The sequence below is a fragment of the Coregonus clupeaformis genome, chromosome 21 (assembly GCF_020615455.1).
Source record: "Coregonus clupeaformis isolate EN_2021a chromosome 21, ASM2061545v1, whole genome shotgun sequence".
NCBI lineage: Eukaryota > Metazoa > Chordata > Actinopteri > Salmoniformes > Salmonidae > Coregonus > Coregonus clupeaformis.
In genome coordinates, this window is record NC_059212.1 from 254,526 (window position 1) to 542,883 (window position 288,358).

Consider the following 288,358-nt stretch of genomic DNA (forward strand, 5'->3'; position numbering starts at 1 on the left):
GCATGGGCTCTGGCGCTGAAAATGACCAGACGTGTTTGTCTTTCTCGCCAACCTACAAAAAGTTAAGGGACAGGTTAGAGCGAGCAAAAAGAAGACTAAGGACAGGCATTTCAAAGGTTGCAGCACTGGAGTCTGCTTCTGTTAGTTATTATAAATATCTCTGCCAATGCATATAAAAAAGATATCACACAATCTTGACAAGGAAATGGTAATTCAATGCAGTAATATTAAACTGTAAATGCACAATTCACAGCCAACTGTGTTTTGGCACCCCACTGTGACATTCTCATTATTTGACCTACTGGTATACCTCCCTAAAAAAAATGAGCGGTTGCTTTGCCACAGAGGTGTCTACAGACACTATTCTGTTTGCTTTTGCAAAAGTGTTGAGAGGCTTGGAAAAGTCTGCATGGGAATCTACAAAAATATAGTTTTCTATGTATTTATTTTCGAATAAAAAGTATGCCTTATCAAATCAAATGTTTGTCACATGCTTCGTAAACAACCGGGGTAGACTAACAGTGAAATGTTTACAGGACCTTCCCAACACTAAAAGAAAAATCGAAATTGTAGACAAAATAGGAAAAAATAAATAACTTAGCTATATGTGGTCCTCTGTAGCCCAGGGTAGTGGGTTCAATCCCCGGGACCACCCATACACAGAAATGTATGCACGCATGACTGCTTTTGATAAAAGCGTCTGCTAAATGTACCAGTAACGAGTCAATGTGCAAGGGTACGAGGTAATTGAGGTAGATATGTACATATAGGTAGGGATAAAGTGACTAGGCAACAGGATAGATAAGACCGTAAAAGGAGTTTATGTAATGTTAAAAGAGATTAGTGCAAAAAGGGTCAATGCAGATATTCCATGTAGCTATTGGTTAACTATTTAACATTCTTATAGCTTGGTGGTAGAAGCTGTTCAGGGTCCTGTTGGTTCCAGACTTGTGCGGTAGCAGAGAGGACTGTATGACTTGAGTGGCTGGCGTCTTTGACAATCTAAGATTATTAATTATATATGTTATTCTTTAGGTATGTGGCAGCATATTTCTCATTCATTCACACCTATTTCTGCCTCACATTGCATTGATGTATTAAATACTTGTTTTACAAAAAAACTTGTGAAATGTTGGGTCTTAAAGCTGCAATATGTAATTTTTTGGGCGACTGACCAAATTCACATAGAAATGTGCATTATAGATCTCATTGAAAGCTGTAGATACGGTCTATGTGCGCTATTTATATGCTTCCTGTTCCTAAATTGTGTTTTTTGTCTTTTAGTTTCAGTTTTGTACACCAGCTTCAAACAGCTGAAAATACAATATTTTTGGTTATGGAAAATATATTTCACAGCGGTTTAGATGGTACAATAAATCTCTACACTATACTTGCTTGTTTTGTCACATAACATGAAATTAGGCGAACTATTTGAATTTTAGCAACCAGGAAATGGCGGAGCGATATCTGTATAGTGTATCTTTAATTTCCTAATTGCAACAATTTTTAAATGGAACGTATTTTACTTGACAGCAATACGGGGAATGTAATGACTGTAACACCTAACATTCACAGGCAAGATGGCGCTGACTTTGAGGAATGGATATCTGGAGATGCTGAAAACGTGTTGGAGATTACAAGCACATCATGTTAAGATTCCTGTTCTTAATCAAATGGGTAGGTTGTTGTCGACAAATCTAAACTGTTCGTTCAATTGATTATATCTGGAATAGAGACAGCTAAGTTTGCACATTAGCTAACCATTAGCCGGTTAGGTTACATCTGACAAGCTTGATGAGTCTGTTGTGTTGAAATCCAAAGGCAAAACAGCAGCTTGCATTAATGCGTCTCATCTGTATAATATTGGTCACAATTTAATGTATTGAGCATCATCTTGGTGTGTAAATAATTTATAGCCAGTGAATAGTTACACAACAAGCATGTATTTCAGACTGAATTAATAGGATCAATCTCCCTGAGGGAAAAAACTAACTGAAGAATCTGTCATTCAGGACTTCTGTGTCCTGCCCTAGCACGTCACCGAAGTTCTCAGAGCATCAAATTACCATCAAGGTACAGTATATCCACTCAACTTCATAATGTTCAATTATTACGTATTACTTCATACTCCATATTGATTCTAGATTACAATTCTTACTGTGTGATGTCTGATCTTAAGTCATTTAAAGAGAACGCTTTCACCCACACAAAATATGATGGAATAAAAATAACGCAATTTCGGCTCATGTTCTCCAGCAGTTATGTACCACAGACGTCCTTATCCAGACCCTTGTGGCCAGAAGTGTCCCAAATCACCCCTGAAGAAGAGGAGAGGCAGCACAAAGGTGTTTTGATAAAGCAATACCTACATTAAACACACCAGACTATTTACGAGAAATAATTGTCCTCTAAAACATTTTAATACAGGCCTATTTTGGAGTGAAAGATAGACATAAAATATCAGCCTAGGGCTAAATCAATCTTTAGATTCAGTGTTTTTGTAATTTACTGTGTCTGAACGATCACTCTCCCATTGCCTTTCAGTGGTTGTAGAAAATGTGAACAGTCTTCTTGCAAAGGAAGACTATGGAAGACTTTTTGCAGTTGTCCATTTTGCAAGTCGACAGTGGAAAGTGACAAATGAAGACCTGATCTTAATTGAAAACCACATTGATGCTGAATGTGGTGACCGGATTACTCTTGAGAAGGTCTGTGTGCTTTATATTCTTAGTGTTATTACTATTTGGAAAGGACACATTTTCCACACTTGCCATATCTTTATAGCCTGGTCCCAGATATTTTTATGCTCTTACCAACTCCATAGTTGTCATTGTCAACCCAAACATCTGTAAAGTATTTTATGGATATTACTAAATTACAGTTCTCAAATATAACATATATTTTCGCTTGCCCTATTTTTGGCACACAAATAAGTCTGTTAACTGCAATGTTGGTAGACCCTAGCATCAAGTGTAGTGTTATAGGCTACACTTTTTTTTATGGACAAAATACTTCCATCTAATAGGTGCTGCTGGTTGGTGGAGAAGAGTTCACACTGATTGGGAGGCCCCTACTCGGGTAAGTTTTCTAGTTCTATATCATCTCAACTGGGGGGGATATTATGCATGTTTGGGTTTTGAATGTATACATTAAGGCGTAGAAATATGACAAAATTGGAGGTGTATATTCTAACAGCCATTTCCCCTCCTCTTTTCACATGTAGTCGTGATTTGGTCAGAGTAGAGGCAACTGTCATTGAGAAGACTGAATCCTGGCCAAAAGTTCACATGCGGTTCTGGAAAAGACACAGATACCAGAAGAAAAGAAGTATGTTTTAAAACTTGTTTAATGTTTTTCTTGATATTTAAGCAATGAGGTTAAAATAATCTCTGAAACTGTGTAGTGTACAAATCAAAGATAGCAACAACACTATTCCTTTATTCCCTTAATATTCCTATGACATGTATTTGAAATGTTTTAATCTAAACAACAATACTCTCATGTAAATGTCAAATTATAATTTCCCTGGGAGAATTGTCAGCATGAACAAATGTCTAATATCTGCAAGAGTTTTAGTGTGGGAAAGTGACACATTCCAAGGTAGCTAGAAGAAAAGGAAAGTGGGAAACCACTGTATGAATGGGTACACTACACACGTTTTAATTAAGGGATACATAGTTGGGGGATCACTGGATCATCATTTCTAAGATTCTCTTTTTAGATTCAATGAATGACCTAGATTCCTCTGTCCACACATGCCAGTTACTGGTCATGTATATTTTGATATTGTTTTCTTGGAGTAAACAGGAACATTAAATCTCTCCAGAGAGAGGACATTCCCCAGGATATCGCAACAAAAAAGAGGCACACTTGAGTCCTTGCATTATAATAGCATTTTTCATTAATTAAATGTTCAAACATTCTAAATTATATTCATCCTCTGAAGTAAATTCTGTAATAACAATATGAATAACCTGACAGTGTGTTTTTCAGAATAATGCCCTGTAAGTATGGCTGCTGCAAGACTAACTATTGTCTTTTCCTTTTTCAGTTATTGTGCAACCACAGACAGTGCTTCGGATCAACACAATTGAAGTTGCTCCCAGATTGACATGATGCTATATGTTTTGAATTGTAAATAAAGTTTTGGCCAGTGAATGTGCCACTGAAATTGGGAACATGTGCTCCGTATGAAAATATAATGGGAAAATTTGTTTATGGACAACATTTGGTATCTTTCAAGTGAATCTTTGTAAATGTACATTTTTTAAAAATGTAATCAGATGTGCTATATAAGTACAATTAAAGCAATTGTTTATGAATCTGTTATGAAATTGGTGAAATCCAGGCGCAGTTTCTCACCTAAATGACAAATAGCCATAGGACACCTATGATATCATGTTGCAGAGTGGAGAAACCTAGCTTGAAGACAGTAAAGAAGGGAAATTTGAGGTATTCCAGCCTGGTCTCATAGACTAGACATAAAATAGTAAGCGAAAATCTGGGAAACTTTTTCCCCTTCAGCCAATTTTTGTGAACTCAGTGTGGTTCGCTTAATTTTTTGTGCAGTGTGAACACTCCAAAAGAACTCAGACCCCTCAAAAGAGCCCCCGAACCAAACAGACCATCTCGCTTTAATTCCGCGGTCTGGTTCCCTTTTTTAGGACAATGTGAATGCAAAGCTCCCTAAATTCGCTTGTCATTATTCCCGTACCACACACTAGACTACTGCAACACAGTTTCCCCTGCCATAAACCCTCAGATTGGTGGCACAAAAGAGAGAAGATGATGATGTGCAGGTTCATGGAAGAAAATGTGTCCTGTTTTGATTAGGCGATTGTCAGAGTTTTTATTTTTAGATTATTTGTTTGCAAAAATATTGCAAACAAGTATTCATAATTTTAAAAAAAATGGATCTATAGGCTGAGAGCTTCATAATCTGTTTATTTATTGTGGGGTTTCAATAGTGTGAGAAGACAACATATTTGGTGAGAATCACAACATAGGGTATGCAATTTATTCTAGCTCTTAAAGGGGCAGTAGCCTACCTTGGGTGTACAATTTTCAATGACAGCATTATTTATTCGGCAGTTATTCTATTGCTATGTATTCTGTTACCAATCAAATCAAGTCTCATATTTGAACTAATTGCAATCTATTAGCTTCCAAAATGTAAGTAGGTATGTCTAGCTGTCCAATAACAGATTCTGGTTAAATGGCTTGTCCTGGACATTGTAAAAACCCAGAGTGCATGTTGGAAAAAGATTTTGGTTCCTTTCTAAACATATCAATGTGAATGCAAAGAGGACTCTGTCCACAAAATAGGTGAAGTGAACTGGCAAAAGAGTTGTCCTCAATCAAAGGCAAGGGCAGTGTGAATTATAAAGAGAACTGAGTTATTTTGCTCTTTTTTACCCAGAGTTCACTTTAAAGAGGACTGAGGTCGGTTCTATTAAAACACCATGAAATTAGTATGATATGCTACGTTTGATATGGTTACATAAGACAGAATGTTACTCTCTTTGGAGGGTGATTGGTCAGAGTGGATGAATGTGCGTATAACGCGAACGTCTAGTAACCCAAAGGTTGCGTGTTCGAATGTCATCACAAGCAACTTTAGCATTTTAGCTAATTAGCTACTTTGCAACTACTTACTAATTTTTAGCAACTTTGCAACTACTTAGTATGTAAGCTAACCTTAACCACTTAACCTAACCATACGAATTGTAATACGTAACATATCATACGAAATGGATAATGGACATCCACAAATTAATACATACTGTACCAAACTTAACATTTCACACTAATTTGGAGGTCCCTTATTTACGTTTACTATGTTACGTCTACCCCTGAGTCCACGTTGCTATTCACTAGTTCGGTGCTGGTACAATCTCTTACAGCTCTGGGAACGCATCGAATATGAAATGTTTTTGAATGTTGAATTTGATGACTCATTTAATTAACAACATCCAAATGGATAAAGAAACCATGTCCACCCATTTTGGTCTATCAAGAACTTTGAAAAGGACAGGCAGCTTGTCTTCGAGAACGGTCAGGATAGTGATACTGGGCCAAGCGGCTGTTGGCAAAACTGGTAAGCGCAGAAACACTTTTGCATAGAAACAAAAATTGTATGTAGAAATTATTATAGCATAGGTTATGTGTTATCATCAGATTATCCTGATTTGCGATCTAGTTCCAGACTTGTTTCAGTTTCACACGTGTAATGGCTATCAAAACTAGTTTAATCAAACTCATATTTAATTTCGTATTTTACAGCAATGGCTGTGCGATTCATCACTAGAAGATTCATTGGCGAGTATGACCCAACACTCGGTAGGTATTGAGGGAGAGGGATTGCGTCGACTTTAATCCCGTATGTCATGCCATGCGTGATGACTCAGTGTAGCCTAGTGCATTAAGGACTAATACATAATTACAATGAATAGAATATAATAGAAATATGGATCACTCTGTCAAGTTTGACAAACAAATGTCATGTCTTTCTGCAGAGACCATATACAGACATGAAATGTCTATTGGTGGTGATGTGGTGCACTTTGAAATACTGGACACAGCAGGACAAGTGAGCATGCTTGGTTTAACCTAACAGTTATGCAATCATCCTATGAATCAATCTAAATTGTTTTGACGTAGCCTACAATTCTATCTAATTAATCATAATTGACCACTCATGTTTCTCTCCAGTTTGAAGACCTATGTGTTACCAGTCAATTGGCCATATTATTTATGCAAATGCGTTCCACTCAATCATATACACTGAGTATACAAAACATTAAGAACACCTGCTCTTTCCATGACATAGACTGACCAGGTGAATCCAGGTGAAAGCTATGATCCCTTATTGATGTCACTTGTTAAATCCACTTCAATCAGTGTAGGTGAAGGGGAGGAGACAGGTTAAAGAATGATTTTAAAGTCTTGAGACAATTGAAACATGGATTGTGTATGTGTGCCATTCAGAGGGTGAATGGGAAGACAAAATGTTGAAGTGCCTTTGAACAGGGTACAGGGGTAGGGGCCAGGCGTGCCTATTTGTGTCAAGAACTTCAATGCTACTGGGTTTTTCACGCTCAACAGTTTCCTATGTGTATCAAGAATGGTCCACCACCCAAAGGACATCCAGCCAACCTGACACAACTGTGGAACGATTTCATCCCTGTGGAACGCTTTCAACACCTTGTAGAGTCCATGCCCCGACGAATTGAGGCTGTTCTGAGGGCAACTTAATATTAGGAAGGTGTTCCTAATGTATTGTATACTCAGATATAGTTTTTTTATTGATCTATGATTTTTGTGTTGTTGTTGCAGTTCTATAACTAAATATACATTTCTTGTAAGGAGGAAGATGCCCTGCTAATCGAAGAGAAGATCAAGTGGGGAGATGGATTTGTCATTGTGTACTCTGTAACAGACAGGTGTAGCTTTGACGAGGTCATGCGCCTCTGTTTCCTCGTCAATCACATCCACTCCTCTTCAGGCGCCCGCAAGTGCAGCCCTGAGCCTCCACCCATAGTTATTGTGGCCAACAAGAAGGACCTTGAGTTTGACCGCATGGTGAGCACTGAGGATGGAGAGGGCCTGTCACGGGGCCTAAAACTGCCCTTCCATGAGATTTCAGTGCGTGACGGATGGGAAGAGACAGCGGGCGTCTTTAGTGTTCTTTATGGAGATGTGATCCATCAACTTGACACTTCCTCAGCCTCATACCGCAGGAGAGCAGTCTCCAAGCTGATGGAGAAGATCCCCAGGATCAACTCCAATCCTCCTGGCACCCCTGGCCGCAGCTTCAGCTTCAGCTCATTCAGGGACTTCCTGCCTGACTGAGCCGGATGGGTTGGGGCTCTGAACAGCGGCTGTGATTTGGGTATTCACAGGGGAAATGTGAAACATGTTGTTTTGGCAGCGTGCCTCTAGAATAGCTGTGTTAGTGCTCAATGGAAAGTGATGCACTTGGACACCTGGATAAGAGACTTGGACACATTAGATCTGAAAATGGATCTAGCAATTACTGTAGAATGTAATTCTATAAACATTTGTGGGGACAAGATTTAAATCAAGCGTAATAAGAGTAGTACAATTCTGTTTTGTATTTTGATGAGACATGAACAACAAATTAAATATCTAGAAATAAAATGTAACTATTTGTTGTGGTATCATATGACTAAAATGAACATTCTGCAGATGTTCTTAATATAGGATATTTTTGAAAGTAGAAGAGGCAGGTGTTTTTGATCTTTCCTCAAGATCGATCTTTAAAGCAGTAGAAAGCATTACCTGCTTAGATGTTTATGTTTAAGTATATTATTTGAAAGGCACAAGCAACGCCTACTATCTAAGTTACTGTATATACACAACAAATAACAGGGAACTTAAATTGGCCCCATCAAATATTACTGTTAACCATATACTCCTAAAGTATATGAGGCTTCAAACATGCAGCACAGTTTAGGGCTTTTGAGTAAAAAGGGCCTTTAAAAGGATCCTGCAGAAAAAAATTATTTATTTCGGAAACCTGATACGAGCCTTTACGATTAGGGGCACCTGCAATAGAAAAGGCTTCTATAGTTGCTTTGATGTGCGGGGGTGCAAGGAATGTATTGTATATTGGCTTTACTAATTTGATGTTTATACACATGGAAAGATGGATAGTTGTGAAGACCAGGGAGGAGATGACTAAACAAAGCTTATTGGTGCAAAAATATAAACGCAATTTTACTGAGTTACAGGAAATGGGGGGGCCCACGGGGGCCAGTATGAAAACATATTATAATAATGTATGCACTCACTAACTGTAAGTCGCTCTGGATAAGAGTGTCTGCTAAATGACTAAAATGTCAAATGTAAAAAATGAAATCAGTCAATTGAAATAAATAAATTAGGCCCTAATCTATGGATTTCACGACTGGGAATACAGATATGCATCTGTTGGTCACAGATACCTTAAAAAAAAGAGGTAGGGGTGTGGATCAGAAAATCAGTCATTATCTGGTGTGACCACCATTTGCCTCATGCAGCATGACATATCTCCTTCGCATAGAGTTGATCATGATTTTGATTGTGGCCTGTGGAATGTTGTCCCACTCCTCTTCAATGGCTGTGCGAAGTTGCTGGATAATGGCGGGAACTGGAACACGTTGTCGTACACGTCGATCCAGAGCATCCCAAACAAAATCAATGGGTGACATGTCTGGTGAGTATGAGGCCATGGAAGAACTGGGACAATTTCAGCTTCCAGGAATTGTGTACAGATCCTTGCGACATGGGCCTGTGCATTATCATGCTGAAACATGAGGTGGAGGCGGCGGATGAATGGCACGATAATGGGCCTCAGGATCTCGTCACGTTATCTCTGTGCATTCAAATTGCCATCGATAAAATGCAGTAGTGTTCATTGTCCTTGGCCTATGCCTGCCCATACCATAACCCCACCGCCACCATGGGGCACTCTGTTCACAACGTTGACATCAGCAAACCACTCACCCCCACACGACGCCATACACGTCTGCCATCTGCCCGGTACAGTTGAAACCGGGATTCATTCGTGAAGAGCACACTTCACCAGTGTGCCAGTGGTCATCAAAGGTGAGCATTTTCCCACTGATGTCGGTTACGATGCCGAACTGCAGTTAGGTCAAGACCCCGGTGAGGACGACGAGCACGCAGATGAGCTTCCTTTAGACGGCTTCTGACAGTTTGTGCAGAAATTATTCAGTTGTTCAAACCCACCGTGTCATCAGTTGTCCGGGTGGCTGGTCTCAGACGATCCTGCAGGTGAAGAAGCCGGATTTGGAGGTCCTGGGCTGGTATGGTTACACGTGGTCTTTGGTTGTGAGGCTGGTTGGACGTACTGCCAAATTCTCTCAAACAACATTGGAGGTGGCTTATGCTAGAGAAATTAAAATTAGATTATCTGGCAACAGCTCTGGTGGACATTCCTGCAGTCAGCATGCCAATTACAAACTCCCTCTAAACCTGAGACATCTGTGGCATTGTGTTGTGTGACAAAACTGCACATTTTAGAGTGGCCTTTTATTATCACCAGCACAAGGTGCACCTGTGTAATGATTATGCTGTTTAATCAGCTTCTTGATATGCCACACCTGTCAGGTGGATGGACTATCTTGGCAAAGGACAAATGCTCACTAACAAGGATGTAAACAAATTTGTGCACAACATTTGAGAGAAGCTTTTTGTGCATATGGAACATTTCTGGGATCTTTTATTTCAGCTGATGAAACATGGATCAAACCCCAGGCTGTAGTGACGCCGCAACACTGCGATGCAGTGCCTTAGACCGCTGCGCCACTCGGGAGGCCCACTATTTTACATTTTAATCAGGGAGCTGTTTTTGCACAATTTGGCTGTGTTTACACAGGCAACCGAACTCTGATCTTTTGCCAATTATTTGGAATATCTGATACATATCTGATCTTTTCCCTAACGTATAAACAGCAAATCCATATGAGACCTCGGTCTGGATGTTCAGATCCATTTATTTTTATCGGGTGCCTTTTGACACAACTACAGTTGAAGTCGGACGTTTACATACACCTTAGCCAAATACACTTAAACTCAGTTTTTAACAATTCCTGACATTTAATCCTAGTAACAATTCCCTGTTTTAGGTTAGTTAGGATTGCCACTTTATTTTAAGAATGTGAAATGTCAGCATAATAGTAGAGAGAATGATTTATTTCAGCTTTTATTTCTTTCGTCACATTCCCAGTGGGTCAGAAGTTTACTTTTGTACCTGTTTCCTCCAGCATCTTCACAAGGTCCTTTGCTGTTGTTCTGGGATTGATTTGCACTTTTCGCACCAAAGTACGTTCATCTCTAGGAGACAGAACGCGTCTCCTTCCTGAGCGGTATGACGGCTGCGTTGTCCCATGGTGTTTATACTTGCGTACTATTGTTTGTACAGATTAACGTGGTACCTTCAGGCGTTTGGAAATTGCTCCCAAGGATGAACCAGACTTGTGGAGGTCTACACATTTTTTTCTGAGGTCTTGGCTGATTTCTTCTGATTTTCCCATGATGTCAAGCAAAGAGGCACTGAGTTTGAAGGTAGGCCTTGAAATACATCCACAGGTACACCTCCAATTGACTCAAATTATATAAATTAGCATATCAGAAGCTTCTAAATCCATGACATCATTTTTTTGAATTTTCCAAGCTGTTGAAAGACACAGTCAACTTAGTGTATGTAAACTTCTGACCGACTGGAATTGTGATACAGTGAATTATAAGTGAAATAATCTGTCTGTAAACAATTGTTGGAAAAATTACTTGTGTCATACACAAAGTAGTTTGCCAAAACTATAGTTTGTTAACAAGAAATTTGTGGAGTGGTTGAAAAACAAGTGTTATTGACTCCAACCTAAGTGTATGTAAACCTCCAACTTCAACTGTGGTACCTCAAATTGGATAGTACTGGGAGGGGATATCCACCAGATGGCAGCAGATGACAAGTAGAATTTCAACAGACGTGTGTGTGTGCGCACGCGTGCGTGTGTGTTGTAATGCCTGAATTCCCGTCTTTAGGATTTGTATTCTAGTTTGGAAAAAAATATTTAAATATATATATCCTTAGATGGCAGCATAGGCCAACTAATAGAAAAGGTTACTTTACAGCAGGCAGGTTGAGGTAAAGAACACTCGGACAAAGGTAACTTATGTACGAAACTGAATTGATACAGACTAACAGACATTATTTGACAGACTGACCATGTTGACCATTAAAAGGACATTCACTCCAAAATCAAAGTTTGTTGGATGGTTTCAGATGTCAAAAGTAATGTCAGGATTAATCCATTCCCCACACAATCAGGTGTATATATCTAACTATATACCACAATCCAAATGAATGGAAAAGATAATCATGATGTCTTTTCCAGATTTCTTCCATTCATTTGGGGTTAAGGCATATAGCTGGATATACACAACCGATCAGTACCATTTCTAGTCATAAGCGATATAAGAGCCTGCTAGGGGGCCCCAACCAGGAAGTCAGTCGGGGTCTCAACTTATTGTTAGTTAGGATAGCAGAATACAAGGCATGAACCTGCCCAGGGGCCCTTCGAATGGGAGACGTCTCTATCTATGGCTTCTAATCAATAGATCACTTGATCAGGGTCTAGGTAGGAAGTCTAACCACCATAATCAATTATTAAAAGATGATGGAAGCTGCCTTTCCTTACCTGACCAGATTATTAGGATTTTGTTGCCGATTCAGATCAAAGATTTGTCTACTGGTCGTGGCACAGATGTAGGATCTTGATTTGAGCCAGTTTGCTACAGCAGAAAAATCATGTGAATATTTATGTGGATTATAATTAATTATGATAAATGTTTCTTAAGGGAAAATCAAGTCTGAAATTTCAAAGTGGAAATTACGAACTTCAGAAGTCTTTTTAAACCTAAAATCTAAACCTGTATTGCAGAAAAGTTATCCTGCAACAGGGTGATCAAATGAAGATCCTATATCTATACCAGAGTGGCATCCATGATAGAAGCACATCTACAGCTATGTTCTTCTTGAAAATACCTTTGCATATGTTTTATAAACAATTGTAGATTCCAAGCTTCCACTATATAGATCTTGAGTGTTTTGAAGATACAAAAAAACACTTTCTTGTAACAAATCAGGGTTTCTTCAAATACATGTCACAGAAATACTGTCTTTCCCTATGCCTTAAATGTCTGTGAATCTTTTTATACAAAAGCAATATATGATCATCCTTTTTATTTATTTCTGTCTTGTGATTTGATTGTGCATTTTTAGGATTGTGTCTATTGATTTCCTGCTGTACCTGTTTATGAGAGTATACAGGCATTATAACTTGGACTTGGACCAAAACAATTTTTGGTAACATTTTTTTTATTGATGTTTGCCATGTACTCACTATATCCCAAAAGTATAGTCAATACACCCTCCATTAACATGGCAATTGTGCCTTCCCAGTAGGTTATATCAGTGGTGTAAGGCGTAGTGCTAACCATCTGCACTGTGGCTCTGTGAGGCAGTCCATTGCCAGTGTTTCGAGGTCTCTCATCAAGTTCTCCCACACTGTATTGTATCAGCCCACACTCTGATGGCTCTGTATGGAAGACACTTACAGCGTTTGCAGTGTGCGCCTTGCTCAACCATATGCTTTCATATTGCCAGGATGGAAAACTGCCTTGGGCCTCAACACTCTTGCCAACTTCTAGTTTATAATGGGCTTTTACTCTGCAGTCTGGTGATTCTGTCCATTTCTTACAAAAAAGGTCAGAATAAAACGGATTAAAGTGAGGACTCAAGCACCTGCTATGTTCACACTTTGGTAATCAGAGAATCAAATCAAATCAAATCAAATTTTATTGGTCACATGCGCCGAATACAACAGGTGCAGACATTGCAGTGAAATGCTTACTTACAGCCCTTAACCAACAGTGCATTTATTTTAAACAAAAAAAGTAAGAATAAAACAACAACAACAAAAAAGTGTTGAGAAAAAAAGAGCAGAAGTAAAATAAAGTGACAGTAGGGAGGCTATATATACAGTAAAATAAAGTGACAGTAGGGAACAGGCTCAACTTAATTAAACATGCAATACAGTATATATTTTTTACAAAGTTGCATTTTTGGTTGTCAAGTAATATCTCAGATATTACTCTGTAGGTACTGTAAACACAGCACATACTGTACTGGAGATTCCCTTTGTGTGTGTGCACTGGCACCTGCTTGTTACAAAACCAAAACCATGAATATTAGTTTATTTACACATTCATGATTTATGCTATCAATCAAATGAGAGAATATTCAGACACTTCGGATTTCAGTTTAATTATTTAAGTCTCCAATTATTTTTCCTTTAAAGAATAAATATGTATTGGGGGGGTGCTCAATTAAGTGCTGAATTAAGTTTTTTTGGAGAGAAAAATAAGCATAAAACATCTCTAGAAGATACATGTTGTTTGGTCCTCCATTCTAAATCCTCTGGGACTCACTTTTGAGAAGTTCTATCACATCTACCCACTTAGCACCCAAGGGACTATAGGCTGCTCTTCAGGACCCCTTGCTGTGTGTGTGTGTGTGTGTGTGTGTGTGTGTGTGTGTGTGTGTGTGTGTGTGTGTGTGTGTGTGTGTGTGTGTGTGTGTGTGTGGTCATCATGGGTGCTGTAGGGGTATATCTGGACTAGGGACTGTTCACCTCTCTGATGTTCATCAGCACACACACACACACACACACACCACTAGGGACTGTTCACCTCTCCTAGACACTCAACAGCATTGTTTGGGATGTAGCTCAGTTGGTAGAGCATGGTGTTTACAACGCCAGGGTTGTGGGTTCGATTCCCACGGGGGCCAGTATGAAAAAAATAAAATAATGTATGCACTCACTAACTGTAAGTCGCTCTGGATAAGAGCGTCTGCTAAATGGCTAAAATGTAAAATGTATAATGACAGCAGCAGTGGTTATGGTTGTAGGGGTATAGATGGCTGGCGGGATCGTGGGGCAGGAGAGGTAGGGGTTAGGATAGTGGGGGCTGACGCTGTACGGTCAGTGAGAGCTGTAGAAGCAGCTGCAGTAGAGGCTGCAGATGTAGAATCCTCAGAGGGGACTATGGCGCTTTGATCACACCTGGTCCATCATTCCGACAATGTTTACCATGTTTTCCCCCACATGGTTCGGTGATGAATTTCGAGTGGATCTCAAGCTGATTGGGTTTTGGGGTGGTTTACACTTCCTCGTTCAAACAAACAACTAGCAACATCTGAAAGCTAAACATAAAAAAAAAAAATGAAAGCTAACATTATTGTGCATCAATCAGCATTGTTTTGATGCTGTTCCACCATGACTGACTCAGATGCTGTCCTAATATGGACACTGTATCCGAGCAGATACTAAACGGTCATGAAGAAAAGTTACAAAAAAAGAAAGGTCTCAGACTTTTTGACTTTAGAACTCTATGTTAAAAAAAGCTGTGTAAGACGTCTGTTTCCCCAGCCCCTTAGAGGTTATGACATTGACTCACTGACACATAGTAATGTGAGGAGATAAACTACAGACAAAAAAATGAGGATTCCTCAAGGGTTCTTTGGGAAGGGTGATGGTTCTATATGGAAGGAACCATAATGACTCAAATAACCCTTTGAGCTCTTCAATGGTTCTTTACAGTTCACAAAAGGGTTCTTGGCTCTTTTAATGATAATTTAAATGTAGGGGAGGTGGCTCATTAGAAAATTTTGGAGCGGGGTTTGCGCACAGCAACCATGAGTGAGTGTCATTTCAGTTGATCTAATGTGTTGTGTTGTTCCATTACATGTTATATGTGACTACGGACAGTGACGGTGTCTTGTTAAAGACTCACTTATGGCCTTGGGTCAATTGAGAACACTTGACTAAATCAGTCAGTGCTTCTCAATTCTCTCCGCAGGGACCCACAGCTGTTCCAGAGTTAGCTCACTTAATTGTTCCAGAGGTAGTTCACTTGATTCTATTTGTCAATCAACACAATAATAGCACCTATGGAATTTTAACAATATAATATGGCTGACCAGAATAAAAAACTCTGTATGGTTCTTTAGATTGAGAAAGGTTCTTTATTGAACCATTCTCCATAAAGGTTCTATAAACAACCATAAAAAGGGTTGTTGTAACCATAGTGTAACTATTTTTTTGGTGTTATATAGAACCTTTTTTAATGGTTCTTTATAGAACCTTATGAAATTGTTCTTTATAGCCCCATACAGGTTCCATTTAGAACCTTATGAGCATGGTTCTTCATTGAACCTTCAAAAAAGGGTTCTATATAGCGATGGTTACAAGCCAAGTAACCCCTATCTGGTACTATTTAGAACAATTATTTTGTGTTCAGAGCTCTGAGTCATTTCAAGATATCTGAAAAATGTAATACAGCAACTCAACTAAAGGTTGATATGAATATAACACTGTGTGAAGGTAATTGGAAACCTATGTTGCTCTTGTAAAATAAAATGGTCACGGTGTATATTGATTTGACCTACATGTACAGTCAGGTCCATAAGTATTTGGACAGTGACACAATTTGCATCATTTTGGCTCTGTACGCCACCACAATGGATTTTAAAGGAAACAATCAAGATGTGCTTTAGTGTAGACTTTCATCTTTAGTTTAAGGGTTTTGTCAAAATTATTGTATGAAGCGTGTAGGAATTACAACCATTGTTATACATAGCCCCCCAATTTTAGGGGCTCAAAAGTAATTGGACAAGCTAACATAATCATAAATTAAATTGTGAGTTTTAATACTTGGTTGCATATCCTTTGCAGTCAATGACTGCCTGAAGTCTGGAACCCATAGACATTACCAGATGCTGGGTTTCTTCCCTGGTGATGCTCTGCCAGGCTTTACTGCAGCTTTCTTCAGTTACTGCTTGTTCTTGGGGCGTTTTGCCTTCAATTTTGCCTTCATCAAGTGAAATGCATGCTCAATTGGATTCAGGTCAGGTGATTGACTTGGCCATTGCAGAACATTCCACTTCTTTGCTTTAAAAAAGTATTGGGTCGCAGTATGCTTCGGGTCATTGTCCATCTGCATTGCTTCACAGATGAGGTGGTATGCTTCAGATCATGAGCAGTTCCTTCCCTTCTCTTCCCATCATTCTGGTACAAGTTCATCTTTGTCTCATCTGTCCATAGGATGTTGTTCCAGAACTGTACAGGCTTTTTAAGATGTTTTTTGGCAAACTCAAATCTGGTCTTCCTGTTTTTGAGGCTTACCAATGGTTTACATCTTGTGGTAAACCCTCTGTATTTACTCTGGTGAAGTTCTCTCTTGATTGTTGACTTTGACACAGATATGCATACCTCTTGGAGGGTGTTCTTGATCTGGCCAACTGTTGTGAATGGGTTTTTCTTCAACAGGGAAATAATTATTCTGTCATCCACCACAGTTGTTTTCAGTTTTTTTCTGGGCCTTTTGGTGTTCCTGAGCTCACCTGTGTGTTCTTTCTTTTGAAGAATGTACCACATAGTTGATTTGGCCACACCTAATGTTTTTGCTATCTCTCTGATGGGTTTGTTTTGATTTTTCAGCCTAATGATGGCTTGCTTCAAATCGAATCAAAATCAAATCAAACTTAATTTGTCACATGCGCCGAATACAACAGGTGTAGACCTTACCGTGAAATGCTTACTTACAAGCCCTTAACCAACAATACAGTTCAAGAAAGAGTTAAGAAAATATTTACCAAATAAACTAAAGGAAAAATAATAAAAAATAACACAATACAATAACAATAACAAGGCTATATACAGGGGGTACAGATACTGAGTCAATGTGCGGGGGTACAGGTTAGTCGAGGTATTTTGTACATGTAGGTAGGGGTAAAGTGACTATACATAGATAATAGACAGCGGGTAGCAGCAGTGATTTGGGCCCGTTCCCGAGAAAGCAGTATAAACTTCGCGTCGGACTCGTTAAAGAAAAATGATTTGTCCAGTTCGAGGTGAGTAATCTCTGTTCTGATGTCCAGAAGTTATTTTCGGTCATAAGAGACAGTAGTAGCAACATTATGTACACAGTAAGTTAAAAAATAAGTTACAAACAATGCGAAAAAACTAACAAAATAGCACAGTTAGTTAGGAGCCCGTAAAACGGCAGCTCTTTGGACTTCATACTGAGGGTTAACAGCAACAGATTCCAAATGCAAATGCCACACTTGAAATCAACTCTATACCTTTTACCTGCTTACTTGTAAATGAACTAATGAGGGAATAACATACACCTGGCCATGGAACAGCTGAGCAGCCAATTGTCCAATTACTTTTGGTCCCTTAAAAAAGGGGGGGGGGACCACATATAAAAAGTGCTGTAATTCCTACACCGTTCACCCGCTTTGGATGTAAATACTCTCAAATTAAAGCTGGAAGTCTACACTTTCAGCTCATATTCATTACTTAATTTCAACTCCAATATGCTGTGGTAGACAGCTAAAATAATAATAACTTGGTCAATGTCCAAATGTTTATGGACTGTAATTAAATGGTTGTGGTAAAGGCAACCATAGTATTTTGATTTCACAAGTGATCTCAGACCAAATATGAAATTATCGTCATGCTTTATGTCAAGAAGTTCCTGATTGAATACAGTAGTTCTAGAAGTAATTATAAATTACATAGAATTAACTCTTGCATTGCATTGATCTAATTTTCCCATAATAATGCACAAAACAGGTTCACTCTCACTACCAGTGGGACTAACACTTTCTGGCTGATGCGCTACAAAATTAAGACGGATTATGGTGCCCCTTTTAGGACACTCTCCAGTCACCAAAGCATGCCGAGGTCCAAAGCTCTCATTAAGAATTAGTCACTGTGCATGGGGCTTGGACTAATTAGACCCCAGTAAATGGGCGGAAGTCCTACAGAATGAGGTGTAGGTTACTACCCCGGGAACGATGGACTCCAAACTCTATTAAATCCTTAATGGAAATAATTTATCATGCCTATGGTGTATGACCTCCACCTTTTTGTGTTGTCGTGTTGAATATTCTGCCCGTATTTCAGACCGCTATATGCCTAATTTAAAACATGCACAAAATCCTCTACATCATGTTGAAGAGCACCCGTCTCGCAAAATCTTTGATGAGGTCAAACAGACACCCAAAAAATCTGAAGAAGGGATGGTGTGAAAAGGGGTTGAAGGAATGATACATTTATCGATTGACATTTCCATCCCCCCTTTCTATCAATACGGCACTTAAACTCTAGACCATTTGTTTGTAGCATTTACAGGTGTCATATTCAGCATGCTGATTAATTAGAACACATTCCATTATGGCTGAATCACAGAGGCTGCTGGTGAACCATGTGTTTGTTATGCTAGTGACCCTGTTGCTCCCATCCTTGCATAATTGCTCATGTAGTCCCTTAGAGTGCAGGTAATAATAGGTGCTGAGTGAGAGGCGGGGGAGCTGCATTGCCAGGGATTCTTCAAGCCACAATGGGGACGAATGCCTCTCAGCTCTCACCACCAGTGGTTGAATCAATGTTGTCTCCACGTCATTTCAACAACAACAAAAAATGTGAGTGGGCCTGTGTCCACCCAGGCCCACCCATGCCTACGCCCCTGCTATGCTCAGTGGGAGCTGCTCTCATCTCTCCAGTCTGATTCTGCCCCTCTTACCCCCCACCCCCATTCACTTCCTCATTAATAAGTCTGTCTGTGTCACTGTGTTATTTAAAGCCAGAGATCCTCCCTTGCTCTGTCAGAGCCACTGGGTTGCATCTGTCTGCCTCTCTCTGCGTATGTGTGCGTGCGTGAGTGCGCGCAGGCAAGCGATCGAGCCAGTGAGTGAGCAAGCTAGAGAGGGAGAGAAAGGAGAAAGGAAAGCAATCGAGAGGGAGAGAGAGAATCGGAGTGTGTGCAAGACAAAGCTATGAAATTAATCAGAGCTATTTGCCTCCTGCTTCTTTGTCCAGCTTTGAGCCTCAACACTAGGTAAGTTGAAAAGAAGAGTATTTTCTTCTTACTTCACCTTCAGTGATTCTGAAAGAAAGGGGGAGGGTGAATGCACAATGGCTAATCATAGAAGATACTAATCTTTAGCTCCAGTCCTGCGAAATAGGTTGAGGCAGCCTGGGTTCTGGCGGGAGTCCTGTGTTGCGGAGCATGATGTTCTGAGGCAGTAGACTGTAGGCAAAATAAAGGTTTATCTATTAAACTATTATCTGTGTTAAACTAAAAGATATACATGTCTTTGGTGGTGAAATTCACTGGCTAAAAATGCTTTGGAATTGTGTAGGCATCACTTACTGGGATTGCGGCAGGTCTTGTCTCCAGCTTGCTGGAAGGGAGCAAGTTAAGTCATAGCCGGCTGAAGAAGGAACTGAGCTGCCCAGTATGTTGCAATGTCTTCAGAGAGAGAGAGTGTGTGTGCAGAATAATGCATTGAGGGGAAGAGTAGGAAGAGGAGGGGATGAGGAGGAGGAGGAGGAGGAGAGGCGAGAGAAATGGAGAGATGAGGCGACGTGCAGTGGGGAGGGAGGTTTTAATGATTAATTAAACCATTGATAAAATCATTCCTCTTTCAAACTAGTGCCTGAACACTACTCCCATTACCGGGGGCTTTGTGAAAGAAAAGCCAAGGTTGTTAGAGAGTCTTAAATATGACTTAAAGACGATGCACATTATGAAACTTGCTCTCCTCTCATTGCAGTTTTGTCTAGTTTGACCTGATGGAATTTTAGCTTGGGTTGGTAGACCTCTCTACAAGTGTGCTCCTAAGTGATGAATGTAGTGGCAGAAGATACATGCACAGAGACATACACATACACATACACAATCAATGCATTGGCACATTTTGCAGAGCCCTGACAGATTTTAATAAGCTAATTTGATGATGCTGGAGATACAAAAAGTCTGATTCCGTTTGATGTTGAAAGCACAGTTTATATTGGATAATGAATATGTTGATGACTATTTGGATTGTGTTTTACAAAGTTGGATGAGATACACTACATTACCAAAAGTATGTGGACACCTGCTCGTCGAACATCTCATTCCAAAATCATGGGCATTAATACGGAGTTGGTCCCCCTTTGCTGCTATAACAGCCTCCACTCTTCTGGGAAGGCTTTCCACTAGATGTTGGAACATTGCTGCGGGGACTTGCTTCCATTCAGCCACAAGAGCATTAGTGAGGTCGGGCACTGATGTTGGACAATTAGGCCTGGCTCGCAGTCTGTGTTCCAATTCATCCCAAAGGTGATCGATGGGGTTGAGGTCAGGGCTCTGTGCAGGCCAGTCAAGTTCTTCCACACTGATCTCGACAAACCATTTCTGTATGGACCTCGCTTTGTGCATGGGGGCATTGTCATACTGAAACAGGAAAGGGCCTTCCCCAAACTGTTGCCACAAAGTTGGAAGTACAGAATCTTATAGAATGGCATTGTATACTGTAGAGTTAAGATTTCCCTTCACTAGAACTAAGGGGCCTAGCCCGAACCATGAAAAGCAGCCCCAGACCAATGGCACTATGCATTGTGGCATTTAGCGTTCTCCTTGTTGAAAAGGTGGCATCCTATGACGGTGCCACGTTGAAAGTCACTGAGCTCTTCAGTAAGGCCATTCTACTGCCAATGTTTGTCTATGGAGATTGCATGGGTGTGTGCTCGATTTTATACACCTGTCAGCAACATCCACTAATGTCAACATACTTTTGTATATATAGTGTAAATGACCCACCCCAATGAGACACTTAAAGTCATGATCTTAGTGAGTGACTGACTGGCTGCTTGATTTATTTATTTTACTAATTACTTATATGTAACAAGTGGCATTAATGTGTCAGAGGCTCAACTGATGTGTTAAGCTCTGTTGCTCCCCAGTTACCTAGACCAGAGCCAGTTTATAAAGATAGATCTATATACTGTATATGGCTAGGGACGGACTGGGAACAGAAATCGGCCTGGCCAGCCCATTTTCTTCCTTGAGGCCCCGACACCATGCCCTTTTCTTCCCTTGAGAGGCCCCCATAATTGGCCAAATAATGACCATTCTGCGCAAAAGCACCAATTTAGACAGGCACACTCTGCTAAAGATGAAGCCCATCTGGGATTTGCCAGAACTACCCTATGGCCAGTCCAATTCTGTATATGGCTCTGACCTAGACTAATTCAACGGTCCCTGAGCAAGTATCACTACTAGACTACTACTTGACAGTTCATGCAGCTTTAGTGTTCTGATCATAGAGTTCTGATCATGGAATTCTGAACGCGTCATGCATCTAGCAAGCAACGCTAAAGGGATTGCAAACGGGTTAGCATAACTTTAGTCCCCAAAAAATTGTTTAGGCCAGCAAGCACGTTCCTCACACTCTAGGAACGTATTTCCTCTGACATTATAATGAAAAGGTGCCTCTAGGTCCCAAAACACAAGTTTTCTGGAGACTTGTGGGAGGAGTGCTGATGACGTCGCCCACGGTATGCGCTTTCGGTAGCCTGATTGCGTCCAGACTAAGGAGAAATCCACAAACGATGCATCCCTGACCACCTCCTCAGACAGATCTGAATACAATCAGACCACAAAGCGATTTTTGTGCGTCTATATCTGTCTTTTCAATGCGATCTTCGTATTCTGATAGTCACATGTAAATGTTAAGTGTAGACACAACCTCTGAATAAACGGATCTCAATACGCTGAGTAATGGTACCAGAGGAATTATCTTCTGGTTGCTAATTGACATGAAAGGTGTCTTGTTGACTTTTTGGTATATAAAAGGAATTGAAATACATTGATGTATGCGTGAAGTATTCTATCGTAGCATTCTATTATAGAGTAAACAAACAAAAAAATCATAATGTTTTCATAAAGGTCCTTATTGCTAAACCTCCCCACAAACAAACAATACTAGCGGATTTCTTATGATCGACAGCTGAGGGATGGGGCTAGGGAAATGTAAACCAGTGGTCTAGATGGAAGAACTGACAGTCCATGACACCCAATAAATAGTTTAAAACATATTTTGAAGCTATACATTGTTTACACACTTGTTTTAGAAACAAAAAATATATAATTATTATAATTAATAATATTAATAATCATTATAATCAATTGGTATCAAGAATTGAAATGACCACTGAAAAATTCTAAAAGCCTATAAAGTCATATTTTTTTCTTGATATAATTATATGAGAGTACTTTGGAAATCTCAAAGATTATATGGAGCTAAGTTGTTGGTTGATATACAAACTGGCACATAATTGACCAGGGAGAAAGTAACTATATAGAGTTGATTGGGGGAAATTCAAGCCACTTTTGCCACACTTCCTCCTTGCATCTGATTAGGCTTAGAGTACTGTGGCTGTTTCTGAGTGTGTGTGTGTGTGAACGCATGAGCGCATGTGGCTGCTCACAACTCACTACAATGCAGTCCCAACCGAGTCACCAATCATGTCTTTGCAACGTCTCTTTTATGGGATTTTCACAAATGTTCTTTATTATTGACACTAACTTCGATGTTTCCTACCTAGGCAAATGCCGGTGTCCATTGGGACCTCCATAACATTCAGTATTTAGGTACTGTACATATCACACAGACAGGGCCTGCATTGCTTAGTCTCTTCACACCTGGCTGTAAATACTAAACATATTGCATTTTAAATTAATTAATTATTTGATGTTGGATGGGATCAGGAAATTAAAGAGGAATGCGGTTTATGACTCTGGAGATTAACAATGGGAGCCTGGCAATAGCTGTAATAGCCTGATAATACATGCTAATATCCAGTAGGTCATCTTGCTGAAAGGTAATGGGGAATAGGTCCTTTTGTAATGAGAGCATAATGACCTAGCAGCTATACATGACAGTCGGTGGCTACTCAACTGATGGGAATCAGAAGCTTCCCATTGAAATGATGGACTACATTTCTAATTTGCCAAGATACAGTATTTCCTGTGGATAAGAAATGTATCTTTCTGTATCTCAGAAAAATTGTAATCTTTCTGAGAATAACCCCAATTTGCACATCATTAAACCCCAAAGCCCTTAGTGGCCATCTAACCATTACAGATTCCTCCATATTTGTGGGGAACGCTTCATATTTATTGAGATCATATAATTCAGATAAATCTTATTTAACTAGACATTTAGACTATAATATTCTGTTTAGGCCTGCTTGTCTTTGGTTTACAATTTATTTCATAACTAATTGTTTTACTACTGTATGTGTTCCATATGTCATGGTCATGGTTAACAGCAAGCATTTACTCTGTAAAGCAGTGTTTCCAAAACCTATCCTTAATTACCCCCCAGCTAGTTCTACTTATTTATACAAAGTTCTTACTTATCTGGAATTGTGCTATAGACAATCACTTACATAAGATCAATTATATTATATAGGTATCGATTAAGTAATTTAATAAAACAATCTCAAAAGAAAACGACTCAAAAGAAACAAACCCTTCTTGCAACATGGGAAAGAATCAACCCCAATAATGTTATTTTGTTACTTTAAATGCTTTAAATGTTTTCCCTCTTAACTCTTGGGTATGGGTTTTGTCGAATTGGGCCATTTAATCGAATTGGCCCTTTTGTGTAGTTCTAAACAATGTTTGACGGAGAAGAAAAGTGATTGACTAGACCAGAGGGTCAAGTCCAGGGCATCCTGGGAATTAGACTGAACTATTGACAGCGGCAAGATGGTAATGATAATAATCTATATGCATTGATGGACTGTGCATGCTTGGCCGGGGGTAATGACCAAAGAGACCATCTCGTCTCATCCACCGCTACTGTTTAGCACCTGAGATATGGAAAGGTAAATGTGAGTGTAGTGGTGCTTGCTTGCTCTTTGTCTATCATCAGGAAGCGGCTTTGGCTCCTCTGCCAAGTAGTTAAGTTGGCTCTTTGTGATTACGGAGTGAAGGGTCCATCATTATTTCAATTAAATGCTCTGCTTGATTTATAACACAAGTATTTGGAAGCCTGGTTTGTTGGATTGACATCTTGCTCAAACACTCATGTATTTTGCTGCACAGTAGTAATTTGGGACAACGGTGGATGATTTCAGATGGTTGGTCATGGTGACAAATTCATTCTTAAAAGTCTAAACCGTTGAGGGGGCAGTTCTAAGTTGACATAAGTAGTTGTTTTAAGGTCATACTGTCACGAACAGAAGAGGACCCAAGAGCGCAAGTTCAAATTCAGAGTTCTTTATTCAAGGTTACAGGCGGGAAGAGGAGTCCCAGGGGTGTCAGGGGTCTTTCAGGGTCCTCCTGTGGGTACCTGTGCTCCGGGGGTCACCAAATGTCCGGGGGTGCCCAGTCCAAGTGCTTAGTGTGTGTGTTCCCCAGTGATGGAGCGGCGTATCGGGCTGAGGGTGGTGAAACGTCTGGGCACGCTCATCTGGTGGTCGGAGACCTGGGGGAACACACACACACAACAGCAATATGAATGGCAGGCAGAAGTACAGATCAGGGCTGGGCAAATATCGTGGTGAGAGACAGAAGGCAGAAACGAGTTACCGGAGGGGCTGAAGATCGGAGAGTAGTCGAGGTCCAGAAGGCAGGTTGGGATAGACGGGGCAGTAGAACAAGGAGGCAGTCAAGAAAGGATCGGTATCACAAACAGGAGTCAGAGCGCAGACAGGCAGGTTACTGGTCCGGGTTTGAAGACGATCTGACAGGGCTTGGCTGAAAACCAGGGCTTGATATACTGGGAGAGGTAGTGGGGAAATGCAGTTCAGCTGGCAGAGTAATTAGAACAGAGTGAGGCAAGGTGAGGATGGTGAGTGGGAAATGCAGTGCAGCTGGCCAGGTAACAAGAGCAGAGCAGGGCAGGTGGAGCTAGTTAGGCTGAGTAGAGAGAGGGAGGTGAGCAGAGTGGAAGATAATTGAATGCAATTAATGTTGCTACCAGGGAGAGAGAGTGCTCATGACAGGACCCCCCTCCAAGGGACGGCCCCAGAAGTCCCAAGAACAACATCATGCCGGGAGGGTGGAGGGGAGCAGGCGGCGGGTCAGAACTCCTCCGAGCGGTCCGAGTGAATCTCCTCATCCTCAGAAGGAGCTGGAGGGTCACGGTCGGGAGACAGGACAGGCACTGAGACAGGAGCAGGGCGGGCCGGACGGCTAGGAACCCCTCTTGGGACGGCCCCTACGGATTGCAGGCTGATCAGGATGTAGTCGGTGGAAGTCAGTGATAAGGGTCCGGTCCACTATCCTCCTGGCCGGGATCCAGGTCCTCTCCTCTGGACCATATCCCTCCCAATCAACGAGGTACTGGAGACCCCTACCCCTTCGCCTAGAGCGGAGCAGCCGCCGGACGGTGAAGACAGGACCGCCATCTACGAGGCGCGGAGGAGGTGGCGCCGGAGCTGCAGGGACCAGGGGACTTTCATGGACCGGCTTGACCTTGGAGACGTGGAAGGTGGGGTGGACCCGCATGGAAGCGGGCAACTGAAGTCGGACCGCCGTTGGACTGATGACTTTCTGCACAGGAAAAGGACCAATGAAGCGAGGGGCCAGCTTTCGTGATACAACCCGCAGCGGCAGATCCCGGGCAGACAGCCAGACCTTCTGACCAACCCGGTAAGTAGGTGCTGGGGTCCTCCGTCGGTTGGCACCCGACGGCGTAGCTGGTTCCAGACTTCAGGAGCACAGTGCGAGCCTGGGCCCAGAGTGCGGCGGCAGCGGCGGGCATACGCAAGAGCAGACGGACAGGTGGCATCCGCCTCCTGGCTGGCAAACAGTGGAGGTTGATACCCGTAGACACACTGAAAGGGGGAGAGCCCGGTGGAGGAACTGGTGAGTGAATTATGGGCAAATTCCACCCAGAGCAGGTGTTGAGCCCAGGCCCGGGGATTTTGGGAAGCCACACACCTCAGTGCCTTCTCCAGCTCCTGGTTCATGCGTTCAGTCTGGCCGTTTGACTGCGGGTGGAATCCAGACGATAGGCTGGCGGTGGCCCCAAGGAGATGACAGAACTCCTTCCAAAAGGTTGCTGAGAATTGCGGGCCCCGGTCTGACACTATATCCTGGGGTAGGCCATGGATACGAAACACATGTTCCAGGACCACCTGGGAGGTCTCTTTAGCAGAGGGTAGTTTGGGAAGGGGGCACGAAGTGGGTCATCTTACTAAAGCGGTCAACAATGGTAAGGATGACTGTGTGTCCGTCAGAGGGCGGAAGGCCCGTAACAAAGTCCAGTGAAACGTGGGACCAGGGCCTCTTGGGTATGAGTAGGGGTTGCAGCAACCCAGCAGGAGGCTGGTTGGGAGTCTTGTTTCGGTTACAAGTGGGACAAGCTCGGATGAATTCTCGGACATCCCGTCTCATCCCCCGCCACCAGAACCGCTGGCGGACCAGATGAAGGGTGCGAGTGATGCCGGGATGACAGGCCAGACGGGATTCGTGCCCCCACTGAATCACAGGTGACCTGAGATTTGCTGGAACAAACAGACGGTTTGGGGGCGCTGGTGCTTGGACCTGGCTGGTCCCGAAGAGCCTCCATGACCTGCTTCTCGATCTCCCAGGTGAGGGCCGCTACGACCAAGTGGCTGGGAAGAATGGGAGCTGTCATGGCGGTGGTCTCGTCCTTCTGAAACATCCGGGAAAGAGCATCAGGTTTGATGTTGCGAGATCCCGGGCGGTAGGAGAGCGTGAAATTGAAGCGCGTAAAGAACAGAGACCACCGCTGTTGACGGGAGTTCAGCCTCCTGGCTGTTTGGATATACTCCAGGTTCTTGTGGTCTGTCCACACTACGAATGGTTCCTTTGACCCCTCTAACCAGTGCCGCCATTCTTCAAGGGGCGAGCTTGACAGCCAACAGCTCGCGGTTCCCAATGTCGTAGTTGCATTCGGCAGGGGTTAGCCGACGGGAGTAGAAGGCACAGGGGTGCATCTTGCCATCCTCAGCTGCTCTTTGAGAAAGCACTGCACCCACTCCCACGTCCGAAGCATCTACCTCCACCACAAACTGCCTTGCTGCATCTGGCATCTGGAGGATGGGAGCAGAAGTGAAACATGTCTTGAGGATATTGAAGGCCTTATCAGCAGCTGATGTCCATTGGTACGGTTGTTTAGTGCTGGTTAGCGCCGTGAGGGGTGCAGCCACTGTGCTATAGTTTCTGATGAATCTCCTATAAAAGTTGGCAAAGCCCAGGAACTGTTGCAACTTCTTCCGAGACTCAGGAACTGGCCAGGAAGTGACAGCCGACACCTTCGTGAGATCCATCTGAATGCTGCCCTCGGTCACCACATACCCCAGGAATGAAACGGTCTTGGCATGGAACTCGCACTTCTCTGCCTTCACGAAAAGAGAGTTCTCCAGCAGGCGGCGCAGGACCAACCGGACGTGGTGCGTGTGTTCTGACAGAGTCTTTGAGAATATTAAAATATCGTCAAGGTACACAAATACGAACGTATTTAGCATGTCCCTGAGGATATCATTCACTAGGGCTTGAAAAACTGCTGGGGCATTGGTGAGGCCGAAGGGCATGACGAGATATTCATAGTGGCCGGTTGGTGTGTTGAACGCTGTCTTCCATTCGTCTCCCTCCCTCATCCGCACCAGATGGTAGGCATTGCGAAGGTCCAGCTTAGTGAATACAGTGGCTCCCTGCAGCAGTTCGAAGGCAGACGAAAGTAAGGGCAGTGGGTAGCGATTCTTAACCGTGATGTCGTTCAGACCCCGGTAATCTATGCATGGACGAAGAGAACCGTCCTTCTTGCCGACAAAGAAGAATCCGCTCCTGCGGGGGAAGACGACGGTCTAATTATCCCGGAGGCAAGAGAGTCATTAATGTAGTCCTCCATGGCCTTTCTTTCCGGGGCTGACAGTGAATACAGACGACCCTTGGGAGGTGCTGTGCCAGGCAGGAGATCAATCGCGCAGTCATAGGGTCTGTGTGGGGGTAGAGATGTCGCCTTGGATTTGTTGAACACCTCTTTCAGGCTGTGGTAACAGGCCGGAACATTGGATATGTCGGAGGTAGCGCTAGATCCTTCCCGGTGAACGGGCAGGGTGGCCCCCCTTAAACAGGTCTGGTGACAACTCCTTCCCCACTCACGGACTGTTCCTGTCTCCCAGTCGATGTGGGGGTTGTGCTGACGGAGCCACGGGTATCCAAGAATGAGTGGTTGGCCAGGTGAGTGTAGGAGGTGAAACTGGATGGACTCCTGGTGGTTTCCTGACAGCAGGATTGTCACAGGGGCGGAGATATGAGTGACAGTGCCAAGATGATGCCCATCCAGGGCTCGTGCAGGAATGGGTTGTGTCAGTTGATGATGGTTCACGCCCAGTTGCTGTGCAAGCTCAGGGTCCATGATGTTTGCTTCGGCTCCCGGAATCCACAAGGGCGGCCAATGTATGAGTCTTGTCAGAAAGCTGAAGGCGGAGATGAAGCAGGGTCTTTCGGATGGAGGGAGACTGAAGGCTTGTTGAGCTCACCCGGATCTCCCCTACACCTGGTGAGCTGCGGCTTTTGCCGGACAAGTAGCGACACGGTGATTCTCGCCACCACAGTAGAGGCAAAGGTTGGAGCTTAGACGGCGCCGACGCTCCTCGGGAGTCAGAGAGGCACGGCCAATCTCCATGGGCTCAGGCTGATTGAGTTGGCTATGGGACTTGACAGGCAGGGGCTGGACAGAAGCGGTATCGACCCGAGTACGGATGGCAGGTTGACTGAGACGGCCCTTCTCCCTCCTCCGGGTCTGTATACGGCGGTCAATGCGAACGGCAAGGTCAATGGCGGCATCAAGCGTTGAGGGCGGGTCATGGGAAACAAGCTCGTCCTTGATATAGTCCGCCAGGCTATGGAGGAAGGCTTGCACCAGTGCCTCTGGGTTAAACGAGCTTTGACTGGCCAGGGTACGAAAGTCAATGGAGAAGTCTGCCACTGTCCGATTGCCCTGACGGATGGTGAGCAGAGCTTGTGACGCTTCGGCTGTTGGCGAGCCTAGGTCAAAGACCTTTAACATCTCCTCCTCAAAGGCACTGAAGGAGGCACAGGCTGGGGTTTGCCGGTCGAATTCCGCCGTTTCCCCACAACCGAGCTCGACCGGTGAGATGTGTGATGACATACCCCACCTTGGCTCCCTCTGTTGAGAAAGTCCTGGGCTGTAGTGCAAACTGGATTCGGCAGCTGCTCAAGAATGGTCTTACTTGCTTCTGGTTGCCATCAAAACGTTCCGGGTTCCCAATCCTTGGTTCAGGAGCGTGGGGATCTGGTGGCAGCACTGCCGGGCCTGCAGCATTGGGACCTCCAGCGGAGGGATGAAGGAGTATCGGTGGTACAGGAACAAAAGGACCAGGGGGGGGTGCAGGTGGAGTAGCCGGGCTTGAGAGTAGTTGCAGGGCTTGGGCTAGCTGTTGTTGCTGCAGTTGGAACTGTTGTTGCTGCTGGTTGAATAGCTGGAGAAGGGAAGCGATGTCGCCAGCCATCCGATTTATGTCTCCCCTCAGAGCGTTCCAGTCGCTGTAGGGCAGTCCTCTCTGGCTCTTCCTCCATCGTGGTCAGGGAGTGCGCTGGGTCCATGATGGTCAGATCGTTCTGTCACGAACAGAAGAGGACCCAAGAGCGCAAGTTCAAATTCAGAGTTCTTTATTCAAGGTTACAGGCGGGAAGAGGAGTCCCAGGGGTGTCAGGGGTCTTTCAGGGTCCTCCTGTGGGTACCTGTGCTCGGGGGTCACCAAATGTCCGGGGGTGCCCAGTCCAAGTGCTTAGTGTGTGTGTTCCCCAGTGATGGAGCGGCGTATCGGGCTGAGGGTGGTGAAACGTCTGGGCACGCTCATCTGGTGGTCGGAGACCTGGGGAACACACACACACAACAGCAATATGAATGGCAGGCAGAAGTACAGATCAGGGCTGGGCAAATATCGTGGTGAGAGACAGAAGGCAGAAACGAGTTACCGGAGGGGCTGAAGATCGGAGAGTAGTCGAGGTCCAGAAGGCAGGTTGGGATAGACGGGGCAGTAGAACAAGGAGGCAGTCAAGAAAGGATCGGTATCACAAACAGGAGTCAGAGCGCAGACAGGCAGGTTACTGGTCCGGGTTTGAAGACGATCTGACAGGGCTTGGCTGAAAACCAGGGCTTGATATACTGGGAGAGGTAGTGGGGAAATGCAGTTCAGCTGGCAGAGTAATTAGAACAGAGTGAGGCAAGGTGAGGATGGTGAGTGGGAAATGCAGTGCAGCTGGCCAGGTAACAAGAGCAGAGCAGGGCAGGTGGAGCTAGTTAGGCTGAGTAGAGAGAGGGAGGTGAGCAGAGTGGAAGATAATTGAATGCAATTAATGTTGCTACCAGGGAGAGAGAGTGCTCATGACACATACCATGGATCATTTAACTATTTGATTTGGAATTTCAGGACCTCTTTAGATATAAAAAAATATTTTTACAAATAATTTGATCAAATATTGAATTTGGCCTTTACTACTATAGCCCATAGAAATGCATTGAATAACACATTCATAAATGGCAAAAAAGACATTCAAGAAATGTATCATAAGGAATAAGGTTTTGACGTTTCTGTCCTATATCTAGCTCACATATTTAACCCCTTTTGTTTGGCACAAATCTACTTCCATACTTCCATTCATTTGTATGGGTTACCTTTAGACGAGTCCCGTGACACTTGTGGGGGCCATAGAGCAAAACAGAGAACACAATCGTGAGAGTCTCCCCTTTCTATAGGCTGTTCGGATGCTACAGACCTTTTTGTGAGAAGACCGATTTTTGGGATGTCTCCTGGTCTGACAAACAGCGCTGTAGCTCTGCCACTTTCCATCGCAGATATCTCTAGCTTACATTGACGGAATTTCATAGGGATTTTTTTATTATGTTACTTACACTCTTAGAAAAAAGGGTTTCAAAAAGGTTCTTCAGTGTTCCATGTAAAGGGTTCTACCTTTCTTTTCTAAGATTGACACACCGGTGCCAATCTAGGGGTTACGCGTTGAAGGAAAGACTACCGTTAAATAACAACTTGCGCAGGGAACTGTTCGGTATTGGTATTCCCCTGTGGTAATGGATAAGTTGTTGAATGGGGAGATCTTTTTTAACCCTTTACTGCATGCTATCATTTCTCTTCACCCCCTTGTTTCCATGAATTAAAAAATACAAACACCATTACTTTTTACAGAAGTGGGGGGGGGGGGGGCTTAGACTAGCTAATGATGTGCTTTGGTAAAGACATGATATGCACCCACTCTGTGGGGCTTTCTTTCCATAATCTTTACATTTGCGATAGTGGAACTGCAATTTAAGTTTTGTAAAGATAACATATGGCCAAACAATATTTGTTATACAGTGGGGAAAAAAAGTATTTAGTCAGCCACCAATTGTGCAAGATCTCCCACTTAAAAATATGAGAGAAGCCTGTAATTTTCATCATAGGTACACGTCAACTATGACAGACAAAATGAGAAAAAAAAATCCAGAAAATCACATTGTAGGATTTTTTATGAATTTATTTGCAAATTATGGTGGAAAATAAGTATTTGGTCAATAACAAAAGTTTCTCAATACTTTGTTATATACCCTTTGTTGGCAATGACACAGGTCAAACGTTTTCTGTAAGTCTTCACAATGTTTTCACACACTGTTGCTGGTATTTTGGCCCATTCCTCCATGCAGATCTCCTCTAGAGCAGTGATGTTTTGGGGCTGTCGCTGGGCAACACAGACTTTCAACTCCCTCCAAAGATTTTCTATGGGGTTGAGATCTGGAGACTGGCTAGGCCACGCCAGGACCTTGAAATGCTTCTTACGAAGCCACTCCTTCGTTGCCCGGGCGGTGTGTTTGGGATCATTGTCATGCTGAAAGACCCAGCCATGTTTCATCTTCAATGCCCTTGCTGATGGAAGGAGGTTTTCCCTCAAAATCTCACGATACATGGCCCCATTCATTCTTTCCTTTACACGGATCAGTCGTCCTGGTCCCTTTGCAGAAAAACAGCCCCAAAGCATGATGTTTCCACCCCCATGCTTCACAGTAGGTATGGTGTTCTTTGGATGCAACTCAGCATTCTTTGTCCTCCAAACACGACGAGTTGAGTTTTTACCAAAAAGTTATATTTTAGTTTCATCTGACCATACGACATTCTCCCAATCCTCTTCTGGGTCATCCAAATGCACTTTAGCAAACTTCAGACGGGCCTGGACATGTACTGGCTTAAGCAGGGGGACACGTCTGGCACTGCAGGATTTGATTCCCTGGCGGCGTGGTGTGTTACTGATGGTAGGCTTTGTTACTTTGGTCCCAACTCTCTGCAGGTCATTCACTAGGTCCCCCCATGTGGTTCTGGGATTTTTGCTCACCGTTCTTGTGATCATTTTGACCCCACGGGGTGAGATCTTGCGTGGAGCCCCAGATCGAGGGAGATTATCAGTGGTCTTGTATGTCTTCCATTTCCTAATAATTGCTCCCACAGTTGATTTCTTCAAACCAAGCTGCTTACCTATTGCAGATTCAGTCTTCCCAGCCTGGTGCAGGTCTACAATTTTGTTTCTGGTGTCCTTTGACAGCTCTTTGGTCTTGGCCATAGTGGAGTTTGGAGTGTGACAGTTTGAGGTTGTGGACAGGTGTCTTTTATACTGATAACAAGTTCAAACAGGTGCCATTAATACAGGTAACGAGTGGAGGACAGAGGAGCCTCTTAAAATAATAAGTTACAGGTCTGTGAGAGCCAGAAATATTGCTTGTTTGTAGGTGACCAAATACTTATTTTCCACCATAATTTGCAAATATATTCATAAAAAATCGTTAGTTGACATGTACCTATGATGAAAATTACAGGCCTCTCTCATCTTTTTAAGTGGGAGAACTTGCACAATTGGTGGCTGACTAAATACTTTTTTCCCCCACTGTATATGTGTGGATAAAACAATTATGTTTAATATTCATAACATTATAAAATATTATAATATTATTTATGAAAATATAAAAAATGTCAAGAGTTTTTTCTTTTTTCTTTTACAACAAAACATATTTTCAGATAGTGTGAAGGAATAAAAACAATACAATTATAACTCAAACACCATATTTCTATCAGAGAAACACCTTTTTCATGTTTTTAGTAGTTGCATATTGTTATCGTTATCGGATAGTTTTGCCATACGGCACAAATCCCAAAATGACACTTAAAAAAAAATATTTTTGTAAATGTATTTTACATGCTATTTGGGGCCATTTCAAGTGAGGAAAACTTTTTTGGCATGGTTCTATCATAATGCATGCAGTAGAGGGTTAATTAGATTGAAGATTGCCACCATGATTAGATTTTTTATGCGCCTCCATCATCACCATTGTAAGCAAAGCCCAAGAGTTTTTAACCAGTGCCACAGCTTGAGAATGCCGGCCTGATTTTTGTCTTGTCGTCATATGATTTCAGAAATGCAGAGCCAGGGTAGGTCAAGAGCCCCGAGATGTGAAAAAATGACATTTGTGTAATAAGGTATTGTCCTTATAGTGTGAGGCAGGATGTGAATGATAATTGAAATTCGAAGGTCACAGCATAATCGGTGCACCATGGCAACCACATTGGCTACATGACAGTAATGAAGTGGGCTACAATAAACAGAACCTTTGGTAGCTCCCGTCCAATGAGAAATTAATTAGAGGACACCATGATACAGTCATTTGGTATTCAAGGCCATACGTGACGTAACATTCCAAGTTTGTTTGCGCCCATTCTTCTTGCAAGACATTTGATGTGACCGCTTCTTTGTTACTCAAATAAAGTTACAGTGAATCACTTCTTTGCTTCATCTAGTTCCGGGAAACTAGAAGTTTGCCCGTCAAATGTTATCTGTGTCTGCTTTTGCGTCTAAGATACCCTTAATGATGTTTTCTTGTGAGCTCGATGTTGAAATATGGATGTGAACTATGCAGAAGTGCCAAGCAGACATTATTGCTGAAGGTATAAACAAAGATCAATACACATTATAGAGCAGGATTGTCCTCCCCATGATGCTGCTGAGTGTAATAACATAGTAATGGGATTTTAAAGGTCAAATAAATAAATAAATCAGAGGATTGTCTATTGGGAGAGATGGAAGAAAGCAGGCAAAAAGGGAGGAAAGAATATGCAGGGAGCTTTTCCTCGAAGTCAGTGAATGGTGCATTCAAAATGTAATGTTGAAGAGCCCTGCTCAAGGAGAATATTGCTAATGTCAAGCTTTGCTTCAAAATTAAATGCTGGCAAAAACAAGCTAATCAAAAGAGGGGAAGGATTCCTTTTAAACATGTTGGCTCGTGTTCTACTGATTTCTATTGCCAGGGAAGGAAAGTTGTGACATAGGTCGAGTGGGACTCTAGCAAATAGTATTTTTTAGCATCGCTAGGTATTTTTGACAAACTTTGCTAGCTAATGGCAACATTGCCATCCATCTTAAATCAATTTGATGACATAATGATGTCAAAGTTGTTTCCTACTAATTATTTGCCTACTTTAGATGTAATTTAGATGAAACAGTGATTAGCCTCCATTAGGAATGACTAGACACGACTCGACAAGCCACTATGGCTCTTTAGAATGTTCATAACAATGGCAAAAGTTTGATGCATCAAGCGTGGCCAGGTTTGTGCAGTTTGCCAGGGGATGCTATTGTTATTTTTTTTTACATTTTATTTTGGACATTATTGTAATTTAGCAGACGCTCTTATCCAGAGCGATTTACAGTAGTGAGTGCATACATTTTCATACTGGTCCCCCGTGTTAATCAAACCCACAACCCTGGCGTTGCAAGAGCCATGCTCTACTAACTGAGCCACACGGGACCTTTTTCTGTTTTAAAGCCAATTTCCTGCAATTCTACACCTTTTGCCATGGGGCGGACACTACATTTTACTGTTTTAAGGCTAGTTTCCTGCATTTCTACACATTTTGCCATAGCTTTTGCCATGTTTTTATGCTATCTGAGTGACTCAAAAATTATAACAAAATCAATGCCATGACTTTTTAATTTGGTGATTGTTAGTTCTCAAAGATGATCTTATAAAAAAAAATATGCAGCTTCATAATCATTTCTACATACATTTGTTATTAGTTGTTTAAGTTTACACTGAAAACGTTTTGCCAACCCTACGCTACTCGGCTATCACCTCGTACCTACGACAGCAGCACAGCCAGGCTAAAGCAGTCGTATACCAGGCCCTCTCATGTACAATTGCTTCCATATACCCTTAAAATGTGCAGTTAAAGTAAAGACAGTATGTTTCATAGTTTTAGCTGTCAAGATAGAAGATAAAATATTATAACCACGTCATGGCTGTTTGACGAGCAGGTGACTTTGAGAAAACGACTCCCACCCCTTTGTGCTCGCACGGTGGGAGAATTCAGACAACCTCGACTCCTTCAAGACACTGCTACATGTCTTTGTCTGTTAGAGTACGTTGCTCAGATCGCTCAGGTCTCATGGCAGCATACAAAGACCACAGGGGCGAGTGACTACACAGACAGGTCGTTAGTTGTTTTTATTCTAACATCAATCAACCCATCAGTGTCACTCCCGAGGCCCCGCAAGGGTGAATGCACTTTCTGACATTCGGAGTGACACTTAATGTCATTCCAATGTGTCGAATCCTGAAGGACAAAGCTGTGTTATAGAGACTGCGTGTTCTGCATATGTGTATATATTCAATACAAAAACGATGTTTTAAGTAAAATATTTAGAGTTGGAAGTAGCTGGAAAAGATAGTGAATTCAAAGGAGCGCTGCCTACATTTTTTACGTTTGGAGTTTGTAGACCTCAAGGATCTTAGTAGATGTGTCAACCGTCAATATGCAGAAACGACAAAGAAATGATGAGATGGAATCCCAATATAATGCATGACATGGTCTGATCAACTCTATGCCACCCCTATAATTACTATTATTATCATTATGCAAACATTACACAATTGGGAATAGTTCAAATATAGCCTACAGGTTACACGATGGTCACAATCAAATATCATACAACATACAAAGATGGATATTTCAGTAATCACTACTCCAGTGGTTTTTATCTACCCTATAATCATGACAGTATGGCAGTATCCTACAGTATCACATCTGACTTATCTGAAGGATGATCTTGTCTCCCACTCCCTGAGTTCTGCATCTATTTCTTCCCCCTCTTTCTCTTTTGGCTTTCTAATGGCCCATGATTGGTACCCTATGGAACAAAGTGCTCAGAGGCATTACTCACAAATGATTAGAGAGATCAGAGTGTGTGGAGAGAGATGGGTCTGGGCATGAACAAAAGAACGGAATCATAAATAATACAGCCTAGAATGAAAGCAGAGTGTTTTTATAGTATCATTTTTTTCTTCTTCCTGTATTTATTTATTATCGCCAGCTGATGGGGGGAAATAACAGTTGTTTCCCACCCAGACCACACCCCAGATGGATTTGGTACCACTAGGGGGGATGTATCACCTATATGACCTTAAAAGGGAAATGCCAATCAGACATGCTTATCACATCCCTAGAATTAAATAGGATCTATATGATCTACAGTGAGGGAAAAAAGTATTTGATCCCCTGTTGATTTTGTACGTTTGCCCACTGACAAAGACATGATCAGTCTATAATTTTAATGGTAGATTTATTTGAACAGTGAGAGACAGAATAACAACAAAAAAATCCAGAAAAACGCATGTCAAAAATGTTATAAATTGATTTGCATTTTAATGAGGGAAATAAGTATTTGACCCCTCTGCAAAACATGACTTAGTACTTGGTGGCAAAACCCTTGTTGGCAATCACAGAGGTCAGACGTTTCTTGTAGTTGGCCACCAGGTTTGCACACATCTCAGGAGGGATTTTGTCCAACTCCTCTTTGCAGATCTTCTCCAAGTCATTAAGGTTTCGAGGCTGACGTTTGGCAACTCGAACCTTCAGCTCCCTCCACATATTGTCTATGGGATTAAGGTCTGGAGACTGGCCAGGCCACTTCAGGACCTTAATGTGCTTCTTCTTAAGCCACTCCTTTGCTGCCTTGGCCGTGTGTTTTGGATCATTGTCATGCTGGAATACACATCCACAACCCATTTTCAACACCCTGGCTGAGCGAAGGAGGTTCTCACCCAAGATTTGACGTTACATGGCCCCGTCCATCGTCCCTTTGATGCAGTGAAGTTGTCCTGTCCCCTTAGCAGAAAAACACCCCCAAAGCATAATATTTTCACCTCAAAGTTTGACGGTGGGGATGGTGTTCTTGAGGTCATAGGCAGCATTCCTCCTCCTCCAAACACGGCGAGTTGAGTTGATGCCAAAGAGCTCGATTTTGGTCTCATCTGACCACAACACTTTCACCCAGTTCTCCTCTGAATCATTCAGATGTTCATTGGCAAACTTCAGACGGGCCTGTATATGTGCTTTCTTGAGCAGGGGGACCTTGCGGGCGCTGCAGGATTTCAGTCCTTCACAGCGTAGTGTGTTACCAATTGTTTTCTTGGTGACTATGGTCCCAGATGCCTTGAGATCATTGACAAGATCCTCCCGTGTAGTTCTGGGCTGATTCCTCACCGTTCTCATGATCAATGCAACTCCACGAGGTGAGATCTTGCATGGAGCCCCAGGCCGAGGGAGATTGACAGTGCTTTTGTGTTTCTTCCATTTGCGAATAATCACACCAACTGTTGTCACCTTCTCACCAAGCTGCTTGGCGATGGTCTTGTAGCCCATTCCAGCCTTGTGTAGGTCTACAATCTTGTCCCTGACATCCTTGGAGAGCTCTTTGGTCTTGGCCATGGTGGAGAGTTTGGAATCTGATTGATTGATTGCTTCTGTGGACAGGTGTCTTTTATACAGGTAACAAACTGAGATTAGGAGCACTCCCTTTAAGAGTGTGCTCCTATTCTCAGCTCGTTACCTGTATAAAAGACGCCTGGGAGCCAGAAATCTTTCTGATTCAGAGGGGGTCAAATACTTATTTCCCTCATTAAAATGCTAATCAATTTATAACATTTTTGACATGCGTTTTTCTGGATTTTTGTTGTTGTTATTCTGTCTCTCACTGTTCATATAAACCTACCATTAAAATTATAGACTGATCATGTCTTTGTCAGTGGGCAAATGTACAAAATCAGCAGGGGATCAAATACTTTTTTCCCTCACTGTATATCTGGGATCAAAGGCAGGTGGCAAGCTCAGTAGTGGGTGGGAGATGTATTGTTAATGTTGAAGGACAAAACAAGAACTGTCTCTCTCCAATCAAGAGTGAAAACTCAAATAACAGAATAGATTTTAGGGGTCACATTTAGTCACAACAGACATCACCTTTTTCATTTCCTGCCTTTTATTAACCTCTCTCTCTCTCTCTCTCTCTCTCTCTCTCTCTCTCTCTCTCTCTCTCTCTCTCTCTCTCTCTCTCTCTCTCTCTCTCTCTCTCTCTCTCTCTCTCTCTCTCTCTCTCTCTCTCTCTCCAACCCTGCCGGGCATTCATTTTCAGGCAACATTATATTTGCTATTTTCCTCTGGTAGGGCTACATAAATCTGAATCCTTTATCAGCCACCTGCACACCTCTGACGACGTTTGGATGGATTCTGTTATTTTTATCTAATCTCCCTAAGCATATTCGGTGTCTGGGATCCATCTTGGCTGACAAGTGCTGGTTCCATTTGAGTCCCTATCTCCTGTGTTTTGTCAGTGTTTTGCCATGACACCTGACTCCTGATAAGTGCATCCTCCAGTGTGTTTGGAGAGGGAGTGTTTTGCAAGGGATACCTGCACAAATTAAATGGATAAACCATTCAATGATGCTGTGGAGGTAATTTATCTTTGGCGGCAGCCATGTTTTTTTTATTATTTCAATGTGCCTTCATGCCCGGCGGAGAATTCAGCAATATGCTGGTGCTTCAGATACCACGCTTATTATATTCCCTGCAAATGGAGTATTGGATTAATGGAATGGTGAAGAGGCAGAAATGGTTCTTGATTATGCAAGGCCCAGCCTCAAGATTCTATTTCCTACACAACAACATTGCCATGGTGACCTTTCGAATACCTTATCGATTGTACAATCTTCATTAAGGCAAACTGAATAGTTTCAAGCTAAGTACTTCAGGGAATGCCACAGAGGTAAGGCGGTAAAAAACAGGCCATTGGTATTTGCCACACATTTGTGGCATCCTTTAATTCTACGTGCAAGTTTACCTAAATCTGGGCTAATGGGAAGTCATTGAGGCAAATCATAGCTTGGTAATAGTACCTTAGAGATAATTTGTGATGTGTCCAAGAAAAGCGCTGATGTTGGCGGGCAAAAAAGGCATGTGTGCACACGCCTGCTCGTGTGTTTGTGTGCGTGTGCACTGAACCCCGCTACTGGGCTGAGGGGTGGTGAGAGGGTGTTATGTTGCTGAAGTCCACCTCCTCCCATGTGCCTGTCTGTCAGAAGGCTTGCTTGGCTGCGCTCCACACAGTGACGGTGTTGACAAAATGACAGGAGGGAGCATACTCCAGTGATTGTCAATTTGGCAGGCAAGCACTGTTTCCCAGGGAGCATAGATTCTCCCTGCTCTGCCAGACCTGCAGTGCTGCGATGTGTAGAGAGAGCCATAAAGGCTGCAGGCTGTGTGGAGCTGTGGGGCACACACCCATCACACACACACACACACACACACACACACACACACACACACACACACACACACACACAGAGGAACATATTCTTAAAGCATTCCAATAGCAATGGTTAGCTATATAATTTGCTGTGATTCTGAAGATTGAATACACTGATAATAGCACTCAAACAATTTACTATTGTGACAGAGTTGTTGTTAGCTCAGCTAGGCCTCCACAGTTTAGCAAACATAGAAAAGTAGGACGGGTGCTCAACAACAATATCAGGAATCCAAAAATAGGGCTCACCCAGGAAACTGGTCCATGTTAGCTATTGGCACAGCACAGAATTCTGCAGCTTTCACATTTTTTTTATTCTCGGGAGGTAGCCTAGTCTAATGTTCTGATTTAACATGGAGGATTAGCGAAGCGTTCTAATGTGCTTATAATCTTAGAATCTTTATAATAGGGGGCACATTATGAATATGGATGCCTTTTATGAATACATGTCATTGGAATCGGAGACTGTTGAGGTTACCGGGTAGAATGACGAGTATAAAACTAGAACATCGAAGAACTAGATCATCGAAGAACTAGCTAAGCCTTAATCCTGTATGCAATCACTTTAAATGGATGGAGTTGGTTTAATGGTGCTTGTCCTTAAATGTTTGTCTACCGAGTCACCACACAATCTGCTTGTGTATCCTGGTTAGCTAAGTAACAGTTTGCTTACAAGTGAGTGGATTTGACAGTTTGACAAATGCCCCGGTAGGGTGGAGGTAGAGCAACATTTTGGGAACTTGGGTTCTGTTCTGGTTCCATCCCAATATCCATACATACAGTGGGGGAAAAAAGTATTTAGTCAGCCACCAATTGTGCAAGTTTCCCACTTAAAAAGATGAGAGAGGCCTGTAATTTTCATCATAGGTACACGTCAACTATGACAGACAAAATGAGAAAAATAAATCCAGAAAATTGTCGTATATGATGAATGGTGGCAATTATTGCTGTCAACAAAAGGAGTCGGCTCATACTGAACATTGATCATAAGGTTTATTCAGACCACAAGCTTCAGCATGAGTTTACAGACACGCGTGGTCCGGAGAGCAGTGTCGTTCAATTCTAATGTCTGCTCTGTCCTATCTTCTTCGTGGTACCCCTATTTATAACCAATGCAACAAGATGGGCTCCCTCTGCTGGCCAGTTTACAATACACTTCCTGTCTATTATATGTTACCTTATACTAAATATTGCCTTTTGATACTAACATAACCAACATTCCATTTCGTCATGAAAAACATTTAACAAAGGCATAATCTTCAGATACGATATTCCCCCTTTCGAGACGAAATAAACGTCTCGAAAACAAACAGAATAAGATTATGACTATTAACCATTTATCTCCTTGAGTATCTTTAACATTAAACCAAACACATTCTCCTCTAGAGTGTAAATACCTTCCTATGAAATACCTGTTTATGAAGTGTGAATACATTACTATGACATATGAAGAAATCTCTATGGAGTGTAAGAGCGAAAAACTGTCCAGCAGCCATCCATCCATATCAATCAAGACAGTAAAATTCTCTCACGGTCCCTCTGCCCCAGGCAACCACCGTCGGTACTCCAGATAACCTCATTAACCATGTAAATGCATTTGAAACTATGATGTAATTAAATACACATGTAAACAAAATCCTATCCATAAATATCCATTGTACGGCTGGTCAACCCATCGAATCGTACAATGAATCTCTCCCTTCCTAGACCTTCTCTGTCCCTAAACATTCACCGAAATAAACAAAAGCATCTAAGATCCTCATCTGCATTCAATAACATCAAACATCATTCTACTAAAATCAATACCTAAGAATATGACACAATTATGTATTACACATCAAATATGTCTATATTTCATTGCAGACACTGGAATGTAGTCCACTACACTTCATCTCCTCCGTATTCTCCTCCTCCAATCTCGACTTCCACTGCATCGTTGATGATGGAATCAGCCACACCCTCCTTGTTTCATCTCCTCCAGTCATATTGTCCCTTCATATTGTCTTTGTTTGAGTCACATGTTCCCCCAAATGCTTCTGGAATGAAAAGAAACGACCAAACAGTATCCTTTGCAAAACAACATTTTCAAATTAAACCTCCACATCAATTTAAAAGAATATAAAAATGACATATCAATGATGTATGAATCACATTATCCATTCCCCCTTTATTCATAAAATCATTCTAAAATCATATTAAAATCAGCCTACAAAATGTTTTCTTTGAAACAATAAACATAAAATGATCAAATAATCAAAAAGGATATTTATCCATCAGTTCCACTTGTCAATCTTTATCCAGATCAGGAACAGTCAACACCGGCATCTGAGTGTTGTCTCCAGGCACCACTTCTCCAACCTATCTCAATCTCATAACTTTATCAAAAGTCAGTACAAACATCACACAGTGTTATCAAAGCTGAAACTAAAATCTGACCCATCACTGCCCCTACTGGCCTAACTGATCTTGCAACCAAATCTTCTCAGATCTCCCAAATGTTACACCATATCATGGAAGAGGTCCCCCCCTTCTCCCTTAAACTTATTCTTCAATGATAGGCTTGAAGACTATGACCTGTAGCCATGTCTCTTTTCACCCCATTTTCAACCCTAGCTTCAGATTTCTGTATTGGTACCACTCCCCTTTTAATGGTAAAAACCTCATATGGAAGCTTAAACGTTGACCTGTAACAACATCCTATCCCCCATAGGGTAAGAATATACTCTATCATCACAAACCTACCAAATATCTCTAAAATTCCCATAGTCACATTGTCAGTCAAAAGCTAATCTTTTAACCATCAAAGTCCTAAGTAACATATTATTTGTCATTACTACCCTTAAGGTCATACTTATCCTAAGTAATCCTATAACATCCCAATCTGATCTTCCCATAAACACACCCCTTACCTCATATGTTTTATTAGAATAACAACAACTTTTATCCTCACTGGTTCACCTGAATACTTCAGGTTTCCACTGTTACCTGACTTTACTTTCCATCTAACAATTCCCATAGGATAATTCATTTACCCAAGAACACTTAAACCCTACTGTTCTGACAACTACATTATTTTATCTGTCAATGACTGTTGCCGATACCACAGTCATGACAAAGCATAACCCTGACCCAGACCCGCTAGAGGCTGCGCAACCGTCCAACACGTCTTGGGCTGGCATCCCCAACAGACATCAACCCTCAAGATTCCTCACTGATTCTTACAGAATGAGTTAATCTATCTCTAATTTTCACAACAGAGGAACGAGCAGCACTGATCAGATGCCCCCCCCCTCTGTCATCAAAATCAAAAGACCCCATCCTGCAGCTTCCATGATGAATCTCTCTTCTCCATTTCAGATTAACCTATATTGCTCTCTACTACTATCTGCTCTACTTTTAAACCCTATTCGTAGTAACCTAAACCCCTGAGTCTCTCTTGCTGCCTCCTTTAATTTCAGAAAAGTTGTTGTCATCCTTCCTACATTTGCTATTACCATCGTATCATTAATCCCTTTCCAAAGTTACCATTAACGTTGTTGATTTAGTTGATGAATTAAAACCCTTAATTCCCTCTAGTGGGAAACTACCAACATCCTATTCGATTATTCCCTATTGGAGTGACTACTGTAATAAACTTATCCTTAACTCCCTCTGTGACTGTGGAAAGTTTTACAGACTTCAAATCTTCCATTATAAGCATCACCTTACAAATTACATAGCCCTTTAACCAATAATTCTTAACCGGAACAAATTTCTATGCTTTCACTAGATAAGTACACATATTCTCCCTGATCTTTATCTGTAACCTTACGCAAAATAAGTGAACAGTCACTCCTAACCCTCTTCTAAACTATACCTCCTTTTACTCCTGGTCCTGATAACAACACTTATTCTCCATAATTATCTCTCCATATGAGAGAAACGTCCCCATCCTAAACCCTAATAAGTGTTTTTCCCCCTAAAATTGGTGCTGTATTGGTTCCCTTATAATCAAATGCGATATATTTATGACCTTAATACCTATCAATGTTGAAAGAGTTAAATTGCTTCTCTCTGTTGTTCTAATAGACTGAAGTGTTAATGTCCTTATTTACTCCTAATTCCCCCCAGTTTTCCCCTAAAACTTTGAACTCTTTCCTTGTACTTCCATCCATCACCACTAGTGTCACTTTTTCCCCAAATCTCAGTCCTATCTCTAAATCCCTGACTTTCAAACTTTTGATTACACAAAGTACACCTATAATGACCTTGATCTCCCTGCTGGAAACTGTAAATATAGATACTCAATCACCCTCAAATCATTCAGCAACACATACTTTCTCAATGCATCTGCTCCTAATCGATTTAAACTCCTACCATATCTTCCCACTAAACTTTAAAATGTCCTTCCTCACTGTTCTCTCTCTGTCTTACTACTAACTTTGAAACTTAGCTCACTGTCTCAGAGTTCCTTCACCCCTAGTTCTCCTAACTTATTTTAATCTAATCTTTTCTCTCATAACATTTAAAACCTTTTCCCACTGATTTATTGACAAAATTCCTTCCCCACCAATTTTTAGAATACGTGATTGGGAATTCCCCACCTGCTCCTGACTCCTTTACACAGACTTGGCAAAACCGACTAAACACCTTTTAGCCTAACCTCAAATCTCTTAGTGTAAGAATATAACCCAAAATAACAGTCACCCCTATTAAGTTTTTTTTCCCAGACAGATTGTCTAACAGGCAATCTAATACATTATCATCCTTCCTATGATATTATCTTTTAAGCAAATGATTCCCAAAAACCCCACTTCTTAAAAATATTCTACCAGACAGTCAGTCGTCCAGTGTGCCTCTGATCAAACACTTCAATTTACACCATACATCTCTTCCCACAATATCCTTGATATATTGTCCTAATATTAGTATGTCTATTGTAATTCCTATTTGACTTCTATAGCAGAGCTCAATTGATTCCCGAAGAGTAAACTGTTTTACTACTTCAAATCCCTATCCTAACCTAATTAGTTTATTTTACAGAGTGATATGTTTAACCTCCTTAGGCTGAACCCAGATAAGTTTTTCCCCTATTCACTATCACTTCTAATGGTCGGTTGTTTTTACTTCAATTGTTGGCTATTTTCTCTTCTTCTCTAATCGATGCTATCAGCTGATACCCCCTTCTGGATATTCTAGGCACTCTAGAATATTTAGTGTTCACCTGGAGAACAGGTGATCTTGAATTGCCCCTGTATCTTCCTTAAAAATGTTCTCTTGTTTCCTCCTGACTTGTTGCTGTGGATAAGGAACATCTGGTACCCCCCTTTGGCTGGTACAATTGCATTTGATATTGTTCAGTTGAAGCTGTGACAGTGATTGTTGATTTGGTTCACTCTGATTCTTCATACTTTTCTTCTTCTCCACCACCAGTTATAAGTTGTATTTGATTGAGTTTTCTTCGTCCAGTTCTTCTCGTTGTGGACCTATCAGTATTCTTCAAAAGGTTATCTTCTAAGTTCTGTTCTTGAAATATCATCTTCCATCATCTTCTGTGCCAGTCCTTGTAGGACAAACTCCTCTTGAAAAATAAAGCACCTTTAATCTCCAAATCTTCATCGCTTTCTTCATCTTCAACTTCCATCAGAGATCAAATCTCTAGTATCCATTTCTTCTTTCCTCTCTTGCCACTTCCCTCTGATCACAGAGTCACCTCCACCCATGACCTCTCATGAATCACTCTCATTCTCCATCATCCTCTTCTCCTTCATCTTTCTAAACCTCCTTCTCTTCGTTTCCAGACATGTCGGTTCTTCTTACTTCTGGAGTTTTGAATTCATCTTCATCGTTGTTTCTGCTGGTACCCTATCTATTATTAATCTATATTTCTGATGCAATAATCACTCCTGGATGATTATTGTAAACTGAGAATAAACCTCCCTAAACTCTACTTTTAAACCTATCTTATCGCTGACATATTTTATCAATTTCTGTTTGAGAATGAAGGGCAACTTTTGTTTCACTTGCCGGATACCCTAGCAACACTTTAGTTAAAGGATTACCACTATGCACTATATCAACCCGTGTAATGACTTTCATAGTCCTGATATCTTTTTCCCCATTGTAACAACCCTTTATATTCCTTTATTGTGAACTATCTTATTTTAAATTATATAGCCTATGTAGGCTTCCCCCCTGTAATTCTTAATATAACCTAAACAACTCAAAATAAATCCAAGTAAGTCAATTAAAAAATCATTAATAATTAAAACCAATTTTTATTCCTATCTCCTATGTCCCCAATTTATCCATTAGTGTTGACTATATTACCACAACCCATCAAATGCAAGTAAATTAGTCAACTTCAAAGCAATCCCAAAAACAAAGCCTCTAACCCTTCAATAAATGATACACAGAGCATCCAAAATGCAATTTTTAATGAAATAGTATTTGCCAAGCCTATGCAAAATCGTCATAAACTCACATATCTTGTAACAGTAACCTGTTTGATGATTTGATCCCTCCACCGCGTCACGTGATCACTTCCTGTATCTCCTCGCTCCCCTCTCTCCTGTCTCTCATGACAAGGGACAAAGACACAGAAACAGCTTTTAATAGTTCATGCCATCACTGAGTGTTTCCAACCATTCAATATTCGTTCGTTCTACATTCACTCTAAAACTTTAACTCAGGACTAATTATAGATCGCCCAAAAACATTTTGATTTTAATCCGTCATTTAATTATTTAATTCACTCTATTATAATCCGCCACCATATATTTAATTTATAAATTCAATAGGTCCCAAAACAAGTTTCATCTTAACCCACCGCCGTTTAAACTAGAATCATCGTGTTAAAATTTCTCCTTATGTCTATTTGTTCCGGCTGTCTGTGTTCCTCTGTCTCCCCCTGCAGTTTAACCAATGTGTTGTTTTGCAGAAGCCCACGCATGCGCAAATATCATTTATTACATAGATCGCTCCAAAACATTTCATTCAATTTTAATCGTCTTTTAATTTAATTAATTATACTCCGTCAACATATATTTGATTTATAACTTTACTACATATCGCCAAATAGTTTCCCGTTCAAATAAAAGTCACTCTAACGATTTTAAAAGATGGTGTCCACCTTTCCTTCTCAGTAGCTATTAAACCCCTGCAAAGAAACCCCAAAGACCTCTGACCCTAAGCCACCATTTTGTTTTGTAGGCTCAACGCGACCTCATGTCGTAGTTGTTAGCCCCGTAAAATCACACGCACATGCGCACAACCCCTTAAGCCCATGCTTCCCACACAATAGACCGATAGCATTACGCTACAGCGTCACCATTATATACCTTATAATCACACAATTACACATAACAGAGCTCACAAAACATATAACCTGACTTACAAACACATAAACAAGTTTAAGAGACTTTCACCCGTCGCAACGGAATCTCTAAGGATACGTTAGCATGTAGCACGCAACACAATTAGCATGTAGCATTAGCATTTAGCTTAGCCTAAGGTACACTATAGCATGATTCACACTTTAGCCTTACAAAGATTAGCCTGAGCAACGATATACCACGTGGCCCAAAACAATCCAGCCTTAGCTTCAGCCTCTAGCCAACTGCAGCCTACTACACAGAAACATACCCTGCACCGTTGCCAAATAAATAATCGTCCAATTCTCCCCGTCTAACTTTTTGTTGCCTTGAAAGATGAATCTCATATCAAGCGGTTATCCCCAACCAATTTCCCGTCGACCAGAGGAGGAGTATAACGTAGCTACAACCATTCACTTCATAATTCCCGCTTAAGAAATCAACCTGACCCAACCTAACTAAGTCCAGGATTTGTAGCCCACCCAATAATAATAATAAGAATTATTACGAGTCGCCCGTTTCGAGGTCTTTTCCGTATTCACGGTGCCCTAACTATGCAGATATCTTCCAACCTTTATTCTCTACCAATCCATTGTCCTAAACATGCTATTATTCCCCGTTACCCATCAACCAAATTTAAAATATTTTCGTTCAGACTCCCAGTTAACAGCCATAACGCCACCCGAAACACGGTCGTGAAGGGTACACTCCTCCAGTGTACATAAGCAGTAACAAACCAACAACTTAGCTGTGTCTAGTCGGGTCATGACTCCAGACCAAAGTCAGCCTGAGTTAGCTTGATGACTCCAAATGCAGCAAAGAAGGATTGCATCATCCCTCCTGGCAAGCTCGCCATTCTGTCGTATATGATGAATGGTGGCAATTATTGCTGTCAACAAAAGGAGTCGGCTCATACTGAACATTGATCATAAGGTTTATTCAGACCACAAGCTTCAGCATGAGTTTACAGACACGCGTGGTCCGGAGAGCAGTGTCGTTCAATTCTAATGTCTGCTCTGTCCTATCTTCTTCGTGTACCCCTATTTATAACCAATGCAACAAGATGGGCTCCCTCTGCTGGCCAGTTTACAATACACTTCCTGTCTATTATATGTTACCTTATACTAAATATTGCCTTTTGATACTAACATAACCAACATTCCATTTCGTCATGAAAAACATTTAACAAAGGCATAATCTTCAGATACGATAAAATCACATTGTAGGATTTTTTATGAATTTATTTGCAAATTATGGTGGAAAATAAGTATTTGGTCAATAACAAAAGTTTCTCAATACTTTGTTATATACCCTTTGTTGGCAATGACACAGGTCAAACGTTTTCTGTAAGTCTTCACAAGGTTTTCACACACTGTTGCTGGTATTTTGGCCAATTCCTCCATGCAGATCTCCTCTAGAGCAGTGATGTTTTGGGGCTGTCGCTGGGCAACACAGACTTTCAACTCCCTCCAAAGATTTTCTATGGGGTTGAGATCTGGAGACTGGCTAGGCCACTCCAGGACCTTGAAATGCTTCTTACGAAGCCACTCCTTCGTTGCCCGGGCGGTGTGTTTGGGATCATTGTCATGCTGAAAGACCCAGCCACGTTTAATCTTCAATGCCCTTGCTGATGGAAGGAGGTTTTCCCTAAAAATCTCACGATATATGGCCCCATTCATTCTTTCCTTTACACGGATCAGTCGTCCTGGTCCCTTTGCAGAAAAACAGCCCCAAAGCATGATGTTTCCACCCCCATGCTTCACAGTAGGTATGGTGTTCTTTGGATGCAACTCAGCATTCTTTGTCCTCCAAACACGAGTTGAGTTTTTACCAAAAAGTTCTATTTTGGTTTCATCTGACCATATGACATTCTCCCAATCCTCTTCTGGATCATCCAAATGCATTCTAGCAAACTTCAGACGGGCCTGGACATGTACTGGCTTAAGCAGGGGGACACGTCTTGCACTGCAGGATTTGAGTCCCTGGCGGCGTAGTGTGTTACTGATGGTAGGCTTTGTTACTTTGGTCCCAGCTCTCTGCAGGTCATTCACTAGGTCCCCCTGTGTGGTTCTGGGATTTTTGCTCACCGTTCTTGTGATCATTTTGACCCCACGGGGTGAGATCTTGCGTGGAGCCCCAGATCGAGGGAGATTATCAGTGGTCTTGTATGTCTTCCATTTCCTAATAATTGCTCCCACAGTTGATTTCTTCAAACCAAGCTGCAGATTCAGTCTTCCCAGCCTGGTGCAGGTCTACAATTTTGTTTCTGGTGTCCTTTGACAGCTCTTTGGTCTTGGCCATAGTGGAGTTTGGAGTGTGACTGTTTGAGGTTGTGGACAGGTGTCTTTTATACTGATAACAAGTTCAAACAGGTGCCATTAATACAGGTAACGAGTGGAGGACAGAGGAGCCTCTTAAAGAAGAAGTTACAGGTCTGTGAGAGCCAGAAATCTTGCTTGTTTGTAGGTGACCAAATACTTATTTCCCACCATAATTTGCAAATAAATTCATTAAAAATCCTACAATGTGATTTACTGGAATTTTTTTTCTCAATTTGTCTGTCATAGTTGACGTGTACCTATGATGAAAATTACAGGCCTCTCTCATCTTTTTAAGTGGGAGAACTTGCACAATTGGTGGCTGACTAAATACTTTTTTCCCCCACTGTACATTCTATATGTATGCTAATATGGACTTTGGAATGTATTCTTGGGCTTACAACAAGATGTTACAGACAGGCCACAAGGCTTTAAGTCTCAAAGTTATTCCTTTTTCCACTTATGCTCCCAAAACTCTCTTCATCCAACAGAGTTGCATCATGATTCAAGTCCAACAGAGCTTCAGTGCCTTATGGTTTTGTCATTAGTTTACTGAAATGTCCACCCACTTGGTTTATGTGATCTAAATCAGTTAGCAACATCCAGTCATGATAGAGAAGGGGACATTATGGCATGGCCACTGTGGACTGCAATTGTACATCACTGACAAATAGATGATCTGTGGGAGTGTTGGTGAGGGGAAATTGACAAGGAGGGAGCTCTAATGGATAGACAGGCACCCATGACGGAACGTTTTTATGGGTCACTTGATCGCTGGTTGATTGATTGATTACTAACCTGTAAAGAATTAGTCTTGCAACTGACAAGTCACCAGGTGACACCCTGCATGACGTCAATACCAGTAGATTGTTATTTTCTGTGAACAGAGGCCATTGTGCCCACAGAAGAGCAGCATTGCCATGAAAGTCCATACAATATGTTAAGGTCATAAACTATCCAAATGCAATATATAAAACAAATGTAAGGCCAGAAAATAAAACCCTGAGCAGTCTGCGAAACACTGATGTGTGGAACTGAGGTATCTTGCAACGTAACAGTGTAAAGACTGAGGTTGTCTCACATGTGGTCAAAATGTCTCCAGTGAACATGACCTTGTCAATCCTCTACCTTATAAGGCACCATTCAGACAAAGGGTCCCTCATGTCACCTGTCATGGGCATTGACTTCACACTCTGTAGCCAGCCAGTTCTTCCTTGTTTCCTTGCTGTCCTTGAATGTAAGGGGATCTTTACCCACTATTGACTTGCACCATGACAGATTCTGCATATGTAAATCAACAATAAGCTAACTTTATTTAATTGGTAACTTTAGTAATTCAACTTCAGAAAAATTACTTTAGGAATTTATCATCTTGTATGAGAGAGTTAATTCACTTTCAATAAAATATCATTCAATTTGGTCATGAATAGTATTATTTAACCAAATCTATTATTTTAATATCAACCGTTCAGTTGAGTATTGCTTTCATGGATATTTGAAAAGGATTTTCATTATAGCTTGTTTATCAGAATCTCATGTTCCATCCCCTGAACGTTCATTTCGTTAAGTGACTGAAAGGTTGTGTAATGCGTTATACAACTTCCATTAATCCAACTACCAAGCCGACCTAACAACAATAGCATTCTGAATATAGAGCCTGGTAGCATGGTGAAGGGAATCCCATTATCTAAATGGATAGGACTAATAATAAAACATTACTTCTAACCTAACCGGATTAGTAATGATCATGTGCTCTTAGGGATCTGTTGAGCTGCCTCTCTACATAAATGCCTTTTATGTACAGATCCTTTAAGGAACTCGCTTTCACTTTGCTGCATTGTGTACCGAGGGCAAATTATGCCCACCGGACAGATAAGGTGAAAGAAAATAGTATGCTTTAAAAAGGAGGCTTTGGCTGTTTATATATGCTTACACCAGCACCATACTCAACAGAGAACAGAAGCACACCTAATGCATTGCGACACCCAAGCGAACTTGGTGACAGCAGAGGACATGTTTACCATTAAACGGAGACCCTTTAAGGTCTAATTGACCCATTACTATGGTTCTTATTAGAATAACACACATAGACAACATCTCAGCCACAGTTTTTCATCAACCTAATGGTTTGGATAGGAAGCAACACGCAGCAAGATGCGTTTTTAAGTATTGGCCTTAAAAGGCCCTTACCTCCTCATTCCCGAGCCTGGGTCCTATAACCTATAATAACACACATAGACAACATCTCAGCCACGGTTTTCTGTCAACCTACAGTTGAAGTCGGAAGTTTACATACACTTAGGTTGGAGTCATTAAAACGTGTTTTTCAACCACTCCACAAATTTCTTGTTTCTCGGTTATGACATCTACTTTGTGCATGACACAAGTAATTTTTTCAACAATTGTTTACAGACAGATTATTTCACTTAGAATTCACTGTATCACAATTCAAGTGGGTGAGAAGTTTACATACACTAAGTTGACTGTGCCTTTAAACAGCTTGGAAAATTCCAGAAAAGGATGTCATGGCTTTAGAAGCTTCTGATAGGCTAATTGACATAATTTGAGTCAATTGGAGGTGTACCTGTGGATGTATTTCAAGGCCTACCTTCAAACTCAGTGCCTCTTTGCTTGACATCATGGAAAATCAAAATAAATCAGCCAAGACCTCAGAAAAAAGATTGTAGACCTCCACAAGTCTTGTTCATCCTTGGGAGCAATTTCCAAATGCCTGAAGGTACCACATTCATCTGTACAAACAATAGTACACAAGTATAAACACCATGGGACCACGCAGCCGTCATACCGCTCAGGAAGGATACGCATTCTGTCTCCTAGAGATTAACGTACTTTGGTGCGAAAAGTGCAATTCAATCACAGAACAACAGCAAAGGACCTTGTGAAGATGCTGGAGGAAACAGGTACAAAACTATCTATATCCACAGTAAAACAAGTCCTATATCGACATAACCTGAAAGAAAACCGGCATTAAAAAGCCAGACTACGGTTTGCAACTGCACATGGGGACAAATATCGTACTTTTTTGGAGAAATGTCCTCTGGTCTGATGAAACAAACATAGAACTGTTTGGCCATAATGACCATCGTTATGTTTGGAGGACAAATAGGGGTGGCTTGCAAGCCGAAGAACACCATCCCAACCGTGAAGCACGGGGTGGCAGCATCATGTTGTGGGGGTGTTTTGCTGCAGGAGGGACTGGTGCACTTCACAAAATAGATGGCATCATGAGGAAGGAAAATGATGTGGATATATTGAAGCAACATCTCAAGACATCAGTCAAGAAGTTAAATCTTGGTCGCAAATGGGTCTTCCAAATGGACAATGACCCCAAGCATACTTCCAAAGTTGTGGCAAAATGGCTTAAGGACAACAAAGTAAAGGTATTGGAGTGGCCATCAATAAGCCTTGATCAATCCTATAGAAAATGTGTGGGCAGAACTGAAAAAGCGTGTGCGAGCAAGGAAGACTACTAACCTGACTCAGTTACACCAGCTCTGTCAGGAGGAATGGGCCAAAGTTCACCCAACTTATTGTGGGAAGCTTGTGGAAGGCTACCTAAAACGTTTGACCCAAGTTAAACAATTGAAAGGCAATGCTACCAAATACTAATTGAGTGTATGTAAACTTCTGACCCACTGGGAATGTGATGAAAGAATGAAAAGCTGAAATAAATCATTCTCTCTACTATTATTCTGACATTTCACATTCTTAAAATAAAGTGGTGATCCTAACTGACCTAAAACAGGGAATATTTACTAGGATTAAATGTCAGGAATTGTGAAAAACTGAGTTTAAATGTATTTGGCTAAGGTGTATGTAAACTTCTGACTTCCACTGTAGCTCATAGGTTGGATATTAGGAAGCAACACTTAGCAAGATGAAAGGCCGTAGCCCTTTCCTGCAGTCAAATGACCAAATTGCCCCCTAGTGGCCTCATGGGTGGAATGTTATTAATATTTGTCATCATTTCATAATTAATCAACATAATTATTTTTTAAACGCAGAAAATCCGTTATTTCTATGTCAAACTGTTTTGATATATTTCAGTATTCTGTGATGTATACTGAACAAAAATATAAACGCAACATGTAAAGTGTTGGTCCCATGTTTCATGAGCTGAAATAAAAGATCCCATACGCACAAAAAGCACAATAAGCTGATTAAACAGCATGATCATTACACAGTTGCACCTTGTGCTGATGACAATAAAAGGCCACTCTAAAATGTGTAGTTTTGTGAGACAACACAATGCCACAGATGTCTCAAGTTTTGAGGGAGCGTGCAATTGGCATGCTGACTGCAGGAATGTCCACCAGAGCTGTTGCCAGAGAATTGAATGTTAATTTCTCTACAATAAGCCACCTCCAACGTCGTTTTAGAGAATTTTGCAGTACTTCCAACCGGCCTCTAAACTGCAGACCACACGTGTATGGCGTTGTGTGGGCGAGCTGTTTGCTGTCAACGTTTTGAACAGAGTGCCCCATGGCGGCGGTGCGGTTATAGTATGGGCAGACATAAGCTACGGACAACAAACACAATTGCATTTTATCGATGGCAATTTGAATGCACAGAGATACCGTGACGAGATCCTGAGGCCCATTGTTGTGCCATTCATCCGCCGCCATCACCTCATGTTTCAACATGATAATGCACAGCCCCATGTTGCAAGGATCTGTACACAATTCCTGGAAGCTGAAAATGTCCCAATTCTTCCATGGCCTGCATACTCACCAGACATGTCATCCATTGAGCATGTTTCCGACAGCATGTTCCAGTTCCCGCGACACATCAACTTCGCACAGCCATTGAAGAGGAGTGGGACAACATTCCACAGGCCACTATCAACAGCCTGATCAACTCTATGTGAAGGAGATGTGTCGCGCTGCATGAGGCAAATGGTGGTCACACCAGATACTGATTGGTTTTCTGATCCACAGCCCTACCTTTTTTTTTTAAAGGTGTCTGTGACAAACAGATGCATATCTGTATTCCCAGTCATGTGAAATCCATAGATTAGGGCCTATTTTATTTATTTCAATTGACTGATTTCCTTACATAAACTGTAACTCAGTAAAATCTTTGAAATATTTTTGTTCAGTATATATCAAATGTAATATTGGGATGCAAACTCAAAATGTTATACATTTCAACTCTATATCTGACATGGTACAGCTGTTTTCTTTTTTTAAACCCATAACCATGTGTGTGAGGTGTATACTTTTGTTTCAAAGTAGATTGGTTTAAGACTACCAAGAAACATTGTGTGACCCTGATTTATCCCACTGCAGTAAAAGGTTATACTTGTAAAAACCTAGAATACAATACTAATACAAATGTGTCACTCAAAGTTAATGGAAGTAACTGAAATAATTATGAGTTTATTTGCTTTGAATCAATTAATGTTTCCCCCACAGAAAATACTTACCTCAGCCTGTGCCATCAATGTACCCTTAAGATACAGGGTGAACTCTTCTATTGCATTACATTGAATGAGAAAAATGGTAATGTGGAAGATCTTCATTCTTTATAATGCACAACAATGCCCGATAATGTCTTTGTCACGACTTCCTCCGAAGCTGCCTCCTCTCCTGGTTCGGGCAGGCTTTGACGTTCGTCGTCACCGGCCTTCTAGCCACTGCCACTCTTCATCTCATCATTCCATTTGTTTTGTCTTGTCTATTACACACACCTGGTTCATATCCCCTCATTAGTTTGTGTATAAGTGTTCCCTCTGCCCCTTGTCCTTTTGGGTGATTGTTTAATGTGAGGAGAGTGTAGCTCGGTTGAGCTCCGTGTATTGCCGGGTTATATTTTCCCCATGTGCCTGTTTGGTTCCAGTGATATCACCAGGCAGACCAAAACTCCAACCCACCAAAAGATAGGGGGAAACGTTTTCAGTGTAAACTTAAACGACTAAAACCAGATATAAAGTACTGTATGTAGAAAATATAATGGAGCTATATCTTTTTTAATAAGATCATCTTTGAGAACTAACAACCACCAGAAGAAAAACTAGACGGTAACCAGGTTTCCATCCAACCTTTAAATGTGAGTAAAGTACATGTCGGATAAGAAATCTCATGACAGGCCTGATGGAAACAGCAAATTTGTCGGTAAACTTGACAAGTTGGGATCTTTTTCTGTTTGTAAAATTAATTATGTGAGAAATGGCGGTGGAAATGCCTTTAGGGGCAAATATTGATATAATAACCAGTCACATAATTAGTTAAATAAAGTCCACCTGTGTGCAATCTAAGTGTCACATGATCTGTCATATGATCTCAGTATATATACACTTGTTCTGAAAGGCCCCAGAGTCTGTAACACCACTAAGCAAGGGGCACCACCAAGCAAGCGGCACCATGAAGACCAAGGAGCTCTCCAAACAGGTCAGGGACAAAGTTGTGGAGAAGTACAAATCAGGGTTGGGTTATAAAAAATGCCAAGGGGGGTGAATACTTTCGCAAGCCACTGTACAAGTAGTGATGAAGTCAATCTCTCTTCCACTTTGAGCCAGGAGAGATTGATATGCATATTATTAATGTTAGCTCTCTGTGTACATCCAAGGGCCAGCCGTGCTGCACTGTTCTGAGCCAATTGCAATTTTCCCAAGTCCCTCTTTGTGGCACCTGACCACACGACTGAACAGTAGTCCAGGTGCAACAAAACTAGGGCCTGTAGGACCTGCCTTGTTGATAGTGCTGTTAAGAATGCAGAGCAGCGCTTTATTATAGACACACTTCTCCCCATCCTAGCTACTGTTGTATCAATATGTTTTGACCATGACAGTTTACAATCCACGGTTACTCCAAGCAATTTAGTCTCCTGAACTTGCTCAATTTCCACATTATTCATTACAAGATTTAGTTGAGGTTTAGGGTTTAGTAAATGATTTGTCCCAAATACAATGATTTTACTTTTTGAAATATTGATGACTGACTTATTCCTTGCCACCCACTCTGAAACTAACTGCAAGTCTTTGTTAAGTGTTGCAGTCATTTCAGTTGCTGTGGTAGCTGACGTGTATAGTGTTGAGTCATCCGCATACATAGACACACTGGCTTTACTCAAAGCCAGTGGCATGTCGTTCGAAAAGAAGTAAGGGGCCTAGACAGCTGCCCTGGGGAATTCCTGATTCTACCTGGCTTTTGTTGGAGAGGCTTCCATTAAAGAACAGCCTCTGTGTTCTGTTAGACAGGTAACTCTTTATCCACAATATAGCAGGGGGTGTAAAGCCATAACACATAAGTTTTTCCAGCAACAGACTATGATCGATAATGTCAAAAGCAGCACTGAAATCTAACAAAACAGCCCCCACAATCTTTTTATCATCAGTTTTTACAGTAATTTTCTTAATGGGTGCATGCTTATTAGTAACTGGAATAAGCAATTTCATAAATGTGTCAAGTGCAGCGTCTGTTTGCTTGTCATTACACCCCACGGACCAACAAATATTCTTCACATCAACAAAATAGGAATCACTACAAAACATATTGTATGACCTCTTATACACAATATTAGGCCCAGCCTTTGGAACTTTGGTTTTCCTAGATATGGCTACTATATTGTGATCACTACATCCGATGGATTTGGATTCTGCTTTCAAACTAATTTCTGCAGCATTAGTAAAGATATGATTAATACATGTTGATGATTTCATTCCTGTACTGTTTGTAACTACCCTGGTAGGTTGATTAATAACCTGACTCAGGTTGCAGGCACTAGTTTGAAGCTTTCTCTTGAGTGGGCAGCCTGATGAAAGCCAGTCAATATTTAAATCACCCAGAAAGTATACCTCTCTATTGATATCACATATATTATCAAGCATTTCACACATGTTATCCAGATACTGACTGTTAGCACTTGGTGGTCTATAGCAGCTTCCCACCAGAATCGGCTTTAGGTGAGGCAGGTGAACCTGTAGCCATATTTCTTCAACAGTATTTAACATGAGATCCTCTCTAAGCTTTACAGGAATGTGGTTCTGAATATAGACCGCAACACCGCCCCCGTTGGCATTTCTGTATTTTCTGTAAATGTTATAACCTTGTATTGCTATCCCTGTATCATCAAAGGTATTATCTAAGTGAGTTTCAGAGATTGTCAGAATATGAATGTCATCTGTTACTAGCAAATTATTGATTTCATGAACCTTGTTTCTTAAGCTACATATGTTAACGTGGGTTATTTTTAACCCTTTTCTGGGATGCTTGATTATTTTTCTTGCTTTACTGGGAAGCTTAGCAGAGGTAGACATACTCAGGTTATTTTTATTAGTGCAGGGTGAGCTGCAAACAGCTGGACTTGTCTCAACGCAGCCTTATAATGCTGTGAAAGGATCCAGGAACCCAAATTATTTGGGTGGATCCCATCCTCCTTATAATACAAGCTTTGTTTCCAGAAGGTATCAAAATTGTCAATAAATGTTACACCCACAGAGCTGCAATAGTCTCGTAGCCAGTTATGGAGGGCTAAAAGTCTGCTGAACCGTTCAAAGCCACGATTTAGGGAGGGCAGAGGGCCCGATATTATGGGGTGTTTGTTGGTGTCAAGTAGAGACCCAATCAGTTCTTTAAAATCCATCTTCAGCTGTTCTGAGCTGCCCTTCATAATGTCATTTGACCCTACATGAACCATGACAGTATCAGCCTCCGGTGACTGACTCCCAGCCTCGGGAAGAAACCTGGTGATATCCTGAACTGCTTTGCCCCAGGTACAGATATATGCCTCACCATCGAACACCCTATCACAATTGCCGGAATGATCCTGACTCTGCCGTGTCTCGAAGCAGATTGCGAGGCCAGAGCCACAGAACTCACCTGAGAAGAGGGCTGCTGAGAAGCCGGCTGCGTGCAGGCCACAACCGCCAAAGGGACAGAACTCTGATCTAGAGCACGGCCCAGTGAAGGGGGGCCGCAGTGATCCAGGCTGTGCCCAGGCAGTTGATTGACTAGGACAGGGAGAGGTAGCTGGAGGGGCATCCACAGCCATGGAGGGAACACCCAAGGCCCCGGCAGAAGCCAGCTGGTACAGGGGCTCATAGCGATTTGAAAGTCTTAAGTCCGGACGCGGGGGAAGAATATGGAGTTGCTGCTATAACAGCCTCCACTCTTCTGGGAAGGATTTCCACTAAATGTTGGAACATTGCTGTGGGGACTTGCTTCCATTCAGCCACAAGATAATTAGTGAGGTCGGGCACTGATGTTGGGCGATTAGGCCTGGCTCGCAGTCAGCGTTCGAATTCATCCCAAAGGTGTTCAATAGGGTTGAGGTCAGGGCTCTGTCCAGGCCAGTCAAGTTCTTCCACACCGATCTCAACAAACCATTTATGTATGGACCTCGCTTTGTGCACGGGGGCATTGTCAGGCTGAAACAGGAAAGGGCCTTCCCCAAACTGTTGCCACAAAGTTGGAAGCACAGAATCGTCTAGAATATAATTGTATTCTCTAGCATTAAGATTTCCCTTCACTAGAACTAAGGGGCCTAACCCGAACCATGAAAAACAGCCCCAGACCATTATTCCTCCTCCACCAAACTTTACAGTTGGCACTATGCATTCAGGCAGGTAGCGTTCTCCTGGCATCCGCCAAACACAGATTCGTCCTTCGGACTGCCAGATGGTGAAGCGTGATTCATCACTCCAGAGAATGCATTTCCACTGCTCCAGAGTCCAATGGTGGTGAGTTTTACACCACTCCAGCCAACGCTTGGCATTGCGCATGGTGATCTTAGGCTTATATGCGGCTGCTCGGCCATGGAAACCCATTTCATGAAGCTTCTGACGAACAGTTATTGTGCTGATGTTGCTTCCAGAGGCTGAGCCGTTGTTGCTCCAAGACATTTCCACTTCACAATAACAGCAAACCAGTAGGAGTCACTGATCAGGCAGAAATCGTTGGACTTTGGCTTCACATTCTATTTCAATATACCTCTTTATTTAGGTTGATAGCATGACGTTGAAACAATGACATTGATTCAAACATACCATTTTACTATCAACAAGGTCAAATAAAAATGTCTAATCAAATCTACAGTTCAAAATAATTTCAACCACCCTATATATGAATACAGGATGTTTTGTTTTTTTAAGTTTCTACAGTGCTTTCAGAAAGTATTCACACCCCTTTACTTTTTCCAAATTTTGTTGTTACAAAGTGGGATTAAAATTGATTTAATTTATTTTTTTGTCAACAATCTACACAAAATACTCTGTCGAAGTGGAAGAATAATTCTAACATTTGTACAAAAATTATAAACAATAAAACACGAATATATCTTGATTAGATAAGAATTCAACCCCCTGAGTAAATACATGTTAGAATCACATTTGGCAGCAATTAAAGCTGTCTTTCTGGGTAAGTCTCTAAGAGCTTTCCACACCTGGATTGTGCAACACTTGCCCACGCTTTTCAAAATTCTTCAAGCTCTGTCAAATTGGTTGTTGATCATTGCTAGACAACAATTTTCAGGTCTTACCATAGATTTTCAAGCAGATTTAAGTCAAAACTGTAACTCAGCCACAGGAACATTCACTGTCTTCTTCGTAAGCAACTCCAGTGTAGATTTGGCCTTGTGTTTTAGGTTATTGTCCTGCTGAAAGGTGAATTCATCTCCCAGTGTGTCACGATCGTCGTTACAGGAAGCGGACCAAGGCGCAGCGTGTGATACAAACATGACTTTATTTTAATTAACGAACAAACCAAAACACGACTCGTGAAGTCCAACGGTTAAACATACCGAAACGGAACAAAAACCCACAACACCCACAGGAAAACATACAGATTAAATATGGCTCCCAATCAGAGATAACGAGCCGACAGCTGACACTCGTTACCTCCGATTGGGAGTCATTGACCAAACATAGAAATAAACCCAACAGAAATACAAACATAGAAATACACCCAACGAATGAACACACCCTGGCTCAAATTACAGAGTCCCGGAGCCAGAGCGTGACAGTACCCCCTAAAGGCGCGGACTGCGACCGCGCCTCAATACGGGCTAAACAAGGGAGGGCTGGGTGGGCATACCTCCTCGGCGGTGGCTCTGGCTCTGGCCTTGATCCCCACCTCCTCTCCCACCCCCCAAAGTACCCCTGGTCCTGTCTAGCCCCGCTGGCCGGAGCCGGACTGACGACACGCGCCCCTGGCTTGGTGCGTGGAGGACGAACGGGCCTTACCAGGCTGACGACGCGCACCACTGCCTTGGCGCGGGGAGCAGGAATGGGCCGGACCGGGCTGACGAAGCGCACCCCTGACTTGGTGCAGAGAGCGGAACCGGGCCGGACAGGGCTGACGAAACGCACCACAGACTTGGTGCGGGGAGCAGGACTGGGCCGGACATGGCTGACGGGCGCACCACAGACCTGGTGCGGGGAGCAGGAACGGGCAGAGCCGGGCTGACGAGACGCACCACAGACTTGATGCGGGGAGCAGGGACAGGCCGGGCTGAACTGGCGACGCGCACCACAGACCTGGTGCGGAGAGCAGGAACGGGCAGAGCCGGGCTGACGAGACGCACCACAGACTTGATGCGGGGAGCAGGAATGGGCCGGACTGGACTGACGACGCACACCACTGGCTTGGTGCGGGAAGCTTGGATGGGCCGGACTGTACTGGGGACACACACCACTGGCCCTACACCGGGATCTGGAACGGGCCGGACCGGACTGGCAACACACGCCAGTACCTCTCGCCGTGCCTCTACTTCCTCCATCCCCTCTTTGACCAGTGGCCCCCGTAACCCGGCGGCCTTCTCCGGCAACCCACTGGACCGCTCTATCGCGGCCTCCTGCTGGTCCGCCGTCGTGAGCCCCCCCCTAAAAATTTTCGGGGCGTCTCTCCTACCCGTGGCCCAGGTCTCCATGTCCCTCGCCAGCTTCTCGCCCTTCTGCCATAATGTCAAGCCCCTCTCTTCCTCACTCGGCTTGACCCAGTCCAGGAGGCGAAGGAGATCTGTGAGGGATCTCCCGGCGATGGCTCCTGGACACGCTGCTTGGTCCCATCTTGGTGGGTTTTTCTGTCACGATCGTCGTTACAGGAAGCGGACCAAGGCGCAGCGTGTGATACAAACATGACTTTATTTTAATTAACGAACAAACCAAAACACGACTCGTGAAGTCCAACGGTTAAACATACCGAAACGGAACAAAAACCCACAACACCCACAGGAAAACATACAGATTAAATATGGCTCCCAATCAGAGATAACGAGCCGACAGCTGACACTCGTTACCTCCGATTGGGAGTCATTGACCAAACATAGAAATAAACCCAACAGAAATACAAACATAGAAATACACCCAACGAATGAACACACCCTGGCTCAAATTACAGAGTCCCGGAGCCAGAGCGTGACACAGTGTCTGGTGGAAAGCAGACTGAACCAGGATTTCCTCTAGGATTTTGCCTGTGCTTAGCTCCATTCTGTTTCTTTTTTATCCTGAAAAACTCCCCAGTCCTTAATGATTACAAGCATACCCATAACATACCCATGCTTGAAAATATGGAGAGTGGTACTCAGTAATGTGTTGTATTGGATTTGCCCCAAACATAACACTTTGTATTCAGGACAAAAAGTGAATTGCTTTGCCAAATCTTTTGTAGTGTTACTTTAGTGCCTTGTTGCAAACAGGATGCATGTTTGGGAATATTTTTTATTTTCAATCTGTCAATTAGGTTAGTATTGTGGAATAAGTACAATGTTGTTGATCCATCCTCAGTTTTCTCCTATCACAGCCATTAAACTCTGTACAGTAACTGTTTTGAAGTCACCATTGGCCTCATGGTGAAATTACTGAGCGGTTTCATTCTTCTCCGTCAACTGAGTTAATAAGGACACCTGTATCTTTGTAGTGACTGGGTGTATTGATACACCATCCAAAGTGTAATAACTTCACCATGCTCAAAGAGATATTCAATGTCTACTGTTTTTATGTTTACCCAGTTCATGCAACTTATTATGTGACTTGTTTAGCAAATTGTTACTCCTGAACTTATTTAGGCTTGAATACTTATTGACTCAAGACATTTCAGCTTTTCATTTTGAATTAATTTGTAAGAAAAATGAAAAACATAATTCCATTTTTACATTATGGGGTATAGTGTGTAGGCCAGTGACAAAAATCTAAATGTAATCCATTTTAAATTCAGGCTGTAACACAACAAAATGTGGAAAAAGTCAAGGGGTGTGAATACTTTCTGAAGGCACTGTGGGACATTTTCTATGCAATTTCAATGTATACATAGTTCTGATGATTATGTTCAAATTAGACTGATTTAACAACCTGTTAGTCAGGTTAAGTCAATTTATTTAAGTTGAAGTTTTACCCTAATTTCAATATTTACAACGCTGGTTGTGATTAGATGAAAACAGTACTGGTTGATTACTGTATTCAATTCCAATGTATTTTGCAAGTCTATTCCACGTCACAATACGTTTACAAATTACGTTGAAACAACGTTGATTCAACCAGTGGGGAAGCAGTTGACTGTATCACTATAGGATCACAGTTGTCTTGTGAAAGTATTTTTCATTCACATTAGGGTTGTTCATCCACTCTCCTTCTCTTGTGATATTAGAATAATGCACTCTGTAAATTGGAAACCCACCGGAAATTAATTCCATTATACGTCTTGCCGTCATTTTGAAAACAGACACTTACTTCTGTCGGTTTCTGGAATTGTATTATTGATGTATCTCTGAGCCAAGAGGAATGACAAAGTCAAAACATCGCTCCTTGACAACCTATTGATTGACAGTTGCCTCTACTTTTGGACACATCATTTATCAGGCACAGGGATGTGTCACACCCAAATAGCTGATTGAAATTCAGCTACTACATACCTATCATGCTGACAAAAAAACATGTCAAACTATGTTGTTGGGGAGTTTTCTGTTATTTTGCAACACAACGATCCTGTAGATTGTTCTAAAACCATCATTTGGTAAACAGTAATAGCCTATGCATAATGTTGATTCCTGCTATGAAAGTATCTGCCTGTCCCCGTTTCACTGTGGGCTGCTGACTCTCACTCCCTCTCCCGACTGTGCGCACTGATGCATTCTGAGAAGCACAAGCATATGACCAATGCTTAAAATGCTATTGAGGGAAAAATACAGTTTTCAAAGCAACTACTGTTATTGTAGTAACATAGAGGAAAGTCACAGCTTTCTGTGAGCATATAATGTATTTCTCACCTCAATATTGAGTTCATGGTACCACTTTGCAAACAGAGTTGCCTGTAGTTCAGGGTTTCCGTTAGCCGCTAATAGCCGGCTTTTGGCCGATAACAAAAAAGAAAAGCAGATAAAATCAAATTGGCACTGGCAAAAATCCCATTGCAAAATAATGCTTTTTAGCCTATTCATTGATGGAAATTCAAGTCGATGGAAATACATTTGACCGGTGATGCTTTCTTTATCTTTTCTCGCACAGAACGACAAGCTGACTAATAGAATAGGTAAACTTTTCTACTATGTGGGATAGTAGATTGACATAGGCTAGTGATTTTGCTGTTCGTTACTTGTCTTGTCGGCTGAGGAAAAGTAAATGTGGACAGTTATTCTAACATCTTTAAAGTGCGCATTGGAATTCGGTAAGAAGGACGTGTGCAGTTACATCCTCGAGTTGCATGTTCTGTTACCATAATCTAAATGTGATTTATGTCACTCTGAGCACTGTGGGTGGACGACCTAATCAGGTTACACACTCAATGCATATGGGTCTAGTACATTTCTCAAATATCCGGTAAATGTAAATGCTGCAGATCAAAGGTCTGCCGCCACATTTTCCTAACTGAAACCCTGCTGTAGTTAGTATGGTTTTGATTTGCAGTGAATAGGCATACATCAAGTAGCCTAGGTCTAGTGCTGGAAAGTTTTTGTAGGACACTACATTTACTGATAGCCATGTAGGCTAATTGATTAATCTATCTAGCAACTATCGTATTTAGAGTTAGCAATCTAGCTAGTGTTTTGACTTCCTCAGGTGGTGAATAATATAGCCTATAGATGTCGGGAAATTCTCAGAAGAGCCAAAAATAAATAGGAGAATTCTGGATTCTATTTTGACAGGTTGCACATCAAAATATCAATCATGGATTTCCTGGATATATTAGATGAAATAGCTTACTTTTTTAATCATAGGCTACCATCTAAATTGTCTTTCTTGGCACTGAAAAAAATGGTCTAGAGCTCTGCCGCTAATGTAAAGTAACTGTCCATGATATTTTTGGTTGTTGTGTTATCGATGTTATCGAGCAAAATAGTTACATTTATCGCAATATTACTTTTTGTCCATATCGCCCAGCTCTAGCACCTCCCCCAAAAATGGTTTATCGTAATTTATCCCCCCAAAAATGGGTCAAGTTATCGTGATATAAATCCATATCGCCCAACTCTAGGTACACAGTAATCTGGCCTACTGAAATGAAATGTCTAGTTCCTACTGACATAATGGGTAGTTCCTACTGAAATAAAACTTGAGATGGCTTAGTTCCTACTATTGACATAAAATAGCTAGTTCCAACTGACATGAAATGGCTAGTTCCTATTGATATGAAATGGATAGTACTATAACGTGTTGTTAGAGTTGACCACATTATTTTATTTTTTCTTCACTCCACAACTCAGTAATTATCCCTGTTGGAGATAACTTGTCACCAGACAATGGTTAACGAGGTTGTTAGGGAAGCTTCACTGAGGTATGAATTACCCAGTGCACGAGGGCACTGCTTCTTTAGTTTATTGGACAGTGAGTGTGCATAAGATTGGATATGAGAATGTGTATGAGACTCTGTCATTTCAGCTAATTGGATTTTGTGGGTCGTGCGAGCAGTAAGAAATTAGCTGTGTATCATGCAAACAGGACCCTTTAGCATCTCTAGTGCATCAATAGCCGGCACAACGCCCATGTGAAATAGCGGGACCCCAATGAACCAATGCCCACAGGTGGTGTGGCCACACCAAACAGGTAGACATATGTGTACCTTCCAGGGATGCGGAAAATATTTCTCTGAGCCAGTTTCCTACCTGGCAATGTCCAAACTCTTCACAGGAGCACACACTGTGGGAGAGTGTTCTGACACCGCCAACCCAATGAAGAAATAATCTGGAAGCACAGCGGCCAATACTCAGCTCAGATTTGCGTATACCTACAGGGGTACATTGCCCTCTTCCGATTTCAGCAGGCACACATGGCGCCTCGCTCCATTCCCTGCCTTTCACACAACACAGCTCTATGTTCAGAGTGTATACAGAGTTCATACGCTCCGTGCCGAGCTGCGTTGTTTTTCGGCTATCTGCCAGTATATAGGAAGTGCATGCAGTAGACCGTGCAGTCGTGGTTGGTCACGTTGTTGAGGGTGAGTTTTGCTTGGTTATCTCTCAGGGATAACTGTGATTCAGTGAAAGTGGCATTGGCGTGCTATGTGCACGGCATGATTGACATTTCCCAACCAACCATTGACTGCATGGCTGACATTCTTCTCATCCCTCAGGAGAAAGAAATCCTGTTGAGTCCCTTCTGAGCTACTCCAACCACTCCACTCTATTCATTTAAGTATATGTTTCACCCCTATATCTAATGTGACAGCCAACTCACAGGGGGACATTGATTACATTGACCCCTAAGAGAGCTAGGGTACATATTTATTTTGCAGTGGACAGCTGTCCTTAAGAATATCGTCATGAAGAGGGCCAGTGAGACGGCTTGACAGTGAAGAGTGGCCCTCCCAAGAGAGGCTTCTAAACTGCCCACATCATCAGCTTTTCTTGTATTCAAAATCTACATTCACTTTGAATTAGTTTATAAGCTTGATCTCGGAGACCCCCGGTGATTTAAATGTCCCTCCAATCAATTTAATTTGGATAATGAGATTTACAATGTCAAATGCTTGTCAAAGACAACGGTTTCCAAAAATATCTTCATCACAGGCCCATGGCCAGATGAGTAATTGTGTTATGTTGCAGACAAGTCTATCCATCAAACGTTGACACCAATGTGATGGCTTAAAATCAAGGACAACTAACATGCTATTTCTAAATTGATTATTCACAAATAAAGTATGTGATATTTTGTCCCACGATTAAAGGGATAGTTCAGCCAAATACCCAATGTTTATATTTATTTCCTTACGCACAAATCAAGTCATTGACAGCACCCAATTGTCATACTTGAGTAAAAGTATAGATACCTTAATAGAAAATGACTCAAGTGAAAGTTACCCAGTCAAATACTACTTGAGTAAAAGTCTAAAAGTATTTGGTTTTAAATATACTTAAGTATCAAAGTACACGTATTTGCTCAAATATACTTAAGTATCAAAAGTAAAAGTATAAATCATTTCAAATTCCTTATATTAAGCAAACCAGACGGCACAATTCCAGGGGCACACGCCAACACTAGGATATCATACAAACCAAGCAAACAAAGCACTTGTGTTTAGTGAGTCCTCCAGATCAGAGGCAGTAGGGATGACCATGGATGTTCTCTTGATAAGTGTGTGCATTTTCATGTCATGCTAAGCATTAAAAATGTAACATGTGCTTTTGGGTGTCAGGGAAAATGTATGGAGTAAAAAGTACATTCTTTTCATTAGGAGTGCAGTGAAGTAAAAGTTGTCAAAAATATAAATAGTAAAGTAAAGTACAGATACTTCTTAATAGTACTTAAAAGTATTTTTACTTAAGTACTTTACACCACTGGTCATTGAGCTACATAATCCCATCCAGAGAGAAATTGGGCATGACATTTAAAGCATGCTAACCTTTTTTGGTTACAAAATACTATTATTAGCAGTTGGTGGCAGTGACTAATAATAAAAACGAAGTGTGGATTGCAGTATTTCTTTGTCCATAGACTGCTTTCAAGGAAACAAATCTGCACGTTTGTAATTTGTCTGAATTATCCCATTAACCTGCCTAAATGTTTATTGGAAATAATTATTCCACATTGGCCTGGCATTTAAATCACCTTACTTCAACATACCATAATGCTACAGGGATAAGTGGAAATGTCGCACATTTACATTGTGCTACATGCAAAACTACTATCTAGAGACAGAGACATTTGCATAAAGGAATATTAACAGTGCCACTTTATCATGAAAATAGATTACATATAAAATGCTGTATACAAAACAATGTAACTGACCTTACATTAATGTATGCTATACTTAGCAACAGCATCAGAACAAACATTTGTTTCTGTAAATCACACCTCACTCCTATTCATATACAACATTTTCTTCAAAATGTTATTTTATTGACTCCATTTATTTGATTGACACCCATATTCTGTCAATCAAACTCAACATTCTGCTGCCCCAGGTACAAAACAAACAGAAGGAAAGCTACATTAATCCTTAAGGCCATCCAGCGACATGTAACAATACTCAGCCAATTCCCTCATGCATATAACTCCATCCATTTCACCATAATATTACACTTCTATACCCTGGGCTTAACTCCTTTTCATTGTTATTCTTCAGCACTAGAATGTATGTTCTTGTAGAATGTATGTTCTTGACATGAGGATGTTATATTGTTTCTAACCTGGCAATGCCCTCTTATTTTGCCCCTGAGGGAATAAATATATGAATATACCAGAATCCCTACTCCTTAACTACTCTGTACAAGAACTATATGTTACATAACCTTTGACTGGCATATCTACTCACTCAGTCGACTCACTCAGGCAAGCTTGAGAGTGTTGTGCGAGCCAGACTTTTAATATTGAGCTCAGTAAAAGGACTGCTGGGATATGTCAAAGCCCTGCTGAGTGCTTTGGCCCCCAGACAGTGCAGATATCCTGGAGCAACAACTTGGTCTCACACAGACTTACTGCCGAGGAAGGGGTGAGATTAACCTGTGAAACAGTGTGAAAACAGAATTTCACCACAATGGGAACAGTGGTTAGTAAAAGCAGCAAAGGGAAATAATATTCATATACACTAATATGAATGTCAAAATTGCACCAAACCCATGTAGATTTTGGGGGGTTATGATCATGGTAAGGCTGTTGTACTATACTCATAAGGCATTTATTAGTTATATTCTTCAAGAATCAATTGGTACTGCATATATAATTAACATCCAAAGTAGGCCTATACCGCACACCAATCATAACATACCGTATATGGTATTATCATATTAAAAATCCTCTACTGTTGACAGAAATGCTGGTATAAAGATCCATTAAATCTCGAAACAAGTTTCCTTCACTTTTCTATAGCATTAATTGAAATTAACATTGAACAGCAGCATATCTTCCAGGTTGTGCCTTTAAGTCTTGGTCTGGTTAAGTCTGGTTTGCTCTCAGGTCTTAGTCTATGGTTTGCTCTCAGGGTTTCTGTCCTCTGGGGACTACTCTGTGTGGCTTGGCAGTGTGAAAGCCACAAACAGGCCAGTGACCAGATTTACACAGCTTCATCACCATGGGAACTCCCATAGTCTCTCACTGACCTATATAGAGTAGATATCCACAGTTACACACCCACCATTCTTCATGGATAGCTAGACTTATAAGGAGCTTGCTTTGGTATAGTAGAAATGCTTTTACATGTCGTTGAATGTGTGGCGGCGTCAATCCTCGACAGTGACTCGATGGTAACTATGGCAGTACCGCCCTTGATTATATTCAGGTTTAGGGGAGGATGGTGAATGTAATATTGTTATTGACACCCGTGACCCGGTGACGTAAAAAATGCTGCCGTAAATGGTGGCTAGCGCACAACGGAGGGAAGATAAAATGCTGTCAATGGGGAAATGAAAAGCCATGGTCACTTGATGAAGTGCAGATACTAACGTGTCACATCTCATGAGTGGCTCCTTGAGGTGAACATTTTGTGTGAGGAACAGCTGGAATTCATATCAGTGCAGTGTTTGAGAGGCCAATCACATCAAGTTGTTACCTGCAGTATATAGTGGTTAGGTGTTTACAGACACGACAACATGTCTACTGCTTTCAAATGATTGTAAAGCCATGACAAATTCTCGGAGAAGGTAAACAAGGGCCACTCATACCAATATTGTCACCGAGAAGCAGTGGCGTAGCCAGAAATTCGTTGGTGGGCCACCAAAAATAAAAAATTAGCATCCGTGCCATGGGGCAAAGAGGACAATGTGCAGTTTTATAGCTCATCTCATGTTATTCTACACATTCTTCCATGAAGCTGAGAAAAATTTTTAGCATTATTAAGCTAATTAAAGCTCAAATATAGGTGTGTTGACTGTGATAAAGGCACTGGATTATTAGCTGTCTTGTTTGCTAAATTAACAAATGAAATAGGCAGTGGCATGGTGTATCATGTCAACTACTTTAACACCACACTCAGTTTTGAGGTCTGAAAACAAACATTTAATTTGGGATGGTCTAGTTAAAATGGTAACAGGCCAAAAAGGGTCAGTTCAGCCAACTCCAATTGCTCTGATTTGATTTTAATTGCACACTATCCCTAGGTAACAGGAAACTGCTATGTGATGTTCTTTCTTTCAAAATCATCACAATGCATAAAAACAGCTTGATCTTATGCCTAGCTAGCTACATGTATCTAGAAAACAGAGCATGCTGACTGACTGGGCATGGTATTATTAGCTATCATGCCATCACTGAATATTCAGCAATGACGTTAGCTAGCTATGTACCGAACACAAGATATATATATATATATATATATATATATATATATATATATATATATATATATATATATAAAACACTTTATTGAAGACCACAGGTATTGTTGTGTACACTCACTGAACTGTCTTTAATTTGTAGCTAGTTCATTTAACTGCATTTGCACACGTGCATATCGACGTGTGTGGCTCATGTTAGAGAGGGGAGGGAAGAGAAACACAAGGTTAGCTAGCTAGCATAGTGCAGCTGGTTATATATATATATATATATATACACAGTGCCTTGCAAAAGTATTCATCCCCCTTGGTGTTTTTCCTATTTTGTTGCATTACAACCTGAAATTTAAATGGTTTTTATTTGGATTTCATGTAATAGACATATACAAAATAGTCAAAATTGGTGAAGTGAAATTAAACAAAAACTTGTTTCAAAAATTCTAAAAAATAAATAACGGAAAAGTGGTGCGTGCATATGTACATTTACGTAGACGCTCTTATCCAGAGCGACTTACAGTTAGTGAATACATATATATATTTTTTTTATACTGGCCCCCCGTGGGAATCAAATCCACAACCCTGGCGTTGCAAACACCATGCTCTATCAACTGAGCTACATCCCTGCCGGCCATTCCCTCCCCTACCCTGGACCAATTGTGCGCCGCCCATGAGTCTCCCGGTCGCGGCCGGCTGCGACAGAGCCTGGATTCGAACCAGGATCTCTAGTGGCACAGTTAGCACTGCGATGCAGTGCCTTAGACCACTGCGCCACTCGGGAGACTCTCGGGAGACTCATATTCACCCCCTTTGCTATGAAGCCCCTAAATAAGATCTGGTGCAACCAATTACCTTCAGAAGTCACATAATTAGTTCATAGAGACATACCCCAAGAGACTTGAAGCTGTAATTGCTGCAAAAGGTGGCTCTATAAAGTATTGACTTTGGGGGGTTGAATAGTTATGAATAGTTTTTTTGTCTTATTTCTTGTTTGTTTCACAATAACAAATATTTTGCATCTTCAAAGTGGTAGGCATGTTGTGTAAATCAAATGATACAACCCCCCCCAAAAATCCATTTAAATTCCAGGTTGTAAGGCAAAAAAATTGGAAAAATGACAAGGGGGGTGAACACTATATATATTAACAGTCAAAAGTTTGTACACACCTACTCATTCCAGGGTTTTTCTTTATTTTTACTATTTTTTTTTACATTGTAGAATAATAGTGATGACATCAAAACTATGAAACAACACATATGGAATCATGTAGTAACCAAAAAAGTGTTAAACAAATCAAATATATGTTATATTTGAGATTCTTCAAAGTAGGCACCCTTTGCATTGATGGCAGCTTTGCACACTCTTGGGATGGTGTTCCCCCCTTTTTCCTCCAAACGTAATGATGGTCATTATGGCCAAACAGTTATATTTTTTTGTTTCATCAGACCAGAGGACATTTCTCCCAAAAGTACGATCTTTGTCCCCATGTGCAGTTGCAAACCATAGTCTGGCTTTTTTTATGGCGGCTTTGGAGCAGTGGCTTCTTCCTTGCTGAGCGGCCTTTCAGGTTATGTCGATATAGGACTTGTTTTACTGTGGATATACATACTTTTGTACCTGTTTCCTCCAGCATCTTCACAAGGACCTTTGCTGTTGTTCTGGGATTGATTTGCACTTTTTGCACCAAAGTACGTTCATCTCTAGGAGACAGAACGCGTCTCCTTCCTGAGCGGTATGACGGCTGCGTGTTGCCATGGTGTTTATACTTGCATACTATTGCTTGTACAGATGAATGTGGTACCTTCAGGTGTTTGGAAATTGCTCCCAAGGATGAACCAGACTTGTGGAGGTCTACCATTTTTTTTCTGAGGTCTTGGCTGATTTCTTTAGATTTTCCCATGATGTCAAGCAAAGAGGCACTGAGCTTGAAGGTAGACCTTGAAATACATCCACAGGTACACCTCCAATTGACTCAAATGATGTCAATTAGCCTATCAGAAGCTTCAAAAGCCATGACATCATTTTCTGGAATTTTCCAAGCTGTTTAAAGGCACAGTCAACTTAGTGTATGTAAACTTCTGACCCACTGGAATTGTGATACAGTGAATTATAAGTGAAATAATCTGTCTGTAAACAATTGTTGGAAGAATTACTTGTGTCATGCACAAAGTAGATGTCCTAACCGACTTGCCAAAACTATAGTTTGTTAACAAGAAATGTGTGGAGTGGTTGAAAAACTAGTTTTAATGACTCCAACCTAAGTGTATGTAAACCTCCGACTTCAACTGTATTTATTTTAGCTGCATGTGTGACATAAATCCACCAGTCCTATTTCTGATATCATTTACAAAGATTATACCTTTTATAAAAAAGTTTTTTTTTTAATTAATTTGTATATTTGAGATTAACCACATTATTTGCTGTATTATTTGTTGTCGTTTCTAGTGGATTAAACTGAAATTGCAACCAACTTTCGATGGCTTGTTTTAAAAATAGCGATATTTTGGAGATTATTTCATTTTCAAATAACCGAAAGTGAGAGGTTGTAATCTGAATAAAGGGAAAAAGGCAGTTCTTGAACATGGGGTGAGACATTCTTACAAATCTGCTAGAGAATGAGTTCAGATTTAAATGTAACTTTTGTATGACTGACGCCTTTAGTGAGAGGTCTAATGCTTTAATAGTTAATAATTTCTGCCCTCCGAATTCATTATATAAATAGGCCCGTTTAATTTTGTCTGGCTTGCCGTTCCAAATAAAATGGAATATTTTTTGCTCATATAATTTAAAACACAGGTCGCTAGGTGTAGGCAGGGCCATAAGCAAATAGGTAAACTGGGATATGACTAAATAATTAATCTGGGTGATTTTTCCACAAATAGACAAGTATTTTCCTTTGCATGGTACAAAATCCTATCCATTTTTGCTAACTTTCTATTAAAATGTATTGTAGTAAGATCATTTCTTTCTTTTGGGATATGTATACCAAGGATGTCAACATCACCATCAGACCATTTTATTGGTAAACTACACGGTAATGTAAAAGTTGTATCATAATTTGGTTGTAATCCAGAGAGGTTAGAAGTATCTTTATCCTCTATGAGGCTGTGTGGGATCCAAATTGTGGATTTAAAAGAAAGCATGAATCATCAGCGTACAATGACACCTTTGTTTTTAAGCCCTTGATTTCTAACCCCTTGATATTATTGTTGGATCTGATTTTTATAGCTAACATTTCAATGGCCATAATAAATAGATATGGCGATAGTGGACAACCTTGTTTTACTTCTCTTGACAGTTTAAAACTTTCTGAGAAGTAGACATGATTTACTATTTTACACGTAGGTTTACTATACATAACTTTAACCCATTTATAAGAGATTCTCCAAAATTGAAATATTCCAGGCATTTATATATACATTCTAGTCGTACTTTATCAAAAGCCTTTTCAAAGTCAGCTATGAATACCAGGCCTGGTTTCCCAGATTTTTCATAGTGTTCTATTGTTTCCAGTACTTGTCTTATATTATCTCCAATGTATCGTCCATGTAAAAAAACCTGTCTGATTAGGATGAATAATATCCGACAATACCGTTTTAATTCTGTGCGCTATGCATTTTGCTAGAATTTTTGCATCACTACACTGAAGTGTAAGGGGCATCCAGTTTTTTTAAATGGACCGGGTCTTTATATTTACCACTTGGATCCAGTTTCAGTAATAATGAAATCAGACCTTCTTGTTGAGTATCTGATAATCTACCATTTTTGTAGGAGTGGTTAAAACATGCTAATAACGGTCCTCTGAGTATATAAAAAAAAGGTTTGGTATACCTCCACTGGTATGCCATCCAACCCTGAAGTTCTCCCTTGCATTTTAACGGATGACAATATAATTGAATTTGCTTACCAAAGTCTACCATGGATGCCTCCAAAAAGATGGTGGAAAAACTCCTTCAAAGATTGACTCTCGGTTTGTGACGTCTTTCCGGTTTGAGGCGCATGGAATTGGTAAAACAGTGGCCCCTTTCCCACCAAACGTTGTTCAAATTAAATTTGGTCAGTTCTACAATACAAGAATGAATCTGGTGCATATCAAATTCCACCGAGTTAAGTAAATTCTACAAGAAACAATTACATTCTGCGATATAACATAAATTGATTGTGTATTGTTAACAAATTATGATAAAGCAAAACTTAAGGGCAACCAAAATATATATTTTTGGTGTATAGCCATAGAAGCACAGTGACATATGCCTCAATGCAGTCATATTCGTGGTTTATTGGGGGTGTGGCTTTCAGTTAGTTCTTTTTGGCAGACCCATTCTGTGAGAGTGAATGTCATTCCAGTTCAACTGTTCTGTTATATTTCATCAAATCTGACTAACCCAGTGCACTGCTTTATATGAATGTTTATGTAAAAAGACAATGTCCTGTTTGGGACACTGACAAGGGTGTTGTTTTTTGCTCTATCTGATCGGATGGGCCACTGGATGATAGATAATATTGAAGCCATGTCTGAGGAAAGTATAGACCAACGCATGAGCAACTAAAAGTAAAAAATAAAAACATATTTACTTCAATGTTTTATTAAATGTTTGTGATTCGGCAATTAGTATGTTTTTTGCACTGTTAAGCGCTTCTAATAAATGTTCAGGGATTGGGTAACACTTAATGATTAGGTGTGAAGATGACAACCTTAAAACACCTCCCCCATCATTGATCACTGTCCTGTGACATTTCTCACATCTGATGTGACACTTTCCTTCTTCTGTCACAACATCCTGGTTGTGAGCTTAACATTTAAGAATTAGACACTTTACATTTCCAAAGTCACGGATGACACACTCTGAATGAAGATGGCCGCTTGTCACTGTGAGCCAATATGTGTAACAATAGACACTGACATTTTGTCACACCGCACAAACCCTCGGGCTGCGAGTTTGAAGCTCTATTTTCTCCCTCTGTCTTGCTGTCATGTCACACCTGCTATCTCTGACCTTCCCTTCCCACCTCTCTCTAAAGAGTAGCTGCTCAGATAGTGACTTCCTGTTGTGGTAGAATTGACCAAAATAGCACTACTTCTAAGTGCGCAGCTTCGTGTCAATTTGGTAATGGGTTTACAAAAGACGCTGTGATCAAATGTAAAATAATTTAATCTGCGAGGTGGCAGGTAATAATATGTTAATCCATACAAGGCATTTACACTGCATGGGGAATTTAAGCGATCACAGAGAGATATAGCCTACCGGTGGTGGATTTAAAAAGGATCTATCCTGTATCAGCTCAAATAACTCTAGTGTTGGGTGGGATTCTAGTTTATGCCACATTTTTTCATTCTTTTAGGGCCCTTTCAGGTTTAAAAGCATTGCATGATACTTAAGAGATTCACATAATGTAACAGGGGTAATATACACTGAGTATACAAAACATTAAGGACACCTGCTCTTTCCATGACATAGACTGACCAGGTGAATCCAGGTGAAAGCTGTGATCCCTTATTGATGTCACTTGTTAAACCACTTCAATGAGTGTAGATGAAGGGGAGGAGACAGATTAAAGAAGGATTTTTAAGCCTTGAGACATGGATTGTGTATGTGTGCCATTCAGAGGGTGAAAGGGCAAGACAAAATATTTAAGTGCCTTTGAACAGGTATGGTAGGTGCCAGGCGAATCGGTTTGTGTCAAGAACTGCAACGCTGCTGGGTTTTTCATGCTCAACAGTTTCCCGTGTTTCAAGAATGGTTCACCACCCAAAGGACATCCAGACAACTTGACACAAATGTGGGAAGCATTGGAGTCAACACGGGCCTGCATCCCTGTGGAACACTTTCGACACCTTGTAGAGTCCATGTCACGATGAATTGAGGCTGTTCTGAGGGCAAAATGGTGGGGTGCAACTCAATATTAGGAAGGTGTTCCTAATGTTTTGTACACTCAGTGTATACTGTCCCTGTAGAAGTTGTTCTCTACTATACCCAATTGCATGTGTTCCATATGTGAGAATTGGAGAATCAGATCTGTAAAGGGAGATGTTGTAGACAACGACGACTGGCTAACAATGTAATTCAGGCTACTTCATTTGATTTGCCCATTCAGACAGCTCAGGTAATCAAGGTTTTGGAATAACAAAACAGAAAAACACAATATGCTGCAAGAATACATGTTTGAGTATGAGTCATGCAATTAATAGTGCAATGTTTACGGAGTCAACCCAACAGAGACTCTGAACACAAAGATTGTTTCATGGCATTGCCAGATCAGAAATGGTTTCATCTCAACCTGGAAACCTTTTATGAAGAGTTATTGCAGTTTATCAGCTCTGACAAACACGTGTATCAAAATAGAAGACTACCGCCTTGTGTATTGCTTTCATTCAGGTTTGTAGTACTGTTGTCTGTAAGAGACGTACAGTATGAGTAATCCTCAATTACCTTGCTTTCTCAATGAAGCCCACCAAAGCCATGTGGTATTTCTAAGACTTTTCAGGTTCAGTGGACTCTCAGAACCCATTTTGTGCTAGATGGGGAAAAAAGTGTATTTATATTATGTTTGATGTCCTTGGGAGGTTTGTTCGTAGTGAATACATTCTCTGTATGGGTTCAACACGTCATACTTATCATACAAAACTTCTTGGTTTCAGAAGTGGCTTCCTTTGAATACATTATAAAAGTCGGTTTGTCACAAACCTCAAAAACATACATAACTGGAGCCACCTTGTCATTTTTGGAGGCATGGAGCAGTAGTCTCATAGCGACTAAAAAAGAGTAGGAGCTTATAGCAAAATAACTATATCTCTAGCTAGCTAATTGCGGTGTGAAATTGTTGTTTTGTTACCTCCCACTATTTATTTATGTATTTATTTATTTATTTGTTAGCAATGCTAATGAATGTCTCCAAAAATGGCAAGGTTGCTCCAGTTCTATTTACATTTTTAGGTTTGTGACGTTTAAGCCGTACGTGATTCTGTAGTCGAGATATTACGTGTGATATTGAATGTGGTGGAAGATGTTTTAAAGTTGCAATATGTAACTTTTTGGGTGACCCGAATAAATTCACATAGAAATATGTGTTATAGATCTATATTCTCATTGAAAGCAAGTCTAAGAAAAGGTAGATCTGTTTTATGGGCGCTATTTCTATGCTTCCCGTTCTTAAGTTTTGTTTTTGTCTTTTACTTTTGGTTTTGTACACCAGCTTCAAACAGCTGAAAATAAAATATTTTTGGTTATGGAAAATATATTTCACAGCGGTTTAGATGGTACAATGATCCTCTACACTATACTTGCTTGTTTTGTCACAAACTGAAATTAGGTGAACTATTAGAATTTTAGCAACCAGGAAAGGGTGGAGTGATTTCTGCATAGAGCATCAACTTTTTCATTGAGTGTTATGCGCTTGTAATAGTCTCCAATTTGTGAATTTGTCAATGCACTACTCGGACATCCCCCTGATGCTAATGATGCACGTCTGCCACATAATAGGGCAAATCATCCAGACAAATACTGCAAGTATAAAATACTGCTGTTTGGTCATTTCCAATAGTTGGCTATTGGGCGAGAACCCATTTTTCTATTACAAAATTGCAGGATTTTTTTTTTTGAAATGTAATTATTATTATTTTTATTTTTTTTGGGGGGTTAAAATGCTTGGCAGGCCATTATTTTGCCTACCGTGACTTTGCCCCCATAGGATAACAATGCCCCCATCCACAGGGCACGAGTGGTCACTGAATGGTTTGATGAGCATGAAAACGATGTAAACCATATGCCATATGGACGTCTCCGTCAACAGATCTCAACCCAATTGAACACAGCGTTTTACACCACCATCAACGAAACACCAAATGATGGAATTTCTTGTGGAAGAATGGTGTTGAGTCCCTCCTATGGTTCCAGACACTTGTAGAATCTATGCCAAGGTGCATTGAAGCAATTCTGGCTGTGGTTGCCCAACGCCCTATTAAGACACTTTATGTTGGTGTTTCCTTTATTTTGGCAGTTACCTGTATATAAAACACAGGAAAATCACATTGGGCCTTTAATGAAACTTTTCAACCCGTCTCCTAATGACATACATTTCTACATCAGATATGGAGCCCAAGTGAAGAATGTCAAAAGAATGAAAGAACATTCAAGATGATTGAGCTGTTGAGGCCATCAAAATAGCACAATATTTTTGCTATACCAAAATAGCATAAATCTCCAGCTTTGGCATTTGCCCACATATCTTTAACCTTTGTATATTCTCTGGTTATTCGGCAGTTATCCTATCCTTCTTCCTCTGCCTTACTGATGGCTGGGTATTTATCCCTGTCCCCTTGTTGTATTCTCAATGGTTTGCTTGGTCCTAATTGTAAAGCAGAGTTAATTATCCCCTAGCCTGTACTTGGCACATCATCTAAGCCTCCCTAGAGGTTAGGTCTGCCTCATAATCCTGAAGAACTCATCCAGGGTGCGAAATGGAACCCTGAGTGTCGACGGACAGAATAAGGTCACGTAATCGATTTGATATGGATCGTGCTGCAAATATCAAGGTGACTGGACAACCTTTTTTTACAACGTTTAGCAATGTTTACTGAAATGGTTAGTGTCATATTTCAGCGGTTGTTCGGTTACTGTTTTACTGGCTCTTTTTTTATATAAATTACTTACTCTGTCAAAGCATATTGTTTGTTCCTGGCTGTCTCTAATGAGTTTGCAGAGTCAAAGCATGTTGCTGTTTTAGAAAAAGTGGAACATGTTTGGGTAACCTTGCAAAAAGGTCCTGTTGGTAATCCTACTGTGAGTAAAACAATGAATTCTGGTGGAATATCGTGTCCTAGGGGCTGTGGTATTTTGAGAGCTTTTACTTGGAATTTTCCCTGTTGGTTTGATGAAACATGCATCTCCTTTCTTTTGTAACACAAAGTGACACCACAGGAATGATCCCAGGTACATGTCTATAGAGGTAGATTAGCATTCCTATCAATTTTGAGTGATGGGGATCATTTTGTTTTTCCATTTAGTGTGTGTGTCTGTGTGTCTGTGTGTGTGTGTGTGTGTGTGTGTGTGTGTGTGTGTGTGTTCATGTGCAAGTGCCTGTGTCTGTGTGCGTGTTTTCTTCAAAATAAGTGTGATTCATCTGCAAGATGTGACAACAGGAAGTGACTTTGATTTTGTTTGGCCATCAGTTCCTGCAGAGAGCTCCGAAGTGATTGTAAGAGCGCACTCTAATCTCATTGGCTTTTACTGAGTGACCTATTTATATGACAAAATAACTTAATATCTGAGGAAAAAGAAAACATCAGTAAGAGGAAAGAATAATCTGATAGATAGTGGCACATTCTCTCATGGGGCCTCATGTTCAATTTAACAATAAAACATTACAAGTAGTGACATTTTACATCTGACATTAAAGATGATAGAAACAGAAGTAAAACCCACAAGGCGGAGGAATGTGGGTCAACAAAACTATATAAACCACAGCTCTAAGACATTAAACTCGCATTCATTCTCTGTTGGATTTTTTGATAGGGTAATAATGAAAGGACATGTTTTATTTGATTAAAAAGTGAATGATATCTGTACATTATCACAATTGAATAGTGTGCGAAGAGACCCAGCCTGTTTGCCATTTATGAAGGTTACTATCCTTTTTTAGATCTTTTGCTGCTCATGAATCTGCAATAACAGACTCCTCAATATCGCAGCAAGATGGTTTTATGTTGAGCAATAGGTTTTGTTAAAATAACACTTTTTTCAGTGTGTGTTCATTATATATTATTAATATCACCATAGCCATCTACAGTGAGGGAAAAAAGTATTTGATCCCCTGCTGATTTTGTACGTTTGCCCACTGACAAAGACATGATCAGTCTATAATTTTAATGGTAGGTTTATTTGAACAGTGAGAGACAGAATAACAACAAAAAATTCCAGAAAAACGCATGTCAAACATTTTATAAATTGATTTGCATTTTAATGAGGGAAATACAGTGGGGAAAAAAGTATTTAGTCAGCCACCAATTGTGCAAGTTCTCCCACTTAAAAAGATGAGAGAGGCCTGTAATTTTCATCATAGGTACACGTCAACTATGACAGACAAAATTAGAAAAAAAATCCAGAAAATCACATTGTAGGATTTTAATGAATTCTCTTTGCAAATTATGGTGGAAAATAAGTATTTGGTCAATAACACAAGTTTCTCAATACTTTGTTATATACCATTTGTTGGCAATGACACAGGTCAAACGTTTTCTGTAAGTCTTCACAAGGTTTTCACACACTGTTGCTGGTATTTTGGCCCATTCCTCCATGCAGATCTCCTCTAGAGCAGTGATGTTTTGGGGCTGTCGCTGGGCAACACAGACTTTCAACTCCCTCCAAAGATTTTCTATGGGGTTGAGATCTGGCGACTGGCCAGGGCCACCCAGGACCTTGAAATGCTTCTTACGAAGCCACGCCATCGTTGCCCGGGCGGTGTGTTTGGGATCATTGTCATGCTGAAAGACCCAGCCACGTTTCATCTTCAATGCCCTTGCTGATGGAAGGAGGTTTTCACTCAAAATCTCAATACATGGCCCCATTCATTCTTTTCCTTTACACGGATCAGTCGTCCTGGTCCCTTTGCAGAAAACAGCCCCAAAGCATGATGTTTCCACCCCAATGCTTCACAGTAGGTATGTGTTCTTTGGATGCAACTTCGCATTCTTTGTCCTCCAAACACTGACGAGTTGAGTTTTTACCAAAAAGTTATATTTTGTTCATCTGACCATATGACATTCTCCCAATCCTCTTCTGATCATCCAAATGCACTCTAGCAAACTTCAGACGGGCCTGGACATGTACTGGCTTAAGCAGGGGACACGTCTCGCACTGCAGGATTTGAGTCCCTGGCGGCGTAGTGTGTTACTGATGGTAGGCTTTGTTGCTTTGGTCCCAGCTCTCTGCAGGTCATTCACTAGGTCCCACCGTGTGGTTCTGGGATTTTTGCTCACCGTTCTTGTGATCATTTTGACCACGGGTGAGATCTTGCGTGAGCCCCAGATCGAGGGAGATTATCAGTGGTCTTTATGTCTTCCATTTCCTAATAATTGCTCCCACAGTTGATTTCTTCAAACCAAGCTGCTTACCGATTGCAGATTCAGTCTTCCCAGCCTGGTGCAGGTCTACAATTTTGTTTCTGGTGTCCTTTGACAGCTCTTTGGTCTTGGCCATAGTGGGAGTTTGGAGTGTGACTGTTTGAGGATGTGGACAGGTGTCTTTTATACTGATAACAAGTTCAAACAGGTGCCATTAATACAGGTAACGAGTGGAGGACAGAGGAGCCTCTTAAAGAAGAAGTTACTGGTCTGTGAGAGCCAGGAAATCTTGCTTGTTTGTAGGTGACCAAATACTTATTTTCCACCATAATTTGCAAATAAATTCATAAAAATCCTACAATGTGATTTTCTGGATTTAAAAAAAAGTGTCTGTCGTAATTGATGTACCTATGATGAAAATTACAGGCCTCTCTCATCTTTTTAAGTGGAAGAACTTGCACAATTGGTGGCTGACTGTTACGGATACAGGTATCCTGTGTTTTTGTGTGTTTCTCTCCTTCTGCCCTAATCACAGGTGTCCTGTATGTTCCTGATTGGTGGTCGTTGAGGTGTCTGCTGATTGGACCAATCAGTGAACATTCCTGTGCATTGCACCACCTGTTACTCGTTTTGTTCAATCACACATCCCATTGTATAAAAACCAGACTTGTGTTTGTTGTGAGAGAGAGAATATTTCCGTATGTGAGTATGGACACGGTGGTGTCCTGTTTTGATTACTCACTAAGTTGCTGTTTACTATGATTGGTAATTCTGTTAGACTACTGTTTTGTTGTGAGTAATGGATACTGTGATGTCCTTTGTTTAGAGTACTCACTTAGTTGCTGGTTACTCTGTTTGGTAACTATTGTGTGTTTCTGGGAAAAGGGGAGTTTGAGCTAGCTGCCCTTGGGCATACATTTCCGTAGAAAGAACTGTCTATAAACACTAGTTAGACCTGAGCGGACCACCCACTGTATTTTTGTATGGTAGCAGTAGCCTCAGCGGTTCTTGAGGCAGGCAAGATCAGCTTAGGGGGTTTTACACTATTGTTTCATTTCTTGGGTCCTGCTCAGCCCTTTTTCCCAAACCCTTACCGTGTGTTCAGAAATAAACCATTTGTGTTTGACGGTAGTTCATGGTTGTTGTGTCATATTTGTTCTCACTGTTCCATGCCACACTCCTAATTTGCATAATTTATGTTACGGGTCTCATGTCCATCCACCCTAGATGTTTAGAGCCACGGGGTTCGTAACATAAAGTGGGGGCTCATCCGGGATATATCCCATGCTACTCATGTAAATTAGTAAGTGTCTGGTTCAGTGTTGAGCTTGGCAGCTGTACTACCTGTTTTTTTTTGTGTTCAGTAGTCGACGGCTCGTGTTGCTAGTAGGATGGCTACTTTTGAGTTAGAGGCATTTTTGGAAAACCCTACGTGGGGGTTTTTTGAGAATTGCCGTAGAGTGGATCTACAGGCTTTGGCTGACCACTTTTCTTTACCCATACCGAGGGGTTTAGGTGAAAGCAGAAGTTAGGGGAAGTAGTGTTAGCGATATTATTGAACGAGCGAGTGCTTGAGTTACCGCGCCTGAGTCTGCTGCTCCTGTAGGGGATGTGGTTGCTGTTCCTGTAAGCCCATCAGTGTCTGAGGACGAGGCTAAGGCTCCAGCCACATTGCCCGTTATGACCCACTCTCCCACACTGACTGACAGTGATGCCAGGATCGATGTCCGCTCGACACGGCTCCAAATGGAGGTAGAAGAGCGGGCACAAATCAGGCAAGACAAGCTGGAGATGCGTAAAATGGAGCTAGAGGCAGAACAGGAGACGCGTAAGCTAGAGGCAGAACAGAGACGCGTAAGCTAGAGGCAGAACTGGAGACGGAGGCTTGATCAAGAACTGGAGACGCGTAAGATGGAACTGGAGATGCGTAAAATGGAACTAGAGGCAGAAACAGCGAGGTTAGTCTCTGCTCATACTATGCCTGCTAGTGAGCCAGCCTCACCAGCTGTGTCGTCTGCTACTTTTGATATTAGTAGACAGATCACCTTGGTACCTGTGTTTAGGAGTCAGAGGTTGATTCCTATTTCAGTGTGTTTGAACGTATAGCGGTAGCATTGAAATGGCCCGAAGAGGTATGGTGCCTATTACTTCAGTGTAAAACTAACAGTGTAAAGCCCAAGAGGTTCTGGCAGCGCTACCTCTTGAAGACAGTTTGAATTATGAAGTGGTCAAAGCTACTGTTCTTCGTGCCTATGAGCTTGTTCCTGAGGCATATCGAAAGAGATTTAGGTCTCATAAAAGTATCCTACTCAGACTTATGTGGAGTTTGCTAGAGACAAAGGAAATCTGTTTGACAAATGGCACAGTGCTAGTAAGGTAACTGATTTTAATCTCTACGGGAGTTAATCTTCGTTAGAAGAGTTTAAAAATTGCTTACCGAACGCATGTAGTTTATCTGAACGAACAGAAAGTATCCTCACTGTCGGAAGCGTCTGTATTGGCAGACGAAGTTTGTGTTGACGATAAGAGCGTGTTTTCGGCCAGTACGGAGAGCAGGGCTGCGGAGTTGCTAACTTTTAGTTCCTAGTCGACCAGCAGTACATCCAGCACGCCCAAAAGATGTGCGTCACTGTTTCTATTGTCATAAGGTGGGACATATGGTTAATGATTGCTTTCTGCTTAAACGCAAACCGGGGATGCCTCAGCACGCCAGGCCAGCAACGGGTGTTGGGCTGATTCTGTACGGTTGTAAGGCCGGAATCAAGACAGAGGCCTCATAGTGAATGTGGTTTGAAAGTCCCTGTCCCAGATCACAGTTATGAACTGTTCATTTTTGAGGGGTTTGTTTCTATATCAGATGACAGGCGTCTCTAGCGTCAGTTAGAATCCTCTAGAGATACTGGTGCGGCGCAGTCGTTCATACTAGCAGATGTGTTGCCCTTGTCTAATAATACATATTGTGGTTCCAGTGTGTTAGTACAAGGAATTGAAATGGGTTTCGTCCCAGTGCCATTGCACTTTGTGAACGTACACTCTGAGTTAGTCAGTGGATTGTTCAGAGTGGGCGTCGTCCTATGTTGCCAGTAAAAGGTGTGACATTTATAATGGGCAACGATATTGCCGGAGGGAAAGGTGATACCCGTATTGGAGGTATTGGATAAAAGTGACCAGTCTCTCTCCGAGGAGCTGGCACAGGGTTATCCAGATGTGTTCCCGCTTGTGCTGTCACACGTGCTCAAGCACGACAAGTGGGTGAAGTGATAGATTTGTCGAACACGATTCTATTCAGAGAGTGTGACCCAGAGGATAGTTCGGGTGCTACCTCTGGTGAGCTGGTGCAGTCTGACCAACAGCCCAGAGAAAGGAAGAAGGATGTGGAACTTGTTGCTGAGGCCATACAGTTACCAGTTACTCGTGAGCAGCTGATCGCTAACCAACAGGTTGACATAAGCCTGGCTAAATGTTTTTCTAGTGTTGTCTCAGAGGAGGAGCTAAAGAAGAAAAACATGGCATATTTCATTGATGGTAATCTCCTCATGCGTAAATGGACATCCCATGTTGACGCTGGCGGAGATTGGAATGCTGTTTACCAAATAATGATTCCTACAGCCTTTCGACAAAATGTTTTATCCCTCGCTCATGATCACCAGTGGTCCGGACATCTGGGAGTCACCAAGACTTATGATCGAGTTTTGCGACATTTCTTTTGGCCTGGCTTAAAACAAGATGTGGCTCAGTTCTGTCGGACTTGCCACACCTGTCAAGTAGTTGGGAAACCGAACCAGGTTATTTCCCCCGCGCCTCTTTGTCCCATACCGGCCATAGGTACCCAGAGGCCATTCCTCTGCGAAGGATTACTGCTCCGGTGGTGAGTAAAGCGTTGATCAAATTCTTCTCAACTTTTGGATTACCTAAGGTGATACAAACTGATCAGGGTACGAATTTCCTTTCTAAACTTTTCAAACAAGTGTTAAAATCCTTGTCAGTTACACACCGTGTGTCAAGCGTATATCACCCAGAGTCTCAGGGGTGCGCTGGAACGTTGGCATCAGACCCCGAAGTCTATGCTCCGTAAATATTGCTTAGAATCTGAGAAAGATTGGGATGAGGGGGTTCCTCTAGTTTTGTTTGCTGTCCGTGAGACAGTACAGGAATCCTGGGGTTCAGCCCAGCTGAACTGGTGTTTGGACACACCATGAGAGGACCTATGAAAGTCCTTAAGGATCAGTTTTTGTCACAAGAGTTGTGTGTGAAAGAAAATGTGTTGGACTACGTTAGTCGCTTCAGTGAGCGCCTACATGCTGCCTGTGCTCTAGCAAAGGAAGGCTGTCTTCCTCACAGAAACGGATGAAACGAACCACTATGACACACAGGCTGTTTCTCTGCGTTCACTGCAGCCAGGTGACCAAGTTCTTGTATTATTGCCTGTGCCAGGAGCGTCATTGTCAGCACGTTTCTCTGGTCCTTATGTCATTGAAAAGAAACTAAGTGAAACTGACTACTTGATACAGACTCCTGATAGAAAACGCCAATCTCGGTGTGTGCCACGTTAACATGTTGAAGACATCCCACACCAGACCCGTCACTCAGGTAGACAGTCCAGAGAAACTGGCCGAGTCGGCTGTCTCTGTTGCTGCTACGGCTGTAGTGGGAGGTCATGTTAATGATGTGGACGGAGATGGTTTGGAGTTGCGCAATACTCAGCAGCAGTGTGCTGATTGCCCAATTCAGAGATGCTTTGTCTCGTGTGTAATGATCTAGGTTTTTTTTTATCCCGGCAGGATGATTTGTGAATTTGGGTGTTGTGGATAGTGTGTGTCGCAAAACCATTGTGGTTTGCTCTTTTAAGGGTGGGGAGTGTTACGGATACAGGTATCCTGTGTTTTTGTGTGTTTCTCTCCTTCTGCCCTAATCACAGGTGTCCTGTATGTTCCTGATTGGTGGTCGTTGAGGTGTCTGCTGATTGGACCAATCAGTGAACATTCCTGTGCATTGCACCACCTGTTACTCGTTTTGTTCAATCACACATCCCATTGTATAAAAACCAGACTTGTGTTTGTTGTGAGAGAGAGAATATTTCCGTATGTGAGTATGGACACGGTGGTGTCCTGTTTTGATTACTCACTAAGTTGCCGTTTACTATGATTGGTAATTCTGTTAGACTACTGTTTTGTATGTGAGTAATGGATACTGTGATGTCCTTTGTTTAGAGTACTCACTTAGTTGCTGGTTACTCTGTTTGGTAACTATTGTGTGTTTCTGGGAAAAGGGGAGTTTGAGCTAGCTGCCCTTGGGCATACATTTCCGTAGAAAGAACTGTCTATAAACACTAGTTAGACCTGGAGCGGACCACCCACTGTATTTTTGTATGGTAGCAGTAGCCTCAGCGGTTCTTGAGGCAGGCAAGATCAGCTTAGGGGGTTTTACACTATTGTTTCATTTCTTGGGTCCTGCTCAGCCCTTTTCCCCAAACCCCTTACCGTGTGTTCAGAAATAAGCCATTTGTGTTTGACGGTAGTTCATGGTTGTTGTGTCATATTTGTTCTCACTGTTCCATGCCACACTCCTAATTTGCATAATTTATGTTACGGGTCTCATGTCCATCCACCCTAGATGTTTAGAGCCACGGGGTTCGTAACATAAAGTGGGGCTCATCCGGGGATATATCCCATGCTACTCATGTAAATTAGTAAGTGTCTGGTTCAGTGTTGAGCTTGGCAGCTGTACTACCTGTTTTTTTTTTGTGTTCAGTAGTCGACGGCTCGTGTTGCTAGTAGGATGGCTACTTTTGAGTTAGAGGCATTTTTGGAAAACCCTACGTGGGGGGTTTTTGAGAATTGCCGTAGAGTGGATCTATGTACTGGCTTAAGCAGGGGGACACGTCTCGCACTGCAGGATTTGAGTCCCTGGCGGCGTAGTGTGTTACTGATGGTAGGCTTTGTTGCTTTGGTCCCAGCTCTCTGCAGGTCATTCACTAGGTCCCACCGTGTGGTTCTGGGATTTTTTGCTCACCGTTCTTGTGATCATTTTGACCCTACGGGGTGAGATCTTCGTGGAGCCCCAGATCGAGGGAGATTATCAGTGGTCTTTTATGTCTTCCATTTCCCTAATAATTGCTCCCACAGTTGATTTCTTCAAACCAAGCTGCTTACCGATTGCAGATTCAGTCTTCCCAGCCTGGTGCAGGTCTACAATTTTGTTTCTGGTGTCCTTTGACAGCTCTTTGGTCTTGGCCATAGTGGAGTTTGGAGTGTGACTGTTTGAGGATGTGGACAGGTGTCTTTTATACTGATAACAAGTTCAAACAGGTGCCATTAATACAGGTAACGAGTGGAGGACAGAGGAGCCTCTTAAAGAAGAAGTTACTGGTCTGTGAGAGCCAGAAATCTTGCTTGTTTGTAGGTGACCAAATACTTATTTTCCACCATAATTTGCAAATAAATTCATAAAAAATCCTACAATGTGATTTTCTGGATTTAAAAAAAAAATGTGTCTGTCATAATTGATGTGTACCTATGATGAAAATTACAGGCCTCTCTCATCTTTTTAAGTGGAAGAACTTGCACAATTGGTGGCTGACTAAATACTTTTTTCCCCACTGTAAGTATTTGACCCCCTATCAATCAGAAAGATTTCTGGCTCCCAGGTGTCTTTTATACAGGTAACGAGCTGAGATTAGGAGCACACTCTTAAAGGGAGTGCTCCTAATCTCAGTTTGTTACCTGTATAAAAGACACCTGTCCACAGAAGCAATCAATCAATCAGATTCCAAACTCTCCACCATGGCCAAGACCAAAGAGCTCTCCAAGGATGTCAGGGACAAGATTGTAGACCTACACAAGGCTGGAATGGGCTACAAGACCATCGCCAAGCAGCTTGGTGAGAAGGTGACAACAGTTGGTGCGATTATTTGCAAATGGAAGAAACACAAAATAACTGTCAATCTCCCTCGGCCTGGGGCTCCATGCAAGATCTTACCTTGTGGAGTTGCAATGATCATGAGAACAGTGAGGAATCTGCCCAGAACTACATGGGAGGATCTTGTCAATGATCTCAAGGCAGCTGGGACCATAGTCACCAAGAAAACAATTGGTAACACACTACGCTGTGAAGGACTGAAATCCTGCAGCGCCCGCAAGGTCCCCCTGCTCAAGAAAGCACATATACAGGCCCGTCTGAACTTTGCCAATGAACATCTGAATGATTCAGAGGAGAACTGGGTGAAAGTGTTGTGGTCAGATGAAACCAAAATCGAGCTCTTTGCCATCAACTCAACTTGCCGTGTTTGAAGGAGGAGGAATGCTGCCTATGACCCCAAGAACACCATCCCCACCGTCAAACATGGAGGTGGAAACATTATGCTTTGGGGGTGTTTTTCTGCTAAGGGGATAGGACAACTTCACCGCATTAAAGGGACGATGGACGGGGCCATGTACCGTCAAATCTTGGGTGAGAACCTCCTTCCCTCAGCCAGGGCATTGAAAATGGGTCGTGGATGGGTATTCCAGCATGACAATGACCCAAAACACACGGCCAAGGCAACAAAGGAGTGGCTCAAGAAGAAGCACATTAAGGTCCTGGAGTGGCCTAGCCAGTCTCCAGACCTTAATCCCATAGAAAATATGTGGAGGGAGCTGAAGGTTCAAGTTGCCAAATGTCAGCCTCGAAACCTTAATGACTTGGAGAAGATCTGCAAAGAGGAGTGGGACAAAATCCCTCCTGAGATGTGTGCAAACCTGGTGGCCAACTACAAGAAACGTCTGACCTCTGTGATTGCCAACAAGGGTTTTGCCACCAAGTACTAAGTCATGTTTTGCAGAGGGGTCAAATACTTATTTCCCTCATTAAAATGCAAATCAATTTATAACATTTTTGACATGAATTTTTCTGGATTTTTTTGTTGTTATTCTGTCTCTCACTGTTCAAATAAACCTACCATTAAAATTATAGACTGATCATGTCTTTGTCAGTGGGCAAACGTACAAAATCAGCAGGGGATCAAATACTTTTTTCCCTCACTGTATGTCAAGATCAGTAGCAACCTCAGATGGAATTTGTGGCTTACTTGTAGTCTAGGAACATACAGAGAAGGAACTGGCAAATGCGTCATAACAGGCCGGAAGTAAAGTCGCACTGGGAGCCAAATTTGAAATGGAATAGGCCTACATTATCTAGGCCTACATTGAGCAAGTTGGAAAAGTTGCATTAAAATACTATTTAAATGTATTTTCGAAAGGGCTGTGGTCACCATTCAATTAATACATTAAATCCATACAGTGTCAGGAATTGTGAAAAACTGAGTTTAAATGTATTTGGCTAAGGTGTATGTAAACTTCCGACTTCAACTGTATACAGAAGTCGGAAGTTTACATACACCTTAGCCAAATACATTTAACCTCTGTTTTTCACAATTCCTGATATTTATTCCTAGTAAAAATTCCCTGTCTTAGGTCAGTTAGGATCACCACTTGATTTTAAGAATGTGAAATGTCAGAATAATATTAGAGAGTATGATTTATTTCAGCTTTTATTTCTTTCATCACATTCCCAGTGGGTCAGAAGTTTACATACACTCAATTAGTATTTGGTAGCATTGCCTTTAAATTGTTTAACTTGGGTCAAACGTTTCGGGTAGCCTTCCACAAGCTTCCCACAATAAGTTGGGTGAATTTTGTCCCATTCCTCCTGACAGAGCTGGTGTAACTGAGTCAGGTTTGTAGACCTCCTTGCTTGCACTAACTTTTTCAGTTCTGCCCACAAATGTTCTATAGGATTGAGGTCAGGGTTTTGTGATGGCCACTCCAATACCTTGACTTTGTTGTCCTTAAGCCATTTTGCCACAACTTTGAAGTATGCTTGGGGTCTTTGTCCATTTGGAAGACCCATTCGCGAATAAAGCTTTAACTTCCTGACTGATGTCTTGAGATGTTGCTTCAATATATCCACATAATTTTCCTTCCTCATGATGTCATCTATTTTGTGAAATGCACCAGTCCCTCCTGCAGCAAAGCACCCCCACAGTATGATGCTGCCTCCCCCGTGCTTCACGGTTGGGATGGTGTTCTTCGGCTTGCAAGCTTCCCCCTTTTTCCTCCAAACATAACGATGGTCATTATGGCCAAACAGTTCTATTTTTGTTTCATCAGACCAGAGGACATTTCTCCAAAAAGTACGATATTTGTCCCCATGTGCAGTTGCAAACCGTAGTCTGGCTTTTTATGGCGGTTCTGGAGCAGTGGCTTCTTCCTTGCTGAGCGGCCTTTCAGGTTATGTCGATATAGGACAAATTTTACTGTGGATATAGATACTTTTGTACCTGTTTCCTCCAGCATCTTCACAAGGTCCTTTGCTGTTGTTCTGGGATTGATTTGCACTTTTCGCACCAAAGTACGTTCATCTCTAGGAGACAGAAAGCGTCTCTTTCCTGAGCGGTAAGACGGCTGCGTGTTCCCATGGTGTTTATACTGGCGTACTATTGTTTGTACAGATGAACGTGGTACCTTCAGGCGTTTGGAAATTGCTCCCAAGGATGAACCAGACTTGTGGAGGTCTACAATTGTTTTTCTGTTGTCTTTGCTGATTTCTTTTGATTTTCCCATGATGTCAAGCAAAGAGGCACAGAGTTTGAAGGTAGGCCTTGAAATACATCCACAAGTACACCTCCAATTGACTCAAATTATGTCAATTAGCCTATCAGAAGCTTCTAAAGCCATGACATCATTTTCTGGAATTTTCCAAGCTGTTTAAAGGCACAGTCATCTTAGTGTATGTAAACTTCTGACCCACTGGAATTGTGATACAGTGAATTATAAGTGAAATAATCTGTCTGTAAACAATTGTTGGAAAAATTACTTGTGTCATGCACAAAGTAGATGACCTAACCGACTTGCCAAAATGATAGTTTGTTAACAAGAAATTTGTGGAGTGGTTGAAAAACGAGTTTTAATGACTCCAACCTAAGTGTATGTAAACTTCCGACTTCAACGGTATATATCCTCATCATTCTATACACAATACCCCTAAATGACAAAGCAAAAAAAAGGCATTTGGAAAATGTTGGCCCACTAACCACATGTGTTAAATGTGTAGTGTAGGGCTATGAATTGGCCAGCTAGAAGGGTATTTGCTAATTCGCTAATTATGTTCTGGCCCTCAAACTAGCGACAAGCTCAGGAACAAATTGGCTGGAGGCCAAACCTAGTTGCCAACTCCCATTGTATATTCTAAATTCAATCACCCCCCTTCATCATCATCATCATCATCATTCAGATCATTCAAGAATGTGTGGATATAGTGCTAAACTTAAAGAACTCATGGTTCTCTCAGAGAAGGGAAATTATGTTGTTGCTCACCAGTACGCTCTGAAGAAAAAAAAGCGATAGCCTAACAGCCTCACTCGCAAACGGCACATGTGAGAATTGTTTCGCTATAGAAGCACTGGTCCTCTTAAATTCTAATTCCATGTTGCATATAAACATATTTGAGGGCATATTGGATGGTCTGCTCTGCCCATAACAATCACGCCAAGCATAGGGTTGCTATAAGATTGAAATGGTAAAGTAAAGTACCCGTGAAAAAATGTAAATACTGTAGCTCCCCAATACCATCTGATGTATATATTTATTGTATTACATAAATGTATGTAGCCCTTCTGAAAATACATTTAAATCGTGTTTTAATGCATTTTTTTCTACCCTGCTCCATGTATTCAATGGATTCGGAAAGAATTCAGACACCTTGACTTTTTCCACATTTTGTTATGTTACAGCCTTATTCTAAAATGGATTAAATAGTTTTTCCCCTCATCAATCTACACACAATACCCAATAATGACAAAGCAAAAACAGGTTCTTAGAATGTTCTGCAAATGTAAAAAAACACAAATCACATTTACGTAAGTATTCAGACCCTTTACTCAGTACTTTGTTGAAGAACCTTTGGCAGCGATTACAGCCTCGATTCTTCTTGGGTATGGCGCTACAAGCTTGGCACACCTGTATTTGGGGAGTTTCTCCCATTCGTCTCTGCAGATCCTCTCAAGCTCTGTCAGGTTGGATGGGGAGCGTCGCTGCACAGCTATTTTCAGGTCTCTCCAGAGATGTTAGATCGGGTTCAAATCCGGGCTCTGGCTGGGCCACTCAAGGACATTCAGAGACTTGTCCCGAAGCCACTCCTGCGTTGTCTTGGCTGTGTGCTTAGGGTCGTTGTCCTGTTGGAAGGTGAACCTTCGCACCAGTCTGAGGTCCTGAGCGCTCTGGAGCAGGTTTTCATCAAGGATCTCTCTGTACTTTGCTCCGTTCATCTTTCCCTCGATCCTGACTTGTCTCCCAGTCCCTACCGCTGAAAAACATCCCCACAGCATGATGCTGCCACCACCATGCTTCACCGTAGGGATGGTGCCAGGTTTCCTCCAGACGTGACGCTTGGCATTCAGGCCAAAGAGTTCAATCTTGGTTTCCTCAGACCAGAGAATCTTGTTTTTCATGTTCTGAGAGGCCTTTAGGTACCTTTTGGCAAACTCCAAGCGGGCTGTCATGTGCTTTTTACTGAGGAGTGGCTTCTGTCTGGCCACTCTACCATAAAGGCCTGTTTGGTGGAGTGCTGCAGAGATGGTTGTCCTTCTGGAAGGTTCTCCCATCTCCACAGGGGAACTCTGGAGCTCTATCAGAGTGACCATTCGGTTCTTGGTCACCCCCCTGACCAAGGCCCTTCTCCCCCGATTGCTCAGTTTGGCTGGGCGGCCAGCCCTAGGAAGAGTCTTGGTGGTTCCAAACTTCTTCCATTTAAGAATGATGGAGGCCACTGTGTTCTTGGGGAACTTCAATGCTGCAGACATTTTTTGGTACCCTTCCCCAGATCTGTGCCTCGACACAATCCTGTCTCTCGGACAATTCCTTTGACCTCATGGCTTGGTTGTTGCTCTGACATGTACTGTCAACTGTGGGACCTTATATAGACAGGTGTGTGCCTTTCCAAATCATGTCCATTCAATTGAATTGACCACAGGTGGACTCCAATCAAGTTGTAGAAACATCTCAAGGATGATCAATGGAAACAGGATGCACTAGAGCTCAATTTCGAGTCTCATAGCAAAGGGTCTGAATACTTATGTAAATAAGGTATTTCTGTTTTGTTTACATTTTCAAATATTTCTAAAAACCTGTTTTCGCATTGTCATTATGGGGTAGTGAGGTCAAACAATTATTTAATTCATTTTAGAATAAGACTGTAACGTAACAAAATGTGGAAAAAGTCAAGGGGTATGAAAACGTTCGGAATGCACTGTATTCCATTTCAAATTTGGCTCCCAGTGTAGCTAGTTCCAGGGTATTATGACGCATCTGACATTTTATTATCTGTTTGTTCCTAGCTTGTAGTTACACCAATGAGCATAAGGTTAGGTTTTTTTCCATTCTAAACAGTGTGTGTAGCTGTTTACATTTGGCACACACAAACACCTATGCCCACTTACCATTTGCGTCTTAATTTCCTATATGTTCAGAGTGCTTACAAGTGTCTTTGCTATCTCTTACCGCCTACTCCCTCTGTCGCCTCCAAAATGAAATGCTTCAGGCTAAGGCCCAGGCCGTTAAGATCGCTTAAGAGAGAACCCTTGATAGATATAGCAAAGGGGATGCTTGGGAGATAGAATTTCGCAAAACGTATGATATGTTACGAATTCTAGCTACATGGCTAACGTTAGCTAGCTCGTTAGCTAGGCTAGGGGTTAGGGTAAAGGTTAAGGTTAGGGTTGGGGGAAGGGTTAGCTAAAAGGGTTAATGTTAGGGTAAGGGTTAGCTAACATGCTTAGTAGTTCCAAAGTAACTAAAAAGTAGTAAGTAGTTAAAACATTTGCTAAAATGCTAAAGTTGTCCGTGATGAGATTCGAACTCGCAACCTTTGGGTTGCTAGACGTTCGCGTTATACCATATGTCCTATGTAACCATACCAAACGTAACATAATACCAAATGAAATGTCTCGGGTTTACGTACAGAATAATACGAAATGCTCTGAGACCAGGTTGGGAGGTAGGCTAACTCAAGGCTGAGGGAGTTTGTTCCATCTCTAGTTTGACATGCTGTGGCCCTCTCGTCTTCTCTGGAGAAAGCGTTTCCCAACCCTTGTTACCATGACATTTTTTAACCGCTGGTTGCATTGATGATTCAGTACTTCAGTCTATTGTTTTACCATATTTTGAATCTGATTTCAGTTTAACATCTGAAATGCAACACATCTAGGTGTTGCTAAGTTCCAGTGAGCAGCATTTCTATTTCTGACGGAGTCAAGATTAAATGTTTTATTTAACAACTGTCGGCACAGATGATTCACAGTTGTATCCTCTCAACAGGTGACACTTTAATTGAGAAAGTAATTGACTAAATGTGGTGTCTGTCTGATCGCCAATTAACAATTCTGTGGGCGTAATTACTCTCTGTCCTTTCTCCCTTCTTCTAAAAGATACATCCTGGAAAAGCACTCAAATTCTGATTTGACTCTTTCAAAACGATCAAGTATCAAAAGTACTTTCATTAAGTCATTATCAAGGGATCTTGGTAAAACTGTTGATTTATTAACTGCCACACTGTGCAGGTAATGTAACGCTTGATTATAATTCACTACTTAATAATTTCTCATTTTGAGGAAATTCTTTGGAAATATAGTGCATGTTTGATTTATTTCTTATTTTTTAGGGGGTAGATCAGCTTTAATATTGCAGATAAATTGTAGCTTCCATCAATGTAACTGTCTGCATCATTTCCAATCCCCCATATATTTTTTTGTAAATATATATACATACATACATACATACATGCACAGTGCATTCAGAAACTATTCAGACCGCTTTACTTTTTCCACATTTTGTTACGTTACAACCTTATTCTAAAATGGATTAAATTAATATTTGTAATCCTCAATCTACTTACAATACCCCATAATGACAAAGTGAAAACAGGTTTGTAGAAATTTTAGCAAATTTATAAAAAATAAAAAACTGATTTATTTACATTAGTGTTCAGACCCTTTGCTCTTAGACTCAAAATTGAGCTTAGGTACATCCTGTTTCCATTAATCATCCTTGAGATGTTTCTACAACTTGATTGGAGTCCACCTGTGGTAAATTCAATTGATTGGACATGATTTGGAAAGGCACACACCTGTCTATATAAGGTCCCACAGTTGACAGTGCATGTCAGAGCAAAAACCAAACCATGATGTCGAAGGAATTGTCCGTAGAGCTCCGAGACAGGATTGTGTCGAGGCACAGATCTGGGGAAGAACACCAAAAAATGTCTGCAGCATTGAAGGTCCCCAAGAACACAGTGGTCTCCATCATTCCTAAATGGAAGAAGTTTGGAACCACCAAGACTCTTCCTAGAGCTGGTCGACTGGCCAAACTGAGCAATTGGGGGAGGTGACCAAGAACCCAATGGTCACTCTGAAGGAGCTTCGGAGTTCCTCTGTGGAGATGGGAGAATCTTCCAGAAGGAGGACAACCATCTCTGCAGCACTCCACCAATCAGGCCTTTATGGTAGTGGCCAGCCGGAAGCCACTCCTCAGTAAAAGGCACATGGCAGCCCGCTTGGAGTTTTCCAAAAGGCACCTAAAGACACTCAGACCAGAAGAAACAAGATTCTCTGATCTGATGAAACCAAGATTGAACTCTTTGGCCTGAATGCCAAACGTCACATCTGGAGGAAACCTGGCACCATCCTTACGGTGAAGCATGGTGGTGGCAGTATCATGCTGTGGGGATGTTTTTCAGCGGCAGGGACTGGGAGACTAGTCAGGATCGAGGGAAAGATGAACGGAGCAAAGTACAGAGAGATCCTTGATGAAAACCTGCTCCAGAGCGCTCAGGACCTCAGTCTGGGGCGAAGATTCACCTTCCAACAGGACAACGTGTAACGATCCCGGCAGTCTGAGTCGGGTCCTGTCTGTGGACTAGTTTTTTCTGTTCGTGATCTCCAGTTTCCCGAGGGTTCTGGAACGCTCCGGGGAGCTCTCTTGATTTCCGCACCTGCATCCCATCAGCAATCTGCACACCTGGTCCTGATCATCACCCTTCTTAGGCTCTGGCCTAACATCCATTCCCTGCCGGATCGTTAGCCATTAACATCATTCTCCCGGAACCTTCACCCAACCCCTGCCGTGCCATCATTTAATCTGCCACTTCGCCTCCACCTACTCATCTCCGCCACCCGCTCCGTCTCCTGGATTATTCTGCACCTTTTGAATATGTAAATAAACACTCACCTTCGTTCAACTCTCCTTGTCCTGGTCTGCTTCTGGGTTCTGTCTTAGGGAACCGTGACACAACGACCCTAAACACACAGCCAAGACAGCGCAGGAGTGGCTTCGGGACAAGTCTCTGAATGTCCTTGAGTGGCCCAGCCAGAGCCCAGACTTGAACTCGATCTAACATCTCTGGAGAGACCTGAAAATAGTTGTGAAGCGACGCTCCCCATCCAACTATAATTAGAACAAGATACGTGGCAAGGGGAGAGCGGACAAACAATAATTGAGATTGTACTTAGCACTCTGTCTCCATCCAACATGTTGACCAGGTATCTCTAGCTACTTGATTTGGACATAATTTGGTTTTGAGTTCCAGGCAGACACCACCGGATTGGATTTTCTATTGATTCTTCTGCAGCTGCGAAGGTCAGACTATTCATATTACTGGACTTAGTGAAGTTGACCTTCAGGGGAACTCTCCAACAGGCAGTGGAGCATTGATTTAAAACATATTATTGCTTGTTTGATCTCCAGGTGTCCTTTTCGAATGTGACATGAAATATTATTTCCTTTCGTCCATCGCGTAGCACGTGTATTACACTTCCCAAAAGCATCCTGCTCGAATATCCAGACCATGATCCTGAAGGTCGCCAAAGGTTGGCGCCCGAATTGTACGGTTCAATCTCAATCGTATCGTCACAACATCTCGAGTCCTCCTGACTCATTCTGAGGTGCAGTAATGGCACTGGGCTTAAGTGTTGCCAATGCCCTCAGCCAATTTCAGAGTTATTGATCCTTACGATTTCACAATTTTTCTTGTTAGATTACATGTGAAATCCCAACCATTACTTTTCCATCAAACAGCAAGCAGGAGAAATGGCCCAGCTTACCCTGTGAGCTACCGAAAGTCTGTCACCATTGCAAGGTTAACGGGGAATCACTTTGAGGGATTTTGGAGTTAGGGGGATTCATGCAGCGTCACACAAGCTGTGATGGAGGATTACCTTCTAGAGACAACAAACATTAAAGGCCGAGGTTCCAACAAACACTCACACAGATTCAGCTCATGTGGGCATCAGTGTCAATCCATGTGAGCTTTTCAAAGATCAAACTGTCACTAGGCTTCATTTAGCTGAAGGTCCTGGGTACGTTTTGTCATTGTGATCCATTTTAACCAGCACTAGACCTCTCCCAGACAGTACTCAGTATTCACACATTTGAGTCCTGACAATGCAAAAGCAATGGTCAATCTTAGCTTTCAGAGGTAATGTCAGAAATCATTTAGCAATTTCCTGGTGGGAATAAGTGTATGGATGTAAAACCTGGGTTGCATTGGCATTGAAAGATTGGGTTTGGATAAATAGATATGTTGTAGATGTGGAGATGACCTCTCATTGACCAATCAGAATGTGGTCATTGGCTGAATGTGTGGTGGTGCTAAGCTGTGTATTTACCATCTTTGGCAAATCGTACATTGACTGTACACAATCAATTGTGATCAATTGAGGGTTTACACAGATGTTTCTCCTACTCTATTGTGGATTGTTGGGTAGTTCCTTCACTGACATTATATAATAACCATCAACAATGGAAACATCAGTCTGACTACAGCATCATTGCAGTAAATTAGCATGTTCAATTATCAAAACAGTCATGTAATGTACTGGGCTGTATTTTCTACATTTCTACTTGAATTGCAACAGAATAGCTTGATTAAGTTATTTTACAGCAAATGCACCTGCCCCCATATTAGGTTGAGCCATCTGTGCCTCGGGGTTCCCAGCCATCATTATTTCTGCTATAATTCTAGCCATGAGTGTAATGTATTCAATGTTTGGGACTGTGCAATTTATTCTTCCTTCTCTGTGTCTCTCTCTTCCCCCAGAGGAGGTAGTTAGATGCGCACTACCTGTGTTATGTTATAAGACATGGCAGTTTGATGGAGAGACTCAATGTCAAAGACGATTCTGTTCCCGGAGCTTGTCCTCAAAGGAGAAAGCCAGACACACTGAGCTTAAAATAGGGTTTTCTAAGCATGAAGAGCATCCTCAATGCGAGTTTGGGCGAAAGCGTCTTGGCTCACATGCTGTGCAGTGTTTTACATAATATGCTTAGCTTAGAGCTACTGGTGGATGGAGGGGGGTCTGAAATGCACAATTCAGACTCTCACCAGTCACCCCATAAGGAGGCGATCCTTGTGCCACTCAGCTCTCTGATGATCACCTAGCCCCCCACCACAGACACACACACACACACACACACACACACACGTCACTTCACATTAGAGGCTGCTCATTGTTATGGGTCTCGGGGAAAAGCCACCCAACATTCAATTTTGAGAGTTCACACCAGACAGTAAATCGCCAATGTCAGGAGAAGATCAGTCAGGAGCAGCATTAATGAGTGTGCCCCAGTCAGTCTCCCCCTGTGCACTGCAGTCAGTCCGCCCCTCTGCTGCAATGCTATGACAACAACGCCGGCCGATTGGGATTGGCAGAAAGCGCCTGTATAATTACACGTTGTCATATCATCACTTCTTTGTCTAAAGCCTCATCTCTTAAAACAATGCCCTACATTAGCGTTTACAAAACTCAGTCCTGGGGACCCCAAAGGGTGCACGTTTTGTTTTTTGCACTAGCACTACACAGCGGATTCAAAAAAATCAACTGATCATCAAGCTTAGATTATTTTAATCATTTACATTTACATTTTAGTCATTTAGCAGATGCTCTTATCCAGAGCGACTTACAGTTAGTGAGTGCATACATTTTTCATACTGGCGCCCCGTGGGAATCGAACCAGCTGTGTAGTGCTAGGGCAAAAACCAAAACGTGCACCCCTTGGGGTCCCCAGGACCGAGTTTGGGAAACGCTGCCCTACAGTATCCCTACACAACACAATCAATGCAACTACAAGCTGGGTTCTCAACACTGGCTCATCAGCACACCCACATTTGTCATGCATTTTGTAATTTGAACATCACTGAAACGACACTAAGCCCTAGATAGAGTATACTGTAGTACACAACCAGCACTGTTATATTCGCCCACCCTTTATATCAGTGCCCACAAGGTTACAAATGAGCGAGAACACATGGGGCCGAGCAGAATTCCCTATTTCTCCAGGCCATTAATACACTGTGATAAATGGACTGCACACCTCACATGTTGTTGTTTATCATGCTCTTACGTACCAAGGAACACGGTGGCTATGATTTCAGTATTCTGGCTATAGCACATACTGTACATCCACGCAGTTTTCGGCCCATATTCGTGTAATTAGAGGCAGTCGTAGAGGAATTTCTCATTACGGCAATATCAATATTTTTAAAATTAAAAGTACATTCCCTAGAGCAGGCTACCCTTATATGCCTTCCCTCTTTACCTCGCATGCCATAATGATCAAGGGAAATATATTGGCTTATGGGTGCTTTATTTTATTACTACTGTTCCACTTTTCCAAGAACGTTTTGATTTAAAATCTCTCTGACATCCTTAGGCTGTGCAATTCTAACCCCTTACACACAATTCAAAACTCATATTAAAAGCTCAATACTTTTTAAAATGTCATTGTCTTTCATTAGGATCTATTCCGTATTCTACTTGCTACTCATGCAAAATACATAATCTCCTTTTTTATATGATAAGAAGTGGTCCATATTTCAGCAATTGGCCGTTTGGAAATGAATGTGGAGGTGGAGTTGAAATGCTCTATTAGGCAGATGAGTTGGAGACAAGATGGAATTCACGGTCAAGGTTAAACAACACATGGGGTTGAGTGTGGGAATACAGTGGGTAATTGACCAAACACAACACCGATTTGACGATTAAACAGCGGATATGTTAGCTTAACAATTGCTAGAGCTCAGACCTATGAGCTCATAATTGCATGCATATCAGTTTCAGTTCAGTAAATCTTTGTTCTTGAATTGTGGAATTGTACATTCAGTGTCATTCATTTGCTGAGGAAATGTGAAATGTTTCATGCTCTGGCTGCCAGATGATTGACTATATAATGCTGGTAGAAATTCACAATGGTTATGAGACCTTGAATGTGCAACAGTGCTTCTGTCTATGCAATCAGGGTGATGTGGTTAAATTACTTCATAAATTATGATGGGAGGCCATATCTCCATTGCACATGAGTCACAATTATCCGTGGGGTCCATTTCCTCTCATTTTGGAGTGAACTATCCCTTTAAAGTGTAGTTTACTCAGTTTGCTCTGAGATCAGTCCACTCCTCTTATCATACAGTATTTGGTATAAATCCAGTTATGCCTACATTCCTGAAGAATGGGAAAAATGGCCCCCATCGAGTTTCATCTTTCAAATGGTATCTATCTTTCCCATTACTTTTGGATTGAGGCATACTGTATAACTGTATAGCTGCACCAAAAGTTGGCGTCAGACGTGGAATCATCTTGGCATTTGACCTCTATTGAAGTCTGAAATTTAAGTCACTGGTCCTCTGATATAACTAGGTGTGCAGCCTTAAATGAGTAATAACTTTTAGGCTTTTTCTGTGAATAAGGGGAATATGCCATCCCCTCTTTTTTGTAACAAAATCAGTAGTTCACAGCTTTTTGAATCAGCTCCTTCGCACCCAGCGCTCAGTGCCTATTAATCAGCATATAATGGTTCATTGGCACATTGTCCCACTTTGAAGCACCTTCAAATGCCATTCTAAATATTTCATCAAAACCACCAGTGCAAAAAAAATAGGATTGAACTGAAGATAAGAGTTTGTGGCTCATCTTTAATCTGAAAAGGTCATGAATGAACTGAGGCCCAAAGCAGCAGGAATGAGGGATCCTCCTGACTTTGACATCCATACAAAGAGACGGGATAGCGGGGGTGAGGGGGAGGGAGATGGGAGAGAGAAGGGCCCATGCTCTCCACATTGTCATAGCAGGGACGGGGGTGGGAGGAGGAGAAGGGGTGGTTGGGACCCAGTGCCTTCAGCATGCCGACGTTGCAGAGAGATTAAATGCACGTAATGCGGAGAGACAAATGTAACACTCCTGCACCTAAGCAAGCCTGATTTTAAAACAGTTTCTGTCTCATCTCATCAGAGGCCTCATTTTGTGCCACTGAAGCCTCCAGTCTAAAAGCAGAGTTTATCCAAGCCTTATTAAGCTCGGATGGGCAGAGACAGTGATGCCCCTGTGTTGTAAGTGGCCGGGCCAATTTCCTGAAGTCTTGGGTCAAGCTTACATGTACTTATGTAAAGACTGTTTGGGTATACAGTATGTTAATTATTGTGACTACATATTGCCCGATATGCAGCATATCAAATTCAAACACTTTGTTAATTTACATGTACAAACAATAAGGAGACATGTTTTATGTAACGATAATATGCACAAGGCTTGTCTACAAGCAGGGGTTTTGCTTGGATTAATCAGGCTAGATGAATGTTTCTTAATTAATGTCTTGTGTTACGTCTAATTATTGCAATTGACAATGTAATGACTGAAGCTTTTTGCAATAATTAAATATTTATGATAAAAATACACATTGCTTTATGAAATGCATTGTATAGCTACAGTTTAAATGTGAGATTTCACAATGTCTCCAATTTTTATATGCATCGTGTGAACAATTTTTTTGGGGGGTGGCAAGTAACTTAGAGGTTAGAAGTTGTTCCCAGGTCTGATTGGAAATATCTGGCAGGATGTGAGCTGGGAACCTCATTAGCATCTCAGGGGCTAGTGCCACTATAACAGTGTTGCTTCCGTCCCTCTCCTCGCCCCTACCTTGGCTCGAACCAGGGACCCTCTGCACACATCGACAACAGTCACCCTCGAAGCACCGTTACCCGTTGCTCCACAAAAGCCGCGGCCCTTGCAGAGCAAGGGAAACAACTACTTCAAGGTCTCAGAGCGAGTGACGTCACCGATTGAAATGCTACTAGCGCGCACCGCTAACTAGCTATCCATTTCACACCGGTTACACTCACCCCCCTTTTGACCTCCTCCTTTTTCCGCAGCAACCAGTGATCCGGGTCAACAGCATCAATCTAACAGTGTTGCTTCCGTCCCTCTCTCGCCTACCTGGGCTCGAACCAGGGACCCTCTGCACACATCGACAACAGTCACCCTCGAAGCACCGTTACCCGTCGCTCCCACAAAGCCACGGCCCTTGCAGAGCAAGGGAAACTACTTCAAGGTCTCAGAGCGAGTCACGTCACCGATTGAAATGCTACTAGCGCGCACCGCTAACTAGCTAGCCATTTCACACCGGTTACACCACCACCATTGTGCCCTTACACTTAGCCCTTAAACTGCTCCAGAAGCCCTGTTCAGCAGGGAGTTGGATATTGAGATACTGTAGATATAGCTGTATTCAGAAAATCATGACTTGAGTCACAGTCCTGGACTCAAATACTACAACACAGGCCAAGAGGCTCATAACTCTGTTGATATTTGCATGGTATGATTTGGAGCTCATTGGAGTGTTATGATCTGAGGCCAAATGTATGATCTTTGCAGTTAGCTGTTGAGCCATCAATAATCAAATCAACAGTATAATCTTTCCAGGCTTCTCCTTCCTCTGTGTAACTTGCTTTTCATGAAGTGATCCAACTACCCCCCTTTCCTGTAAAATGTTTATAGCTGGAAAATATTATTTAAATGGGAGATGTAGTGTGCCTTGCTTAAGGGTGCTTGGAAAAAGCTCCAATTATCCCCCCCCCAAAAAAGTCATAATAAACAGATTCTTAGAAAAAGTCAATGCCATGTTTTTGTTTTTCATCTTCGCCTCTTCTTGCCTTCCAGACAACAACAAAGTCTCTCCCCCCTACTAAACTAAACACTTTTATCTCAAGTCCACAGAGAAATAGAAAACCCCAGGTTACTGCGCCCACTTGTTCCCTATTTGGTTAAACAAGAACTTGCGATAACTGTATTATTAATTAATAGGCAAAATGACAGCATTTTGAAGAAGGAGTGAGAGCTCCAAATGAGTGCTCATCACTCTCCCCATTCATTTAATATGACTCATATCAACTGAGTCGACTGGTGATCTATTTTGGGCTCGGCTCAAATTGAAAATATGCAGATGAAATATCATTTAAGAGTGGCCTTTGATGAAATTGTCTCTCATGGGCAGCTCGCTATTTTCCTTTCATTTGTTCAATTTGGTACGACGAATGTTCCTGGTCAGGCATACGTCACATCTATTTAGGTGGAGGGCATGGAGTATAGCTCTCGGTGGAGGCTGGCCAAGACAGCGTGATAATGCCTCCCTGTAAACCCTAGCCATGTGACAAGACAGCAAGAGACAATGTTTTGATCCAAGGAACCCTGCAAGGTCTGTGTATAATTTACACACGCTGTAGCCTATACTCTGTAAGTAGTACAGAAACCACCTGATTGAATTCACAAGGCTGTTGTTTACATATACTATATAGTGACTTGTAACTTTCATATGTTGGTGATGTTTATTGGCTAAAAAGGGTAGCACCACTTCAGCTCAGTGCAACCGTCTACTCTGCCCTGTTTATATTCAAGGCAGTCAGACAACAGACATCATTCATTGTGCAGGTTTTGCATAGAACTCAAGTATGACACCGCATATAGTTTGTGAATAAAAATTCAGTCATACATTTACCCTCCGTGCATTCCTCATGTTATATGCAGGTGTTTGTGTCAGAATTAACATATGAGCTACCATCAAAGGGTACAGGATCTCATTTACACAGGAGTGCTGATGCACATACTGATCCTATGCACTGATATTACATTTTGATACACTGTATATTCAAATGTTTAGTGCCCATATTTTTGCCACCTGTCTCAGAATGTATTTATGCCGTTTTAATCTCTGGATCAAAATCCTTATTTGAAAACATTGCCACTATTGATACTGTAAATGGATGTGTTGGCTTTATGTTTGACCCATTTTGTCTTTTTGTAATTAAAGCAATGATATGTGAGAGACTACAAAAAGGGATAGTTCAATATCATGATTTTGATCTTCCTCTACGTGAAGTTGCCATGATACCAGCAGTGACATGGAATTTCATGTGCCTTGGTGATCTGTCCTTGAGATGAGATGTACCGAGGTCTTGCCTTTTAGCAATTATAGAAGATCCCATGGCACGTCTCACTAGAGTGAAGGTGTAACTCCTGTGTCCTGGTTACATTCCAACCTGGCCACTTATACTTGCCCGGCCAGTCAATCATCCCTGGCTTCCAACTGGCTCATTGAACCCCTCTCCTCTCCACTTCAACTCTTCCCCATGTAATTGTTGTAAATGAGAATGTGTTCTCAATCAAATTACCTATTATAATCAAGGTAAATCATTGCTAATGAATTACCTGTGACTACATTGTAACTATACCTACAGTTAATATTGAATCAAATGACGTTGTCCACTTCTCGTTGTATGCGGGACAATAATTACTGTGCAATTACAGTGCAATTACTAAAGTAGATATGAAGTTACTAACTTGTTAAGTGTTTCTAGCGCCCTGTAGAATTCCAAGTTTAGTTACTTTAGTCTGTGAATAAACCCCACAGGCTGGTCGAATCAGAAAACATAGGAAAGAGGCAGGATGAGATGGGAAGAGGCAAACTCTAACATACAGGAATCTTGTCTTTGCTATGCTCCATTTAAACACTCAATGGTCCCTGGGCCTGATAATACTAGAACAGCATAAAAACAGAATTATCAGGGACCAGCAGGCTCCCCATATTGGAATTTTAAGAGCACTCAATTTGGAATTGGTCCTAAGTGATAAAAGTGGTGCTTGATCAGCGTTTCACACTGGTGTGACTGTGCCATGCGTCTTTACCTCATTGGACATCAATCTGAGGACAATACACTCTAAAATGGTTTTATTCAGTCTATATCAGAGGGTAGGCCTCCAAAACTCAGGCCCATGAATTCTGCAGTCATGCCACTTTTCATTTCTCCCTGACACTTAATTGATACATTAAAGTTTAAGTTTAGTCATTAAACATACTAATTGGCTTAAGAGTGCACACCTGGATCCTTCCTAATAAAAATTACTTTGGGTGTCTTCTATTTGCCGGGTTTAAACATTTGGTAATATACTTTTGATGGAAGTGTAGTAGATTGATATTAGCTTGACATCATAGCCTACTGTGAAACATAATTGAACCCTAAAGGAAGTCCTGGTTGTTTTTTAATATTGAGAAACTCAATGGGCCCTATCAATCAAGCCCTGTTATGCAAAACTGGTTTAAAATACGTCAGGCTGACATGTTTTATGATGTCATGGGCTGGTCAAATAACAACACCCAAATAACAACCCAAAGACATCATTACCTGGTTGTAATCTGGCTAATTGACATAACTCTAACCAGAAAATCAGATTTCAGCCAAATGTTGCCTGCTGGGATGCATCTTTCGATATTCGGTTTGTGTTTGTTTCCTGCACTGAGAGACTTTCTGCACATGGACATCTTGTGGAGTAATGTTTTGATTGGAAATGTGTGAAATGGGCCTTATTGCTTAATTAGAGCACGACTGATCATCATTGCAGAAATCATGTGTCCTCCGGAGAGGATAGATACATGTAAACATATGAGCCCCCTCAATAACCATATAAGTGTGGATTTAAATACTGGCTTTGCAATCCCATAAATTGCCATGACCACAAAGCATACGCCTAGAAATTAGTCTGCATAATCATATTTTATACTCAATTAGGGATTGCACAAGGCACCCCAACCTCACCTCACCCCCTATGCAAATGGTCACTTCAAAAGGCGTTTTCCACCCTTATTTGGCTTGGAGATATGACGGTTTGCTTATAACATTAATATTAATCGACAAGTATTTGCGAGAGACTGTGAAATGAATGATGAACCCCATTTAAAACCTTCCTGTGCCTCTGGGCAAAGGGAGTGCAAGAGCACGGCCCTTCCTCAACAAACGTAATCAAGTTGTGGTTTATTCATCAGACAAGTAACTTTAGAGCAACTACCGACGGCAAACAAGACTCAACGCAAGTGGGGTGTGAAATGTGAGATGTGTCTTCGCAGTGATATTATGGAAACTGATTTGAAACCGGTACGACGAGCAAGAGATCCCGGTTCCTAGTACCAATACTGGTGGATTGGTAGAGAGCACAACTAGTGCATCCAAATGCCTGGGGGGATCAAACCAAGAAACAGTATTTGTGCACTACAATGTAGCTCAGGAAACACAGTTATGTCAGGCTATGGCAAGGTCCTTTGAGACAGTCTGTTATTATGCATGAGCTGAGATTTGTATGATTGAGCGTTAACGTTCCCTCTTGTTTCATTTGTATGCGTCTAAAGTTCCAGAGGCTATGGTAGGAGACAGGCTGATGCTAAGCCAATCTGGCAAACAGAAGAAGAAATGTAAGATTGAACCTTTCTCTTCAGACTGCACAACGCATAAATAGAACCCGCTCCAAATGAACATGGGAAAAGTGCACAGTATGCTCTCAAAACTCAAAAGAAAAGGAAATGTTTGGATACCGCTTGTCGAAAAGTGAGCGTAGTGTCTGTCTTTCAAACTGCTATTTATTATTCTTCATGAAAAAACAAACATTTCAGAGCATTTCCACTCAATTCTTCAGAGTGCTGACAATCGAGTGGAAAATCTATCCTTGTGAGAGGTGAGAATGACTCAGCCTTAAGGAGGTAAAGCATTCTATTGAATTCCTACAGTCTAAACAGGTATTTCCCAAATTAGGGGTCACGATTTGAAAATGGGGTTGCGAGTGAAACTGAAAAAATTAAATAAAATTGTGCTTGGTTCATAGAACCAAGGTTAAGTCAGTAGCCTCCGGTAGCTGCTAAATGCAGTTGTAATAAACAGATCGGTTTCTGTTTTCTTCCTACAGATGTGGCTCAGTTCTTTTGAACGGTTTAAGCTACAAAATATTATGATCCCATCACTGGAAGATAGGACTCTCACAAACACATATTTGTCTTCCCTCTACAATGCCCACAAGCCGCGCAGGACTCATTAGAACAGAGTGGAAAAGACCAGGCAATCAGACTGGGGGAAAAATAACATCACCAATGATGATGTTCTGTTCTACACAGAAGATCATACAATATTATTGCCTGATGATCTTCTGAACTTCCCAATAGCTTTCTGATGCATTTCAGTCACTTCAAACCATACTTCCTTCAGATTGAAATACTGTTCAAAAGTACTGTTAGACTGAATTGTAATAGACTATCATAGGCCAAATTAAAAAAGTAAACATTGCCCGTTGATTACATCACTTTTTTACTTGGTGGGGTCCCATTTTTTAAAATTAGCCCTCTCATCCCAATCCTTTTTGGGGATCTGCACTCAGTTCCCCTCAGGCCATCCTTTCCCCAAGTTAACCAAATGTAACAACTCAATGAGGTGTCTCAGTGTTTTAGATGTATCTTCAACGTTTTTCAGAAATTATGGGCTGGCTCCAGAAATAGGTTCAGCAACAAGTGCTCTTCTACATCACATGTTTTTACTCTATCTAAACATGTATTCAGATTATTTCAGATCATCAACGATCCAGTCAATTGGCACATATACTAATGGCTTTAGGTGGTGATACACTTGAAAAGAGCGGATTTGAATCACCTTCATTGAGTGCATTACATGTTTTAGTAGCTAGTCTTGGCATTTGCTACACAGCTTTCCTGCTCACTATACACTGACTAAACACTTGATGGTGGTTTGAAGTTGCTTTCTTATCATCTTGTGTGAGCACACTCCAGGTCAGCTGCAATGAAGAGTTTTGAGTATTTCTATAATCATACTTGTGAAAATGATTGTGAGAAAACGATTGTACGTTTTACAATCTCATAAGGTCCAATAATGACAAAACTCAAAACAAAGAGAGCGCCTAATCGTGGTAATAATAGTTTAATATGCCTGTTAGCTCTTATGGGAATTAGTTTAATACCCCCTTAGACTTTAAATATCATAGGGGGTTTGGGCTAATGCACCTAAATGTGTGAAGTATGACTTCAAAAATGGACACAATTGACCTTTGGGTAAAGGACTCATATCCTGACATTCTGGTTCTCTCGGAAACATGGTTAGATGGTTCTGTCTCTGATAAAGACATCAACGTAAATTATTATAATGTATTTAAATGTATTTAGATGTGAAAGATTACAGAAAGGGGGAGGAGTGGCCATCATATACAGTTCTAATGAACATACAGTACCAGTCAAAAGTTTGGACACACCTACTCATTCCAGGGTTTTTCTTTATCTTTTACTATTTTCTACATTGTAGAATAATAGTGAAGACATCAAAACTATTAAATAACACATATGGAATCATGTAGTAACCAAAAAAGTGTTAAACAAATCAAAATATATTTTATATTTTTCAAAGTAGCCACCCTTTGCCTTGATGACAGCTTTGCACACTCTTGGCATTCTCTCAACCAGCTTCACCTTGAATGCTTTTCCAACAGTCTTGAAGGAGTTCCCACAAATGCTGAGCACTTATTTTTGGAATTATCTGAGCTCATTCAGAGGAGAAATCAAGCCTGGTCCAAAGCAAGGAAAACTGACTTTGTAGTGGACTGGCAATCTTTCAGACAATTGAGAAGCAGATGTACTATCTCGATTAAGAAAGCTAAATCAAACAACTTTTTATGCTCTATCTCTGACTCTGCTGGTGATCCTTCTAAATGTTTGGAAAAAGTAAATGCACTGAAGTGTCCAAATTCCTCTTCTTCCCTGCCTAAGCAAGTTCTGTCTGACTCTTGTATCATAACTGAGAAGAATGGGATAAGTGATGCTTTTAATAATCATTTTATCTCGGCAGGCTTTTTATTTGATAGAAACGGTGGTGTAGTTGACCCTGGACAGTCAATCGACTGCTCTTCCCGCTGCCAGCCTCTAGCTGACTCGACAGTTAAACCGTCAACTTCTGTTGAATCTTTGATTTCATTTCAACAATTTTCTATCTGTGATGTGCTAGATGCCTTGCTTAAGATTGATGTAAAAAACATCACTGGAGCTGATATGCTTATCCATTTTTGCTGCAGCTATCTGCTCCCCTGATTGTTATTGGGCTCCCGAGTGGCACAGTGTTCTAAGGCACTGCATCTCAGTGCTAAAGGTGTCACTACAGATCCTGGTTCAATTCCAGGCTGTATCACAATCCGGCCGTGATTGAGAGTCCCATAGGGCGGAGCACAAGTTGTCTGGGTTTGGCCGGGGTAGGCCGTCATTGTAAATAAGAATTTGTTCTTAACTGACTTGCCTAGTTAAATAAATAAAATATTGCTGAATCATTAACCCATATTTGTAACCTGACGATCATATCTGGTGCTATCCCCAAGGTTTGGAAGGCGGCCCATGTAATCCCCCTTCACAAAGGTAGTGACCCTTGAGACCTAAATAATTAAAATCGGCCTATTTCTAAACTTTCTTGCCTAGCTAAAAAATGTGCTTCTTCTTTAGAAATAGGTCCTGCCTCTCGCTAAATAGTAGACAGCAGATTATTCAGTCGACATTCCTATTGGTCCTGGACTATGGCGACATAATCTATTTGAAAGCAGCTGCCACTTCATTAAAGCCGTTAAATGCAGTTTATCATAGCGCACTGCGCTTTATTATGGGCTACAATTTTAGTACTCATCACTGCATTCTCTACCGGAAACGTGGTGTGCCCTCTTTGATGTCACATAGGTTGATTAATTGCTATGTTTTCATTTATAAAGCCCTTTTACTAAAAGTCCCACTGTACCTAACATCATTACTAAACGTTAGACACACGAGTTACCACACCCGGTCTCAGGGATGGCTAACTCTGGATATTCCTTTGGTCTCTAATGCCTTTAGGGCAATTCAGAAAGCTGATTGAGGACCTTATTCATGTTTATTTTTTATTTTTTATGACCGTGTTTTTCTTTCTGCTTGCATTTTGTATTATTTTGATGTGTGTATTTTATTTTATGTAATTCAGGGCTCATCCGTAAAAGAGACCTATTCCCAGTCATGTGAAATCCATAGATTAGGGCCTAATTAATTTATTTCAATTGACTGATTTCCTTATGTGAACTGTAACTCACTAAAATCATTGAAATTGCTGCATGTTGCATTTATATTTGTATTCAGTGTATATGCTAATAGCTGAAATGTTAACTACCGAGATAACTAACCAGGCAACACAATATGTTTTGAATTGGCTATCATTATTATAGGCTACCTGCTGCTGCAATGTCTCTCTCCCACTCCTCGGGCCCACTCGCACTGATTCACACATGACTTTTCCAGGTTTTTCATGACCGTACAAACCCTGTTTGCTGGCCAGAAATGTGCTTTAATTGGGCAAATAATTCACAAACTAGCAAGGAATATCAGCAAATGTGCACACGAGGCTACACGTGGCTATGTGCTTTGATCTCCAAAGGTAATTGAAAAAGACCTCTCGTGCCTGTCAATTCAATACAATTCTAGCCCTGCCAATACCCAATTGTAACACCTTTTTTTCACTCGATGTGGAAAACTAATACATTTTGCCATTATCAAAAACAGGCTAGCCCAGGTTGACGCAAGGTAACATTGCATTAGCCCGTTTTCATGAACGCTTGACTGGGCACATCGGGAAATTGGGGGTGTGGAGCCTTGAAGCGACCTACCGCGGCATTTTAACCTGCTTCGCACAGCTAAATCGAGAGAAGGTAATTATTTTGATTTGAATTCTTCTGTCTGGTTGCTGTCCGTTGTTATCTCTCTTGTCAGCCAGGACCCCATGCAGTTGTCAATGCAGGTGCCCGAGTGTAATGAATTCAGATTGATTCTGAATGTTTCGCTGCTTTTTGAAATGAAACAAAGACTCTTGTTATTGGTAATCTATCTGGTGTAATTAAAATGTGTGTGCACTGCTGCTGTACCAAGGCAAGATGATTCCCATACAGAAAAAGAAAACAAAAACCACAATGTGAGTCACTCAATTGAAAATGTCTCCTCTAATGTAAACTTCCCAGATGGTTGGTTCTCTTTATTGTGATAATACAGCAGCTATAACTGAGAGACATCAAAACCGGGTTTCTCAGCAAGATCGAAAGCTTTTGCAATTCTACACTTGGCATACCACTGTTTATAAATGTTGATTCTCAGGATGCAAGGAGTTTGTAGAACTGTAATTCAAATGAGGGGTTATAGCTTTCCTTTAGTTTGAAAACATAATGGCACTTCCACTCTATGGGTGTATGGATTCCTTCATCTATTAATTAAGCATGTTTACAGCGTAGTGTAAAATAAAAACACGCCTGGGGCTTGATGTTGATGATCTAGTTGTGTGGCGCTGGAAGAGTAGGTTTGTGTCTTTTGTTATAAATATGTCATGCAGATAGGATTTAAATCCATTAACTAGATTTTAGAATAGAATTACAGTGTTTGGATTAATGTTAACAAGGAATCAATGTTGTTAAACAAAAAGCTACGTATCAGCCGATAATTTAATCAAATGTATGTCAGACTGCATGTCTGGTAGGGTCTGTGCTAGTGTAGTCAGAGGTTGTATGCCATTCAAAATTAATTTGACATTGAAGCAATTGGAATTATTTAACAAGGATGTTGTGAATCTTTGAATTTTGGTTTGTTTTATGTTATGTTCCAGGCTGAACTGACTTTGATGGGCTATAGAGGAAAAATAAGGTTTTTGGTGTGATGCCTTTTTCATCACATGCAGACATTTTGGGCAAAGGTCAGATAAATGTGGAGTATTTGGACAGACCAACATCTCATATTGACGTTTGGAAAGCACTGACTATGCCATATTTTACATTTTTATCAAACCCTCCAGTTTCATTTTATTTTCATCATTGTAAGAGTTATGATTATGAATTCAAGTTTGTGGTTGTTGAGGTGAAGGATGGGGTTAGGGAGAAGTAAAGGCTTTTGGAGGTTAGGATTGAGATAATTACCCTACCATATTCCTGGGGAAAATGTCAATATCTGACAGAAATTGACGTTGATGGCCAAAACATCTGTGTTCAACTAGAAATTCTCAGAACAGCCTAATCAATGTATCTATTGTTGTTTTTGTCTTTAGTCAGCTCACATTCCATGCAATGGGCTCCCGAGTGGCGCAGTGGTCTAAGGCACTGCATCTCAGTGCTTGAGGCGTCACTACAGACCCCCTGGTTCGATTCCAGGCTGTATCACAACCGGCCGTGATTGGGAGTCCCATAGGGCGGCGCACAGTTGTCCCAGTGTCGTCCGGGTTTGGCCGGTGTAGGCCGTCATTGTAAATAAGAATTTGTTCTTAACTGACTTGCCTAGTTAAATAAAGGTAAAAAAAAAAAAAAAAGAGAAACAACACAACAGTTTCACAGCTGCTTAAAAACTGGTGGCAAAATATGCTGTATTCTGAGCATGTAAGATAGCGCCTCTTGGAATATTTGAGGTAGGAGTATTTGAGGTTATAAGAAAAACATGAGTAGGGCAGTTATTAAAGATGTGGTTTGTTTGAGGGGTTGGGTCACTGCTGAACAGCAATATATATCACATATCAATGTAATATAACCACATATTTTCTTCATAACAGTAATGTATGGTGTTTCATCGTAGCCCACTCCTCCCTGATGTTCATATTTCAATTTTTTTGTTGGTGTGTGAATGTCAATTTCAAACCTGTCAAGAGTTTCATTTCAGCGTGTCGATCATCCTTCTGAGCCATTCCTCTTAGTTAAGCTGCGATTTGTGAAAGACCCATATTGCATGCTTGACTTTGCATTTCATAATGTCAATCTTGCAACTCTGCCAAGATAGTGTGGAGAAGAGACATCTAACCCTGCGATGGTGTTCTACACAGTAGACCAGTAGAACACAAACAAATTTGATGAAAAGCCTGATTGGGGATTTTATTGAGGAGTTAGTGAAGTGGCAAATCACTGTAGCATATAAGAGACAGAAAACAAACTCAAAGCACTCCCAGAGGCAGGCCCGACTGACAGCTCGCCTGTGCCCAAACAATGGAATCAAACAGGGTCTTGCCTACTCTAAATTGAGAATCCCACCGCCAGAAGATATCTCATCCAAAACAGAATGGAGCACCAGCAGGGTAGTTAACCAGTAATCAAGTCACATCCGTCATCCAATTCCAAATTCCCCTCTTTCTCTCACTCTCACTCACTCGCTCTCTCCCTCCTCCCCTCTCGGCTCATTCTTCTTCCCTCTCTCCAAATTACACTTGTAAGTTGGGCAGAAGCTTCACTGATTGCCCTTGATGTGAATCAGGTGCATGTGCTTGCCTATTGCCAACTTCACTTCTTCCTTCGCTATTGGTCAGAAGGGGGAATCAGACCCACAGAGCCACTATAGCGCCCATTGATCATTGTTTCTTAAACCTCTCCTCGGGGACCCCCAGACTTTTCACAATGTTGTTGTATCCCTGAACTACCTCACCTGATTGACCTAGTTAAAGGCTTGATGATTAGTTGACAAGTTGAATCAGGTGTGCTAGTTTTGAAAAACATGGAATAGATCAAATACATGGAATGGCTGGGGGTCCCCGAGGAGATTTTGAGAACCACTGCCATAGATAACCGACGTGCCTGAGGGGATCAGTTTGAGCAAGGTGAGGCGCAGAATCGTAAATTGTAGATCAATGATTCTGTAAAACCCCAGTGCAATGTAGTAGGTCTCAAAACACATCTTTGATCGGTCATTATTCAACACTTACATGTGATTAGGCAGGAACACAATATATTGCATTTTTCCTGGCTATTCCACTCTCTTTGCAATGGAACAGAATTCATGGGAGGGGATTTTTTTTCTCTCGATGTAGTGCTGCTCATTGTGGTGTGTGTCTAAGGCGATTATACAGCCTTTACTTATTTACAAACCGAGAAATTCTCATGTGGTCTGACCAAGAAGCTTTGGTTGCTGGCATCGTCCCCTTTTTATCCCTTACCACTACAGCCTATTACACTGATGCTCTATTATAGCGCTCTATCCAACCCGTTTAGTGAATCACATTAGGGCTAGACTCATTCCATCATTCAGTCCACCATTCTCAAATAATGCATTTCATATTATGTCGTTTTCCATTGTGTTATCGTCATTCTGCGACAGCAGGATCTATTTTTAATTTGTAGGAGTGAAAGATGTGAGCTTTAACTTGAAAAGCATGCCAAGTCAAATATTTACTCTTGCTCCGGCAAGCCTCGCATGTACAGTGGGGAAAAAAAGTATTTAGTCAGCCACCAATTGTGCAAGTTCTCCCACTTAAAAAGATGAGAGAGGCCTGTAATTTTCATCATAGGTACACGTCAACTATGACAGACAAAATTAGGGCAAAAAATCCAGAAAATCACATTGTAGGATTTTTTAATGAATTTATTTGCAAATTATGGTAGAAAATAAGTATTTGGTCAATAACAAATGTTTCTCAATACTTTGTTATATACCCTTTGTTGGCAATGACACAGGTCAAACGTTTTCTGTAAGTCTTCACAAGGTTTTCACACACTTTTGCTGGTATTTTGGCCCATTCCTCCATGCAGATCTCCTTTAGAGCAGTGATGTTTTGGGGCTGTCGCTGGGCAACACAGACTTTCAACTCCCTCCAAAGATTTTCTATGGGGTTGAGATCTGGAGACTGGCTAGGCCACTCCAGGACCTTGAAATGCTTCTTACGAAGACACTCCTTCGTTGCCCGGGCGGTGTGTTTTGGATCATTGTCATGCTGAAAGACCCAGCCACGTTTCATCTTCAATGCCCTTGCTGATGGAAGGAGGTTTTCCCTAAAAATCTCACGATACATGGCCCCATTCATTCTTTCCTTTACACGGATCAGTCGTCCTGGTCCCTTTGCAGAAAAACTGCCCCAAAGCATGATGTTTCCACCCCCATTCTTCACAGTAGGTATGGTGTTCTTTGGATGCAACTCAGCATTCTTTGTCCTCCAAACACGACGAGTTGAGTTTTTACCAAAAAGTTCTAATTTTGGTTTCATCTGACCATATGACATTCTCCCAATCCTCTTCTGGATCATCCAAATGCACTCTAGCAAACTTCAGACGGGCCTGGACATGTACTGGCTTAAGCAGGGGGACACGTCTGGCACTGCAGGATTTGAGTCCCTGGCGGCGTAGTGTGTTACTGATGGTAGGCTTTGTTACTTTGGTCCCAGCTCTCTGCAGGTCATTCACTAGGTCCCCCTGTGTGGTTCTGGGATTTTTGCTCACCGTTCTTGTGATCATTTTGACCCCACGGGGTGAGATCTTGCGTGGAGCCCCAGATCGAGGGAGATTATCAGTGGTCTTGTATGTCTTCCATTTCCTAATAATTGCTCCCACAGTTGATTTCTTCAAACCAAGCTGCTTACCTATTGCAGATTCAGTCTTCCCAGCCTGGTGCAGGTCTACAATTTTGTTTCTGGTGTCCTTTGACAGCTCTTTGGTCTTGGCCATAGTGGAGTTTGGAGTGTGACTGTTTGAGGTTGTGGACAGGTGTCTTTTATACTGATAACAAGATCAAACAGGTGCCATTAATACAGGTAACGGGTGGAGGACAGAGGAGCCTCTTAAAGAAGAAGTTACAGGTCTGTGAGAGCCAGAAATCTTGCTTGTTTGTAAGTGACCAAATACTTATTTTCCACCATAATTTGCAAATAAATTCATAAAAAATCCTACAATGTGATTTTCTGGATTTCTTTTTCTCAATTTGTCCGTCATAGTTGACGTGTACCTATGATGAAAATTACAGGCCTCTCTCATCTTTTTAAGTGGGAGAACTTGCACAATTGGTGGCTGACTAAATACTTTTTTTCCCCACTGTACATATGCGTTTGTTTGCTTCCTTTGTACATTGGCACACTGAGAGATATTGATCTCATACAACCATATAAAAGAGTATAAAATAGTATATAAGACTCATAGCACAGTCTATTCTATATGGCGCATGTTTTACAAGGCCGTAAACAGCATTCTAAATTCTAAATAAAGAGTAAACAATAACAGTAGATTTCAACTGAATATGAGTTAATGTTTAATTCTTTTTTTGAACGTGGCTGAATGTTACTCACACTATGACTTTTTCATCATACACATTTCTGCCTGGTTTGTAGGTGTGGACTGCCTTTGCAGCAGCCGAAATCAATTTTGTAGGTGGTGTTCTCTCTCCCGCACAGTGGAAGTGTATTATCAATAGCCTCAATAGAGAGATACTGTGTAGCTTTTGATGTTTGGCATGTGTGCCTTTCAAAGAAAAGAGTGTGAAGGCATTCAGCTTGATTGGAACACAAGAATTGCACAGGGGTTCACAACACAACCCATTACAGGAACTGGATGTTGTTGGGAGCTGCATTCGAAACACTCCATATCAAAGATTTAATTGGAGTAGGCAACCTTGGTAAAATTACATTTTAGTCATTTAGCAGACGCTCTTATTCAGAGCGACTTACAGGAGCAATTAGGGTTAAGTGCCTTGCTCAAGGGCACAGACATATTTTTCACCTAGTCGGCTCAGGGATTAGAACCAGCGACCTTTCGGTTACTGGCACAACACTCTTAAACACTAAGCTACCTGCCGCCCTAGGGTTTTCTTTTTAACACCCTCTTTGTAAAATAGGCCCCATTCGAGAGCTTCTGCCTCCTATCACAGGAAGGGAGAGTGAGTCACAACTCGTGTGTAAATTAGGCGGGAAGGAGCTAGGCGCTCCTTGTCTCTTTGTGTTCCAGGGTGTATTTATCAAATGCACAGAAGTGATATGGTGCACACAAACACAGTCCGGATATGAAATTTGCCAGAAAAAGCGATTCCACCTAGATTTGTTTTGGTTCGCCGGAGGACACTTTAATGCAGGCTGCGCGTCTAGACGGCTTGGGCCAAGTGTTATTAAATAAAGCATGCAGTTTCGAGACGTGGCCACAGCTGGGAGGATGGTTTCATGTTGAACGTCTACTGTGAAAACGATTCAGAGTGTGAATGACAGAGGAGAGAGCAGACGGAATGCTGACAAGCTCTCACCTCCAAGCAAGTACATTTGGTTTACCATAAGATAAGCTTAAAGCTGGAATCCCTAATGGTGAAACAGCCACATCCATTTGGGATATTACAACAACAAAGAAGTTACTGCAAACTACAAACTCTCGGACATCATTGCACAATCAATAGAACAACAGAATATGTACTGTGATTTGGACACTCCCCACCTCCGTTTGGTCAACAACAAATAAACAATAACAAAGGCGCTGGGGTGAACAGTGGCACTGTTTCCCATAATGTGGATTCCATCTTTAAATGCCCAGTGCAGTCAAAATCATGATTTTCCTATGTTTTATATATTTTCCACACTATGAGGTTGGAATAATATTGTAAAATTGTGAAAATGATGATAATGCCATGTTAGTGTAAAAGCTGTTTGAAAAGGCTGCTCTTTTGGTGGGATGGAGTTTTGGCCTGCCTGGTGACATCACCAGGCGGTAAATTAGTTAATAGACCAATAAGAAAGAGAGTTCCAAACCTCTGCCAATAACAGATAGTTTTTAGTTTCCCCTCCCCACTCAGACCACTCCAAGACAGTCCTAGCAAAATTCTTGCTTGAGAAATTGCTGGCTGTATTTCTGTATATTGAAAGTTATATATCTTGAAAACTTGATTGCTTACATGCAAAACATTGTGGGACTATATCAACAATGGTCTAATGAAACAAATACCAAAAGATAGTTTTGGGGTGGAATTTTCCTTTAAATGTCATTACATCCATTTGTAATTCTCGCTTTATTCATATACAGTATATACATTAATGCCCAAAAAATTATACAGTATCCACATAGGAAATAACAGAATGACGGAATATTTAATGTCAAGGGAATTAGTTGGCATAAATGTATGCATGAAAATGCTTGCAAGAAATTATTGAATTATTAATTTATTATGCTAAGTATTTCTATTTCAATGTCTTCAAATTTGAACACTGTAGAATATTATGCAATTTAAGTGATGAACAAATTAGCTGGCCTTGCTACGTGAAAGAAGAAGCATATGGCGAGAGATTCCTGTTCACTGCAGATAATATGGGGCTTTCACTTCCTTCCTCAGTGTATTATAAAACTTCTCCACAATAAAGTTCATTGTATCAGTTGCTGTGTACCAGCTTGGGTTGGGTGACACTGAAAATGGTCTACACTACCAGTCATACGTTTGGACACACCTACTCATTCAAGGGTTTTTCTTCATTTTTACTATTTTCTACATTGTAGAATAATAGTGAAGACATCAAAATTACGAAATAACACATATGGAATCATGTAGTAACCAAAACAGTGTTAAACAAATCAAAATATATTTTATATTTGAGATTCTTCAAATAGCCACCCTTTGCCTTGATGACAGCTTTGCACACTCTTGGCATTCTCTCAACCAGCTTCATGAGGTAGTCACCTGGAATGTATTTCAATTAACAGGTGTGCCTTCTTAAAAGTTAATTTGTGGAATTTATTTCCTTCTTAATGCGTTTGAGCCAATCAGTTGTGTTGTGACAAGGTAAGGGGGTTATATAGAAGATAGCCCTATTTGGTTAAAGACCAAGTCCAATATATGTCAAGAACAGCTCAAATAAGCAAAGAGAAACGACAGTCCATCATTACTTTAAGACATGAAGGTCAATACGGAAAATGTCAAGAACTTTGAAAGTTTCTTCAAGTGCAGTCGCAAAAACCATCAAGCGCTATGATGAAACTGGCTCTCATGAGGACCACCACAGGAATGGAAGACCCAGATTTACCTCTGCTGCAGAGGATAAGTTCATTAGAGTTACCAGCCTCAGAAATTGCAGCCCAAATAAATGCTTCACAGAGTTCAAGTCACAGACACATCTCAACATCAACTGTTCAGAGGGGACTGTGTGAATCAGACCTTCATGGTCAAATTGATGCAAAGAAACCACTACTAAAGGACACCAATAAGAAGAACAGACCTGCTTGGGCCAAGAAACACAAGCAATGGACATTAGACCGGTGGAAATGTGTCCTTTGGTCTGGAGTCCAAATTGAAGATTTTTGGTTCCAACCACCGTGTCTTTGTGAGACGCGGTGTTGGTGAACGGATGATCTCCGCATGTGTATTTCCCACCGTAAAGCATGGAGGAGGAGGTGTTATGGTGCTTTGCCGGTGACACTATCTGTGATTTATTTATAATTCAAGGCACACTTAAGCAGCATGGCTACCACAGCAGTACGCCATCCCATCTGGTTTGGGCTTGTTTTTCAACAGGACAATGACCGAACACACCCCCAGGCTGTGTAAGGGCTATTTCATAATATAATATGCCATTTAGCAGACGCTTTTATCCAAAGCAACTTACAGTCATGCGTGCATACATTGTTGTGTATGGGTGGTCCCGGGGATCGAACCCACTACCTTGGCGTTACAGGCGCCGTGCTCTACCAGCTGAGCTACAGAGGACCACATATTTTACCAAGAAGGAGAGTGATGGAGTGCTGCTTTAGATTCCATATGTATTATTTCATCGTTTTGATGTCTTCGCTATTATTCTACAATGTAGAAAATAGTAAAAATATAGAAAAACCCTTGAATGAGTAGGTATGTCCAAACCTTTGACTGGTACTGTATCTGCAATGCATCTTTATCTTACACATGGATAAGCAGGGGCCATTTTTGGGTCGTGCTGGGCCCCAAAGATCCACCCTGAGATCATTTGGTCCGGTTGATCATTGAAGATGCAGGCCAGGTCAGTTCAGTCAGGGGATTACACACATACACACAGACACAGACATACAGAGTTACCTCAGGGAATTTATTTGGGTGGCCTCTTAAATGGAAAGGTCTATGTTTTTTTTAACTAGGTAATCTAGGACTCACTCAATAGAATACTCCATCTATCTCAAGTTTCATTTAGTCTTGTCACAGTTGTGTGGGGACCGCAGACTGGGGCAAGTCAACCAATGGAACTGACACTACAATCTTTGCATTTCCAATGATAAGTCAAATATGTCATCCTCTGCTCTGAACACTAGTCAGCATTGTTAACACAAATTAATGTGAAATGTACTTATTTGCACCTGGTAAAGATAGTTTAAAAGCTAATTACTTTTTAATTACGAAATATCATCAGATTACTGAGATTACTGTTCAAGAATGTATAAGTGAAAAATTCATCAATCAATTCGTTAATCAATTAATCAAAAGTTTTCAGGCCCTTTCATAGTAGGTCACTGACAAAGAAATTGGGTAGTGGATCAATTACAAAAACGCACACACCTACAAACACACCACTTTGAAAGTTCCTAAATAATTGCATCAATTCAAAAAGCTGATTAGTTTTTTTCATTTGCATGCAAATTTACATTTTAGTGTCTCGTTTAATCTCAGAACCCCCACTCATTAATTTCAGATATAAATCACAAAGAAAAACAAATCAATACGAAAAGAGAGAACATTCATCTCATGCAAGAACTTGGAGGGAGATACAATTTGATATTTTATTTCATATCAAACAACTCTGTTAGCTGGCTTTGGATGCTGTCACTGAATATGCCATGGAACAATATACTGTAAAATAAGAGCAAACTATAATTTTTCAGGAATATATTAAGCTTTTGGACTGCGTCACATTGTGTCCACCAGTCTTAGGTGTTGTCTTACAACATTTGATGCCAAATTGGCTTCTTCTGAACCCATGTCCGTCAACCAAACAATGAAAGATTTTGTGACAACCAACGCAATTAATATTCCCTGCTGTCTGCTATGTTTATACAAGACAAGAGTCAGTAAACATGACGGATTGATTTTGTCACAGATGTTGGGTGGTAGTCATGCTTGTGTAGAGAAATGTATGATTTTTTTGCCAAGCCTTGGGCAGTCCCCCTTATTACAACTATTTATTTGCACCCTCTTAATGACACAATTAATCCAGCCTGAATTTGGAGGCACTGCATAAACCGCTGTCTCCTCATAATCTGCATGACAGCAAATAAACTTATTTTATACTTGACGGATTAAATGCTAGCACTTACAAATAGCTTCTGCTGTTGGTTTTGTAGCTTGTTCATTGTAAAATATGTTCCCCTTCAGTTTATTTGCCAAGAAATATTGGTTTCGAAGTGCATTCTTAAATAAGGGTTATCTGATGGGGTTACTTCCATCCAGCTACCGGGCAATGCTTAATAAATCATAACGAAGACATTTCTAAATATATCTACTAAGAAACAATGCGAAAGTTGTCTATGATCAGTAAGACTGCAGTATATACACTGAGTTTACAAAACATTAGGAATACCTGCTCTTTCCATGACATAGACTGCCCAGGTGAATCCAGGTGAAAGCTATGATCCCTTATTGATGACACCTTAAATCCACTTCAATCAGTGTAGATGAAGGGGAGGAGACAGGTTAAAGAAGGATTTTTTATGCTTGAGAGAATTGAGACTTGGATTGTGTATGTGTGCCATTGAATGGGCAAAACAAAAGATTTAAGTGCCTTTGAACGGGGTATGGTGCATGTAGCACATGCCAGGCGCAACGGTTTGAGTGTGTCAAGAACTGCAACGCTGCTGGGTTTTTCACGCTCAACAGTTTCCCATGTGTATCAAGAATAGTCCACCACCCAAAGGACATCCAGCCAACTGTGGGAAGCATTGGAGTCAACATGGGCCTGCATCCCTGTGGAACGCTTTTGACACCTTGTAGAGTCCATGCCCTGACGAATTGAGGTTGTTCTGAGGGCAAAAGGGGGTGCAACTCAATAGGAAGATGTTCCTAATGTTTTGTACACTCAGTGTAGTTTTGTGTTTATATACTATCTATGGATTGTCCTCACATGGGCACCATGGGAATTCCTTATTAGTCATATTCCTTGTATTATCATATTCCTTACAACTGGTGTATCTGGTGTGAGAAGGATACTTTCAAGTACATCCATTAATATCAATGAAGACCTTGTTTATTTTAAAACAAATATTTATTAATTTTGAATAGGTAATTGACAAATGCTTATTAATATGAAGCATTGCCAGCTACAGTACAGGGTCTTGCAAAAGTATTCAGACCCCTTGGATTTCTTCAAATTCTATTGTGTTACAAAGCTGGATTGAAAGGGATTTATTTAATTGTCATTTTTTGTCAAAAATCTATAGCAGATATTAAGATTTACAAATGCCTTCGTTAATGATTTATTAAGCATTGCCCGGTAGCTGGATGGAAGTATCCCAATCAGGTAAACTACGATTATTTTTGGTTCTCCTTTAATCCCTCTAGCACATAGCCAAATGTATGAATCACAACTAAAAACTGTGACCTCAACAAGCGTGAACATTCTGGATTTTACACACACCAGTGTGTATAAGCGAGACAGGCCTACATACTCCTTCACCTCCTACACATCATTTCCACACTTTGACTGCCGTGGCGTTGCACAGAGAGGCTGAATGATCTCATAAGCTATTAGCCATTATTAAAAAAGGCCCGGGTCAATAGCTGTTAACCGGTGCTACGATAGAGCGTTTACAGGCCAGCCCTGTCAACTGAACTGAAGACCAGGGAGGGAACGAGGCATGGCCTTGATTCCTTCCCTTTATTGAGCTGTTGTTTTGCTGTTGATTGTAGACCTCAGCACTTTTCCCTGTCCAGGACCACGGCTCAGCACTTCTCTTTTACATGGCAGGGTCAACATCATATAACTCAGAAACTTGCAGTGATTTCAAGGCTAGAGAAATGTTTGTCCACAAGAAATGTACGCAGTGTCCACCAATAAATGAAGATGCTCCCCATATAGGAGAAAGCTCATCTTTCGTCTTTTTTTTTGTGTGTGGTACTTTTCATTATTTCGAGACGGTTGTGTTTTACTGGCTTGACTTAAGATGCTAGCTCAAGATAGATATAAAAGAGTGTGGAAATTGCAGAGGCCCAAATAAAAAAGTATTTAATTATGTGATCACTGGCAGCAGAATTCTGAGGACAGCGGCCTCGTATCTGATCATAAGACTGTTTGTCAGACAACCCGATTCTCATTAGCACACTTTTCTCTCGTCCAACGGATCCGTGAAACCAAGAGGTTGACAGGACGCTGGGGTCGGAGAAAGGTCATAACATAATTATGTATCTGGTGCCATTTTTGGCAGTAATGACCAATTTATGTCGGACCATGCGCAACGTTTTTTACTGTTATCTATGACTCTTCATGTGATATAGCTATTTCTGTTTCAGTAGGCCTCAAATTACGAGTCTTATTCATTTCACTGCCGCGGATGGGCCAATTCCATTGGGTAATGAATAAGCTGGCAGACAGGGAGTGATTTCCCCATCTCTCTCTGTTGCGTGAGCCTGCAATAGATTTCACAGATGCCATACGGTGGCAACTCATACGCAGGAGGCATTACAGCATGTTATTCATTTATTTCTTAGGTGCTGCTTTTCTATTACTGATGTATGTGTTATTGTGCTTGATCCGGTGATGGGATTTGTGACATGAGGTGCATGAGACTTTTGGAACAAGGCCCAGGTCGAACGGGTGGGGAGCCCTCCCGGATTCAGCCGAATATGACGGCAGCAGTGTTTCATTCAAAAGCGCATTGCTAAAAAATATTACACAGTATATTTCTTTTTTCTCCCTGGTCCCCAAAATCCACTCTCAGAGGGGTTTACAGTAAAGCTTGTTAAGCTGCATGGCATGTTGTTGTTTTTCTCCAGATGATAAGTAAAAATGTCTTTACTCTTTCCTCAGGAGCTTCTAATGTAAGACAAAGCAATGTCATTTGGGTATTGGTCTAACAGGCATTTCTGCAGTGTGGGAAGGATGTTGTTTTTCCCCTATACTTCAAGGATCTTGGTTTTGATTGTAGAGGGCCCTTGATATTCTTGTGACTTGTAGAGATATAGCTTTTATTGTCTATTTAGCAAATTAGGGGAGTAATGAAGTGAAAAGTTTAATGTTTTTGTAACGTACAACATTTGCAAATAATGATTCTATTGTGGGGGGTTGAAAGCAATCAATGATGCACAGCATGTCGATATAAAATTGACAACCGGTTGCGTCCAAAACCACAGGCTGACCAGCTTGATCTTGAGGAAGCATCCAAAAGATTGACTCATTTATTTTTGTTTGTAAATGAGGGTGTTGTGTTCAATAAAAATAGATTTTCAATCTGGCATCGGCAGTTGGCACTAGGGAAGATGCAATGTCTTTATCTCTGACCACAGATATATATATGAGAGAGAGAGAGAGAGAGAGAGAGAGAGAGAGAGAGAGAGAGAGAGAGAGAGAGAGAGAGAGAGAGAGAGAGAGAGAGAGAGAGAGCTCTTTGCCACTCCTGAGCTTTCACTCTTTATTCCCTACTCCACCAACCACTGGGTCCCCTAACTCTACGTCACTTGGCTGACACGTATGCTTGTCATTCAAGAGCCACATGTCTGTTTTATCAATAGGTAGGCTCGTAAGGTAAGAGACACAAACCCCTAAAATAGTAGGCGAAGGGTATGGACAAAGTCAAACTGAATCTTTTATCAGTATACCCAGCAAACCAAAATTGTTTATGTGAAAGTTCCCAGAACTTTCCCAGAATGTTCTGTGGTGGTTGTTACAGTGGTTGTGCACAACATTTTCGGTGAACATTCCCAAAGATATATACACTACCAGTCAAAAGTTTGGACACACCTGCTCATTCAAGGCTTTGTCTTTATTTTTACTATTTTTTACATTGTAGAATAATAGTGAAGACATCAAAACTATGAAATAACACATATGGAAAGGGTGGGGAGCCCTCCCGGATTCAGCCAAATATGACGGCAGCAGTGTTGCATTCAGAAGCGCATTGATAAAATCAGGTTAGAGCCCCACTGTAACTCTGGGTCTTCCATTCCTGTGCCGGTCCTCATGGCGCTTGATGGTTTTTGCGACATTTTCCGTATTGACTGACCTTCATGTCTTAAAGTAATGATGGACTGTCGTTTCTCTTTGCTTATTTGAGCTGTAATATGGACTTGCCATAATATGGACTTGGTCTTTTACCAAATAGGGCTATCTTCTGTATACCCCCCTACCTTGTCCACAAATTAACTTTTAAGAAGGCACTCCTGTTATTTGAAATGCATTCCAGGTGACTACCTCATGAAGCTGGTTGAGAGAATGCAAAGAGTGTGCAAAGCTGTCATCAAGGCAAAGGGTGGCTATTTGAAGAACACATTTTTCGTTACTACATGATTCCATATGTGTTATTTCATAGTTTTGATGTCTTCACCATTCATTCTACAATGTAGAAAATAGTAAAAATAAAGAAAAACCCTAGAATGAGTAGGTGTGTTTTCTAAATCATTCTTTGGGAATCTTAGGTCATTTTCTGGAATCTTCCCGGTTTGCATCATATGGAATGCATTCATTCACGATTCTCAGACAAGACTGTAATGACCAATGGCCAATAAAGAGTGATTCTCTCAGGCGGCAGACATAAAGTAGTGAAATCTCTCTCTCTTCTCTCTCTTCTCTCTCTTCTCTCCCTTGACAGACAAGGCTATGAAGGGCTGGAGCAGAAGCTGAAGGAGGTCTTCACCGAGCGGACTGGCATCCTGCGTCAACTCTCCAAGACTTCAAAGGAACTGGACAGCATAAAAGGCAACCTTCAGGTTAGAGCCCCAATGTTTCTTTTCTGACAGATTATAGTGGGATGTTAAAGAAAGGTGCTTTGGGTGCCTTTGGAACCCTGAGGTTATTTATTATTTTTTGTTTTAGGACTTAAAAAATGGCTTAAAAATTCAGCTCAGCCTGTGATTCACTCTTTCTCATCCACTGTCCTGGCGTATAATGAGCCACTACATACCTGGGGCCTCATTTATCAAAAGCAAATAAGCAATATGTTCTGCATTTTGACGATCCCTCCCCGATCTAATACGAATGCAAAGCCATTTTGGATGTGGAATTCCTTTAGTTGAGGTCCAGTTGTAAAAACTGGAAAATTACTCCAAGGTGAAAGTGTTGAGAAATCTGTCTCTACACTCTTCGAAAAAAGGGTTCCAAAAGGGTTCTTCAGCTTTTTGGTTCCAGGTATAACTCTTTTTGGTTACAGGTAGAACCCTTTTGGGTTTCATGTAGAACCCTCTGTGGAAAGGGTATTACAAGGAACCAAAAGGGTTCTACCTGGAACCCAAAAAAGTTATTCAACAGGTTCTCCTATGGGGACAGCCGAAGAACCCTTTTAGGTTCTAGATAGCGACCCTTTTGTTTAATTGCAGAGGATTTTTTATGAGATGATCTAATAACTATCGTGACAGGACGTGCATGTGTGGTGCGGATGGAGGATGTTTATATTACATCATTTTACTACAGACCTGGGTTCAGAAAGAACTGTATTTTAACATCTTTCAAATACTTTAGATGTGCTTGATTGAAATTGCCTGGCTCAATGGAACCAATGGAATAGTCCCAACGGTGCAAACCCTGTCCACCTGGAACTCCAAGCGGACTCAATCAAACACTGAAATTATTTGAATGATTTCACCCCAGGTCTACTTTGAATGGTATCTATGCTTCTACCCTTGACATCTAGCACAGCTCGATGTAATCCGTTTTTGACATACAGATCCGCAAATGTTGTATATACAGTATGCTGTATGTACATGTACATTACAACGTTACTCTTTCCTGTGAGCAGTGCAGAATAGGTTTGACAGAATGGGGAATGACAGGTAATGAGAAGTAGAAGACAGAAATGTATGATAAAGATCATCACTTCCATAGTGGATGCTGATAAATAAATTCATTAGAATTGGTAAATGCACAGCTTGGATATAACACCACATAAACATAGTGAATCCTAGATCTTGTGATTCCAGTGTAATTTGGTTGTTAAATTGTATTCTGCAGCAAGGCAATTCATTTTTCTCTGATACGTCTGTATATCGCCACTGATCAGGGCTGCAGTCGATTCTATTTCAGTTCTCGTCAAACAAGTAGGGAATGAATTGAATTGAACAAATAGATTGAAAAAGACGTTAGGTTGTATGAGTATTTTCAGTCCAAATTCTACTTTCAACATCCTGTGTCCCACAGAGAACCAGCAGACACAAATCTGTCTCTCGGGTATTAGCCAGAGTACCATTGTCCCCTAGGCAGTCTTGAATGGAATCTCTTTTGCCAATTTTGGTGGCAGTGATCCCTTGGGTTAGTCTGGGCCACTGTGTTCTTTTTAGTAGGCTTGGATGTCTGTAGCCCCTGATTTGGAGGGCTGGAACAGTCAGAGTCAGGGGGCAATTTCATTTCAGTTTTAATCAATGACTTCCCAATTACACCCTGTGAACTTGTATGACATGTGACCTGGCCAACCTGGGTTCATGGTGTTGTCCTCCTGACAGTTTGTGGTGGCATCCATTGTCCCTTGGTCGGGTCTGGCTGGCACCATGTGTAGTCTAAGCTACCACTGTCCTCGGGGCAAGCTTTGATGTCAGTTAGCTACTGTACATTATGTGCAGACTTGGATGGCAGTGTCTCCTGTGCCTTGTGCAAATGTACTGGGTAAAGCAGGGGGCAGGAGATGATGGGAGAAGCGAGGGGGGATGGATCTCTTATAAGAAAAGGGGGGAAACAATCAACAGTAACTTTTTAGAGTAATCAATTATGTAGGTGAGAACCGATTAACCTTTCTGGTGGAGATGTACTGTCCTAAGTATTTATTATTTTAATTATACATCCCTTGGGTGCTGGGTCGACCCTTCATAATTAAACGTTGCCTGAGAGAGCTTTGATTCTTGGAAGTTGCTCTGTGGTGTGCTAGTATAGGGTTTAATGGGGGCCATTCCTTTGCACCACAACTGCTTATGGAGGTGCCCTGGTTTGTTATGGTAGTGCCAGGTCATATAATAAACCAATTTCTCTTGTGAGACTAAAAAGCTTTACTTCCTCTCTTCTAGACACTGAAAAATGACGACTCTGTGTCCAAGAAGGATGTCCAGAGAATCCTGGAGCTCAGCCACAAGCAGAGGTAGATCAAAGCTTCTTAACCATTTGCTATTGCACATTGCTACCATATGGATTCTTTTGAAGAGCAACATTACTTTTAATTCCTTTTATGGTGCAAGAACAATGTGATTTTACCTGCAATTCAGCCTTTGGTATACACAGTATATACTTATACCCTACTGCTTTATAAATAGCGAACCAACATATCAACAACACATGACAATCATAAACAAACCATAAAACAATGTTTTATTGGAGCAATGTCTCCTGATCCACAGACGATTTGAGCAGCCACCTGCGTTCCACTTTAAATCTGATTAATCCTGCTTTTGATTCGTTCCATTGCCAAGAATGATTATCAAATGACTTCATCACGAGATATCCAGGCAGCTGATTTATGGAAAATCATTTGTTTTTGACAGCTTTCAAGCATGTTTTTTATCGCTTCGGGGGAGTAATAACTAGCAACTATTTTAATGTGAAACCATGGTAGCCACATCCTCAAGTCAACACATGTAGAAGAATTACATACATGAGGGTTACAAGATGTCGTCATTCCAGGTTTAGAAATGTAATTTAATTAGACACTGTAGCCTTTATAAAAGCTGAAAAACAGACACATATTGTAGTCAGCAACATGAAAAAACACAAACCTTAACCCTCGTCTTTACCACCACATTTGACCTAATCCTGGACTTAACCAATTACTATGTTTAAACTGCAAAAATACAGACAACTTGAGGGGCCCATGAAATATAAGCAGGGATGGGGAAGACAGTACTAAAACTCAAACATTCTGTCCGGTTTACTTTTGTGCTCTGGTTAAAGTAATAACTGCCTTCCCACAGACATCATAACTGCCTTCCCACAGACACCCATAATGGGTTATACACTATTTTATACACAGTGCAGTGCTGTGTTGCCTGAGGAAAATGTCACTCAGAAATGTTTTGGGTTGTTTGCAGCCCATAGGCAAATGTCTCTAAATATCGGTGAAGATATGTTGACTCAATGTGTTGACTTGAAGCTTGTTTCCCAAATGTTGTTGGGCTCCCATTAAATGTCAACCTAAAATTCATTCTATGCTAACTTCTTCAAAATCTTTGTCTCCCCTAAAACCTCATACTGCTGGTTTTAGGGTGAGATCAGAAAAATTAAATGCCAACGGATAGTAGCAGGAAAAAAATGTTTGCTTGGCTGACTATTGGCATGTGAAATACGACAGGGCATCGCAGCAGTGAAGAGAGACTCTTCTTTCGGAGATTGACAAACGGTGCTGTTGACTGCAGATGCTGCCCCTCGACTGCACAATTAATAGACCAGGACCATGTCATATGTAGTTAAACTCTAAACCTACAATAAGCCCAGTCAAAGGGAATAATTCCTTGCTTCTGTAATCGTATACCAGTATTCTGGATTTTTGGAGGGATTAAAGTTTGGTATTTCGTCACGCATTCTATCACAAATGCTTTGGTTGAAAAAGTAAGTATGAATTGATTTGATCCTACTCAGTGCTCAGTCAGTCAGTCAGTGCTTGAGATACTATTACTACTGCCTCGCCACTGCGAGAAGTCAGAGAAGAGTTGGAGAAGGAAGGATAGGTGCTAACTGAGTGTTTCTCACCTTTCCTCTCCACAGGGAAGAGATGAAGTCCCTCCAGGCTGCCTTGCAGAAGCAGCTGGACGAGGCAACGGAGCAAGCCGAGAAACAGCAGGCCACAGTGAGTAGGAGCCCTCAGTCATCCTCACCTCACTCCTCTAACCTCCCACTTGTCACCTGTCACCCGGGCCTGTGGGCACCTGTCACCCATCTCATTACCCAGCAGCCATATCTCCTGGCTGGCCCCCTCCCTCCCACCACTTAATAACCAGTCTGGGAGAGTGAGAGAGCTAGGTGTAACCCAGAAATAGGAAGCATATAGGGGGAGGTCCATCCACTCTCCGTTCTCTCCTTAAAGGATAGGTTTCTGATAAAATGATTCATTTTGTAAAAGCTAAACTCGACAGGACGGTGTATGTTTTCTCCATAACGGTGATGAATAATTTCAGTGAAACAAACCTGTAGAGTATGAGGAGAAGAAACTCTTAACAGACCAGGCGCCTTTTTTATATATTGTTCCTTTTGTTATCCTGTCATTAACATTGCTTTTCATTCGCCAAGTAAGGCCTCTATCCATCATGCAACTCAGTCCTTTTTCTATTGTACCTGGCTGTCATTCTACTATCATTTCTATTCAAGTTGTATTATATTGCCAAGCTATTCAGACGTCTGAGAATAGAAGGCTACAAATTAACTCTGATACCACACATGCTGTCATGTTTATACCTGCTGTATGAATTGGACCTATAGGTAACAGTTTACTGTAGGCCCCCTATGTATAAATTAACTTTACTGTAGGTCCCTTATGTATGCGTTTACTGTAGGCCCCCATAATGCCTTTATAACAGCTACAAAAGCTGTTATAACATCAGTAATTAACATTATACTCATGTGGAGCCTTTTTCATACCTACTGGAAGGATTAGACCCTAGCTTTTTTGTGCCCTGTTTTTATTCCCACTTCCCAAAGATATTTACTGCTGCATCTCTTATGGCTATCTGGCGAACCTCTAATTCCCCCTCAAAACAAATGATCAGAAAATCATTCATGTCCCAAACAGACCGTGGAATGCTTTTGAGATATTCAATATATGCTAATAAGAAGAAAATGGCCTGAAACAAGTGTGGACATCTTAAAATGGGCTTCCGTCTTCTTTTCACAGTACAGAACAAGGGTGGCTGATGTTGCTAGCCAACAATCAAACTGTCGTTGTTGACATTTTCATGTTAAGATGAGTGACAAATCCCTGGTGTAGGGAGTTAATTATGGTCAATATTAAAGGAAATTGTATTGGCTACTGCAATGCATCAAATCAATGCCTGTCTTATCACAAGGGGAAATTACCGTTTTTTGAAATGTTACCAGCCGGTTACTACATTTCTGGGATAACACAAACAAGTGTTGTAAAGTTGAGTTTCTTGGTTGTATCATATACAGCATAACTCTGCTACTGCTACTATTCAGTGTACGAATGGAGTTTTGGGAAAACGCACACCGATGCTATATGAATACCTGTCTTGTTTGTTATAAAGTGCATTTTTTAAAATTTTTATTGAGCCCACGCATACAGCTCAAGGCGAAGAAACAGAGTGTGAGTTGAGGTTATTTGACATCTCCGTAGCTGGGCGAATTTGATATTATGAAACGTGCTTATGTTTTAATGAGCTGTTCTCACTTCAAACATTTCATCATCTTGGGTTGCCTCATTTGGAATTGATGAAATTAGTGCAACTGATAATCAATTATCAATACGGTGTTAAAGGGAATACATTATTTCAATCAATTAGGAGCTGAATCTTTATCTTCCTTCTCCCTACACGCAAAAACTATAAATTAGTACCCCAGTGGACCACATACAGCGAACAGCTGTAGCTGTACTTGGATATTGACATGCACAATAGGAAATAATTTGCAATGGGAAACACATACTCATCATAAATGCCTATAACATGTAGATAATTTGATGAATGTGAAGCTGTGGCTCCACTCAAAAGATCCCTTTTTATTTTATTTTTATTTCAGTAAATTGTAATATTGTGTGGTTCAGAAACCTTGTTTGGGTTCACAACCTTGTGTAAATTCACGTAGCGCAGTTTCACTGGACCCCCCACAAAGTCGAAGTTTGCCCCCACCCCCCCTAAAATGTTAGGCTATCAGATGATGTGGTGCTAGTGCTTGAAGTAGCCTGTAGCTTTGCTTTAATGGATACATGTTTATTTGGTCATCATGTTAAGCCAAACGTTTATGTTTTATGAAGCTATAGACCTACGGTGTTGCAATGCTGCTATTTAGAATGCAGGCTGGTGGCAATAATGTATTTGCTTGTTAAGTAATTAAAGTGGGAAATTCAAACATTGCAGATTGTAAAATGAATTTTGAATGCAAGAGCAGACTAATCAGTAACCAATAAAACATGTAAGAATTTACAGCTGTCCTGTAGGCCTATAGCCTACCTTAGCCGTCCTCACGCTCTCTCCTCGCAGCTTGGATAGAAAGTTTGTGCTTCGTAAAACCAGTCTATTGAGCCCAAATAATACAATAGCTTACTAGGGATGGTTTCATTATGCAGACAATGCAGTCTAGCCCAGGGTTTCCCAAACTCGGTCCTGAGTGCACGTTTTGGTTTTTGCCCTAGCACTACACAGCTGATTAAAATAACCAACTCATTATCAAGCTTTGATTACTTGAATCAGCTGTGTAGTGCTATGGCAAAAACCAAAACGTGCACTCAGGACCGAGTTTGGGAAACCCTGGTCTAGCCTACTAGCCTATCTATAGCTATATACAGTATTTAGCTGGTAGTCTATTTATACTACACAGTGGAACTCGGACTCCACGCTGTCGGGGCGATCCGTCTCATCACTCGTGGGCTTACCAGTGTTCACAGAAGGGGGGTTGCTCTCATGAGCACTGCTGGGTCTCTGGCAGTAATCAGCTTGGTTTTCTGGGAGAGGAGGAGGAGGAGGAGGAGGAGGCCGGCACCCTGTCAATATTCTCAAGGGCAGGAAGATGAGGTGGAGCAAGGCCACTGTGACTTCTGGGCTCGGGCAGTGAGGTCTCTGTCGGGACTGGGAGGCTGCTAGTGCTAGCTGCGGCATAAGTAGGCCTACTAGCTTCCACCTGCAATGGTGTTTCGTCAGTCGAGGAGGTGGTAGCTTTGCTGATGTGGTTATCTTCGGTAATTTGGCGCAAGCTTGATCAGATAAAGCTTTTTTGGGCGTTTTTGTGCACCACTTGGTCTTGACTTTTGTTTATCCATCTTGAACAACGCACTCACTCTCCATCCGAGTCTGACCTGATTCACATAACTTTTTTAAACTTGATAGCCAATTAGGTGAGGAGGCCGAGGCAGGCTGCCACCGGCGCCGCTGAGAAATAGGCTAACTAGATGCTAACTAGATGCATGAAAACTATATTGTCTTTCTGACTCACCTGCTACCATGTAGATTGGACAACACAAACACTTTGCTTGCTACATGTGGAAATTAAAAAGGAGGGTTACTGTCAAAATTATTTATTTACTAAATTAATACAATTTAGACATACAGTGCATTCGGAAAGTATTCAGACCCCTTGACTTTTCCCAAATGTTGTTATGTTACAGCTTTATTCTAAAATTGATTAAATTCTTTTTTTTTCCTCATCAATCTACACACAATACCCCATAATGACAAAGTGAAAACAGGTTTCTAGAATATAAAAATATATATACACCTTATTTACATAAATATTCAGACCCTTTGCTATGAGACTCGAAATTGAGCTCAGGTGCATCCTGTTTCCATTGATCATCCTTGAGATGTTTCTACAACTTGATTGGACATGTCTATATAAGGTCCCACAGAGCAAAAATCAAGCCATGAGGTCGAAGGAATTATCCGTAGAGCTCCGAGACAGGATTGTGTCGAGACACGGATCTGGGGAAGGGTACCAAAACATGTCTGCAGCGTTGAAGGTCCACAAGAAAACAGTAGCCTCCATCATTCTTAAATGGAAGAAGTTTGGAACCACCAAGACTGGCCACCCGGCCAAACTGAGCAATTGGGGGAGAAGGGCCTTGGTCAGGGAGGTGACCAAGAACCCGATGGTCACTCTGACAGAGCTCCAGAGTTCCTCTGTGGAGATGGGAGAACCTTCCAGAAGGACAACCATCTCTGCAACACTCCACCAATCAGGCCTTTATGGTAGAGTTGCCAGACGGAAGCCACTCCTCAGTAAAAGGCACGACAGCCCGCTTGGAGTTTGCCAACAGGCACCTGAAGAACTCTTAGACCATGAGAAACAAGATTCTCTGGTCTAATGAAACCAAGATTGAACTCTTAGGCATGAATGCCAAGCGTCACGTCTGGAGGAAACTTGCCACCATCCCTACAGTGAAGCATGGTGGTGGCAGCATCATGCTGTGAGGATGTTTTTCAGCGGCAGGGACTGGGAGACTAGTCAGGATCGAAAGAAAGATGAAAGGAGCAAAGTACAGAGAGATCCTAGATGAAGACCTGCTTCAGAGCGCTCAGGACCTCAGACTGGGGCGAAGGTTCACCTTCCAACAGGACAACGACCCTAAGCACACAGCCAAGACAATTCAGGAGTGGTTTCGGAGTGGCTTTGGGACAAGTCTCTGAATGTCCTTGAGTGGCCCAGCCAGAGCCCGGACTTGAACCCGATCGAACATCTCTGGAGAGACCTGAAAATAGCTGTGCAGCGATGCTCCCCATCCAACCTGACAGAGCTTGAGAGGATCTGCAGAGAAGAATGAGAGAAACTCCCAAAATACAGGTGTGCCAAGCTTGTAGCGTCATACCCAAGAAGACTCGAGGCTGTAATCGCTGCCAAAGGTGCTTCAACAAAGTACTGGATGAAGCGTCTGAATACTTATGTAAATGTAATATTTCCGTTTGTATATATTTAATAAATGTTCAAAACTTTCTAAAATCCTGGTTTTGCTTTGTCATTATGGGGTATTGTGTGTAGAGTGATGAGGGAATAAAGCAATTTTAGAATAAGGCTGTAACATAACAAAATGTGGAAAAAGTCAAGGGGTCTGAATACTTTCCAAATGCACTGTAGATGTGAGATGACGGGTGCATGGTCCCCCAGGATTTCTGCTACTTCAGTGTGTAAGTTGCTCTTCATAGATAAATATTAGGCCCACCTTTCATGAGTTCTCAAACAAAATGACAACCAATCATGAATGAATGGTACACTATACAAGACAGTAGCAACAACACTAGACGCCGGAAACCCATAAATGTCTTAGCAAAAAGGTTCTGTGGTGCCTGTCAATAAAACACAGATCCAATTGTATTACCTCTGGATGACTAGTCTACAAAACTGGCATCAGTAAATTTAAATAGTGACGCTGCCTGTAAACAAACTTCAAAAGATAAACAACCTTAGGTAGGTCAAGAAAATAGGTACACAAACTTCAATAGATAAACCACACACAAAAATGGATGATTGAATTTCCCAGTTGGAGGCATGCCATTCCAAAAAAGTATTACAACATTATGAAAAAGATTGACCTGGTTATTTCATCACTATCATAACAAATATGGCATCATACTTGTAACACTAGTTGCAAATGCTGTGCATTGCCATATACAGTTTAATTGTATAATAGCTCTGGAAACACAAAAAGCTCTATAACATTGCTCAGGCTTATTGCTCTGATTTAATCAGTAAGTCGTATGAATGAATTATACTGTAATAACACAATTCAAAATGTCAAATCTTAACAATGTAGCATGCTGAAGTTGTATATTTTATATCCATCATTTCAGTGTGTCGTGCCACAACCCAAAGGGAACGTTGTGCTGGGATGTGTTATCGACATACACATGGGCAGAGGCATGAACTCCAAATGCACCAACATGAACTGTGATGTTATTAGTGTGTCAACCGCCTAGCCCTAGTTTACAGTCCCCCGGGTGCCTTCAGAGCTGAGGTCACCTGGGCCATGAATTCTCTCCCCTTTCTCCCTGGGACAATCTCAATGACCTCATTGAAGGACAACCTTTCCCTTAGAATCCTTTGTCGCAGAGGTGAAACAGAAAGCAGAATTGGAATATCTCCCCCCCCCCCAACCGCTATCCAGTCTTTTCGATGTAATCCTCCGACATCTGCATCAGCCGTTTGAGGCCTGACTGCTCGTTAAATACAGGACACGAGGAATGGCTGCACTACAGAGACATGCCAAGCTCGCGATAAAGGGATTGCGATAAACAAAGTTATCACTCTGACACAATGAGCATATGGGCTATTAAATTAATCACACAGTGGAAAATAGTCTGTCAACCACCGCGGGCATAAATGCCTCCAATATGAGAAACAGCAACCCCACCAACAGTCAACCCACCTATTCTAGATATACACATTTACGATAAATCGTTGTCAAAACCAGCAGTGAATCATAATATTTTACATCGTTTTATATGTGTTTTTGTAAATCTTTAGAAGCGGACTCAAATAGGAGTATTTAATGCGTAATAGAACCATATGGAGGTACTTGTAGCATTAGCAGGAAGTCTGCTTTAAAGGCAGAGAATCGTTTAAAGTTGTTTGACCTTGGGATGTATAGATCTGATTTGAAGATAGAGCAACAACATCAACAGCATACAGTAGGATGAAATCCAGTGCAGGCAGGAACAGCTGGCATGGTTGATGATAGTTACTACCTTCATGATACCTTCATCGTAAATGTCACAATTTAGATGAAATTGACAGTCTGTAAGAAACAGTCTGTAAGAAATTGACAGTCTGTAAGAAAACATATGTCCTTAATTTTCTTTCTTTCGCCTACAGATCAAGTTCCTCAAGATGGAGATAGAGAAAAAGACCAAAATAATCAAGGACCTGCAACAGGAGGTACTTTTGTTCTCCCCACCTACCGCCAATGGCTGACTCATTCCTAATTCATGATCACCATGACCTGTAAACGTTATGTTAATGACATTCATAAGAGTAATGCATTAGTAATCATATCATATGATATCTATGGTCATCGACATCACATCACGTGAACTAGTAATGGGTTTTGATATCGTTTTTTTCTAAATCTATATGAAGTTGTCATTTTGGATTGCAAAGGTCACAGATAGCCATAGGCAACTGAGGGCCTTATACTGTCAGCGTTGAATGATATACAGTGGGGAGAACAAGGATTTGATACACTGCCGATTTTGCAGGTTTTCCTACTTACAAAGCATGTAGAGGTCTGTAATTTTTATCATAGGTACACTTCAACTGTGAGAGACGGAATCTAAAACAAAAATCCAGAAAATCACATTGTATGATTTTAAAGTAATTAATTTGCATTTTATTGCATGACATAAGTATTTGATCACCTACCAACCAGTAAGAATTCCGGCTCTCACAGACCTGTTAGTTTTTCTTTAAGAAGCCCTCCTGTTCTCCACTCATTACCTGTATTAACTGCACCTGTTTGAACTCGTTACCTGTATAAAACACACCTGTCCACACACTCAATCAAACAGACTCCAACCTCTCCACAATGGCCAAGACCAGAGAGCTGTGTAAGGACATCAGGGATAAAATTGTAGACCTGCACAAGGCTGGGATGGGCTACAGGACAATAGGCAAGCAGCTTGGTGAGAAGGCAACAACTGTTGGCGCAATTATTAGAAAATTGAAGAAGTTCAAGATGACGGTCAATCACCCTCGGTCTGGGGCTCCATGCAAGATCTCACCTCGTGGGGCATCAATGATCATGAGGAAGGTGAAGGATCAGCCCAGAACTACACAGCAGGACCTGGTTGATGGCCTGAAGAAAGCTGGGACCACAGTCTCAAAGAAAACCATTAGTAACACACTACGCCGTCATGGATTAAAATCCTGCAACGCACGCAATGTCCCCCTGCTCAAGCCAGCGCATGTCCAGGCCCGTCTGAAGTTTGCCAATGACCATCTGGATGATCCAGAGGAGGAATGGGAGAAGGTCATGTGGTCTGATGAGACAAAAATAGAGCTTTTTGGTCTAAACTCCATTCGCCGTGTTTGGAGGAAGAAGAAGGATGAGTACAACCCCAAGAACACCATCCCAATCGTGAAGCATGGAGGTGGAAACATTCTTTGGGGATGCTTTTCTGCAAAGGGGACAGGACGACTGCACCGTATTGAGGGGAGGATGGATGGGGCCATGTATCGCGAGATCTTGGCCAACAACCTCATTCCCTCAGTAAGAGCATTGAAGATGGATCGTGGCTGGGTCTTCCAGCATGACAACGACCCGAAACACACAGCCAGGGCAACTAAGGAGTGGCTCCGCAAGAAGCATCTCAAGGTCCTGGAGTGGCCTAGCCAGTCTCCAGACCTGAACCCAATAGAAAATCTTTGGAGGGAACTGAAAGTCCATATTGCCCAGCGACAGCCCCGAAACATGAAGGATCTGGAGAAGGTCTGTATGGAGGAGTGGGCCAAAATCCCTGCTGCAGTGTGTGCAAACCTGGTCAAGACCTACAGGAAACGTATGATCTCTGTAATTGCAAACAAATGTTTCTGTACCAAATATTAAGTTCTGCTTTTCTGATGTATCAAATACTTATGTCATGCAATAAAATGCTAATTCATTACTTAAAAATCATACAAATACTTGTTCTCCCCACTGTAATTGGTGGAGAGGCCTATTATAAGCACTAATACCACTGGATGCGCTGAATTCGTCAGAGCCTCTGGGCCTTGAACTGGGCTGGTGTCGTGGGACCTTCTAATTGGCTAACCCGGGGGCAGTGGGTAGTTACTGGCTGCAGCGTGGCTGCCACAAAATCCTATAGCTTAAAGGCAAATGCCCCAGGGCAGAGGAGAAGAAAGTAATCAATAACGAATGGAGTCACGACGGTTTGGAAGATGTGCTCTGGACCTCTTCATAGGTGCAGCATGATAGAGCCCGGGTAAAGAAATGAGAAGCTACCACAATATTCAATAAAACAGTCAGGTGAGAGGTAGAGTTCATACTGCCTGAGGGAGGTCAGATAACATTCTGTGACATTATTAGCTCTACTCAACCAAAAAGGGGGAAGTACTGTGCAGGGGTGTGTGAATATAGCAAACGGCTCTGTTCTGACTACACACCAAACTCTCAGAACAAACTCTAGAGGCAAGATAAGCGACCCTTTTAAGTGGCCTTTTATTGTCCCCAGAACAAGGTGCACCTGTGTAATGATCATGCTGTTTAATCAGCTTCTTGATATGCCACACCTGTCAGGTGGATGGATTATCTTGGCAAAGGAGAAATGCTCACTAACAGGGATGTAAACAAATGTATGCACACCATTTTAGAGAAATAAGCTTTTTGTGCGTATGGAACATTTCTGGGATCTTTTACTTCAGCTCATGAAACATGGAACCAACAATTTACATGTTGCTTTATATTTTTGTTCAGTATAAATCCTCGATCATGTCTTTATAAATACTTACAAGGCACAGAATCACACCAATCACAATGCCAACATAAAGTTTCCGGTAGTCTGACCTATGTGGGAGGGAGTCGAATTGTACTTTAATCAGGCTCAGAATAAACATTTGGGAGAGTTACCATTGAAAATGTTTTACACAGTTCATTGAAGTTGTATTTGGGCAGAACCTCAGATTTCTGCTGGCAGTCAGAAGCACTGGAAATGGGCTCTGTGAACACTTTGAAAGTACATTATGTAGGGCCAGCGCTCCCCTATCAGTTGGTCGCTGTAGCGTTGACATTTTAAGTCTTGGCTTTTCCTGTGCCAGATCTATCTCTCCAGATGTGAGTGTCTTTGTAGCTTGATACAGAGGGGTCATCAGTAGTGGATAGTGGTCTGAACTACTTTGACGGATGTAGCTTTGACATTTCAAGTCTTGGCTATATCCTACACCAGATGTTTCATGAAAAATATCTCAACATCTTTGGGTGTCTTTTTTCACTAGATACAGAGGTTTCATCTCTTGTGCATTCCTACTGTGTAGGTCAGAGAGGTATCTGAGTTTTGTTATATCTTATCACACAATATATGTCATTTGTCCACTCTTATCGCTTTCACTACACTCTCTGCAATGCCACTGAGGTTAGATGGAAGTAGTTTGCTTAGAATTCAGATACATTCTAATCTCATGGTGACAAACCATTGGCATTGACTTTCTAAAGTCTTAAATAAATGGATCTCTAAAATAACCGTATAATAACAGAACTTCCTCAGTCTTATTAGGATGTGTCCTAACTCTTGGGAAATTGCTGAAAGCTGTTTTTTTTTTATCAATTACTGTACAGAGCAGAGATATATCCTTCCAGTCTTGTTATAATTAATTAAATGTCATCTGCATAGATAACTGGGTTGTGGCTACTATTTTTAATTCCCTTATTAAATCGGCAGTACCTAATTGAATCAGCAAGGGGCTCGAGATCAATATGCAAATAGGAGAGTAGATAGTGGGCCACCCTGGCTTGCGCTTCTGTCCCTATTACCAAGAGGGGGAGCAGGCCTAATTTAACACCCTAGACCTGGAAACGATTGATAGATAACTTGAATGTCAAATGGACTCAAGTTATCACAAAGCCCAAAGCGGCACTAGGCAATAAGTAAATACTTCCATTCAATGTCATCAGCTGATATAATAAGGCCTCTCAGTCGAGTCTGGAGTCAATATTAACTTACACATAGAACATGTAATCAGCACTGAAAGAGAGTACCCCTCGCAATGACACACATCTGAATGGGGATGGAATGAACTGTTTACGTCCCCATTCTGGATAGAATCTCACTGGGCACATTAATACGTAATATGGGGCCTTGCAGATGCTGATTCATCTTGAGCCTTGTTTTTCCTCAATATCAGGGACACTTCCTTAAACTCTGTAGGCAGGGCCCCTGTTGATACTGTAGCTAGAAAGGTCTGGCGTTGAAGGACATCAGGGCCAGGAGCTTTTCCTCTTATTAATTATTTTTGTGGAAAACTATGTATCGCCTACACTGTATTTACATATTTTTCAGCACACAGAGGTGGTTTCCCAGATGCAGATTAAGCATGCTCTATAAAGCATCAATATATTCTCCAATAAATGTGTGTTTTAGTTCAGGCTTAATCTGTGTCCGGGAAACCACCCCTTAGTGTAAAGTGGGACCATTTTATATTTCTCTCGGAGACTGCCTGATTTGTTAAGTGATCTGTTAAGAGTATAATCATGTCTGCCATAAAGACAGGACACTCAGACCTCTGGGTTTCCACTTGATCCGGTGCTCTGATGAGCTCTTTGTAAAGACCTTGACTCCGCCAATTCCCTTACAAGGTTAGAAGCTTTCCTCTCCAATTAGAATCAGACCTTAGCTACGCTACATGTTTTTCCTTTTTGAATAAAATATTAGCCCATAGAGGTCTTGTTCTTGTTCTTATTCTTCTTAGTCTTCTTCTTTTTCAACTTTAACAACTTTTTTAAACTACGACTCGAGTTTGGATCGATTGTTCACTGCAACAGAATTAAAATATGGTGTCGGTGGGTATGATGCGGTCATTTGCATTTGCAGATAACTCTTTGTTGCAATAATTTACAAACCATGCTCCTTTCACATCAGCCCTTCCAAGTATCAGTTTCAATCGATCATGTCACCAGAAAATCTTTATGGCTGCATTTCGGTGTAAACTCATCTTCTATAATTTACTTTTAGGGCTAAGGATGTGCATTTTGTGATTAAGGCTAGAGAATGATTGAGCGATCGACACAGACAACATTTCTGCTGTGATATGACAGTCTATAAGAGTGGAGCTTCTGTAGGAGACAGCTGATCCATAAGCTGCTCAAACTCTTTGCAGTGAGTGTGAAGGAGATCACTCTGACTGGTTGAAACAGGGTATGAAGAGTCCTTAGGGTCAATGGAAGTTTAGTATGGTCTGCCAGATGCTTTTATTGGTGACCATTTAGATGAGGGTGACACGTGTCTCGTCCAATCATCAGCTAGCGAGCATCTGAGGACCACTACTAGTGGTCCTCTGTAGCTCAGCTGGTAGAGCACGGCGCTTGTAACGCCAAGGTAGTGGGTTCGATCCCCGGGACCACCCATACACAAAAATGTATGCACGCATGACTGTAAGTCGCTTTGGATACAAGCGTCTGCTAAATGGCATATTATTTTATCATTATCTGCACCTGCAACTTTAACAAGTTGGAGAGCGATACCATGAGGCATTTCCGCAGCAATGTTTTGCTGATTAGCCTGGATTTGTCACGGTTCCCTAAGACAGAACCCAGAAGCAGACCAGGACAAGGAGAGTTGAACGAAGGTGAGGGTTTATTACAGATTCAAAAGGTGCAGAATAATCCAGGAGACGGAGCGGGTGGCGGAGATGAGTAGGTGGAGGTGAAGTGGCAGATTAAACGATGGCACGGCAGGGGTTGGGTGAAGGTTCCGGGAGAATGACTGTAGACAGAAAAAAACTGAGGTAAGTACAAGGCAGGTCAACAAGGTGCAAAACAACAAAACTAACGCTAGTACTAAGAGGCTGATACGCTGACAAAACATACTGTTAATGGCTAACGATCCGGCAGGGAATGGATGTTAGACCAGAGCCTAAGAAGGGTGATGATCAGGACCAGGTGTGCAGATTGCTGATGGGATGCAGGTGCGGAAATCAAGAGAGCTCCCCGGAGCGTTCCAGCACCCTCGGGAAACTGGAGATCACGAGCAGAACAACTAGACCACAGACAGGACCCGACTCAGACTGCCGGGATCGTTACAGTACCCCCCTCCGACGAACGCCACCGGGCGGACTCCCGGAGCGCCAGGATGGAGGCGGTAGAAGTCACTGATGAGGTCAGCATCTAGGATCTGTCGCCGCGGAATCCAACTCCTCTCTTCAGGACCATACCCCTCCCAGTCCACGAGATACTGGAAACCCCGGCCCCGCCGTCTGGAATCCATGATGCGTCGCACCGTGTAGGCAGGACCACCTCCGATCATCCGAGGAGGAGGAGGAGGAGGCGGAGGAGGCAACAGAGGACTGAGGAAAACAGGCTTGAGGCAGGAGACATGAAAGGTGGGATGGACTCTGAGCGTCCTCGGGAGTTTGAGTCGAACTGCCACCGGATTGATCACCTTCTCCACCACAAACGGACCAATGAACTTCGGTAACAACTTCCTAGACTCAGTCCGTAAAGGAAGATCCCGTGTGGCCAACCAGACCCTATCTCCGATGGTGTAGGTGGGAGCGGGGATCCGGCGACGATTCGCCTGGAGCTGATACCGGTCCGAAACTCTAAGGAGTGCCTTTCTGGCCCGATGCCAGGTCCGGTGGCAACGACGAATATGGGCCTGAACAGAAGGCACTGAGAGCTCCCTCTCCTGAGAAGGGAACAAGGGAGGTTGGTAGCCATACAGGCACTGGAAGGGAGACATCCCAGTGGCAGATGTAGGGAGAGTATTGTGGGCATACTCAACCCAAGGCAACTGAGAGACCCAGGAGGTGGGGTTGGAAGAGGCCAGGCAGCGTAGCGTGGATTCCATCTTCTGGTTGGCTCTCTCCGCCTGACCATTAGATTGGGGGTGAAACCCAGATGTGAGACTGACTGTAGCTCCAATGGCCAAACAGAAGGACTTCCAGACAGCAGAGGTAAACTGAGGGCCACGGTCGGAAACGATATCACTGGGCAAACCGTGGACCCTGAAAACCTCCCTAACCAGGATCTCGGACGTCTCCGAGGCAGAGGGAAGCTTGGCAATTGGCACAAAGTGGGCGAACTTGCTGAATCTGTCCACGATAGTCAGAACGACCGTGTTCCCCTCAGAAGCGGGCAACCCAGTGACAAAGTCCAGGGGCCAGATGCGACCATGGTCGCCGGGGAATAGGAAGGGGGTGAAGTAGTCCAGAGCTGGGCCGATTGGTACTCTTATTCTGCGCACACACTGGACAGGCAGCAACATAACCCCGAGTATCCTCGGCCATGGCAGGCCACCAAAAACGTCTGCGAAGAAACGCCATCGTCCGAGCCACGCCAGGGTGACAAGCCATCTTGCTGGCGTGGGACCATTTGAGGACCGCAGGACGAACCGACTCAGGCACAAACAACCGACCGGGTGGACCGTTACCGGGACCGGGCTGCGTCCGAAGGGCCGCCATCACCTCCTCCTCAATCTTCCACCTAACAGCTCCCACGACGCAGTTCCGGGGGAGAATTGTCTCGGTCTTGGACCCACTCTCCTCCGTCTTGGAGAACATCCGAGACAAGGCGTCCGCCTTGCCGTTCTTAGATCCAGGTCGGAACGTCAGGGAAAAAATTGAATCGTCCGAAAAACAACGACCACCTGGCCTGACGGGGAGTTGAGACGTCTAGCCGATTGCACGTAAGCAAGATTCTTGTGGTCAGTCCAGACAATAAACGGTTGCTCCGCCCCCTCCAACCAGTGGCGCCACTCCTCCAAGGCAAGTTTCACCGCGAGAATCTCCCGGTTACCCACATCGTAATTCCTCTCCGCAGGCGAAAGGCGACGAGAGTAGTAGGCGCAGGGATGGAGTTTACTGTCCGTGGAGCATCGCTGCGACAGGATGGCGCCAACTCCCACATCAGACGCGTCCACTTCAACGACGAACTGACGGGCCGTGTCCGGTTGAGAGAGAATCGGTGCGTTGGTGAATCGCCTCTTCAAATCCAGAAACGCTCGATCCGCCTCCGGATTCCACTTGAAGCTCCTGATACTGGAAGTCAAGGCAGTTAACGGAGCGGCCACACGGCTGTAATCCCGGATGAATCTGCGGTAGAAATTCGCAAACCCCAAAAATCTCTGGAGCTGCAATCTCGTACCGGGCTGGGCCCATTCCAGAACCGCTCTCACCTTCTCCTGGTCCATCCTAATCTCTCCCCTGGAGATGATGTACCCGAGAAAGGATGTTGTGTGGGCGTGAAACTCGCACTTCTCGGCCTTCACGAACAGGCGATTCTCCAACAATCGCTGCAGAACCTGCCGGACATGCTGGACGTGGTCGGAAGGTTCCTTCGAGAAGATCAGAATGTCATCCAGATAAACAAACACAAAGAGACCGATCATATCTCTCAGGACGTCGTTCACCATACTCTGGAATACCGCTGGAGCATTGGTCAGTCCAAACGGCATCACCTGATACTCGAAGTGACCCATCGGTGTATTGAAACCCGTCAACCACTCGTCTCCCTCTCTGATCCGGACCATGTGATACGCATTGCGTAGGTCTAGCTTGGTGAACACCGTAGCACCCTGTAAGGAGTCGAAGGCAGAACTCATCAAGGGCAGGGGATACTTGTTCTTGACCGTGATGTCATTCAACCCCCGATAATCAATACACGGTCGAAGAGAGCCATCCTTCTTACCCACAAAGAAGAATCCTGCCCCCAGGGGTGATGACGAGGGACGAACGAGACCAGCCGCTAGGGACTCCTTGATGTAGGTCTCCAAAGCCTCACGTTCAGGTCGGGAGATACTGTATAACCTTCCCTTGGGGTAGACAGCTCCAGGGAACAGGTTGATGGCACAATCATATGGTCGGTGGGGAGGGAGTGACAGAGCCTTCTGCTTACTGAACACTTCCCCCAAATCGTGATATGTCTCGGGAACCAGGGACAAATCTGGGGGTTTAGCCTCAACCACCTGACTGGGAACCGAATGGGGACAGGCAGTCTTGAGACAGTTAGCATGACAATCAAGGCTCCAACTCGTTACCTTGCCCGTCACCCAATCGAACGTGGGATTGTGTTCCTTCAGCCAGGGGTATCCAAGGACCAGAGGAACATGGGAAGACGGCAGAATGAAGAATGAAATCATCTCCGAATGATTCCCCGACAACAGCATCTTAACCGGTTCAGTCCTCATCGTGATACGTGCCAGACTACTGCCGTTCAGAGTGGTCGCTTCAATGGCTTCCGGCAATTGCTCCTTGGAAAGCCCCAGCTGTTCCACCAACTCGGCATCAAGAAAGCTTCCATCGGCACCTGAATCGACAAAAGCGTTAATCGCTAAGCTCTGATTCCTGTTCACAAGGGTAGCCGGGAAACGGGGTCTGACAGAGGTACTGAGAGGTTGAAACTGGCTCGCTAAAAGTCCTCCCAACTTTAGCGAGCCGGGCAGTTTGACGACCGCCGGGAACAAGTGGAGATGTAATGTCCCGAGCTACCACAGTAGAGGCAACAGTTGGTCTTACGTCTATGTTGACGCTCCTCCTTGGTTAACCCGTGCCGCCCCACTTGCATGGGTTCAGAATCGGGAGAGAGAACCTCTCCACTAATCCTTTGTGGTGGAGAATGATCGACGTGTTCTGGTCCACCACCCGACCCGACTGGGAACTGAGAAGCTGATCGATTGGACGGACCCCATTGCTTCTCCCTCCTTCGCTCTCGGACTCGATTATCCACCCGAATAGACAAGGCTACCAAGCTGTCCAGGTCACTAGGCTCCGGATAGGAGATCAACTCATCCTTGAGCTGCTCCGACAGACCCTGGTAAAAGGCCGCTTGCAGAGACTCCTCATTCCACCCACTCTCCACAGCCAACGTCTTGAACTCGATCACGAAGTCGGCCACGCTGCGAGTTCCTTGGCGAGCGAAAACAGGCGCCTAGCTGCGTCCCTCCTCGGACGGAATGGTCGAAGAGCTTCCTCATCTCGGCCGTGAACCCCTGGTATGAAGCCATGCAGGGATCCTGTCGTTCCCAAACGGCTGAAGCCCACTCAGCGCTCGACCACGCAGCAACTCAATCACAAAGGCTATCCTAGCCTTGTCTGTGGCATAAGAGTAGGGCTGTAGATCGAACACTAATCCACACTGCATAAGGAAGGAACGGCATCTTCCCAGCTCCCCCTCATATTTATCCGGCGCCGGAACCTTGGGCTCACGGAAGGACACAGCTCCAGAAGCGGCAGGCGAGATGGGTGAAACCGGTAGTGGATCCTCCACCGAAACTCGCGTTGGTTCTGGACCTCCGTCAGACCGGTAGAAAGGTTCCGAACTGACAACGCGATCTCCTGTAGTGCCGTGCTATGTTGTCCCAACATCTTCTCCTGATGGGAAATGGCATGGCGAACAGAGTCCAGATCCGCTGGGTTCATTAATGGCCGGATCGTTCTGTCACGGTTCCCTAAGACAGAACCCAGAAGCAGACCAGGACAAGGAGAGTTGAACGAAGGTGAGGGTTTATTACAGATTCAAAAGGTGCAGAATAATCCAGGAGACGGAGCGGGTGGCGGAGATGAGTAGGTGGAGGTGAAGTGGCAGATTAAACGATGGCACGGCAGGGGTTGGGTGAAGGTTCCGGGAGAATGACTGTAGACAGAAAAAAACTGAGGTAAGTACAAGGCAGGTCAACAAGGTGCAAAACAACAAAACTAACGCTAGTACTAAGAGGCTGATACGCTGACAAAACATACTGTTAATGGCTAACGATCCGGCAGGGAATGGATGTTAGACCAGAGCCTAAGAAGGGTGATGATCAGGACCAGGTGTGCAGATTGCTGATGGGATGCAGGTGCGGAAATCAAGAGAGCTCCCCGGAGCGTTCCAGCACCCTCGGGAAACTGGAGATCACGAGCAGAACAACTAGACCACAGACAGGACCCGACTCAGACTGCCGGGATCGTTACAGGATTCCCTGACCGTCAAACTTTGTTGTTGTAGCGAATTATAATAAAAGGTCCAAATGAAAGGACCCCAATTGTCAAATCTGATCACAGAATTTGTCATATTGTGTATGAAACCTTAAAGGGATACTTCGGGATTTTGGCAATGAAGCCCTTTATCTACTTCCCCAGAGTCAGAACTCATGGATACAATTTTTATGTCTCTGCATCCAGTATGAAGGAAGTTAGAGATAGCACTGGAGCGCAAAACTAACTAGCATTAGTGCAATGACTGGAAGTCTATGGTATCTACTAGCATGCTAGCATTTACCATAGACTTCCAGTCATTGTGCTAACACTAGTTAGCAATTGAGCTAACGCTAGTTAGCAACTTCCTTCAAACTGCACGCAGAGACATAAAAGTGGTATCCGTGAGTTCATTGCCAAAATCCTGAAGTATCCCTTTAATTCACTGAAGAGGCAGAAAATAAGGTGGTCCTCTATCTACCCCAATTCACAACATTGTCTGAATAATTTGGACAGACACCCCCCTAAAGGACTTATTAATGGCATGTCTTAGTTGTTCTTTACAATAGTCATGCTGCATTGCTTGCTTGATGACCAGTACATAACCACACTGAACAGCTTAAAAAGGTCAAACAAAAATATGTATACATTTATTTATACAGGGAAAAATAATTTAAAATGCCAAGTGTACTGTGAAAAACAATACACTAGCAATTAAAAGAACTTGAGCCCTTCTCAGTAGACATACTGATTTTCAGAGGGTTCCCTGTCCTGGAGAGGGTAGAGAGAGAAATAAAAAGAGAGTAGAAGCCGGGGAAAATAAATAGGCATACCATTCATTCAGTTCTCCCAAAAAAAAACGATTATCATCCCAAGGGACTTCCTTGTTAAATAAACAAAAGGATACATATAAATAAAATAAAATGATATTGCGCCTTAAGTGCAAACAATAAATGTAGACGAAAGTATGATCATAATCAGTAATGTCTCGCACACTTTTTTAAAGATCTCGCATAGCTCCCAATGTGGCAACACTTGGTGCATAACATATTATGACATTTGCGGTTCACTGGATGTCATTTAGCATAATACACCATGACATATGAGCTCTACTGGATCAACATTTCACTGTGGGTCTGTTCTCGGGCAGGCACACGTCACCTTGTATGACAGCTGCCATTTCTCCCAGCCATAGTGCCCTTTCTTTAGAAAGGAGAGGAATCGCAAGTGTCTGGACTGGATGCCCGGTCAATTCTAGCTCATTGAATCACATAGTGCTGTCATTCCACCTCATTAACTCTGTGTGTGAGAGAGCGTGTGTGCGTTTCATAGAGAGAAAGAGAAAAGAGGGAGAGAGAGATATAAAAAGAAAAAGAAAAAAAAAAGCGATATGCTATTGGTCCTTACCAAATTAAACTTGAGCTGTGCTTGCCTACACTGTAATTACATGCAAATAGGTACCTGCCTATGTAACTACAGTACCATGTACAATCTATATACATAAGTATGTGGACACTCCTTCAAATGAGTGGATTCGGCTATTCCAGCCACACCCGTTGCTGACAGGTGAATAAAATTGAGCACACTGCCATGCAATCTCCATAGACAAACATTGGCAGTAGAATGGCCTTACTGAAGAGCTCAGTGATTTTCAACGTCGCACCGTCATAGGATGCCACCTTTCCAACAAGTAATTTCTGCCCTGCTAGAGCTGCCCCGGTCAACTTTAAGTGCTGTTATTGTGAAGTGGAAATGTCTAGGCGCAACAGCGGCTCAGTCCGAAGAGTTAGGCCACACAAGCTTACAGAACAGGACCGCAGAGTGCTGAAGCGCGTAGCCCGTAAAAATTGTCTGTCCTCGGTTGTAACACTGACTACCGAGTTCCAAACTGCCTCTGGAAGCAACGTCAGCACAAGAACTGTTCGTCAGGCGCTTCATGAAATGGGGCCTAAGATCACCATGTAGAATGCCAAGCGTCATTCACGCAGCAATGTTCCAACATCTAGTAGAAAGCCTTCCCAGAAGAGTGGAGGCTGTTATTGCAGCAAAGGGGGGACCAACTCCATATTAATGCCCATAATTTTGGAATGAGATGTTCGACGAGCATGTGTCCACATACTTTTGATAATGTAGTGTACATGCATAGTTATGCATAGGGACAGTTATGATAAAGTGCATGGAACCAAAATTGGAACCAACATTTTTTATATTTCTATGACCAACATAGAAAGCCTCCAATGTAGAAATTCTTAGGAAGAGGGCTATTCCCTGGTACAGAAAACCTGTACTTTGTAAGGCCACCTCTCAGATCTTACTGCATGCCAGTCAGTCAGCACCACTGCTCTGTGTTGTGTCCCTGCACATGTTGTTCTGATGCATCTGTGTGAGTGAAGGAACAATTAAGCTACAGATGTACAATAGTGCACCTGTATATGTCTCTCTCATGCTATCAGCAGTTTCTATTGATTCGTGTTCATGAGTGATTATTCAATGCTCAGTTGTGTTGCTTGTGTTAAACAGAGTGGTTGAAGAATAGGCTCTGGATTAGCTAATTAAATCATTGATTAACTCATTTACTGTTGTAAATGTGTTCTGGGGTCAATACTTAGGCCTGATGAATCGAAACTGGCTTGTATGATTGTCTAATATAATTACATTTGTCACTGCGGATAAAACAGAAAAGCAGTGCAAGCTTCATTACTACATGTTATCAATGATTTTCTCTCATCAACCCTTAACTAATACCACCTTTTTATGTATTTTTTATTTGCAGAACAAGAGCTTGAAAAATAAACTGCTATCTGGCAACAAACTGTGTGATGTCCATGCAGAAGAGGTAAGCCTTTTGAATCACACTGATGAACAGTGGGCATAGGTAAAAAATAAATGTCATAATTCATTTGGATTGAATTGGGGCCCAAGTCTTGATTGATTAGACTGGCCCTCACTTTACATGCAGTTGCTCTGCTCATGCATACAGTATATTATTATTTTTTTTAAACGATCATGAAGGCTGATGAAAACTTTTGGCTTTTAATTAAAAAAAATTTTTGTTTAATTGTACCCCAAGTGGCTGAATCTCTCCTGCACACAAGCCCCATTAGAACAGCCTACCCAGCAAAAACAACAATCCTGCGTAATGTCAGTGTCTGGATAACTTTGTACCCCGAAACAGTTAACTTTTCAGCAATTGAAAAAACAGTGGTGTAGTCATGTAAGTTTCCAAGATATTTTGAAGGACTTTGATTGGTCTTAGAGTCATGAAACTTTGACAGCACATGGAGGGGAATGATTACTTTCAATCTATGTAAAAAGGAAAAAATAGCCAAATATGGACATACAAGGTTTTTCGAAGATGCCGACGATAAGCAACATGAGGGTTTATGTTGTGTGCAATTTGGCTTTTCCCTGCTCTAAAGCAGCGCTTTCTTCAGTCATTTGAGGGAGGTGTGTAACACATACTTTTTTCTTCAGTGACATGTTCACTGAAGACAAACCAAAACCCTTCAGAGCTTGACCGGTACACTTCCTATCATCTTGATCCTGCTGGTCAATGGCCACTTTCAATGGCCACTCAGCTGAACGTACACTACATGACCAAAAGTATGTGGACACCTGCTTGATGAACATCTCATTCCAAAATCATGGGCATTAATATGGAGTTGGTCCCCCCTTTGCTGCTATAACAACCTCTATTCTTCTGGGAAGACTTTCCACTGGATGTTGGAACATTGCTGCGGGGACTTGCTTCCATTCAGCCACAAGCGCATTAGCGAGGTCAGGGACTGATGTTGGGCGATTAGGCCTGGCTTGCAGTCAGCGTTCCAATTCATCCCAAAGGTGTTCGATGGGGCTGAGGTCAGGGCTCTGTGCAGACCAGTCAAGTTCTTCCACACAGACCTCGACAAACCATTTCATTATGGACCTCGCTTTGTGCACGGGGGCAATGTCGTGCTTAAACAGGAAAGGGCCTTCCCCAAACTGTTGCCCTAAAGTTGGAAGCACAGAATCGTCTATAATGTTGTAGCGTTAAGATTTCCCTTCACATGTGGCAGGGCTTGAAAACTATTACGGACTACAAAAGGAAACCCAGCCCCAAGCTACCCAGTGATGCGAGCCTACCAGATGGGCTAAATTCCTTTTATGCTCGCTTCGAGGCAAGCAACACTGAAGCATACATGAGAGCACCATCTGTTCCAGACAACTGTGTGATCATGCTCTCCATAGCCAATATGAGCAAGACCTTTAAAACAGGTCAACATTCAAAAGGCAGATTACCAGGATGTGTACTCAGAGCATGCGCGGACTAACTGGCAAGTGTCTTCACTGACATTTTCAATCTCTCCCTGACCGAGTCTGTAATACCTACATGTTTCAAGCAGACCACCATAGTCCCTGTGCCCAAGAACGCCAAGGTAACCTGCCTAAATGACTACCGCCCCGTAGCACTCACGGCTGTGTCCATGAAGTGCTTTGAAAGGCTGGTCATGTCTCACATCAACACCATCATCCCGGAAACCCTAGACCCACTCCAATTTGCATACCGCCCCAACAGATCCACAGATGACACAATCGCACTCCACACTGCCCTTTCCCACCTGGACAAAAGGAACACCAATGTGAGAATGCTGTTCATTGACTACAGCTCAACGTTCAACACCATAGTGCCCACAAAGCTCATCACTAAGCTAAGGACCCTGGGAATATACACCTCCCTCTGCAACTGGATCCTGGACTTCCTGACGGGCCGCCCCCAGGTGGTAAGGGTAGGCAACAACACATCTGCCACGCTGATCCTCAACCCGGGGGCCCCTCAGGGGAGCGTACTTAGTCCCCTCCTGTACTCCCTGTTCACCCATGACTGCGTGGTCAAGCACGACTCCAACACCATCATTAAGTTTGCTGACGACACAACGGTGGTAGGCCTGATGTTCTAAGAGTATAATTCGGGAAATGGTAACTCATTAAACAACTTATTCCGTGGTGCCCCAAATTCCTTATGAGTTAATTGTTACATAATTAATTTAATCGAGTGACAATTAAACATAGTTAGGTGATTCGATAAATAACAGTCATACATTAAAGTAAGTCACGTCACAACATTTGTAACCAATGTCTTTTTCCATTCATCATCTGGTCGATGTACAGTTTGGATTGATTGTGTGATTGATTTTATTTGTCAGTTTTAAAAAATGCACAAAAGTGACCTGGGATTGCACAATAATGTCGGGGACTTATTTCCATTGTGGTCCCTATTTTTGTAAATAAATACATATGCAATTACATAGCTACAGACACATTACAGAGATATGCTCAACCTCCAGATGAGTATGAGGGGAGAGTTTAAGTACAATTCTTACAAGCTTGTTTGGCTGGTAGCTTATCTTTGGATGTTTGGGGCTGCTGGTGAACCATGATGTGCAGGCATAATCAAAGTGACACTGGAGTAGCGCACTTGCCAGAGTCTTTAGGGTGTCTAAAGCTAGGTTTCCATTCAATTGGCGACAGATTTTCATATGAATATTCTAAAATCTTCATACAAACAATATGCCATTTCAGAGTTTCCTTTAGGAAAATTTGGCACCGGACAACATGACAGGGAAGATTTTAATTTACCGGACATTTTAGAAATGTAATGGACATCCATATGCATTCAGATCCAACCTGGCGCAGCCAGCGCCATCACTAAACAAGTGATGTTGGCCAAATGAGCCACATTTACGTTTCTGTAAAAACATCCTTTAACAAATTACAAAAACGCAATTTCTTGTGTTTCGATGTGTAGCATATGCAAAACTTTATAGCCTATTTTTTGGGAGGTGTTTAGGCTACTTTCCTATAACAATAATTGTCCACCTCACAGTTCAGCTGTCAGAGATTTGAGCGCTAAATGTATGAGGGCATTGCATGCAAAGGCCTATAGGCTTAGGTGTTCACTGTATGATATTCATATTTGAATAAATAAATAAATATATATATATTATATAGTGCTGTCAAACGATGAAAATAATGAATCGCGCTTAAATCACATTAAATTCTGTAGTTAATCGCGATTAATCACAATTTTTTTAGTTGCTCAAATTTTGTGCTAAATAAAGATTGTTCCATTTAAAAAAAGCAGTGTATTAAGTTATAGGCATGTAGGGACTGAAACGCAAAACAATATTCTGTATCAGAATGTTTTTAATGGCATATTCACCATAAACATGTTAAGCAACACAAAAGTCCTGTAACTTACTAATGCTCCCAGTAGGCCTACTAATGCTCCCTCATACATTTTCACACACACACACACACACACACACACACACACACACACACACACACACACACACACACACACACACAGTTAAAGCTTCAGCCATTCTAAATGATTGTTCTCCCAATTACTGAGTGGAGGGTTGGCTATAATAAAAAAAATAACTATGGATACAAAGAGCATAAACTTGTCCAACAATGTCATGAATTCCACAGAACATAAACCAGTGGACGTACACTTCAGTCGTCCTCCTATTTATTTTCACTGAGCCAGTTGCAAAGAATAACAAGCCTGTTGACATTTTCAGATGATAAAGCTGCTCTCTTCTTCTGTATATGATATGCCCAGAGAGTGAAAACAACCTCTCACAAGGTCCTGATGTGGCAGGCGTTGCCAGGTACCTTTGTGCAATGCAGGCCAGCCTGGTGTGTGCCCCTGCATGCTGTGACCACCACTGTAGTGGACAGTCTTCCATGTTGATGCTGGGCTCTGCTTTGTAACGCTCCACACATTTCTCAATGGACTCCTCCTCTTCATCAGTCAGACTCAGAAGAACTCAACAAAAGGGCAGCTTTCTTCTTCGGTGGCTTTGACTGGTGCTTTATCAGGTTGCTGTGCAGGCCTGTCTTCCTTCAGCAAGTTGCTGACCAAAGCCCACACCTCACCCCTCTCAGGTCTGGGAAAGCACTTTAGGTCCTTACACCTTGGGTCGAGTGCTGTGGTGATCTTCAGCCATGTGAGGTTGGTGTTTTCCTTGCGTTCCTTCAGGTATGTTGTAATTGTCAGCTTGAATCTTACCATATAGACAGGGTCATCATCGGAGGGCTCCATCACCCGAAGGAGATGACACAAAGCAGGCAACAACACTAAGCAGGAAATGTACTTCTCTATTCCCAGAGGTTCAGTCAAGTACCTGCCGTGAAAGATTATTCAAAATCACTTCAGTCAATTGTGAGAGACTTGTTATACACAGTGTCGCTCTCTCTCTCTCTCTCAATTCAATTCAATTCAAGGGGCTTTATTGGCATGGGAAACATATGTTTACATTGCCAAAGCAAGTGAAATGGATAAACAAAAGTGAAATAAACAATAAAAAGTTAACAGTAAATCTCTCTCTCACACACACACACACTCTCTTTCTCTCTCACACACACACACTCGCTCTCTCACACATACACACAAAATCGTATTATAACACTAATAGTGAGATAGAAAATATTACCTGCAGGGCTCCAGTAATGCCTTCAGCTTCTGCAGTTTCTCCAGTTCAGCTGTGGTTGGCATGGTGATGTTGGTTTTCTGTTGGGCCAGAGCATCTCTCAGTGGTTGTTGGTTTCTGTGGACACGTTTGACCATTTCCAGAGTGAAATTCAATCTTGTTGTGACATCTTGTGCGAGTGACTCCTTCTTTAGCGCATTTGCAACTTGCTGTTGTCCGAGCTCTGCAGTTGTCCGAGCTTTCGGCATTTGGCTAGGGCATTGTCGAACCCGCTGTTCTGTAGGGACAAAGTGATGGACCTTTGGAGACTGTGCGCGGTGCAGGGCAGGTGTTCAAAAGGCAGATGCCTTGCAGCTGCAATCATGTTCCGTGCACTGTCTTTGCAAACTGTGGTAACTTTGTTTTCAATGTTCCACTGCTTTGCTAGATCCATGAAATGCCCGACGCACGTTTCAGCATAGTGCCTCTCTTCTGTCTTCATTACGGCCAGAGTGTGTGAATGCAGTTTCCAGTTTTCATCGATGTGGTGCGCAGTAACCCCAAGGTAGTTGTGGTTACTGACCGAAGTCCAGTGGTCTCCCGTGCAACAGCCATTGTATGTTTCAACTCCTTCCGGTGGCGCTCGAGGGTAACTCATACGTTGAGTTGTTCGATGCTCTCCGAATGATCTCTCAAGCCTTCGTCCTCCACAATGTGGACTGGCCTGCAAGCTATAGCAATCCACTTGGCTATTGCTTGTGTTAGCTTGCTGCTCGTCGACTTGTCCATAGGCCTCCCACGCACACACTCTTCTAGCTTAGCCTGCCGAAGAAGTCCTCCATTGCTACTAGTAACATTACTTGAATTCCCGACGTCAACAGTATGTTTCGCTTGTAAATGATAATGAAGACACAATGTACTTCGGTGCTAAACAAATTCAGTATTGCAATAGATGCAAATTACTTCGGTTTTATCCAGAGAGCCATCTGGGAGTCATTTGAAATGTAATTTGCCATTTAAAAGCCCCTTACTAGCATTCTCCATCATACAGTTGTACAAGTAGCTAGCTAGTAAAGTGGTTGTCAAACTAGCGCATCGTCTGCTAGGGCTTGAATCTGAACTATGGATGGTTCAGGGGGTCAAACTAAGAAAATGTGTTAATGGCGTCAAAAAATGTACAGCTAAAAAGATGTAAGCATTAACGCGTTATTAACATGTTAACTTTGACAGCCCTAATATCTATATATATATTTGTATTTAATTGTATTTATTAGGGATCCCCATTAGCTTCTACACGATTTGACATTATTACACCACTACCTATCTACAATACAAAATGTACATAAAACAATATCACATTGTGTGCGTATGCATGTGTCTATATCCTTGTGTGTCTCTTCACAGTCCCTGTTGTTCCATAAGGTGTGTTTTTACCTTTTTTTTAAAAAATATGATTCTACTGCTTGCATCAATTACCTGATGTGGAATAGAGTTCCATGTAGTCATGGCTCTATGTAGTACTGTGTGCCTCACATAGTCTGTTCTGGACTTGGGGACTGTGAAGAGACCTCTGGTGGCATGTCTTGTGGGGTATGCAAGGGTGTCCGAGCTGTGTGGCAGTATTCCAAACAGACAGCTCGGTACATTCAATTTGTCAACACCTCTTACAAAAACAAGCAGTGATGAAGTCAATCTCTCTTCCACTGAGCCAGGAGAGACTGACATGCATGTCATTAATGTTAGCTCTCTGTGTACTTTTAAGGGCCAGCCGTGCTGCCCTGTTCTGAGCCAACTGCAATTTTCCCAAGTCCCTCTTTGTGGCACCTGACCACACTACTGAACAGTAGTCTAGATGCGACAAAACTTGGGCCTGTAGGACCTGCCTTGTTGATAGTGTTGTTAAGAAGGCAGAACAGCGCTTAATTATGGACATACTTCTCCTCATCTTAGCTACTGTTGTATCAATATGCTTTGACCATGACAGTTTACAATCCAGGGTTACTCCAAGCAGTTTAGTCACCTCAACTTGCTCAATTTCCACATTATTCACTACGAGATGTAGTTGAGGTTTAGGGTTTAGTGAATGATTTGACCCAAATACAATGCTTTTAGTTTTGGAAATATTCAGGACTAACTTATTCCTTGCCACCTATTCCCGAAACTAACTGCAACTCTTTGTACCAGTCAAAAGTTTAGACACACCTACTCATTCAAGGGTTTTTCTTAATTTTGACTATTTTCTACATTGTAGAATAATAGTGAAGACATCAAAACTATGAAATAACACATATGGAATCATGTCGTAACCAAAAATCAAAATATATTTTATATTCTTCAAAGTAGCCACCCTTTGTCTTGATGACAGCTTTGCACACTCTTGGCATTCTCTTAACCAGCTTCATGAGTAGTGGTTTTCCAATAGTCTTGAAGGAGTTCCCACATATGCTGAGCACTTGTTGGCTGCTTTTTGTATTTTATTAGGATCCTCATTAGCTGCAAAAGCAGCAGCTACTCTTCCTGGGGTCTACACAAACATGACATAATACATAACATTAATAGACAAGAACAGCTCAAGGACAGAACTACATACATTTTTTAAAAGGCACATGTAGCCTACATATCAGTACATACACACAAACTATCTAGGTCAAATAGGGGAGAGGCATCGTGCTGTGAGGTGTTGCTTTCTGTTTTTTGAAACCAGGTTTGCTGTTTATTTGAGCAATATGAGATGGAACAGAGTTCCATGCAATAATGGCTCTATATAATACTGTACGCTTTCTTGAATTTGTTCTGGATTTGGGGACTGTGAAAAGACCCCTGGTGGCATGTCTGGTGGGTTAAGTTTGTGTGTCAGAACTGTGTGTAAGTTGACTATGCAAACAATTTGGGATTTTCAAAACATGAATGTTTTTTATAAAAATAACTAACCGGTGCCCCTGCACATTGACTCGGTACCGGTACCCCCTGTATACAGCCTCGCTATTGTTATTTTTACTGCTGCTCTTTAATTATTTGTTACTTTTATTTCGTATTTGTTTGTGTGATTTTTTGGGGTATTCTTTCTTAAAACTGCATTGTTGATTAAGGGCTTGTAAGTAAGCATTTCACTGTAATACACCTGTTGTATTCGGCGCATGTGAAAAATAAAATTTGATTTGATTTGAAGAAGAAGTGATGCAGTCAGTCTCTCCTCAACTCTTAGCCAAGAGAGACTGGCATGCATAATATTTATATAAGCCCTCTGATTACAATGAAGAGCAAGATGTGCTGCTCTGTTTTGGGCCAGCTGCAGCTTAACTAGGTCTTTCCTTGAAGCACTGGACCACACGACTGGACAATAATCAAGATTAGACAAAACTAGAGCCTGCAGAACTTGCTTTTTGGAGAGTGGTGTCAAAAAAAGCAGAGCATCTCTTTATTACGGACAGACCTCTCCCCATCTTTAGAAACATTGAATCTATGTTTTGACCATGATAGTTTACAATCTAAGGTAACGCCAAGTAATTTAGTCTCCTCAACTTGTTCAACAGCCACACCATTCATTATCAGATTCAGCTGAGGTCTAGAACTTAGATGACCTCCTCCATGCTTTATGGTGGGAACTACACATGCAGAGATCATCCGTTCACCCACACCGTCTCACATAGACATGGCGGTTGGAACCAAAGATCTCAAATTTGCACTCCAGACCAAAGGACACATTTCCACCGGTCTAATGTTCATTGCTTGTGTTTCTTGTCCCAAGCAGGTCTCTTCTTCTTATTGGTGTCCTTTAGCAGTGGTTTCTTTGCAGCAATTCGACCATGAAGGCCTGATTCACACAGTCCCCTCTGAACAGTTGATGTTGAGATGTGTCTGTGACTTGAACTCTGTGAAGCATTTATTTGGGCTGCAATTTCTGAGGCTGGTAACTCTAATGAACTTATCCTCTGCAGCAGAAGTAACTCTGGGTCTTGCTTATTTGAGCTGTTCTTGCCATAATATGGACTTGGTCTTTTACGAAATAGGGATATCTTCTGTATACCCCCCCTACCTTGTCACAACACAACTGATTGGCTCAAATGCATTAAAAATTAACTTTTAAGAAGGCACACCTGTTAATTGAAATGCATTCCAGGTGACTACCTCATGAAGTTGGTTGAGAGAATGCCAAGAGTGTGCAAAGCTGTCATCAAGGCAAAGGGTGGCTATTTCAAGAATCTCAAATATAAAATATATTTTAGATTTGTTTAACACTTTCTTGGTTATTACATGACTCCATATGTGTTATTTCATAGTTTTGATGTCTTCACTATTATTCTACATTGTAAAAAATTGTAAAAATAAAGAAAAACCCTTGAATGAGTAGGTGTGTCCAAACTTTTGACTGGTAATGTATATATAGCCTATATAAAGGAAGAGAAGCTTAGGCCTAACCCCAGAGAGATAGAGATATGCCGGTGGCATGCTACGACACCGACATGCATTTCTTTATGTCAGATGGCTACTATACAGATATAGACGTACAGAAGGTGGGTCATTTGTAAATTTTCTATACAAATATTTTGTATGCAAATAAGCATTATATTGTTAGATTATAGGAGTAACTCTGGTAGGCCTGAAACAGTCTTCCTCACCTCAAGTGCAACTGTCAGAGTCAGTTGGAGCGCCGGGGTGCACTGCCTTCATATCATAGGCCTGCAGTAGCTAAAGCTTAATAATAGAAACACCATACCAAACCTTCACAAATGTTTCTAAATGTTATTAGGGTAATATTAAAAGTAAGTCAAGCCGTTGTTTATAGGGAAAATACGAGCAGAAGAGCGAAAGTAAACCAGGGAAAAAACGCACTACCCTCCCCTGTGCCCCCCCAAAAAACAAACAACCTTCCCCAAAGCAAAAAGAAAAGTTTGACAACACTCCCCTATTTTGGACCACCCCTCCCCCCCCAGTACATTTCGATCTGTTCCTAACCTCATTTCACTCTCACCTTTTTATGTATTCTTTTAAAATGGGTCTTTCTACCTTTCATGTTATCCACCTTTTGTTTAAAGAAGTTACTTCCCCGGGGGGATGAAAACAGTTGTTAAACTCTCATTGGTGCAAAGGCTCCAAGAGGACTGACTGCATCTCCAGCATCAGGGAGCCAACCCCCATGTGCTTCCATGAGCTTACTGATGTGCAACTATAGTAATGTCAGGGAGAGCTGGGCACCGTGTGTGTTTGTGCATACGTGTGCTGCAGTTAAGATCGGAGACCAGGGAAAGCCATGCATTGTGCAGACTGTCTGAGCTCTGTGTGTGTGTGTCTGTATGTGTTATTGTGTGTGTGTGTGGCCATCGAGATGAGAGGGGAGGGGAGGGGTGCTACCAGGGAACTGTATGTGTGGTAGTGGTTGTGTGGAGTGGAGTGGAGTGGAGTGAGAATAGGGCTTTAGACAGTGGGCAAGTAGCCAGTGCATGACTGAATCATTGTGTGGGCTTTGCAGTTCACTGAATGGGAGATTTTAAATTTTCTTGCCCTCTGTAGGTCCCTCCTTTGAGCCGGAGCATTGTCCAAGGAACACGCACAAAGGAGTGCTCCGCTGCAGCCGGCAAAATCCTGCTACGTGATCTAAAACCAATTTCACTATTTGAATAAGCTAACACTTATTTTCTTATCTTCTCCTTGCAGTCCAAGAAAATCCAGGCTCAACTGAAAGAGCTGCGGTATGGGAAAAAGGATTTAATTTTCAAGGTAAGCGCAAAGTGAAGGGGGCTGCTTTATTATGGTTCTAGACCAGGAGTAAACAGGTGCTCCAGTCCACCTTGAAAATATGATCCTATCTGGGGGCACTTGGCTTAATTGAGTCTGCGATGAATAAGTCCCCCCTGGAAGGGATGGTCAGTACACAGAGGGCTCACAGGCTTTTGCACCATTGCTTTCCCCTCTTATATGGAGTCTGTGCAACTGCCATTATTCTATTACCACCCTGGAAGGTTTCCTTTGGTTTCATGATGTGTACAGCTTTGGACAGATAGCTTACACGTTCCAGATCTGTTTGTGCTGTCTTGTCAATTCCTATGGACATTGACGTGCCACACATTATTTACACTGTTGTCACATGCCAAAGTGAATAAGCTCCTTCCCAGAAAATAAATAGAATTTGTAATGTGTTGCATCTGTTTCCACACTTGCAGCATGAAGGATGTTATAGATACAACAACCAATAAGTACATTATCCAATGCCAAACCTTTTCTGAGATATTGTTTAAATTGAAGTCAGATCTATGCTGCATTGCCACAAATTCCTTGAAGGTAGTATACATAAATCAATATATGGTGTTAAATAAATAATTGAATCCTTATGCAATCCATAAAGACCCATTGAGATAAGGGAGACCTGGACAAGACTGCAAGCTCTGGTATGATAAACCAACTACAATAAAATGTAACTCCCAACAAATCTATCACATAAAGTAAACTATATGCTTACACACAACTACACATTATCATCTCATTCTAATTGGAGGAATTGACCTTTTTAAGTGTTGTATTTTTTGTATCTAAGGATTCATGCAATAATCGTTGGCATTTACGGGGACATAGGCTGACCTTTCTGTTCTTGTTTGGAGGGCTGGGTCGAGAAATGTCAGTTGACATTTCTGCCACAGTGCCTCCTAATACCATTTCATAAATGTGAGATTTGATCCCTCAGACCTGTCATTTTTTAAGCTCTGTCAGATGGAATAATGACAGTGGCTAGAAAAGGGCTCAGTCCTCCCCACTGAGTTTAATGCTTCCTATAGCAAATTGTCTGAATATATTGTCGAGTTGGTCCTCTCGACCGTTCAATTTCAATCTCAAGGATGCATGGCAGTGATGTGTAAGACCTGTCCAAAGGTATTCACTTCAACGGAAAGTAAGAGGTAGACTGACTTGGATGTTTTTTCAGCTTTGCAGTGGTGATGCTGTGGTCAGCTATAGGTCATAATTAATAAAAGTAGTTATTGATGACTTTACCAATAAGTCACTGGATGTGACTGTTATTGAACTGCAGTGATTTTTGTAGCAAACATAACATATAAACCTCTATTTCTTCTCAACAAACATGACCAACCATATGGTCACCTTATAAAATTGAAGATACAAGTTTTGGGCATTTTTATGTACAAATATAAAAATACTTTATTGCTAATACTTCACATGATTCAGATATGATAGCATTTTATTCTAACTGATGAGAAGACACCATTCCAATTGTGTGGCTCATTTTCATGGTTTGCTTCCAAGAGTAACCCAGCAAACCGCGAACATTAGCTAAGATTTCCATTAAGTTCTAGTTAGGGTTTTATCTAACATTAGGATGATAACGTCAGAGAGAAACATTCATTAGGTTTCCAGGTAATGTAATAACACAATGAACCAGTAATGTTTTCCCAGCAAATCAAAATTGGTTCTGTGAAAGTTCCCAGAACATTCATTAGGTTGCGGCAAATGTTCTCATAATACAAAAACTGTCCATTCGTGGTGATGACTATAGCATGTTTGTATAAAACATTCGCCTGATGTTGCAAGAATGTTTAATCTGCTCTTTAAAGGTTCCCAGCATGTTTCATTGTGGGAACAGTCTGGTTAGAACAAAAACTGTCCAGTTGTGTGGATGATTCTACAATGTTTATTTTAGGGTGCAGAAACATTCACCTGATGTTACAAGAACGGGCCACACTTTATTTGGATAGTCTGGATTTTCCATCTGTAGATGCTCTACAGATGGTCATACTATCAACAAACTATCTGTTGATAAGCAACTGCTTGCTAAGGTTACAGTTAGGGTTTTGTTTAAAATAAGTGTTAGGGCAAAGGTTATTAAGGTGAAGGTTAGGGTTAAGTTTAGGGTTAGGATAAGGGTTAAGGTTAGGGCTAGTAGATATAGTTAGTTGAAATGTTACTAATAGTCTGTAGAGCATCTACAGATGGACTATCCAAATAAAGTGTTCCCCAAGAAAGTTCCCAGAACACATTTCGTCTGTTCTTTAAAGGTTCCCGGAATGTTTCATTAGGTTGTGGGAACAGTCTGGTGGGAACATTGTGGGGACATCACAAAAGATATGTTCCCAAAACACAAAAACCTCCCAGTTGTGCAGGTGATTCTACAATGTTTATTTTAGGGTGCAGAACACATTGAAACTGTTCGTAACACTAGAACTGATAAAGCAGTCATTATGACTGCTCATGAATTACATTTTGTTGCTAATGTTTGGTATACTCAGTGTATAACAACAGATGAAATAAATGAAGTAAAGTATGATGGGGGGTGAAAGGGGGAGAATGGGTGAGTTGATGAGTGAGGGGAAGCGAACAATGCATAATTATGTAATCACCAATTGTGAATGAAGAACAGGGCGGGCCATTCTATTGTATTGATCTGTTCTAATTATAATCTCAAAATGGTATGCACCCTATATCAGTCCACCGAATACAAACAGTCTTATCAGTCTACTCTGGCCTACTTGGAGTAGGCTAGGCTACAAAGTGAGAGCGTGCGTAATTGTACATGCTGAACGGCTTTCAGCAGCAGGTCTGTCGGAGAATGTGGTGATGAAGCTTGTGGAACCTTACATTGGCAAGGGGAGAAATGTCACCATGGACAATTTCTTCACTTCACTGTCATTGGCCGCCACCATGAACAAAGTGAGTTGGGAGCTCCCTCCCTCCGTGCAAAATAAGGCACCTGCACAGCCGTTGTGCAACCGTGCTGAAGAATGACAAGACAAAAGGAACACAATAAAGAGAAAACCGGAGACTATTACTCACTACAACCAAACAAAGGTAAGTCAAAGTGTGTCAAGCAAATGAAAGTTACGAAGATTTGTGTCAACTGTTAGGACAAGGGATAAAAACTAAATGAAATCCAACTGATGCCATTGCATGAAGACGCACACAATGTTAACACGAGCTGACAATAATTGACATAGACACTTATATTCATTATAATGCCATTATTGCCTTTGTGATTTTCACTATTTATCAAGGCCACTATAATGATGTTTAGGCTACTGTTGTTTTCATCATTTGACCACACATCTTGCTGACCGTGCATCTTGGTGGTTAGGGTATTCATTTTATTTTTATAAAAATAAGCTGTTACCGTGTTCCGTCACATACAGTGCCTTCTGAAAGTATTCATACCCCTTGACTTATTCCACATTTTATTGTATTACAGCCTGAATTCAAAATTGATTAAATATATAATTTTTTTCACACATCTACACACAATACCCCATAATGGCAAAGTGAAAACATGTTTTGAGAAATGTTGTCAAATGTATTGAAAATGAAATACAGAAATATCTCATTTACATAAGTTTTCACACCCCTTTGCTATGACACTCCAAATTGAGCTCAGGTGCATCCAATTTCCTTTGATCCTCCTTGAGATGTCACTACAACTTCATAGGAGTCCACCTGTTTGAACACGATTTAGAAAGAAACACACCTGTCTATATAAGGTCCCACAGTTGACAGTGCATGTCAGAGCAGAAACTATACCATGAAGTTCAAGGAACTGGCCGTAGATCTCTGAGATATAATTGTGATGAGACATATATCTGGGGAAGGGTATAAAACCATTTCTAGAGTGTTGAAAGTTTCCAAGAGCACAGTGGTCTCCATCATTGGGAAATGGAAAAAGTATGGAACTACCCAGACTCTGACTAGAGCTGGCTGTCCGACCAAACTGAGCAACCAGGCAAGAAGGACCTTGGTCAGTGAGGTGACCAAGAACCCAATGACCACTCTGACAGAGTTCCTTGGCTGAGATGGGAGAACCTGCCAGAAGGACAACAGTCGCTACAGCACTTCACCAATCTGGGCTTTATGGGAGAGTGGCCAGACGGAAGCCACTCCTGAGAAAAAGGCACATGACATTTTGCAAAAAGGCACGTGAAAGACCTTGAGAGCATAAGGCAAAAGATTATGTGGTCTGATGAGACAAAAATTGAGCTCTTTGGCCTAAATGCAAAGCGCTGTCTGGAGAAAACCAGGCACAGCTCATCACCCGTCTAACACCATTCCTACCGGGAAGCATGGTGGTGGCTAGGGCTGTTGGGGTCATCGTATTACCGCCACACCAGCAGTTATGAGTCATGACCGAAGTAAAATTCTATGTGACCGTTGACAATGGTAATCTCCTCTTATGCACTCTGGACATGCTTTGGTAGTACCCAACTCACTAACGATCATCAGGTCACTAATGGCTTGGTCCTCGGGGCTCTATTGTCCCTCTAACCACTCTGACATCAATGCAAATGCAATCGAAAATCACATCAAACACTTATCATCATTTTAAAACTCACTTCACTTCACTTTGATGAATTTGAAGAAAGAAGTTCAATAACAGGTTGAAACTGAGTGGAAAACATGGTCGTTGGGGATGTTGTTTCAAAGCCTAACACATCGAAATGGACAGCGCTTTCTAAGGTGATGATTAATTCAAAACCCTCATGCATATTAGAGCTTATGCATAGCATAGGCCTAAATATGAGCCCAAGCCGATGATGGTGCCTTTCTACAATATATAGCCTACTTATATTACGCATAGCAGAAAAACATTTAAAAAAAACTGATTTAAGATGTCTTTGGTACATAATTGGTCTAGCCTATACTCCAAAATTAAACAAAATCTAGTAAATCACCTTTGAGTGTGGACTGTATTATTAGGCATACTTATGGACTGGTTACCTTATGCTATGCTCCAAACTTCCATCTCCTCCCGTCTCTCCTTCATTCCTTTCCAGAGAGAGGGGTTGTCAACAGTTTAATGAAATATGTTTCGTTGTGAAAACATGTTACTATTGATGTTCCCAAACAGATTTAACTTGGTTTCCCCAATTAAGCACTGGGTAATTGCAGGAACAGGGTTGGAGAGCCCATGGCATATGAGTGGCTGCATGCTCCTCAAACAGTGGTTGATGTGTGGAGTGAAATAACCCGAGTAGCCTACCCGCATGAATTAAAAACGAACTGGCGGGAAAGTGGTCTCCATTCGCTATTCGGGTGCATATGGATGACATGTCTTTTTTCCCTGCCCCTGCCCATTTGATAATGGCCCATTCTAAATCGAACAAATTTTACATATTAGTAAAGACAAGATTCCATTGAGAATAGTCTGATGGGTGAAAATATGATCACTTGATGAGAGAACAGCGTGTGTGTAGTCTGAGGCAAGGAACAGAGCGCAAGCTTTTTTTGTGACTTTCTCAAATCATCAATGGCCTTTAGTCGCATCATGCAGCCAATATATGTTTTGATTTCTACGACATTGTAAGGTTTGTATCATTCACAATTAAAGTTGCCAAATAACTCAAAATCTAGCGTATAGGACCCGTTTCAAATTATCACTTTTACGCTCAACATAGCCACTTCATATGCACACTCGCTCCAGGATGGGAAAAATATCCTTTCTATTTTATGCACTTAAGTTCAATTATATTCTTCTTACTATAAAATCATATAATATAAAATAATGGCACGGGACTTCTAAGAATATATTGTCTACTAAATTAACAAGCCTCCAGCGTGTGGCATGGCGCATAGCCAGATAACATACAGTAGGCCAACGTATATTCTGTGCTTCTGAAATACATTTTCTTTTTTACATTTACGTCATTTAGCAGACGCTCTTATCCAGAGCGACTTACAAATTGGTGCATTCAACTTATGATAGCCAGTGGGACAACCACCCCAAAACATTTTTAGTGGGGGGGGGTGGGGTAGAAGGATTACTTTTATACTATTCCAGGTATTCCTTAAAGAGGTAGGGTTTCAAGTGTCTCTGGAAGGTGGTCAGTGACTCCGCTGTCCTGGCGTCGTGGGGGAGCTTGTTCCACCATTGGGGTGCCAGAGCAACGAATAGTTTTGACTGGGCTGAGCGGGAACTGTGCTTCCGTAGAGGTAGGGGGGCTAGCAGGCCAGAGGTGGATGAACGTAGTGCCCTCGTTTGGGTGTAGGATCAGAGCCTGAAGGTAAGGAGGTGCCGTTCCCCTCACAGCTCCGTAGGCAAACACCATGGTTTTGTAGTAGATGCGAGCTTCAACTGGAAGCCAGTGGAGAGTGCGGAGGAGCGGGGTGACATGAGATAACTTGGGGGGCTGCAGCGTTCTGGATAAGTTGTTGTAATGGCACAGGCAGGGAGCCCAGCCAACAGTGAGTTGCAGTAATCCAGACAGGAGATGACAAGTGCCTGGATTAGGACCTGTGCCGCTTTCTGTGTAAGGTAGGGTCGTACTCTGCGAATGTTGTAGAGCATGAACCTGCAGGATCGGGTCACCGCAACTCTCGCTCTCTTGAAGACGGAAGGGACATAGCCAGCGGTCAAGGATGAGTTGATGAGCGAGGTGAGGTAAGGGAGAACGTCTCCAGAAATGGTCTGGAGAAGAGAGGAGGGGATAGGGTCAAGCGGGCAGGTTGTTGGGCGGCCAGCCGTCACAAGTCGCAAGATTTCATCTGGAGAGAGAGGGGAGAAAGAAGTCAAAGCATAGGGTAGGGCAGTGTGAGCAGGACCAGCGGTGTCATTTGACTTAATAAATGAGGATTGAATGTCGTCAAACTTATTTTCAAAATGGTTGACGAAGTCATCCACAGAGAGGGAGGGGGAGGAGAATTCATCAGGGAGAAGGTGGCAAAGAGCTTCCTAGGGTTAGAGGCAGAGGCTTTTATTTTTATTTATTTTATTTAACCTTTATTTAACCAGGTAAGCCAGTTGAGAACAAGTTCTCATTTACAACCCGTAGCACTGACGTCTGTAGCCATGAAGTGCTTCGAAAGGCTGGTCATGGCTCACATCAACAGCATTATCCCAGAAACCCTAGACCCACTCCAATTTGCATACCGCCCCAACAGATCCACAGATGATGCAATCTCTATTGCACTCCACACTGCCCTTTCCCACCTGGACAAGAGGAACACCTACGTGAGAATGCTATTCATTGACTACAGCTCAGCATTCAACGCCATAGTGCCCTCAAAGCTCATCACTAAGCTAAGGATCCTGGGACTAAACACCTCCCTCTGCAACTGGATCCTGGACTTCCTGACAGGCCGCCCCCAAGTGGTAAGGGTAGGTAACAACACATCTGCCACACTGATCCTCAACACGGGGGCCCCTCAGGGGTGCGTGCTCAGTCCCCTCCTGTACTCCCTGTTCACCCATGACTGCATGGCCAGGCACGACTCCAACACCATCATTAAGTTTGCCGACGACACAACAGTGGTAGGCCTGATCACCGACAACGATGAGACAGCCTATAGGGAGGAGGTCAGAGACCTGGCCGTGTGGTGCCAGGACAACAACCTCTCCCTCAACGTGACCAAGACAAAGGAGATTATTGTGGACTACAGGAAAAAAAAGAGGACTGAGCACGCCCCCATTCTCATCGACGGGGCTGTAGTGGAACAGGTTGAGATCTTCAAGTTCCTTGGTGTCCACATCACCAACGAACTATCATGGTCCAAACACACCAAGACAGTCGTGAAGAGGGCACGACAAAGCCTATTCCCCCTCAGGAGACTGAAAAGATTTAGCATGGGTCCTCAGATCCTCAAAAAAATTATACAGCTGCACCATCGAGAGCATCCTGACTGGTTGCATCACCGCCTGGTATGGCAACTGCTTGGCCTCCGACCGCAAGGCACTACAGAGGGTAATACGTACGGCCCAGTACATCACTGGGGCCAAGCTTCCTGCCATCCAGGACCTCTATACCAGGCGGTGTCAGAGGAAAGCCCTCAAAATTGTCAAAGACTCCAGCCACCCTAGTCATAGACTGTTCTCTCTGCTACCACACGGCAAGCGGTACCGGAGTGCCAAGTCTAGGTCCAAAAGACTTCTCAACAGCTTCTACCCCCAAGCCATAAGACTCCTGAACAGCTAATCATGGCTACCCGGACTATTTGCACTGCCCCCCCACCCCATCCTTTTACGCTGCTGCTACTCTGTTAATTATTTATGCATAGTCACTTTAACTCTGCCCACATGTACTTCAACTACCTCAACTAGCCGGTGCCCCCGCACATTGACTCTGCACCGGTACCCCCCTGTATATATAGCCTCCCTACTGTTATTTTATTTCTGCTCATTTTTTCTCAACACTTTTTGTTGTTGTTGTTTTATTTTTATGTTAAAAATAAATGCACTGTTGGTTAAGGGCTGTAAGTAAGCATTTCACTGTAATGTCTGCACCTGTTGTATTCGCCGCATGTGGCCAATAAAATGTAATTTTATTTTATTTTATTTGAACTGCGACCTGGCTTTACATTTAGAGTGGTAGAAAGTGGCTTTAGCAGCAGAAACAGAGGAAGAAAATGTAGAGAGGAGGGAGTGAAAAGATGACAGGTCCGCAGGGAGTCTAGTTTTCCTCCATTTCCGCTCGGCTGCCCGGAGCCCTGTTCTGTGAGCTCGCAATGAGTCATCAAGGCACAGAGCAGGAGGGGAGGACCGAGCCGACCGGGAGGATAGGGGACATAGAGAGTCAAAAGATGCAGAAAGGGAGGAGAGGAGAGTTGAGGAGGCAGAATCAGGAGATCGGAGGGAGAAGGATTTAGCAGAGGGAAGAGATGATAGGTTGGAAGAGGAGAGAGTAGCGGGAGAGAGAGAGCGAAGGTTGCGACGGCACATTACCATCTGAGTAGGGGCAGAGTGAGTAGTGTTGGAGGAGAGCGAGAGAGAAAAGGATTCAAAGTAGTGGTCGGAGACTTGGAGGGGAGTTGCAGTGAGATTAGTAGAAGAACAGCATCTAGTAAAGATGAGGTCAAGCGTATTGCCTGCCTTGTGAGTAGGGGGGGACGGTGAGAGGGTGAGGTAAAAAGAGGAAAGGCGTGGAAAGAAAGAGGCAGAGAGAAATTAGTCAAAGGCAGACGTAGGGAGGTTAAAGTCACCTAGAACTGTGAGGGGTGAGCCATCCTCAGGAAAGGAACTTATCAGACCTTATTTAGACTTGCCTAAAATAAATAATGGATTTATTGTGATGGTGTATATCAAATTGATTTATTATACTTGTTCCAAAGGCACGTATCACTGACTTGTATGCAGCTTATATGCGATGAGAACATGCTTCAGAGTGCAAACCGCCTTAGACTAGGGTGAAGATTTACGTTCCAACAGGACAGTGACCCCAAGCATACAGCCAAAGCAACGCTGGAATAGCTTCAGAACAAGAATGTGAAAGTCCTTGAGTGGCCCAGCTAAAGCCCAGACTTGAGTCCCAATGAAAATCTGTGGAAAAACTTGAAGATTGCTGTTTACCTCCTGAAAAATATGGATTGTTTATGAATTCGAAGGACCAATAAAAAGGGATAACAAACTTAGGTGCTGGATTTTAGGCCGGTAGCAACCACCACAGGGTGTCCGTTCAGAACACGAGGAAGCAGTTGTTCCAGTTCAAGGGTTTAATGAAGATCCACACACACACACACACACACACACACACACACACACACACACATACAACACCACTCTCTCTGATCCTAATTGTGGTTCTGTAAAGAAAAGAGCAGAGCTTAGGCTATAGCACAGTATGGGAAAAATATGCCTTTTTGCATGTCAACAACTAAACAGGCTATGTGGACCCAAACACATGCTAGATGGACAAAGAACAATAGAGCAATGTAGAAATATCTACACATTATAAAACATAATAAGCATGAGCGAGCTACAACCGAAAATAGCCTAGCACCATAGACAAATGCTAACAAATGCTAATCACTAATAAGCATGCTAAATAGTAATGCATTTCGGATGACAATGCTAATGCTAACGCTAGCGGGAGTACGCGAGCTAGCTAGCAAGTTTACTCGAATGGTCCATATTTACAACAGACACTATTTAGCTCCAAACAACAAGACATCAGGATTTTGGCACTTACATTTAGCTGCACGCACATTAAATATCAGGAAAAAAAATCAATTTCTTCTAAGGAGGTAGAATATGCAGGAGAGAAAACAGGTTGGTCATCAAATGGAAACTACAGACTGCCTGAGTCGGGTTTTACGCAAAGTCCAGGGAGAAAAGGCTCCTGATTGGCTAATAAAATTATGCTGATTGGCGTGACCTTATTCCAATAGGAAAACCAAAAGAAAGTTGGGGTCTTGGAAAGGAGATGAGCAGGCTGTTTTTACACCTCCGCTCCCCCATCTAAATTAACAGAGTTTGAGAAAATCTGCAAGGAAGAATGGGAGAAAATCCCCAAATCCAGATGTGTAAAGCTGTAATCGCCGCCATAGGTGCTTCTACAAATATTGACTCAGGTGTGTGAATACTTATGTAAATTAATATTTTATTTATTGCAAACATTTCTAAAAACATGTTTTCATGTTTTCAAATAAAAAAAATACATGCACAATATTGTGCATGTATTTTTTTTATTTTTTGGGGGGGGTTACAAGTTTATCAACTTTCAAAGCAGAATTACTTTCCCATTGTTCCTCAACTGCTGTGTATGACATACCATTTTCTAGCTCTGAGTCTCTACTTTTATCCAATGTAAAAAACACAATTTCAAATCTGGTCCAGATTTAATGGTACTTCTCAGTTGAAGACTGTATTGTATGTGATATAGGACATTTGTAATCATACAGACACCCAACCATATTTTTTACTCTTCATATGTTGAACATTTGCACGTGGGATTTGAACCTGCAATGTCTTGTTCCCAACCCATGAAGTGTAAACAGTACATGCTAAGAACGTTGTGGTAATATTTCGTAAAACTTAAATATAACATTTTCTAAATGTTCTTGAAATGTTCTGAGGACCTCCAAGACAAGGTAAAATATATATTGCGTGAACATCAATGGAATATTATGTTAACCCTAAAACAAATATGCTATGAACATTATAAAAACAGACTTATTTCATTCTTACAACGTTAAGGGAATGTCCTGTGCAACCTAACTTAAACATTGTATGAATGTCATCACAGCTGAGCATATTTATGTCTGTAAATGAAAAGCGCTCTACAAATGTAATTTATTATTATTTTTATCATTATCATTATTATTATTACTATTTGTGTTTTGGGAAACTATCTCTTGTAATGTACCCACACTGTTCCCACAACCTAATGACATGTTCTGGGAACCCTTAAAGGACTCAGAAAGTCTGTTCTGTCAACATTCTTGCAACATCAAATGATTTGTGCACCCTGATGCAAACATTATTAGAATTTCAGCACAACTGGACAGTTTTTGTGTTTTGGGAACATATCTCTTGTCATGCCCCCACAATGTTACCACAACCGAATGAAACATTCTGGGAACCTTTAATAAACAGACACAATGTGTTCTGGGAACATTCTTGTAACATCAGGTGTATGTTTTTTTCACCCAAAAAGAAACATTGTAGAATCATCCCCACAACTGGACAGTTTTTGTGTTTTGGTAACATATCTTTGTGATGTCCCCACAATGTTCCCACCAGACTTTTCCCACAACCTCATGAAACATTCTGGGAACCTTTAAAGAACATATTAAATGTGTTCTGGGAACGTTGTTGCACAATCAGGCAAATGTTTTATACAAGCATTCTATAATCATCACCACTGGAAAGTTTTTGTGTTATGAGAAAATTTGCCGCGACCTAACGAATGTTCAGCGAACTTTCACAGAACCAATTTTGGTTTACTGGGAAGGCTCTCCCATTGAAACCCTGCAGGTATCAACAAATGAAGATGGTGTATCCTGAAGATGCCATGTGTTTTCCTGCCTGGATATCTCTGGATATACTGTAACATATTTTAATGCCAGTGACGGCTAGATAAATGTGCACGCTCTTCCAATCCTGACAGGGAAGCCTTATAATACAATATACTCAGTGGTGGCATGTAGAAGATGTTCCCTTTTACTTCTTTTATAGACACAATTCAACATGTATGGGTCACTTTGCCCGTATAGTCATCAGAGCGCTCTCGAATGATGACAGCTATTGTAATGGGTCTCCTCTCTACTGTACCCCACCACCTTATTGTATATTCCCCACGGAAACAAACTGTAAGCCTTCGGAGGACTTTCTTTAGTAGTCTATTCTTCCAAAGAGGCACATTCAACACTCAATAGCCATTAACGCATCTCCCTGCACTCAGGTTATTCTCCAATAAAAAACATATATTGATATTTTCAAATTGCGTCTGTATAGCCCACATAAAAAGGAAGACAGCCTTCATTGCATATACAGCTGAGATGTTTACAGCATGAAAATAACCCCACTTGTTATTTAACTGTAGGCTACATACCGTTGCTGAAGGAACCATTACCAGCCTCTCATGTATGGTTGTGGTAATGTGTTTAGAACCCCACTTCTTCCCCGGCTGATTATTGACCAGCAATGTTTGATAATAAGAAGACTCTCCATTTGAAATGAGAGCCTTAGAATTCCTCTATCTTTTCTGTACAATTACCTCAAAAAGGACTGCTTTGAATCGTTTGGAAGCACTTCAGTATCCACTTTCTCCTCTATCTTCTTCAGAGTAATTTAGTGTAGGGAGCAATGATTACCTCTTCCTTTTCAATCGGCATTTGATATAGGGAAATTACATACTAGCCTTTATGCCCGTGATTAAAGAACTGCTTCGGAAAGTTTATTACTTTGGTTTCCCTCTCAAACACAGTCGGACAGCTACAAATGGCTTTGTGTGATAGTCTCACTTCCCCATAATGTCGAAATACCTCAGCGGAGTAAATTGATTCCTTGGTTTCTGTACAAACGGTTCGTTCTGAATCACAGTTCTGTCCATGACTGTGCTCTGCATGCAGTCCACTGCAATAACAGAACAAAACTACAGCAATTCCTAACTTAAAAGGCTGACTTGTTGCATTGCTACATCTTAGTGATGCCTTCAATGGCACAACAGTTAATGACCTTGCTCGCTCACTGAAACCTGGAGACAACTTGACAATAGTACAGCCACATAGAGATTTTATTTTCCCCAAAAATTGTTTTTTTCTGTTGACGGATGATGGACAACAGAGATGCTTATCTCCCTCACTAACTTTAAGCGTCAGTCGTCAGAGCAGCTTACCGATCACTGCACCTGTACACAGCCTTTCTGAAATTAGCCCACCCAACTACCTCATCCCCATGTTGTTATTTACATTGCTAATTTGCACCCCAGTATCTCTATTTGCACATCATCTTTTGCACATCTATCATTCCAGTATTATACGAAATTGTAACTATTTTGCACTATGGCCTGTTTATTGCCTTACCTCCATAACTTACTACATTCGCACACACTGTATATATATTTTCTGTTGTATTTTAGACTTTATGTTTTGTTTACCCCATATGTAACTCTGTGTTGTTGTTTTTATCGCACTGCTTTGCTTTATCTTGGCCAGGTCGCAGTTGTAAATGAGAACTTGTTCTCAACTGGCTTACCTGGTTAAATAAAGGTGAAATAAATACAATTTAAAAAATGCTTGCCTGTCAAAAAAAGGGCCAAGATGTCCGCCTTTGTACGTTTGAGATGAGTTGAGCTTTTGACGGACAAAAACGGACAATGATGAATGTGTATGTGTTTTTTATATGTCTCTGTGTGGCCTCAGCCTGAGTGTACTTGATCTGTTTTTTTACCATGTGAAGAAAAAAAAAAATAGGACTACTTCTTCTTTTTGATCTGATCAATTGGGTGATCTCAGCAGCACTCTGAATTTGAGTATTTCACTTTTACACAACGTTGCTGATGCAACACCCAGCATGTAAATGTACTACAAAGGAGGGTGTAAACCAACCTTGTCACATAATCAACACAACACAGGTGCATTTATATTCAAATCAAAACCAGCCACTATGACAGTCAGTTCAAAGCGCCTTTACAATGCCAATGACAGTTGAAACATGAAATCAGGTGTAAGCATCCCTGTATGATCTAGACAAGAGCAGGAAAACACAGGATACATTCAGACACTAGACAACTCAGAAAGGTCACACAATCTTAGAAAAAAAAGGTGCTATCTGGAACCTTAAAGGGTTATTTGGCTGTCCCCATAGGAGAACCCTTTCAAAACCCCTTTTTGGTTCCAGGTAGAACCCTTTTGGGTTCCATGTAGAACCTATATAATTCATTACTCAAAAATCATACAATGTGATTTTCTGGATTTTTGTTTTAGATTCCGTCTCTCACAGTTGAAGTGTACCTATGATAAAAATTACAGACCTCTACATGCTTTGTAAGTAGGAAAACCTGCAAAATCGGCAGTGTATCAAATACTTGTTCTCCCCACTGTATATACAGGGGGTACTGGTACCGAGTCAATGTGCGGGGGTATAGATTAGTCGAGGTAATTTAGGTAATTTGTACACGTAGGTAGGGGTAAAGTAACTGTGCATAGATAATAAACAGCGAATAGCAGCAGTGTAAAAACAAAGGGGGGGGAGGGGGGTCAATGCAAATAGTCTGGGTGGCCATTTGATTAATTGTTCAGCAGTCTTATGGCTTGGGGGTAGAAGCTGTTAAGGAGCCTTTTGGACCTAGACTTGGCGCTCCGGTACCGCTTGCCATGCGGTAGCAGAGAGAACAGTCTATGACTTTTGTGACTGGAGTCTTTGATAATTTTTTGGGCCTTCCTCTGACCGCCTATTATAGAGGTCCTGGATGGCAGGAAGCTTAGCCCCAGTGATGTACTGGGCCATACACACTACCCTCTGTAGCGCCTTACGGTCGGATGCCGAGCAGTTGACATACCAGGCGGTGATGCAACCGGTATATGCTAATGTACACCATGCAACAGGCCACAATACACTCCACATCTCCATAATAGCCATAGGTCTTACGTGAACTGACACCCCCACATAAAGTCTCCTACACATATCATAATTTAGACCTGAGCTTTTTCATGGGTCTTGACACTGTTCATGCCAGAAGACGTTGACCTTGTAATTTGTGAACGTACGCCTGTACAGTATATCATTCAGAGAGCCCTGTAAAAGACGCGCCATAAACTTTCACAATGTGAAGTCCATCACCCGGGCGGTTTTACACACCCTCTCTGTAAATCCCCTCCTATTAAGCATGTCCTCCCTCCCTGATGAGCTCCTCAATATTGTAATGAGGCCTTCTAGAATCGGGAGTCAATTCATTTGAACTCAGTCAATTCACATAATGAATCAGATTCAATTTGTTCATAGGGCGAATAAAAACAAGCATTTCTGACATTTCCAATTTATGGTTTGAATTTTAATTGAGTTGAGATAGAGTTGACCTCAATCCTGCTCTTGAGCACGCTTGATGGTTTTACCGGCGCCATTGTTTTCATTGACAAGATCAAACCGTTGGTGAAGAGCCATCTTGTTTTAGTCGAGACGGTCTTGAATAAATCTAGGTGGATCCCTTTATTCCCCCTTACCCTCCTACTGTATGTAATCCTAAAGTTTGCACCGTGAAATGTACTGGTCTACACATTGAGCCGCTTTATAGGATAAGATGTCTAGCAGTCTATAGCTTGGCTTACAGTTACCACATCATACAGGGATAAGTCGTGGATATGTATTTATTTCGTTAAAAGCAGAAGGGTAAAGGTAATCCTAAAAGCCAGACTGTAGGCTACATTTTCAGTCTGTTGGACTCTTAACTGTTGGAATACTGGAACTTGCAATTGCATACACACTCTGCCTTTTTCATGGATTGTAAAAAGGTAGTTTTGTGATATATCAGTCGATTAAAGTACCACTCATTATTCCAATTCACTTTATTGCTCAAACAGTTTGGTATGTACTGTTTTTTTATTGTAGGCTTTTGGGGTAATACCTTTGAGAGGAACAGAATCACCTAGATTTCAGCCAAAAGTGATGACCCACGCAGAGCTAGTCTTACACTTAGTCTTAGTAAGCGCCTCTGCCTGAAGTGACCGTATAATCTATATTTAGTAGTCAAGACACGGTAGGTTAGGAAATTGCTGTGTTTGCAAGAGTACAACAGTTCAATTGTTTCAGCTCAAGTATCTTGTCTTTCCACAGGGACAGCAGCTAATGGATCTGGAGCACAAGTTAACCATTGCCAAAGAAGAGTTGGAAAAGGCCGCACTGGACAAGGTGGATGTCATTAAACTTTTACTTCATCTTAATCCATAACATTTTAGTCTTTCACTTTGATATTTTCTAATTTCATGTTTGTATTGTGTTTCTCCTCTTCATTTCTTCTCGGGGATAATGTTCTCGGTCTGACCTATTGGAATGCTTTGCAATGCCAAACTATTTTGAGAGGTGCTTTTTTACTTCTAAATTGCTATATGAATAAATGGATGGTGTGAGAGTACGCTTATGCCGTACAGTTTTCTCGGCTCTATTTATATTTATGGATGCTTCGGAGAAGGAGCTTCATTGTGCTATTCTACAGTAGGTGTAGGGATGAATGCATAATTGTGGAATGGCTGGTGACCAAAATGCGCCTGAACAGCCTCTACCCCCAAGTCATAAGCCTGCTGAACAGTTAATTGAATGGCTACCCAGACTATTTATATTGACCCTTTATTATGTATTTTTTTGTCTTTATTTTTTGCACTGACTCTTTTGAACTGGCTCTATGCACACTCACTAGACTCTACTCACACACACTACACTGACACTGACACTCCAACACACACACACACTACATACGCTCACACACACTACATACGCTCACACACACATGCATATTGAAGCCAGACACTCACACATAGACACACTTTCACACTCTTCACATATGCTGCTGCTCTGTTTATTATATATCCTGTTTGCCTAGTCACTTTTACCTCTACCTGTCACGGTTTCGGCCGAGGCTGCCTCTCTTCCATGCTCGGGCAGGCTTCGGCGTTCGTCGTCTCCGGAATACTAGCTGCCACCATTGCATGTTTCTATGTTCGTTTGCTTTTGTCTGATTGTTGTTACACCTGTTATCGTTTAGTGTAATTAGTGTCCTATAAGTTCTCGTTGTGTTTGTCTAGTGTTGTGTGTGATTGTTTGACTGTCGTGCCGGTAGGCTGTTATTCTACTGTTTGCTCGGTTGAGCTATTTCTCCATATTGTTTGGAGGGTTTTGTCGCACCTGTTAGTGCGCCCGTTATTTTCGCCTACGTGCGGAGTTTTGCCTCAGGGCATTTATTCGTGCTTGTTTTGTTGTGCATCTACTAAAGTCTGTTGGACTTACGTTCTGCGTCCTGCGCCTGATTCCACCACCACACCCACCTACATCATCATTGACAGAATCACACACCAGCTCGAATGGAATCAGCAGGAGCCGCAGCAGCACAGGCGACGCTGGAGGACAGGGTCCGCGAGCAGAATGACCAGATCCTGCGGATGGGGTCCGCACTGCAGGAGGTGATCACCACCATCCGAGGCTGGGAGACCCGAGGGACACCTCCACTACCATCTTCCCTGCCCGCACCATCGGCAAGTCAGCCCATTCCCGCTCCGGAACCCAGAGGAGTTCGACTCTCGCTCCCGAGGGCCTACGATGGGACCGCTGCCGGGTGTCAGGGATTCCTTCTCCAGGTGGAGCTTTACCTGGCCACCGTGCACCCGGGCGCCCTCGGGACACGAGAGCGTGTCCGCCCTGATCTCCTGCCTTTCCGGTAAGGCGTTGGAATGGGCCAACGCAGAGTGGAGGAGAATAGACGCTACCACCATCACCTACGACGAGTTCTCCCGCCGCTTCAGGGCGGTGTTTGACCATCCCCCGGAGGGGAAGGCGGCGGGGGAGCGTCTGTTCTGCCTCCGGCAGGGGAAGAGGAGTGCCCAGGAGTTCGCCTTGGAATTCCGTACTCTAGCGGCGGATGCAGGGTGGAATGAGCGGGCCCTCATCGATCACTATCGATGTAGTCTACGTGAGGACGTCCGTAGGGAGCTGGCCTGTAGGGACACCAGCCTCTCGTTCGACCAGTTGGTCGACATGTCCATCAGGCTGGATACCCTGCTAGCTACCCGCGGACGTCCCGAGGGGGGTCCGTCCATTTCACCCTCCAGCGCCTCCGAGCCGTGCCCCATGGAGCTCGGTGGCGCTGGCGCTAGAGAGAGGAGGGGTCGGATTACGAGGGGGTCCATCTCCTGCACCAACTGTGGTCAGGGAGGACACACCGCGGCTAGGTGCTGGGGATGGCCTCCTAGGGGAGAAGACGACAGGTCCCGCACTGGGAGTCCTTCCAGGTGAGTAGGCGCCCCCACTCACCCAGAGCTCTCTGTTGCACACTTCTGTATACCTGTGCGTTTTCCACAGGTAGCACCTCATTCCCAGCATAAGGCGCTGGTAGATTCAGGCGCGGCTGGGAATTTTGTTGATAAGGAATTTTGTTTAGCCTTAGGGATTCCCCTTCTCCCTGTTGACGTCCCCTTCCCCGTTCATGCCCTAGATAGCCGTCCGTTGGGTGCGGGCTTGATCAGGGAGGTCACGGCGCCACTTAGGATGTGTGCGCAGGGGGGTCATCAGGAGATGATCCAGCTATTTCTGGTGGTATCCGGTGGTGCTGGGCATGCCCTGGTTGAGTACCCATAACCCATCTATTTCGTGGCAGGAGAGGGCTCTGATGGAGTGGTCTGCCCAGTGTGTGGGTCGATGTTTAGGCGTTTCCGTAGGGGCTACCTCGGTGGAGAGTCCAAACCAGGTGCCCGCATTGCACGTTCCCCCTGAGTATGGGGATTTGGCTATTGTGTTCAGTAAGTCGAGGGCGACGCAGTTGCCTCCCCATAGGCAGGGAGATTGTGCGATAGACCTCCAGGCAGGAGCTGCGCTCCCACGGAGCCATGTGTATCCTCTGTCTCAGGAGGAGAAGAGAGCTATGGAGACTTACATAGACGAATCTCTGAGACAAGGATACATACGGCCTTCCACTTCCCCTGCGTCCTCGAGTTTCTTTTTGTGAAGAAAAAGGATGGTGGGTTACGCCCGTGCATTGATTACCGTGGTCTCAATCAGATCACGGTGAAGTACAGTTATCCACTCCCGCTGATTGCGACCATGACGGAGTCATTGCACGGGCGCGTTTCTTCACTAAATTAGATCTCAGGAGCGCGTACAACTTGTGTGCATTAGGGGGCGATGAATGGAAGACAGCCTTTAATACCACCTCGGGCCATTACGAGTATCTTGTCATGCCATACGGGTTGATGAATGCTCCTTCAGTTTTCCAATCATTCGTGGATGAGATCTTCAGGGACATGCAGGGGCAGGGGGTGGTCGTGTACATAGATGACATTCTCGTGTACTCGCCTACCCGAGTCGAGCATGTGGCCCTGGTGCGCCGAGTGTTGCGGAGGCTGTTGGAGCACGACCTGTATGTCAAGGCAGAGAAGTGTCTGTTTTTCCAGGAGTCGGTCTCCTTTTTGGGTTATCAGTTGTCTGCGTCAGGGGTGAAGATGGAGGTAGACCGGGTGTCAGCCGTGCGTAATTGGCAAACGCCAACCACTGTGAAGGAGGTGCAGCAGTTTTTGGGGATTGCGAATTACTACCAGAGGTTTATCCGGGGTTTTGGACAGGTGGCAGCTCCCATAACGTCTCTTTTGAAGGGGGGTCCGGTGCGTCTGCAGTGGTCAGCCGAGGCGGACAGGGCGTTTGGGAGGCTGAAGGACCTGTTTACCTCGGCCCCGGTGCTGGCGCATCCGGATCCCTCTTTGCCATTTCAGGTAGAGGTGGACGCGTCAGAGGCCGGTATAGGAGCCGTGCTTTCGCAATGGTCCGGCGCGCCACCTAAACTCCGCCCCTGTGCTTTTTATTCCAAGAAGCTCAGACCGGCGGAGCAAAACTATGACGTAGGGGACAGGGAGCTGTTAGCCGTGGTACAGGCCCTAAAGGTGTGGAGGCACTGGCTTGAGGGGGCTCAACACCCTTTCCTCATTTTGACGGACCACCGTAACCTGGAGTACATCCGGGCAGCGAGGAGGCTGAACCCTCGCCAGGCGAGGTGGAATATGTTTTTGACCCGGTTCACATTTAAGATCACGTACATCCCTGGGTCACAGAATGGTAAGGCAGACGCACTGTCTCGGCGGTATGACACGGAGGAGAGGTCCGTGGAGCCCACTCCCATACTGCCGGAGTCTTGTCTGGTGGCACCGGTAGTGTGGGGAGGTCGATGCTGAACTCGAGCGGGCGTTACGCACCGACCCTAGTCCACCTCAATGCCCGGAGGGTCGGAAGTACGTTCCGCTCGAGGTTCGGGATCGATTGATTTATTGGGCTCACACGTCACCCTCCTCTGGACACCCTGGTATCGGCCGGACAGTGCACTGTCTTAGTGCCAAGTACTGGTGGCCCACGTTGGCGAGGGATGTGAGGGTTTATGTTTCCTCCTGCTCGGTGTGCGCCCAGTGTAAGGCGCCTAGACATCTGCCTAGGGTAAGTTATTACCCCTGCCCGTTCCACAACGACCATGGTCTCACCTCTCGGTGGATTTCCTCACTGACCTTCCTCCTTCACAGGGGAATACCACTATACTGGTCGTTGTGGACCGGTTTTCTAAGGCCTGTCGTTTGCTCCCTATGCCGGGCCTTCCTACTGCCCTGCAAACCCGCCGAAGCACTATTCACCCATGTGTTCCCGGCACTACGGGGTACCCGAGGATATTGTGTCTGATCGAGGTCCCCAATTTACCTCCAGAGTCTGGAGAGCTTTTATGGAGCAGTTGGGGGTCTCGGTGAGCCTCACCTCGGGTTACCCCCGGAGAGTAATGGGCAGGTGGAGCGTGTGAACCAGGATGTGGGTAGGTTTCTTAGAACATACTGCCAGGACCGGCCGGAGGAGTGGGCAAGGTACGTTCCCTGGGCCGAAATGGCCCAGAATTCCCTACGCCATTCCTCCACTAACCTAACCCCTTTCCAATGTGTGTTAGGTTACCAGCCGGTTCTGGCACCTTGGCAGCAGAGCCAGATCGAGGCTCCTGCGGTGGATGAGTGGGTGCGGCGCTCGGAGGAGACATGGAATGCTGCACACGTCCACCTGCAGCGGGCCCTCCGTCGTCATAAGGCGAGCGCCGATCTCCACCGCAGTGAGGGACGGTGTACGCACCTGGTGATCGAGTCTGGCTCTCTACCAGAAACCTGCCCCTCCGCCTGCCCTGTCGGAAACTGGGTTGGCGGTTTGTAGGGCCATTTAAAGTCCTGAGAAGATTGAACGAGGTGTGTTACAAATTACAACTACCTGTTGAGTATAAAAGTATTAACCCCTCGTTCCATGTGTCGCTTCTCAGGCCGGTGGTAGCTGGCCCACTCCAAGAAAGTGAGATCAGGGAGACTCCTCCGCCCCCATTGGACATCGAGGGGGCACCGGCGTACTCCGTGCGGTCCATTTTGGATTTGAGACGTCGGATGGGGGGTCTTCAATATCTAGTGGAGTGGGAGGGGTACGGCCCGGAGGAACGGTGCTGGGTGCCGAGGAGAGACATTTTGGACCCGTCTCTCCTGACGGAATTCCATCGTGGGCACCCGACGCACCCTGCTCCGCGTCCTCCTGGTCGTCCCCGAGGCCGGAGTCGGCGCACGTCTGGAGCCGCGCGTCAAGGGGGGGGTACTGTCACGGTTTCGGCCGAGGCTGCCTCTCTTCCTTGCTCGGGCATGCTTCGGCGTTCGTCGTCTCCGGAATACTAGCTGCCACCGTTGCATGTTTCTATGTTCGTTTGCTTTTGTCTGATTGTTGTTACACCTGTTATCGTTTAGTGTAAGTAATTAGTGTCCTATAAGTTCTCGTTGTGTTTGTCTAGTGTTGTGTGTGATTGTTTGACTGTCGTGCCGGTAGGCTGTTATTCTACTGTTTGCTCGGTTGAGCTATTTCTCCATATTGTTTGGAGGGTTTTGTCGCACCTGTTAGTGCGCCCGTTATTTTCGCCTACGTGCGGAGTTTTGCCTCAGGGCATTTATTCGTGCTTGTTTTGTTGTGCATCTACTAAAGTCTGTTGGACTTACGTTCTGCGTCCTGCGCCTGATTCCACCACCACACCCACCTACATCATCATTGACACTACCTACATGTACATACTGTATTACCTCAATTACCTCAACTACCTCGTACCCCTGCACATTATAATATAATATAATATGCCATTTAGCAGACGCTTTTATCCAAAGCGACTTACAGTCATGCGTGCATACATTTTTGTGTATGGGTGGTCCCGGGGATCGAACCCACTACCTTGGCGTTACAAGCGCCGTGCTCTACCAGCTGAGCTACAGAGGAGACATTGACTCTGTACCTCGTTATTATTTTATTGTGTTACTATTTCCTTTTTTATTTAGCAAATAATTTTCTGACTTTTTAACTGCATTTCTGGGAATGGGCTCATAAGTAAGCATTTCACTGTAAAGTCTACACCTGTTGTATACGTCGCATGTGACCAATAACATTTGATTTGATTTGATAACGGTTACATTTTATTAGTGGGTGGATATACAATAATTGGTGTGTAATTGAGGGAATTGTCGGATGAATGTAGAAAGGGAAGCGCCAGTGATTGTTATTTACTGTTACATGGATGGATGGTCAAAGACTCGTATCTGTTTGCTTCTGTTGCTTGGAACAGGAGTCTCAGTTGAAGGCACTGAAGGACACAGTGCACATCTGCTTCTCTGCTGTTCTGCACAACCAGCCCACCAGCAGCCACAGGTTCCCTGCCACCCCCTCCCACTTGTTCAGATATTCCTCACTCGTCAACAGCTCCATAGTCACCTTTCAGCAGCCACATGCCAAGGTAATGTACATTCTGACCCCATGCAACTCCCGCCAGTTAAGAGGAACAGCAATGGGCATAAACATTGCAGCAGATTATCAATTTAGATTGTCGGGGTGACAACCACAGAGCCAAGTACCGATTTCTCAATCGAATGCCCCCAGTGTCACTCCCTGGAGAGGCGTTGTTCCGAACATAATTACTACTAAAGACAATAGTCAAATAGGATTGCAGAAATTGTTCAAAATAATAACATGTCCGAATACAGCAGGTTTTTGTGTAATTTATGTTACTCTTCACACTCTATTGCCAGGAAAATAAGACCCAATTATTTTAAATGTAAGGGTGTGCTATCGGCACTTGTTTTCAATCAAAATTATAATTAAATGTGACACATTCTTTGTTGAATGTCTTTCAAAATCATCTTCATAGAGCACTTAATAAAAGGCCAAGGACTCAATCCCCTGAGAGCAAACCAAGGGTGACAGTGGTAAGGGAAAAGTTATCTAGTGAAAACAGGATTATAACTATAGAGGACTCAATGACAGTGCTTCTAACCTGGGGAACCTCTATGTGCAGGTTTTCATTCAAAACGGTCACTATGATAGAGCGCACAGTGAAACACCAACAGGCCACAATAACTCAAAGTTGGATATGTTGTGAGTGATTTATAGATAAGTAAGCATTTCTTTTGAGGGGCGCTATTAGCAACTTGCTTACAGGTTTGACAGCTGATTTGTTATACTGACACCTGGCTGTCACTCTGATTCATTGGGTAAGTACTGTCACAAGATATAGGCCTAACATCCTCCACCCACCCAAAAATGGATGATGAGAAAAATAAATATGAATTGTAATGGAGCAGGTTTCTAGATCAATAGTATCTTATCATTAGTAGCTTTCCACAGTAAATACAAAAGTTATTTACCTCATAAAGAGGATAAATGAAGGTTTGTGTCTTACTCACTCTGCCCAAGGATATGTAGCAAAGTTTGTCAGCAGCGTTGCAAAGAGGATGAACCTTTTGAGGGCATTGACTTTTTCAAATGAAACCGAAATTGAGATAAAATCACATTCATCTGTTCTGAACTACACCCCATTCACTTTATTTATACGCTGTGCAAAGTCATGTTGGACCTAATCACAGTTTATATCAGTCAACTACTGCGGTCATATCAAAATCAGAATATCGAAGTCAATCACAGCTCTGTTGCAGTTTCTTATCGGCCCTGATCCTAGTGAGCAATCCTGTTTCTCAGAGGCTTTTCTCCCTGATGCAGTCAGAAGTCATTCTGCCTCTCTGTGTGTTGGGTGTCGAGCTAAGAGCCTTGACGTTAGCTATGTGCCACCCAGAGGACATTATAGCTCTTTCTCAGAATGCTCCAATACCCCTCTACACGGAAGCACCACATAAAGCAAGTAATGTAATGGCCACTTTATTTCCAAAGATATAAACTATAGTCAATGTTCACAACGGCAGAAGATGACTCCATTACAGCCGATGTGAGTGAAATGTGCTGGGCTTCTTCTCATGTTCCAAGCCAAATGAACAAGGGGTTGCAGGGGTTGAGTGTGGGGGGTGAAGGAGGGTAGTGTGTCTGACAAAAGGAAAGACGACGGAGGGAAAACATACTTGTTCAGATTTAGGGATCTGCTTATGCAAATCAAATCTGTACTTCTCACTTGATTAGCATACAAATAGCTCCACTCCATCCTGAGCAGTCACTACGACCATCCGATGCTGTATCCACGGATACTGTCTGCGGCATGAATCAAAGAGGGTTCTCCTCACTGTAAAGATGACTAGTCCTCCCCATCTGTCGTTGCTGTCTGTTCAATGTGAAGGGGCCCACATCTAATATAAATCACTGGCAAAGATGGCCAAAAATGGGGACCACTGACAAACGTAACACCACCCCACATTTCGCTTGTTGATTTGCCATGTGGTATTTCCTCCTTTTGCGTGAGGACAACTCCAATGGACTCAATATGCTAAGGCAGGCTGGGCCTCTTACAAATGTAATCAAATGTATTCCATCAGCCCTTTCATGGCCAGTTTCCATTGAATATTTGGTTATCTATTAGGTATTTAGTAGAAATGAATAGCTGCTAAACACATTCTGTTGGACATGCTGATATTTGTTAGTATGCCTGACTAGCCCGACAAGGGCCGTTATTGTCTGTGATCAAAAGGCAATTATTTTGCACAGAAAGCAATATAATATTACATAATTGAAATGAGAAAAGGTTTAAAAGCCTACCATTATTTCTTCTACAGCTTTACAAAATATAACGCTTATGTGTGTACCAGCTACCCTCTCAGCATCATGTTCGGTATTTTTTTCGTAAACATAATGGGCCTTAATCTCCACTAGACAACCATTACTAGATAAGACTCCAGTCTTTGGCTGCAGACACAATCCCCTGCCGGTGAAAGATTCATTAGTGAGAGGTTGCGGGATCAGCAAGATCAGGGTGGAAGACTCATTATATTTAACAGGCCGAGAAAGGAAGCCAAGTCTTGTGGTGGTGATAGCATGCAATTTTCATCCAAGTAATGGGAGATGATGTGTGGAATGTGGATTCTGTGCAATGCTTGGGGCAGTAATTTACTGCCCGAGGAAAAATCTGGATCTTTATTTGCTGGCTTTCTCTCTGCATTTCCCTTTTGACTTGTTAATGGTTTCTCTAGCTGAAATCAGTTGCGGGGGTAAACAGTGAGTTTGTTTTTGACATTTATTTACAGTGTAGAGAAGTATTGCTATGGTCAGAACGCATTGGATCTCTTAAAATATGCAACATTCATTTGAATGAGTTTAAATCTCTCTTTTAACGAAGTCCATGAGATGGACAGGAATAATTCATGCAGATTGAAAGGGAAGTGCAACACATGCCATGAAACTGCGGAGTGAAGTATTTAGAAAACTATTTTAAATGTTTTGGTTGATTTTGGTAAGATCTCTGCAATTTACATATTTCTGTCTATTTGAATTTGTTCATATTTCTGGTAAGATCTCTGCGCTGTGAGAGCTGTTAAGAGAACAGAAAATGAACTCTCCAGGCCAGCCATCCATGCATGAATTTCTAAAGACATGTCCCTTGAGTGCAGGACCGTTGGGAGCAGAAAACCATTTCAGCAGGCACTCATACCCCATCACTGTTCCATTGAATTGTCCTGGCCCTGATGGATACTGTCAAAAAGCACTGAAATAATACATGATACGTCCGTTGAAATAGGTCGCTTCAAGAGGCAAATTAAAAATAACTTTTTATGAAGTGAACACATTTCTAATAAAAAAATCTGTATTTTTCTCTATGGAAAGTAGCCGTGGTAGAAGCAAAAATAAAATTCTCAGGGCTGTCCAGTTCAATGAAAGACAAACCGTTTTAAATGTACCTCAGGACCAAATCTCTTGTCATGGTCTATTTCAACAGAGCTGCACTGTGTGTCATGGCTTATACCAACCTTACCCATACATGTCATGTTCCACCTTCCATTATTTAGAATTTCTAAACAACTCCTTTTTCTCTCCCACACTTCTTTCTCGCAGGATATCCCGAAAGTTCAGAGAATCATCACGGCCAATAAATCACCTGCGAACATTGGGGTAATGAGGAGAAAAAGTAGTCCAGGAGTCAAGGACTGCCAGATGGAAAAGGTGAGCCTTTGGACTAATTAAATGGTAATAGACTATTTGTGACCCTCAGGCCCCAATCCAGCAGGTTCATCTGTTCATTAAGTTCCTTTTAGTCCTTCAGTCATTATGGATCACTGGCAACTTTTACCCCAAAACGTCTTTCTGTTACACCGGCACTGCAGCTAATTTCAGATCACAGGATCTGGGTCAATCAACGAATAATCTGTGAGGCTTGGGGCAGACTTTCAATGTCATTGGAGAAACTGGAGAAAAATCATGTGTTGTAATGGTTTGTATATTCAAGAAACCAGAAATACCCAGCCGGCCACTTGCACGTTTCGCTGAAGATACAAACTCAAGCCACTTTTATTAGACGAATGCGATCTCACTCTCTGCATTGTATGTATGGTTATGATCCTTGGATGAGGAAGCCGAATATGACTGCCCAACTCTATTGGATAGTGCGGCAGGGAAGGGACAGTTCCAGGGAGGAAGGTTCTTCTTGACACGTGGTTATCAATAACCATGACAGAAATTAGGCGGGGGGACGCTGGGGAGAGACAGTGCATGGTCCAGCAGGATCCTTTCCCGAGAGAAAATTACCCTCTATGGAGAAACGTGTTGAAAAGATAGTCCCGTAATGAATCCGTGCCAAAAACAATGTTTGCTCCTGTCGTGTTATTGATATCATTTTGGCGGGGCCATAAAAGGAGAAATCCTGCAGCAAAGAGACCTGTCCCCCACAGACACCGTCAAGTTCTACTTGTCTTCCACTGCGTGATTGGATGAGATGGAGAGAGGGAGCGAGATTAGAAATGAGTTGTGACAGTTTATAACAACTGTTATAATGCGCTATAAGTGTACGTCAAGGCATGATACATGCATTTATAAGGCATCGTGTGTGTGCGCGCGTGTGCGTCATAGAAAGTGTTACCATGTGTTATCTTACAATGTGCACATTTAGGAATTGATTTACTGCAATCCTTCAATCTCCTCTTTATAGGCAGCTTCACCAACCACCCTTAGCACTTTTAATAGTCCTGTATCATACACGATTAATGAGCTTGGGGATTGCAAAATGGTGTTATGAAACAACCATAATCTCTTTTTAGGATCCTTCTAGCCAGTCAAAGTTTGAGTTTAAGAACATGCATCCCAACATAGTTTTACAGCAAAAGATGCCTAGAGCAATAAACATTTTTTGCACATCATGTTTATCCAAACAGACAATTAATTCACCGCGTTCTGTGATGTTTTCAGTGAAGCGATGAGTGTTTTCCAGTATTGCTGCAGAGTGCTCAAAGCGCTGCACACAGGAAACGTCGTAAGATGTATTTGTACTCACCTAATCAGCTTCAGTGGACGGTTGTTTTGGTTGGCATAGTCGGTCAGGCTAGTGTTAGAGAAATATCAGCTATTTGAGAATCGAAAAAGACTAGTAGACTAGAATAATTGGTTTTACTGACAACAGGCTTCAGCCAAAACATGCTCTGTAGGTGTAATGTTATTAGGTCTTAATTAAGGTTATTTACTGTGAAGAATAGGCATATGCAGTATAGTTTCTAGAGGTGTATATATAGGTGAAATGCAATGTCACATAACCTTCTATCCCCTTGTGTCTTTTCTTAGGATTTCATTTGTGACCAACCACCTGGATTCGGTCCTATGTAGTAACATTTGAAATTGTGTTTTTTACATTGGATAAAAGTAGAGACTCAGAGCTAGAAAATGGTATATCATACACTACAGTTGAGGAAAAATGGGAAAGTAAATTTGCTTTGAAAGCTAAGAAACTTGTAACCCCACTTCTGAGAAAATGGCCCTTGAATGTTTTGGTACACCTACTGGAAAACTCTTCTTTGTCTACACCCATTCAGCATCATTCACACCCTCTTAAGCCTTAGGCCCACCCATCTCTTTAAGGATTCACATGTGAGGTCATGTGCTTAACAACCAAAGATTTCAAGACTAAAGGCTGGTTTATTCTATGTCTATCGACATGCCTGCTGGTCCAAAATAGAATAACTGGTGTATTTTAACACCAACAAACCCATCCGTTAAAAAGTATTTTAGGATATGTCAATCTAGCAAACCAGGCAACTAAAAGCAACTTTCTAAACATTGTTTCGGTTCGTTTGTAGCTTGCTAGCTAGCTAGCTAACGTTAAGTTAGCTGGCTAGCCAGTTCAAATAATGACCATATCATAGCTGACAAGGTCTTAACTTGAGCACATTTTTATTCATTATTACAGGAAAATAAACTCACAACAAGATCATTATTTACAAGTTAATGGCGAGCTAATGACAGAAAGTAACTAAATAAAAGCAGGGCATTCTAATGGAGAATTGTAAAACTTGGACACTGTCTTGTTGGGCTAACGTCATATCCTAATTTGACTTTAGTGCAGGTCACGTTGTTCTTCGGATTACCGTCTCCGGTAAACACTCTATATCAAATAAAATCAATGTTTATTTGTCACATGCACAGGATACAGAAGGTGTAAACAGTACAGTGAAATGGTTACTTGCATAGTGGATTCTTTTGTTTAGACATGTAGCTAGCTACCGAGCTAGCTAAACAATGAACCATAATCCCAACTCATAACGTTACTACCATGCATGAAACTGCAGGTAACTAGGTTCAATGTTAGCTAGCTAGCTAACATTAGGCTATAACTAGCAATGCAAATTGCTTTCTGAGATACTAATAATATTCCTACACAGATCATACACATAACGTTAGCTAGCGAGCCAGCCAGCTAATGTTAGCTAGATAGCTAACAGTACGCTTTAACTTGCAATGAAAACGACTTTGACAAAATTAGAAACATATAATATCTGAAAATATAGCTAGCTAGACTCTCTTACCTGTAAACATGGATGAACGCTTCTCCCTCTCTGTCACGGATGCCATGGTTGCCCTTAGTTTGAAGATGTAATCCGGATGTAATCATACTCTGCTTCCACTGGGCATTCCACTGATTTCAAAACTTGGTCAACTTCTTCATTGCAGTTCTTCGTGATGTCTTTCAAAAAAGGAGTGTTAGAAAGGATTACCTACACATATTTAGCAGCTCATGTTATAGACAGAAGCATGCTACATGGCAGACCAATCCGAACTCATCTCTTGGCATGTCCAGCCCATCCATTATTTCAGCCAATCATGGCTAGCGGAAAGGTTGCTGTCTTTTTCCGTGGCTAAACCAACTAGGCTCGTAATTTAACAATTTCATATTTACAGATGGCATACAAGTTTGTTATTATGGCACATGAAAGTTCACATGTTCCAGAAGGCATTTCTGCCCAAAAACGCATGTTGATAAAGAAAAAAAAATGGTTTATGTTCAAATGCCTCTCCTTTGAAGTAGTGACGTGTGCGACATACGCCTAGTTTCCTGACACGAGTCACATTTATGGGCTAAATGCAGTGCCAGCTCTAGCCACTAAGCTAAGGAAAGGAGTGAAGGGGAAAGCAGCCAACAAGTGCTCAGCATATGTGGGAACTCCTTCAAGACTGTTGGAAAAGCATTCCAGGTGAAGCTGGTTGAGAGAATGCCAAGAGTGTGAAAAGCTGTCATCAAGGCAAAGGGTGGCTACTTTGAAGAATATAAAATATATTTTGATTTGTTTAACACTTTTTTGGTTACTACATGATTCCATATGTGTTATTTCATAGTTTTGATGTCTTCACTATTATTCTACAATGTAGAAAATAGTAAAAAGAAAAGAAAAACCATTGAATGAGTAGGTGTGTCCAAACTTTTGACTGGTACTGTATATATATTTTTATTTTATATATATACATGTATATATTTTAAAAAATATATATTTTCCTTTATTATTTTCTCCTAACCTTACCACCCCTCCCCTAATTGGAGTAAATTAATGGACAACAACACTTAGGCTTCTACTTCCAGCTTATACATACTACACTGCTCAAAAAAATAAAGGGAACACTAAAATAACACATCCTAGATCTGAATGAATGAAATAATCTTATTAAATACTTTTTTCTTTACATAGTTGAATGTGCTGACAACAAAATCACACAAAAATTATCACAATGGAAATCAAATGTATCAACCCATGGAGGTAAAGTGAAAAACCACACTATAGGCTGATCCAACTTTGATGTAATGTCTTTAAAACAAGTCAAAATGAGGCTCAGTAGTGTGTGTGGCCTCCACGTGCCTGTATGACCTCCCTACAATGCCTGGGCATGCTCCTGATGAGGTGGCGGATGGTCTCCTGAGGGATCTCCTCCCAGACCTGGACTAAAGCATCCACCAACTCCTGGACAGTCTGTGGTGCAACGTGGCGTTGGAGGATGGAGCGAGACGTGATGTCCCAGATGTGCTCAATTGGATTCAGGTCTGGGGAACGGGCGGGCCAGTCTATAGCATCAATGCCTTCCTCTTGCAGGAACTGCTGACACACTCCAGCCACATGAGGTCTAGCATTGTCTTGCATTAGGAGGAACCCAGGGCCAACCGCACCAGCATATGGTCTCACAAGGGGTCTGAGGATCTCATCTCGGTACCTAATGGCAGTCAGGCTACCTCTGGCGAGCACATGGAGGGATGTGCGGCCCCCCAAAGAAATGCCACCCCACACCATGACTTACCCACCGCCAAACCGGTCATGCTGGAGGATGTTGCAGGCAGCAGAACGTTCTCCACGGCGTCTCCAGACTCTGTCACGTCTGTCACATGTGCTCAGTGTGAACCTGCTTTCATCTGTGAAGAGCACAGGGCGCCGGTGGCGAATTTACCAATCTTGGTGTTCTCTGGCAAATGCCAAACGTCCTGCACGGTGTTGGGCTGTAAGCACAACCCCCACCTGTGGACGTCGGGCCCTCATTCCACCCTCATGGAGTCTGTTTCTGACCGTTTGAGCAGACACATGCACATTTGTGGCCTGCTGGAGGTCATTTTGCAGGGCTCTGGCAGTGCTCCTCCTGCTCGTCCTTGCACAAAGGCGGAGGTAGCTGTCCTGCTGCTGGGTTGTTGCCCTCCTACGGCCTCCCCCACGTCTCCTGATGTACTGGCCTGTCTCCTGTCTCTCAGGCCCATACTCTGCACAGACCGGTGCACCATAAACAATCAGAGTTGCAGTAGTCCTATATGCAAATAGACCACTGCCATATATGGTTTACTTGTCTCATCGCGCTCTAGCGACTCCTTGTGGCGTGCCGGGCGCCTGCAGGCTGACTTCGGTCGTCAGTTGAACAGTGTTTCCTCCGTCACGTTGGTGCAGCTGGCTTCAGTTTGGCGGGTCATGTTTCAGAGGACGCATGACTCGACCTTCGCCTCTCCCGAGCCCGTTGGGGTGTTGCAGCGATGAGACAAGATCAAAATTGGGGAGAAAACGGGGGTAAAATACACACACTAAAAAATGGGCAGTGTTGTGTTTTGAGACAGGCTTGAATAAGCTTAGTAGCCACTAGGCAGAGGGTAGTCTAATAATGATATGGGAATAATAATTCATTTTATTTTGTAAAGTGCATCTATCAACACAACAAAATGTTCAGTCACCTCCTTGTGGATAAACAGTTTAATGTCAAGCCCTGCATGTTTGTTTCAAAAGTCTCATGGAACACTACACATTGGCTGCTACTGTAGGCTGAATGAAAGAACCGCTATTTCCATGTTCAAATGTTATGTGGCATTTTCTCCATAGCTTTTTATGGTAGGCCACTCTGGTAGGCCTACATTATGATCAAATAGCCAAGTAGCCTACTTGGCCACTGTTAAAACAGTAACTTAAAGCAGGTACAGCGTCAGTGTTCACAGTAAACGCGCGCCGGAAGTTGCACAACATTTTCACAACGTTCAACTTTGCGCTCAGCAGACCTGAAATTTGGTCAGTGACGGAAAAAAGTTGAGGGAACATTGGTCCCAAGTTCTCGAAGGTGCAATTTTGACATTTGGTAGTGCATCAGCAGTTTTTCAGTCACTGACAGTCACTCAATTAGCCCATGTCAACTAACATTTTATAGATTGCTAGGTAAGTTAGTCTAGCCAGGTATCTAAACCTTCTAGTAATCATGGCCAAATTACTGACTGGGCATGCAAGGCATGCATACTCAGATACATGTAGCATATTAACCTGGCATAAGTCATGGCACATTTGTAAAACTGCAGGAAATTATCTCAAAACTGCAACATTTTCTCTCCACCTCTTAGCAAAATGTGTAGAATTGCAGGAAATTCGCTTTAAAACAGCTACGGTTTCTCTCCACCTCTTAGCAAAATGAGTAGAATCCCAGAAAATGTGCTCTAAAACTGCAACATTATCTCTACGCCCCATGGTAAAATGTGTAGAATTGCAGGACATTAACATTAAAGCTGCAATTTTTGGTCTCCGCCACCAAGAGGTGGGCCACTAAAATGTTTCGCCGGCAAGGTCAGGAGGCCCCGAACCAAATCTCGCTTATGGCCCCCAAAATGCTAGAGCCCTGGCTAAATGTTGCTGAAGGCCACAGTCCTCACTCTCCATCCACAGAGCCCATAACATTTGTGTTCGTAAACTGAGGAGTGACTCTTTGCAAATGTAACTGCCACTGAGCTATATGAATTCTGTGGTAACCATCCACGAAAGCAAAGACGATGGGACATGCACAACATAATTCAAATACTAGTATATGTCTTTATATTATCTCTGGTAGTTTAGCCACAGTACAGCACTGTAGTTATAACGAGTAAAGTAGTTCTGTTCAAAGGGAAATGTTGGATTCTACTTTCGTCCAACAATGAAAGGATGCAAGTTTGTGAGAGACCTGATCCCGCCTCTGTCCATTCAAGTTCTGTCTTTGAAATATTCACACTGGCGCTAATGATGTCCTTGTATGACTTATACGCATGAATGCATGGACACACACAGTGAAATTTGTTTTAATCTATAGTATAATAGTTATTTTCCTCTCATGCATTTTCATTAGACCAGCTTGTTTGTTCAGGCCTTATGAAGTTAGGATGAAAATGATCTCTTTAGCCAACTCTGGCACATTTACATAGATTTACACTGACATTTTGATTCATGTGCACTGTCCCTGTCAAGTAAATAAATACATTTAAGTTTGTGTTTCTTTGTCTCACAACAGATTGGCGGGGATTGTTTCCAAAACCAGACGGAGACAGAATCCTCTCCCGACAGTAAAAAGCTGCTGGAACAGCAGGTTAGCATTTATAAATGTTTATGTACATAACATAATAACCATTCTACAAGGTGCCTCTTGCATTTTTCCCCATGTGAATTTTCTAATTTATCTTAAACCACATGTTACAATGTGGGCTGCGTGGGATATTATGGTGAAATTAATACATTGCATGCACATACATATTATTATAGCAAATGCCACCACAATCTACTGAACTGTGATATTGATTGTATTGCGCTCTGTCAAACAAATCCAAGCCTGGCTCGCTCAATCATAAGGAAACAGTGTCACACCTTTTTGGATGTGGCAGATGGTACAGCGACACAGATCCCATTGCAATGTAGTGTAACACTGTGTAACTGAGCCGCTGCCATGCATTTTAAGTGGGATTTCTACATCTCTGTCATGCTTAAATAGGATCAGCTACCATCGATTCTATAACCATTTTCAGGGGAAATAGCTATACCTATACCTTACCTACAGTATGATCTCTGTAATACCACCCACATTCAAACTAGTTTTTATTCTTAACCTCATTCTTAACCCTATGCGTCTTTTACCAGGGTCCCTCTGGTAAAATAGATTATATTACCGGTACAATAGAGACTAACCTGGGATGAGAAAAGCTTAAATAGAATGAACGTGACAATATTATTAGGTCATGGGCAAGCTTTGGAAAAGCGAAGGCCCAGTGCTTTCTCCCTCCTGTGGTCATTGTCAGATTGACTGATTATAAGGGAGAGGCGCTCACAAAGGGGCTGATCCCTCACTGATAGGGCCATGTGGCAGCCAACCACCCGGAGCATGTGATACTAAACAGCCTGACTGAGGGAGAGAAAGAGACCTTAAGTCAACCTACATTCCACTGCCATGTTGGGTTGTCACCATTCAAAAACACTGAGAATAACAATTATTATTTAATTTTTTCAGGGTGTGTTTTGCTTGATAGGCTGATTTTAGTTTATTTGTCACCAAATGTGACAGGATAAATGTAGCCCCAGCTCTGTTATGGCTGAGATGGCGCTGCAGTGGATAACTGCCGTCTTACGGGCTCCAGACCTATTTTGTGTGTTTTTTTATGCTGATCTGAACTTTATTTGCCATAATTTCCTATGACCGAAAACAGCTTCTGGACATCAGAACAGCAATCACTAACATCAATTTGGAGGAAGATTTCAGATTGAATAAGTCAGCAGCTCTAGAAGTTATGCTTACCCCGGACCAGGCCCTGATCCCCGGGTCTTGAAAGAGGAAGCGGCGGCAAAAGAGAGGTAAGCGAAGCGGCGTCATGATTAGACTACGTCGGCGAGCATCTAGACTGCCATGCCCTCTGTTTTGTTGGCCAACGTACAATCACGAGAGAACAAACTGGACGAGCTCCATTCAAGACTATCCTATCCTATGTTTCTCGGAGTCGTGTCTGAACAAGGACATGGATAATATACATGCACATCCAGAGGCGGCGCTTCTTGTGGCCAGTGATGTTAATGCAAGGAAACTGAAATCCGTCTTACCTCATTTTTACCAGCATGTCACCTGTGCAACTAGAGGCAACAAAACTCTAAATCACCTTTACTCCACACACTGAAATGCACTAAAGGCACTCCCTCACCCTCCCTTTGGCAAATCTGACCATAAAGCTATCCTCCTGATTCCTGCTAACAAGCAAAAACTCTAACAGGAAGTACCAGTGGCACGCTCAATACGGAAGTGGTCTGATGAAGAGGATGCTAAGCTACAGGACTGTTTCACTAGCACAGACTGGAATATGTTCCGGGATTCATCCAATAACATTGAGGAGTTTACCACATCAGTTACCGACTTAATTAATAAGTCCATCGACAAAGTCGTCCCCATAGTGACCGTACGTACATATCCCAACCAAAAGCCATGGATTACAGGCAACATCCGCACTGAGCTGAAGGCTAGAGCTGCCACTTTCAAGGAGCAGGACACTAATCCGGACACTTATAAGAAATCCTACTACGATCTCAGACGAGCCATCAAACAGGCAAATTGTCAATACAGGACTAAGATCGAATTCTACTACGCCGGATCTGATGCTCGTCGGATTTGGCAGGGCTTGCAAACTATCACAGATTACAAATTGAAACCCAGCAACAAGGTGCCCAGTGACACGAGCCTACCAGACGAGTGAAATGCCTTCTATGCTCGCTTCGAGGTAAGCAACACTGAACCATGCATTAGAGCAACAGCAGTTCCGGATGACTCTCTGATCTCGCTCGCCTTAGCCAATGTATGTTAAACAGGTTAACATTCACAAGGCCGCGGGACCAGACAGATTACCAGGACGCATACTCAGAGCATACGCTGACCAGCTGGCGAGTGTCTTCACTGAAATGAAACATCTCCCTGACCCATTCTGTAATACCTACAGTACATGTTTCAAGCAGACCACCATAGTCCCTGTGCCCAAGAACGCCAAGGTAACTTGTCTAAATGACTATCGCCCGTAGCACTCACATATGTAGCCATGAAATGCTTTGAAAGGCTGGTCATGGCTCACATCAACACCATCATCCCACTCCAATTCGCATACCGCCCCAACAGATCCACAGATGACGCAATCGCTATTGCACTCCACACTGCCCTCTCCTACCTTAACAAGAAGAACACCTATGTGAGAATGCTGTTCATTGACTACAGCTCAGCGTTCAACACCATAGTGCCCTCCAAGCTCATCACTAAGCTCAGGACCCTGGGACAAAACACATCCCTCTTCAACTGTATCCTGGACTTCCTGACGGGCCACCCCCAGGTGGTGAGTGTAGGCAACAACACATCCACCACGCTGACCCTTAACATGGGGGCCCATCAGGGGTGCGTGCTTACTCCCCTCCTGTACTCCCTGTCACCCACGACTGTGTGGATGCGCACGTCTCCAACACCATCATTACGCTTGCTGACGACATGACGTTGGTAGGCCTGATCATCAACAACGATGAGACCGCCTATAGAGAGGAGGTCAATGACCTGGCCGTGTGGTGCCAGGACAACAACCTCTCCCTCAACGTCAGCAAGACAAAGGAGCTGATCGTGAACTACAGGAAACTGAGGGCCGAGCACGCCCCCATCCACATCGACAAGGCTGTAGTGGAGCAGGTTGAGAGCTTCAAGTTCCTCTGTGTCCACATCACTAAGGAATTAACTTGGTCCACACACACCAACAGAGTCGTAAAGAAGGCATGACAACGCCTCTTCCCCCTCACGAGGCTGAAAAAATGTGTCATCGGCCCTCAGATCCTCAAAAGGTTCTACAGTGCACCATTGAGAGCATCTTGACTGGCTGTATCACCGCTTGGTATGGCAACTGCTTGGCATCCGACCGCAAGGCGCTACAGAGGGTAGTGCGTACGGCCCAGTACATCACTGGGACCGAGCTCCCTGCCATCCAGGACCTCTATACCAGGCAGTTTCAGAAGAAAGCCCTAAAAATGGTCAAAGACTCCAGCCACCCAAGTCAAAGACTGTTATCTCTGCTACTGCACAGCAAGTGGTACCGATGCACCAAGTCTGGAACCAACAGGACCCTGAACAGCTTCTATCCACAAGCCATAAGGCTACTAAATAGTTAACCAAATAGCTACCCAGACTATCTACAGTGACCCCCTTTGCTCTTTCGACTCATCACATACGCTGCTGCTACTGTTTATTATCTATCCTGTTGCCTAGTCACTTTACCCCTACCTACAGTGGGGAGAACAAGTATTTGATACACTGCCGATTTTGCAGGTTTTCCTACTTACAAGGCATGTAGAGGTCTGTAATTTTTATCATAGGTACACTTCAACTGTGAGAGACGGAATCTAAAACAAAAATCCAGAAAATCACATTGTATGATTTTTAAGTAATTCATTAGCATTTTATTGCATGACATAAGTATTTGATCACCTACCAACCAGTAAGAATTCCGGCTCTCACAGACCTGTTCGTTTTTTCTTTAAAAGCCCTCCTGTTCTCCACTCATTACCTGTATTAACTGCACCTGTTTGAACTCGTTACCTGTATAAAAGACACCTGTCCACACACTCAATCAAACAGACTCCAACCTCTCCACAATGGCCAAGACCAGAGAGCTGTGTAAGGACATCAGGGATAAAATTGTAGACCTGCACAAGGCTGGGATGGGCTACAGGACAATAGGCAAGCAGCTTGGTGAGAAGGTAACAACTGTTGGCGCAATTATTAGAAAATGGAAGAAGTTCAAGATGACGGTCATTCACCCTCAGTCTGGGGCTCCATGCAAGATCTCACCTTGTGGGGCATCAATGATCATGAGGAAGGTGAGGGATCAGCCCAGAAATACACGGCAGGACCTGGTCAATGACCTGAAGAGAGCTGGGACCACAGTCTCAAAGAAAACCATTAGCAACACACTACGCCGTCATGGATTAAAATCCTGCAGCGCACGCAAGGTCCCCCTGCTCAAGCCAGCGCATGTCCAGGCCCGTCTGAAGTTTGCCAATGACCATCTGGATGATCCAGAGGAGGAATGGGAGAAGGTAATGTGGTCTGATGAGACAAAAATAGAGCTTTTTGGTCTAAACTCCACTCGCCGTGTTTGGAGGAAGAAGAAGGATGAGTACAACCCCAAGAACACCATCCCAACCGTGAAGCATGGAGGTGGAAACATCATTCTTTGGGGATGCTTTTCTGCAAAGGGGACAGGACAACTGCACCGTATTGAGGGGAGGATGGATGGGGCCATGTATAGCGAGATCTTGGCCAACAACCTCCTTCCCTCAGTAAGAGCATTGAAGATGGGTCGTGGCTGGAACTTCCAGCATGACAACGACCCGAAACACACAGCCAGGGCAACTAAGGAGTGGCTCCGTAAGAAGCATCTCAAGGTCCTGGAGTGGCCTAGCCAGTCTCCAGACCTGAACCCAATAGAAAATCTTTGGAGGGAGCTGAAAGTCTGTATTGCCCAGCGACAGCCCCGAAATCTGAAGGATCTGGAGAAGGTCTGTATAGAGGAGTGGGCCAAAATCCCTGCTGCAGTGTGTGCAAACCTGGTCAAGACCTACAGGAAATGTATGATCTCTGTAATTGCAAACAAAGGTTTCTGTACCAAATATTAAGTTCTGCTTTTCTGATGTATCAAATACTTATGTCATGCAATAAAATGCAAATTAATTACTTTAAAATCATACAATGTGATTTTCTGGATTTTTGTTTTAGATTCCGTCTCTCACAGTTGAAGTGTACCTATGATAAAAATTACAGACCTCTACATGCTTTGTAAGTAGGAAAACCTGCAGAATCGGCAGTGTATCAAATACTTGTTCTCCCCACTGTATGTGTACATACAGTGAGGGAAAAAAGTATTTGATCCCCTGCTGATTTTGTACATTTACCCACTGACAAAGAAATGATCAGTCTATAATTTTAATGGTAGGTTTATTTGAACAGTGAGAGACAGAATAACAACAACAAAATCCAGAAAAACGCATGTCAAAAATGTTATGAATTGATTTGCATTTTAATTAGGGAAATAAGTATTTGACCCCTCTGCAAAACATGACTTAGTACTTGGTGGCAAAACCCTTGTTGGCAATCACAGAGGTCAGACGTTTCTTGTAGTTGGCCACCAGGTTTGCACACATCTCAAGAGGGATTTTGTTCCACTCCTCTTTGCAGATCTTCTCCAAGTCATTAAGGTTTTGAGGCTGACATTTGGCAACTCAAACCTTCAGCTCCCTCCACAGATTTTCTATGGGATTAAGGTCTGGAGACTGGCTAGGCCACTCCAGGACCTTAATGTGCTTCTTCTCGAGCCACTCCTTTGTTGCCTTGGCCGTGTGTTTTGGGTCATTGTCATGCTGGAATACCCATCCACGACCCATTTTCAATGCCCTGGCTGAGGGAAGGAGGTTCTCACCCAAGATTTGACGGTACATGGCCCCGTCCATCGTCCCTTTGATGCGGTGAAGTTGTCCTGTCCCCTTAGCAGAAAAACACCCCCAAAGCATGTTTCCACCTCCATGTTTGACGGTGGGGATGGTGTTCTTGGGGTCATAGGCAGCATTCCTCCTCCTCCAAACACGGCGAGTTGAGTTGATGCCAAAGAGCTCGATTTTGGTGTCATCTGACCACAACACTTTCACCCAGTTCTCCTCTGAATCATTCAGATGTTCATTGACAAACTTCAGACGGCCCTGTATATATGCTTTCTTGAGCAGGGGGACCTTGCAGGCGCTGCAGGATTTCAGTCCTTCACGGCGTAGTGTGTTTCCAATTGTTTTCTTGGTGACTATGGTCCCAGCTGCCTTGAGATCATTGACAAGATCCTCCCGTGTAGTTCTGGGCTGATTCCTCACCGTTCTCATGATCATTGCAACTCCACGAGGTGAGATCTTGCATGGAGCCCCAGGCCGAGGAAGATTGACAGTCTTTTGTGTTTCTTCCATTTGCGAATAATCGCACCAACTGTTGTCACCTTCTCACCAAGCTGCTTGGCGATGGTGTTGTAGCCCATTCCAGCCTTCTGTAGGTCTACAATCTTGTCCCTGACATCCTTGGAGAGCTCTTTGGTATTGGCCATGGTGGAGAGTTTGGAATCTGATTGATTGATTGCTTCTGTGGACAGGTGCCTTTTATACAGGTAACAAGCTGAGATTAGGAGCACTCCCTTTAAGAGTGTGCTCCTATTCTCAGCTCGTTACCTGTATAAAAGACACCTGGGAGCCAGAAATCTTTCTGATTGAGAGGGGGTCAAATTCTTATTTCCCTCATTAAAATGCAAATCAATTTATAACATTTTTGACATGCGTTTTTCTGGATTTTTTTGTTGTTATTCTGTCTCCTACTGTTCAAATAAACCTACCATTAAAATTATAGACTGATCATTTCTTTGTCAGTGGGCAAATGTACAAAATCAGCAGGGGATCAAATACTTTTTTCCCTCACTGTATCTACCTCAATTACCTCGTACCCCTGCACATCGACTCGGTACTGGTACCCTGTGTATATAACCAAGTTATCATTACTCATTGTGTATTTATTCCTTGTGTTATTATTTTTATATATTTTTATCTCACATTGTTGGGAAGGGCCCTTAAGTAAGCATTTCACTGTTAGTCTACACCTGTTGTTTACAAAGCATGTGACAAATACAATTTTATTTGATTTAATATGAGCCAGTTTGCTACAGAAGGAAAATTGTCCTGCAGCAACAGGAAATGTGAATTATTGTGTGGATTATAATTAATTTACATTTTTGTAGGGGTTGATACATGTTTCTTAAGGGAAAATCAAGTCTGAAATTTGAAAGTGGAAATTACAAACTTCAGAAGCCTTTTAAACCTCAAATACACTACAAGTTTGACATTTCCTGCATTGCAGGAAAGTTCTCCTGCAACAGGGTGATCAAATTAAGATCCTACATCTGCACAGGTATCTGTTGTTTGTTTGTATTGGCTTTACTTCAGGCAATAAAAGGCTTGGCCACTGACAGAGAGTGTGATGCAGAACTCGGCAAGACTCAAGGCATCCAGCAATGCGACATTGGTTAACACTAAACAGATGCTAGCTGAATTTATTTCATCCCAAGTCATCATCTCATCTCTATAGAGCTGCTGCCTATGCTGTCAGACAAAATCAACATTTTATTAGTTCCTCAAAGTACATAAGGAATACTTTTATGACTGCTGAATACCAACTATCAATCACTTAGATCATTGATCAAGAAAAATGCTATGTCTGGCGCAAACCCAACACCTCTCATCACCCCGAGAACACCATCCCCACAGTGAAGCATGGTGGTGGCAGCATCATGCTGTGGGGATGTTTTTCATCGGCAGGGACTGGGAAACTGGTCAGAATTGAAGTAATGATGGATGGCGCTAAATACAGGGAAATTCTTGAGGGAAACCTGTTTCAGTCTTCCAGAGATTTGAGACTGGGACAGAGGTTCACCTTCCAGCAGGACAATGACCCTAAGCATACTGCTAAAGCAACACTCGAGTGGTTTAAGGGGAAACATTTAAATGTCTTGGAATGGCCTAGTCAAAGCCCAGACCTCAATCCAATTGAGAATCTGTGGTGTGACTTAAAGATTGCTGTACACCAGCGGAACCCATCCAACTTGAAGGAGCTGGAGCAGTTTTGCCTTGAAGAATGGGCAAAAATCCCAGTGGCTAGATGTGCCAAGCTTATAGAGACATACCCCAAGAGACTTGCAGCTGTAATTGCTGATAAGGTGGCTCTACAAAGTATTGACTTTGGGGGGGTGAATAGTTATGCACGCTCAAGTTCTGTTTTTTTTTGTCTTATTTCTTGTTTGTTTCACCCCCCCAAAATATTTTGCATCTTCAAAGTGGTAGGCATGTAAATGAAATGATACAACCCCCCCCAAAATCATTTTTAATTCCAGGTTGTAAGGCAACAAAATAGGAAAAATACCAAAGGGGGTGAATACTTTGCAAGCCACTGTAATTCATCTCTAGAGAAACTGCGCATTCAGCTCAGAAAAAAAAACAGAACGAAATGGAATTAAAATAATTGAACTGTCAATTAGTTGTTTAAAAAACGAAAAATAACATACATTTTGGTTAATTCTCAGCACTAGTTATTATATCAATATTTGCGCATAAAAGGGTTTGCACCATCGTTTCTCACATAATTCATTTTACTGACACAAAAAGATCCCACCATGTCGAACTAACAAATTATCTGTCTGCATTTATAAAATTGTACCGAAACTGTGGATGGAAACGCATAAAAACTGTGGATGGAAACGTAGTTATAATCACACAATATTTTACATACAGCAGCTTTTTAAAGGACCAGAGTTTGGTCAGCTTCAAGTTTTCTATTTTGCCATGGAAAAAATATTGCGATACTGGTATTGTCCCAGCCCTAAGTGGGTGTGCAGTGTATATTTCCAGTAAAACGGATAGGCTAATCAACATGAGTGTGAAGTAAGATTGCAGGATTTTTTAAGTAATATTGCTGTATTGTTAAAGTAATACTGCTGTATTGTTAAAGTAATGCTGCTGTATTGTTAGTACTGCTGTCATCAATCCAGTATTGTTTCGGCACAGTAGCCCATTGTTTCAGTGTTACTCTGCCACTGTTGTTTATGAGCTATACATTCTTGTCTTTTGTATTGTCAACAGCAAAGGACCACAGCGCAGATTGTAAAATCAAATGCAAAGCCCTCAGATGACAGGGAGGAAGTGGAGGGAGGCAGCAAAAAGACAAAACTACACAAAAACAACTGAATGGATGGGATATCAGTGGAGATGCAAAAAACCTGCATTACCTAGAGATCTTTTTCAGAGCACATACTTGTGCCCACACACATGCACACACACTCACACACACACACACACACACACACACACACACACACTGTTTGCAAAAGAGACACAGGAATTGTTGGATGAAAACAAACTTCTCAACCGTGAAATTTTGAACTTTCTCGATTGAAAACCTGCATAATAAAATGGCATGCATTCTAGACTTCTAGACTTATTTTAAAGGTAGCAATGGCACTGGTAACTTGTTTTATGATTTTTCATTGGGTTTTATTTCAGAGCGAGGACACTACTTTCTACAGTAAATGTGTGTTATTTCTAAATAAATCCCTTTGCACTGGTGAGGTCATGATATTCTGTAATATAAGTACTCCCATTAACAAAAACTGCTGTAACACCAAACTTACAAATATGGTTTGTCACTCATTGTAGCAAGGTTAATTTACTCTCTCCTCCATATTTTGAATTATATAGGCTCTCAAGTTGGCTGGCCAACTTCTTTCAACATTTAATATTTCAGAGCTCTTTCTGCCTTTAACATGCTAGAGGTGAAGAGCCAAAGACTCACAATGAGTCGTCTCCCTGAGAATGTGCCATGCACTGAGTAGTTACCCCTAGCTACATTTATCTGTGTTATTTGACCTTTCTGTGTTCTTTCAATAAACTGTGATTTTCAGTAAATGTGTGAAGAATAAATTGATATTTGTGGAGAAAACGAATCGACTGGTCTATTTTTAACCTATAGAAGGAAGAAGAACTATTTACAAAATTTTGACCGTATGCCACATTAGTAAATATATATCACACCCTTGTAAGTACAGTGTAATTGCAGCATAGGTAGCCTAAAGTGTAAGGGGAGAATCAAACAATATATTTCAGTTCGCTTCCCAATCTAATATGTGTAAAACAAATTACATGTGTTATTGACAGAAAATTCACTAACCACGACAGTAGCTACTATATATATATTTTTTAGGCCAAGGGTATTGCTAATGTTATGGCATAAGGTCAATGAAATGTTAAGTAGGACCTGAAGAAAATACTGCAACTGATATTTAGCCATTAAAGCAAATAGTTACTCTTTTGTTGCTGAACAAAAAAATAACATTTGTTTTTAAACGCAATTTATTCAAGTTATGTTCACTCCAACATTGACAGTTGCATACTAATTCATTATGGAAGAAATCTCAAAGGAGGACAGATATTAATTATTCCAGACTTTATAAAGGAGCAGAGTTAAAAAGAAAAGTAAAGCAATCAAGTATTTAATCAGTCTTGGGGTGATTTTTTTTAGCAAGGCTATGTTTGGCTGCTTAATATAACCGGAATGTAATGATTCATAAAAATACTGCTTATAATATGCTAATACCTCTACCATTATAGGGCTACCATCATCGCCCTTTTTAGCACATAGGAATCCATTTAAATATAATTTGGGGGGGCTCATTTAAAAACAAAGTGAACCGATTGTGGGGAGTCTCTTGTTGACATGATACAACAGCAGTCATGGATCTGTTATGAATGTATGTGTGTCACTTTAAAGGAAGTAGAATGATACACAACAGATGTGTTATGAATGTCAAAAAGTGCTTTGCTATCATTTAAAATTACACACCTTTATAAAGCAACCTATATATTTCAATAGCGGTGTCATGAACCACTGTGTAATATAGGGGTGGGTCCCAAAGACATTTTAAATCGGCTTACAGTTGATGACGACTGTCAATTTAAGGTAATAAATAAAATATATTCATCATTCAAATAGCAATGACATTAACCATTATGATACATAAGTACGTAAGTATGTGTTACAGGCTTTTTATTTTTTATTTCGAGGTTGGTTCCGTTTGGGTAGGATGTGGTTCACCTGTCGTCTCGTTAGTGAGGTGTTTAATCTGTGATGGCCCAGCTGATAATTAAGACCTGCTGGGCCAGTGCATAAACTGGCAAAAGAGATGTTGGGAGAGCTACAACTTTGCGTTGGCGCTTCCACTTTAAGTTATTGAACAAAGCTTTTATTTCTGTGTTTTCTCCTGCTTGTGTTTGTTTCATGTTTATTTTTACTCCCTAACCTAGGGTTTCCCAAACTCGGTCCTGCAAGTTTTGGTTTTTGCACTAGCACTACACAGCTGATTCAAATAATCAAAGCTTAATGATGAGTTGGTTATTTGAATCAGCTGTGTAGTGCTAGGGCAAAAAACTAAACGTGCACCCAGGGAGGGCACCAGGACCGAGTTTGGGAAACCCTGCCCTAACCTAAATTATTGTGGGATTTTCTTTTAGTTTGTCTGTTCTCAGGCAAATCCAGTAGGCGTCCATGGTGTCTTTTAAGACCCAACTGGAGTTGCTTGGTCAGCACTCAGTAGGCACCCCCATGGATGCCTTTCAGAACCCATTTTAAAACCCCACATGCTTCATTTTGGTTGTCAGTATCTTTGTTAGTTCCCTTTTTCTGCTTTAGGGAACGTAACAGTATGTATGTAAGTAAGTATATAGTTAGTTAGTTGTAAGTAATTGTGATACTGGACATAGTAGGCCTACTGTATCACATGCATAGATTTTTTTAATACTTTTTTTTATCCCTTTCCTGTGACATTTGGGACAGTCAGCAGGTGTACAACTCTTTTTGGCCCTCTAATCCTTCTTTGTGGCAAGTTATAGCATATCCTACTGGTCTAGTGGATAGCTTTCCAACAAAGCAACAAGGGTCCCTCCCCATGATTTGGCTGGACAAGGATGGATTCCACGAGTGCTTATGGGCAGAGGCAGTGCTGATGTAACTATGTAGCTACTAAGCATCTCATACGTCATACAATGAGATGCTAAACAAAAGTAGCACATTCAGATTTTACTTTTGGGTCATGTACTAACGTGGTAGTTACATAGCAGATCGTTACATACTGTTCCATACAACATGTTATTCCTGTTTCCAGCATGCACAATAACAGTGATTTGCAAAAAAGCTCACCATTGAGATTGAACATTGAGTGATCTAATGCCCCGTTCTGGTTCTAACATGCATCTTTTGTCCTGATCTTGTCCACATTCTGATTGTGCCCACATTTTCAGACAGGTGTAGACAATTAAAAGACTCATTGTGGTTTGATTGTGATCAGGTTTAGTCAGGCACACATTGTGTCTTACAAGTGTAGACGGATCTGGACAGTGAAACCATTTAAAATCATCATTATCCCACCTTCTAAAATCATTGACAGGTGATTTATGGCATCAATATGTGTCTTCAAATAAATAAATAAATACTATTTTGAAAGAATAGCTGTCAAATTATTTGCATACAGGGAGGGAACAGGAAATGTGGTCACAATGCAGACAAGTGGGACAGATATGAGACACATGTGTAGACATATTTCTGAAATGTTGGCACAGGACAAAGGACGTATAAACAAGGCTTAGCAATGTCATCTTAGGTGGTTGCTTAGACACAATTGTAAAAAAATAAATTAAATAAAATGTTTTTCATGCATAGGATACAGTAAATGCAATGCACTACAAATGCTCATACAAAAGTGTAATTACACAAACTGGAAACAGGTATGACTGTTGTGCGTATTATGTAATAATGTGCACCTACCTACACTAATTACACTATAACTACTTTTGTAATTAAATACATTTGTATTAAGGACACTTTGTAAGGTTCTGTATTTATTTTCTTAGTCAACCTTGTGTTCTTGAACGTAGCCCTGTTTCTTTGTGTTCTTGAACGTAGCCCTGTCTCTTTGTGTTCTTGAACGTAGCCCTGTCTTTCATTTTTGTTCATTGATTCCACCTGTGTTAGTTACTCACCTGGTCTCATCAGCTCCTTATTTAGTTCAGTTCATTCTGTTTGTGCCTTGTGAGGTATTGTTCGTTTTGACTCTACTAAGCCTTTTCCTAGCTCGTTTGTGAGAACCAGTTATAGTCTTCAGTCCTAGTTTTTGATTCTCCTGCCTGTTTGCCTACCTGTGTATGACCATTGCCTGCCTGTAACCACGATTCCTGCCTTCTGCGAAAGCTAAATAAACACCTGCCGCGCTCTGCGCGTGAATCTACACCTTTTTCTCCCTGAGTATTCATTACACACTTTATGGTGCCACTTCACGATAAGAGTCCCCACAATGTATGTGGCAGTATTTTGGGTACTTCTATCTGGCAGACAGCAAACTGTCAAATTGACAAACACTGTTCAAGAATCTTTCGACCAATTGGGAAGTTTTCAAGTTCCTTACACAATAGAAAAGTGAAGGGATGCCCACATTAGATATTGAAGGTCAGCGGTATTATCCATGTGAATAGCATTCGGTACACTAGACACACAACCTAATTAAACACTCACATTCATTACACAGCTTCCCCCTGCTCCTTTTTTATACTTCAGCTGTCAGTTGATACTCAAACGAGGCATGCATGTAACGATCCCGGCAGTCTGAGTCGGGTCCTGTCTGTGGACTAGTTTTTCTGCTCGGGATCTCCAGTTTCCCGAGGGTTCTGGAACGCTCCGGGGAGCTCTCTTGATTTCCGCACCTGCATCCCATCAGCAATCTGCACACCTGGTCCTGATCATCACCCTTCTTAGGCTCTGGCCTAACATCCATTCCCTGCCGGATCGTTAGCCATGAACATCACTCGTCCGGAACCTTCATCCAACCTCTGCCTGGTGGTCGGCGGCTGCCGAGCCCTGATGGGATCAACCACTGCACCCCCAACAACTAATCAACGCCGCCCGCTCTGTTCCCTGGATTATTCAGCATCACTCTTGAATTTGTAAATAAACACTCACCTTCGTTTCAACTTACCTTGTCCTGGTCTGCTTCTGGGTTCTGGCTTTGTAACTCGTGACAGAACGATCCGGCCAGTAATGAACCCAGCGGACCTGGACTCTGTTCGCCATGCCATTACCCATCAGGAGAAGATGTTGGGCCATCATAGCACGGTACTACAGGAGATCGCGTTGTCAGTTCGGAACCTTTCTACCGGTCTGACGGAGGTCCAGAACCAACGCAAGAGTCCGGTGGAGGATCCACTACCGGTTTCACCCATCTCGCCTGCCGCTTCTGGAGCTGTGTCTTTCCGTGAGCCCAAGGTTCCGACGCCGGATAAATATGAGGGGGAGCTGGGAAGATGCCGTTCCTTCCTTATGCAGTGTGGATTAGTGTTCGATCTACAGCCCTACTCTTATGCCACAGACAAGGCTAGGATAGCCTTTGTGATTGAGTTGCTGCGTGGTCGAGCGCTGGAGTGGGCTTCAGCCGTTTGGGAACGACAGGATCCCTGCATGGCTTCATACCAGGGGTTCACGGCCGAGATGAGGAAGCTCTTCGACCATTCCGTCCGAGGGAGGGACGCAGCTAGGCGCCTGTTTCGCTTCGCCAAGGAACTGCAGCGTGGCCGACTTCGTGATCGAGTTCAAGACGTTGGCTGTGGAGAGTGGGTGGAATGAGGAGTCTCTGCAAGCGGCCTTTTACCAGGGTCTGTCGGAGCAGCTCAAGGATGAGTTGATCTCCTATCCGGAGCCTAGTGACCTGGACAGCTTGGTAGCCTTGTCTATTCGGGTGGATAATCGAGTCCGAGGAGCGAAGGAGGGAGAAGCAATGGGGTCCGCCCAATCGATCAGCTTCTCAGTTCCCAGTCGGGTCGGGTGGTGGACCAGAACACGTCGATCATTCTCCACCACAAAGGATTAGTGGAGAGGTCCTCTCTCCCGATTCTGAACCCATGCAAGTGGGGCGGCACGGGTTAACCAAGGAGGAGCGTCAACATAGACGTAAGACCAACTGCTGCCTCTACTGTGGTAGCTCGGGACACTACCTCTCCACTTGTTCCCGGCGGTCGTCAAACTGCCCGGCTCGCTAAAGTTGGGAGGACTTTTAGCGAGCCAGTTTCAACCTCTCAGTACCTCTGTCAGACCCCGTTTCCCGGCTACCCTTGTGAACAGGAATCAGAGCTTAGCGATTAACGCTTTTATCGATTCAGGTGCCGGTGGAAGCTTTCTTGATGCCGAGTTGGTGGAACAGCTGGGGCTTTCAAGGAGCAATTGCCGGAAGCCATTGAAGCGACCACTCTGAACGGCAGTAGTCTGGCACGTATCACGATGAGGACTGAACCGGTTAAGATGCTGTTGTCGGGGAATCATTCGGAGATGAATTCATTCTTCATTCTGCCGTCTTCCCATGTTCCTCTGGTCCTTGGATACCCCTGGCTGAAGGAACACAATCCCACGTTCGATTGGGTGACGGGCAAGGTAACGAGTTGGAGCCTTGATTGTCATGCTAACTGTCTCAAGACTGCCTGTCCCCATTCGGTTCCCAGTCAGGTGATTGAGGCTAAACCCCCAGATTTGTCCCTGGTTCCCGAGACATATCACGATTTTGGGGGAAGTGTTCAGTAAGCAGAAGGCTCTGTCACTCCCTCCCCACCGACCATATGATTGTGCCATCAGCCTGTTCCCTGGAGCTGTCTACCCCAAGGGAAGGTTATACAGTATCTCCCGCCCTGAACGTGAGGCTTTGGAGACCTACATCAAGGAGTCCCTAGCTGCTGGTCTCGTTCGTCCCTCGTCATCACCCCCTGGGGGCAGGATTCTTCTTTGTGGGTAAGAAGGATGGCTCTCTTCGACCGTGTATTGATTATCGGGGGTTGAATGACATCACGGTCAAGAACAAGTATCCCCTGCCCTTGATGAGTTCTGCCTTCGACTCCTTACAGGGTGCTACGGTGTTCACCAAGCTAGACCTACGCAATGCGTATCACATGGTCCGGATCAGAGAGGGAGACGAGTGGTTGACGGGTTTCAATACACCGATGGGTCACTTGAGTATCAGGTGATGCCGTTTGGACTGACCAATGCTCCAGCGGTATTCCAGAGTATGGTGAACGACGTCCCTGAGAGATATGATCGGTCTCTTTGTGTTTGTTTACCTGGATGACATTCTGATCTTCTCGAAGGAACCTTCCGACCACGTCCAGCATGTCCGGCAGGTTCTGCAGCGATTGTTGGAGAATCGCCTGTTCGTGAAGGCCGAGAAGTGCGAGTTTCACGCCCACACGACATCCTTTCTCGGGTACATCATCTCCAGGGGAGAGATTAGGATGGACCAGGAGAAGGTTAGAGCGGTTCTGGAATGGGCCCAGCCCGGTACGAGATTGCAGCTCCAGAGATTTTTGGGGTTTGCGAATTTCTACCGCAGATTCATCCGGGATTACAGCCGTGTGGCCGCTCCGTTAACTGCCTTGACTTCCAGTATCAGGAGCTTCAAGTGGAATCCGGAGGCGGATCGAGCATTTCTGGATTTGAAGAGGCGATTCACCAACGCACCGATTCTCTCTCAACCGGACACGGCCCGTCAGTTCGTCGTTGAAGTGGACGCGTCTGATGTGGGAGTTGGCGCCATCCTGTCGCAGCGATGCTCCACGGACAGTAAACTCCATCCCTGCGCCTACTACTCTCGTCGCCTTTCGCCTGCGGAGAGGAATTACGATGTGGGTAACCGGGAGCTTCTCGCGGTGAAACTTGCCTTGGAGGAGTGGCGCCACTGGTTGGAGGGGCGGAGCAACCGTTTATTGTCTGGACTGACCACAAGAATCTTGCTTACGTGCAATCGGCTAGACGTCTCAACTCCCGTCAGGCCAGGTGGTCGTTGTTTTTCGGACGATTCAATTTTTCCCTGACGTTCCGACCTGGATCTAAGAACGGCAAGGCGGACGCCTTGTCTCGGATGTTCTCCAAGACGGAGGAGAGTGGGTCCAAGACCGAGACAATTCTCCCCCGGAACTGCGTCGTGGGAGCTGTTAGGTGGAAGATTGAGGAGGAGGTGATGGCGGCTCTTCGGACGCAGCCCGGTCCCGGTAACGGTCCACCCGGTCGGTTGTTTGTGCCTGAGTCGGTTCGTCCTGCGGTCCTCAAATGGTCCCACGCCAGCAAGATGGCTTGTCACCCTGGCGTGGCTCGGACGATGGCGTTTCTTCGCAGACGGTTTTGGTGGCCTGCCATGGGCGAGGACACTCGGGGTTATGTTGCTGCCTGTCCAGTGTGTGCGCAGAATAAGAGTACCACTCGGCCCAGCTCTGGACTACTTCACCCCCTTCCTATTTCCCGGCGACCATGGTCGCATCTGGCCCTGGACTTTGTCACTGGGTTGCCCGCTTCTGAGGGGAACACGGTCGTTCTGACTATCGTGGACAGATTCAGCAAGTTCGCCCACTTTGTGCCAATTGCCAAGCTTCCCTCTGCCTCGGAGACGTCCGAGATCCTGGTTAGGGAGGTTTTCAGGGTCCACGGGTTGCCCAGTGATATCGTTTCCGACCGTGGCCCTCAGTTTACCTCTGCTGTCTGGAAGTCCTTCTGTTTGGCCATTGGAGCTACAGTCAGTCTCACATCTGGTTTTCACCCCCAATCTAATGGTCAGGCGGAGAGAGCCAACCAGAAGATGGAATCCACGCTACGCTGCCTGGCCTCTTCCAACCCCACCTCCTGGGTCTCTCAGTTGCCTTGGGTTGAGTATGCCCACAATACTCTCCCTACATCTGCCACTGGGATGTCTCCCTTCCAGTGCCTGTATGGCTACCAACCTCCCTTGTTCCCTTCTCAGGAGAAGGAGCTCTCAGTGCCTTCTGTTCAGGCCCATATTCGTCGTTGCCACCGGACCTGGCATCGGGCCAGAAAGGCACTCCTTAGAGTTTCGGACCGGTATCAGCTCCAGGCGAATCGTCGCCGGATCCCCGCTCCCACCTACACCATCGGAGATAGGGTCTGGTTGGCCACACGGGATCTTCCTTTACGGACTGAGTCTAGGAAGTTGTTACCGAAGTTCATTGGTCCGTTTGTGGTGGAGAAGGTGATCAATCCGGTGGCAGTTCGACTCAAACTCCCGAGGACGCTCAGAGTCCATCCCACCTTTCATGTCTCCTGCCTCAAGCCTGTTTTCCTCAGTCCTCTGTTGCCTCCTCCGCCTCCTCCTCCTCCTCCTCGGATGATCGGAGGTGGTCCTGCCTACACGGTGCGACGCATCATGGATTCCAGACGGCGGGGCCGGGGTTTCCAGTATCTCGTGGACTGGGAGGGGTATGGTCCTGAAGAGAGGAGTTGGATTCGCGGCGACAGATCCTAGATGCTGACCTCATCCGTGACTTCTACCGCCTCCATCCTGGCGCTCCGGGAGTCCGCCCGGTGGCGTTCGTCGGAGGGGGGTACTGTAACGATCCCGGCAGTCTGAGTCGGGTCCTGTCTGTGGACTAGTTTTTCTGCTCGGGATCTCCAGTTTCCCGAGGGTTCTGGAACGCTCCGGGGAGCTCTCTTGATTTCCGCACCTGCATCCCATCAGCAATCTGCACACCTGGTCCTGATCATCACCCTTCTTAGGCTCTGGCCTAACATCCATTCCCCTGCCGGATCGTTAGCCATGAACATCACTCGTCCGGAACCTTCATCCAACCTCTGCCTGGTGGTCGGCGGCTGCCGAGCCCTGATGGGATCAACCACTGCACCCCCAACAACTAATCAACGCCGCCCGCTCTGTTCCCTGGATTATTCAGCATCACTCTTGAATTTGTAAATAAACACTCACCTTCGTTTCAACTTACCTTGTCCTGGTCTGCTTCTGGGTTCTGGCTTTGTAACTCGTGACAATGCATGAGCGATTGCCAAATCTTTAAACAGAGTGTGCAGGAGAGTGTGTCGAGATTGCCCACTTCATCCAGTTTTTTAAGCTAAACTTAATGCACTGAGAGGGCAAACGATTCAATTGGGGGGATGGTTAGGTGGGTGTACCATACATTCACTATCAACTCCCACTTGTTCACATTAACAGCAGTTCAAATTTTATGTGTGTGGATTTGTGTTGTGCATTGCCCTAGGCATGGCAAAACAAAGATTGTGAAAGGTAATGAAGCATGTTGAACTTTTCCCTTCAATTTGTCCATTTGTATTGCTTTGATTTCTCTCCATGTGTTTTGCTAGAGAGGAATAATTATTGTACTTTGAGAACTATACTGTAGTTTAGTCAAGAACATTTGACAGGTTTACAAAAACTACAGCTTACCAATTCACACATTTTCATTACATTTTCTAAAAAATCTGAATGAACTCGTCAGTATCCTCACAGGGATTTAAATGGCGGTGTCGTGTTTGTACCCTTTTATACAACGGGTAAGTCTAATCCTGAATGCTGATTGGTTAAAACCACATTCCAGCCGGTGTCTATTCCACAAGTTACCATCGGCTAAATCTATGACATTAAAATGCCTATTTACTCTATTCCATCTGACTGCACAATCCACTGTCTCATCAGCCCAGCCAGGCAATTTATAAACTTGATCTCCACTATAAAAAGCATCTAGACTTTTAGACTAACATTTAGTTTTCAACAGCAGAGATTTGTATAAACCTTGCTGTCTGTCTCTCCGACATTTGCAACATTGTTTCAATATTCAAATTCGATCTCCAGCTATGCCATAGTAATGAACGTGTCGGGAGTCGGGACGAGACAGACAGGCAGGCAACGTTTCTCAGCCAGTCTAAATCATGAATCAGCTGGCATCATTTTATGGATGTGTCCAAATATATGTCAATAGAAAACAACTTAAATAAATGACAATGCAGCTATTGTTGTTATTCTGGCTGCACTGTTTGACGTGACTGTAAGTTAGCCATAGTTGGCTAGCTAGCAAGCAAGGGATAAGAACGTTGCCAGCCAGTATACATAAAACAAATAAAGACTGAGTCTGAGCTGTATTTTGATGTGGCCATGTAATCCTTGCTTCTATGACACACAACAATAGATCGCGCACTATAATAGGTGTCTACATTCACTAAAGTAGTTCTGGTAGCATTCAGACATTACACTTCCTCACCTTTTAGTTTAATGCTGTATATAACTCAAAATGTTATCACATTCAACAAAATATAACCCACAATATTTATTTTCAACATACAATGTTAACCCTTCAATAACCAAAACATTTCAACTTTCTCACAGTTCCCGTTAACACTCTCTTTTATAGGTTGAGTCTCTGGGGTGGATATCTTTGTCTCTCAGGATAACTTTTGTGAAATCCTTGTGAATCCCTGTTCTTGTGGCAATTTTCCCGGGTTGCCACTTGTCAGCTCGATAGTCTCGTGCTCATGCAAGATCTTCCTGTCCCACACGGAATGGTTGGTTTGTCATTCATTTGTTTGAACTGTTTGTTTTAGACTTCCCTCCAAACGTCAGGTTTCAGAAGGTCCATGCGAGATCTCAGGTTCCTGTTTAAGAACATCATCGCCAGCGTTTGGTTTGTTGTTGTATGCACTGCATTCCTGTATACAAAAAAGAAAATTGTATTTTTTGTGTTGCAGCGGAATGTCTTCTTTGTCCATTTCTTTAATTTACTTTTTTTAACGTTTGTACAAACCTCTCTGCCAAGCCAGATGTGAAGTGTTTGATGCCCTTCTTTTTTATGAACGTTTGAAACTCCTCTGAGACAAATGATCGTCCATTGTCGCTGCAGATTTGCTCAGGTAGTCAATTTCTGGATATTATTGTCCTCAGTACAGAGATAGTATTTTCAAACGTGGTTGTCTTCATCTGAACGACTTCAGGCCACTTGGAATGTGCATCGACTGCAATCAGGAATATAGGCTTCAGTCCAAACACATTCATTTTACCCCCGCAGCCCTCGCGCTAGCCACTTTCCCTCGGGGGAATGCCAGTCGAAACCGGATGCAGTTTGATTGCAATCTTAAGTGGAGGTCCAATTCACAAACATTGCCCCCTCTGCCCTCGATTTAGCTCGAGGGAGCGAGTGAAGAACTTTGATCACTTGTGAGATTGATATGACCCACAATTCAATGCAAACTATAGTCACGTGTCAAACTACAGTGGCCGCGAATTGTCACATTTTATCAATAAGGCTGCATTTTCGGCAGGTGAGAAGAAATTATGATGCTAGCTTGCTAAAAGATATATATAGATGACACTCAATTTGTAAGTCGCTCTGGATAAGGGCGTCTGCTAAATGATGTAAATGTAATGACATTGATTTTAGCATTGGCAAATGGGAATGACGCTCAAATTGGCTTAGTCTCGTAGTGAGGAGCCTATAAAATGTAGATAGCTTCATAAACATATTTTAGGAATTCTTAAATGTACTGGAATAAATGACCAAACTATAAAACTAGCTAGCCAGCTATGGGTAACTGCAGCTAGCTACCTGACAGGAGTGCTAGCTAACTATGTTAGCTTGCTAGTTACATTAATGGTTTTAGGTTGGTTGTTTTTAAGCTCAACTTTTCCATCAAGGACGTTGCCTCTCTGATCATCACTCTCCCTCACTTGGGCAAGGGACATTTAAGGTGCACTCGGATGTGACAATGTAAAACGTAATTCAAGGGCTGAGGGTTTATGGCCAAAGGCTGTCTACTTTGTGTTTGGACTGCAGCCATAGCCCCCATGAATTATCCAGCAAAGTTGTCATGGTGATGAGGACCACTCCCACGGGTGTAGTGGTGCTTGTGGTGGTGTGTTTTGGATCTTCTGGTCAGGTCCTCGATAGGTTTATTGATACCGGGCCACCACACATAACTCCTGGCAAGGCTCTTAATTTTCACTGTGCCTAAATGGTCCTCATGTAGTGCTTCTAACACTCTGGTGCCTTTGAACTGAATGTCATATGTATGCGCTCCCAAGAAGAGCAACAATCTCTGTAGTCGTGCTGCAGTCATCACTGGTACTCCTTTACTTGGATAGAAAATTGACACTAAAGGCTGGTGGTCAGTCACCAGTTTGAACATTTGTCTGTACAGGTAGTGGTTGAACTTCTTTACTCCCCATACTAGGCTAAGGGCCTCTCGGTCAATTTGAGCATAGTTGCGTTGTGACATTGCTAATGATCGCGAAGAAAACGCGATCGGCATCTCACTGACATCTTTTAGCTAGTGTGACAACACTGCACCGATTCTGTAAGGTGAAGTTGAAGTATCATTTACACATTTACATTTACGTCATTTAGCAGACGCTCTTATCCAGAGCGACTTACAAATTGGTGCATTCACCTTATAGCTAGTGGGATAACCACTTTACAATGTGTTTTTTTATTTATTTTTTATTTTATTTTTATTTTGTTTTGGGGGGGGGGGGGTGGGTTGGGGTAAGGGAGGGGTAGAAGGATTACTTTATCCTATCCCAGGTATTCCTTAAAGAGGTGGGGTTTCAAATGTCTCCGGAAGGTGGTGAGTGACTCCGCTGTCCTGGCGTCGTGAGGGAGCTTGTTCCACCATTGGGGTGCAGAGCAGCGAACAGTTTTGACTGGGCTGAGCGGGAACTATGCTTCCGCAGAGGAAGGGGAGCCAGCAGGCCAGAGGTGGATGAACGCAAAGCCCTCGTTTGGGTGTAGGGACTGATCAGAGCCTGAAGGTACGGAGGTGCCGTTCCCCTCACAGCTCCATAGGCAAGCACCATGGTCTTGTAACAGATGCGAGCTTCAACTGGAAGCCAGTGGAGTGTGCGGAGGAGGGGGGTGACGTGAGAGAACTTGGGAAGGTTGAACACCAGACGGGCTGCGGCATTCTGGATGAGTTGTAGGGGTTTAGTGGCACAGGCAGGGAGCCCAGCCAACAGCGAGTTGCAGTAATCCAGAAGGGAGATGACAAGTGCCTGGATTAGGACCTGTGCCGCTTCCTGTGTAAGGCAGGGTCGTACTCTCCGAATGTTGTATAGCATGAACCTACAGGATCGGCTCACCGCCTAGATGTTAGCGGAGAACAACAGGGTGTTGTCCAGGATCACGCCAAGGCTCTTCGCACTCTGGGAGGAGGACACAACGGAGTTGTCAACCGTGATGGCGAGATCATGGAACAGGCAGTCCTTCCCCGGGAGGAAGAGCAGCTCCGTCTTGCCAAGGTTCAGCTTGAGGTGGTGATCCGTCATCCATACTGATATGTCTGCCAGACATGCAGAGATGCGATTCGCCACCTGGTTATCAGAAGGGGGAAAGGAGAAGATTAGTTGTGTGTCGTCAGCGTAGCAATGATAGGAGAGGCCATGTGAGGATATGACAGAGCCAAGTGACTTGGTGTATAGCGAGAATAGGAGAGGGCCTAGAACTGAGCCCTGGGGGACACCAGTGGTGAGAGCACGTGGTGCGGAGACAGCTTCTCGCCACGCCACTTGGTAGGAGCGACCGGTCAGGTAGGACGCAATCCAGAGTGAGCCGCGCCGGAGATGCCCAGCTCGGAGAGGGTGGAGAGGAGGATCTGATGGTTCACAGTATCAAAGGCAGCAGACAGGTCTAGAAGGACAAGAGCAGAGGAGAGAGAGTTAGCTTTAGCAGTGCGGAGAGCCTCCGTGACACAGAGAAGAGCAGTCTCAGTTGAATGACCAGTCTTGAAACCTGACTGGTTTGGATCAAGAAGGTCATTCTGAGAGAGATAGCAAGAGAGTTGGCTAAAGACGGCACGCTCAATAGTTTTAGAGAGAAAAGAAAGAAGGGATACTGGTCTGTAGTTGTTGACATCAGAGGGATCGAGTGTTGGTTTTTTGAGAAGGGGTGCAACTCTCGCTCTCTTGAAGACGGAAGGGACATAGCCAGCGGTCAAGGATGAGTTGATCAGCGAGGTGAGGTAGGGGAGAAAGTCACCGGAGATGGTCTGGAGAAGAGAGGAGGGGATAGGGTCAAGCGGGCAGGTTGTTGGGCGGACTGCAGTCACAAGTCGCAAGATTTTATCTGGAGAGAGAGGGGAGAAAGAAGTCAAAGCATAGGGTAGGGCAGTGTGAGCAGGACCAGCAGTGTCATTTGACTTAACAAACGAGGATCGGATGTCGTCAACCTTCTTTTCAAAGTGGTTGGCGAAGTCATCCACAGAGAGGGAGGAGGGGGGAGGATTCAGCAGGGGAGGAGAATGTGGCAAAGAGCTTCCTAGGGTTAGAGGCAGATGCTTGGAATTTAGCGTGGTAGAAAGTGGCCTTAGCAGCAGAAACAGATGAAGAAAATGTAGAGAGGAGGGAGTGAAAAGATGCCAGGTCCGCAGAGAGTCTAGTTTTCTTCCATTTCCGCTCAGCTGCCCAGAGCTCTGTTCTGTGAGCTCGCAATGAGTCATCAAGCCACGGAGCTGGAGGGGAGGACCGAGGCCGGCCGGGAGGATAGGGGACATAGAGAGTCAAAGGATGCAGAAAGGGAGGAGAGGAGGGTTGAGGAGGCAGAATCAGGAGATTGGAGGGAGAAGGATTGAGCAGAGGGAAGAGATGATAGGATGGAAGAGGAGAGAGTAGCGGAGAGAGAGAGCGAAGGTTGCGACGGCGCATTACCATCTGTGTAGGGGCAGAGTGAGTAGTGTTGGAGGAGAGTGAGAGAGAAAAGGATACAAAGTAGTGGTCGGAGACATGGAGGGAGTTGCAGTGAGATTAGTAGAAGAACAGCATCTAGTAAAGATGAGGTCAAGCGTATTGCCTGCCTTGTGAGTAGGGGGGACGGTGAGAGGGTGAGGTCAAAAGAGGAGAGGAGTGGAAAGAAGGAGGCAGAGAGAAATGAGTCAAATGTAGACGTAGGGAGGTTGAAATCCCCCAGAACTGTGAGGGGTGAGCCATCCTCAGGAAAGGAACTTATCAAGGCGTCAAGCTCATTGATGAACTCTCCAAGGGAACCTGGAGGGCGATAGATGACAAGGATATTAAGCTTAAATGGGCTAGTAACTGTGACAGCATGGAATTCAAATGAGGAGATAGACAGATGGGCTAGGGGAAAAATGTAGAATGTCCACTTGGGAGAGATGAGGATTCCTGTGCCACCACCCCGCTGACCAGATGCTCTCGGGGTATGCGAGAACACATGGTCAGACGAGGAGAGAGCAGTAGGAGTAGCAGTGTTTTCAGTGGTAATCCATGTTTCCGTCAGCGCCAAGAAGTCGAGGGACTGGAGGGTAGCATAGGCTGGGATGAAGTCTGCCTTGTTGGCAGCAGAACGGCAGTTCCAGAGGCTGCCTGAGACCTGGAACTCCAGGTGGGTGGTGCGTGCAGGGACCACCAGGTTAGAGAGGCAGCAACCACGCGGTGTGAGGCGTTTGTGTAGCCTGTGCGGAGAGGAGAGAACAGGGATAGGCAGAGGCATAGTTGACAGGCTGCAGCAAATGGCTACAATAATGCAGAGGAGATCGGAATGAAATGAACTAAATGTCACGGTTTCGGCCGAGGCTGCTCCTCCTCCTGGTTCGGGCAGGCATCGGCGGTCGTCGTCCCCGGAGTACTAGCTGCCACCGATCTATGTTTCATGTTCGTTTGGTTTGGTCTTGATGTTGTACACCTGTGTCTAGTTAGTCCTCATTAGTGTTCTATTTAAGTCTCGTTGGGTGTGTCTGTGTTTGTGTGTGATTATTTCTGTCGTGTGTTGTGCTTGTTTTGCTTTCGCTCGGTTGAGCTTCACTCCACTGTGTTGGAGCGTTTACGCACATGTTTAGTGCGCCTTTTGTTTGTGTCGCCTTCTTGCGTAGTTTCGCCTTCGGGCAAGTTTTGTTCGTATTTTCCTTGTTGGAATTTGAACTAAAGTCTTTTGGACTATACTTCGGTGTCCTGCGCTTGATTCCACCACTACACCCACCTACAGCATTCTTGACAGAATCACACACCATAAAGAATGGAATCAGCAGGAACCGCAGCAGCCCAGGCGACGCTGGAGGACAAGGTCCGTGAACAAAGTGACCAGATCCTGCAGATGGGGTCCGCACTGCAGGAGGTGATCACCACCATCCGAGGCTGGGGACTCCTCCACCGCCATCCTCCCTGCCAGCACCATCGGCCAGTCAGCCCATTCCCGTTCCGGAACCCCGAGGAGTTCGACTCTCGCTCCCGAGGGCCTACGATGGGACCGCGGCCGGGTGTCAGGGATTCCTTCTCCAGGTGGAGCTGTACCTGGCCACCGTGCACCCGGCGCCCTCGGGACATGAGAGCGTGTCCGCCCTGATCTCCTGCCTTTCCGGGAAGGCGTTGGAATGGGCCAACGCGGAGTGGAGGAGGATCGACGCGGATACCATCACCTACGACGAGTTCTCCCGCCGCTTCAGGGCTGTGTTTGACCATCCCCCGGAGGGGGCGGCGGGGAGCGTCTGGTCTTCCTCCGGCAGGGGAGGAGGAGTGCCCAGGAGTTCGCCCTAGAATTCCGTACTCTAGTGGCAGATGCAGGGTGGAATGAGCGGGTCTCGTCGATCACTACAGATGTAGTCTTCGCGAGGACGTCCGTCGGGAGCTGGCCTGTAGGGACACCAGCCTCTCGTTCGACCAGTTGGTCGACATGTCCATCAGGCTGGATAACCTGCTAGTTACCCGCGGGACGTTCGAGGGGGTCCATCCATTTCACCCTCCAGCGCCTCCGAGCCGTGCCCCATGGAGCTCGGGGCGCTGGCGCTAGAGAGCGGAGGAGGAAGAGCCCGAGGGGGCCTGTCTCCTGCACCAAGTGCGGTCGTGGAGGGCACACTGCGGCCAGGTGCTGGGGAGGGTTCTCCGAGGGAGAGGACAACAGGCCACGCACTGGGGGGCCTCCCAGGTGAGTAGACGCCCGCTTACCCAGAGCTTTCTGTTGCGCACTTTTGTATACCTGTTGGTTTTCCACAGGTTGCACCTCATTCCCAGCATAAGGCGCTAGTAGATTCAGGCGCAGCTGGGAATTTTGTTGATCGAAAGTTTTGTTTAGAGTTAGGGATCCCTCTCCTACCTGTTGACAAACCTTTTCCCGTACATGCCTTAGATAGCCGCCCGTTGGGGTCGGGGTTGATCGGGAGGTCACAGCGCCACTTAGGATGTGTGCGCAGGGGGGTCATGAAGAGACTATACAGCTGTATCTGATCGACTCTCCTGCGTACCCAGTGGTGCTGGGGATTCCTGGTTAAGCACCCATAACCCTGCTATTTCGTGGCAACAGAGGGCTCTCGATGGGTGGTCTGCTCAGTGTGAGGGCGATGTCTGGGTGTTTCCGTGGGGGCGACTTCGGTGGAAAGTCCAAACCAAGTGCCCGCACTGCACATTCCGCCTGAATATGGGGATTTAGCTCTTGTGTTTAGCAAAACTAGGGCGACGCAGTTGCCTCCTCATAGACAGGGGGATTGTGCGATTGATCTCCAGGCAGGAGCAGCGCTCCCACGGAGCCATGTGTATCCTTTGTCTCAAGAGGAGAGGAAAGCTATGGAGACTTACATAGCCGAATCTTTGAGACAGGGATACATTCGACCTTCCATTTCCCCCGCCTCTTCAAGTTTCTTTTTTGTGAAAAAGAAAGATGGAGGGTTGCGCCCGTGCATTGATTACCGTGGTCTCAATCAGATTACTGTGAAATACAGTTATCCACTCCCTCTGATTGCGATCATGACGGAGTCATTGCATGGGGCGCGGTTTTTCACAAAATTGGATCTCAGGAGCGCGTATAACTTGGTGCGCATTAGGGAGGGCGATGAATGGAAAACGGCGTTTAGTACCACGTCAGGTCATTTCGAGTATCTTGTCATGCCATATGGGTTGATGAATGCTCCATCAGTCTTCCAATCCTTCGTAGATGACATTTTCCGGGATATGCAGGGACAAGGGGTGGTCGTGTACATTGATGATATTCTGGTGTACTCGTCTACCCGAGCCGAGCATATAACCCTGGTGCGACGTGTATTGAGGAGGCTGTTGGAGCACGACCTATATGTCAAGGCAGATAAATGTCTGTTTTTCCAGGAGTCGGTCTCCTTTTTGGGTTATCGGTTGTCCGTGTCAGGGGTGAGAATGGAGGTGGATCGTGTGTCCGCTGTGCGTAATTGGAAAACTCCAACCACTGTAAAAGAGGTGCAGCAGTTCTTGGGCTTTGCGAATTACTACCGGAGGTTTATCCGGGGTTTTGGACAGGTGGCAGCTCCCATCACGTCCCTTCTGAAGGGGGGTCCAGTGCGCCTGCAGTGGTCAGCTGATGCGGACAGGGCCTTTGGGAGACTGAAGGACCTGTTTACGTCGGCTCCGGTGCTGGCGCATCCGGATCCCACAATTCCATTTCAGGTTGAGGTGGACGCGTCTGAGGCTGGTATAGGGGCCGTTCTCTCTCAACGGTCCGGCTCGCCACCTAAACTCCGCCCCTGTGCTTTTTACTCCAAAAGCTCAGCCCGGCGGAGCGTAACTATGACGTTGGGGACAGGGAGCTGTTAGCTGTAGTTCAAGCCCTTAAGGTGTGGAGGCATTGGCTTGAGGGGGCTCAACACCCTTTCCTCATTTTGACTGACCATCGGAACCTGGAGTACATCCGGGCAGCGAGGAGACTGAACCCTCGCCAGGCTCGATGGAGTATGTTTCTCACCAGGTTCGTATTTAAAATCACGTACATCCCTGGGTCCCAGAATGGTAAGGCAGATGCACTGTCCCGGCGGTATGACACGGAGGAGAGGTCCGTTGAGCCTACTCCCATACTACCGGAGTCTTGCCTTGTGGCACCGGTGGTGTGGGAGGTCGATGCCGAGATCGAGCGAAGCGTTGCGTACAGACCCCAGCCCTCCACAATGTCCTGAGGGTCGGAAGTACGTTCCGCTCGAGATTCGGGATCGACTCATCTACTGGGCTCACACGTCACCCTCCTCTGGACATCCGGGTATTGGCCGGACAGTGCATTGCCTTAGCACTAAATACTGGTGGCCTACTTTGGCTAGGGATGTGAGGGTTTACGTCTCCTCCTGCTCGGTGTGCGCCCAGTGTAAGGCGCCCCGATATCTGGCCAGGGGTAAGTTACAGCCCCTACCCGTTCCACAACGACCATGGTCCCACCTCTCGGTGGATTTTGTAACAGACCTTCCCCTCTCTCAGGGGAATACCACCATCCTGGTCGTTGTGGACCGGTTCTCTAAGGCCTGTCGTCTTCTCCCTATGTCGGGTCTTCCTACTGCCCTACAGACTGCTGAGGCCCTATTTACCCACGTCTTCCGGCATTACGGGGTCCCCGAGGATATAGTGTCTGATCGAGGCCCCCAGTTTACCTCCCGGGTGTGGAGAGCGTTTATGGAGCGTTTGGGGGTCTCGGTTAGCCTTACCTCGGGGTACCACCCGGAGAGTAACGGGCAGGTAGAACGTGTTAACCAGGATGTGGGTAGGTTTCTGAGGTCGTATTGCCAGGACCGGCCTGAGGAGTGGGCGCGTTACATTCCCTGGGCCGAGATGGCCCAGAATTCTCTCCGCCACTCCTCTACCAACCTAACCCCTTTCCAATGTGTATTAGGTTACCAGCCGGTTCTAGCACCGTGGCAGCAGAGCCAGATCGAGGCCCCTGCGGTGGATGATTGGATGAGGCGCTCGGAAGAGACGTGGAACGCTGCCCACGTCCACCTGCAGCGGGCCGTCCGTCGTCACAAGGCGAGCGCCGATCTCCACCGCAGTGAGGGGCCGGTGTACGCACCCGGAGATCGAGTCTGGCTCTCAACCAGAAACCTACCCCTCCGCCTGCCCTGCCGGAAGCTGGGTCGGCGGTTTGTGGGGCCCTTTAAAGTCCTGAGAAGATTGAACGAGGTGTGTTATAAGTTACATCTACCTGTTGAATATAAGAATATTAACCCCTCGTTCCATGTGTCTCTTCTCAGGCCGGTGGTAGCTGGTCCACTCCAGGACAATGAGATAGGAGAGACTCCTCCGCCCCCATTGGACATCGAGGGGGCTCCGGCGTACACCGTTCGGTCCATCTTGGACTCCAGACGCCGGATGGGGGTCTCCAGTATCTCGTGGAGTGGGAGGGGTACGGCCCGGAGGAGCGGTGCTGGGTGCCGCGGAGGGACATCCTAGACCCATCTCTCCTGTCGGAGTTCCACGGGACCATCCCGCGCGCCCTGCTCCGCGTCCTCCTGGTCGTCCCGAGGCCGGGGGTGGCGCACGGCTGGAGCCGCGCGTCAAGGGGGGTACTGTCACGGTTTCGGCCGAGGCTGCTCCTCCTCCTGGTTCGGGCAGGCATCGGCGGTCGTCGTCCCCGGAGTACTAGCTGCCACCGATCTATGTTTCATGTTCGTTTGGTTTGGTCTTGATGTTGTACACCTGTGTCTAGTTAGTCCTCATTAGTGTTCTATTTAAGTCTCGTTGGGTGTGTCTGTGTTTGTGTGTGATTATTTCTGTCGTGTGTTGTGCTTGTTTTGCTTTCGCTCGGTTGAGCTTCACTCCACTGTGTTGGAGCGTTTACGCACATGTTTAGTGCGCCTTTTGTTTGTGTCGCCTTCGTGCGTAGTTTCGCCTTCTGGCAAGTTTTGTTCGTATTTTCCTTGTTGGAATTTGAACTAAAGTCTTTTGGACTATACTTCGGTGTCCTGCGCTTGATTCCACCACTACACCCACCTACAGCATTCTTGACACTAAACATCTGGGAAAGGAGAGAGCGGGGCCTCCCTCAGCACAACTCCCAAATATAACTCTCCCAACTTCCACCTCAGAAACTATAATTGTTGTAAACTACAGCGGTTCAATGTTTCTAGGAATAGACTAACTCAGTTTATTCAGCTAGCTAACTAGGTGCAGTATTATCCCGTGAAAATCGTCCGGGCATCAAGTCATATGACGCCACAGCCAGCTAGCATGCCGGACTCCAGCAACACGGTTTAGCGCCAATACTCTGCCACAACAAACCACCAGTGTATCAACACGCAAGCAGATTGTTCGTGTCCGTGTCTAACGTTGTGGGTTAGTCCTGACAGCTTGAGCGAGTCCGTCGTCAGCTTATTCAGCCAGTTAGTTAGCTAGAATAGTTAGCAAACTAGCTAGCCACGCTAATTTGATGGGTAGGGAAGGGTCAAAGTGAGGGAGCACTTCGTCTGTTGTTATCAGTTTCTTAGCCTCTTGAAATGCTTGTTCACAGCCCTCAGACCACTTCCAGTGTGACCCTGTCTGTAGCAGTGCGTTCAGTGGTTGTAGCACCGTGGATAGGTTTGGTATGAATTTGTGATAACCTTTCACCAGCCCTAAGTAGGATTGTAACTGGGACACGTTCTGACTTGTGTAAGCCATCTTTGTCGATCACAGCCACAGTATGAGATTTCCTCCTTGAAAAACGTATACTTTTCTTTGTTTGCTCTAAGTCCATACCAATGTTATTATAGTAAAATAAAATAAAATAAAAATGTTGTTGTTGTCATGAACCTGAGTCTGTTCCTGCCTGTGTTGCCGTTTTTCTGCTCTGAATCTCCTGTTTCCTGAAGGTTCCTGAACGCACCCTGTCCGGTTGCCGGGCGACGTTGCTAGGCGGGTGATCTCTCGATTACCCGCACCTGCTTCTCATCAGCTTCGGCACACCTGGTCCTGATCATCACCCCTTCATAAGCTCTGACCTGACATCCATTCCCTGCCGGATCGTTAGCCATGAACAGTATGTTTTGTCAGCGTATCAGCCTCTGAATTACTAGCGTTAGTTTTGTTGTTTTGCACCTTGTTGGCCTGCCGTGTACTTACCTCCGTTTTTTTCTGTCTACAGTCATTCTCCCGGGACCTTCACCCAACCCCTGCCTGGTTGTCCGCGGCTGCCGTGCCATCATTGGATCTGCCACTTCACCTCCACCAACTCATCTCCGCCGCCCGCTCCGTCTCCTGGATTACTCTGCATCTTTTTTGTATCTGTTAATAAATACTCACCTTCGTTCAACTCACCTCGTCCTGGTCTGCTTCTGGGTTCTGTCGTAGTGAACCGTGACAGTTGTATTGTTTTACTAAAATAAAAGCTAATAATGGATAAACAATTTAAACTGAAATAAAATAATTAAGAAAAACATTTACAAAACTGAAAACAAAATAAAATAAAAACCATAATATATTATGTTACACTTTTTTATAATAGTTGTTTTACTTTGGGCAAAAACCGAATAGGGTTTTGGAGCAGTTTTTTTAATGGGATTTTCGAGCTTCTGATTCTGGCGGGTAAATGCTGCCAGTAGATGGCAATATTTAAAATAGACCTAGCTTGTGCATCACTATGACTGGCTATCACCGGAGAGGAAGAGGCGAAGCGAGAGGATTACCTCCACCCAAAATTCTTTCCTCACGAGATAAGCAGACCATTTTGCATGGAGGTCTATGAGAGAGTGTCAAATTACGTGAGGCTTATTTGACCAAATAGAGTAATGTTTAGGTTGTTACAAATGTACTGATATATGTGGACGCACGTGGCATTCAGTAACTTTGAGAAAAACAACTTAGTTGTGCCTGTGGTTCACACGCATATCTGCCCTCTCATTGGTTAGAATGGTCCCACCTGATGTCGTCTCCTCCCGCCTGCCTTCCATCTTTGGGGACATGTATTGTCAATATATATTGTCAATATAATAGATAATCTTTGCTAATGCTAGCGAACAACAGGGAAGAAATCCAAGGCAGAGACAGTAGAGAAAGCAAGACACCCCTTAATTTATTTCTGGTCAGGGTGGGGCCACTCTGGTCTGCCCCCGCCCGCGAAAGGGGTGCCCCAGAGCAAAACATCTCACTGGCATGTTTTGCTCTGGGGCACACCCTCTGTGGGGCAGGAACCATAATAGGAACAATGGTCCCCTGCTCAGATGTTGCATGCACCAACCAATGGTTGCGTGCCATGTCATTGACTGTGTCATAAACTGACAGATTGTTATAACATATGATTGCTATAACCTATCCAGGCGTTGTAAGATCTGTCAGGCGCCAGCAAAGTCTAAGCAGAGGAATGCGCCCCAAGTCACATATAGGGTGCGTTCCACAGCTAAGGTAACGCAACAACCAATGGTTGCGTGCCACGTCATCGTCTGTGTCATCGACTGACACATTTCTATAAAATATGATGTGGTTAGCTGATACTTCAAATATCTATCCAGGCATTGTAAGATCAGTCAGGCGTCAGCAACGTCTAAGCCAGTGTTCCCCAACTGGCAGTCCGTGGTTTTATTTGGCCCCCGAAGTTTCTTTTTTTCTTTCATTGTTGGACATAGACTGTAAAAACACCAGGAAATCAGCTCCAAGTGATTTTAATTTAAGAAATCTGTTCCCAAGTATTCCCGCGTATAAAAGAGAGACACGTGATCATATACAAATGTAAGCAAGGTTTGAAATGATTATGTTTTAGTCAAACGTACAGTTGAAATCGGAAGTTTACATACACCTTAGCCAAATACATTTCAACTCAGTTTTTCACAATTCCTGACTGTGATGCGTGTGATAGAAGGAGTCAGGCACAGGAGAGTAATACGCATCCAAAGAGTTTATTCCGTCGATAAACAGTTGCGCAAGCATGCGACAACAACACTCAGGCACAGGGGAAAATACTACCCTGGCAACAACAAGGTAAGGGTAGCTCAACCGAGCTACACACAGCTCACTACAAACAATTACCCAAACAGACAAGGAAGCAGAGGGAACACTTATACAATTACTAATTGGGGATAAGGACCAGGTGTGTGTGATTAATTAGACAAGACAAGTGGAGTGATGATAAATGGATCAGCAGTAAGCCGGTGACGACGAATGCCGAAACCTGCCCGAACAAGGAGGGGAGGCAGCCTCGGCGGATGTCGTGACACTGACATTTAATCCTAGTAAAAATGTCCTGTTTTAGGTCAGTTAGGATCACCACTTTATTTAAAAAATGTGAAATCTCAGAATAATAGTAGAGAGAATGATTTATTTAAGCTTTTCTTTCTTTCTTTCATCACATTCCCAGTGGGTCAGAAGTTTACATACACTCAATTAATATTTGGTAGCATTGCCTTTACATTTTTTAACTTGGGTCAAACGTCTCGGGTAGCCTTCCACAAGCTTCCCACAATAAATTGGGTGAATTTTGGCCCATTCCTCCTGACAGAGCTGGTGTAACTGAGTTGGGTTTGTAGGCCTCCTTGCTCGCACACACGCTTTTTCAGTTCTGCCCACACATTTTCTATAGGATTGAGGTCAGGGTTTTGTGATGGCCACTCCAATACCTTCACTTTGTTGTCCTTAAACCATTTTGCCACAACTTTGGAAGTATGCTTGGGGTCATTGTCCATTTGGAAGACCATTTGCGACCAAGTTTTAACTTCCTGACCGATGTCTTGAGATGTTGCTTCAATATATTCACATAATTTGCCTTCCTCATGATGCAATCTATTTTGTGAAGTGCACCAGTCCTTCCTGCAGCAAAGCACCCCCACAGCCTCCTGAGAGGTGCAGTGGTCTAAGGCACTGCATCGCAGTGCTAGCTGTGCCACTAGAGTTCCTGGTTCTGGAGGCATCTCTGCAGAGTGGTCACTAGCTGGCACAGTCACAAAGCCATAAAATCAGATTTTAAACCTAACCCTAACCTTAACCCTAACCATAACCACACTGCTAACCCTAACCTTAAATGAAGACCAAAAAGTACATTTATTTTTCATGAATATTTACAATAAAGCCAATTCTGACTTTGTTTTTGGCCTATCTAAATCACTCAGTTCTGCGGCCAGGACAAGACTAATCACAATAAACGTCAACCTGCTAGCAGGACTTACAACTGCAACTCTTTTCGACTAGTCTTCCTCAGGCAGCTTTGTGGACGGAAGCTGACATGTCTCTAGAACACTGGAGGTTGGTGGCACCTTAATTGAGGAGGACGGGCTCGTGTTAATGGCTGGAGCGGAATTAGTGGAATGGTATCAAATACATCAAACATATGGTTTCCATGTGTTTGATGCCATTCCATTTTCTACCGTTCCAGCCATTATTATGAGCCGTCCTCCCCTCAGCAGCCTCCACTGCTCTAGAAATAGAGGTGGAGACGGATTAGACATCACATGGCAGGAACAATATATATACATACAAAATATGTACGTGGCTAACTATCATTAATAGGGGCAACAAGTGTAAATTAAGGAACAAAAGTATATACAAAGGGCATGCGTAAAGTGATGTGATAACGAATGCCGTGTGTGTAAAAGGCCGTAAAGGCAATAGAGCATAAATAACATGGATTATGATCCTACACAAACAGTTCACATATTAACGCACATATCGGAACACCAACCTCAGGGACAAACTTGTGTACTCTGTAGACAAATCAGACATATCCACACAAAAAAATATCGATGGCATCCCACCTCCTATAGGACATGTCCTTGCGCTCATTGTTCTCGCTGCGCACAATCCCTAAAACTCAAACAGTTCCCCCATCCAAAAACCAACAAACCCATCACACTGAAGAACCTCACCACCTGTGCCTCTGAGGGTGGCATCTACACTATCCAGTGCCGTGCCCGAAACTGTACATAGGGAAAACCACATGCACAGATAGCCCAGATAGCATATGAACACACCATTGCAATTTATTTTAGAATAGCAGGAAATTCGCTTCAGGCCATCTAACTCAGGCATTTCAACAGTGGCGCGCACAGCAACAGGGAGCCAGGAAGGCATGCAATTAACCAACCCCCCCCCCCATTTAAGTGAGAAATATAATTGCTACTTTGTCAATATGACGACTGCATTCTCAAAATTGTGACTATTCTCTAAATTAAATTTAAACTTTTTTCTCGAAATATTTAGACTTTATTCTCAAAATATTTCGAGTTTTTGAAGTACTATCCATCACCGTTTTGATTTTCTCTCTTCACTAGGCCCTAATACTCTTCTGTAGCTAAATTACAAAAATGTATAAAAAGGGTTGGCACTGAAAGCTTTAGCCCCCTGTCTGCTGGTAATGCTTTTTTACAGTCCCATTTCCACTGCTATTTAAGAATTGTTTCCCACACTACATGAAAATTAACAGTCAATTTCACTGTGTGGGTGACACAAAAAAAAGTTGTAGTATTGAATGTGACCAAAAGTATTGAGCTGCATTTCATATTCCTTATAGAGCAAGAAACTTAGTTTGTCTAAAAATAAAAGCAATCGACACTTCAGTAAGCAGTTTTCCTTTTTCCGCAAAATTATTGCTATGTGGCACATCTAACTCATAAGTAGCCTACAATGTAACTGAAGAAACATTTCATAACATGAAACAAATTTCCTGTTAATATTTCATTATTGTGGCCCAATGTGATAATCAGTGAAACTGACAGGTTTTTCCGTGTACCTTCCTTTCCTATTACTTACTAGGCTATTATTATGGACAGTATTCAGCGACTGTAAAATATCAGTTATTGTTTTCTCCGGTATTCAAGCCAAATGAGGAGGAACACATGGGAATTGCAGCTGGCCTTCCTCTCTACAGTACATTCATATTTGCGATATTAGCCTGTGCATGTGCACATTATGACTAGCGACAGCAGAAATGTCACTCCAGGAACAAGACAGGCCTTTTTAGAATAGCACATTAAAGGTGGGGGGAGACATCAATAAGCTCCCTCAGAGAAGAGGTTGCTCTTCATCATCTCACGAGAAATAAGACTTTGTGACAGTGTTTTCCACTGCTTATGCAGAGAGGGAATACATTTCAGATCTCTTTGAGACAGATTTTGTCATCCTGTATGCGAATTCAGCATACATTTGGCAATGCTGAAATAACATTTCTTGCGACTTCCACCTGAAAAGCTTGTTTAAACCATGTTTTCAAAAGTCACAACCTCAACATTTTCTTTTAAATGTTGCATCCCCAATATTTAACCTTGAGAGAACAACTGCTGAAGAGTCATGTTTCAGGACAAGAATACTCTGAATGAAGTAAAGAACACGTGAACTGACTGGATGGACACCAAAAAGACACCAAAACTATGTTTTTACAGCTTATTCACAAAACGTTTAGGAAACGTATCCAAGCCCAATCTTACACAATCAGATCATACTGTACTGTCCTCCAACTTCTGGACAAACCTTTAATTGCATTCACTAACTGAAATCTTACCCATGGCATGTTGGCTGGAGTACATCAGTGACGTCACCCTCCCTGAGATCTGAAAGCCAACTGTAGCTCACAGAATGGCAGATATCTCTCTTGCTCTGTTGGCGAAGATAGTTGGCTTGGAATTTGATTATGTGACATTGTGCAGAAGATTCTGATTTCGAGCCCCCCTCTGGGCAGAACAGAATTGTACTCTGTTACATGACGTTCCTGTGTAATAGGTGTATTCAGAATTTATTTCCAACACTTGGCCATTACCACAGCTCACATTCTGATCGTGCTGTACAGACCATGCAGAATAACCCCATGACAAACCAACACTAAATGCGTGTACCAGAGACAGAGTGCATGATCCATCACGAGAAAGGATGAAAAAATTGTCCCTATTAAGTAAACTCTCAGGCAGAATCAAAGCATCAGTCCCCCTGTGCTGCACGAATGTCCGTCGTGACTCAAATAATCAATGTTTACAGTGAAAAACAAATAGAAACCTGACTACAGATTAATTTCAACATTATTACAGTGCGGGAAGAATATTATTATTGACTCCCATTCCAGGTCTGTAATTTGGTCGTACGTTGATCAAATATGTACAGATATCAAACAATCACCAACAATGTAAGAACGCATTTGTACTTTCAGTATTTACAAATCTTTAGCATTTACATTTTTTGTCATGGCTTGAATTTCAACCACTTTACACTAAATAAGAGTTATGGTTATAAGTACGCCGTCAAAGGCTTGTCATATCATGTTACAAGTGAATCAGAAATCATTTGTTTTGGCAGGAGCAAGCTACTGTTTGCTTTCACCTACACTACCGGTCAAAAGTTTTAGAACACCTACTCATTCAAGGGTTTTTCTTTATTTGTACTATTTTCTACATAGTAGAATAATAGTGAAGACATCAAAACTATGAAATAACACATATGGAATCATGTAGTAACCAAAAAAGTGTTAAACAAATCAAAATATATTTCATATTTGAGATTATTCAAATAGCCACCCTTTGACTTGATGACAGCTTTGCACACTCTTGGCATTATCTCAACCAGCTTCATGAGGTAGTCACCTGGAATGCATTTCAATTAACAGGTGTGCCTTCTTAAAAGTTAATTTGTGGAATTTCTTCCCTTCTTAATGCGTTTGAGCCAATCAGTTATGTTGTGACAAGGTAGGAGGGTATACAGAAGATAGCCCTATTTGGTAAAAGACGAAGTCCATATTATGGCAAGAACAGCTCAAATAAGCAAAGAGAAATGACAGTCCATCATTAGTTTAAAACATGAAGGTCAGTCAATACGGAACATTTCAAGTGTAGTCGCAAAACCATCAAGTGCTATGATGAAACTGGCTCTCATGAGGACCGCCACAGGAATGGAAGACCCAGAGTTACCTCTGCTGCAGAGGATAAGTTCATTAGAGTTTGCAGCCTCAGAAATTTCAGCCCAAATAAATGCTTCATAGAGTTCAAGTAACAGACACATCTCAACATCAACTGTTCAGAGGACACTGTGTGAATCAGGCCTTCATTGTCGAATTGCTGCAAAGAAACCACTACTAAAGGACACCAATAAGAAGAAGAGACTTGCTTGGGCCAAGAAACACGAGCAATGGACATTAGACCGGTGGAAATGTGTCCTTTAGTCTGGAGTCCAAATTTGAGATTTTTGGTTCCAACCACCGTGTCTTTGTGAGACGTGGGTGAACGGATGATCTCCGCATGTGTATTTCCCTCCGTAAAGCATGGAGGAAGAGGTGTTATGGTGTGGGGGTGCTTTGCTGGTGACACTGTCTGTGATTTATTTAGAATTCACATTTATTTAGTTAAGGCACACTTAACCAGCATGGCTACCCCAGCATTCTGCAGCGATATGCCATCGCATCTGGTTTGGGCTTAGTGGGACTATCATTTGTTTTTCAACAGGACAATGACCCAACACACCTCCAGGTTGTGTAAGGGCTATTTTACCAAGCAGGAGCGTGATGGTGCTGCATCAGATGACCTGGCCTCAACAATCCCCCGACCTCAACCAAATTGAGATGGTTTGGGATGAGTCGGACCGCAAAGTGAAGGAAAAGCAGCCAACAAGTGCTCAGCATATGTGGGAACTCCTTCAAGACTGTTGGAAAAGCATTCCAGGTGAAGCTGGTTGAGAGAATGCCAAGAGTGCGCAAAGCTGTCATCAAGGCAAAGGGTGGCTACTTTGAAGAATCTAAAATCTAAAATATATTTGGATTTGTTTAACACTTTTTTGGTTACTACATGATTCCATATGTGTTATTTCATAGTTTTGAGGTCTTCTCTATTATTCTACAATGTAGAAAATAGTAAAAATAAAGAAAACCCTTGAATGAGTAGGTGTTCTAAAACTTTTGACCAGTAGTGTAGTTGTCAACAAACTTGAAAACCTGAAGAAGAAGAAAAACATGTCCCACTCTCCTGAGATTAGATACAAAATCTATGTAGCCTGAATACTGGCTAAGGTTAGGCCTAGTTAGTGAGCAGCCCCCACTGTAGCCTTCTTTAGAAGGCATTTTTTGCGGTTCCTTTTCCACCTGTTTTCCACCTGCTTGCAAAATCCCTGATGAAACTATCAACTGAGCACTCACGCGTTCCTTGAACTCTCAATTGCGTTCAGTAATTGCGAGTCACTCTCGGTGGAAGCTTCAGGCAAAAATGAATGTCAAACACTCTACCTCCCCTATAGGCTTGGTGAAAAGAGAGTCCTCTGCTGAACTTGCTTTGGAGACACAGTCCGCTCACGCCGCTGCATACTGATTTCTCATGAGCGGTGTGAGTGACAATCCATTTTTAACAGCAGAAGATTGTTCTGTCGTTCTTCTTTGGACCAGTTAGGGCCAGCATTCAAATACACCAAATTGTCTTGCCTCTTTTAGTATATTGGCACTTTTAGTATATTTAATATTTTGGGATTACAATATGACCATTAGGTTTTATCAAGAGCTGATCCTTTCTTGTTTATGGACCACACCAGTACATAACATAAACACATATCCTTACCCTTATCACCCTAAATCTAAGGAGGACAGAAATGAGTGATATGCAAAAACAAAATAATAAACATGAACAATTTTGTTTTGTCATGTTGGGCCATTTTAGCTGTTTTACGTTCCTGAAGAAAGCATAACATGACTATTTCTGGCCCACTGAATTTCGCACAAGGCTTATTTTGGGGATCTTGGCCATTAGCAGTCATGTACTGATATTGCTTATGAAAGATTGCACCATTGAAAAGTAAAAAGTCTATGTTGAAGATCTTGTGACTTTAATGTACGGAACTACAACAGCAACAACATAGTATAGCATCACAAACATAGATTCTATCACATATCATATCTATCACATTTGGGGACAACATACGTCGTCCCCACAGTGACCGTACGTACTGTACATATCCCAACAAGAAGCCATGGATTACAGGCAACATACGCACCGAGCTAAAGGCTAAAGCTGCTGCTTTCAAGGAGTGGGACACTAATCGGGACGCATATAATAAATCCCACTATTGCCCTCAGACGAACCATCAAAGCGTCAATACAGGACTAAGATTAAATCCTACTACACCGGCTCTGATGCTCGTCGGATTTGGCAGGGCTTGCAAACTATTACGGACTACAAAGGGAAACCCACCCATGAGCTGCCCAGTGACGCAAGCCTACCAGATGGGCTAAATGCCTTTTATGCTCGCTTCGAGGCAAGCAACACTGAAGCATGCATGAGAGCACCAGCTGTTCCGGGCGACTGTGTGATCACACTCTCTGTAGCTGATGTGAGCAAGACCTTTAAACAGGTCAACATTCACAAGGCCACGGGGCCAGACGGATTACCAGGACATGTACTCAGAGCATGCGCGGACCAACTGGCAAGTATCTTCACTGACATTTTCAACCTCTCCCTGACCAAGTCTGTAATATCTACATGTTTCAAGCAGACCACCATAGTCCCTGTGCCCAAGAAAATGAAGGTAACCTGCCTAAATGACTACCGCCCAGTAGCACTCACGTCGGTAGCCATGAAGTGCTTTGAAAGGCTCGTCATGGCTCACATCAACACCATCATCCCGGAAACCCTAGACCCACTCCAATTCGCATACCGCCCCTACAGATCCACAGATGACGCAATCTCAATCGTACTCCACACTGCCCTTTCCCACCTGGACAAAAGGAACACCTATGTGAGAATGCAGTTTATTGACTACAGCTTAGCGTTCAACAACATAGTGCCCACAAAGCTCATCACTAAGCTAAGGACCCTGGGACTAAACACCTCCCTCTGCAACTGGATCCTGGACTTCCTGACGGGCCGCCCCAGGTGGTAAGGGTAGGCAACAACACATATGCCATGCTGATCCTAAACACTGGGGCCCATCAGGGATGCGTGCTTAATCCCCTCCTGTACTCCCTGTTCACCAACGACTGCGTGGCCAAGCACGACTCCAACACCATCATTAAGTTTGCTGACGACACAACGGTTGTAGGCTTGATCAGTGACAACGATGAGACAGTCTATAGAGAAGGTCAGAGACCTGGCTGTGTGGTGCCAGGACAACAACCTCTCCCTCAACGTGAGCAAGACAAAGGAGATGATTGTGGACTACAGGAAAAGGATGGACAAACACGCCAGCATTCACATCGACGGGGCTGTAGTGGAGCGGGTCGAGAGTTTCAAATTCCTTGGTGTCCACATCACCAACAAACTATCATGGTCCAAACACACCAAGAAAGTCGTGAAGAGGGCACGACAATGCCAGGAGACTGAAAAGATTTGGCTTGGGTCCCCAGATCTTCAAAAAGTTCTACAGCTGCGCCATCAAGAGCATCATGACCGGTTGCATCACCGCCTGGTATGGCAACTGCTCGGCATCCGACCGTATGCTCGGCATCCGACCGCATTGTCTCCGTGCTGCTGTGCTGTTTGTTGCTACTTGGCTACCTGCCAAACTATTCACGTTTTACTTTTAATAAACGTTTAATCAATCTCTGTGTTCAACAAATTTACCAACTTTTTAGTTTTGTCCTCACTCATCTTTTTTCGTTAAACTTTTTCACCCCGGACGTTTTATCCCGAGACAGAAGAGTCATTTTCCTGTGCGTTTTAGCTGCCAATTTTACTTTATTTTCCTTTTTTCCATCGCAACTTTTTTCCCTTATTCAACTTTTTCACTCCGGACGCTTTATCTGGACATGGTTCGTCAACATCTTCAACAGCCGAAGCTAAGTAGTAACATTAACATGATGTCTTCTAATTGCAGTCGCTGTACTCATAATATACAGGAGAACGATCGCCTTACGGCGAGAATAGCTGTGCTACAAGCCCAGCTTCAGACGCAATCGTTAGGCAAGGGTAATTTCAGTGTAGGAAAGGAAGAAACAGCGTCTGTGCCACCAGTAAGTACAGACAGTAACGTTAGTATAAATCCCCCCGCACAGTCCCCGCAGCCGGACAACTTTCTCATGGCTTCTGGAGGGAAATACTGTTGGAATGCTCAACCGGTGTCGCTCATTCAGCCGACAGAAACCTTCAACCGGTTTTCCCCATTATGTAGCGAGTCGGAGTCTGAGTCTGAGTCTTCTCTTGTCTCTACTCCTCCCGTTACGGGGTCTGAGACGCCGAAGGCTCCCACCATTAGCTCTGACAAATTGAAAACCCTAGTCATTGGCGACTCCATTACCCGCAGTATTAGACTTAAAACGAATCACCCAGCGATCATACACTGTTTACCATGGGGCAGGGCTACCGACGTTAAGGCTAATCTAAAGATGGTGCTGGCTAAAGCTAAAACTGGCGAGTGTAGAGAGTATAGAGATATTGTTATCCACGTCGGCACCAACGATGTTAGGATGAAACAGTCAGAGGTCACCAAGTGCAACATAGCTTCAACTTGTAAATCAGCTAGAAAGATGTGTCGGCATCGAGTAATTGTCTCTGGCCCCCTCCCAGTTAGGGGAAGTGACGAGCTCTACAGCAGAGTCTCAGCACTCAATCGCTGGTTGAAAACTGTTTTCTGCCCCTCCCAAAAGATAACATTTGTGGATAATTGGCCCTCTTTCTGGGACTCACCCACAAACAGGACCAAGCCTGACCTGCTGAGGAGTGACGGACTCCATCCTAGCTGGAGGGGTGCTCTCCTCTTATCTACCAACATAGATAGGGCTCTAACTCCTCTAGCCCCACAGTGAAATAGGGTGCAGGCCAGGCAGCAGGCTGTTAGCCAACCTGCCAGCTTAGTGGAGTCTGCCAATAGCATAGTCAGTGTAGTCAGCTCAGCCATACCCATTGAGACTGTGTCTGTGCCTCGACCTAGGTTGGGCAAATCTAAACATGGCGGTGTTCACCCTAGCAATCTTATTAGGATAAAGACCTCCTCCATTCCTGCCATTATTGAAAGAGATTGTGATACCTCACATCTCAAAATAGGGTTACTTAATGTTAGATCCCTCACTTCAAAGGCAGTCATAGTCAATGAACTAATCACTGATCATAATCTTGATGTGATTGGCCTGACTGAAACATGGCTTAAGCCTGATGAATTTGCTGTGTTAAATGAGGCCTCACCTCCTGGTTACACTAGTGACCATATTCCCCGTGCATCCCGCAAAGGCGGAGGTGTTGCTAACATTTACGATAGCAAATTTCAATTTACAAAAAAAAAATGGCGTTTTCATCTTTTGAGCTTCTAGTCATGAAATCTATGCAGCCTACTCAATCACTTTTTATAGCTACTGTTTACAGGCCTCCTGGGCCATATACAGCGTTCCTCTCTGAGTTTCCTGAATTCCTATCAGACCTTGTAGTCATAGCAGATCATATTCTAATTTTTGGTGATTTTAATATTCACATGGAGAAGTCCACAGACCCACTCCAAAAGTCTTTCGGAGCCATCATCGACTCAGTGGGTTTTGTCCAACATGTCTCTGGACCTACTCACTGCCACAGTCATACTCTGGACCTAGTTTTGTCCCATGGAATAAATGTTGTAGATCTTAATGTTTTTCCACAAAATCCTGGACTATCGGACCACCATTTTATTACGTTTGCAATCGCAACAAATAATCTGCTCAGACCCCAACCAAGGAGCATCAAAAGTCGTGCTATAAATTCTCAGACAACACAAAAATTCCTTGATGCCCTTCCAGACTCCTTCTGCCTACCCAAGGACGTCAGAGGACAAAAATCAGTTAACCACTTAACTGAGGAACTCAATTTAACCTTGCGCAATACCCTAGATGCAGTTGCACCCCTAAAAACGAAAAACATTTGTCATAAGAAACTAGCTCCCTGGTATACAGAAAATACCCGAGCTTTGAAGCAAGCTTCCAGGAAATTGGAACGGAAATGGCGCCACACCAAACTGGAAGTCTTCCGACTAGCTTGGAAAGACAGTACCGTGCAGTACCGAAGAGCCCTCACTGCTGCTCGATCATCCTACTTTTCCAACTTAATCGAGGAAAATAAGAATAATCCAAAATTTATTTTTGATACTGTTGCAAAGCTAACTAAAAAGCAGCATTCCCCAAGAGAGGATGGCTTTCACTTCAGCAGTAATAAATTCATGAACTTCTTTGAGGAAAAGATCATGACCATTAGAAAGCAAATTACGGACTCCTCTTTGAATCTGCGTATTCCTCCAGGGCTTAGCTGTCCTGGATCTGCACAGCTCTGCGAGGGCCTGGGATCGGGAGAGACACTTAAGTGTTTTAGTACTATATCTCTTGACACAATGATGAAAATAATCATGGCCTCTAAACCTTCAAGCTGCATACTGGATCCTATTCCTACTAAACTGCTGAAGGAGCTGCTTCCTGTGCTTGGCCCTCCTATGTTGAACATAATAAACAGCTCTCTATCCACCGGATGTGTACCAAACTCACTAAAAGTGGCAGTGATAAAGCCTCTCTTGAAAAAGCCAAACCTTGACCCGGAAAATATAAAAAACTATCGGCCTATATCGAATCTTCCATTCCTCTCAAAAATTTTAGAAAAAGCTGTTGCGCAGCAACTCACTGCCTTTCTGAAGACAAACAATGTGTACGAAATGCTTCAGTCTGGTTTTAGACCCCATCATAGCACTGAGACTGCACTTGTGAAGGTGGTAAATGACCTTTTAATGGCGTCAGACCGAGGCTCTGCATCTGTCCTCGTGCTACTAGACCTTAGTGCTGCCTTTGACACCATCGATCACCACATTCTTTTGGAGAGACTGGAAACCCAAATTGGTCAACACGGACAAGTTCTGGCCTGGTTTAGATCTTACCTGTCGGAAAGATATCAGTTTGTCTCTGTGAATGGTCTGTCCTCCGACAAATCAACTGTACATTTCGGTGTTCCTCAAGGTTCCGTTTTAGGACCACTATTGTTTTCACTATATATTTTACCTCTTGGGGATGTTATTCGAAAACATAATGTTAACTTTCACTGCTATGCGGATGACACACAGCTGTACATTTCAATGAAACATGGTGAAGCCCCAAAATTGCCCTCGCTAGAAGCCTGTGTTTCAGACATAAGGAAGTGGATGGCTGAAAACTTTTTACTTTTAAACTCGGACAAAACAGAGATGCTTGTTCTAGGTCCCAAGAAACAAAGAGATCTTCTGTTAAATCTGACAATTCATCTTGATGGTTGTAAAGTCGTCTCAAATAAAACTGTGAAGGACCTCGGCGTTACTCTTGACCCTGATCTCTCTTTTGACGAACATATCAAGACTGTTTCAAGGACAGCTTTTTTCCATCTACGTAACATTGCAAAAATCAGAAATTTTCTGTCCAAAAATGATGCAGAAAAATTAATCCATGCATTTGTTACTTCTAGGTTAGACTACTGCAATGCTCTATTTTCCGGCTACCGGATAAAGCACTAAATAAACTTCAGTTAGTGCTAAATACGGCTGCTAGAATCCTGACTAGAACCAAGAAATTTGATCATATTACTCCAGTGCTAGCTTCCCTACACTGGCTTCCTGTTAAGGCAAGGGCTGATTTCAAGGTTTTACTGTTAACCTATAAAGCGTTACATGGGCTTGCTCCTACCTATCTTTCCGAGTTGGTCCTGCCGTACATACCAATACGTACGCTACGGTCACAAGACGCAGGCCTCCTAATTGTCCCTAGAATTTCTAAGCAAACAGCGGGAGGCAGGGCTTTCTCCTATAGATCTCCATTTTTATGGAACAGTCTGCCTACCCATGTGAGAGACGCAGACTCGGTCTCAACCTTTAAGTCTTTACTGAAGACTTATCTCTTCAGTAGGTCATATGATTGAGTGTAGTCTGGCCCAGGAGTGTGAAGGTGAACGGAAAGGCTCTGGAGCAACGAACAGCCCTTGCTGTCTCTGCCGGGCCGGTTCCCCTCTCCACTGGGGTTCTCTGCCTCTAACCCTGTTGCAGGGGCTGAGTCACTGGCTTGCTGGTGCTCTTTCATGCCGTCCCTGGGAGGGGTGCGTCACTTGAGTGGGTTGAGTTACTGACGTGATCTTCCTGTCTGGGTTGGCGCCCCCCCTTGGTTTGTGCTGTGGTGGAGACCTCTGTGGGCTATACTCGGCCTTGTCTCAGGATTGTAAGTTGGTGGTTGAGGATATCCCTCTAGTGGTGCGGGGGCTGTGCTTTGGCGGAGTGGGTGGGGTTATATCCTTCCTGTTTGGCCCTGTCCGGGGTTTCTTCGGATGGGGCCACAGTGTCTCCGGACCGCTCCTGTCTCAGCCTCCAGTATTTATGCTGCAGTAGTTTATGTGTCGGGGGGCTGGGGTTAGTTGGTTATACCTGGAGTACTTCTCCTGTCTTATCCAGTGTCCTGTGTGAATTTAAGTATGCTCTCTCTAATTCTCTCGTTCTCTCTTTCTCTCTGAGAACCTGAGCCCTAGGACCATACGTCAGGACTACCGGGCATGATGACACCTTGCTGTCCCCAGTCCGCCTGGCCTTGCTGCTATTCCAGTTTCAACTGTTCTGCCTGCGGTTACGAAACCCCTACCTGTCCCAGACCTGCTGTTTTCAACTCTTAATGATCGGCTATGAAAAGCCAACTGAGAGACCTGAGCACCTAGGACCATACGTCGGGACTACCGGCCGTGGTGACTCCTTGCTGTCCCCAGTCCGCCTGGCCTTGCTGCTATTCCAGTTTCAACTGTTCTGCCTGCGGTTATGGAACCCCTACCTGTCCCAGACCTGCTGTTTTCAACTCTTAATGATCGGCTATGAAAAGCCAACTGAGATTTATTCCTGATTATTATTTGACCATGCTTGTCACTTATGAACATTTTTGAACATCTTGGCATGGTTCTGTTATAATCTTCACCCGGCACAGCCAGAAGAGGACTGGCCACCCCTCATAGCCTGGTTCCTCTCTAGGTTTCTTCCTAGGTTTTCGCCTTTCTAGGGAGTTTTTCCTAGCCACCGTGCTTCTACACCTGCATTACTAGCTGTTTGGGGTTTTAGGCTGGGTTTCTGTACAGCACTTCGAGATATTAGCTGATGTAAGAAGGGCTATATAAAATAAAATTGATTGATTGATTGATGGTGCTATAGAGGGTAGTGCGTACAGCCCAGTACATCACTGGGGCCAAGCTTCCTGCCATCCAGGACCTACATACTAGGTGGTGTCAGAGGAAAGCCCAAAAAATTGTCAAAGACTCCAGTCACCCAAGTCATAGACTGTTATCTCTGCTACCGCACAGCAAGCAGTACCGGAGTGCCAAGTCTAGGTCCAAAAAGCTCCTTAACAGCTTCTACCCCCAAGACTGCTGAACAATTAATCAAATGGCCACCGGTACTATTTGTATTGACACCCCCTCTCCTTTGTTTTTACACTGCTGCTACTCGCTGTTTATTATCTATGCATAGTCACTTTACCCCTACCTACATGTATAAATTACCTCGACTAACCTGTACCCCCGCACATTGACTCGGTACCGGTACCCACTGTATATACTTTTTACTTTATTTTATTTAGTAAATATTTTCATAACTCTACTTTCTTAAAACTGCATTGTTGGTTAAGGACTTGTAAGTAAGCATTTCACGGTATGGTCTACTCCTGTTGTATTCGGCGCATGTGACAAATAACATTTTATTTGATTTGATATCAAGAGCAAAGAGGCTTTTTGAGGATCAACTTGCCAGTAGCAGTTGAAAAGGCATTAATTTGTGGGGAAGAAAAAGTTGCCTGTCAACTCAGCCGCATAACAATACAGCCTCAGAGGTAAAGATAGTGTGCAGCGGAACTGCTAATTGATGGAAGAAAACTGAACCTTGTGTTTGAAACTCCAACTTCTGACACTATTTGTGCCCAAGGAATGTTTCATCTTAGATTTGTGTTCAAAACTGAGATAATGAGGAGATTACAGATATTTGACGAAAAGTATACTTGCGCAGAAACATTTTAATTGGTGAACTAGTGACAAGAAAAGTGGGACATTTTAAGAGAAGGAAGTGTCATTATTAGTTTAATTGCTTACCCAGGAACATCTTCCTCGTCTTCTTTTAAGAATTCTGAGAATGAGAAATGAATAATTAACATTGTTCCCCATGTGTCCTTATTTAGGAAATCAAAGTATGTAAACTAGACATAGGCCTATGTCAAGTTCATATTTGGTGGCAAACACTGCCTAAATCAATCGATCCGTGAGAAGAGACCTTGGAATACTGCACATTTAACCAATTAATTAATTACTGCAATATAACCAATTAAATTGAAAACTATTGTTTGTTTACATTGCAAACTCATCCCTTATCAGGTTTTGTTTTAATAGAGGCATTGTAAATGTGTGGAATGTTCAAAACATGCCTTGAGCATCTTCCAAACCTCAGGTCCTGTCTGACATGCAGTGTTATTACCTCCGAAACCATGAAGTTGAGATCTGCTTATAATGAGGCCAAGAAGGAGTAGTAGTAGAGGAAATGCCAGAGGGAAAATATTTGTTTTTCCACCGCTAGCCAAAAGGCTATTGTAGGTTATAATGGCCACCAGAGAAGGGAAATCAATTAAAACAATTCTTAATGGCTTTTGTGGAGGCGAGACTGTGGTTGCCATGTTCCCTCAGGCCTGCGAGAGCCTGTGCCCTTCTCGCCTCTTCTATTCAGTGGTGTTTTGTTGTGTGGGCTGTTTGCTGTATGCATGAACAAAAACAATGGTGGAACCAGACTTGAAACCACATGGTTACAGAGTAACACTAGCCAAAGTTTAAAAGGCAATGCTGCCTCCCGAGTGGAACAGCGGTCTAAGGCACTGCATCGCAGTGCTAGAAGCATCACTACAGATCTGGGTTCGATCCTGGGCTGTGTTGCAGCCGGCCGCGACTGGGCGACCCATGCGTCGTCCGAGTTAGGGGAGGGTTTGGCCGGCTGGGATGTCCTTGTCCCATCACGCTCTAGCGACTCCTTTCGGCCGTCAGCTGTACGGTGTTTCCTCCGACACATGGGTGCGCCTGGCTTATGGGTTAAGCGAGCAGTGTGTCAAGAAGCAGTGCAGCTCTCGACCTTCGCCTCTCCCGAGTCCGTACGGGAGTTGCAGCAATGGGACAGGACTGTAACTACCAATTGGGGAGAAAAAGGAGTAAAAAGTAACAAAAAAATACAATAATTGTTTTAATAAAGGCATTGCTAACTAATTACCCAATAAAACGTGATTGAGGCACGAAAGTATGTTACTAAAACTAATCTTATTATGCACACTCACAATTAAAATGGACATTTGTTCCTTAAGGCCTTACTGGGTGAAGATTTAGTGTTGGACTCGCCAAGGTGCTACATATATTATGGGTTCAATTTACCATGAATATTGAAATACTAGTTACCACAGTCATACCGTTTTCTATCTGTGTTCATAGGTTACACTCCCCTCCATATGCATTTGGACACTGAAGCTAATTTGTTCAACTTTGCTCTATACTCCATCATTTTGTATTTGAGATCAAATGTTTCATATGAGGCGACAGTACAGAATGTATTTGAGGGTATTTTCATGGCCTGGGGGCCAAAATAAGGATAAAAAAGTAGATAAAGTCTGTCTGCCTTCATCATTGTATCCATGCATTCAGCCAAAGCCTTCACATTTACTGTACTTAATGGTTAGCGAACAGTTCAGAGAGTGGGTCACACGCAAGCCATGATTTTTGAATAAGATACCATAGAGGGATTTGGCACAGTACTAAAATGGCATAAACAGTGCAGATTATTTATTGGAAAATCTTGCATGGTTCAAATGATTCTGCATCCTGAACTCACCTCAGGCATCCGCTGAACGACACACACTCTCTCTCCTTCACTCACATGGTTGCCATGGAAACAGGAACCCACAGTTCTAGCCTCCCCACAAAGTGCTGCAACCCCTCAGCAGACAAAACCTGTCCTTGTAACAAGGTTCCAGAATGCTGCATTGTCTACACACAACACATGATTGCAACATCAAACATCATTTCCAGGATTTAATTTTTTAAGTGCCACTGGCATGATATGTATTTTTGAAATGACATGGAAAAATAGTATATCCAGTATCATGAAATAAAAGTGCTTTTTTGTTTCTTTGGGATTCAATTAAATAATCTATGAATAACTATTTGAGTAAAGTAAGGGTTAGGGTTAGGGCTAAGGAGGATGCTGGCTCAATAGCCAGGCAGCAGGCAAGTCAACTAATCAAGATTGTGTGATCAGCCCAAGAAGCACTGGATTACACAAATTGCAGACAATTTGCCTCGCTACTGTGGCTGGCTAGCCAAGTAGGTATAGCAGTCATTGCATTACTAGGCAGACAGAGTTTGTTTTCCTTCCAGCTGTAGAGTCTGACCTGACTTTGTTTAGCTTAATTAACTAGCAAGTGAAGTGACAAGAACTATAACCAGCTTTCACAGCAACCAACAGAGAGGAAGAGGCGAGGCCATGGAATTGCAGCAAACGTAATTGTCAGAAGTTAACTGCACTCTCTCGCGACCCAAAAATACTCACTTTCTTTGCAAAAAAAAATGTACATTTCAGAAGGGAATTCACACAAATAAAACGTTTCAATCTGGAAGATTTTATTTGGGGCCTTTGGCCTCGTGCCTTCTCACACGGCTGTGAGGTGCTGTAATTGCTTACTTAAACAATTACATTAATTTCTGGCCTTGAGGTAGAGCTGCCATTAAAACAAGATGGAAGAAGGAAAACTCAAGAAAATTTAAGTCAGGACTCTGACTCGACCATTCAGGAACACTAAACACCTCATGGAAAGCCATTCTGGTGTTCCTTTGGCATAAAAATGTGTGTAATTGTCTCGCTGAAAAATAAAACTCTATCCAAGGGTTTTCAAAAGACTGAGGCGAGCTTTCCTTTAACTCTTTAACTGGGCTTTGCTCCTTTCATATTTATTTTGATCCAGTCCCTGCTGATGACAAGCATACCCATTACATGAGGGTTTCACTCTGTGTTGGGTTGTTTTGGATTTGACCCAAACCTGTAGTTTTAAATTTAGCTCAAAAAGTGAATGTCTTTGCTGTGTTTTTTTGCAGTTTACTTAACAGCCTTGTTGAAAACAGAATGGATGAGTTGGAGTGTATTTTTTAACACAGGCTTCCTTCTTTTCACTATGTCATACAGGCCAGTAATGTGGAGTGAATGCAATGTTGTTGATCCCTTTGTATTTTCAAGTATTGTGGTGGCATCATGTTGTGGGTATGCTTCTCGCCAGCAGGGTCTGGGGAGTTCTCTGGTTGTTGTGGGTGAGTGCGGGGTGATTGTGGGGAATGTAAGGAGAGACTCGGGGGCTGGATGGGTGGGAGGAGGACTCTTTCGAGTGTCAGTCCACAGGTACAGGAAAGTATGAAATATGAAATGCAAATATTATAACTGAATGTATGAATATACAGTTGAAGTCTGAAGTTTACATACACCTTAGCCAAATACATTTCAACTCAGTTTTTCACAATTCCTGACATTTAATCCTAGTAAAAATTCCCTGTCTTAGGTCAGTTAGGTTCACCACTTTATTTTAAGAATGTGAAATGTCAGAATAGTAGAGAAAATTATTTATTTCAGCATTTATTTATTTCATCACATTCCCAGTGGGTCAGAAGTTTACATACACTCAATTAGTATTTGGTAGCATTGCCTTTAAATTGTTTAACTTGGGTCAAATGTTTCGGGTTGCCTTCCACAAGCTTCCCACAATAAGTTGGGTGAATTTTGGCCCATTCCTCCTGACAGAGCAGGTGTAACTGAGTCAGGTTTGTAGGCCTCCTTGCTTGCACACACTTTTTTCAGTTCTGCCCACACATTTTCTATAGGATTGAGGTCAGGGCTTTGTGATGGCCACTCCAATACCTTGACTTTGTTGTCCTTAAGCCATTTTGCCACAACTTTGGAAGTATGCTTGGGGTCATTGTCCATTTGGAAGACCCATTTGCGACCAAGCTTTAACTTCCTGACGGATGTCTTGAGATGTTGCTTCAAAATATCCACACAATTTTCCTTCCTCATGATACCATCTATTTTGTGAAGTGCACCAGTCCCTCCTGCAGCAAAGCACCCCCACAGCATGATGCTGCCACCCCCGTGCTTCACGGTTGGGATGGTGTTCTTTGGCTTGCAAGCAGCCCCCTTTTTCCTCCAAACATAACGATGGTCATTATGGCCAAACAGTTCAAAACATCTTCTGAGGTCTTGGCTGATTTCTTTTGATTTTCCCATGATGTCAAGCAAAGAGGCACTGAGTTTGAAGGTAGGCCTTGAAATACATCCACAGGTACACCTCCAATTGACTCAAATTATGTCAATTAGCCTATCAGAAGCTTCTAAAGCCATGACATAATTTTCTGGAATTCTGTTTAAAGGCACAGTCAACTTAGTATATGTAAACTTCTGACCCACTGGAATTGTGATACAGTGAATTATAAGTGAAATAATTGTAAACAATTGTTGGAAAAATTATTTGTGTCATGCACAAAGTAGATGTCCTAACTGACTTGCCAAAACTATAGTTTGTTAACAAGAAATTTGTGGAGTGGTTGAAAACAAGTTTGAATGACTCCAACCTAAGTGTATGTGTCACGACTTCCGCCGAGGCTGCCTCCCCTCCTTGTTCGGGCAGGTTTCGGCGTTCGTCGTCACCGACTTACTAGCTGCTGCCGATCCATTTATCATCACTCCACTTGTCTTAGTAATTGTATAAGTGTTCCCTCTGCTTCCTTGTCTGTTTGGGTAATTGTTTGTAGTGAGCTGTGTGTAGCTTGGTTGAGCTACCCTTCCCTTGTTGTTACCAGGGTAGATATTTCCCCTGTGCCTGAGTTTTGTTGTCACATGCTTGCGCAACTGTTTATCGACGGAATGAACTCTTTGGATGCGTATTACTCTCCTGTGCCTGACTCCTTCTATCACACGCATCACAGTATGTAAACTTCCGACTTCAACTGTATCTGAATTAATATGATGTTGAATGTTGTACCTGTACCTGTAACCCCCTTCTGAAAAAATTATAAACTAAATAAAAAGTTGGTAACAAATAAAATCTGCATTTTGCAATGGCCATCTCAGTCTCCGGACTTGAACCCGATTGAAAACCTGTGGTTTGAATTGAAGAGGGCAGTCCATAAGTGCACATGAAGGATATCAAGGATCTGGAAAGATTCTGTATGGAGGAATGGTCTAAGATCCCTCCCAATTTGTTCTCCAATCTCATATAAAAAAATAAAAAAAAGGCTCCGTACCGTTATCCATACAAGGTGAGGTATTGAAAGGTATTGAAAAAAGAGGTGCAAATAATTATTCTTAATTTATTACAAAATCTCTTTCTCTGAGCAATTGTATTAGTAGAGAATAATATAATTTCCCTCCTTTTTTTACACACAGTATAGCTGAGTATCTGTTTTATTTATTATATAGTATTTTTTACTCAACTTTATCAAGGGTCCCAATAATTTTGGACCTGACTATATGCAGCATGTACCATAAATGTAATCTCTCTGGGAAAAGCCTTTAAGCTGCATTGTCGGCTGTATAATGACCTGCGCTACAGCACGGCTCGGATTGAATCCCAGCCTTAATTTCCAAATACAACAAGAAAGTCCAAAACAACAATTCCAGCAACTGAAAAGTATCTACACTCTTTGAAAAAAAGGGTTCCAAAAGGGTTCTTCGGCTGTCCCCATAGGAAAACCGTTTTTTGGTTCCAGGTAGAACCGTTTTTGGTTCCAGGTTGAAGAACTATTTTGGTTTCCATGTTGAACCCTCCGTGGAAAGGGTTTTACATGGAAACCAAAAGGGTTCTACCTGGAACCAAAAGGGTTCTACCTGGAACCAAAAAGGGTTCTTCAAAGGGTTTTCCTATGGGGTCAGCCGAATAACCGTTTTAGGTTCTAGATAGCACCTTTTTTTCTAAGAATGTACTGTGGAAACAAATATCATGGTATTTCCTCACCTAATTTAGTAGCTATTTCATATTAAAAGCACAAACGATTTCATTCACTTTGTTAGCACTACCTACAGCACTGGAACAAAGGCATTCATAAAAGTACCAGATAAAAGCATATGCACTTCCTCGACAAATTAGTTAACATATACTCTGCTATTCCCAACATGGCTTTAAGCAGACTGGGACATGTAGCTCGGCTGCTAGCAGGAAGGTGTGAAGAGAGTAGCTAGGAACGTGTACGTTTTAACAACCATACCGCATAGATGTCTCCACGTCTCTTTCATCATAGAACACAGCGGTTGATTACTCAAAGGGAATATTCAAGGCACTCATTTCGCTCCCCTAATTGTTGTGAGGTGATGTCACCTTGACAAAAATCAAGCAACATTGCGCCGTTCCCCGCAGCTCTATCTCCAGGCTGACCTGCTGGGTCACGGGAATTCTCAACGGGGCTGGACCGGCATCGCAGCATCTACCTTTATCTAATTATATGACAGCTTCGGGGAGCTCTCCAGCTCCACGCTCCTCTCTTCACGGGGCCTCATATCCAATTCCTTTTCATATTCCTTTTTATTCAAAGCAGCCTTTATAGCTTGCGCCATCATCCTCCCAAGCTGGGAGAAGAAGGAGAGGAGGCGTGGTTCTGTTGAGCAAGAAAACAGGCAGTTACCTTCTTCAATCTCAACATCTATCGGTGAATGTGTCAGTGAGATTGCATAATTTCCTGTGTTTATGTTGTTTCTGAGTTTTCTTGGTGTGAGAAGTGTGTGGATCAGAGCGCCCCCATGATAGAAGAGGTTGCACGCAGGATGTACCATGGCGATGTGTGTGTCTGCTTGCGTGTGCTTGTATGTAAGAGAGAGAAAAGAAAGGCATGTGATCCTTTTCATATTCATATAAAATCGCCAACAGTGGGATCCATATGATCATTGGCTTTATGCATGTCATTACGAGACTGAGCAGTACTAAACATTAACACAACGTCTAAGATCTTTCTGATAATCTAAAAGGCCTATGATCATGTACATCTCTCATCTATGGAGAAGTCAGGCAGGAGGTCTGTAATGGCATTTACTGTGTTAAAGACTAATTAAGGCCTGAAGGCCGCTCAATTTCCAACCAATAGACAGTACATGAGCCAGGACGTCAATGATGCAAAATTTGCCTCCTTTTTTTCATGGATAGGTCTCCACCATATTGCTATCAAAATATCAAACATCAGATGATCAAATATCAAAGGAGAGGAGACCAGGAAAGACAGTTACTACAGTTGATACTAATGTACCAAAGAGCATTGGAACAAAGCCAATAAGCTCCCAATTAACAGGTGTAGACTTTACCATGAAATGCTTACTTACGAGCCCTTTCCCAACAATGCAGAGTTAAAAAGGAAGAAGCATTTGCAAAATATAAAAAAGGAAATAGTAACACAATAAAATAACAATAATGAGACTATACACAAGGAGTACCGGTACCGAGTCAATGTTCAGGGCTACGAGGTAGTTGAGGTAAATTAGGTAATAAGTACATGTAGCTAGGGTTAAAAGTGACTAGGAAATCAGGATAGATAATAAACAGAGTAGCAACAGTGTATGTGAAGAGTGTGAAACAGTGTGAAAGTGTGTCTATAAGTGAGTGTGTGTTTTGTGTGTGTGAGCATATGTAGTGTGTGTGTGTATGTGTGTGTTTGAGTCTCAGTGTAGTACAGTGAGAGAAAAAATAATTTGATCCCCTGCTGATTTTGTACGTTTGCCCACTGACAAAGACATGATCAGTCTATAATTTTAATGGTAGGTTTATTTGAACAGTGAGAGACAGAATAACAACAAAAAATCCAGAAAAATGCATGTCAAAAATGTTATAAATTGATTTGCATTTTAATGAGGGAAATAAGTATTTGACCCCTCTGCAAAACATGACTTAGTACTTGGTAGCAAAACCCTTTTTGGCAATCAGAGGTCAGACGTTTCTTGTAGTTGGCCACCAGGTTTGCACACATCTCAGGAGGGATTTTGTCCCACTCCTCTTTGCAGATATTCTCCAAGTCAGTAAGGTTTCGAGGCTGACGTTTGGCAACTCGAACCTTCAGCTCCCTCCACATATTTTCTATGGGATTAAGGTCTGGAGACTGGCTAGGCTACTCCAGGACCTTAATGTGCTTCTTCTTGAGCCACTCCTTTGTTGCCTTGGCCGTGTGTTTTGGGTCATTGTCATGCTGGAATACCTATCCACGAGCCATTTTCAATGCCCTGGGTGAGGGAAGGAGGTTCTCACCCAAGATTTGACGGTACATGGCCCCGTCCATCGTCCCTTTGATGCAGTGAAGTTGTCCTGTCCCCTTAGCAGAAAAACACCCCCAAAGCATAATGTTTTCACCTCAAAGTTTGACGGTGGGGATGGTGTTCTTGAGGTCATAGGCAGCATTCCTCCTCCTCCAAACACGGCGAGTTGAGTTGATGCCAAAGAGCTCGATTTTGGTCTCATCTGACCACAACACTTTCACCCAGTTCTCCTCTGAATCATTCAGATGTTCATTGGCAAAGTTCAGACGGGCCTGTATATGTGCTTTCTTGAGCAGGGGGACCTTGCGGGCGCTGTAGGATTTCAGTCCTTCACGGCGTAGTGTGTTACCAATTGTTTTCTTGGTGACTATGGTCCCAGCTGCCTTGAGATCATTGACAAGATCCTCCCGTGTAGTTCTGGGCTGATTCCTCACCGTTCTCATGATCATTGAAACTCCACGAGGTGAGATCTAGCATGGAGCCCCAGGCCGAGGGAGATTGACAGTTCTTTTGTGTTTCTTCCATTTGTGAATAATCGCATCAACTGTTGTCACCTTCTCACCAAGCTGCTTGGCGATGGTCTTGTAGCCCATTCCAGCCTTGTGTAGGTCTACAATCTTGTCCCTGACATCCTTGGAGAGCTCTTTGGTCTTGGCCATGGTGGAGAGTTTGGAATCTGATTGATTGATTGCTTCTGTGGACAGGTGTCTTTTATACAGGTATAAAACTGAAATTAGGAGCACTCCCTTTAAGAGTGTGCTCCTAATCTCAGCTCGTTACCTGTACAAAAGACACCTGGGAGCCAGAAATCTTTCTGATTGAGAGGGGGTCAAATACTTATTTCTCTCATTAAAATGCAAATCAATTTATAACATTTTTGACATGCGTTTTTCTGGATTTTTTTGTTGTTATTCTGTCTCTCACTGTTCAAATAAACCTACCATTAAAATTATAGACTGATCATGTCTTTGTCAGTGGGCAAACGTACAAAATCAGCAGGGGATCAAATACTTTTTTCCCTCACTGTATGTGTGAGTGTGTGGGTAGAATCCACTGAATGTGCATAAAGCCGGTGCAAGAGAGTCAGTACAAATAAAAAGGGGATCAATGCAAATAGTCAGGGTAGCCATTTGAGTAACTGTTCAGCAGTCTTATGGCTTGGGAGTAGAAGCTGTTCAGGAGCCTTTTGGTCCCAGATTTGGCGCTCCGGTACCACTTGCTGTGTGGTAGCAGAGAGAACAGTCTATGACTTGGGTGGCTGGAGTCTTTGACAATTTTAAGGGCCATCCTCTGACACCGCCTGATATAGAGGTCCTGGATGTCAGAGAGCTCGGCTCCAGTGATGTACTGGGCAATACGCACTACCATCTGTAGCGCCTTGCGGTTTGATGCCAAGCAGTTGCCATACCAAGCGGTGATGCAGCCAGTCAAGATGCTCTCAATGGTGCAGCTGGCCCTCCGTTTCCTGTAGTCCACAATCAGCTCCTTTGTCTTGCTCACATTGAGGGAGAGGTTGTTGTCCCGGCACCACACTGCCAGGTCTCTGACCTCCTCCCTATAGTCTGTCTCATCGGCGTCAGTGATCAGGCCTTTCGCCGTCATGTCGTTTGCAAACTTAATGATGGTGTTGGAGTCGTGCACGGCCACGCAGTCGTGGGTGAAAAGGGAGTACAGTAGGGGACTAAGCACACTCCCCTGAGGGGCCCCCGTGTTGAGGGTCAGCGTGGCGGACGTGTTGCCTACCCTCACCACCTGGGGCGACCTGTCAGGAAGACCAGGATCCAGTTGCAGAGGGAGGTGTGCAGTCCCAGGGTCCTTAGCTTAATAATGAGCTTGGAGAGCACTATGGTGTTGAACGCTGAGCTGTAGTCAATGAATAGCATTCTCACATATGTGTTCCTTTTGTCCAGGTGGGAAAGGGCAGTGTGGAGTGCAATAGAGACTACGTCATCTTTGGATCTCTTGGGGCGGTATGCAAATTGGAGTGGGTCCAGGGTGTCTGAGTTGATGGTGTTGATGTGAGCCATGACCTGCCTTTCAAAGCATTTCATGGCTACAGATGTGAATGCTACGGGGTGATAGTCATTTAGGCAGGTTACTTTGCCTTTCTTGGGCACAGGGACTATGGTTGTCTGCTTGAAACATGTAGGTATTACAGACTTGGTCAGGGAGAGGTTGAAAATGTTAGTGAAAATACTTGCCAGCTGGTCAACGTATGCTCTGAGTACGCGTCCTTTTGGGTTAAATTGGAGACCATGTTTAATTGAATAGGGGCCAAACATTAAATTAACACATTTTTCCCACCTAACAACAGCTGGGTCCATTTGTCACTAACTGTGTGGCCCCAGTGGATGCATGCATAACGAATATATTTCAATATCATGAATATTGGCACCACTCTGGCAATTGTACCACTGCCCATTTGTTACATTTCCCCACATAACATAACAGCTTGGATTTACAGCTGTCCATATGCTGCAGTGGACCAACTTCTTCCAAGATGATATTCTTTACATTTACATTTTAGTCATTTAGCAGACGCTCTTATCCAGAGCGACTTACAGTTATTGAATACATATATTTTTTTTTATACTGGCCCCCCGTGGGAATCGAACCCACAACCCTGGCATTGCAAACGCCATGCTCTATCAACTGAGCTACATCCCTGCCGGCCATTCCCTCCCCTACCCTGGACGACGCTGGGCCAATTGTGCGCCGCCCATGAGTCTCCCGGTCGCGGCCGGCTGCGACAGAGCCTGATCTCTAGTGGCACAGTTAGCACTGCGATGCAGTGCCTTAGACCACTGCGCCACTCAGGAGTGGTCTAAGGGAGTGGTCTTTACAGGAGTGGTCTTTACAGGACTCTTGATGAATTGCTGCAATGCCAGCACAATATTTCCACTTGTGATCCTGGAATGGGTTGGCGGGAAAAAAGGAACCAGTAAATTATTGGCCTGCTAGTTCTGCAGTGTGAGAGGTCAGTTTGTGAAAGTTCTGAACACCTGAGCCAATCCTGAATACCTGTGACCTTGTATGAGGACACTCTTCAGGTCTTTGTTTCAATTTTTTCATTAGTGTGTCACTATTGTTAGTCCAAACTCTCAAGACAGACATGGTGAGACATTGCTTGGCCTATTCGAATGAGGCATGATAGAGCATGGCGTTTGCAACGCCAGGGTTGTGGGTTCGATTCCCACGGGGGGCCAGTATAAAAAAAAAATGTATTCACTAACTGTAAGTCGCTCTGGATAAGAGCGTCTGCTAAATGACTAAAATGTAAATGTAATCAATAAGTGCATCGATGACGTCGTCCCCACAGTGACTGTAAGTACATACCCCCATCCAGAAGCCATGGATTTCAGGCAACATCAGCACTGAGCTAAAGGGTAGAGCTGCCGCTTTCAAGGAGCGGGACTCTAACCCGGAAGCTAATAAGAAATCCTGCTATGCCCTCTGACAAACCATCAAACAGACAAAGCGCCAACACAGGACTAAGACTACACCGGCTCCGACGCTCGCCGGATGTGGCAGGGCTTGCAAACTATTACAGACTACAAAGGGAAGCACATCCATGAGCTGCCCAGTGACACGAGCCTACCAGACGAGCTAAATTACTTCTATGCTCGCTTCGAGGCAAGTAACACTGAAACATGCATGAGAGCATCAGCTGTTCCAGACGACTGTGTGATCATGCTCTCCGTAGCCGATGTGATTAAGATCTTTAAACAGGTCAACATTCACAAGGCCGCAGGGCCAGACAAATTACCAGGACGTGTACTCCGAGCATGCGCTGACCAACTGGCAAGTGTCTTCACTGACATTTTCAACCTCTCCCTGTCTGAGTCTGTAATACCAACATGTTTCAAGCAGACCACCATAGTCCCTGTGCCCAAGAACACTAAGGTAACCTGCCTAAATGACTACCGACCCGTAGCACTCACGTCTGTAGCCATGAAGTGCTTTGAAATGCTGGTCATGGCTCACATCAACACCATTATCCCAGAAACCCTAGACCCACTCCAATTTGTATACCTCCCCAACAGATCCACAGATGATGCAATTTCTATTGTGCTCCACACTGCCCTTTCACACCTGGATAAAAGGAACACCTATGTGAGAATGCTATTCATTGACTACAGCTCAGTGTTCAACACCATAGTGCCCTCAAAGCTCATCACTAAGCTAAGGACCCTGGGAATAAACACCTCCCTCTGCAACTGGATCCTGGACTTCCTGACAGGCCGCCCCCAGGTGGTAAGGGTAGGTAACAACACATACGCCACGCTGATCCTCAACATGGGGGCCCCTCAGGGGTGCGTGCTCAGTACCCTCCTGTACTCCCTGTTCACTGATCACTGCATGGCCAGGCACGACTCCAACACCATCATTAAGTTTGCCGACGACACAACAGTGGTAGGCCTGATCACCGACAATGACAAGACAGCCTATAGGGAGGAGGTCAGAGACCTGGCCGTGTGGTGCCAGGACAACAATTTCTCCCTCAACGTGATCAAGACAAAGGAGATGATTGTGGACTACAGGAAAAAGAAGAGGACCGAGCACGTCCCCATTCTCATCGACAGGGCTGTAGTGGAGAGCACACCAAGACAGTCGTGAAGAGGGCACAACAAAACCTATTCCCCCTAAGGTGACTGAAAAGATTTGGCATGGGTCCTCAAATCCTCAAAAGGTTCTACAGCTGCACCATTGAGAGCATCCTGACTGGTTGCATCACCGCCTGGTATGGCAACTGCTCGGCCTCCGACTTCAAGGCACTACAGAGGGTAGTGCGTATGGCGCAGTACATCACTGGGCCCAAGCTTCCTGCCATCCAGGACCTCAATACCAGGCGGTGTCAGAGGAAGGCCCTAGAAATTGTCAAAAACTCCAGCCACCCTAGTCATAGACTGTTCTCTCTGCTACCGCACGGCAAGCGGTACCGGAGCGCCAAGTCTAGGTCCAAGAGGCTTTTAAACAACTTCTACCCCCAAGCCATAAGACTGCTGAACATCTAATCAAATGGGTACCCAGACTATTTGCATTGCCCCCCCCACCCCCCCCACCCCCCCACCCCCCACCCCCCTCTTTTACCCCGCTGCTACTCTCTGTTTATTATCTAAGCATAGTGACTTTAATAACTCTACCTACATGTACATATTACCTACATTTCCTCGACTAATCGGTGCCCCCGCACATTGACTCGGTACCGGTACATCCTGTATATAGCCTGGCTATTGTTATTTTACTGCTGCTCTTTAATTATTTGTTACTTTTATTTCATATTATTTTATATTGTATTTTTTTGAGTGATTTATTTTGGTATTCTTTCTTAAAACTGCATTGTTGGTTAAGGGCTTGTAAGTAAGCATTTCACTGTGAGGTCTACTACACCTGTTGTATTCGGCGCATGTGACAAATAACATTTGATTTGATTTGATTAATTTAGGCAAAATGTTTAGCAACATGAATTTGAAATTTTACTCAACAAGCTTTTTCAAATGCAGCTCACTTCAAGCAGAGTTTGGTAGCCCTTTCCTGCAGTCAAATGACCTAGTGGCCTCATGGGTGGAATGTTGTTAATATTTTTCATAACTTCATAATTAATAAACATTAAAATAAATTAAACTCAGAAAATCTGGTGTTTCTATGTCAAATGGTTTTGTAATATTTCAGTCTTCTGTGATGTATATAAAGTGTAATATTGGGACGCAAACTCAAACTTGTATACATTTCAACTCTATATCTGACATGGTACAGGTGCCTATAACCATGTGTTTGAGTTATATACTGTTGTTTCAAAGTAGATTTGTTTAAGACTACCAAGGAAACACTCTGCGTGACCCTGATTTAGCCCACTGCAATACAATTAAGTAAACAAACTTTAACACATTAGATCAAATATTTGTCAATTTGAAGTCCACTCAACTCACAGAATAACGCTGATTAAGCAATTGGTTAAGATTACTTTTTACAGTGCATATACTATTGAATTAGATTGACTACATCTGATTCATACCGAAATACAATCTGTTGTGTTCGTGCTGCGCCACATTTAGCTACAGCATGTGTGTACTGCTGTTTGTCAGGCCTTAAAGTGGTTTTGTTGTGCTGTTCTGGGTATGTTGTTGGACAAGGCTATCAACCAGTAAGCGAAAAAGGAACTGCTGTCACATTATTTCAAAAACACAGGGCATGCTGATGACATGGAAATAATGCTCCATGGGGCTGTTTTTGAAACAACACACTTTGTTTTAATTATGGCAGGTGTTAAGAATGACAGCGATTGCTACTTGTTCAATTGTATTGCTTGACAATTTAATTGTCTGGTGCAAGGCTATCGTGAATAAAATATGCAAGGTTTTGTACATGTCTTCTCAAATCACAGATTACATGTTTCCACTGGCCCAAGCAATTACGATAGAAGATGATGAATTAAGCCATGTCAACAAGAACACCATTGATATCAAGGGACTCAAGTACAGTAAGAATCAGGGAGTAGCACTTTGCTGTTCAGAATAAAGGGGGAATAAATTGCACATAAAACAACATAGAAATGTGTATTACATATTATTACTCCACAGTAATAATTGGGCAATTATTCAAATAACACTCATGTTGCCTAGGAATGTGGAATTTCACACATATCTCTAAATGCTATATTACATTTTAGTCATTTAGCAGACGCTCTTATCCAGAGTGAGTGCATACATTAATTTTTTTATACTGGTCCCCAGTGGGAATGGAACCCACAACCCTGGCATTGCAAGCGCCATGCTCTACCAGCTGAGCTACACGGGACTACATGCTATATGGTTTATGATCTACAGTATATTTTATTTCCATGCACTTTAGTTGTGGCCGGTTGCAAAGTATGTATGTTGAAACTAACTAACTTACATGAAATGTATAGGAATCAGGAGGAAGATGCAGTTAACCCCATTTCCATATAATTCTGGGGTTATAACTCCATTGTCAGATGCAAGAGTTGTCACATTATAGCAAATCATTAATTTCTGTGAAATTAAAAGGTTCCAGAGCTGCAATCAGTACTACAACACAACAGCATTGTGACTTCCGCTACCTTTCTACACTGAACAAAAATATAAACGCAACATGTAAAGTGTTGGTCCCATGTTTCATGAGCTGAAATAAAAGTTCACATAAAGATCACAAAATGCTTATTTCTCTCAAATTTTGTGCACAAATGTGTTGACATCCCTGTTTGTGAGCATTTATCCCTTGCCAAGATAATCCATCCACCTGACAGGTGTGGCATATCAAGAAGCTGATTAAACAGCATGATCATTACACAGGTGCACCTTGTGCTGGGGACAATAAAAAGCCACTCTAAAATGTGCAGTTTTGTCACACAACACAATGCCACAGATGTCTCAAATTTTGAGGGAGCGTGCAATTGGCATGCTGAGTGCAGGAATGTCCACCAGAGCTGTTGCCAGATAAATTAATGTTCATTTCTCTACCATAAGCCGCCTCCAACGTTTTTTTCGAGAATTTGGCAGTACGTCCAACCGGCCTTACAACCGTAGACCATGTGTATGGCGTCGTGTTTGGCGAGCGGTTTGCTGATGTCAACGTTGTGAACAGAGTGCCCCATGGTGGCGGTGGGGTTATGGAATGGGCAGGCATATACCTACGTTGAACGAACACAATTGCATTTTATTGATGGCAATTTGAATGCACAAAAATACCATGATGAGATCCTGAGGCCCATCGTGAGGCCCATTTTTTTTTTAAGGTGTCTGTGACCAACAGATGTATATCTGTATTCCCAGTCATGTGAAATCCATAGATTAGGGCCTAATGAATTTATTTCAATTGACTGATTTCCTCATTTGAACTGTAATAACTCAGTAAAATCAATGAAATTGTTGAATGTTACGTTTATATTTTTGATCAGTATACATAGAAACATACAGACAATTAAATGGCATTCTTCTCAAATATTAAACCTACAAAATAGGAAATTGACAAGATTTGCAGCAAAAACCCTTGACAAAAACCCATACCTGATGGAAACTTTTGATTACTCAAACATTACATTATGCGTCAAGTTATAAACAATTTAATACAGACAAGCTGTTACTTGTGAGCCAGTGAGTGTGTGTGAATTATTCATGAGTATGTGCTGTCCCCTAAAAAGTATCAGCTAGAAACGTTAATAATTTGAACTGGGGGTGAAGCAGAACAGAGATGGTCTGATTTCAAAAATGAACTTAATCAGAATGCATTCCAAATGATAACTTTACACAGACTATAATGATAACGTCCAAATGATAACTTCAATGTCAATATTTTCATATTGGCAAAAGTAGCCTAGTGAATTAAAGTTGCTCACAAAACTGCATAAAATTTTAACAATTAAAACGTGTTATTAAATGACATGTCTAAAGGGGTTTAAAGTGTTAATATGTGACTGCATGGATAAAACACGATACCAGAGACCACCCTTATAAGCCCAAGTAAGAGATATGCAGCTTCATTTATTTAATTAACTATTTTAATGACGACTGACGCCGTAATTGTGAAATAAAATGTACCTCCTGGGCAATGCTCCTTCGTAATAGAAGTATAGAAAATAGGAGGAATTCAGTTGTAAAATGAAGGTTACTGATCTTTTTCTTTTTCATGGCCAAAATCCTAACTTGAGATTCACGCATGCAACTCTCACTTTCACCGTTTCACGTAAATCATGCATAGATGTCAATGGGAGATTTGTATGAAAATTCACACATTCATATCGTTAAGTAAGTATTAGGCCTGTGTAAGGGTTGGTGTGAGGTGTGACCCAGGTGCGGTGCAGGATATACAGTAGGCAGTAGGCAGAGATGGTGAAACAAGGATCTTTACTGGTGGTCCCGAAGCCAAAATACAAAATAACAGTCTTATCACGATAAAAGAAAGGCGGAGCAAATAAGTCTCCAAAAACCAGCTGACAGCCAAAATACGAAATACTACCTACGACTGAAACAAATAACGAAACAGGGAGAACACTTCTCAAGTACCTGTACATAGGTCTCTGATCAGACACTGAGTAGTACTGCTGGACATAGAAACTAACAGAGAAAACTGAGCAAGGGAACACAGGGGAGGGCATAAATACACAGGTGAACAGGTAGACACAGGTGACACCAATAGGATACTGATTAGACCAGACTGTGAGTGAGGAGGTGCCTAAGGTTGTCGGAGGATGACACCTCCCTCCAGGAGGCGACGGAATGTTGTTATCAGCCCTGGGTCCAGAATGTCCCTCCTGGGCACCCAGGATCCGGTCCACAGTAAAAGCCGGCTGTCCTCCGATGAGGCGCAGCAGGGGAACAGGACGAGGAGGGGGAGTCAGGGGACAGGTGTCGACGGGCTTGAGGAGGGACACATGGAATGTGGGATGCACCCACATGGTGGGGGAAGTTACTGTAACAGGCCTGCATAGATAGAATAAACATTTCACCAGACAGGTAGACACATTTCTTAAATGTTTTGCCTCCTTGTTAAATATGCATGTAGCACGGGAGAATTGTACTTTCAGATAGATAGTTTCTGGGGATGGGATGACAAACACGTTTTGACAAGTACGTTTCATAAGATAACGGTGAGTCAGTCATCAACCCAAGTCCTGGAAAGTACTGAGTTGCCAACATTTTCTAGCCCAACCACACAGCGAATCACAGTAAAGCACTCTTGGCTTCATAACAAGCTTACCATAACCCATGAGCGGCCTGTCATCAGCAATATCAGTTGTAGTTGATTTATAACAGAGTGCTTTCCATTATGAGTGTGGCAAAAAGACAAATACCGCAGATGAATGGTTTTACCCCTTAGAACAGAGCTGTATTCTCATTTTCCAACTGAATTCCCCTTAATTGATTTTATAACTAATACTAACTTCCTAATTTCAAAAGCATCGTTTCATTGCAGTGTTTTCAAAGTTGGAATATAAAGCCACACATTTTGTTTGTACAATTACAAGGGTGAATGAATGCGCTTTTTATAGGATGATAATTGCCTCATGCCAGTGTTCATTCATTGCTGTTGTTTGTCGTGATTTCATACTGTAGAGATCGTTATTCTTCACAGAAGTTATTAAAAGCCCCATTTATTTGTAATACCACATGCAACAGCAGAATTTACTGAAAATGCTGAGGGGGTAACAGAACAGGGTAGCATCTTATCAGTGGCCATGCTTCACTGATGTTCTGACTAGGGCCAGGTATTACCTCCAGCCAATGCATTTTCTTTGGGAGGATCTCAAAAGTTCCCTGTTAACTCAGCCAACAGAGCAGAAATGTACAGTATATACTGTGTGGTCCTCTGTAGCTCAGCTGGTAGAGCACGGCGCTTGTAACGCCAAGGTAGTGGGTTCGATCTCCGGGACCACCCATACACAAAAATGTATGCACGCATGACTGTAAGTCGCTTTGGATAAAAGCGTCTGCTAAATGGCATATTATTATTATTATTTATTATTATATATAATTTATTAGATTACATTTTATTGAGAGGAAATCAAATGATGTATGAATGACTGATAAGTGGGTTCAAATGCTTTAGCAATATTAATATTAAAACATATAATTACTGCTGCAACATTAAAAGGCATTGTTGGGACATTTAAAATTAAAAACATTCTAACATTGCATATGGAATTGGTAAGATAAAGATACAGTACTACTGCAACGACTGCCTAGGTAGGAATGTTACAATCACCCCCAAAAGGGTAAACCCATATTGGAGTAGTGGTTAGCAGGTCTGCCTAGGCAAGGTTCGATACAGTACTGTAGAACAATGATCATTCCTCATTATCAATACTAAGATGACTCATTACTCATTATCAATACTAAGATAGGCAACCCATTTCGTCCATGTTGTTATAGTTGTCTACTATGGTAGAAACAAGGGTAGTAGTGTCACAAGTTAGTATAGTTCATTCACCTGTTGGAATGACATCATCATTACTGCAGAACTCATCAGCCCACAGCTGGTAAATTATTCCTAAACAAAGCCCTATCAAATCAAAACAACGCACTTTCGATTAGTGAAATCGTAACAGTTTCAATTGCAACATTACAAATCAAACTCATTATCCAAATCATGATCTTTAGGGGAAACTGTCATGAGCAACTAGATTGAGATATGCTCTCACGTTTATCCATGTCATATTTTTGATTCACAAGGACGATTAATAAAAGCGGAAATTCGATCAAGTTAACATTTTTGGTTTTGTTCGTTACCGTTTAAAATTGTATCTGATATATTTCAATCATGTGCATAACTCAGTCTTTAGTCAAAATCAGTAGACAAGCACTAAAGATTATGTTGTTACATCGGTAAAACCACTCCCTTCAACTCCATTGAGGTTGATGAGCAAGTTGATTTAATTGGAAACCTAAGAGATAAATTCCTTGTCCAAATTTTGGTGTTTTCAAAGTTTTTGGCCATAGATCTCATGAAAAGAATGTAAGCTTTTATTGAACTTATGACAAAGCTGTTGCCAAAGGGATGGTAGATTGCTTTGCAGGGCATACATAAATCAAGGCAAATAGCTGAACAACTCCCATTTTATTTTATTGGCTGAGCAGGTTGCTCAATATCGGCAAGTGCAAGTTGCTGAGCTCTGATGGAGATGAAATATGCCCAAGAGCCTAAATAGGCTTTACCGTCCATTTCAAGAAAAAAGGGTTCTAAAAGGGTACTTCGGCTGTCCCCATAGGATAACCCTTTTAGGTTCCAGGTAGAACCCTTTTTGATTCCAGGTAGAACTCTTTTGGGTTCCATGTAGAACCCTCTGTGTAAAGGGTTCTACGTGGAATTCAAAAGGGTTCTACCTGAAGCCAAAAGGGTTCTACCTGTAACCAAAAAGGGTTCTTCAAAGGGTTCTCCTATGGGGACAGCCGAAGAACCCTTTAAGGTTCTAGATAGCACCTTTTTTCTAAGAGTGTAATGACCTGCCTTGCACGACTGAAACTGTATATGGGAAAAACATAGGGCCCTATTTTTAAGATCTATAGTATGACAAGGAATCATGGCACTCAGGAAGTGGTTGTCTAGCCCTGATGTGATCTCGTATTCACGGTGTGTCAAAAGAAAGTCATTATATGCACTTCACCAGACTCAGCTTCACCCTATCTGCTCCACAAGAGCTTTACTAGTCTGCCATTTTCAATATCATGCCCCGAGGCAGTGCTGATGCTGTGAAATGTGCTGTGAAAGTAATGGGAGAATCCCCCAACTCTCTTCTATTCAAATGATTTCCCTTAATGTCTGAACTGAAAGGAGTTTATTCTGACCACAACACATTACCACTGACATTTTATTTTATACTAATTTTCACTTTTACACGGTGAGAACAGTTAGTCCCCCTTTAGTACCTTAAGAATTTGATCAATTACTGTGTTATCATCCTGTCCTCCAAACAGGTGTTGTAACTACAGACATAGAAAAGAGTCGAAAGTGACATACACACACAAACGCACACACTAGTACTCTATTCTGCTTAAGAAATTCTCAAACATCTTAACCCATATACAGTGCATTCGGAAAGGATTCAGACCCCTTGACTTTTTCCACATTTTGGTACGTTACAGCCTTATTCTAAAATGTTTTTTTATTTTTTTTATCCCTCATCAATCTACATACAATACACCATAATGACAAAGCAAAAACAGGTTTTTAGAAATTTCTGCAAATGTATAAAAAAATAATAATGAAATATCACATTTACGTATAATAAGTATTCAGACCCTTTACTCAGTCCTTTGTTGAAGCACCTTTGGCAGCAATTACAGCCTCGAGTCTTCTTGGGTATGATGTTACAAGCTTGGCACCCCTGTATTTGGGGAGTTTCTCTCATTCTTCTCTGCAGATCCTCTCAAGCTCTGTCAGGTTGGATGGGGAGTGTCGCTGCACAGCTATTTTCAGGTCACACCAGAGATGTTAGATCGGGTTCAAGTCCAGGCTCTGGCTGGGCCACTCAAGGACATTCAGAGACTTGTCCCGAAGCCACTCCTGCATTGTCTTGGCTGTGTGCTTAGGGTCATTGTCCTGTTGGAAGGTGAACCTTCGCCCTAGTCTGAGGTCCTGTGCGCTCTGGGGCAGGTTTTCATCAAGGATCTCTCTGTACTTTGCGCCGTTCATCTTTCCCTCGATCCTAACTAGTCTCCCAGTTCCTGCCGCTGAAAAACATCCCCACAGCTTGATGCTGCCACCACCACGCTTCACCGTAGGGACGGTGCCAGGTTTCCTCCAGACTTGATGCTTGGCATTCAGGCCAAAGAGTTCAATCTCAGTTTCTCATGGTCTGAGAGTCCTTTAGGTGCTTTTGGCAAACTCCAAGTGGGCTGTCATGTGCCTTTTACTGAGGAGTGGCTTCCGTCTGGCCACTCTACCATAAAGGCCTGATTGGTGGAGTTGCTGCAGAGATGGTTGCCCTTCTGGAAGGTTCTCTCATCTCCACAGAGGAACTCGGGAGCTGTCAGAGTGACCAGCAGGTTCTTGGTCACCTCCCTGACCAAGGCCCTTCTCCCCCGATAGCTCAGTTTGGCCGGGCGGCCAGCTCTAGGAAGAGTCTTGGTGGTTCCAAACTTCTTCCATTTAAGAATGACGGAGGCCACTGTGTTCTTGGGGACCTTCAATGCAGCATTTTTTGGTACCCTTCCCCAGATCTGTGCCTCAACACAATCCTGTCTCGGAGCTCTACGGACAATTCCTTCGACCTCATGGCTTGGTTTTTGCTCTGACATGCATTGTCAACTGTGAGACCTTATATAGACAGGTGTGTGCCTTTCCAAACCATGTCCAATCAATTGAATTACCACAGGTGGACTCCAATCAAGTTGTAGAAACATCTCAAGGATGATCAATGGAAACAGGATGCACCTGAGCTCAATTTCGAGTCTCATAGCAAAGGGTCTGAATACTTATGTAAATTAGGTATTTCTGTTTTTTATTTTTAATAAATTAGCAAACATTTCCAAAAAAATGTTTTCGCATTGTCATTATGGGGTATTGTGTGTAAGGACAATTTAAAAATGTAATCAGTTTTAGAATAAGGCTGTAATGTAACAAAATGGGAAGGGGTCTAAAAACGTTCCGACAGCACTGTACCTCACCCTTTCCCAAGTCAAGCATCACCCCCTTTCTCAACCCCATCTTATGCCCTGTTTATACCTAGTGATAAAATACATATTTTGTCTTGATCTTGTCCACATGGTATTAAAATGTGTCTCTATCTGTCCACTGTGTCAGCATTGTGACCAGATTTGCTGGTCCCTCCCTGTTTGCAAGTTATTTAACTGATATTACTTCAGAATTATTATTATGTATTTATTTTAAGACACATATTTATGCCATAAATCAGTGGTGTCACCTGTCAGTGATTTAAGAGGGTGGGATAATGATGATTTAAATGGTTTCACTGTCCTGATCTCTAACATATCCAGACATATCCAGACACAATGCGTGCCTGATTATCTCCGGAGGTGGTCAGGAAGATTTGATCATAATCTGATCACAATGTGTCTTTTAATCGTCCACACCTGTCTAAACATTTGGGCAAAATCAGAATGTGGACAACATCAGGACACAGTACACATGTTAGCACCAGGTATAAAGGGGCCTTTAGTCAAGGTCCCTACTTAAGTGAAGTGTCACCCTTTCGGGACAGTATGCATCCACAACAAAACAACCAAGCCATCTTGAAAAATTCTGAGTGGGAGAGAAGAGCTAGATTCTGATGAAGGCCGAAACGTGCATCTTTTAACCTTCCTTAAATAAAACAATACATTTTTAATGGTGAGCGAGAGCTGCGCCTTTACCTTTTCAATTATGATTAATTTTTTTGGTTGCACCTGACTCACGTTGGTTGAGCACCCTACGCTTCTTTCCGGGAGTGACTAGCCAGTAATTTTAGATGTGCCAATATACAACAGTTGAGCATCTTTTTCAGCCGAGAACACAAACAACAACCACAAGTTTAAGAGTCCAAGTTTTAAATTGACATCGACCAGCTTTTCCCCGACGCAACTAACTAAATAACAAGTCAAGACGCGTATCATTAATTAATGAGTGGGGGTGGCAGTCAAGAAGCGCCATAGCCTCGAACAGCCATAGTTAAACTGATAGAGCTGTTTCCATGCCGTCGACTACGCTCGTAGCGTTGCAGCATGGGATGAGAGATGAGTTGGCTAAGTGCTCGCTGATCACTAAAGATCCCGTGGCACTTATTGTAAGAGTAGGGGTGTTAACCCCGGTGTCCTGGCTAAATTCCCAATCTCATACCATCATCATCCCCAGCTTCCAATTGGCTCATTCACCCTCTCCCCTGTAACTATTCCCCAGGTCGTTGCTGTAAATGAGAATGTGTACTCAGTCAACTTACTGTACCTGGTAAAATAAGGGTAAAATAAATAAAATAAAACGCTAGCTAAAATTGGCCCTTTCCTAAATTAGCCACGGATGGAGATAGGGGTTTGGACTTTCTGATCCAACCATAAATTCATACAGTAACCATGGCCTGAGAGGATGGAAGTTCAATATTTAGATAATGTTAATAATGTAGCCTAATGTTAACTAGCTGGCTCATCGTTGCCCATGAAAGGAAGTCAGGCTAGCAAGCAAGCATTTTAGCCAGGTAGCCTAGGACAACAAAAACTAAAAGCGTATACTGTTCAGTCATAGACTGTTTCGGCAACATGAAAGAGCGGAGGATGGCATTGTCGTTTCTCTACAGGCTGTGTAAGAGCTATTTTACCCAGAAGGAGAGGGATGGAGTGCTGCATCAGAAGACCTGGCCTCCACAATCCCCCGACCTCAACCCAATTGAGATGGTTTGGGATGAGTCGGACCGCAGAGTGAAGGAAAAGCAGCCAACAAGTGCTCAGCATATGTGGGAACTCCTTCAAGACTGTTGGAAAATAATTCCAGGTGAAGCTGGTTGAGAGAATGCCAAGAGTGTGCAAAGCTGTCATCAAGGCAAACGGTGGCGATTTGAAGAATCTAAAATCTAAAATATATTTTGATTTGTTTAACTATTTCTTGGTTACTACATGATTCCATATGTGTTATTTCATAGTTTTGATGTCTTCACTATTATTCTTCAATGTTTTATATAGTAAAAATAAAGAAAAACCCTTGAATGAGTAGGTGTGTCAATTTTTTGACTAGTAGTGTATATTAACCAGTAATACAAAATATGCCTAATAGTTTAAAATGTTAACTGTCACCTTGTGGCTTGATAGAGGGTAAAAAAATATAGAAATGTTATTTGTTAGCTAGCTAGGCTACCTGTTAGCGTTTACAGTGCCTTGCAAAAGTATTCAGCCCCCTTGGCATTTTTCCTATTTTGTTGAATTACAACCTGTAATTTAAATGGATTTTTATTTGGATTTCATGTAATGGACATACACAAAATAGTCCAAATTGTTGAAGTGAAATGAAAAAAATAACTTGTTTCAAAAAATTCTACTAAATAAATAACGGAAAAGTGGTGCGTGCATATGTATTCACCCCCTTTGCTATGAAGCCCCTAAATAACATCCGGTGCAAACAATTACCAGAAGTCACATAATTAGTTATATAAAGTCCACCTGTGCACAATCTAAGTGTCACATGATCTGTCACATGATTTCAGTATAAATACACCTGTTCTGAAAGGCCCCAGAGTCTGCAACACCACTAAGCAAGGGTCACCACCAAGCAAGCGGCACCATGAAGACCAAGGAGCTCTCCAAACAGGTCAGGGACAAAGTTGAGGAGAAGTACAGATCAGGGTTGGGTTATAAAAAAATATCCGACACTTTGAACATCCCACGGAGCACCATTAAATCCATTATAAAAAAATTGAAAGAATATGGCACCACAACAAACCTGCCAAGAGTGGGCCGTCCACCAAAACTCAAGGACTAGGCAAGGAGGGCATTCATCAGAGAGGCAACAAAGAGACCAAAGATAACGCTGAAGGAGCTGCAAAGCTCCACAGCGGAGATTGGGGTAACTGTCCATAGGACCACTTTAAGCCATACACTCCAAAGAGCTAGGCTTTACGGAAGAGTGGCCAGAAAAAAGCCATTGCTTAAAGAAAAAAATAAGCAAACACGTTTGGTGTTCGCCAAAAGGCATGTGGGAGACTCCCCAAACATATGGAAGAAGGTACTCTGGTCAGATTAGACTAAAATTGAGTTTTTTTGCCATCAAGGAAAACGCTACGTCTGGCGCAAACCCAACACCTCTCATCACCCCGAGAACACCATCCTCACAGTGAAGCATAGTGTTGGCAGCATCATGCTGTGGGGATGTTTTTTCCTCGGCAGGGACTGGGAAACTGGTCAGAATTGAAGGAATGAAGGATGGCGCTAAATACAGGGAAATTCTTGAGGGAAAACTGTTTCAGTCTTCCAGAGATTTGAGACTGGGACCGAGGTTCACCTTCCAGCAGGACAATGACCCTAAGTATACTGCTAAAGCAACACTCGAATGGTTTAAGGGAAACATTTAAATGTCTTGGAATGGCCTAGTCAAAGCCCAGACCTCAATCCAATTGAGAATCTGTGGTATGACTTAAAGATTGCTGTACACCAGCGGGGGTGAATAGTTATGCACGCTCAAGTTTTCTGTATTTTTTTGTGTTATTTCTTGTTTGATAGGATAAAAATATGAAATGCTGATGCGCATTCTGACTGAGTGACAGCAAACTTGGCTGCTCACTGCAAATTGAGGACACACAGACACACACACATACAGACACACCCACCCCTCCGCGCGCTGCTCCTAATCCACATCTTTTTTTGCAGTGAGAACATGCAGGTAAGTATTTTGCCAATATCTATTTAGGCATATTAAAACACTTCCGTTTTTTCCGATCACGAGTATCATCCGATTCGACTACCAACTGTCAATTTACGGATACAATTACAAATATGAGTGTGGCCATGTCGGCACACCCCTAGCATTTACCCCCCTATCAAGCCTCGCTAGCTAGCTAGCCCTACTGGCTGCTAGCCAAGTTAGCTAACGTTGTTGATTCTAGTTACTAAGATAAATAAAACATCTAAAATTAGCTAGCTACTTACTTTAGCGTTAACTTCTTTGAGGTATTTTCTGAACAGCTTCTCACTTCTTTGTTTCTCCAGTTGTCAGTTCGAGCACACACCGTTTACACACTCATTTGTAGCGCCCAAATTAAAAACTGACAGCAGAAAATAGTGATTCTTGTTGCTAGGCTACCAGTTACAGTGCTTTTAGCTTGCGATTTGCATACAAAAAGTATAGCTAGTGTCTGAGAAAATATATGGATTTCATATTTGTCAAATTATTGAACGTGTCCTCAAAACTCAAATAAGCATCAGAAATTGTCCTGATTTAGCATATCAAAAAGCATATCAAGATCCTGATATGGACCTCAGTCAAGAGCACATGCATTGTATGTGCTGAGAAAATATACTATGTAGGCCTACTATCAGTATTTGTCATCATATAGAGAAATGAAGACGTCCACATATCTCAGGATATCTAATGAGTCGATATTTTACCATGTATGATATCTGGAGGAAATCCAAAAATGATTTGAACATGAAAGAATAATATGGATTTCATATTTGTCAAATTATTGAGCATGTGCTGAAAACTCAGAAATGCAACATAAATCCTCCTTATTTTCAGCATATCAAAAAGCAAATCAAGCTCCGGATATGGACCTCAGCCAAGAGAAGCATATCTGGAATCAATATAGCTTAATATATTTAATGAATATCAAAAACATGTAATGTAAAGAAATCCCCTGATATGGACCCTTTTCTCCAGTGTTCTTATCAAGAAGACTCTCCAGGGGCTCAGCTAGCCTTCGACTGCAGAGCATATTTGGCCAGCAATTCATTTTCTAAAAGACATCATGGATGGCGTATTTTACTGTGGGTTTCAGGAAGATCTCAGGAATGAAGACTTAGAACATGGACCCAGCTAGAGCAGGTATTGGAAATAGTATTTAATCAAGGATTCTGATATAGAGATTGCACCCAGATCATTCATTCAATAAACTATGTCCACAATACAAACTCAATTTAACCATTTATCTGTTCTCTGCCACAATACCTCTTCATATGCTTCTACATTAGGTTTCGTCAGATGCAATCACTGTCACGATCGTCTAAGGAGGGAGAGGACCAAGGCGCAGCGTTGAAAGCAAACATATTTATTTTATCAAGATCACACGATCAAAACAACGAAACGTGACGTCCTTGGTTACAAAAACAAACCAACACGGAACAAGAAACCACAACACAAAGTGAAAAGACCGATAGTTAAATATGGCTCCCAATCAGAGACAACCAGCTGTCACTCGTTGCCTCTGATTGGGAGTCACTCAGCCCAACATAGAAAATCAAACATAGAATACACACCCTGGCTCAACATAACATTGTCCCCAGAGCCAGGGGCGTGACAGTACCCCCTAAAGGCGCGGACTCCGACCGCGCCAACTAAATCCCACAGGGGAGGGACCGGGTGGGCACTCCGCCTTGGCGGCGGATCCGGCTCGGGCCTGATCCCCACTCCCTCTCCAACCCCCAAAGTACCCCTGGTCCGGTCTGGCCCGCTGGCCGGAGCCGGACTGACGATACGCACCCCCTGGCTTGGTGCGTGGAAAAGGAATGGAGCCGGACTGGGCTGGCGACGCGCACCACAGACTTGGTGCGGAGAGCAGGAACGGGCCGGACAGGGCTGGCGAAACGCACCACAGACTTGGTGCGGAGAGCAGGCACGGGCCGTGCCCGGACTGATGACGCACACCACTGGCTTGGTGCGGGGAGCTTGGATGGGCCGGACTGGGCTGGCGACGCACCCGTAGGCTTGGTGCGTGGAGCAGGGACTGGCGGGCTGGGCTGGCGACGCACACCGTAGGCTTGGTGCGGAGAGCAGGAACAGGCCGGACAGGGCTGACGAAACACACCACAGACTTGAGTGGGAGAGCAGGCACGGGCCGTGCCGGACTGATGACGCACACCACTGGCTTGGTGCGGGGAGCTTGGATGGGCCGGACTGGGCTGGCGACGCACCCCGTAGGCTTGGTGCGTGGAGCAGGGACAGGCCGGGCTGGCGACACGCACCGTACACTTGGTGCGAGGGGCTGGAACAGGCCGGACCGTACTGGGGACACACACCACTGGCTCTACCTCGGGATCTGGAACGGGCCGGACCGGACTGGTAACACACCCCAGTACCTCTCGCCGTGCCTCTACATCCTCCATCCCCTCTTCGACCAGTGGCCCCCGTAACCTGGCGGCCTCCTCTGGCAACCCGCTGGGCCGCTCTATCGCGGCCTCCTGCTGGTCCGACGTCGTGAGCCCCCCCCTAAAAATTTTCTGGGAGTCTCTCCTCCCCGTGGGCCAGGCCTCCATCGTTCTCGCCAGACTCTCACCCCACTGCTCCAAAGTCCAACCTCTCACCTCTTCTCTTGGCTTGGCCCAGTCGAGACTCCTACTCAACTGCTCCCAAGTCCATCCTCTCTCTTCTTCACGCTGCTTGGTCCTGTTATGGTGGTTTCTTCTGTCACGATCGTCTAAGGAGGGAGAGGACCAAGGCGCAGCGTTGAAAGCAAACATATTTATTTTATCAAGATCACACGATCAAAACAACGAAACGTGACGTCCTTGGTTACAAAAACAAACCAACACGGAACAAGAAACCACAACACAAAGTGAAAAGACCGATAGTTAAATATGGCTCCCAATCAGAGACAACCAGCTGTCACTCGTTGCCTCTGATTGGGAGTCACTCAGCCCAACATAGAAAATCAAACATAGAATACACACCCTGGCTCAACATAACATTGTCCCCAGAGCCAGGGCATGACAATCACAATTGGGTCATAACTGCTTTAATCTTCTACTCACCAAACTTGGCCTGGTATACCTGTCAATTTCTGACCAATGGACATAATTAAAAACAGGATACATTTTTCTTCCCCACGCATTATCTATGTTGTTTTATTTTGAATCATATCTCGAAACACTGTGCGGAAGCACAGCTATTGAAGTTGGTGAAAAGTTTGCGGCACATTGACAAATTGGATCTGCCACAATGTATTATCATCCTCTGATGTATTTTGAAACAATGGGCAGAGACACTTTGTCATTCTTGAGACAAACTACCCACACTAGAAAACACTTCTGTACAAAATGATTCTGGCCCAGCAGGTCTTGAAAACATTTGCCTGCACTGAAGCCAGACTACTGTTCAAGGTAAGGCCAGACAACGTAAATGACTGGCCATTCATTAAATAGAGTTTTCGGGTGAATACCTTTAGTAAGACGCACACGCATTGACTCCCAGTCTGGCTAAATCATTTGTGGAAGGAGAGAGATGGCTGTGAGAGAATGGGGAGAAGGCCGATTAAGTGGCATTAACAGGCTTTTAATTTAAGACCTGGCTTATTAAATGTCAAACTCAAAGGGCTGAATGGATTTCAAAGACTAGCTGAGTCAACTATTCCTAACTATTGAGGTGCCGTAGATTACGCCGAGACATCTAAAAAAAACCTGCCCTCTGATCAAAAATACAAAGCTCAGGGAAGAAGTCAGAGAAGTTGTTGATCCCAGAACAAGATTAAGTAGGCCTGCTACCCAAGCCCTTTAGGAAAGCAGAGACATGCGTTGGTTTCTTTAGGAATTATTAGCGAGGGGAGGGAACTGACAGTTCTTGGTTACTCACATCGACAGGACACTTTCAACCCCTCATTCCCTGTCGTAAGGGCTTTCAGGCCACAAACGTTCTTTGAACCTCTGATGCAGATGAACATGCATATTTAAAAGGCGTTGCACAAGACAATGCCATGCCTACTTGACAGTGAACATGGAGAAGAAAAGATGGCTGAGAAAGAGCATGTTTAATGACAGCCACAGAGAGACGGGGAAAGAGAGAGCGATGTGAACGCTGAAACAGCATCCATGATAAGATGGGCCCTGTGTGCGTACTAACACTAAATAGAAATCCTCTTGCATCTGAGTGTAATGGTGCTAATTTGATAGTAATGCCATTCATTTGGGCCCATCAGTTGTCAATTAATAATAACACCCATGGGTGAAAGTAAGGCGGTACGGTCTGGTACAGCGTCCTGGCAAAATAAATAGTGGGGCTACGCCATACCAGTAAAACGTGAGCTTATCACAATGAATACAACATGCCCAAAAACCTATAGGCTATTACGCCATTATTTAACATTACTGCATGTCAGCCGCATGAAAAATTAGCGAATTGACTGGAAAGCTATACGCTCCAAATTGCGTTGTGGTTTGAGGAGAACACTTACATTTTGCCAAGGTGGAGATGAGTGACCGAGACAGTCACGGACATGGCGGAGATGAGTGGGGCGAGACCGAGGTACAACAGTGGATGCATCAATTCAGGCTACAAGTGTAGGCCTAATGACAATCGCAGAATGACATTACAAGACACATGTTTTGTAACTGATGTCTCTTTCCATTCATCAAATTGCGGGTGCACAGTGCATTGTTGGGGTTTAGATGCTGAAATTATTTTATGAGTGAACGAATGTGCGCGGGTAGCTTATAGGAGCGCATATGTTAAGTGATTGTTTTACAATCAGATGACATGTGGTGTTATTTGCATATTGCATCCTGACTGGCCATACGCTAATGAGGGCCTGTGGGAATGTAGGAGTTCATGAGGAAAGCATCTCTCTCTCTTGTGGCTTGTGATGTGAAGCAACGTCAAGTTAGCAATAAATGGCTTTCATAAAGATACAGCGTCAGTAGTTATTTTACTCACGTACATACAAGTTTGATTACACGGCATGGTGTCAGAAGTGGACTAGAACGAGTGTATTTACTAACAGAGTTTAGCTTACAGTACCGGGTTGAAACGTTTTAGGAAGAAAATCGAGGTGGCTAATCAGCATGGAAGACGTCGCAGGAAACGCGCAGCAGCCACTGGCAGCAGTGGGATGAGGTCAGCCGTCCATGCAAGGTGCAGAGGGAGGGGCACAGATACTTTAGCATACAGCCGCCGGAGCCGTTTGATTTTTCTTAACCTCAAGAATGGACCAAATGGATTAGGAGGTTCGAGCACTTTCGTCAGGCGAGTAATCTTCACACATATACCGAGGAGAACCGGTAAACACTCATGTACTGTATGGGCGACGAATCAGATTATGTTTTGAGGGGTCTAAACCTAAACGAACTCGAGCAAAAACATTATGGACAAATAAGAGACGGATTTCATGCATTTTTTATTGTGAAAAATAACGTGATCTGTGAGAGAGCCTGCTTTAACATGCGGAGACAGGGGGGAAATGAAACAGTGGTGTCACGACTTCCGCCGAAGTTGGTGCCTCTCCTTGTGCGGGCGGCTATCGGCGGTCGTCGTCACTGGCTTTCTAGCTGCCACCACTGTTTTCCATTTGTTTTGTCTTGTTTGTACACACCTGGTTCCCATTGCATCATGATTATTTCCCTATTTAACCCTCTGGTTCCCACATGGTTTTGTGCGTGTTTGTTCGTTGTGTTGTGTCATACACTTTTGTGAGCTGGTGTGTTTTCCCTGCGTGGAAATTAGTATTTGTTTTTTCAGAGTAAAGTACGTTGTGTACTCAGTTCTGTGTCCTGCGCTTGACTCCGTCCTACCGCTGCACATTTGACACATGACAGAAACACGCACCTAATATGGAGTCAGCAGGTGCAGCCAGTACTCCGGTACCAGTGGAGGAGCGCGTCCAGCAGCACGCGACAATGCTCCAGAATCTTGGCACAGCTATGGATCGCGTGTTGCAGACCATGGAGCGATGGGATAGAGGGGGTTTTCCCAGAACCCCAACAACTTCAGGTCAACCCACACCGATGTCCACCCCTCCGTCACCTGGACCCAGTGGGATTCGGGTCTCGCTCCCGAGGGCATATGATGGGACAGCTGCCGAGTGCCAGGGGTTCCTGCTCCAGGTGGAGCTCTACCTGGCGACCATCCACCCGGCTCCCTCGGGATACGAGAGCGTGTCCGCCCTCATCTCCTGTCTGTCGGGGAGAGCGCTTGAGTGGGTCAACGCCGAATGGGGAGGAATAGACGCAGCGTTGGTTCGCTATGAGGATTTCACCCGCCACTTCCGGGCAGTCTGCAATCATCCACCTGAGGGGAGAGCGGCGGGGGAACGCTTGTTCCACCTCAGACAGGGGAAGAGGAGCGCACAGGACTTCGCACTGGACTTCAGGACTTTGGCGGCCAGCGCGGGATGGAATGAGAGGGCCTTGATCGACCATTACCGGTGTAGTCTACGTGAGGACGTTCGTCTGGAGCTGGCATGCAGGGTCACCACCCTTACCCTCGACCAGCTGGTGGATCTATCGATATGGCTGGATAACCTGTTGGCCACACGCGGACGTTCGGATCAGGGCCCGTCCATTCCATCCCCCAGCACCTCCGACCCTACCCCTATGGAGCTCGGAGGTGCTGCTCTAAGGGTGACCGGAGGGCCTGTGGCCGCAGAGGGCACACTGCTGGTCGGTGCTGGGGAGGTTCCCCAGGGAGTAGAGGCAGCAGGCAGGGCACTGGTGGATCACGTGTATCCTCTGTCTTAGACGGCTATGGAAATATATGTCTCCGAATCTCTGGGACAGGGATACATTCAGCCTTCCACTTCACCTGCCTCCTCAAGTTTCTTTTTTGTGAAGAAGAAGGATGGAGATTTATGCCCGTGCATTGACTATCGAGGTCTAAATCAGATCACTGTGAAGTACAGTTACCCACTGCCTCTCATAGCCAGTGTGACAGAGTCATTGCACGGGGTGCGCTTCTTCACCAAATTGGATCTCAGGAGCGCTTACAACCTGGTGTGTATCCGGTAGGGGGATGAGTGGAGACGGCATTTAGTACCACCTCTGGGCACTATGAGTACCTCGTCATGCCGTACGGGTTGATGAATGCTCCATCAGTCTTCCAATTCTTCGTAGACGACATTTTCAGGGACCTGCACGGGCAGGGTGTAGTGGTGTATATAGATGACATTCTAATATACTCCGCTACACGCGCAGAGCATGTGTCCCTGGTGCGCAAGGTGCTTGGTCGACTGTTGGAGCATGACCTGTACGTCAAGGCTGAGAAATGTCTGTTCTTCCAACAGTCCGTCTCCTTTCTAGGGTACCGCCTGTCCACGTCAGGGGTGGAGATGGAGAATGACCGCATTTCAGCCGTGCGTAATTGGCTGACTCCAACCACGGTAAAGGAGGTGCAGCGGTTCTTAGGGTTTGCCAACTACTACCAGAGGTTTATCCGGGGCTTTGGTCAGGTAGCTGCTCCCATTACCTCCTTGCTGAAGGGGGGACCGGTGCGACTGCAGTGGTCACCTGAAGGCTCTGTTTACCTCGGCTCTCGTGCTGGCTCATCCTGATCCCTCCTTGGCATTCATAGTAGAGGTGGACGCGTCCGAGGCTGGAATAGGAGCTGTGCTGTCTCAGCGCTCGGGTACGCCACCAAAGCTCCGCCCCGTGCTTTCTTTTCGAAAAAGCTCAGCCCGGCGGACCGAAACTATGATGTGGGGGACCGGGAGCTGTTAGCTGTTGTCAGGGCTCTGAAGGCGTGGAGGCATTGGCTTGAGGGGGCTAAACACCCTTGGACTGACCACCGCAATCTGGAGTACATCCGGGCGGCGAGGAGACTGAACCCTCGCCAGGCAAGGTGGGCCATGTATTTCACCCGTTTTGTTTTCACCCTATCCTACAGACCAGGTTCCCAGAACGTTAAGGCAGACGCACTGTCCCGGAGGTATGACTCAGAGGAGCGGTCCACGGATCCCACTCCCATACTTCCGGCTTCTTGTCTGGTGGCACCGGTGGTATGGGAGGTTGACGTACGGAGCCCACTACCACCCAGTGTCCAGTGGGTTGTCTGTACGTTCAGTTTGATGTCCGCGATCGATTGATCTGTTGGGCCCACACGTCACCCTCCTCTGGTCATCCTGGCATCGGTCGGACAGTGCGCTGTCTTAGTGGGAAGTACTGGTGGCCCACTTTAGCTAAGGACGTGAGGGTTTATGTTTCCTCCTGCTCGGTGTGCGCCCAGTACAAGGCACCTAGACACCTGCCCAGAGGGAAATTACAACCCCTACCCGTTCCACAACGGCCGTGGTCACACCTATCGGTGGACTTCGTGACGGATCTTCCTCCCGTCACAAGGTAACACCACGATCCTGGTCCTGCCGTCTCCTTCCTTTGCCTGGTCTCCCTACGGCCCTACAGACTGCGGAGGCTCTGTTTACCCATGTCTTCCGGCACTATGGGGTGCCTGAGGATATAGTGTCTGATCGGGGTCCCCAGTTCACATCGAGGGTCTGGAGGGCGTTCATGGAACGTCTGGGGGTCTCGGTCAGCCTGACCTCAGGTTTTCACCCCGAGAGTTATGGGCAGGTGGAGAGAGTTAACCAGGATGTGGGTAGGTTTCTGCGGTCCTATTGCCAGGACCGGCTGGGGGAGTGGGCGGCTTTCATCCCCTGGGCAGAGATGGCCCAAAACTCCCTCCGCCACTCCTCAGCTAACATGTCTCCGTTTCAGTGTGTACTAGATTTTCAGCCGGTCCTGGCACCGTGGAATTAGATCCAGATTGAGGCACCTGCAGTGGATGAATGGTTTCGGCACTCGGAGGAGACCTGGGGCGCTGCCCATGTGCGCCTGCAATGGGCCATCAGGCGACAGAAGGCGAAAGCCAACCGCCACCGCAGTGAGGCTCCAGCAGTCTGAGGTGCGGGAGGTTCCTCCGCCCCTTCTGGACATCGAGGGGGCCCCGGCGTATACTGTACGAGCCATCATGGACTCAAGACATCGGGCGGCGGCCTTCAGTACCTCGTGGAGTGGGAGGGGTACGATCCGGAGGAGAGATGCTGGGTGCCGGTGGAGGACATCCTGGACCCTTCCTTACTGCAGGAATTTTACTGTCTCCACCTGGATCGTCCTGCGGCTCGTCCTCCAGGTCGTCCCCGAGGCCGGTGTCAGCGCGCGGTCAAGGGGGGGGAGTACTGTCACGACTTCTGCCGAAGTTGGTGCCTCTCCTTGTGCGGGTGGCTATCGGCGGTTGTCGTCACCGGCTTTCTAGCTGCCACCGATCTACGTTTCTGTTTTCCATTTGTTTTGTCTTGTTTGTACACACCTGGCTCCCATTGCATTATGATTATTTCCCTATTTAACCCTCTGGTTCCCACATGGTTTTGTGCGTGTTTGTTCGTTGTGTTGTGTCATACACTTTTGTGAGCTGGTGTGTTTTCCCTGCGTGGAAATTAGTATTTGTTTTTTCCGAGTAAAGTACGTTGTGTACTCAGTTCTGTGTCCTGCGCCTGACTCCGTCCTACCGCTGCACATTTGACACATGACAAGTGGATTATTTTGTCACAGCCTTATTTGCCCTAGCAGAGTATGGCAACTATGGACTTTTGCATGATGAACTAATTAGAGACAGGCTAGTCGTTGGGTTAGCAGACATGCGTCTGTCAGAACATATGCAGCTAGATAAAGATCTCACGCTAGAGAGAGCCATTGAGATGGCAAGACAAACTGAAGAAGTGAAAAAGCAGCAAAGTTGCCTGTGAGGTGACACCGTAACAACAAGAGGCATGCTCAGTGGATAGAGTAATGCCGAAAGGCAGCCAGTGGAAAGAGAAATTCCAGCGTGAGAAAGCTAGCCATGAAAATGCTAATGACAAAACGCAGTCAAAGTGTCGAAACTGTGGCAAAATCCCTGCACATCCAAGAGCACAGTGTGCAGCTAATGAAGTAGTGTGTCACTCCTGTGGGTAAAAGGGACATTACATTTTACATTTACATTTACATCATTTAGCAGACGCTCTTATCCAGAGCGACATACAAATTGGTGCATTCACCTTATAGCCAGTGGGATAACCACTTTACAATTTATTTATTTTATTAAATTTTTACCAATGTGTGTATGTCATCAAGAGCCATAAACGAGGTTCAAGAAGAGGATGATAACATTTTCCTAGGAACAATTACAGCAGGAGGTGACCCATAGATGATTGACATTCAAGTGATGGACAGAAATGTGAAATTCTAAATAGACACTGGTGCCGATATGACTGTTATCCCATACAATGTGTTCAATCACATTTTTGCAGGAACCAGCAAGCCAGCTCTACAAAAACCAACAAAACCTCTGCTAGGTCCAGGAAGAGCACCGCTAGACGTGATCAGCATCACAAATGTGGTTCTACGAAAGGGAGAAAAGGAAACACTGGAGGACATGCATGTCATCAGAGATCTACACACAGCTTTACTAGGCAGACCAGCTATCACAAAGCTTGAGCTAGTTGATCGACTCGACAGCATTGATTTACAGACACTGAAAGAAAACTATCCAAAGCTGTGCAGCGGTCTTGGCACAGTACAACAACCATATACCATCAAGCTGAAACCCGGTGCGAAGCCCTACTCACTCCACAACGGATTCCAATGACATTGCTGCCAAAAGTCAAGAAAGAGCTAGAGCGCATGCAAGGGTTCAAGGTTGTCACCAGAGTGGAGGAGCCCACGGACTGGTGCGCTGGCATGGTGGTTGTCCCAAAGAAGAACGGGGACGTGCGCATATGTGTCGATTTCACCAGTCTCAATGAGTCAGTGTGTAGAGAAAAATACATACTTCCCACTGTCCAACAGACCCTTGGCTCACTAGCTGGGGCGAAGATCTTCAGCAAGCTGGAAGCGAACATGGGCTTCTGGCCGATCCCGCTAGCCAAGGAGTCAGTTAAGCTAACAACCTTCATCACACCTTTCGGACTTTACTACTTCAACCGTCTGCCTTTTGGCATCGCTTCAGCACCTGAACACTTCCAGAACAGAATGGTGACAGAGGTCACTGAAGGCCTGGAACGTGTGGTATGTCACATGGATGATGTGTTGGTCTGGGGCCAAATACAGGAGGAGCATGATGCAAGACTTCATGCCGAAATGCAGAAGATGGAAAAAGCCAGCTTAACTCTGAACATGGACAAATGTGACCTGTCAAAGGAGGAAGTGAAGTTCCTGGGCCACATTATCTCGGACAAAGGAGTACAGCCCGACCTGTTCAAAGACAGAGGCTGTCAAGGAGATGGCGTCAGCGAGCTGCAGAGTTTTCTAGGAATGGTGAACCAACTGGGAAAGTTCATCCCTCAGTTAGCAGAAAAGGACAAACCTCTCAGAGACCTACTCTCAAAGAAAAACCACTGGTACTGGGGGGCCGACCAAGTCAGAGCCTTCAAAGAGCTGAAGGAGGAGCTGACATCCACACCCGTGCTAGCCCTGTACGACCCAAACAAAGAGATCAAGGTGTCAGCCAATGCGTATTCCTACGGACTAGAAGGAGTGCTGCTGCAGAAGAGGAGCGAGGAATGGAGACCCGTTGCCTACGCTTCCCGGTCTCTCACACCAACCGAGCAGAGATACGCTCAAGTGGAAAAATAAGCTCTGGGCTAACATGGGCATGTGAAAGATTCAGAGACTTTCTCATTGGTCAACACTTTTAGCTGGAAACTGATCACAAACCGCTCCTGAGCCTTCTGTGGAACCAACCATTGGACACCCTTACCCCACGAATCCAATGCTTCAGGATGAGACTTATGAGATACTGCTACCTGATTGCATGTCCCTGGAAAGAGTCTGTGGACTGCAGACACGCTGTCACGTGCGCCAGTCAAAGCCAAAGCTACTGCTGCAGAAAAGGAGCTCATGGAGAGCACGCTTTTCTGTTGAAAGGAACAAGACTTGTCATTCCATCAGCCTTACAAAATGATGTCCTCACTAAGCTGCACAAGGGTCATCAAGGTGTGGTCAAGTATATAGTATGCTCACAACAGGCTGTGTGGTGGCCTGGACTCAGCCAGCAACTGAACAAACATGTGCTTAACTGCAGGACATACATCAAAGAGCGCACAAACCACACAGAACCACTCATACCATCACAAATTCCTGAGAAACCCTGGCAAAGACTGGGAGCGGACTTGTTCACTCTGAAAAGCAACACCTACCTGCTAGTGGTGGACTACTTCTCAAGGTATGTTGAAATCGCAAACTTGTCACTAACAAAGTCTGCGGACGTCGTAGTTCATCTGAAGTCCATCTTCGCCCGCCATGGGGAACCTGAGGTCCTGGTTACAGACAATGAGCCTCAGTTCTACGGAAGACCCCTTTCCGACTTTGCTGCAGAGTATGGATTTTGCCATGTCACTAGCAGTCCAAAGTTCCCGCAAAGCAACAGAGAGGCGGAACGCGCCGTTCAGACAGTGAAGAACCTCCTCAAGAACGCAGCTGACCCTTACCTTGCTTTGCTGGCCTATCGGTCAACTCCACTCCAGAATGGCTTCAGCCCGGCACAACTGCTGATGGGACAACAGCTTTGTACCACAGTGCCAACACTCTCATCGCTGCTAGACGCATCACTCTCAAACACAGCTGCGGTCAGGTCAAAGGAAAAGAGAGAAGGAGTGCGGATCAGCAACGCTTCAACAACCTGTCGTTGAAATTCTTACACACGGACACCCAAAGTCAATCTTAGATGAATCATTATTTATTATCAGCACGCTGGAGAGGTTCCAACAAACTTGATGCACTATAGTGAACGTCTGTCAGGAATTCTAACGGGGCAGTCCCATTTAGTTCCCTTACAGTTGAAGTCGGAAGTTTACATACACCTTAGCCAAATACATTTAAACTCAGTTTTTCACAATTCCTGACATTTAATCCTAGTAAAAATTCCCTGTCTTAGGTCAGTTAGGATCACCACTTTATTTTAAGAATGTGAAATGTCAGAATAATAGTAGAGAGTGATTTATTTCAGCTTTTATTTCTTTCATCACATTCCAGTGGGTCAGAAATTTACATACACTCGATTAGTATTTGGTAGCATTGCCTTTAAATAGTTTAACTTGGGTCAAACTTTTCAGGTAGACTTCCACAAGCTTCCCACAATAAGTTGGGTGAATTTTGGCCCATTCCTCCTGACAGAGAAGGTGTAACTGAGTCAGGTTTGTAGGCCTCCTTGCTCGCACACGCTTTTTCAGTTCTGCCCACACATTTTCTATAGGATTGAGGTCAGGGCTTTGTGATGGCCACTCCAATACCTTGACTTTGTTGTCCTTAAGTCATTTTGCCACAACTTTGGAAGAATGCTTGGGGTCATTGTCCATTTGGAAGACCCATTTGTGACCAAGCTTTAACTTCCTGACTGATGTCTTGAGATGTGGCTTCAATATTTCCACATAATTTTCCTTCCTCATGATGCCATCTATTTTGGGAAGTGCACCAGTCCCTCCTGCAGCAAAGCACTCCCACAGCATGATGCTGCCACCCCGTGCTTCACGGTTGGGATGGTGTTCTTCGGCTTGCAAGCAACCCCCTTTTTCCTCCATACATAACGATGGTCATTATGGCCAAACAGTTATATTTTTGTTTCATCAGAGCAGAGGACATTTCTCCATAAAGTACGATTTTTGTCCCCATATGCAGTTGCTTCTTCCTTGCTGAGTGGCCTTTCAGGTTATGTCGATATAGGACTCGTTTTACTGTGGATATAGATACTTTTGTACCTGTTTCCATCAGTATCTTCACAAGGTCCTTTGCTGTTGTTCTGGGATTGATTTGCACTTTTCGCACCAAAGTACGTTAATCTCTAGGAGACAGAACGCGTCTCCTTCCTGAGCGGTATAACGGCTGCGTGGTCCCATGGTGTTTATACTTGCGTACTATTGTTTGTACAGATTAATGTGGTACCTTCAGGCGTTTGGAAATTGCTCCCAAGGATGAACCAGACTTGTGTAGGTTTACAATTTTCTTTCTGAGGTCTTGGCTGATTTATTTTGTTTTTCCCATGATGTCAAGCAAAGAAGCACTGAGTTTGAAGGTAGGCCTTGAAATACATCCACAGGTACACCTCCAATTGACTCAAATGATGTCAATTAGCCTATCAGAAGCTTCTAAAGCCATGACATCATTTTCTGGAATCTTCCAAGCTGTTTAAAGGCACAGTCAACTTAGTGTATGTAAACCTCTGACCCACTGGAATTGTGATACAATGAATTATAAGTGAAATAATCTGTCTGTAAACCATTGTTGGAAAAATGACTTGTGTCATGCACAAAGTAGATGTCCTAACCGACTTGCCAAAACTATAGTTTGTTAACAAGAAATTTGTGGAGTGGTTGAAAAACGAGTTTTAATGACTCCAACCTAAGTATATGTAAACTTCCGACTTCAATTGTATGTACTGGTTACAGACACGTTACACAAGCATAGTTCTTAGGGTTGGTTCCGGCATGTGTCTGGCACCGTCTACTATCTTAACGTAAAGAACATATTCTGGGTTTCTGCCAAATAGTCTAAAGGAAGAAGTCATGACGGCCCCCCCTCATATCTTTACCAGGCACAGGTGGGAACCAAGTATTGACACCAAAGCCAAGATGCACAAAATAAAATGTCCTTCACATTCCACCCTTTTTTCACTTGTGTGACAATAAATCATTAGAGTTTAAGGCAAGCATTGTTTAACTTCTCTATCATATTTCTATTGAAGTAAGAGAAATCAACACATAAAACCAGACACTTCATCATTTCAAGCCCTTCATTCTGGGTTGTACAATCCAATTAGTATGGTAATACTAGGTTATACTTCTATTAACGGGAGTGAATTCATCAAAAATACACACACATACACAGTATGTTAAATAACACAATTTAGACAAACTAAGAAGAAAAAAACACTCTGCAGCCCATTTGGCAATTTGGGATCCCCAACTTCCAAACAGGGATTACAACCAAGTTGCAGGCATCCACTGGTTGTGGGGAATTACTCTTAGCAACAGTGGCAATGTGTTCGGCGAGATCAGTCATATTAGAAGTGATCTGGGACAAAAGTACAACATTCATCGCCAATGATTGCACAAGTGCCCCCTTGACCTGCCAAAACATCTCTAGAGATCTCCCAAATTTGGTCTAGGGCACATGTATATTGACTTTCACAGGGAAGAGAGAGAGAACACATATTATAACAGTTTCACACCAACCTTGATAAGAATGAGATTTTATTTTTTATTTTTTTATTTAACCTTTATTTAACCAGGTAAGCCAGTTGAGAACAGGTTCTCATTTACAACTGCGACCTGGCCAAGATAAAGCAAAGCAGTGCAATAAAAACAACACAGAGTTACATATGGGGTAAAAAACATAAAGTCAAAAATACAACAGAAAATATATATATAGTGTGTGCAAATGTAGCAAGTTATGGAGGTAAGGCAATAAATAGGCTATAGTGCAAAATAATTACAATAGTATTAACACTGGAATGCTAGATGTGCAAGAGATTATGTGCAAATAGAGATACTGGGGTGCAAAAGAGCAAAATAAATAACAATATAGGGATGAGGTAGTTGGGTGGGCTAATTTCAGATGGGCTGTGTACAGGTGCAGTGATCGGTAAGGTGCTCTGACAACTGATGCTTAAAGTTATTGAGGGAGATAAGAGTGTCCAGCTTCAGAGATTTTTGCAATTCGTTCCAGTCATTGGCAGCAGAGAACTGGAAGGAATGGCGGCCAAAGGAGGTGTTGGCTTTGGGAATGACCAGTGAGATATACCTGCTGGAGCGCAGACTACGGGTGGGTGCTGCTATGGTGACCAATGAGCTAAGATAAGGCGGGGATTTGCCTAGCAGTGATTTATAGATGGCCTGGAGCCAGTGGGTTTGACGACGAACATGTAGTGAGGACCAGCCAACAAGAGCGTACAGGTCACAGTGGTGGGTAGTGTATGGGGCTTTGGAGACAAAACGGATGGCACTGTGATAGACTACATCCAATTTGCTGAGTAGAGTGTTGGAGGCTATTTTGTAAATGACATCGCCGAAGTCAAGGATCGGTAGGATAGTCAGTTTTACGAGGGCATGTTTGGCAGCATGAGTGAAGGAGGCTTTGTTGCGAAATAGGAAGCCGATTCTAGATTTAACTTTGGATTGGAGATTCTTTATGTCAGTCTGGAAGTTGAGTTTACAGTCTAACCAGACACCTAGGTATTTGTAGTTGTCCACATACTCTAGGTCAGACCCGTCGAGAGTGGTGATTCTAGTCGGGTGGGTGGGTGCCAGCAGCGTTCGATTGAAAAGCATGCATTTAGTTTTACTAGTGTTTAAGAGCAGTTGGAGGCTACTGAAGGATTGTTGTATGGCATTGAAGCTCGTTTGGAGGTTTGTTAACACAGTGTCCAATGAAGGGCTAGATGTATACAAAATGGTGTCGTCTGCGTAGAGGTGGATCTGAGAGTCACCAGCAGCAAGAGCGACATCATTGATATACACGGAGAAAAGTGTCGGCCCAAGAATTGAACCCTGTGGCACCCCCATAGAGACTGCCATAGGTCCAGACAACAGGCCCTCCGATTTGACACACTGAACTCTATCTGAGAAGTAGTTGGTGAACCAGGCGAGGCAGTCATTTGAGAAACCAAGGCTATTTAGTCTGCCAATAAGAATGCGGTGGTTGACAGAGTCGAAAGCCTTGGCCAGGTCGATGAAGACGGCTGCACAGTACTGTCTATTATCAATCGCGGTTATAATATCGTTTAGGACCTTGAGCGTGGCTGAAGTGCACCCATGACCAGCTCGGAAACCGGATTGCATAGCGGAGAAGGTACGGTGGTATTCGAAATGGTCGGTGATCTGTTTGTTAACTTGGCTTTCAAATACTTTCGAAAGGCAGGGCAGGATGGATATAGGTCTGTAGCAGTTTGGATCTAGAGTGTCACCCCCTTTGAAGAGGGGGATGACCGCGGCAGCTTTCAATCTCTGGGGATCTCAGACGTTATGAAAGAGAGGTTGAACAGACTAGTAATAGGGGTTGCGACAACTTCGCGGCTAGTTTTAGAAAGAAAGGGTCCAGATTGTCTAGCCCAGCTGATTTGTAGGGGTCCAGATTTTGCAGCGCTTTCAAAACATCAGCTGTCTGAATTTGTGTGAAGGAGAAGCGGGGGGGGCATGGGCAAGTTGCAGCAGAGGGTGCAGAGTTGGTGGCCGGGGTAGTGGTAGCCAGATGGAAAGCATGGCCAGCTGTAGCAAAATGCTTGGTGAAATTCTCGATTATTGTAGATTTATCGGTGGTGATAGTGTTTCCTAGCCTCAGTGCAGTGGGCAGCTGGGAGGAAGTGCTCTTATTCTCCATGGACTTTACAGTGTCCCAAAACATTTTGGAGTTAGTGCTACAGGATGCAAATTTCTGTTTGAAAAAGTTAGCCTTTGCTTTCCTGACTGCTTGTGTATATTGGTTCCTAACTTCCCTGAAAAGTTGCATATCGCGGGGGCTATTTGATGCTAATGCTGTACGCCACAGGATGTTTTTGTGCTGGTCAAGGGCAGTCAAGTCTGAGGAGAACCAGGGGCTATATCGGTTCTTAGTTCTGTATTTTTGAATGGGGCATGTTTATTTAAGATTGAGAGGAAATTACTTTTAAAGAACAACCAGGCATCCTCTACTGACGGAATGAGATCTATATCCATCCAGGATACCTGGGCCAGGTCAATTAGGAAGGCCTGCTCGCTAAAGTGTTTTAGGGAGCATTTGACAGTGATGAGGGGTGGTCGTTTGACCGCGGACCCGTTACGGACGCAGGCAATAAGGCAGTGATCGCTGAGATCCTGGTTGAAGACAGCTGAGGTGTATTTAGAGGGTATGTTAGTCAGGATGATATCTATGAGGGTACCCATGTTTACGGATTTAGGGTTGTACCTGGTAGGTTCGTTGATAATTTGCGTGAGGTTGAGGGCATCTAGCTTGGATTGTAGGATGGCTGGGGTATTAAGCATATCCCAATTTAAGTCACCAAGCAGTACAAACTCTGAGGATAAATGGGGGGCAATCAATTCACATATGGTGTCCAGGGCACAGCTGGGGGCTGAGGGGGGCAAGGTTAGCCCAAGCTACAGTCTAGTGGCTCTCCTCACTATTTAGGGGCATAGCTCTGTCTCTAGAAGCCTTTCCAAATCATAATTATAATTATAACAATTGATAAATTATCCAACCCAAATTTAGAATGACAGTCCTTAGTGCTTCACGTTGGTTCTATCACTTTAATTTAAGACCCTCAACTTAGCACCCATCGATACTGGCAGAATGTACATTTACATTGACATACGTTATATTAATATGTCGTGACTTTCATTAATCTGATGACTGTTATTTATTATTTGCCACATGCGCCGAATACAACAGGTGTAGACATTACCGTGAAATGCTTACTTACAGCCCTTAACCAACAATGCATGTATTTTTTAATAAAAAAGTAAAATAAAACAACACAAAAAAAAAGTGTTGAGAAAAAAAGAGCAGACGTAAAATAAAATAACAGTAGGGAGGCTATATACAGGGGGGTACCAGTGCAGAGTCAATGTGCGGGGCACCGGCTAGTTGAGGTAGTTGAGGTAATATGTACATGTGGGTAGAATTCAAGTGACTATGCATAAATAATTAACAGAGCAGGAGCATAAAAATATGGGGTGGGGGTGGGGGGGGCAGTGCAAATAGTCCAGGTAGCCATGATTAGCTGTTCAGGAGTCTTATGGCTTGGGGGTAGAAGCTGTTGAGAAGCCTTTTGGACCCAGACTTGGCGCTCCGGTACTGCTTGCCGTGCGGTAGCAGAGATAACAGTCTATGACTAGGGTGGCTGGAGTCTTTGACAATTTTGAGGGCCTTCCTCTGACACCGCCTAGTATAGAGGTCCTGGATGGCAGAAAGCTTGGCCCCAGTGATGTACTTGACCGTACGCACTACCCTCTGTAGTGCCTTGCGGTCGGAGGCCGAGTAGTTGCCTTACCAGGAGGTGATGCAACCAGTCAGGATGCTCTCGATGGTGCAGCTGTAGAACTTTTTGAGGATCTGAGGACCCATGCCAAATCTTTTCAGTCTCCTGAGGGGGAATAGGCTTTGTCGTGCC

The 288,358-nt window shown here is 43.3% G+C and overlaps 3 protein-coding genes across 4 annotated transcripts; all 3 read left to right on the forward strand.

Moving 5' to 3' along the window:
• The first annotated feature begins 1,561 nt into the window (after positions 1–1,561).
• Positions 1,562–4,334, forward strand: mrpl21 (mitochondrial ribosomal protein L21). Of its 2 annotated transcripts, none has more exons than XM_041841424.2 (7): positions 1,562–1,677; positions 2,013–2,073; positions 2,257–2,345; positions 2,545–2,708; positions 3,026–3,078; positions 3,224–3,327; positions 4,052–4,334. In XM_041841424.2, the coding sequence occupies exons 1-7, from the start codon at positions 1,581–1,583 to the stop codon at positions 4,114–4,116; spliced, it is 633 nt and encodes a 210-aa protein (XP_041697358.1). In that variant the 5' UTR covers positions 1,562–1,580; the 3' UTR covers positions 4,117–4,334. The 2 variants fall into 2 exon arrangements, with proteins under 2 accessions (XP_041697358.1, XP_041697359.1); XM_041841425.2 differs by having other exon boundaries at positions 2,260–2,345.
• A 1,545-nt stretch (positions 4,335–5,879) lies between these two features.
• Positions 5,880–8,171, forward strand: LOC121534841 (ras-related and estrogen-regulated growth inhibitor-like). The gene is made up of 4 exons (XM_041841423.2): positions 5,880–6,097; positions 6,283–6,339; positions 6,516–6,589; positions 7,366–8,171. Exons 1-4 carry the CDS (start codon positions 5,938–5,940, stop codon positions 7,849–7,851), a joined length of 777 nt encoding a protein of 258 aa, XP_041697357.1. The 5' UTR covers positions 5,880–5,937; the 3' UTR covers positions 7,852–8,171.
• An 11,082-nt stretch (positions 8,172–19,253) lies between these two features.
• Positions 19,254–204,700, forward strand: luzp2 (leucine zipper protein 2). Its single transcript, XM_041841427.2, has 12 exons — positions 19,254–19,494; positions 126,161–126,278; positions 128,559–128,629; positions 130,246–130,327; positions 137,008–137,070; positions 150,563–150,625; positions 160,902–160,964; positions 177,217–177,291; positions 183,743–183,910; positions 187,441–187,548; positions 194,629–194,703; positions 203,826–204,700. The coding sequence occupies exons 1-12, from the start codon at positions 19,433–19,435 to the stop codon at positions 203,928–203,930; spliced, it is 1,053 nt and encodes a 350-aa protein (XP_041697361.1). The 5' UTR covers positions 19,254–19,432; the 3' UTR covers positions 203,931–204,700.
• Positions 204,701–288,358: the final 83,658 nt, after the last annotated feature.

What these genes read in the sequence shown, in the direction of transcription:
- LOC121534841 (XM_041841423.2), top strand. Translation starts at nt 5,938, where the DNA reads ATGTTGAATTTGATGACTCATTTAATTAACAACATCCAAATGGATAAA. An exon ending in AGCGGCTGTTGGCAAAACTG is followed by an intron (nt 6,098 to 6,282) that starts GTAAGCGCAGAA and finishes CGTATTTTACAG; the next exon opens with CAATGGCTGTGCGATTCATC. An exon ending in CGAGTATGACCCAACACTCG is followed by an intron (nt 6,340 to 6,515) that starts GTAGGTATTGAG and finishes GTCTTTCTGCAG; the next exon opens with AGACCATATACAGACATGAA.
- mrpl21 (XM_041841424.2), top strand. Translation starts at nt 1,581, where the DNA reads ATGGCGCTGACTTTGAGGAATGGATATCTGGAGATGCTGAAAACGTGT. An exon ending in AGAGGAGAGGCAGCACAAAG is followed by an intron (nt 2,346 to 2,544) that starts GTGTTTTGATAA and finishes ATTGCCTTTCAG; the next exon opens with TGGTTGTAGAAAATGTGAAC. An exon ending in ATTGGGAGGCCCCTACTCGG is followed by an intron (nt 3,079 to 3,223) that starts GTAAGTTTTCTA and finishes TTTCACATGTAG; the next exon opens with TCGTGATTTGGTCAGAGTAG.
- luzp2 (XM_041841427.2), top strand. Translation starts at nt 19,433, where the DNA reads ATGAAATTAATCAGAGCTATTTGCCTCCTGCTTCTTTGTCCAGCTTTG. An exon ending in AAAAGGCCGCACTGGACAAG is followed by an intron (nt 177,292 to 183,742) that starts GTGGATGTCATT and finishes TGCTTGGAACAG; the next exon opens with GAGTCTCAGTTGAAGGCACT. An exon ending in AAAAGCTGCTGGAACAGCAG is followed by an intron (nt 194,704 to 203,825) that starts GTTAGCATTTAT and finishes TATTGTCAACAG; the next exon opens with CAAAGGACCACAGCGCAGAT.